The 288,358-nt window shown below is 39.4% G+C and overlaps 5 protein-coding genes across 9 annotated transcripts; 2 read left to right on the top strand and 3 right to left on the bottom strand.

Annotated features, from left to right (window-relative positions):
* Nucleotides 1-28,306: 28,306 nt before the first annotated feature.
* KLF5 (KLF transcription factor 5) lies at nt 28,307-46,862 on the bottom strand. Of its 2 annotated transcripts, none has more exons than XM_075433238.1 (4): nt 46,588-46,862; nt 43,877-44,744; nt 42,662-42,721; nt 28,307-30,251 (listed from the first exon to the last, which is right to left on the bottom strand). In XM_075433238.1, the coding sequence occupies exons 1-4, from the start codon at nt 46,807-46,809 to the stop codon at nt 30,073-30,075; spliced, it is 1,329 nt and encodes a 442-aa protein (XP_075289353.1). In that variant the 5' UTR covers nt 46,810-46,862; the 3' UTR covers nt 28,307-30,072. The 2 variants fall into 2 exon arrangements, with proteins under 2 accessions (XP_075289353.1, XP_075289424.1); XM_075433309.1 differs by lacking the exon at nt 46,588-46,862 and adding an exon at nt 46,308-46,381.
* Nucleotides 46,863-66,206: 19,344 nt separating this feature from the next.
* On the bottom strand, nt 66,207-190,712 carry PIBF1 (progesterone immunomodulatory binding factor 1). The gene is made up of 18 exons (XM_075422957.1): nt 190,667-190,712; nt 188,969-189,284; nt 188,026-188,126; nt 186,191-186,389; nt 180,517-180,636; nt 170,226-170,359; nt 168,109-168,217; nt 162,933-163,114; nt 157,920-158,045; nt 154,393-154,491; nt 117,600-117,765; nt 114,058-114,208; nt 109,893-109,983; nt 105,014-105,116; nt 99,137-99,267; nt 88,215-88,299; nt 69,089-69,268; nt 66,207-66,815 (listed from the first exon to the last, which is right to left on the bottom strand). Exons 2-18 carry the CDS (start codon nt 189,218-189,220, stop codon nt 66,759-66,761), a joined length of 2,286 nt encoding a protein of 761 aa, XP_075279072.1. The 5' UTR covers nt 189,221-189,284; nt 190,667-190,712; the 3' UTR covers nt 66,207-66,758.
* Nucleotides 190,713-190,859: 147 nt separating this feature from the next.
* Nucleotides 190,860-212,479, top strand: DIS3 (DIS3 exosome endoribonuclease and 3''-5'' exoribonuclease). 2 transcript variants are annotated; one of them, XM_075422912.1, is made up of 22 exons: nt 191,051-191,127; nt 192,398-192,515; nt 193,118-193,275; nt 194,013-194,206; nt 194,323-194,396; nt 195,522-195,689; nt 196,558-196,722; nt 197,639-197,752; nt 197,840-197,977; nt 199,056-199,202; nt 200,427-200,543; nt 201,394-201,495; nt 202,141-202,205; nt 202,301-202,385; nt 202,999-203,126; nt 203,625-203,711; nt 205,642-205,798; nt 207,389-207,603; nt 208,708-208,876; nt 209,312-209,470; nt 209,864-209,986; nt 212,156-212,479. In XM_075422912.1, exons 2-22 carry the CDS (start codon nt 192,402-192,404, stop codon nt 212,243-212,245), a joined length of 2,769 nt encoding a protein of 922 aa, XP_075279027.1. In that variant the 5' UTR covers nt 191,051-191,127; nt 192,398-192,401; the 3' UTR covers nt 212,246-212,479. The 2 variants fall into 2 exon arrangements, with proteins under 2 accessions (XP_075279022.1, XP_075279027.1); XM_075422907.1 differs by lacking the exon at nt 192,398-192,515 and having other exon boundaries at nt 190,860-191,127.
* A 979-nt stretch (nt 212,480-213,458) lies between these two features.
* Nucleotides 213,459-232,119, bottom strand: BORA (BORA aurora kinase A activator). 3 transcript variants are annotated; one of them, XM_075422924.1, is made up of 13 exons: nt 232,043-232,119; nt 231,059-231,229; nt 229,787-229,893; nt 227,220-227,265; nt 225,560-225,641; nt 224,204-224,269; nt 223,389-223,445; nt 221,840-222,057; nt 220,372-220,525; nt 218,866-219,464; nt 218,337-218,468; nt 216,676-216,853; nt 213,459-213,648 (listed from the first exon to the last, which is right to left on the bottom strand). In XM_075422924.1, exons 2-13 carry the CDS (start codon nt 231,212-231,214, stop codon nt 213,506-213,508), a joined length of 1,938 nt encoding a protein of 645 aa, XP_075279039.1. In that variant the 5' UTR covers nt 231,215-231,229; nt 232,043-232,119; the 3' UTR covers nt 213,459-213,505. The 3 variants fall into 3 exon arrangements, with proteins under 3 accessions (XP_075279039.1, XP_075279050.1, XP_075279059.1); XM_075422935.1 differs by having other exon boundaries at nt 232,056-232,078; XM_075422944.1 differs by having other exon boundaries at nt 213,556-214,880.
* A 301-nt stretch (nt 232,120-232,420) lies between these two features.
* Nucleotides 232,421-238,800, top strand: MZT1 (mitotic spindle organizing protein 1). Its single transcript, XM_075422895.1, has 3 exons — nt 232,421-232,510; nt 236,212-236,357; nt 237,875-238,800. The coding sequence occupies exons 1-3, from the start codon at nt 232,462-232,464 to the stop codon at nt 237,896-237,898; spliced, it is 219 nt and encodes a 72-aa protein (XP_075279010.1). The 5' UTR covers nt 232,421-232,461; the 3' UTR covers nt 237,899-238,800.
* Nucleotides 238,801-288,358: the final 49,558 nt, after the last annotated feature.

The raw sequence follows: 288,358 nt of genomic DNA, 5'->3' as shown, positions 1-288,358 counted from the left end.
AGAGGGAGTGAGGAACATGTTTAAGCATCTTTAAAAATCCCATTGCACCGCATCTATATTTTTAGACACCTAAGTACTCACAGAAAGCTGGCTCTTTGCAGATGCATCGTTTCGAGCCACTGATAGCTCACTGCAGTCAGAGGATACCGTTCGCACACTTCAAGTTACTCATGTTCCCGAGTGCTTTGCAGACTAAGGGTCTACTTTATCTGTCAAATGGAAGTACAAACAGCTGGAAACTCTTTATTAAGAAGCAGGAAGGGAGGGAAATAAAATGAGAATTTAATAAATCATAAAAATATTCTGATGACTGGTTTTACATGAAAAATTCAAGCAAACTCCAAACATCTTTGTATGGAGGTCTCAAAGGCACATCAATGTATCCTGAGTAATAAAAACCCACCCTTGTGCTCACATATTTCATTTACCCACTTGCTGGCTTCATCCCGCACTTTTGAAAAAGACAAACTCTCATTAAAACTAATGGCAGTTCTGCCTGAACATGCACCTGCAGGACTGGGCTTCAATTGCTGAAACTCACATTTACTCCCTGAAACCACCGGCAGATCAGCACGTTGATAAGCACTGAACACATTACCGCAGGAGAACATACAAAGCTGCGTTTGAACAGGTGACATTTCCTTTTCAAGGCAGACCTGTTCAAAAGTTTAGCATTAATCATTTCCAAGCAGGCATAACAGAATTATCTACTATATCTGTCAACTTTCTGCTTCTTATAAAGGTAAACTTCTTCAACCTGCAGAAAGCAATGTCAAAAACAATAAAATGGGGCCACTGATTAACTACTCAGTGCAATTTAACAGCAGCATCAGAACTTACTCCATCAACAGCATTCATGTCAGCAATATATATGTGTATATACGTATATGTATCTATACGCTGCTTGAAGAAAGAGACAATATTTGGTTTGGCTACCCCAGGCTCAGTTCTGCAGAGCACTACTGTCACAACTGACTACTCACAGATGAGTGGACAGACTGAACACAGAGGGCTGCACTAGCAATCGATATCCATGTGTGCTACAAGGGGGTGCAATGGATGCACCTGCGTCCTATTTTGAAGGGCCTCCATGGGCTTTGTTTCAAGCGCTTGAACCGCTACAACACATTGTTTGCAGTGAATGAAAGGGGAAGGCACTTGCATACTTCTGACAGTACCTGTAGCACTCCAGAAGCATCTGTTAGCACCCACGGAGTTGCCCATGCAGCTGGGAAAGAGGATTGTCCCCAACCCTCCCCGCCCCCAGTCCCTGTTTGCCAGTGGGCTATGCGGTGCATAGCAGGATTGTGAACTGAGAAGGAGTCCCTTGGACTCTTCAAAGTGGATTTCAGCCACAGCTGGAGCTGTGCTTGTAGATTTTACCATTTGTGCAGCCCAGCTGCACTTACACTAATGAATGACACTTGCATGGGACCATCCTCCAGCATCAAAACTGGCGAACTCACAGTGTACCGTGCCATCAGTATTAAACTCTCTTACTCCGCAAAACAGGGTGGCCACACTCACAGTCCCTGGCCTCTGCTGAATCCCCAGTTGTGCCAGGGAATTGTTTCAGGGAGTGCTTGATGGCCCAGGCCAAAAGCATGTCAGCGACCACTCTGACAACTGAAGTTCCAATGCTCTGGCACCGTTTAATTTACTACTGGAGAGGCAGACGCAGTGCATGTGGTCTTGGGAGCAGCCTCAGGGAGCATCTCAGAGTGAATGTAGAAATATCCCCAAGGCTATTGATGGGACAAGTAACTCCTTGATCTGAGCAAGATTATCAACATCTGGCCCATAATTAACACCACTGTCCAAGCTGGCAATACACTGATACAGTAATGCTTAGCATTGTTGTAGCTTGCTCTGTTTTGATTAATGAGTGTGCATTTAACTAAACAGTATACATTAACTATTATTAACAGCATATTAATTGTTAACTACACATTACCTAGACACTCTATTAGATAATTGCCTCTTTGTTAATACGTTAATCAATATACCTATAGATGAAATGGTTTGAAAAAACTGACCTGTACATCAGAAATGCATTTATTAAATTGTTACTCTGTGAGAATACTGATTAAAGAACTCTGAGCATTTTAATTCCTTTCCTACTGTGATATTTTTACTAAGCTGGCTGTGGAAACACCACTCTACTTGTACAATCACCAAACAGCTACCACATTCCTATTACCTCAGATCTTATCATCTCTACAACATTTGCAGCACAAATTATCAAAGTTTACTCATCAAGAAGCTCCCATTCCATAATAAAAATGAATTTCAGTGTCAGAGTAATCCCTGAATAAAGCTTCCCGATAACCCCAAATGTGAGCAGCTTTATTTGGAATTAGACTCTTAGGTTTCCATCTCTGTTTTTCTTCAACAGGAGGTTAAGCAAAACTGAGTATGCACCCAGATAGTACAGCCATAGGAACTAATTTGAAAGCCCACGCTAGCCTGTGGATGGAGAAAGCCTTGTGTTTGTTGGTGCAGTGCTGAACTTGCTGAACTCTCTACGATGATGAGTAACTTGGGCCAGGACCGGGAGAAGCCTGCAACGTGGGGTTTAACCAGCATATGAGCACCTACTTCCAAGTCTGCTCTCCTGCAACTTCCCGGTACCACCACAGGCATCTCACCTCCACAAGTTCTTGCCTTTTCACCTCAGGAAGTCACAAACACACCTAGAATCGTGCCCATTTCCCCCATGACTGAGCTGAGAAGCTTGGCCCCTGCTCAAGCCTCAGCCTCACTGGGATCCACAGCCTGAGGAACTTTGGTCCATTGGTCTTTCCTAAGACATCCTACACACTGTCTGGATCCAGCTGCCTCCATGCACCTGAGTGGCTCATACCACTTTTCGTAAAACATAGCCAAAGGAAGAGCTGCCAACAACCGCTTTGTGTACAATAATTTAGCGGCTAGGGTATTCATGAAGAATGGGTGATGTGGAGCCTACGGTAGTTTCCCATCCGGAGAGGTTCAGCTACCTATCTTCCAAGTCCCCAGGGAGAGCTTCAGTCACCCCTGTGTTGAAGCTGCCAGGCTGTATGGAAAACAAACTCATGGACCTAGAGAGAAAGCAAGCACAAAAGGGTATGACTGTGCAGCAGCACAGTGATTAGAGCCATCCCCAATGAGAAGACTCCTAGGTGTTGGTCCTTGTTCCAAGAGTTGTTTGTGTATTTTATCTAACAAATATTTCACATAAACAGTCCCTGTACAGGGGACAGGAATCTCTGGACCTGATCCAAAGCCTGCTGAAGTCAATGGAAATCAAAGCCAACTGAAGTCAATAGCAAGTTTTCCACAGATTTCAGCAGGCTTTGGGTGACTTCGGGAATACTTCTTGGGTGGTAAAGGCTCCATGCCAATGCACTGCAGGCATGCACCGGTTGCATACTAACACACATGTTGTTGTGGCTTATTGCTATATTGGAACCAGCCTTTGAAAACTATCATAATATCCTGAGGCAAACTAGAGAGTCAATTATTCAAAATGTTGGTCTTGAATGTTTAAAGGCCCAGTCATGGGCTCCTCAGGCTAAGTTCCCACTGCCTGCAATGAGAACTCCATCCGACGAGGACAGGCAGAGTCAAGCTCCGAGACCCACATTTGCAGGCTTTTCTGATGCCCTTGGCACAGCCACAACTGCAGTTTAATGCAGAGATAGCCAACCTGACTTGAAACTATGTAGTGTGGGTAGCAAACACAATTTAGCCATATTAGCATAGCACTTCATATGAGTTAATTAGCCCTGCCAAGAGGCAGAGTTCATTAGCCTGAGGAGATAGCTGCACAAAGATGGACTACTTCCGACTCGTTTAGAGGTAGCTTTGCAAAGCAGTGCTTTGTGCCATGAAGACATGCTAACTATCCTCCTATTCCAAGCACTACACAACTTCCGATTCTGCGGCAGCTATGGCAATTGTGCAGTAACTGTAGAACCACCTGCCCTCTCCACGCAAGGGTCTGTCAGGCAGTTCCATATTTCAGTTACCAGAGCACACACACTGAGGCTTCCCTCTGACCCGGCAAATCAATCCCAGGTTAAAGTCTGGCATGCAAAATTCTAGCAAAGAGATTTTCATTGCTTCCTTTTTCCAGAAAAAAACCACAAACAGTTCTCGTAGTGATTTCAGCAGTGCAAGGCTTAGATTCCTGGACACATTTCCCAGCACAGACCAGCACAGTCTCTACACCAGGCCATGACCATGCCCCCCATTCCTGCCTGCAGTGACCACTTCTCAAAGGTTTGATGGGTAGCCTTTTCACATCCAAGGACTCCAGTTTAGATTCATTTTTCTAAAGACACACCTTCCATTAAAATTGTTTTCCTGGTAACTCTGCAAGTTTAATTTGCCAAATGCAATTTTAAGTTTTGTTTATTAATTTGCACAGGGTTCCAGTTAACATACAAGCCACTTCAGTATTCTGACTATAATAACACCTAAAAGTTTACTGCAGGAATAAATTCAGACACAGTGAATGATTCTGCAGTCCACTTCAGTTACTGTTTATGCTTTGGTGTCTTGATGAATATTGTGCTGGAACTGTCTGTGACCTTGCTTAGGGTCACCTCATGGCAAGTGCCATGGTCTCAGTCCCGAAAAAAGTGTAATCTGTCTGAGATATACATAAGAACTGAAGTTGCTCAGCTGAGAACCCCACAGCATTTTACCCATAAATGGAGACAAGATCTTTGCCCCACAGAGTTAAAGAGATAAAGTAAACACAAGCAGACAGATAGACCAGATACCTGCCATGGTTCTCATGGTTGCCACATTGTGGGCATTCATATTACCAACTGGTGCAAGGTGCAAGAAAAGGGAGGAGCAGGGTTTAATTTGGTGTGATCCACGTTGGTCTAGGAGTATCTTTACAGCAATCGGTTTCATACTAATTGCCTGTCCTAGGCAAGCTTCACCACACATCTGTACCCAGTAGGCAATGCAAAGTGTATTTCTGTACAGCTGCCCCAGATGGCTTTAAGGTTGGTGAAGGGTCTGGAGAACAAGTCTTATGAGGAGTAGCTGAGGGAGCTGGGGCTGTTTAGTCTGGAGAAGAGGAGGCTGAGGGCGAACCTTATTGCTGTCTACAACTACTTGAAAGGAGGTTGTAGTGAGGTGGGTGTCAGTCTCTTCTTCCAAGTAACTAGCGATAGGACGAGAGGCAATGGCCTCAAGTTACGTCAGGGGAGGTTTAGATTGGATATTAGGAAAAAGTTCTTTACTGAAAGAGTGGTCAGACATTGGAACAGGCTGCCCAGGGAAGTGGTGGAGTCCCCATCCCTGGAGGTGTTCAAAAAACATGTAGATACGGCACTTCAGGACTTGGTTTAGCAGGCATAGAAGTGTTGGATTGATGGTTGGACTTGCTGATCTTAGAGGTCTTTTCCAACCTTCATGATTCTACGATTCTATGAGGTTGCTGGCAGAATCATGCACTTGTGCAGAGTGCAGACTGCTCACGGACTTAGGGAAGATGTGCCTTCACCTTTGGGAGGTACCTTGTAGTCATGCTGCCAGTGGGGTACTCTCGCACTTGTGCTGCGAGACTCCAGTTACAGACACAAGCCAGATTTGCACCTCAACGGTAACCTCTCCAGAGCACTAAGGTAGCTAACGTAGATATAGACCCACAGAGTGCAGCAAGCACCTTGTTAAGTAGATTGCCAGCAGCTACCAAGGAGGCAACTGCAAGGAGGCACTAAGCCCCTTGCAGGTTCTGGCTATAAATTTGATTTCATGTCACGGTAAGGAAAGAGTCATCCAGTGCCATGGCGAGATCCCAATGCAAAGTCAGTTCTTGACTACTCCTGCTGAAAGTTACATTTCATAATCCGCTCAATCAGTTGCACTTAGAAAAAAAAACTTCTCAAAACAACAAAGTGACGTTCAAACTTAGAGAGAGGGTAAAAAATGGAGCTGTCCCCATAACATAGATATAGCTCAGGAGAGAACTGTGTGTGAATTTTTCTGAAAAATCTGGATATTTAGAACTGTCAAAGCAAACAAGGGCTTCAACCAGCACTTACAGCGCTTGCAATTATTATTCTTCAAAACTTTACAAGAGTCTTCAATGGGCAAACATACTGTGTTCTTGTTGTACATTCATATGCCCAGTAGGCTGAATAACTTCAAAGAAATTTACTCTGCTGCTTGCTAAAAAGCCTTTTTAACATTATATGCCTTCACAAATGTTATGGTACCTGGAGCCAAGAATCTGTATTTTCAAAATTCCCTACTTCGGCCCGAGTTCTGAACCCACTAAACTCGGTAAGAGTTTTGACATTGACTTAAAAGAGTGAAAGATCAAACAATTATCTGACAGAGTGTAACAAGATTCAGACATAATTAGGGAGTTTTGAAGCCTACCCATAGAGGGGATTTTTCTTTGCTTTTAAATAAGAAATGAATTCACAACCATATTTTGGAAATATTAGTTTAAAGTTAGAAGTGGGAAGATTTAGCAGTAAGGCAGATGTTTGACTCAAGTTTTTGGTCTTATTTCATATATTTTGCACATTTTTGACAACTCTTCTTATCTAAATACGAGTAGGTGAAGCCAGGATGACAGTTAGGTTGGAACTCATGTAATGTTTTATGTTTTGGTTAGTCAAGGATGGCGTCTCACACAGAAGTACACTTTAATTACCCTTTTCAAATCCTTTCTTCCTGCCCCAAGACCTCATCCTGATTCACAGAAGACAACATGAGAGCATCGTTTCACTGAAATATGTGGGCTGCAGTAATACTTTTTGTATCTTCGCAGTTACAACTTGAGAGCTCTTCAGTGAACCAGCCATTGCAAATTGTTTTCAAAACTGAATTTATCAAATGAAAAATCCGTGGATGCATACATGGGTCCCAAGTCACTGATTTCTGGTGAGACTTATTGTCAAAACACCGTGTTTATTAATAGTGCAACCTGCAGCTGTATACAACAAAGCAACTATTTTTGTTATTCTCAGGCCATTGGAAAATTTGTGGAAAAGAGCAGCCACAACCTAGCCCAAAGCATCACTCTAGAAAAGGTCAGTCTGCTATTAGATTCAGCTACTGATATGCCTCCCATACTCTCGTCAGCCTCCTAGAGCTGAGTAGTTTGCTGGTCCCGGTTGTGGATATGTCCATGTCACAGCCTCCTAGAGCTTAGTTGCTGGTCCCAGTTGTGGATATGTCCATGTCATAGCCTCCTGAGTAACCAGCTGCCCACATACCGTCTTTCCCAGATCATGCAGATGTGGGAGATTCGGCGTCTCTGTCCCTCAGGAACAATATGACCAGGAAGTATGGAAACACAAGTGTTAGTGAGACACCTCTTGTGTCTGTGCAGGTATACACACATGTACACTTTACTCTTAAGTGAGAAGAGGTTAGTATCTCTTTAAAAAAAATTAAGAAACCCTTGGGCCCCCCTTGAGCATCTCCTGTATTCCTCATGTGGTCTACAACTTCTAACAGTGTCAGTAGCTCACCCAACAACACAGAATACCTGAGCTTTTCTAAAGTGTTTCGTTATTCTTGTCAAATCTACACAAAAGTCCTATCTTTTTCACATTTAATTTGTGTAGCACCTGTATAACAACAAAAGGCCTTTTCCTACCGATATGAGCAGCCACAAAACATAGAATAGATAATAAGACAGTAGGAAAATTTTGGATTGTATTTCATGGTTTGTAAAACACAAACTGACATGTTATTGTTGTAACAGGACAACAATATTTATATTTTGCAGGTATTTTCAGAAGCCCATCACCATAGTAACACATAGCTGTATAAAAGTATCTACTCCTAGTGCTTAGAAGTGAAATTTAAACACGGAATTGGTCTAGGTGTCACATTTCAGGTAGTTATTTTTTGAAAAGGTTCAGACACATCTGCACCAAGCACATGGTTATAAGAGACTGTGCTTGTCAGTTTTCCAGTGTTTGAAGTCATAGGAAAACCTGGCATTCAACAGGCCTCTGAAATTTGTGCCCCGTGGATGTCCTGTTCAGCACAATCATTTAAATACACTGCATTTTATCTTTTGATAAATTCACTGACCGTTTTTTCCTTTCAATTTTGGCTGGGAATCATAGTCCAATGGCTAACCTTGATGGCACCTCTGCCATGACTACCTAAAGGCATCCATTCAAAGGACCCAAGCAAATCTGACCCTATGCAAAGCTTGAACAGGAAACAATTTGGAAATCCAGATGACAGAGACACAGCCGAAGCTTTCATGGATAAACCCATAAGAAGTGGATTTGGCCCATTTGGTTCCTTTCTGTCACGACTGAGTTGGCAAATTAAGAAGAAAACCAAGACATGAGGATAAAGTAATAACATGGCTTTGAAGTTTCCTTTGAAGACCATGCTGGTTGCTCAGACACGTCTCCCATGTTGTGCCTGCAGTGACCCCTACGTTTAGATGTCTACAACTTGAAGCTGAATCTCACCCCTTCAAACTGTCATTCAGGGCTCAGTTCAGTTGCCTGGACTCTGATCTCCAGGGATTTCCAAGCTGCTATGAGGTATCTCAAGTGGCTTCCAACACATCCCAACAGTTCTGTGCCCTATCGGCCAGCTCCACACAATTGCCCTGGCTGCCATGAGGTGTCCAATGGCACCGTATATCTACTGTTCATCAAATGGCACTAGATATCTAAGCTCAGGCATCTGACTTGAGCCCTTAGTTTGCATATACCCGACATCAACGAGGGCCTTGTCTTAGCTGGAGGAGATGCTTGAGAGGGGAAATATCCAGCCAGACTGCATAGTCTCACTTGTTAACAGATTTAGCCTCAGCTTTGTGGCCCTTGCTCAATGAATTCAAGGCCACCCATTTTTTTTCATCAAAATCCTTCCAAAAATGTTAAATTGTAGTTTGATTTCTTAAATTGTCTAAGGGGGGTCATTTCACTTTTTCAGCCAGTGGTGCAGAAGAAGTTCTCCATGCGCCAGCCATGTGCTTCTCCATCAGCTCAGATCTGGGCTCCACGGTGTCCCTCCCACGCTCAGATCTCCAATGGGGCACTCACTAGCCTGGGTGGAAACGGTGGGGAAGGGGAGTTCTCACTCCCTCTTATTCCATACCTTCTTAGACTGAATTGCAGCCTGGTGAAGACAATGGGATGAGAGAAATGAAGAAAAGCAGCAGATGACATCCAACACACAGTTCAGACACTGAAGCGTCCTGTCTTAAGTCGCAGAGGTTTGTTTCCCCTGCGTTGTCACTGGCCCTTTAAGTAACCCAATCTGTTCTTGCTGCTGTTGAGATGGCTACTTTAAAACAAAAGGCTTTGTCAGATATAATCCTCTCAGTTTAAAATAGAGACAAGTTCAACAAGTTCTACATTTTGCTTCTTTAATCTGTTTCCTTATGACAAGAATTTATGGGAAAGCTTTAAACTTTTAAACTTGCAACTCACACGATTCCAAACATCATGGATGCTTGGCTGCTTCACCGAAATAAGAACTGCTATTCTGCAGCCATTGCTGGCACTGCAAACATTCCTCTACCGCAATCTCAAACACAAATAAAAATATTGTTATTAAGTCAGAATGCTGCAATATTTTGAATTATGCCATTCACAATCTTACAAGTGATTGAGGACCTGAAGTTTATTTACTTGAGGGAAAGACATTTTTTAGAATTCTATTACTGGGGACATGCACGACTTTATACGAATACTGATAAGTTTACTCAGCATGTTTTCCAAAGGTCTCATTATTTAAAGCAACTGGTTTATATTTATGAGTGTCCTCAGTGGCATATTCGTAATTTCCCACTTAATTTACTCACAGGTCTTATTAAGTTATGAAACAAAAAAAGAAGTGTACAGTGTCAGACTTGGCTTTAAATCAAACACACATGTAAACTGAGTCCCACACATGAGATCTAAGCAATAACTTGGAAAATTCATCTAAAAATCTCTTTTGATCCCTTTGAATGAACACATTTGCACTAACTACTGTGTTCAGAGAATAGACACACCTTTTCTATTTTTCAGCTATCAGAGTAATAAATGAGAAGAACAACATACTAAGGGATCAGGACGCTTCTCCATCTGAGACCCCTAAATAAAGACCGGATGGCTCTTTGAAAAGACATGTCCCAGCTAAACTGCCTGCAATGCTGGAGATTTGCTCATCTCTTTGTTATATTCTGTTTTCTTTAATCAACTCTTGAGGAAGATACTGCTGCTGTATTCCTATGTTGTGTTCAAATTAAAAGAGATGAGTCAAAATAGATCAAAGTGACTGATAGATAAGTAGTCACAGCATCTCATTTAGAACATCTCTTTTCCTTAAACAAAATTGATTTAGATCTTGTGTAGTAAATACAGTGAGTTCCACGCAATCTGTTGTTCCGGAAAGGGGTTTTATTTTCCAAGATGACTCCATGGCATTTGAGGTCCTGCCTGCTCCTTTAGACATCAGTGAATCTCATGCTTTCCATGGTCTTTAAGCAAATTTTCCTCTAGAATTCTCCTTTGTAGTTCCTTCTCTCCTGACTGGTTTTTCCTTTTGAATAATGAAATACACCAAGTAGCCGACACCCTCACTGTATTTAACAGAGGACGGGCTTCTGGGAGGTGTTAGACGCACAGAAGTTGTGAGCATTCGTTGCTTTGCAGAATCAGGCCAAAATCTGTGTGCTACTCTGTGATGACCTGGGCACTTTCCTCTTCAGTGAGAAAAGCCTGACAGGAATTAACGATGTAAGATCCCAGAGAGCTCTCAAGTGCTGCCTGTGACTTCTTTCACGATTGAATGAAAAAGGTTAGAAGAAGTAACCAACCAACAGGGCAAATGCGCTGCCATTTCTTGCCAACACAGGGATTCCCAACAGCAGTTTAATTCCACTTGGACCACTTTTACTGTGAGGAGAGGATGAGGGAGCGGGGCTTGTTCAGCCTGGAGAAGAGATGGCTGCTGAGGCACCCAACAGCAGCCCCCGGTACCTACAGGGAGGCCAGCAAAGAAATGGAGCCAGGCCACCCGCAGTAGCGTGTGGCAGGGAAACAAGAGGTGGTGGTCTCGACTTGAAAAAAGGGGAGCTTGAGAGAGGGTATGAGGAAAAAAACATCACTGTGAAGATAGCCACCCCTTGGATGTTTTCAAGACCTAACCAGATAAAGCCCTGAACAACCTGGTCTGGGTTTGTGTCTCACCCTGCCTTGGGCAGGAAGTAGGACCAGAGACCTCCTGAGGTCTCTTCCCGGCCGAGTGATTCTGTGATTCTGTATCTTTTAAGAGCACAGTTTCCAGTTTGTGTGAGTATATGAGTACAGTACATGAGCTACAGACACATTTACCTTTGTCTGAAATCACTGCACTGATTATCACCAGGCATAGAGGAGAACCTTGTATCTTTGTGCAGGCAACATGTGAGGACAGAAGAAACCTATATTCACATCTTCTACATTTACTGTTTTAGACATGTAGCACAAGTGCTATTTAAAATACCTGAAGAGAGGGGCTTGTGATCTTTATACAATCTTGGCAAAGACAGGTGCTTCCAGAAGGTGATCAGAGCATCTATTTTGGATTGATAAAGCTAGGGTCAATGTCTTCTCAGTCTTCAGGTTGTGGATGTCATTGATTTGGATGTATGGACAGATATAGATACAGTTCTCTTATTCCTTTCACACAGTTAGTAGCTATATACGGGCACTGTTATTTTGATCAGCAGCTGGTGCTGAGAAGTAATATGTTCCTGTTGGCTGTTATATTTTCAGCTGTATTGGAGAGATGTAATATGTTTATTTTGTACGTCAGTAATTTGTAGTTTGCGTTCCACAGTACTTTCTGCACGTTATTAGATTTCCCTTTTTTATCCTGGATGCTTTGTAGAGTGGCCTGTTGAGAATTTAAGTTTAGGATGAAGATACTTTTTAAAATAAAAAAGAGCTTTACATGCACAGCTAGCTTTAGAAAGTAACCGGTATGTGCATATGTTTGTTTAACCCCTAATGTAAATACATACATTCTGAAATGTATTTTAGTCCTCTAAGAAGCTAAGAGCAGCTCTCAAGATCACATGACAAGCAAAACATTTGTTAATCAGAAAAATTACAGCCTATTCATACTTACTGTTTGATTATTTCCACTCTGACCTCAAAGATCCCATTGTTGATTGAACTAGTTATAGTAACTTCTATTTATTTTTACAACTAGCTATTATGAGTGCAAACTGTCCTTATCTCCAAGTGATTGATAGGCACATTAAGAAGCTGTTCAACAGGTTGCTAGGTTTGAAGAAATGCTTAAATCATGATTAGTTATTCCTTATCAGCCAAGAGTGGGAGCTAAGCTCAGATAAATACATGGTCAGGAAAATTAAATTTTCAACGTCAAGTGCTCTCTCAGTTTTCTGTTTGCTGTTGTTAAGCAGAGGTGCTACAGCTTCCTTTCAGTTTTATTTAAGGAGCATTTTGGCTTTCTTAGCAAACTCAGTTGTCATGTTAGTGTGCTTAGGAGAGCTAAAAATCTTGTTCAACGATAACTTTCATTGGGGCCCCTATGTAGCTTTCATGACTGGAGAACTGAGTTACTCAAATACATTTTCATACTCTCTTCTGCTAAAAATTTGAAACAAATAACTTTCATAGGTGAACATTTTTAAGTGTTTTGTTAGACTCATTACAGTCCTCACATGGGGATTTACAGCTTTATTTGTGCTATTCAGAATAGCATTTCTATCAGCTCAGGCCAGCTGTGCAACCTGAGGACAAAAGAAACGGAAGGGCAACAAGAGGAGGCATAGCTCTGCTGTGGTTCTACCAATATAGTGAAGCCTCCTGTATCTGGTTTGCAGATAACACACCCATTTGGGGTACATCTCTAGCTTTATTCTCCAACCCTGGTTACTCTGGGAAACATACAGTGTGATTTGATACCATTTGTGAAGGCAGAATATGGGAAGAAGCACAACTTAGACAACCAGAAAATGAAAAGGAATTCAGCTTATAAGTTCTCGTTTTGGGGAAAGGGAGCTGGAAAATTCAGTGTCAGCTGTCTCAAAAGAGCGCTGTTTTAACATGTTTGTCAAAACGCGTTCTACTCAGTTTCTACTCCTTCAACTGTATTTGTAAATAAAGTCACAAAGCGTGAACTGACAACCACATTGCAGGAGATTTCTGCATACAAGTTCTGCCAAAGCAGAATACTTCCTTCTCTCAGTTTTAAACCACAACTACTCCAAACAAACCTTTGACACAATTAAGGGGCAGATGAGAGCAGGGATGGAGAACTAAAGTGAAGATACCATCTAAAAGCTAAAAATGTTTCTGTTTTTCCTATCAACACACTACAAAGGGTGAAAGGGCTGAGCTTTCACTCCAGTTTACACTCAGAGTATGTGAAAGGGGGAAAGGAAAGGCAGTTTTCAGGTGGCTCTGAAGCTATGAGATGCTCCATCAAGACCTCAAATGCTTTCCATTTAAAAAAAAAAAAAAGAAAAAGAAAAGAGAGACAAAATCTGAAGGTTAACGTGTTTGCATCCAAGGTGATGAAGGACCCTGAGCAGGACTGTGTGAAGCAGCTTGGCAGCAAAGCCTTCACTGGCCACACACACATCGGCCATGCCTCTGCGTTACCTGCAGGGTCAGGGCACACAGAGCAGGGAAGATGACAAACATCAAGCCTGGCTGAGAAAGGACGCGGTAGTAAATTCTTCTGTGCTCAGTACCTCACAGCTAAAGCCCTTGCTCAAGATTTGAGACACTGCTTCCATCTCTTCGTCTGCCTGAGGAGGTGGAGAGAGGACACACATCTTATACCTCCTCCCGGACATCCCTGCTGTCAGCTGGTGATACTCGAGGTATGTGGATGGGCTGTCCGAACCCTCACTCAGAAACTGCCCTATGTTGAATAGAATAAATAAATATTCATTAAGTCTGGGAGAGAAAGATAAACAGAAACAAAAGAAAACACGGTGCTACTGCGAGCAAGGGCTGCAGGGCAGGAGAGAGCAAGCTGAATGCCCTAAAAGGTCCTGCATCAGCAAATCTCTCACAAAAAAGCAGTTCCAAACTCATTAGATGTTATGATCACCTCCAGTTACTACAGAACCGTAGCTTCCAGGGTTCCCAGATTTCCCCATGAAGACATACAGCAACAGTACACAGGAACGCTCGCTGCGAGTCAAGCACTGTTCACTAAGTCACCAGAGAGATGCTGCACTGCAAAACTAACGTTAACACCGAGGTTAGAGATGTCTCTACGTGTTGCTGGCTGTGAGGCTCACGTGATGCCGGCATTTTGGTAGGCAGCCCCCCGTCTCTGACTTTCCAGCCCAAATGGCCGGGTGTCCACACTCAGGTGGCTGGCTCCTCACTGCAGTCTGCACCCAGGCTTGCAGTCATGTCCCCGGCCCCTCAGCAAGACGCCTCCACCACTCTGCCATTTAACCCTTAAAAAATAAACCAACACGTTAACAAACTTCCAAATTACCCTCTCCTTAGTGTCATGTGTTTGTCTTACGCTTCTCCTTCTTTACAAATGCCAGGTGTATGTGGGATTGCAGGTTCAAGGCAACGCTGGATTCTCCCACTGTGCCCTCAGTTTGCAATTGCTTCCTAGCATTAGTACAGGGCGAATTAATGTTCTTTGTCACACAGTCTGTGCGCTTTCCATCCCTCCATGCGGCAAAAGAAAAATATTTGACTCCTGGATTGAAAAAGCCTTTTCTATGCTAAATCTGCCCACCCTAGAGAAGTACTACCTTAAAGGAAGGAAGCTTCATAGGGAAATTACAGATGCAAATTCTGCCTTAAGGAAAGAAGTGGGTGGCAGCACGTAATTAACAGAAGAAACCCTCCAGAAAATACTTGCTAGAGACAGAATCAGTCTTTGCAGGAGACAGCCGTGACAAAATCCAAACCGTAACCTAATTTTTGTGGTATGCGCATCTGAAAATAAACAAACAAAAGCAGTCTTAACAATACCTCTCCCATTCAAGTCAGACTAGAACCTGATACAGCCGTGGAACAAAGGGACTGTGAATTGCTTGGTTTTGGTATAACAGCTCTAGCTGAAAGTCCCAGCTCTTCTTGGCCCTACTAGACAAAGGAGCATGAAGGACTGGGGGTTTTTAGGTTTAGGCTGACTTGGACGTGGTATGTGACCTCGGCCGTCCCACAGTGTTTTGTGTCGGTCAGCTGGTAGACTCCAATAGCTCCATCAACTTTCATGCACACATCAAAAGAGCCAAGGAACCACCGAGAGAATACAAAGTGTAAGAAGACCGAATGCAAGGAGCTAGGGGAGGGGTGCACTGGGGGAAGGGAAAATACAGAACTGGGAACGATAATGCTACACTAAAGGGAATGAGACAGCAGTTGACCCTCAGCAAACACCAGTGTTTGGCAGGTCCCTGAGAGCGGTGTACATGTGGAGCCCCTCTGAGCTCCTGGGTTTGGGTAGCACGCTCCAGCCATGTCCTGAGTCGAGAAAGAGGTAAAACATGGGTGCACACCGGGTCCCGGCTGCTCGGGCAGAGCAAGGCAGTCGTGTCTCTGAGCGCAGCCCGAACCCAGCTAGTAATAGCATACACAGTGGTGGTTCTCCGCTTCACAGCAGCCGTGGTGCAGCCACGGGTCCAGAGGGCAGCTCAGAAATAAGCCTGGTGGTGAGGGCACACGGGTTGCCTTCTCCAGCTTCCTCCAGGAGGACACAGTGTCAGGCTGGTGACTGAAGACAGCTGGTGCTTGGGTCTGTCCCGGCAACAGCAAAAGGTCAGAGCACAGAACGGTACCAGTCCCACAAAGCACTGCCCTTTCGAAATCTCTGGGCGCTGCTTTACCCACCCTGTTCTTTGCCTTTTGTCTTCTTCTCTCACACATTTAGAGCCCTTGAGAGCACAAATGCAGGCATTTCCCAGCTGAGCTAGGATTGCTTGTAATCTCAAAAAATGTAACAATATGGCCTGAAATTCTACAGGTGTCTATCTGTCTCCTGCAGGGTTTTCTTCTCCTTCCCCTGCTATTTCTGAAACCATTTTGGGGCATTTTGGCACATGAAGCTATTCTTGAGCTTTTCTGTTAAACAACCCTCAGTTTCTATGTTTTCTAGCCACTCCTCAGAAGTCCAGCAATGATGGCAAACCTAGTTCAGTGCCTTTCCCTGGCCCTATGAAAATCTACCCAAATCCAGAAAATTGAAATACTTGAAAATTTGACATCTGCACCTGCTCAGAGACTTGTCTGAGCAGGTGTTTTAGCCTGATCAGGCTAAAATCCTGCAGTGTCCCTGAACACACTTGAGTTGCTCACAAGTTCCTACACACGACTGTGCTGCACAAACATGGTCCCAGGCACAGCATGCAAGTCTGAGCAGGTGTCTGCTTCTGTATCACCTGTGCAGGACTCTGGTCTCACTGCATATGTAAAACCAAGTTCTTTGCTCACACCCTGGTGAACACAATGTCCAAGGCATTTGGCATCAGACCTTTAGTGACCAGGCTATAGGATCCTTCCCAGAACAGAGGTGGAAGCGCGGCCCCTGTAGACCGAAGCACTGAGTGTCCCCACAAAGCAACTGAGCTAAAGGAAAGCAGACCTTCTTCACGACTTAGTGGGTGGTGGCAATGGCTAGAAGTGGAAAGGGATCATGTACATGAACGAAGAGCAAGAAACTTGTCTCTCCTGCATCCTCTGGAAGATCGCTGCTGGAACCAAAGCAGTGAGAAGAGGAAGATGTGGTTTGAAGGGTGAGAAGGTAAAAGTCAGATCAGAGGGTCAGAATAAGATCCAGTGGGAGGAGAAGTTTTGTGAGATGATCCCAAAGCAGGGAGCAGAAACCTATGCTTGCTGGGTGTGGAGACGGGAAGCGATGACCAAGTCTGGAAAACTGGACTGGGACCTGGGACTAGAGAGTCAGCTAGCTGAGAAACAGCGGCTGCATCCGTACTTACTTGCTCTGCAGCATATCTTTGGGCCCTCATTTCCTGGTCATCTGAATTATCACACCTGTTGGGACACGCTGCAGCTCCCATCCAGCACACTCATGTGGGTTTCCAACCCAGCATGGAGCTGGGGTATAACTAAGCATGCACTCAGACACGGGAACTGGGAAGCAGTCTTGGGTCCAACGGTGTAAACGCAGACAGGAAGACTAGATAAGGAGCCTGAGAAAGAGGAAGACAATGACTGCGTGACCATGGTTTGTTAATGGGTACGAGCAGCTTGGGCATGACGCAAGACCGGGGAGGGTACGAAAAGACAATGAGATGAAGTGTTGGAGCTGGAGGACTCTTCAAACAAAACCTTGGGAATGGGAAGCAGGCCTGGTGGGAGCGTGGGGGCAGAGTGGGCATGGTGTAGCAGCATGGAAAACCATGGGACAGGCATCGGGGCAGAATGCCTGACGAGGCCGAGATGCTGGAGCAGTGTGACCAGGTTGGGTTGCAGCAAGTCCTGGCAGAGGGCTGAGACCGGCCATGCAGGGAATCGGGCATCAGGCGAGAGGCTGGATGCAACTGGTGCCTACTTCTGACATTATTCACTGCCCGTTTAATCCTGTTGCTTAGTCCTTGCCCGACTCGTGACACTCAGTCAGACATTGCAATGCACCCCATCCAGTGAAAAGACACTTAATGTGTGATGATCTGCCTGGCTGTGGTACTCACAAATGGAACTTTCTTGCTAAATTAATGTATGCTTTCGCACCCATTTTAATTACGATTATTTGAGTCAGGGAGCCTGTTTTATTTCTAGTCCTAACCTGAAATACTGAATACAGATTCTCTCACTTCTTTGTTACTTATCAAAAACGCAGGTCAAGCCTTTACAGATTTCTCTGTTTATCTAGAGCCAGCCTCCTGCACCTTTCTTAGATTGCTTTCCTGCTGCTCCCATTATTCTTTAGAACACTTATCTTTACTGTAACACTTCAAGGGTCATTCTCCTGACCACTTAAACCAAAATCCTACTAGGCCTAAGAGCTTCTTTTAACACTGATAATAGAAACTGGAAATAGACTTTCCCAGAAACATTATGCTGAAAGCCTTGGCTCCTTTCTGTGGGATCACATCCTTATATACAGCAGTCACACAACATATTTTGTCTCAGACAGGCCTTTCAATAAAATTGCAATGTAAATAGCCTACCTCTGGACTTTATTCTACTGCATTTTTTCCCACATGCTCTGCAGAGTCCATCTGCTTCGCAAGTCTCACTCAGACTAGCATCCAGTTTGCAATTCTTATATTTGTAACTGGAAAAAAAAAAATTGTTTCCCAGCAAGATGCTTGCCAGGCCCCTTTTAGCAGTGGCAATAAGTACTTTATGATCAGTTTCAGCTAGCAAAGATTCCAATAAAGCTTTTTTACACCTCATGGCCTGAGACCAAGTCTTCCTTCTCTATTTGAGTGCTGTGACATTTCATTTCTGTAAGTACCCATGACACATGATCCACTGTATTGCTGCTTGGCTGGTCTCCAACCAGCCAAGCCAGTTTTGCTGTGGCTTGTTAGCTGCTGGTGGAACAATTTAATCCTGGGTTTTCCTTACGTGAGGGGACTGGGGTATCAGTGTGGTAGGAGAGAGCAGATGGAATGCAATGGGCTTGATGGTGTGAGGAAGAAGAGGCTGAGTCTCTCTCTTGCTGTCTTGAAGAGCAACTGCTCTTCCTGGTAGCACAGTGGTGAGATGACCTCGGTTAGGATGGATATCCCACCATGCCATCAGCCAGACTGTGTCTAAGGCTGCTGTGACCACAGCTCCAACTGTGAGGAGAAAGGAAGGAGGAAAAGGCAGGCCATGAACGATCAGGATAATCTGATGCTAGGACTGGGAGGTAACGGGGGAGATTGAGGGAGAGAGGGTGATTCAGAGCAAGGGAGATGAGCTGACAAGTTTTTAGGTTGCTGCAAAGGTGAAGAGAGATCGATCAGGACTAGATAAAGATACCATGGTCGAAGGCCCAGAAGACCTGCAGTTCTTGGTCACTTCAGCGCTGAAGGGTGGATGGCTCCGAGAGAGTCTAGCTTTCAGCTAGGGAAACAGGCTTGCACCTCTAGATTGGTAACTTGTTTTTTGGTTTGGGGTTTTTTTATTTCAAAAATTGCAACCTTACCTGCAAGGTCTGAGCCAGTCCTGTCAAACACAGGTCTGTAGACAATTTAATTTTGCATTTAAAATCATAACATCAAGATTTTTGGATGTCTACTTTACTTCTATGCACCGTAACAGTCATTGGCTTCTGAATTAGTTAGCTGTCACAAATCCAGTTTTCCCTTCTTCCAGCCTTCCTTGTCTCCCTGGGCAAGGCTACCAGAGATGCCATGCTGGTGGCAACTGCAACAGAGGGCTAACGTAAAATGTCTCGTGGACCTGTGAGTCCTTGGGGAAGTAGTCCTCCCACAAGACTTTCATGCAAAAGCTGGCTACCACCATCGTTATTCCTAAAAAGCAAAAGGACCACTGGTTTTAGGCTGATCTTTGAGGTACCCTTAGAAGTAGGGCAGTACTAGCAAGCTGGCCATCTGACCATTGTCCAGGATTAGGCACCTAAAGTCCACTGAAACCCCAATTTTAAATCTTAATCTAGATCTAGGGAATTTTTTACAGATAATTACAAGGGTTAGTATTTGCCTTAGAGTCCAGACCTGCAGGTTCTGCTCTCAACTGGGCCACAGCCATATGATGTCTTTCAATCAAGGTAGCTCTTCATGCTTTTATTTCCTCAGCTAGGATATTGCAGAAGCTACTTCACTAACTTTGGAACATGCAGATTAACAGTTTTACAGAGGATCCAGCTGCAGTACCGTTAAAATGCTGTTGCTATGTTCTCTGATAACAATAGGCATCTCAGTTTGATGCAAATATTAGTAAAATGATTCCGATCATTTACAAATACAGCTGCAGGTAAGCATATTCACACAGAGGCCTGGTAATATCCAGTGCAAGCAGCCTGGGATGCCAAAGGTCTGTGTGCCAATTTAAAAGGGCTCATTTAAAAGGGCTCATTTAAAAGGGCCGTTAGAAGAACTTGTTGGAAGCCGGCAGACAGGCAGAGGAATAGCCGAAAAGACTGGAAAGGAAGGCGGGAAGCCACAGGCAGATCTGTCTTTTGGGGAAGAGGGAGGGAAAGGAGAAGGTTGAAAATGAGAGGGCACCAAGGCAGTAGAAGGGGTGACCGATTTGGCAGCCCCAGCAGGAATGAAGTGAAGGGGATGCTTGTGCCCATGAGATGACGAGGTGTTGAACTGCTCTGGCTCAAGCAGAGTCAACCAGCAGATTTAGGAGGAAGGATAAAGGTTGGGGAAAAAACATGGATGCTGTTGGGAAAAGATGGCTTTATCATAGTGTCTTTCTCTACCATTTTGACTGCTTAGTCTGCCGCTCTTTTGGGATGTTCTTATTTCAAGGTTTGCCAATAAATGGGCAATGGCGCTGTTTGACAGGGCTCCTAAAGCTCTACAATCCCCAGCATCCTCTGAGGGATGTGTCCTGTCAAAGCCAGCTTGGTTGCGTGCTAGTCAGTGTAAAGGTACCACTACGGCCACATTCGGGTATTAGAAATACGCTCTCATTCCTACAGCAGCCAGGTTGGGGTTTTTCAGCTCTCTCCTGTCCAATGGTTTATGGATTCCCAAGGTCAGGAGCAATAAAATATTAACATCTAATCTGTCATACCACCAATGAAAACTATAATCTGGCCCATGACCTCACGTGAGTACCAGGTTGTTAACTAAAGAAAGGAATCAAATCTTCCTATAATAAATACTCCAGATTGTGACAGGTAAAATTCAGGTCATACGTCCCCTTTGAAGTTTTAATGGCCACTCCAATTTTATGATAAAGCCACTCACCTTATGTTTGTAGTAATTTTGCAAAGCCTGAAGCGGCTCTAGTCATCTCTGGTGCACAGTTCCCAAGGACAAAGCTCTCATAAAACTGCAAGCTTCAAAGGGATTAGACCTCTTCTTTTCTGTCCTTCTCTTTTTTTTCAAAAAGAAGAATGTTTCCAAACATTTTCTCCCCTGTTTTCTACGTAGCTCCCTGAGGAGCCTCCCAGCTGAGCCCCCCAACTAGACTTCTTCCTCAGGCTCTGGCCCTCACTAATATAAAATAAAACAAAATTCAATAAAAGTAAATAAAATAAAATGTCTTTTCCCTTTTCTTAACAGTAAGGCAATTTTCTGGGTCATTTCTGCTTTTTGTCTTTATTCTGTTGTCACCATGGAGTAATTTGGAGCAAATCAATAGAGCCTGTGTATCTGCATATTCCTCAGGCTCTGAGAAGGACCACATGCAGCAGAACTGCTCCTCTGAATGCCATTTTTTCCATTTGTTTGTTTCCCTTCTTTTAAAGTCGGGGGGAAGCCGAGCTAAATCTGCTGAAACTTGAACCCCAAAGCTAATGTCCATCTTGGTAAACGAAACAGTGCTGGGGAACCTTCCCAGGCACTGGAAGGCAACTGCCTGTGCCGTTCAACTGTTAGCGCAGCGCCTGGCGTAGCGGAGCCGGGGCCAACTTTCCCAAGCGATTCCCAAGCGTGGGCGAACGGCTGGCACTGGCCGGGGTCGCACTCAGCAGGCGGTCTGTGTGCGGGGCACGGAGGGGAGGCCAGGAGTACGGACACGGCCATTTCCATCTCTGTCACCCTCAGCGCCTGGGAACGGTCCCGACCGCGCTTAATTTGCTTGAACACACACAGCCGCGGCTGCTCGAGCTCACTGCTTGTACAACTACGCTGTTGCGAGGAGTAAGCTGCTTATCTGACTTCCCGGCATAAACATATATATTTGCTTGCAGACTGATTTTATGCATTGCCTCGGCTGTAAGATTGATTTGTTTCCGTTAATTGCCAAGGGTGTTTTTTTTCAGGTGTTTATACTTAAATGACAAGGATGAGACGCTCGGGGGGGGGGGGGGGGGGGTGTGGAACCCCATTTGTCCATTTTTCTAATTCCCCAGTGGCATTAAGAACTAAAAGTCTGAGAGGGAGTAGATGGGAACTTTCTGCACTTACTCGGAGTGCTGGAAAATTATTCAATCAGGTGTCTGCCCAGGCATGGGCCAAACCATCCCAAACCACAGTTGTGCAAGAAGAGTACAGTTCAGTCTTCTTCGATTTTATTAGCAAAGGTGCCAGCTGCAGATGTTTCTCCAGGGGTGGGAGGGTGCACTGACCCACACACCTTACGGCAGTGGTGGCTGGTGGTATTTGCATGAAAACAATGCTTGCTGGGAAGGACGTTGAAGCCTGGTCGGATGGTCACCCTCCTTTCAGGCACCAGACCTCAGCCAACACCCTGTTCCCCGATGCGGGGACGAAGAGAGAGCTAACACTGAGAAGAAGGAGCAGGAGGCCCCTCTCAGGGACCACCACAAAACCCAGCAACGCCAGCCACAAGCAAACGAGGGAACATCCACCAGCCTCTATATGCCAGCTAAATAACGTGAATACACAAAATAATCTCACAAAGATGATACAAGAGGAACACGTGGGTCCCCTGAGCCTAATTTTTCTGCAGATGGTACATGTCAGAAATAACTGGTATTCAGAACCATCTTTTCAGGGTATGCTTCTTTAAGGTTACTGAAAAGTTTCTTTATTCAAGAAATTAGCTTAAATGTCCTAAGGCACAGTATGTACTCTGAAAATACTCACATTTCATTTGATTGCTGTTGTTAATGTTTCAGAAATGAAGTAAGTTTTCCCCTGGGGACATTTAGCCTGGCTTACCCATTTGTCTGAGCTTCTTCAAAGGAGGAATGATTCTTTAGTTCTAGCCTGATAACAGCACAGGAGAAAAACCAAATGTAGTGTTAGGAAAACAGCGATTTATTAATTTTTGGGGTGGAGGGGAAGCCACAGGTAAATTTAGTAATAGCGGACAAATATTTGTATAAGAAAACTGCTGCTATTTCATTATTTAGCTGGGAACGCTGGGAACAAAAAAACAAGCCAAACCAATTTCAACTTCAAGCATATCTGAACATATTACTATTGCTTTTTCTTACCAGCACTTTGCGAATTTGAGTGTTGATTTAAGGGATTCATCAGAGGTGAGCTGAGGGGAAAGGTTTGGACCACATAAGGTTCTTACCGCTAGTCAGCTCAGAGCAAATGGTGTTAATTTTGCAAGAACTCTGCAATCTTCCGTCGTAGAAATCTCACAAATTTTGCTCTTGGGATATCACTGTATTTGAACAAAACTGCAAAACAAACCTCTTCTTAAGAATCAGATCTGGACCTGGCCCCAGAAGAGACTGCAGATTAAAAGACTGGAATCCAGAAATGTGTTGTGAAAACTCCCCGAGACCAACACACTCTGACTTCAGGCCTTCTTTTCTGTCACCCCTAAACACACCAGCTTTTCAAATTAAATACTATTTCACTATATAATTTCAATCAGCCATGGAGGTTTCCAGTCCAGCCCAAAGCACACAAGGCACCCAGAGTCACCTACAAGCTGGTGCCGGTGCTCATCTGGTGCCAGCTCTGCACCACCACTACCAAGGGAGCAGGTTGCTCCTACTGACCCAAACCACAAGCACGGCTCTGGTGCCAAGGCAGCTCGCAGAAACACATCTCTCAAGCCTTCTCCAGTCATGGAAGTTACTGAAGCTGCACATCACTTCTTCTCACTGAAGCAAAACATCAGGTCTGATCCCCCTAAAAGGGATTCAGTACAAAAGGTGGGGTGTAATGCAAGCACGTCATCCAGAAAAACCTTCATTCTGCTAAAGTTTAACCCTAAAGGTTAAGCTCTGTATGCCAATAAATTTATGAGTTTAGAATTCCTTATGGTCTTAGAGTTGTGCTTGTGCAGGTATGTGGCAGAGGTTCAGGCTTTGTGCCGTTAGGGACTCAGGTCATGTTCATCCCTGGTCAGGATCCAGAAACAATGTATTGCCCTGCCTAAATCCTCCGGGGAGTCGGAATGTCAAAGGCACTCTTCTGGGTCTCTTTCTGCACGTGTACAGGACGAGGCTTCTCACAAGCTGCCGCTGATTTTCTTTGCAAAGCCACTGCCTTGAAGGAGTTTGGCAATGGTGCCCCTCTTTGATAGACTAACCTACGAAGCAGGACAATCCTCCGGTGGCCAGGAGGTGCGGTACCCGCTCCTCCTGGGCCTGAGCAGGCTGAAAGCCAACGTCCTTGACTTCCCAGGAGACTCACCAGGCCATGGGCTATTGAGAGGCGCAGAGAGGGCTCAGCGCGTTCGCCTTCATCTCCCTCAAGGTCAGGCCAGCGAGCAGCAGAGCGTGCTGGATTCGTGGGACTGGAAAAAGAGAGCCGTGAATCCGCAACCTTGCAGCGCGGGCACTGACCTGGGAGACTGCGACTCCGGTCCCTCTGAGGGTGCCTACATCCTTTTCTTGGTCTAGTGATCCACCCCAATGGGTTGGAAATAATGACAAACCACAATAACAATAGCCAGCTAAACAAAACAAGTATAAACAAAAACAACAACTGAGGCTGGGAAGAGAAATGGCCTTCGGGGATAATATTTAGAAGAGACTTCAAACTTTGATTTCCCAGGCAGAGAAGATGGCAAATCAGCCAGTGTGAGTCCTCCATTCTTGAGAAAGAGGCAAACCACATTTTCCTAAGGCTTCCTCTAGCCAGAGCCATTGAACGGACTCTACTAAAGTAAAAAAAGAGTGAGCCAGGAAAAGAGGGAGGTCAGCACAGAAAGCAAGGCTGGAAACCCCGTGACTCCAGGCTGAAAAGCTGAACGCTTCTGAGTCGCTGCCTCAGAAGTACGAGAATCCCCCTCGGCATCACATGCCTTTGCTCGGTCCCATGGGAAGGGGAAGGCTCTAATCAGCTTCCTGAGCCCCGCGCAGAAAAAGGATCACAGCGGGTGCAAAAGTCGTTCTGCACGTAGTGATAGCGTGTCCTATATGTTGACACAAGCACTGTACATAAAGAATAAAAATGGAAGTTTGCCCTGGTTATACAACGCAGCACAGGGAGAGTGGCAGAAAGCAAACAAGCTGCGCCGTCGCTCCTTGTGCCACGAATTACAGCCCGCGTTAGGCGAGACGCACGCCCTGGCTGGGAGCGGAGCAGGAGCAAGGGCAGGGGCAGGGGCAGCACCGGCCTGAGCCCGGCACCGGCAGCCAGCCGCTGGGGTGGGGTGGGAAGGAGCCCCAGCCATTGCTGGAGAAGTGGGAGCAATGGGAAATACAAATTAAGCCCAAGACTGATGGGCAGCAGCCATGAGGCCAGGCAGCGGCCGGGCAGGAAAAGCGGAGCTAAGGGAGGAGAAATCTCGCTTCGACAAAGCTGCACCTGAGCCCTCATTTCAGGACGCTGTCTGCTGCCACCTGCACAGGTTCTGCTGCAGAAATAATCCACTGCTTTAGCTTGCCTAGGTGAAGATCTTCAGTGCGAATCTGCTTTGTTTCTGCAGCACAACTGCCTTTCCCTCTCCCCACGGAAGAAGAAGAAGTCCCACAGAAGACTTCAAGATAACGAAGTCCCACAGAAGACTTCAAGATAACGAAATAACCTCCTCGGAAACAGAAATTCGTTGTTGCATTTTTTCCTTAGTACAGTACGCACAGTGGTGAAAAGAGACCTTTAAATTTCCCCAGCTGTTTGGAAATCTGGTGCAGAAACACAGGAACGCCCATTTTCTCCTCCGCCGTTCGCTCCTCAGCTAACCTGTGGAGCTCGCTGCCATGACACGTCGTCGAAAGCAAGCATTTGCCAGGATTCAGAACCGAACTGAGTACATAAAGGAACGTGCGCAAGCGCGCACACACGCGCCAATATACATTTGCATACTTGTTTATATATAAACAGTAACTGTTTTTAAAAAGCAGGGTAACTTCATCAAAGAAATCTCAGGAACCGTGGCAGCCTTCGTTTGCCACAGATGGGCCTTTGTTTGCCGTAGAGAGACCGGACCCTGCCTGGTCTGCCACGGGCTTCTCCAGTGGCCTCTGCCAGCCCAAACCCCAGATCCCAGGCCAGCAGCGTTGGCGAGGCTGCTAGAAACACAGCGGACGACAGCAACAACCTAATGGTTAGTGGCGGAGGAGAAGAGGAGTAAGCGAACGTAAGCAAAGCATGTGAGTCGCTTTATTAAAAGCATACCCATCGGGCTGCTCCTGCTACCTGCGGTGGCCAGCAAATTCCCTCCGTCCCAACACCCTCGGAGCGCCAGGATGCATTGTTCAGCACATGAGTAATACACCACATTCTTCTGGATAATAGTCAGTCGTTGAGCCAGACTCTCTTTCCTGAAGGCCAACAGCAAAACCACGGTTGTGGCTGCAGAGCGTGGCAGAGGCTCATGGCACCATACCGACCAGATAGAAAGAAGGATCCATGCAAGGATCCCATGCAGTGAAGGCCACAAGGTTCCCATGTGGGCACAGACGCCCTTCGGTGGAGGGCCGGGCCCTAAATTCACATCAAAAACCACAGGAAGGAACTCAGTACCCAGTCAAGAGGAGGACTAGCTGTTCACGTGGCCACCAGAAAAGCCAGTTGGCCAACTGGAGTTTCCCTCTTCATGTGGAATGATAATTCCGGTGCTGAAGGATAATTGGAGAGTTGAATTTGGGGGTGACCTCTGTTCGTTTAAACGAACCGTGCGGGGCCACGGTGACACTGTTTTTTCTCACGGGGTTTGAGATCAGCCATGCTGTTGAACTACTGTACCAATGCGGTGCGGTGCGGACGCAGTGCTTGCCAGTGAAAAAAGCTCCTCTGCCTTTGGTTTTGTAATGTATTCTGGCGCACGGGTCTGCTGTGCCTGTCTCTGTTTGTATTAGGTTAAATGCTGCTGAAGCAGATGGGCCTAATTATGGCCTTTCATTCAAGATTAATATGAAGCCATTAAGCTGGTTTATGCAACCAGGTAGCTGAGCAGCAGAAACATCTAAAACAAGCATGAGGCAACGTTGGGAGGCTGAAACCATGCAATCAGCAGGGTTTCGCCGTGAAAAGGCGTGCGAAACGCCAAAGCCAGCGCTGCCGTCACCTGCGGGCTCGAGACAAAACGCAGGATGAGCGAAGATTCGCCGCGAAAGGCGAAGAGCGAGCTCCGAAACCCACCACTGGCCCAAGCCCAGACGGGCCGCGAGCGAGGCGGGCTGAGCGGAGCACGGAGGCTCGCGGCTCCCAACGCCACGCCACGGTCATTCGCCTCAACCCTGCGCCTGGCAAAACCAGCTCCGGCAGCTCTCTCGCAGCGGCGGCACGTGAAGGGTTGCCCAGCTCATCGCCAGCCTCCCCTCCGAGCAGAAACGCTCCCAAGAAAACCTGGGCGTTTTTCTAACGGTTGGATCAAAACAGGGTAACGCCGCAGCGATGCTTCAGGGAGGTATCGCTCCCTGCTCTCGAAAACACTGCTCTTACTTTCGTGGCTGTGCACAGCTAGGTGAGACGCAGGCAGGTTTTCTTGGTAATTAACCAGGAGTTCATTGACTTTGTTAATGCTAGCCTAGGTATTTTTTAAAAGCAGGGATTAGCTGACGTGTGGGAAAGGCTAACTAAGAAAGAAAAATCCAAGAAAAATCACAGTTAGGTTGTAAGGAAAGAACAGAGAAATTTGAGAAAAGCATTTAGAAGCCAGAGTTTACGAGACAACAACTGAATTTTTAATAAATTGGTAGCTGATTTAGTTGGATGATTACAACCTGGACCGGTAAATGAAAGTTAAACTGAATCTTTTACTGATTTTAAGATCAATTTCTTTTTAAAAAGCTCAGTGCGCCCGTCTTCTTAATGCTCAGAGGAATGGACGAGAATGGAACCCAGCTCTGAACACACGCATCGACTTGAGTTTTTCAACTGGACCACACTTCCATCCTCCAAGGGGAAAACACTGACAAGGAGATGACATTGCGTGCGGGGGGCACTGTATAGCACTGCTATGGGACCCTCCTGTCCTTCTAGGGCATGAAAGGGACTTTGGGGGGAAATAGCTCTTTTGGGCAACACTGTAGATGAGCGTGAGTAGGTTCTACCCATTTTGAAAGTGGGAGAGAATTTGTATACTTCTTCCATGCACCCAACGAGCACCTTTAATTTACAATCATGCTACTATGGAAGGACTTTTGCAACCATTTCCAGGCTACCGTACACTCCCTTTAAAGTTTTGGTGGCAGAAAAGCACCATAAAGCAATTATCCCTTCACATTTATTCTTTTCATCAGGGCAGGATGCAGAAGTGCCAGGTACTTTCCAAAGAGACAACCCCTGCTATGAAGAACAGACACTCTTAGCTTAGTATCCCCACGATTTCCAGCTCCCGACGCAAAAACACAGAACTTTCCTTGTCAAGAGCTACAGAGAGCACACGCGTGCACACATTAGGCACTTTGTTTTATTTTGCAAAAAAAAAAAAAGTCTTTATATATAAACCATTTCATTCTCTCTCAAAACATTCTACAACTATACAGCTGTTTGCTCCGTCATTTGCATAGGAAATACCACAATACAAAAATAAGGTAGGGGGGAGGCAAAAGAAGCAAAACAGCAACCGATTTATGCATGTGTTTCCACGTATAAACATTTCGAAGCCTTACAAAATTATTTACATCATTTGTCAACTATTTACATTAAGAGCAACATGTCTAACTATAACAAACAAAACTATAATTTATCAAGTGTATGTAAAATTGTCTTAAAAAAAAAAGAGTCTATCATATACCACAAATAAATAAAGACAAACAGTTTTAACAAAGCTAGGTTTTCCTGCAAGACCTTTTTTTGGTATTTTTGATTGTCTATTCTAGCCTTTGGTTGACAGCTTAATATTACGGCTTGTGAAGTCCAGACACTTACTAGGTTTGTTTGGTTTTCTGCCGTTGTCTGGCCGAATCCTACACGGTCTAACCTCATCTTTGGCCCTTCAGCTACTGTTTCAAGGCTGAACACTGTGGATCAAAGTCACTGTTAGCATAAAAGGGCACCACTTCACTGACTTCGGTGGAGTTTCAGCTACTTTTGTCAGCAGTAAATTTTCCCCTGCGTGTGTCAATCTGAACAGTGGATTAACTAAACTGCACTGTAATTTTAAACAAAATTACTGTATCCTTTACCTTCGAGTAAATTACATGCAATATCCACGTCAAACTAGATCATACCGGTGCTGAACCAGCTTAACATGTCTGCATATGAAAATTGCATCCTAAATCCTTCTTTTTAGAATGATACTAACTTTAGCTTACAGTAAGAGGTTTAACATTCTGTGTTCACTGTAACTATCCCCGTTATTTAAGCTTCCAACATTGACTTTAGAGTTCTTTCTACGTGTTTTGCCCTTTTAAGCAATTTGAAAAAAAAAAAAATCCTGCTTTGAGTATTCAGTGCACACCGTTTGAGTTAACAGGTATAAAACATCTGAATGCTTAGCTCCTTTCTCTCAAAAAAAATGAAGCTAAGTTGGTACTGTTTTGAGAGGTATTTAAATAACTTTGTTTGTAAATGTGCCGTGTTATCAAATGTAAAACAACCGCTTTTCTCAGATGATTCTTAGAAAACTTTTGTATTCAACCTAAAAAGCTGATTTGCATATTTACAAAATCTTTGTCAAAGCAACATGCAATATACAGAACAAAATATTTTGTTCTATGGCTGTTTATGAATTTTTCTATGTATTTTATCTCCACAGAACGACTTAACATTTAAAAAAAACCCCACAAGTACTAAGTATGTCCAGTAAAACCCTGACAGATTACAATTCATGGCTTTTCCACTGCGTTCATTCATCTGCAGCCTCTCATTAATTTGTTTACTAAACATTGTCACAATAATGACAGTGCTTTGGTCAAAACACCGCAAGAGGAAAAAAAAATAAATGTATAAAGCTGCAATGTGTCAAGACATAATACTTGTAAAGAGATGAAACCTGCTGACTAACACCATATACATCATGAGAGCAAACAAATGACCAAACACTCTGGTGTCGTGATACAGTGTCTTCCCTTTTTTCTGCATAAATATACAAAATATACATTTCCAGTTTCTTTTGAGACTTCTTTTAAATGGATAACCCATACGCAAAAATCAAACTAATTTCAGTTGTATGTCAAGAGTCAATAGGAAATTGCATAGATACAAAAGAGCCTCAGCAACAAGTCCAGCTTTTAGTTCTGATGCCTCTTCATGTGGAGAGCCAGGTGGTCGGAGCGGGAGAAGCTGCGGTTGCAGACGGCGCACTGGAAGGGCTTTGCCCCCGTGTGCTTCCTGTAGTGGCGCGTTAATTCATCCGAGCGAGCGAACCGCCAGTCGCAGCCTTCCCACGTGCACTTGTACGGTTTCTCACCTGAAACAGAGCACAGAGGAATGAGACCATCAGCTGTCACTCTTCAGGAGAGAACTGGTGTGGTATCACGTGGAACGGCACTGCTGTCCAATTTAAAGAAGAACAAATGACAAAACAGGAGCCGATATTTCCTAATTATTCACAGCTCTGTTCAACAGGCCACAAAACTGACAGCCCCTTTGTCTTCTCAGCAAATTTTGCTCTTGGATCTGTGATTTAATACCTTGGTAAATCTCAGCTTTCAAACATACAAATTGGAGACAGCTACGGTACGGAAATGCACAGAGGTAAAAGAACTGCACGAGACTGACTCCTTTACACTCCTCTCAATACGAGAGGGAGTAGGAAAAAAAAAGCAGTCCCACATGACAATCCGGCCTAGTTTGTAACTTACGCTTGCACCTTTTATAAATGGCTAAACTAAGTTACACAGAGCTTTTTTTAAGAGGTCTGAAATGGGAAGGAAGATTTCTATAAAGATTCTTTGTAGTGTGAAGATCTGTTCAAGAGCTTCTGATGCGTGAAGAAAGGGGCACGGTGTGTCACAAACACGAGGGGGATAGTATTTTCTAAAACGTCAGGGGCAATAAAAAACTTGCGGTATCCTGGTTTGGGCTTGCTATATACGGCAGAAAGCACATAAAAGATCAAAGCACCCGTTCCAGAATTGCATGTCTACAATCAGGTGCTCAAATAGCCATTTTTTAGAAGTGGCAAGTGCTTGCTGTCTCCACCAGTCTACACTGACGCAGGGAGGGCACGGCGTTTCTGAAAACTTGCTGTGTTACAGCAGCTCTTAACACAGTTTCGAAGTATCCAGCTAGTCTTGAACACACCGGCCCAAGCACCCCAAACACTTGCACTCATCCATTTTAGAACTATAAATGGGGTATTTTAAGCACGTCTATAATTTACAGATTTATTTGTTGAAATGGGAGAAACATGAAGCCACAAAGCCAAGATGACTTCTGTGTGAAACCAGAACTTTAAGCATGTACATACACCTGCTCGGGAGCTGGTATGCACATGATGTCACCATCCAAGCAAGCTTCGTATAAATAAAGAGGCTAAGATTACCTATTTATAGGCTATTGGCTGACGTTAGTTGACAAAAACACCTTTCAGATGGGAGAGTTGATTGCTATCTATATCCTTTGTATTAACGCGATCCATTTGGCAAAAAGAGAAAGAAAACCAAGTCTATCAAAGCACTCGGCAGTAGCTTCATCTGGAGCAGAATCAGACCAAGGCTGAGCTTTCCAAAAAGTCCTTCCCAACACATCTAGCAGCTCTTCTCCATTGGTCGCAAACCTTTACCCGCCCAGTCTCAATCCTACAGCACTGTGGAGTGACTCCTACTTTCCCCTGTTTCATGAGCACGCGGAAGCAGGACAGAAGCCAGTATCCTGCAATCTGACTGTTTGTTCTGCACCGGTTATGCAGAGAACACCATTTGAGAAACTCAGAAACATTACTTCGGAGACGCTAATTTACCATTCAGATGAAATTATGAAACTGGTTTTGTCTGGGTGTTTCTACTGCTTCTTCTGATCAACTAACCAGTAACTTTCCGTCTCCTACTAAGAGCAGAATCAGCCCTTTGCTCACAATAGGGACATGACTCAACGTTGGCAGCACAGTCACAACCAGAACCAGACCTCCACCAGGAAAAGTAACGATTCAGCCAAACAACCACCTCTTCACATAAACGGTGACCGGGATTTATTGAAATCACAGTGGAAACATATCATCCTTTAAGAAAAGCAAACTTCAAGCCCAGCATCACCTCTCGCAGAGCTCAAAATTATCTGGTGGATGGAAAATCAGAACACAAATTATTACAAACTTCTATCAATCATAGCTAAATTTACTCTGCCTGATGCTGACTGAAGACTGGAATGATGTACTATACAAGACTCTTTTTTTGCTTCATGCAACGCATACTATAGGTTAAAACACAGATTTCATTCAAACCCAGAGCACAAAGCTTTTGTAATATCTGAGAAGCCAGTTGAGATAATACATTTGGTCTTCATGGCAGAACAACAGGAAAGGTCTCTATTCAGCGAGGTATCTTTTGCAGTATATACGTCATCTTTAATGTATTTAAAGTGGGTTATTAATGCAGCCTGTAAGACTGTATTGCTGATCCACAGGCATAGCACCAGGGACACGTTACATGAACACATGTTAAAACACACATGCACACACAGAGTTTGCACAAAAGCATCACTCCTGCTTTCAAAGCACCTTAACATAAAGTCAGTGCATTTCTTTCCTTTTCTCCTTTCTCTCCCCTCTTTCCCCACATTCGCTTCAAACTCTTCTTTAAAAACCTGCACTTAAAATGGTTATATTATACTTGATGCTAAACTCCCAATCTTGTGATCCTCCCACTCTAACTTCCCAGAAAGAGCATGTAGATGGTCAGGCCTCTGCATACTCCGAACAGTTGCTTATCCATTTCGCAAAATCACACAGGGAGTGAGAGACCTGCTAAAGATGTTGGGGAAATCGCACTTGTTGAACAAAAGCCTAGGAGTACGCAGACCGAACCAGAACGGGGACCAGGAGATTAAAATCACAGTTTCCAAACTTGGCGTCGAGGAGGTACTGAAGGATGTGAAACTTCATTGTGTGTCACACTACGTTGTACTGGAAAAGCAGCTTCAAAGCAGTCCTGCATAGGTGGCACCTGACCCTGCCTGAGTCCAAACAAAACTGCTGCCCCTGTTAAAATTTTTTCCCAACCTGCGAGCAGTGTCAGCAGGTGCTATGAAAGCTCCTGGCACACGAACAGCCAGCAGCCCGGGCAGCAGTGAACCCTGTGCCTTGCTGGGTGCCACAGCTTCCAAGCCAGCGCTGAACCCAATGGCCAGATCCCCACCGAACTGGAGAGGACCCGGCTTCCCAGAGACACTATCCAGAAACTCGCCCCACGGTCACGGTCACTTCGCTGCCCGCCACAGCCACGAACCCTCCCAGGCAGCGGCACTGCTCAGGGCAAAAGGCAGGCAGCGCTCCGCCTGGCCGGCCGACTTCTGCAGACCCCAGCGAAACCCAGCAGCGCGTGGGGGATGCGCGGAGGGGAAGGAGCTGGTGCCTTACACAGATTGTTTTAACAGTGTTACTTTTATGTACTGGAAATTAAAGCCAGAACGCTGCTTTTAACCCCTGCTTTGGCCAACAGTGAGAACTGGAAAATGTATTTTTAGCGCCAGCGTAGAGGCCTGGATTATTTTGAATAAATCCTAGGGGTAAAATACTGAATATCTATGTTTGTAATGCTAGTTTCCGTTGGAAAGTTCTATTTAAGAACTGAATCAATTTCAAATGTTTTCCTTTCGGGCAAGGAGGAAGGGGGGGGGCAAGAAAAAGGTGGAGATTATTTTCCCTCTTTTAAAGCAAGCAGAAGAACAACTAGCTGGTAGTATTTTCTCTCTCTCAACCGATACACACGCTTTTTGTCATTTAGTAGAAATAAGGATTTGGTTTAAGTTCCCGCGGCATGGGAAAAAAAGCCTCACGTTACATATTTTCTGAAGCGATCCTGTTTCTTTGCTATGCTGACTTTAAAGCGCTGAGAAATCTGGGGTTGAAGATTTATTTTTTAAAGAAAGCAGGTATACACAACAAGGGACACTGAACTCTTTATCCACTGTTTTCATTGGCTACATAGTAATGTAAGATTTGTTTACTTTAATGATTGTGCGAAATACAGTAGCTGTAAAGTTTCAGAAATATTTGGTTTTCCTCCAGCAATTTAGGGCTTCTATAGGGTGTTAAACCAAGAATGCCACTGGTCATCAAAGACGAAGGCAGGACGGCTCGGTTACTGGAACACGATCGTGGTATCAAACAGGTATTTCACTGTAAAAGCAAGAAAACAGCTAACTCCTCCACTTCAGGGGAGCTTCCACGGGATTTGTTAGAATGTCAACACTGTTCAACTAAAACACCATGGAGGAAGCTGGTACCGATTTCCAGCCAAATAGCACACTCCAACCCTTTCTTCCCAAGCCAGAAATATTATACACAGCACTTCTGGGAAACAGAACTGCTTTCCTTTAAATTATACTTCAACAGGATAGGGATTTCATACGTTTAATTGGATTTCTGCATAACCTCCTTCCAGTATCACTGATTTAAAATATTTTGCTAGGCTTACACATCACAAAATATATTTTTAAGTTCTTGAGCTGTTAATATGTATCCATTCTTCAGTTTAAAAAAAAATACATTTGAGGAGCACCAGAAACAGACTTGTACTTGAGCACAGAAATTTTAAGCCCTAATGTTTAGTTTGGAAGCTCTTCCACAGAAAGCACCTAGCAAGAGATAAGGAAGTTTAACCTGAAAGTAGGCTCTTTTGCCTGCAACGTGTCTATCTGTTAAAAAAACAAAGTCATCAATGCTGTGAGATTGCAAGGATGTCAAAAAGACGTCTGGATATCCACACGTAACTTGCTAACCTAACCAGCCACTTCAACAGATAAACTACCCCAAGGCAGATCCCCAGGTCTGGGATCCTTGCAGATACGAGACGAGAATGGTCTGGACCATTTAACTCTTCTCCCTTTAACTCACCTTCTAGGGATTCAGTCATTTCAAAAGACACCAACTGCTTTCCTAACATTAATTCTAGCCACCGGCAGTGACTGTCGCGGCCGTGCCCATTTGGGTAAGGTACAGTGCCACCAGTGGGGGGGTGACGGTCATTTGAAGACCTTCAACATAGAGCCTCTGTTCCAGAAAATGCTTCTGTTCAAAATTCTATTCGAAAAAACATAAAGCTGAAAACAGCAAGGGCCGGATTTTCAAACCTACAGTTAGGTAACTCTACTGGTATGCAGAAATCCAAATACACGCATTACACCAGCCAACGCCTGTGACTTCTCATATTTATTTCCTACCAGAAGTTTCAGTCAGAGCGGTGAGTCTGCAGCTTCCTTGAGGAAGAAAATGAAGCAGGTTTTTCTAAGACTCCAAAAAGGCAACACCTGATTACAGCTTGTAAGGGTATAAAGGTATAAAGACACACCCTCTCACCATTCTTTCCACCATTTTAATATTACTTGTGTTTATTACGGAATTATTTCTAGTGGCAAGTGTTTGGCTTTCAAAAATATTTGACTAGGTGGGATAAAAGGTGAAAGAAGAAGCAGAAGTTTCTTCACCGTAATCGCACCAGTTATGTACATAACTGGTATGATGTCCAGTTTTAAAACAGGTTATTATAAAGATTTATGTTGTCTCAAAGATTTTTGGTGCATTTGTTTTCAAATTTTTGACATCTTAATGTCAGTTGCCTTCATTTCCTGACAGCCTCAAATTTTTAGAAAAAAAAGAACAAATGAAATGTTTTTCCTCTGTTTTAGTTGGCCTGAAAGAGCTTTCCACTAATTCACAGCATCACAGTTTTAAACTCCGGTCTCTTCCAGGCTGACTGGATCCAAACATAGCTGCTTGGGTGCATGTCTGCACTCATTCAAATGAAGTTTTTAGCTCCCAATGTTTACCTAAAACTAGACCTTCCTTCTGCCATTCACTAAGCGCTGTAGCCATTGTTAAAAGCAGCTCCTTGGTTGGGGTTTTGCCCTTTTTTAAGATGGGTTGGTTTGGTTTTTTTTTTTAGAGAAAGAGCAGACAGTTGAAAATTTCAAAATCAAAAAATCCCTCAGGTGTTTAAAAGCTCTGAAAGTAATGCACTGAAATTCTTGTTTGTCCAAGATGGAGATGGATCAGAGGGCTGACGGCACACAGCGTACATCCAGCTTATTTTGTGAGTGACAAAATAAATTTAGTCCTTGAAACATCCAGCCCACCAGTGACATGACTGCATAAAATATGCTGCGCATTTTTAAATGTGATAAAGCCTCTGCCCAGTACAGTAATGGCTAGAGGGTGACCATTAAGTACCCCCCCACAACAGAACAGCATTTTAAGGAATCCTGTAACAAGAGGGCTGTTGCACTTCAGAAGTCTGATCACTGATAAATCAAGCAGTATTTGATCTCTCTCTCACAAAAGCACGAACAGGAAAAAAGGTAAATGTCTGTTAAGCACAGCGGACAGCCAAGAGCGCTGTGCATCATTCACCTTCTGTCTACAGAGGCACAGAAGGCATTATCTTCTCAGAGCTCCCACCAGTGCTTGAAGCACTTTTATTTTGCTAAGTGTTGTCTTACGCAGTTCAAGGATTACTGGGGAATCTCGACTGGCCTGTGAGATGGTTTATTTTCTTTCTGGCATAACATTCTGTCTTAACAGAGGTGGTGTCTCTTCAAGGAGATATGCAAACAAAGAGGAAAGGAATTTTTTTTTTTTAAGTAGGTTTGTAAGAAATTCATGCCATCTGGGGTGCAGGGCTGTGTCTACACGTCCTGTGCTGAAGAACACATTTCTTCATCTACGCCTGTGGTGCAAGAACAGCTCTTTAGCTCTCACACCAATAACACTGGCTCTTGCACAGTCAGGTAAGAGGTGCTCTTCAAATGGAATTTATTAAACACGTACTGTAGACTTCCAGATTTCCATCTACTATGTGCACGCACACAAAAAAAAGAATTGAAAGCAATACATTAAAGCTGTTCTAACTCAAAGTGAAGCACTGTACACTTGCCAAAATCAAAGGTTTTAATATGTCCTTAATCAGAGTTGTTAGAGATCACTGAATATAAATAATGCAGCCTGACAGGACAGGAATGCTGCTACCAAGATACTCAGACTAAACTAGGACATTACTCAAATGTTTCTAATCTTTCGCCAATGGGAGGTGCAGGTCATCTAACAAACAACAAACACCACCACTACCCTGGAACCAGGAGTCAATCGTCCCAGTCAGGCTCAGAAATTAATTACAGTAAGAACCTTCTAATCAAATAACGGAAAGTTTTAATCACCGGCAATCTCTGTGAATCTTGGGACTATATTAGCCTATGTAGGGCGGTCTCAAAATGAACTATATTTAAAGCTGGTCTCTTAGGTCAACAGTTTCCTTATCAGGAATCAAATATCCTGGAACTGAAGTTTAATCCTCTCAGCGACCAACTGACAGAAATAACAGGTTTTTTAAGCGTTCTTTCTTAGAGGGACTTTCTAGGCTTTTAATAAAAAAAAAAAAAAAAAGGATTAAAAAAAAAAAGAAAGGCTTTTCTTTGCAGTATCTAAAATCTAACAGGAGTACCCCTTACCCGACACCTTGGAATTTAATTCCTGCTTCATAAAAATTGTGTGCGGGATGCTGATGTGAATGACCAGTAACATTCAATTAAAGTTTAGTTTTATGATGTTGCTAAGATTTCACCTTCTTTTGAGCAACACATTCAAACATGTCTCATTCAGCTTATGACTACAGATAAAGAACCGGATCAATTAATCCCAAGGTCTGCGATCATTCACAAAGTGTTTGAAAAAAATGCATTACTTTCCCTTAAACTGTGGTTTGCACAGGAAAATAATGTACTTCATTTCTCACACAGGCAACTAATGGATTTAGCAGAATTCATAAATAAAAGATACCAACATATTCTCCCGCAGTGTCTATCAACCCTGCACTTTAATGCACTTTGTCAACAGTTTTATTTAACTCTCCTCCATTTTCCCTTATTGTCGCTATCAATGATGGCATTTACTGACACCTCCTTAAAGTATAATCTGTTGCAACTGATTTATCTACCAGGTTAAGGAAGCAGAATCTGCACAGAAATACTACTTAATAACTATTTTCATGATGCGAAGGTTTTTTCACAATGAGCTTTGCTATGTACACAGCAGGCTACAAGCATGGGCAAGGCAGAGTGTTTTGGGGCCTTCGCTCCCCACTCGTACACCGCAAGTGAAATCCCTCACCTAAGTCTCAGGATGATTTGAATCAATACATGTTTTTGCAAGGTGCTTTTTTTTTTTCCCATTAGGAGTCCAATTACCACTTGTCTTCACTTCTGAACAACGGGCATCCTGAATTCCCAGGCAATTCTACGCGGTACCATCTTTAACAAACACCTGCACACAGCTACGGCAAACTCGGAGAGCTGAGTCCTATGGACTGCTGAAGTCTACTGCACACGATCGGTTTTAATTCTGACATATCATCAGAGCCTAATTCTGAAGGCAGAGATGTAAAATAAAATAAAACAAAACGCTTAACACCTTGAGGAACCGCACAAGTCAGCAGCTGTCCCATGCCTACATAAACATTTGAAATAACTATGGACAGTGGAAGTATTTTGAGTGCATCTCATTTAGAGAAATGCCATTTCTCTTGAGTTATCTCAGCTTCCACTTCCCATCACCAAATACAAACTAGATCTATAGATAGAGATGAAATAGTTCTGCAGTTAATGTTAGAAACTATTAATGGCAAGCCCACCATGTGACCACAGAACATGCCTGTACAAAGACTCTGTGTACGGAAAACCAACATGCAGCTGGAAAATGTCCTCAATGTGTGTGCCTTGATGTGTTCAAAACAATGACAGATTTTCCTCTTAAAACCATACACAATTCTGAAGTGTGCAGCTGTTCACAGAAATAATAAAAAAATCCCCCACCCAGGAGCCTGCGGCTCTTCTGTAGCGTTACCGGTAGGGTGCAGGTAGGGTATTCCAGGTGCCCCCATATCAAAGGCTCAACTTCCACAGCCCAAATCTTTAACATACAAAGACATCCAGCAGGATAAGTAATCAGACCGCTGTTTCTAAAGGATTACTTGATATATATGTACGTACTCAGATACCAGAAAAGGAACCGAATGAGGTTTACCTACAACACACAAGCAACTGCTTTTCACTGACATTTGGCACGTTTTTCAGTTGGACGTACCGCTGTTATGCCGGAGCTTTAGGGTGGTTTTATTGCTGGACAGCCCGCAATAAATGCATAACCCCCTCCCACATCATATACTGTAGTTGCACAATGCCAGTTATGAAACGAAACTTGTTCCATGACTAACAGGTAAAATCGTTTTATAAGAAAATCTCTGCTTCAAAAGGTCAAAAAATCCAGTCTGTTTTGAGAGATGTTTCAATAGGTACTTCAGCATACTAAATACCATTTTACCTGTTTCAGGAACAACTAATAACGAGTTAAGATACTATACTGAAGTGTTTTAAGTTATTAAAATGTACTACTAAAATGTTTTGGCTCCAGAACTGCACGGAGATCGATACAAAGCGTCATGTATCTTCGCAGCATTTGAATCTTTGTTCACGTTCAATTTTGGGGTTACAAGTTTATCAACAACTAAAATTTACTCCGTAATTTACAAACACTAAAGGATTAACTAAAGAAAAATGTGCTCCTGCTTCAGCGATTGGTACAAATGCATTAACCTCGCTTAGCTCTTTACGTGAATACTGGATTCCTAATCAACAGCAAAAGTCCACTGTAATTACATTAAATCAGAATAACTATACGAGCTCATACCACCTGACTCGGAGTAAGGTAAACACCTTGGGAACACCTAAGGAGAAAAATGTAAGGGATTTTCCTCTTGCACATTTCCTATAGTTTTATTTAAACGTAATTTATCAAGTCTGACAGTGTGTTCATATCTGAATTGGAAAAAAGACTACAGCCTACATTCCTCCTATCAAAAATAACACAGGTTTGTTCTCTGCCCCCTGAAAGCCTTTCAGAAGAGAAAGGCTGCTAAACAAATACTGTAAAAAGGCTGAGATTTTCCAATACAAAAGGAAAATCATAAGGTCTGTCTTGACTTTTAATGGCAGACAAACTTTGCTGCAGGCTCTTTTATTTTAAGATGACAGATTGCTGAGAAGGGCGGGGACTGGTTGGGATGAGAGAGAGACTGCAGCCAGTTTTTAAAAGGTATTGTTAAGAAACTAAGAATAAGGAGAAAACAACTTCAGTGGTCCATGATTACTGAAGAACGGGTTCAGCCAGATAAACAGGTCTCCTATCCCTGAAGGGATTTGAAAGAGTATCACACGTAACTTTATTAAAATGGATTGCGTGACACTTGCTTTAGAATTTGAAAGTAAACGCTTCATAGAAGTCCTTTCAAAAAAAAAGTTAAAAAAATCAAAGCTTAATAGTGCTGTATGAATTCACAGGTCTGGGGGAGGGGATGCGCAGAAGCACACCCCCAAATTAAGCCCTCGGCGTCAAGCCCTTCTCTTTAGAGATCGATAGCGAGATTCCCCTGCACTCCTGGGGGAGCCGTGCAGCTTCACAGGTTTCCCTGAGTTTGCGCCCATGTACTTCAACATCCATTTAACCGATTTATGGTACTGGGCAAGTCAGAGATCTTGCTGGTAACACGCATTTCAACCATATGTTAAGGCAAAGATCAGAATCGGTGCCGGAAATCTTCAAGTACTAAGTGAATATTCAACAGACTTAAACTAACGCAAACTCTGAAATAATGCAGGTAACAGTATACGGACTCACATTCTTGCATGTAATGCACACTTTAGACAGTTTATCCCTTCATTCACCTCCCCAGAAGACCCTTTGTATTACAGACCTGCTTAAGGTCACTAGATTTTTATCTAAAACAACATTCTTGTTTCCATGAATACATCAGCTCCTCTGACCTTTGCACATTTATCCACATTTCTAAGGTCAAATATCTACAGGTAAAAAAGTGAGGGCAACAATAAACATTGGTGACCCTAAGTAACATATATTAGCAATGTGGTATGTATTTCTATGCACACAAGTATTAACTTTATAAACCCTGAAGTCATTACTACTCAAGGTACAAAAAAAAAGATATAAATTGATTTAAAAAAAGGAAAAGTGTATGTTTCAAATGCTGACTTTGCTTTTAGCTCTCTTTCTAGTTATTGTATAATAGCAAGTGAGATATTTAAGCCTGGTATTTAGTTGCTGGCTAAAGTGCATAAGTGGAAATCACACACTTAAATTTACAGACTATTTATTAAAGAGCAACGGGATTATACTCTGACATTAGTCAGGTTTATAGCCTCATGAAAATACTCCTTTCTTACTAAGCTTACTGCTCACGAGTGATTACATATATCAAAAATATTTTTAACAGTGTTCTTGTTTAGTCTATTACTAATGCAAAGCAACAATCTTTGCACAGTTGCTTTTAATTTTTTACTGTGACTGCAACATGGGTAACTCTTTCATTTATCAAAACAAAATTTCCATAGTAACATTTAGCCTGGAGATGATACTCAATTTCTTTACGATAATCAAACGATCCATTCAAAATAGCTGCTGAATAGAAGGCCTTGTTTCCATGGAGATAGTGAAACATTTTGTTGGATCATAGCTCATGCTAAGTTTTGTTTTGACTTCTGGTTTAAACTTCAGTGAAAGCCCATTACTCGAACGGCACAGCCGCAGCGCTGACAGCCCGCTTCAATAAGAGAGCTGCTTCAACTGTGACTCGTGTTCTGCTCTGAAGCGAGGTTCACGCAGAAAAGAGCCGGGGTTCGTACTCGGTTTTAAAAACAGGAGTTGCAGCCCTCTCGCGATTTCTTCACTGAACCAGTCATGTGCTTTTCACTGATTTAGCACAAGTAGTTCTGTACTAAGATCCCAGCAAAGAACTCTCTGAATAGTTTCAGGCGTGCTGCTGCTGAGCTATATGCTTTCCTCCCCGTCTCTCTCTCTCCTCCTTCCCCCCTGCCTCGGCAGGTGAGCGCTTAGGAAGAGCGGCCTCAGCGGTTCCACCTCCCAACCGCTGTCCTCTGCACGCGTGGCTGCTGTGCCCACGCACGAGCAACACCGTCCCCTGCTCCGCTCCACACCAGCCTGTGAACAGGGACTGTCTCTGTAGCTGCGGGCAGAATTCGGTCGCGCCACAAAACCCAAGTGTGACGCACTGACACTTTTCATTTCCTCCATTTTATTGTCTTTCACCAACAAAAAAAAATGACTTTTTAAAAAATAAATATATACAACCACCTGTCTTTAAATAAAAATAATGCCAAGGGCGAGGCAAATGGAGGTATCTTTGGAGTCTTCGTGACGTTTCTGAAAAATTCTAAGACGAAAAAATTCTAACAGGTCAAAGAAAAAGCCCAAATCAGAAAAATCCATCTACTTAGATATATCTTGAAAACGGTAACATGTTTACTATGCTTAACTCATTATTCAAGGAGAAAAAAGTACTTTTTTTTTTTTTTTAAACACTTTATGGCATTTTAGATTGAAAAGGAAAGTTTCCATCTGTTTTATTCTCAGTTATTTTGAGTTCTGTATTGTAAAAGGTTTACCAAAACTGCATTAAGAATAAAAGCAATTTTTCTTCACACTGACCAAACCTTAAATTTTTCTTAACTGAACTGCCAGCCTGAACTCACACCACTCTACAGAAAACAGGGAGAAGATGGCAGATCAAACACTCTTGCTTTCTCGGAAAATGCGTAAGTCATGAACGAACAAGAGACAGTGGGAGAGCGAGTACATACCTGTGTGAGTTCTCAGGTGCGCTTTTAAGTGAGAAGACTTTGTATAAACTTTCGTGCAGCCTAAAACAAAACAAAAACAAAAAAGCAGAGCACCATTTCAGTAGGGAGAACAGGAACATTCCGTATTACATTTAAACCTCCTCACTCAGAGCTGGGGTACTGTCTGGAAACATTTAAGTTTACTGCCTTCTGGCACCACCAACATTTAGAAGCAAAATTTGATACAGAAAGCTCCTAGGGCTACATTGCTTTACATAGCAAAAAGAAAAATTATTATGTTTCTGGTAGATGTAGTGCCTTGTAATGTAGTATAGACCAATAGCTGCTACAATCTACATGCAGTAACACCTGCCACGTAAATTAACAACTCAGAGGGGGACTTTATTTTTCAAAAGTTTCCTAGAAGTTTTGATCAAGCTCTGTGCCATTGTTACCCAGGGCTCAGTGTAACTTCTCCACTGAGCATTTATCGTACAGCACACTGTATGGGTGCGGCACCGCCGAGAGTTATGCCAGTAAAGGGAGAGATCAACCACGAGCAGCAGTTTCTCTCTGTGCTCAGATGGGTGTGAGCCTCTTCTACATGGAATCATGTACGACATGGAGGCACACTTTATACTCAGGTCTCTCTTCCCCTCCAGCATAGAAGGAGGGATGGAAGGGAATCCATCTGTGGATGGGTTTCAGCAGTAGCTTTAATGGATTTATGTGGGCAGCTGAATCCCCTGTTCGTAACAGGGAAGATACGGCCGTGGCCTTGACTATCGGGAGCTAAAATGATTCTTTCAGTGCCAGGGGATTCAAACTGAGCTGTGCTGTGCTGGACAAACTGATCCTCTGCTCCATCGTGGCTACTGGAAAAGTGAGGGCAGGAGCTGCATGGTCACACTGACTCACATGAGAGAAGGCAACCCTTGTTTTTTTTTGTTCGTTCGTTCTACAGAGTACAAGTACTCTAACACAGTAAAATGAGCTCAGGTGTTTAAGACAATTACAAATGAAATGAAGAAAAGGGTATGTATTATTTAAAGAACGTGAAAGTGTGCCACACAAAATAAAACAATAAAGAAGAGAAATCCTACTTTGACAAGAAATTATTTGGTTTTCCCTATGTGTTGACTACAGCTCAAGAAAACCCCTTACACCTCATCCACGATTGTTCACACTTTTTTCTTTTATTGCAAGAGCCGGGATTTTCTGGCACAGACTGCTTACCGGGATAGTCACAGTAGTGGATACGTCTCTTCTCCAGATCTGGGTTACTTCTCCTGTTGTATCTGACTGGCTGGATGTTCTGGGGGGTTATGGGCAGAGTCGCCGGTAAATTCGGATTGTGAATTGCCAGCTTGGAAGCTATAGTTGCAGCATATGACGGAGGAGGGGTTAAATTCTGTAGCATCTCTGCTTGTCTGTCTGGACTTCCAGGCTCTGAGCTTGGGGGTGAAGGAGGGAAGTAAGTGGCCTGCTGCTGCAGGAACTGGTTTGGCATGGTGTAGGTGCAGGGGGGGATGCCCTGGAACTGTTTCATGGCAGTCTGTGGAACAGCCGAGGAGAGCGTGTTCAGGCCTGCCATGGCTGACGGCATGGAGACATTGTTGAGGGAGTCCATCACGGCTGCCTGAGTAGTGGTGTTGGGCATATCTAAATCCGAGCTCAAGAGCTGATACAGCTGGCCTTGCTGGGGCGTGACAGAAAGGTGAACATCTGGAGTAGGAAGCTCCTGTTTGATGAAAATATTGTTCACATCAGGAGTTTGGTGAGAGCTGAAGATGCTGGTGAATTCGGGGAGGGCCTGAGTGGGGGCAGGGGCGGGGGCAGTAGTTTCACTCTGGTGACTGAAAATGGTGACCGGCTCTGTCTTGATGTGGGTTACACAGGGTCGCTGAGATTTGTACAGGCCAGTTCTCAGGTGGCTAATGTCGGGGAGGAAGACGTTCATGTTGATGCTGTAAGGCAACCCTTCGCTGTCAGTGAAGAACTGGTCTACAACCGAGGCACTGTCTCTTCTGTACTTCTTATGTTCGGGGATGACAGGGACAGGCGGGAGCTGAGGTGCCAGGTATTTCTCCATTTCACATCTCGTCTGCAAAAACAAACCAGGCCATAATCCACATGATTTGTTACCAACTAAGAGACACGACGGCACACAAGTCGCGTGAGGCTCTGCAAATCGACAGCAGTACTGTTCTGCCAGCTGCAAGCTACCTACGCAGGAAGTTATAAACACTCACTCTAATGAAAACCTGTCTTTTACAATCGGCGCGCTAATCAACATCATCGAGGACAAGGAGATAAAGCCACGGCCGAGCTGTTCAAGCAGAGCAAGCAGCAAGATCGACCCGATGTTTCAGCGTACGGCAAACTTTTCATCTTTTACACGTACGAGACGCAGGAGTGACAGGCGCTGTGCCTAATCTGCAGATCTCCTGCTCTGGAATTCACTGCTCGAGCAGGGCAACCGCCTATCTGTTTCACCCGCTCCTCTTTGAAATGCTAACTTTAAAAGCCGCATCCCCAGCTGGCTAACTGAATGCTAATACCTCAAGTAATGTTTATACAGATATACGCTCCGCGCTTCTGGGATTTTTCATCCTTAAAAGAAAGGTACTGGATTGGAAATACGACGACAAAGTGTAAAGTTACAAATCATATCGAATAAAAAGACGACGGGTTGACTGCATCTGAGCACCCTTTGTGCAAAGTGTCTCTGGGACCACATTTAAAAACGTATATATAGATATATGCAGCGTGTAATCGGCTAACAGCGTGCTAAACACGTCCCTGTCCATGCCCGGGTCCTAGGAGAGCTCTTTAATTACTGGGAAATCACTGCCCGAGCGCGGTGGCGGGAGGGAATCCGTGGGTGGCTGGAGCCCGATACGCCGCTGGTACAGTCATCGGCAAAGCATCCGCCACGCACCCTCCGGCGGGCACACGCCGCATCCCCCCCCCCCCCCCCCCCCCCTCCGCCCCGCCGAGACCGCGCTCACTCCGCGCCCCTCCAGCCCCCCGCAACGGGAGAGCGGCTGGCGGGCAGCAGCCCTGCCCGCACGCCGATTTCGGGACCTCTCTTCAAAGACCCCCCCTCTCCCCGGCAAACGCCGCGAACAGGCAGAGCCGCCTCCCCGTCCCTTTGATCTCGATCTGCCCCGACACGCCGGGCTCCTTTTTCCAGCTCTTGTTTACCAGCCGAGGGGCGGCTCGCTTCCCAGGGGGCAGCCACCGGCCGAAACGCGGCGAACGACGGGCCCCCGGCCGCGCCCCGTGACACCCCCCCCCCCCCCTCCAAGCCCCGCCGGACCCGGGCGCTCCCCGGGACACCCCCTCCCCCCGACCCCCCAGCCCCGCCGGGGGTACGAGATCGGTGCCTGACGGGGGGAGGCCGTCGGCCGGCCAAAGCCCGGCTGCGGCCGGCGCCTCCCGCTTTTAGCTCCTCCACTGCTTCGCGCCTGTGGATCCGCTCCCGAGCGGCCTCCCGGGACGGGCAGAAAGTCCCGGGAAGTCCCCCCTCGCCCGGCGCGCCGCGTTTCCTTCCACCCCCCCCCACCCCCGAACATGACTCCCTGCGTGGGCGAGGAGGACAGGCGGCCGCGCTAATTCTGCCGCCGGGCAAGTGCGGAGGCAGCAGCTGTAGCTTTCAACACACCCGCGGGGGCTGCCCGGCTCCCCCCTCCCCGGCCCGCGCCCCGCCTCAGCTCCGGCCGCCTCACGGCGCTCGGCCGGCGGGAAGGCGGGAGCGCCGGCGCCCTGCCCGCTCCGCGGCCCTCCGCAACGGGCGGGCTGGGCGGCGGGGTGGGGCGGGGGCCGCTCCCCCTCACACACGCCCGCCGGCCGCTGCCCTCGCCCCGCAGCCCGGCCCCACCCGCGGGAGAGGGGCGACGGCCGGAGGACTGGGGGGGGGGGGTGGGGGGGTGGCCACTGCCTACCTGCACCATCTCCTCCGCCGGCAGGGTCGCGCCGCCGCCCCCCGGGTGCTGCTGCTGCTGAGGCGGCGGCGGCGGCGGCTGCTTCAGGTCCTCCCCGGGGAAGATCGCTGCCTCCCTGGCCCCCAGCACGGGCTTGAGCTGCGCGAACACCGGCTCCTCGGGCTGCGGCTGCTGCTGCACGGGGCCCAGGCGGGCGCTCATGGTCAGCACCCGGGTGGCCATGGGGCAGGCGGGCGCGGACGGGCTGCCCGCCCCGGCGCAGGGCGACGAGAGGGGACGGCTGCTCGCGCGCTCGCTCCCCGAGAGCGCGCCCGCCGCGCGGCCCCACCGCCTCCGCCCGTACCTGCCGGCGGCTCTGCCCGCTGACACGCGCCCGCCTCTATTTCACCCCGCCCCGCCCCCGGCACCGCACCCAGCCCGCCGGAGGGGGCCGGCCCCGCGCGCTGCCCTCCCCGCGCCGCGACCGCCCGGCACGGCCCGGCCCGGCCCGCCCCGGCTCCTCCCCGCCCCGCCCCGCCCCGCCGCGGCGCGTCCCGCCCCGGGCCCGGCGGGAACGCGAGGCCGGGCTGTCCCCGGCGAGCTGCCCGGCGGAGGGGCCGGTGGCTGCAGGCTCTCTCGGTGTCATTCACAGCCCGCTAAAAGAAGCGCTGCTAACGTGGGCGTGTTGAAACAGCCGCGTCTCCGAGATTTTCGTCTCCAGAAAGGGTTTTTGAAAGGCGGTCCTTCAAATTTATCATTTTTTTTTTTTTCGTCCCGGGGGCAACCCGCACTCGAAACCGGCTGCTGAGGATTCTCGCGCCTCCCGCGTCCCCTGCGCACACGCTGCCGGAGGAATGGCTCGGGCGAGAAGGAAGAAAGGGAGAGGAGAAGGGACGGCGACCCGCTGCCTCTCCTCTTGCCCCCCACCCCGCTTTCCCCCCTGCCCCGGGCTGGCGCAAGTTTCCGCCTCCCTGTGCCGAGGAGTGGGGTTTCCCCGCAGACGCGGGACGGTGAGCGCAGCTCCTGCGCCTGTTTTGCTGAAGGAGGAGGGAAAAGGAGGGGCGCTGCCCCGCGCAACACCAAAGGGCTCGCGCTGGGTGCGAAAAGGTGCAGCGGGTAGCGGAGCCTTGGAAAAAAAAAACCCCAAACTTTCCACCTTTCTCCTGGCCCGGCTTTGCGGGGAGAGAGCCCGTGAGTCCACGGCAATGTTGGCAACCTCCCCCTCCCCGCATTTATCCCTTGTCGTTGATGGTCACGGCTCCTTTTTGAAACGTAAAAAAGCATTTTTCTGGCCAGCCTGGCGCTTCTGCCCTTTGCCTTCCAGTTCCCGGCGAGTCGGGTGTCTCCGACCCCGCATGCGGAAAGCTAATTCCAGAGCCAGGACAGGGTTCAGCGTAACATTTCTCGACACAAACTGCCTGTTTAGCAAGACGTCGCCGCTTGATGCTTGTCATTACTGACACAGACCCGGCTGCTCCCGTCGGCGAAGCGCTCGGAGTCATCCCGGCTGATTTCCATCCAACGCCGACGCGTGTTCACGTTCAGAGAGCACGCCGCGTCCTTTTCCGAAGGCGTCGCTCTCCCTGTTCTAGTCCACAAACACGTTTCAACCGATAGATTTTAAAATCATGTTTTGTTTTTGCGTGAATGCCCTTCATGTAACCCTGGTTTAGGGTTAGGCTTCAAACTACTTTGTTTTAATGCCCTTCATGTACCCCATCGCAACCCAGTCAGGCTTTGAACTACGTTTCTGGCCCTCTGAAATGACAAGTTTGGCATAAACTGCTCTGTAGCAGCTTTAAAAAGCAAAACTGGTAATGCTGCACTACGCTGTCCCGAACTGAATTCGGCCGTAACGCTCCGATGGGGCTGGGCAGTACCTGATGCAGCGCGTATACTAGTAACTTTCAGACATTTATGTAAATTGTATGGCTTTAGTAACTGAAATGTTTCAGAGACTTGCAAACTTTAATTACATGTTTTACCTCCATCTGATTAAATGAATGATAAACAGATAATTTCAAATTGTTTTTTTGTTTTGCTTTGTTTTATATATATACGTACACTTACAAAGGGCCTGCTCTGGCAAAGGCTTTGGCAGGGTGATTAGAACGGTATCGCTGAGTAAAGCTCTGTGTACACTTAAACATTTTCAGAAGCAGCTCTGAATGTGTCTTAATTTTTTTTTTTTTAAAGGATATAATTAGGTCTGAAGTGGAGGTAAACAAATCCAAACCCATCGCCATGATTTTGTGCTAACGGTGGGCCAGGTCCTGCAGCCTTTTGTCAAGCGACAGTCAATGGAAGATTACTGAAGAGCATATAATTTTTAAAGGGTGATTCTTTACTTTGGCGTTTCTACTGTCCAACAATTAAACAGGCAAGTCAGACTGACTCTTGTTCCCGCTCAAGTTCTCTGCTTATCTGACCTACACAGTGCTGCACTGTTTAGCTTACAGATGGTCCAAATGCATGTTTAGATCCAGATGAAAAATTATTTGATACCCAGCTTTAAGAATTTCCGTAGTTGTTAGATTTTATTCTTCTTTGAACAAATCATTTTAATGTACAAATTTGAAGTCAGTAATTAGCTGCCAACTAACATCATCTCCTAAATTAAATTGAAATGAGAGTTTGTTCAGAATTAATCGTAAAAAAAAAATACAAGTTTAGAGTTATAATCATGTTGGAACGTTTCTGTTTCTTCACTGATTTTGCGGACAGAGTTAGAAGTGAGTTTACACCTTAACAAACAAGTTTACAACAGAAAAACGAGTAAGCTCTTTCAAACGCAGCACAGTTCTGTTTACGTAAGTAAGGCGTTTGGCAGAAGCATTCGGGAGTTACGGTAAGTGATCATTCCTCTGCAACACAGTTCCCTGAGCATCTTACAAAAATGACAACTCGAGGTCTTAAGTTACTGTCCCTCAGGGCAAAAAAAGGAGAAATGAAACGTTGGGCGGTCAGCCTCTAGAGCTGGGTGTGTGAAGGACACCTTCCAGCCTCTTTGGTCGCCGGTAGGAGAAGCGCGACGCTCCGCGCTCGAAGGAGCCTTACCGGGCTCAGTGAAAAGGGGTTAAACTTCACGAAACTATGTAAATGCTGCAGGTTCTGAGCGGGCAGGGATCCAGGCAGTTCTGAGTGAATGTAGGCTCAACTGCTTTGAACTCTCTTGTTCTGTGCATTCCTCTTCGCTTAGTAGTGCTGTACCCATTAGGGGAGACAGGAGAAAACAAGAACAAATGTCAAGTCCCAGGCGGCCGGGAGCTTGGCAGTGGCGGAGCGCGGCACTGCCTCGCGGGAGAGGGCTTGGGAGCGAAGGAGCCCCGGGTGGGCGGCAGCGGGGACGGGACGGAGATGGGCTCCCCGCTTTCCTGACTCGTCGGCTCTGCCAGACGTACCTCTTCGGGAAGGCACCCGTGTTCCCCCGTCCGGTGGGGAGGAGAAGGGCCGGAGCTGATGGGGACCCGTGTGCTGTTCGGAGGGGTAGGGAAGGGGTGGAAAGACGTGGACAAGTTGTTTCGTAATGATGAGGTGGGGGAAACCTGAGGACCACAGCTGAACTGAGCCAGACGTGAAGCCATAGGAAGATGTCTGATAATAATTTCAGGAGCTTTTAGCACATTCAGAGGCCTGTTCTGAGTCAGCAAATACCCACCTCATTTTTTCCATGTGAACTTACTAGAGAAGTGGAAATAAATATTCTTCTTGCAAAATCAGTAGCTGTCTGTACTTTTGGCCACCCATTGGACTCCTCCTCCCCAGGGGAAGGAATGGTTTCTCTTCTTACTTTTGACTTTCAAAAGAGAGCCACTATGATGCTTTTCCCTCAATAAAGTAATTATTTTTCTCATTCCGACTTTCCACTGAAAACAGGGTCGCAGTAGCCATGAGGTACCATCTTAACTCATGACAGGCTTTGGAAATGCCACTCGCGCTGTAAAACACAGCACCACCACAGCGAGGAATGTAGCAGGGTGACTTTCTGTTAAAGTGAATGTGGAAAATCACGAAACGATAGTCTATTGCTGTGTACCTTTATCTGTTGCCTTTTCAGGATTAGCTTACAGAGGTGTTCCCTTTGCTTACGCAAAAGGCAAGCCCGGGTCCCATTTTTCATTTCACTGTGCCACAACCCCTGTGACAGGCCCTATGGAGAAAAGGGTACTCTTCCTGAAATAACAAATGGCACTCCCTAATTAATTCAGCCTGGCGTTTTCAGTAAAAATACACTTCATCTTGACTTCTTTCCCCTCTTAACATTTCAACAGTCATCCCTTTCCACCTCTTAGCTCTGGCGTGCAAAGTCACACGGTCAGGAAAATACCTGTAGTTCCCCTTGAACAAGGCTTTGGTGTAAAGTGGGTACAGAAAGTGAGTTTTAGTTTTGCCCCCCTGTATACCCTAGGATGGTTGTGTAAAACCTTCCCGTTCCCAGTGGAATCCCTCAGGATTTCTTCGCTGCACTGCCGGGAGTGAAGAGTGTGCCTTCCTGAGCTGGCTTGGCTTTTCTTGCCACTGGGATTGAATTGGCACATCGTGTGAGGTAGAAACCTCCTCAACAGAGTGACTCTAGCATCAGAGGACTGGATTTGACAGTTTTTCAGAAAATAAAGTCATAAAAACAGCAAAACCGCCAATTTGTCTATTCCTCAGGCCAAGGGAGAGTCACCATTGCAGAGCTTGGTACAGACTTTGTATTTATAAAATGAGTGGTGTATGCGAACTTCTCTTTTACACAGTTAAAAATGAGATAAAACTTTTAAAGCTATGTTTAAAGTGTGCTAAAAGCACCCAGATACAGTTCTGTTTGTGGTTTGTTTTTATCCTTTAGCTAAACATATTTTTCTTCCACTGTGAGATGAGTAAGTTAGAACAGCAGTGCAGGTTTGTGACAACTAAATGAAGATATGTAAACTTACTCACAAACAACCTTTGAAAAAAATCTTTGCAGTAACAGGTAAAGATCCTACCATGTCTGCGTTTTCTGTGTTTTGACCTGAGTCAGTCTGCGCTGTCTAAAGCCTAATTAGAGATTAATTATATAAATCTGCCTATGCAGAGATCTGTTCAAGTATTTTCCCTCAAGTTGAGCTTGAGCATGTGTGTATACACTTGCATGCATCCGTCTGATTTGCTATTTATCAAGGCCAGTGCTGACTTGGCGGAACAGATGCTTCAAGATGGAAACTTCAACTGCTCATTACTTGAATTCTTGGATTAAGAATCATCAACCTGTCTGGAGGAAACAAGACATCTTACTCAGTAGCTGAACCCCATCTTTACTCAGATTTTAAGGAGTTTTAATAACTGCAGGTAACAGCCTTGTATTTCTCGGTTTCAGGTACGTTTCGAATATTTTCAGCCTGTCTGAGAAGAGGAAGCACAGAAAAACCTTTTATAGTTTCCAGTCCCAATTTCTGACCTCTATAGGTTTAACATATATCTGAACTGGAGGCTGTTTATTGCAACAGGCCTTTCTGAGAACAGCAGGCCACTGACTCAGCTCGAAGAGACAAGCGTTTCCTGTATTTTCATCCATTGTCCTACGGCTGCTGGGCTCTGACTTGTTGCACAGTAGGGCCAGAAACTACAACAGCACGCTCCTTAAGCGTGTCATTTAATTATTTATGTACTACTAGCGCAGACGGAAATCTGTACACAGGTAATTACGCAAGGTTAATTAAAAAGCGTACTCAGAAAATAACATCCACGATTTTTGGAAGGGTGGTTTGCCCGTCGCTTGGAGGTTTGGTGGGAGCCACCATCCCTCTTGTCTTCCGCCTCCCCCGTGCAACGCGGAGGCTGCCCGCTTCATAAAAGCAAATGCTGTTGGCAACGTTTGTTAGCGATGGGTGGTCCTACGCTGGTGTTTAACTGCTTGAATATATGAGACAAACCCACATTCTTTACTGCTAAAGAAAGCAGTTTTGGCTCCAGAGTGTTTATGCTGAAAATTTGTTAACAAATGCTAACTGTAAAACTGCCACACTTGCATGTTTTGGCTGAAATCTCCTGATCAGAGAAATAACGTAGAGTGGTCTGGGTTTTGTGAAATACTGGTCCGCCAGCTGGGAGATGGAGCCTTTACAAGCTTGGACGTGGCAGAGGGGATGGTCTGGCTGGACAGGCTAGGAGGGCATTAAAGGAATGACCTGCTACTTGTTTAACAGTCTCTGAGGGGCATGATGAGGTAGGGCAGCGAGTACTCATTTGGAACTAAATCCTGATGTTGAGAGCAAAAATAATTACGGGATGTGGTCAGAAGAAAATTCCTTCACCTCTTGTGCTATGTTCTTTCGAGCAGGGGAAGAAAGGATAAGCTCCTTAACCAACTGCCTACAATGTGCAGAAAGAAGATCCCTTGGACTTTGGTGCTTAATATCTGCAGGGCACAGTGTGCTGCTTGCCGCGGTACTGGGAGCACTGCAGAGACCCTGACAGAGCGCTCCGCTTACCCAGAGAAGCTAATGTCCCTGTGGGGCTACGTTCCCCATGGTACCTGAACTGCCTTACTCAGAGCACGGGCAGGAACCTAAACTTCAGTGTAGCTATAGTACATATGTACATATAGTTCACGTAGCTATACCCTTAGTGGTGAAGCAGGAGAGCTCATGCTACTGGCACTAATGTCTTTGCAATTTCTAAAATTAAGCAGTAGTCTCTGTACTCAAACAATCTTGCCTCTGGCACAGGAGAATTCTGCACTAGACAAGTTTATAATCATCAGATCTGATAACTGGTCTAAAACAGGGAAACTTTTGGTAGCTATCCCAAAATGATTATTTAATCATACAGTCTGTAATCAGCAGAAAGGACTGAAGCAAAAAGATATCAACTTGCTGATTTAAAAGGGCTAATTTGACAAAGCTGAAATAAATAGTAGGCTTAAGTAGCGACCAGTGAATAATTAGGCAGAGCCTGAGTGAGGAGAGTACAGTCCTCAAAGTTTACAATCCCACAGAAGCTAGCCAAAACAAAACACCCCTTTCAAAGAACAACCTCTTTCCTTCTGCCTCTTTAGAAGGCATTTTGTAAAGCAGTTATAATTATAGACACTCAACAGCTGGGAAAAGAACTAGTAACAGCAAATATAACTTTGACGGCAGTGATTATGGAAAAATAATATGGAGGAAGAAAGATGCCTAAGAAGTCAATGACCCGCATTGAAAAGAACATCCAAAAAAAAGTCCATGAAATGTATTAAGAATTCTAACAATTGCCTGCTTTTAGATAAAAGATTTAGAACTGTTGATAAGCAAGGAGAAAAACCATGCTAAATATTCTTGTGCTGTATTTTGGAAAAGAGTAGGTAATGTATTTGTATCACATAATGACAAAATATTTTCCATTTCAACAGTAATTCAAGAGCATATTAAACCAGCTAATATTAATGGTCTTAGATGACTATGTCTGGATAACTTCACACCAAGAATTTTAAAGGAGCTGGTCAGTGAGCTTTCAGGTTTAATATTCAGTAATTGTTAGAATATTAGACATGTTCCAGAAGACTGTTAAGAAAGCTAGAGTTAGAACAAATACTTAAAAGAAAATGTAAATTAAATGATGCAGGTAATTATAAATTTGCATTGTGACAGTAACTGGAGCAGCTTAATGTGAATAGTCAATGTGGGGATTTATTAAAATAGAAAGGTAATATAATTTATGCCACTCAGTATATGCTTACAAAAAGCAAGACCTTGCTGAATTACCTTTGAATAAAGTTGATCACAAAAGATAACAGAGTTTACGCAAAACACATTTTTGTATATTACTTGATTCAGCTCAACATTTTTGATTAAAATTCCCAATTGACAAGTCTCAGCTTTTTCCGTATGGAATATTGACAGGTTGGTGTGTAAGGACTTATGAGGACTGGTTTTAACAACAGGCAATTTACCTTTTTCAAGGAAAACATAATAATAAATTTTACTGAGAAGATTAAGCATGCGGGAGAAATAAATAAAGAAGGCGGGAAATCTGTCTACTGAAACCACAAAGCCCTAGAATTCTTGGTGCGCTGGGTGCTTCTGAACTATGTATCTTCCAATATAGATATGTATGAAAACATTACAAGGTTCTGGCCTTAATAATGGCTAGTTAGGCCAAGATGATTCCTGAGGTGGCCAAGAAGGATGTACATCTTAGATGCCTGAACAGGTGAACCTCACAGAGAGCTGTCATACCATAACGGGCACCGGTGAGGGGGTTTTACTGAAATGCTCAATCGTTTTGAGCATCCAGAGTTCAAGAGGGGGTGAAATCCACTCTCTCACTTTGCTGCTGAGCCTGCACCCACTTGTAGTGTTCAGTGAAATAGTCTGTGTATAGCCAACGGGGAGAGGTAGGCCCCCGGATGGAGGCAGAGGCTGCTTCCCTCTGGAGGCCTTAAATTCTGTACTGACCATGCAGTAAACTGAGGTGGTCATTTTAGGAATGCACTTTTCAGTCTTTCCTTCCTATAGCCGCGCCTCCCCCCCCGCCCTTTTTTTTTAATTAAAAATAAAAAAGCTTGTATAATGAATGTAAACGTATTGCCAACAGGCTTGCTTTTCTTAGTCACCTCTTGAGGAGTCCTAGTAGTCCATGTGCACAAGCTCACTGACCGATAGCTCTTTAGAAGGACCTTTTCAGTACACCCTTAAAACTTATTTGCAATATGGATGCCTAAACAGAGGAAAAACTGTGAGAATGGATTCTTTGAGCTATCGGATAAAGGCTGGAGGTTAAATGGCTGGAGTTAAACCGAGACAATTTCAGTCTTGATCAGCTTCCCAAACTGAGGTTGCTTGAGTATCATTGCTTACGTTCCGATGGATCTTTTTTGTTAGTATTTGAAAATCACTCTTGAAGCAGCTTATAGAGCGCCAACGGTATGCACCCCACAGCTCAGGAATGCCCAGCTTAAGCAAACTAGTAATGTGTTTTTGTTGCTTCATTTTTGCTGTTGTGCACCCCAACTCCGTGCTCTGTTCAGAAAAGCCACTGCAACTCAAAGGAGGACGAAGAATTAGGTACTATCTCCTGTCTATCTAAACAGTATGCCGCTGGAGAGAAAAAATCCAGCAGGAAGGAACCAGCCCTTCTGCTATCAGAAACGGCTGCAGCAGCAGCGAAAGGAGGCTTTCTAGTCAGTCAGAGGATATTAAAATTACAACAGGATTCTCTCTTGCTTAATGATAAGGGCAATAACTCAGATGACCATTACATTTTTCAACATATCCTGGTAGCTTGATTGACATTTTTTGAAAAAAAGAGGAAGTTTCGGAATGAGCAAGTAATTTCAAAAAATGTCAATAGCGAGTACCGATTTTCAGTGCATCTGCCTCAAGACTAAGTGAGGTTTGACCTCCACTGAAGACACATTAAATATCTTTCAACAGTGAGCTGAACAACTGGATGTCACTTGTCAGGAAGGATAACAGCAAAGTAGAGATTACGAAAACCTACCTTGGGCTGTGGTGGAAGGGTGAGTCAAGAGTTTGAAAGGTGCTTTCCCATGAAAGCTTCTGAACGTGTACTTGATTCTTCATTCCAATCACACCACAGAAGAGGAATATCATTTTGTGATGAGAATGTTTAAAATACTGACCTTAGTGAAAACTCCAGAAGTCAGAGAATGTATCTGGACTCACCAGTGAAGCTAAAAACCCACCAGAACATCTGCTGCATGTAGTGGCCATCACAAGTTGAGCAAGAAGAGAGGTGAATGAACCAAATGCTACCAACCTCAGAGACTCCAGTCCTCCACTAGAAGAAACCTGACCAGCCTTGATAAAATGTGGCTGCACACAACTTCTATCTCCTGTTCACTTGGGGGCTTGCAGAGTTGGTGACAACACTCATCTTGCTGGATGGGGAAACTTCTGTATTTCTAATCATGTACTGTAAAGAAAAGGCACAGCTGCATCCCCCTTCACGGTTTCTGTTTGCCTCATGGTGAACTCCTCCCATCAAGGAAGCAACTGCCTCCACACAGTTTGTCTAGTTTCATTTACTTAGGTAAGGCAGAGTCAGAAAATGACCAATTTGCCAACACTGGAACAATCTAGAAATAAGATGGCAGGGGAAAAATGACAGGGGTTACCGGGGATGACTCAAATGTCTCTTCACAATAGGGCTCTAGAACTGACATACACCTGTCCAAATGCATGCGCACAGGAATGTCCCTCAAACAAGTAACGTAAGATGACCATTTAAAAAAAAAGTCAAACCAAATGTTACAGAAGGTGAAATGTCTAGTGACAAAGGACAGTATTACAGATCTCACCTTACTTTAGCTAACCATATTATTCTCATGAGCTGCAGATGCATTCAAGTTCCAAGTCCTTTAGAATGTTTTTAATTTCAGTTCTCAAACATACATTGAGTAGTAGATTATGTTAAATAATATACAACATAGTTAAACAGTTAATTAACACAATGTTGCTTTTTTCCCTCATTATTTTCTGCCTCTCTGAAAATATTTAGAGCCTGATCAACAGAAGTAAAGAATTTTTCAGTAAGAAAAACATGAAACATTTGTTAACATATTGGCACTTGCAGCTTCCAGTGTTACTCACAGTATTCTCTACAAAACATGCTGAAAAAACATGCAACACAATATTCAGCAAAATACTCAATCCAGCTTTACTCCACACTTACTTTAAGGATATTAATTTATTCAGGTAATTAAGGATACTATTTTCCAAAAAGAGAGATTTAAATTGCAATCATCTGTTACAATCAGCTTTGCCAGTTTCCACTTGTAATATGCTAATAATTTTTAAAAGTGCATTTTTTTCACAATTTCTTTTTGAAAATGGTTTTTGAAATATTAAAAAAAGAAAATAAATAAGCAAAAAGAAATATTTACTTTCAGAACAACGGACTAGATAAAAAACCTTTCTCTATTTTAGTCATATTTTATTAATATTCTTTTTTTCACTAGAGCAGCTCTAGATAAAAAATATTTATGTATTAGAATGTTCACATTTGACCCATAAGTATTCTTGTTGCTGGGTGACTTAATGAAAGTTTGGTCTATGTCTGTTGTGTTATGGCATGGAAAACTGCAGTTCGTGACTGTCTAGCCCATTTCAAGTGTTTACCTGACCGGTCCATAACATGCTTAGTTAAGCTATGGAGCCTGCTTACACATGAACTCGTAACCAATGTGGCAAGCTGGATGAAGCAAGACTTTAACAACACGTCTTAATCCCTGTGCTGCTTGAAAGATATAAATCAGATAAAGGAGAGGAAAAGTTGATTCAATCTTTTAACGAAACAAGGCTTCTTTCTCTCTAGATTGCATAGTGATCGCTTCGTAGAGTAACAAAATACAAAGCTTTTTTCAGTGATTAGAAAACCTTGCTTCTGTGCAATTCAAGAGTAAGGCCTAATGATTCATACATCTGGCACACAGTATCGGGTACAAATTGCCATAAGATACTACACAACTGCACGTAACCTGTGGAAAAAGATTGGTATTTTATTGCATGGGAGAAACAAACTAATATTAAAACATACATTTTGGCAGGACCAGGATAAAACTCACATTTTGTTCTACAAGTTTTAAAGTGTGTTACCATGCAGCACTACAGTTTTTCAAATTTTAAGGTTTGTACTCAGATATGACTTCACTGAAAAGGGAAAGAAGTAAAAGTGGAAGTAAAAGTGGAGGGGACAAAGAGGATGTTAACTCTTTTCCTTTTGCTTCCTGTTAGCATTGCCAGATCATGTGAATAAAGCAGGCTGCAATTGCACAAACTGTCTTTCATCAATACCGCATCTGCATCCATCCCTGTTATTTTAAATCTTACATTAAATCAATTATTTGAACATAGCGAAATCACCTATGAGATAATTACTCATCGGTTAGACCAGTTTGGTCCGCTGTGTTCTATCAGCAGAAGCCTTTTGCAATGATCCATCGCGGCACTTCCAATCCAGGTGATGTTATTTATAGTCTGAAGCAATGGCAATAGGGTTTCCTGGTACCCAATTTAAGAACAGAAAAAGCTCTGTGATCTTTATCCCAAGGACATTGTGGTACCATTAAACTTGTCTCGTGTCAGTGTTTATTTCAGAAATATCACACTGTGATGCAATGCCTTCTCTCTACTCTGAAAGCTGGAGTGAAAACAGTGCTCATGGAAAGGTAATAGCCAAACACCCAAAGAAGTTGCCTGTTCACAGTGAATTATGCAACTTAAGGAATTCTCATCTGAAAGTACTTTGTTAAACATTAATGCATTATATTTTAAGGTATCCACCCTCTGTCAAATGCTATCGCTCCATAATTTGCTTTATTGGATTAAATCTACTCTTACTGGCAACCTAAAACTGAAAAGTAAGTGCAAACCCTTGCAAAGCTGAATGTTGAAGTAGTCACGGTATCCACACTCTGAGATTTGTCCAAGGTTCCTTATTATTTCATGAAGTTAGGTGCTTAAGAATGGGATAAAGAAAAACTAGAAAACTGGTATTTTTAAAGTAGACATCAAAAAATGAACAGGCGGCACATATTAAATTCAGTACCCTGTCAGTGCTTGGGAGCTTTATGTGGTCTGTAGGAGGTGCTTGAAGCTAATAGACTGGAATCTCTGAGTTTTGGCTTGGCCATTTCTTTCCCAAGCTGAAGGTCGCTCCTTTCTTCACCAATGCTCCCATCATTATCTTGCCCAAAGTCAATTTCTGTGAACTCTCAACAGGGATGATCAGATTCAATCCTATCCACCACCTGAGGAAAATTGTAACGTACTCCGTTTCCTACGGAAGCAGTACAATGACTATAGAGCACTGTGAAGCCAACAGCCTTGCCAGTTCTGTTCAGACGGGGTTCCAGTTTCTGGTCCAATAAACACATGTTCAGGATCACACTTGTTCTTATTACCAAACCCAACAATTCATATTTCATACAGAGTGATTTACTGTTAGCATTGTCATCTCTCTATGTAGCAGTAGGACTTGGCGTTGTCATGACTAGGGCAAGTCTAGGTGGTCACTGAGAATGCAATGCCGGTGTATCTGTACTTTCGGTACCTCTACGTCTGAGTGGCACCAAAGAAGAGTTTTAAGAACCTTACATTTACATCTTTATGTTTGCAGAAATTAGCCAGAAGTGATGAGAATAAAGAACACAGAAAATCTCTTACATGAACCTGACAATTCTTGGGAGACAGGACACTAGATCTTACAAGCTCAGGAAGATAATGCAGTAGGGTAACCTTAATATTTTTAAATAAAATTAGTTTCAAGACAATTTACTGGCATTTTATTCATAACCAAAAGCACCTTAAACATGGATGCTTACAGAAAAATATTTTGCTTTGTATGAAAAATAAATATATTTGAACCTCAATAATTTAAGTTACATTTAGTTAAAAATATACATGTATTTTTATATAATATTTCAGTTTACAGCTACAAAAGAATAATAGCAAATTATCAACGGTTCTTGATGTTACTGCAGCTGGAAATGTAAGAACTTTACATAGTTTATTTCTTTCTAATTTAACAGACTTTAATGGATTGAAAATACTCTGTACTTGTTTTTAAGTCATTTAGTTATATATCTCAGAATTACTGTCATGGTGTAAAACTATTTGACAAAGGTTTCCGCCTGTTCAGATTTGAAATGGCACATCAGGATGAAAAACCGCTATATTTCATAGGATTGGGTATTTGGTTTTCATTGACAACAGATCTAATCAGCTGAGTTAGGCTTCCCTAAAGGAGGTTTCAGACAGTCTCCATTGTGTCGGAGGGCACCCAGGCTGCGCATTGAGATTAGCCTGCAGAGATTTTAGGGGGTTGAGAAAGAAAGGTAAGCTCCCTCCTGCTGTTGGTAAACACTGTTATTGTTCTCCATTCCCTGCTGAATGGAACAAATGCAATTCTGCAAAGTTAATTACTGCAATAATGAAAGAAATGACACAAAATGACAAGGAATGTGCTAATTCAGTAGGACTCAAGTCATTGACATATGAGTCCCTTTACTGCTCGTTGTTACTTTCAGGCACGTACTCCTTTACTCATAAATACTGAGTGGATTTTGGGGACTTAGTATTTAAGTAGTAAGTTAATAAAATAAAGATTAATGAGTAAGAAGTGGTGCCTAACGATCTCTTAGGAGTTGTCTGGTCAGTGCATGAGACCTGAACACAGAAGATCTTTGATGAAGTATCAGGAAAAAAAAAGGACCTCACCATCCTTGCAGCACTTGCAGCATGTTTCCTTTCCAATGTCCAAGAATGAAGACTCACTAGAATTTTATTTATATGCTAAAATAATTTAACCCCTGCAAAGGAAAAGGTGGCGAGTGAATAGACTGCACCAAAACATTGTATTTTTCCCTTGCTTACACTTCCCACAGTATCACAGAGGAGATGAGTGATACTAATTTTTGTGTGAACATCTTACACATAGCTCTGGATGACAATTTGTGAATCTCTATTTACATGGCTCCACTGGCACTGGGAGATGTGTGCTTGGAAACCATAGGCCCGTGAAACGTAGAGTGACAGGTCTCCTGTATGTGTGGCACTGTACCAGTGACGGGGAGCACAAGAAAGTTTGGGCACGGAAACGACCCTCTCTCAAGGTCTCAGAGAGAACTCAGTGGGAACGCTGCCAACTCTATCTTTTAGAAAGGGCCACTGCGCTTAGAATCATAGAATAGCTAGGTAACAATCTTGTTTAAAATCCACATCTAGATGACAACTCCCTCGTAAAAGTCAAGCACTACATTGCCAGGCTCTACCTAATAATAATGCACAAAGAAACAAATTCTTCTAAAGAATTGAATAAGCAATCAAAAGAGAAGGTCTTGCATGCTGCAGTATGTATCTCTAAAATCAGGATAAAAATGATCACTTGGAATTGCTAGAAATTTCAGCTGCAACACTGAATAATCTAAGTAATCCTTCTTCTATTTAACCAAAAGGAAAAATGAAAAGACTTTCATTGAAATACAGTCATAAATTCCATCCATAAGACTTTTCCTGCAATTAAGTTACATTTACTGATCCACTACTCCTTAAAAGAAGCATTAACACAAAGACTTCAATTATTCGTGGTCAAACAAAGTTGATTCTATTGCTTCAATCAAAGCAGCATTCTCTTTTACAGTGGTTATTTCTGTAGTATCTTCAAAAAGGGCACACACTCTATGAAAACATGTAGCTTTCTGAGCAAAAGCTATTTCTGTGATCAGTCTGAACTTTTTGCATTTAATACTTCTGCCACTTCCTGCTTTCATGGGGATGAAATTTGCTGGGTTTTTTTGTCCCCTTCATCCTTTAAGGGGTAAAAGTTGATTAAAATTCGCCATTTTTTTGAACCCACTTCCAATGTCCTGAGAAAAAGGAGTCTGTCTCTCTCAAAAAAAAATGCCAAACAACAAAAAACCCCCCAACAATGGGTATTTACCATTAGGGAAAACTTATCAGTGAGGAAAGAAACCCAGGGAACTCTGCAAAATGAACTCTGTGGAATGAAGTTGGTGGTTCTTGTGCTGTCAGCAGAGGGCTTAAAGAGCTGCAGAGGGTCTGACATCTGTGAAGAGCTGTGCCTACTTCTACTGCTAAAAGCTTCTGGAATACCCACCACCCTCTTCCCTAATTCCCAGCTCCTGTCCATTTCCGCTAGCGATGCTGTCCTCCAAGAGTTAGCACCTTGTGCTGCTGCCGACTGCTGCCCAGCTTCAGTCTGAAACACCTTAAGTGTAACCGCCTTAATTAAGCTACGGAAGTATGCGTTTTAAAGGTCAAGAGTTCCCAATCAATCCTAGGAATTTAAGAAGAGGATAATATTGCCCAAAGACACTAAGCAAAACTTGATCTTCTAGAGATACTTGTTTCATTTGCAAAGGTCGAGAATGAATACCGATTCTTGATATTCTTTGGTATACGAAAATACCAGGGATACATTTCTTTGACTCGGTAAAAATTCTACCATGTGTTCTATTAAATGTAATGTTAACAGGGAGATAAAATCTTTCCTCAGCAAACCTCCCTAATGAGAGTAACCCTGAAAGATGACAGGCTGTTGCAGACTCAAACAGTTGCGTATAAATCTGTTTTCACGCAAATGTGCACAGACTGACAGTTGATTGAGGCATATACATAATAACATAAACACTTCTTCAAAGACTTGTTTCTAGAAAGTGATGGACTCACAAAGACATGGAAGTTGATGAATGCATCCCAGCAGCAAAAGAATTCTACCTGACCATCTCACAGATGTCAGAGATTTAGTAGAGTTAGTGTTCCTTTTCTGCTGGAACAAGATATCATACAAAAGGATAGCTTAAACAGAAAATAACAGCGAAAGTGTAAGAAGCAGCAGATTGTATCCCAGAGATACTGGGAAATACTGAGACAACTAATGTTTGGATTTACAGTTGTTCCTCTTTTACAAGGTTTCACCACTGTTTTGTACAGAAAGTCTTCATGGGGAGGAAGACTACAAACCCAAACGACACACCGTTTCTTTGCACAGAAAATATTTAGAAACCACAACGCCAGTGAAGTATGATCACAGGGTGCAGCAACAAGTTTAGGTCCTTACTAAAAAAAGCCATTTCATGTTTTCAGTTTTTTCCTCAGAGATTTTCTTGACGCTTTAGAGCTTCTTTGCTTCTAGCAAGGGACAGAAAAGAGAGAAAACAATTATACTGCTGAAAAATCCTAATCTCCTCTCAGCCAACTGTCCTTCCTGCTTTCCTGTGCAGCCCATACACTTACGAAACTTATCACTTAAGTAACACCAACTTAATGTACCAAGAAATGTAACAGTGGATAGAGATTTTTCTCTCTTTGCTCCCTTTGGTCTGAAAAAGAGGAACTGAGGATGATTATGTGGGTTGGGCACTTCAGTCACAAGTTGCTTACATGCATGACTACCCTTACAAATTTCTCTTTACTTCATTATTTTTGACTCACACTTCATTGGCACAAGGCCTACTACAATGGGAAACTGCAAGGACCATTTCATGAAGAAGAATTTTGGAATAATTCCACAGCTATGTTTGTGGGAAATAACATCAGTAAAAATGCTGTCCAGGTAGTGCAACTGAACCTTTTAATTACTTAAAGAGCAAAAAGGTTCATTAATTTTTGCCGTAGGGCATTTCACATTTGAATAGTTATATTTAAGTGACATCCTAGCTTTCACATGAAAAGCTTAGAAGGTCTCCTCCTAGATAATTAGTTATAGCCCTGGAGTCTAGTGAGGAGACACAGGAAAAATACAAATGCTTCAACTGGAAAAAAAAAATTACATACTTAGGAGATTTACAACAGGGACTACATGGATTACAAGAATTTACCAACAGCATTATGTGTTATCAGTATAAACTAACAAATTAGTCTTATTTTTGCAAAGTTAAAGATGGACCTTGTTAGCAATTTTCTAAAAAAACCTTTGCCAGAATATGTCACTTTGTCATCTGAAGAACTGTTTAAATGTCAGTAAAAATTCACCACAAATCAGCCTGATTTTCTGTCAGCCTTCCTAGAAAATCAGACTTCCTGGAGGACACAGAAATACGCAACGCACAATTCATTCTGGAAGCATCAAAATGTTCTTGTGTATTGTGTTTCCATGGAAGAATTAAACACTTGGTATCTTTTGGATGGTAAGAAGTAAATTAATGTCACTATCTTATCTTCGTATATTTAGAAATACTACCATAGAGTAATTCAGGTTGGACAGAAATTCTGAAAATCAGTCATCTAGTCCATCCCAAAGTCAGGTCCAATTATATCAGGTTGCTCAGGACTTTGTCCAGTTGAGTTCTGAGTTTCTCCAAGCATGAAGATTCCACCACCTCTCTGGGTAACCTGTTCCAGTATTTGTTCACAGTAAAAACATTTCTCATAACAGCTAACCAAGTTTTTTAGTGCTCTGTCTTGTGTCCAGTGTCTCTTACTCTATGGCTGTGCACCTCTGAGAGGAGTATGGCTCTGTTGTCTCTTCACCATCCCATTAGGTAGCTGGAGACTGCAACAAGTTCCCCCCTAAGCCCTCTATTCTTAAGGCTGAACCAGTCCAGTTCTTTCAACCTCTCCTTCCACATCAGGTGGTCCAGCCCCTGATCATCTTAGCGAATCTCTGCAGGGCTCACATCAAAAAGTCGATGTCTGTCTTTATCAAGCCTAAAACTGGGTGTAACACTGCAGATCTGGTGTCCCATGCACCAAACAGAAGGGAAGGATTGCCTCCCTCCGTCTGTTGGCTATCCTGTTGTTAATACCACCCAGGACGCGGCTGGCTGGCACATTGCTGACTCACGTTCAATCTGTTGTCCACTAGGACCCTGAGGTCTGTTTCTGCTAAGCTGCTTTCCAGCCAGTATTGGCATATGGGGTCATTCCATCCTAGATGTAGGAATGCTATTGCTTTTGTTGAACTTCATAAAGTTCTTGTTGACCCAGTTTCCATCCTGCTGAGGTCACTCTGAAACCCTACTTTCCAGTGTATAGACTACTCCCTCAAAGTTGGTATTGCCTATGAACTTGTCGGGGGATGCTACTATTTGCCAGTTGCACTTTGCATTGCTGATCACATTTCCTTGAGCTTGTTTTCACCCACAATGTAGTCCATATCTTTGTCTATAAGGATACTACAGGAGAATAAATTGTGACTACTTAAGATTCCAACTAGTATCTTACCTAAAATAGCTCACAGTCCTTCTAGATAATACAATTAATTAATTATTGGGTGATAATGGACAAACATGATAGTCTGCGAAGTTAAAGCAGGGACTGTGAATCACATAAAATATCTATTACAAACTACATCTGCTTATGGGAGCTGTTTCACATGAAAGACATGTTAATGATTCTATTCACATAAAAATACAACTTAGATAAAACCCTAGACTTCAGGAAACCAAAGTTTATTCAGGAATGTCTGTACAGATAGGTCTGTGAGCCCAAAGGCTTTTTCCCCAGTGACCACCAGTTAGTCTAATAAAAGTTATTACTGCTGTCTACACACTTGGCCCCCCTCACTCACAGAATTATAATTTTAATCCTGTGATATGCAATTGCTAGCATTTTTACCTCATTCTCTCAGAATTATAAAAAAATAATGGAGAAACTGAAGCTTACCTGGAGCAGAGGAAGTATTGCTGTGCTTCAAACTGCTGTTTGGAAAATGAAGGAAAGTGCATCTAGGAAACATAAGCTTGATATAGCTCAGTGTTATATAGTAAATAATTATCGTTCATGTCCAGGTAGGAACAACAAATCAGTTGAAGAGAGATTGTCAAGGAAAAAGGAGGTAAGAAAAATGAGCTTCCTCTTAAGTGAAAGCCGAGTAATATTTTCAGTATACAGTCACTTAATATTATCTGTATTTATGTTATATATAGAAATATACTTTGTGCAGTCAAAAGTGCTTTACAATATTAGACACCTTTTCTATAGTCTAAATAGATGGTGGTGTGGAATAAATAAGTAGGCTGTGTTCTTGGAAGTTGGGTCTTATTTTCATACAATTAAATATGTCAAGTTATCCATTTCACCATTACATGCTACAGTACTCACACATCATGGCTCTATTTTTATTATTACCCTGATGTAACTATGCTTGAGCAAGTGTATCTAGCCCATTAAATATCAGTGCAGATAATTAACATGTATTTTATTGCTTAAGAATATTTTTATTGCCTGTTTAGTAGAACAAATTACATCAAATGACAAACTATACAAATCAAGGCAGGTATGAAATTAACTTTTTTTCCACCTGACATGAATTTTCTTCATAGAAAGTAGCATATAGTCTGATGCTAACTCATGTATATTTTTAAAGTTTCTAAAAGCCAGAATAGTTGCAAGGAATGTGACATGAAAAATAAGGTCCAAGAAAAACAATGTAAAAAAAGTGGAAACATGCATTAATTTGAACACAGAATAGCATGCCCTTTAACTGCCCAGATTATGTGTACAATATGCTAGTGTTTATTTATCTTTTACAATTCAAATATATGTTAGTAAAATCACTGCATGCATTATTTCCACACATTTTATTCACATGACAGATCTGAAAATTATTTTATGATGCATAAGATCATTTGACAGGTATAAAAGAATAGTTAAAAGAGTTGTTTGCTTTTATGCTAAAAAGGGCATAATTATGGTGAAAATAACTTTCTTCAAAGAAAAGCTCCCTGAAGGATTATTTTGACCAATTTTGGAAAAATGCTATGGTGATGTTTTCTTCTGCAGTTTCTTGTACCATACAGGTGCCTCTTTATTTGTCTGTAAAATAAAGAATGTTTTAATTATAAGACAGTGAAAGTCAGAAAAAAAACATACAATCTATACACTAAAGTCTCTTCCCTTTCTATGTGGTTTGCAGCGATAGTTGAGTTCTTCGCTTAAATGCAAATAAATTAAAAACAAGACTCTGCATTTAAGGTTATTATTACCACATACCTGTATTAAAACCTTCCTAGTTCTAGGTTATAAAAAGCAAATTATACAGTAAGAAGAAAACGATTTGCTTTAAAATATCTATCACAATGAAAACATGCACCAACTGTGCCATAAATAGGTTTCGTTTGAAATAGCATCATCTGACTTTCCCATTTGAGAAGTGGATGGAACTTAGAAAAAAGATCTTAGGTGTGCCATAACTGACCAACACTTTACGCAGAAATATAGTTCTTAAAAAATATAATTAAAAATAAAAGAATTCAGCAGTTTTCTGACTGTGTAGAAAGAATTTTAATCTCAGAGAATTATCTGTGAGCGACTTTGCCTTGCCTCCATAATCCTACAGGCTACTGCTACACAGTCAGGATTGCATAACAATCTTGTGGCAAATTCAGTGGTCGTTTGTATAAAGAAAAAAAACTAAAGAAGTGGAGGTGGAACAAGGTAAGGACTATTCTGCTTTCAGGTTTGGGTATAATCTCCTGTGTTAGTGAGTACTGTCTCTTTTGTCTGTTGTCCCTAAACTTGTCCCTTTCTAGTTCCGTTTTCTGTCTGCTCTCTATTCGTTCTTTCCTCCAAGACTTAAAAATCATTCAATTTAAAAATTGACTTTATTCAGCTGGCCTTGTGGTGGGGGTTCTCATCACATTTTAATCTCTATCTTTCTCTCATTTTGAAGATTTCAGTTACAAAAATAAATGTGCTCTATTTATGCAAGCTTTGAAAATTCTAGAAATTGACCTAAATTGGCAGGATTTTCACAGGACTACTAACTTCCTTCCCCATCTAAGAAGAAACCCTGCCATCTGCCCATTTTCGGTTTCCTGCTCCAAAGTCTAAAAAGACTGGAATTTTTCAAAGAGAAATTGGTCACAATTTCTAAATGTCAAAGCATTTTTTCTAAATTCCTACACCATTTCTATGTCCCTAAGTAAGACAGGACACAGTAAACACTGAAACCCCGGATCATCCACACAACCTAATTGTTAGCTCATGTTTTGGCTTTCTTTTGGATCACTGAATAGCTCTGTCAAAGACAAAGTTTGGGCAGTATTGAGTTTGCACTACTGAAAAGACTGTGGAGGAGACAACGCTGGGTATGCCTGTGTTTAGTTTCACAACACTGTCGAAGAAAATGTTGAACCCCTACAATCCCCAATTGCCCTCACATCACTCCAAGAGACGTAACCATTTCCTACATTTTGTTATAAAAACAGTGTCTGATGAGCTGCAACACAAACCTCACATTGCTGAAGACACTGAATTTAAACTCTCTACCAGAAAAAAAAAGAAAAGAAAAAAAATCATATAGATGTATATTTGGATCAGAATAGCACATGTGGCTACAACCAGTCTACCCTAGAGAAAGGTAGCCTCAAGAAGTGTAATAAGAGTCATGATTTGTTTTGTGATTCAGCATTGCAACCTGGCTTTCTTAAATTTATCAGTTCAGACACAGTCATAGTCAGAAACTTCTAAACCATTTGCATGAAGCTTTCAAATACTAGAGGCACTAAATCCGAAGCAGGCCACTTGGAAGTATTTAAATCCAAGTATTTCGTTTGTAAAGGAATAAAACAGGGTTTTATAATATCAAATATCCTTCATAACAGAAGTGATATCAATGCTGGGTATGTATTTTTTTATATATATTTAGATATGTATACACCCACACACATTATTATAAATATACACATGAATATAAGTATACATAAATATATCTATTTTCTCACTCCTGCTTCTCTCTCTATATACACTCAATTCATACATGATCAGGGTAGATTTAAAATTGTATACACAGTCTGTGCATCCCTTCGGCTATTAAAATTTTGCTAACCACTTGTAATACTACAATGGCATCTTTAAAAAAAAATCTAGTTTGCTGTGAACTTACAATGTAGAAACTACCAAATAGCTAAATAACATCATAAACTGTAATTTATCTCTTCAGCATTGCCCATTCCCATAAAGAGCTGCAAGTATTCAGCTGAATTAATTATACATCTCCTTGAAGTATGAACCCACATTTGTCTTTTTAAAAAGTGAGGAGAATTACCAAAAAAGCCTATGGCACTTACTCTTATCACAGTACTTACAAATAATGTTGGCTTAGGTCTAAATACATTTTCTTCTTCATGTTCTGGCAACAGTTTTACTGAAAGGTTTGATTTGTTTTTTGCAGTCGCACTTTTTACATCAGTATGAGACTGAGGTAAATTTTCTTCATAGCATTTACCATGTAGACTAATCAGAATCTGTTTCATTGTGGCTAGTTCCTATAAAACCACAAAAGAACAATGCCAAGTTATTCAGTAAAATTACATTTGAACCTATTAAATATTTATATTCACCAAACTAAATGCGTAAGTGGATCAGTAAATCTAACAAGCATGAACATATACTTGCCATAATAAATAAGATTACTAATTGGACACTAGTAAACGCAAGAAAATAAAGAAGGCACATAGGATTTACACAACTCAAATTTTGCATTGCTTAAAGGCTGTAAAAGAGAACATTTACTGTGTAATAAGGAACCCACTATCTCCTTTAACTTAAGCCTCCCTTTTAATTTAAAATAATACTTTTGGATTTGTTTTGTCAGGCCAAAGGAGTTTACCAATCTAATCTGAATGACTGTAACAAACTGTACTTTTGATCACTAGGTCTTGCACAAATGTCTTATAAATACATTGCAAGAAATATATATGTCTTTATATCCAGATCAGAAAAGAAAAATCAGTGAAAAACCTTAAGAGGACCTACAGCAAAAATGAGATCAGAGTAGAAATTCTGTGAAAAATGAAAGTTCCAACATGAGAAAAGAAAAACAAGAGCATATAGAAATGCAGACTATTCTTGATATTCTAATAATTTGCTTTGTAAACAATTCGGATTAATAAAAAAACCCACTTTTTCTTACTACTTAGCTGAACAAAACAGATTATTAAAAATGTACAGCATAGTAAGAAAGGAAAAAAACATAGTATTTTGTGACTTTAACTGGACATCTTCTTTTGTCATCTTGCATCACCTAGTGCCTAACGTTCTCTCCCCCCACATGTAATGGGTGTAATTGCTACAAAATAGTTACAGAATTTAAAGCATTATTGATTATTATTATTTATTGTACTATTACTATTTAGAGCATTCATTATTGCAGAACTAGAATAGCAAGGTCAGCAGAAAAGCCTTTCAATGTAAATTTTAAGACAATTTTACATTTTTTTAACTATTAATGCTTCTGTTTGCTTGCTTTTTACAAATGCGGTTGTCTTCAGTAAGCAATACTGTTCATGTATTAGCATTCTACATAATTAACATTCTATCTCCTCTCTCAACCAGAACAGGGTAACTCATATTTATAACTGAATGACAAACATTTGTTATATCTTACATATTTCTTAATACTTGCCAGAAAATTACACTGATGCCCATTCTATTTTCATTGCATTATTAGTAATGAGTTAAAAAAACCCCTCAGCCTTTTCAAACATTCCTGCCAAATACCTTCTCTCTGTCCATTGCTGTCTTTAATACAAGATACAAAGTCAAAAGAATCACGTTGTTGCCTTTAAATTGTCCCACACAAACTCAGTTATATGAATGGATGTTATACTCCACAGACCAGCTTTATCGAGTGTACAAATTGTTCTTGTATCTCAGTCATTTAATATTAACTATTTGCATAATTCAGCCATGTGTGGTGGCATGTTGAAACAGCATGACTGCAGAGCAGCTGTTTAGAAGGACTGCAATAGCTGATGCCAACATGTTTTTCAAAGTTGTAAACTCTGCAAAGATGTTGCCAAAGCAACACATAGACAGCATTTCTTGATGAAAATAACTCAAGCAAGTACACAGCAAATAAATACACCATCACACGAGATTAAATGGTACATAAACAATGTTTTGACATTCACAAGTGCTGTTCCTATACTTAAACTGCGTTATTCTGTGGACCAAACAGTTGCCCATTTGAACAAGGCAGAACCCCAAAACCGTCATGCAGATTTATTTCAGAAATGGAGCCGAAACCGGTATGCGTAGGGTCAAATTCTCTTGTGTGAAGATCCACTCAACAGTCTGAGGTCTTCTCTTCTTCACAGAACCTGCCCTGTACTTGATAGCCCTGTCTGTTTTCAGACTTGGAATAGGCTCTGGAGAGTCAGTTCTCACAAGAGCTTCCCCTGTGACAGGAGAATTCTCTAATGTGAAGCTATGGGAAGGAATGACAGGAGGCGGGGATGACAAATTGGCCCACAACGAGTAAATTATTTTGGCATCACAGCCAAATTTATCATGAGTATTTAGCTAAAGTTGCCTTAATATTTGTTGTAAAATCCTTCCACATTTAGTGAGGAAGACCTTAACAAACTTGACAAGAAATGCTGAATCCAATAGAATCACTGGTATGTGTACTGCTAAACAAGAAAAGAAAATTGGCCCAATGCATTTGCAAGAGATTTGCTGTTTTCAACCAAGTAAATACTGAAAACAAAGTTCTGTCTTGAACTGCAATAATTTTACCCATCTCTTTATATTTCTCTGCTCCTGAACACAATCTTAATTCTTAGCTTTACTATTAAATTCTAATCAGTCATTAGCACTACCTGCTACTGTTAGCATGCTACCACGATTCAATAATCTTTGCCAATCCTAAAAGCTGGCAAGTTGATCTCGAAAGCTAGCAAGGAAAAAGCAGGTCTGGAGACCGAGCAGCAGAAAGATGTGAACTTGTTCCAGTTCAGAACAGAGCCTTGAGAAAAAAGGGGAAAGTAGGTACAGGGTTCAAAATGGTCAGGAAGAATCTTTTGTGTAGCAGGACACGTATTAATTTCAGGATAAGCTAAGTAAGGGAAGACACGAGGAGAAATGGATGGTTAAAAATTTTACACATTTGTACTGTGTCAAGTCCACTGTTCTACGTCCAGGTAGAACTGTGAAAATTGTTTATTTACGGTATTCACTTCAGTTACTCAGTGCACTGAAGAATCAGTGTTGCTAAAGCTCTTCATGTCCCAGTTTCTCTGTGGGGGTATTTGGTATTCTGGCTCCCAGACGTATAAGCAAGCCATGCTATGAAAGCTGCGTGCCGCCGTGTTGAGCCTTCCAGGTGTGAGGGCTCTGGCTTTGGCGAGCCAGAGAGCAGTCCTTCCTGGGAGGACGGTGAGCATTAACACTTCTGAGCGGAGTCACCCAGCTCCTCTCTGCACTGGCTTTACAGCTTTGGTCTCACTGTCCCAAATTCTGGGAGCACAAGCATCCACTCCCCGCTCACACAATGTTCTGTGGGGATGTGGCAGTGCGGATACGTGGAAAACAATGCAGTTAGCAAGAAAAAGGTGGGTTAAGATGAAACAGGGAAAAAATTAAGGTATGCAGCTGGCACAAAACTACTCTATGTATAATGAGTGTCACCCATACAAAGAATAATCAGGGCTATGCTCTATTATTAAATATTTTGAAAGTCTGTTCACAGAAATCTGATGAATTTTTGTTACAGGTGCTAAGCTAAACTGCTCTGCCTACCAGCACAAATGCCAAAAACAAAGTAATGAGCTGTGTGACATATCAAGTGGGATTTAACTCGAGCTTGTAACGCCTAAATTTACGTGTCTAAACTTCAGTATCTACACAGGAGCCAGGAGACAGTGTAGCTTGGAAAGTGATTCAGCTCACTGAGAAGTGGACACCTATTTGCATGTTGGCTGAAACCGTGTTGTAACAACAGTAGCCATATTAACTAGGCTGCTATTGACTGTAAAGCAAAGTAAAGATACTTACCTGACCGCAGACACTTCCATTTAGATACCTAAATACAGTTGTCATAAGCTGAATCAATCTCTTACCTCACTCTCCTTATCGTTTACTTTTCTCAGCCTTCTACTTCACCTAAAGCAAATTCCACCCTGAACAGCCAATGTGCAATCATAGTTCCCCTTGCACGCATGTCTGACGTATTGAATTGCAGAGTTAAAAGGATCTGCATTTTCAGAAGAGGCATTCACACCACAGATTGTCTACTCGTGTAAGTTTTCCTAAACATTAATAGGTTCATACTTTCGACCAATCTAACATCCTGTATTCCACTTACTTATGCACATTAATGCACATTTAATGAAGATTACTTGAACTATGAAAGAATCATTGAAACTTTTGCACACATAAGCAGAAAGCAGCTGGAATTCAAAATAAGTGATTAGAATGAATGTACTGGGAACAATGGGAGCAATGTAGCGGGAGGTGAGGTAAGGTAACACGTATTCTGTTACATGTACATTGTAAATAGTATGAGAAAAACGAACTTACTTATTTCCATTTATTTTTGGTACTGTGCTGTCCAACAGCCTTAGTTTAAAATAGCACAAGCAATTTGTGTGGCAATACACAAACAGAGAAGGAGATATTTAGTTACAGACAAAGGAAAGGATAGGCACTGATCTTTTCCATGACATTCATTAATTAAAATGTCTTCTGTCTTGGGATTTTTCCCTAATTCTACCTTGTTAATTCATTAGGCTGAATGCTCTCAGTGCTGTTGCAGTAGAACTCTTACAGCTGGCAAAACCTCTATATCATATTAAAATCATCCAGCTTTAAACAGTGTTAAAGGAACCATACCAAAGAAGTGTCAGTCGAAAAAAGCAAAACAGTTAGACGTTATCTGCTCATATTACTCATATTTCAGCAGAATCTGAGATTCTTATGAGGATATTTGATCTTGAAGCAAGTAAAAGTAAGTTATATTTTACTGAAAATTGTTACCTGTTTATTATGGGTAATTGAAATAGTACCTAGAAAAACGGAGACTGAAAATCAGTTTGGGAATGCAAAGGATAAAATTTGATTTTTTCAACTAGCAATGCAACTAGAAGATAGAGATGAGCAAATGCAAAAATATGGCAAGCAGAAATATAAAATATAAATGTATTTCGAGTTAGATACTATAAAGGGATCTCTATTAACAGCTTTTGTTGTCCTTGATACATGCTCAAACATACATGTACCAGAAAAACATCTTACATTTTCCTAATTCAGTACTACAAAAAATCAAAATTAGTATAATATTAAATATTATAACAAAATAATGACTTAAATAATCAAAACAAAATAAAAATAATTGCCTGATATGGAAAATGATTGAAGCATAAAAAGGCATGCTGTTTTATCAGTAAATAACTGGTGAAGTACATGAAAAAGTTAAGCACAATAGATATTTATCAAGATAGTAATTAATTTCTTTTCATCGGATTGTCAACAAGTATAGATTTTTCTTCTTACTATCTCTGTTATGTAACTATAATCAAAGCAAGAAAGAATCCTCTCTGCACTCACAAGCTTGCAAAGGCACTTAACATTATATATGTGTGTATTATTAGAAGAAATATGTAAATTTATAAGTAGTTAAAATGATATATATTTATATATCATGCTCTGGAAGCAGATGCAAAATATCAGTCTCAAAAAGAAGCAGCTGGCTTACAGGAATTAATTACATAAACGTCAACTCTTATGTTCTTATGGCGGGGATGTCTTGCATCTTCAAATAATCTCCATACAACGATCTTAAAAAGAAACTTTAAATAGATCAAATGGAACAGTTGGAAATGCTCAGTAGGAAGAGACACTACCTTTCTGGACTGAAGATAATTCATTCTGATGGCAAATTTAATGTTTTTTCATATCCCTAAAATAATCGGAGAAGAAGCCAATGGGCGTCAGGTTGGTCTGGCTCCTTCCTCATGCCCATGAGGAAGCCCACGCTTACTGCACTCGTCTAAAGCAAAGCAAAAGTGACTCTAACAACAGCACGTAGAGCTAACTGGACCTTTAGCATGGCAAACGGCATTCTACTTTTAGATTTACAAATAGAATTTATGACTGCAAACTTCACCTTGGATTAGAACTCCATTTTGAAGCCAAGAACTTGTATTGCGGAAGCTGAACAAGAAATTTCTGTCCTAGAAAATGTATCAGGCTCTGGCAGAACCACTGAATTTTGATGACTGACAGGTGTGCCCAGAGAAAAAAACAGCATAAATTTCCAGTAAAAGAATGTAAACACAGAAAAGGTGTTAAACACGCTGATTTTTAAACAACAAAAAAAAAAAACAATTTCACTGACCAACCCAGAAAAATCAGCTGAAGAAGGGATAAAAACTGAGGTTTGCCTTCCTCAAAGATGCTGATCAAAACTTCGAATCTCTCAGAATTTGAGAGTGAAGCACTAAGATGATGATTTTAGATGTGTGTCCCCACCCCAATCTGTAAGTCTTCTGTATTGTTAGAATAAAGCATGTACGTTCAGGACCTCCTTTAGAAGGCTTGTATTCCTCACTTTAACTGCCATATGGTTCCCATGTGGTTAAATTATAACTCAAAATAAAAATATGTATCCAGTCTGGAGAAACTGGAGAGATGATAGCACTATCTTTAGGTCCAAGAACGGTTGACTGTACACCCCTCCTTGCATAGAGGGGACCAGACAAAAAATTGCTTCACGAGAGACTTCGTGCACTACACCTTGAGTCCAGAGGCTGGAGTCTCCTCAATGTGGGAGCCAAACAGTAGGTTTGAGTTTAGCAGTCCGGTGACTATTCTGCTATACTAACTTCTAAAATAACAACAACAATACAAACAATAGCTATAATAGAGTATGCAAGTGAGGGAAGGAGCTGTACTGGGATGAAAAACATGTTTGTGCTAAGTCAATGCAATCTGTCTTCACATGCACATATCCTCCCATTTAGGCAGCTATTGTAGTCTTCAAGGAACACATCAGCACAGGGAAAAACAGAGTTCAGAAAATGATGTTACGGGTATGTTAAAGAATACTGATCTGAGAAACCTAAAACAGTATTTATTAATGCTATATCCATTTGGTAGTGTGTTGTAAAGAGCACACTTCAGAACTTACTTCTTAGCCTCTAAAGAATTAAAAGTTCATGCTCAAATTCCAAATGTTCTTGGGAAGACTTAGAGTAAAAAAAAAAATCATTTTACACTTCCTATAACTCCTTCTTGAGAAAAAGTGATCTAAATCTGGAAAAGGCTAGGGCAGGGTGATTCAGAAGGAAGCTTCATAGTCGTCTGTCTCAGAGTGTTCAGTAGGGTCAAGCTTGATGGGCATATAAGGTGATAGTAGAGAAAATACAAAGGATATTGTTCTCTATGAAGTCTGTGTGTTTTTTTTTACTTCGATCCCTCTTAGATTCCTACTGTGATTTTCTGTGGAAGTAAGGAAAAGTTGTATCATTTAACAGCTGATGTTAAGATGGAGAGGGATCTTTGTGAGAACTCTGGTTGCACTTGATCTTTGGAATATGTGACCGGACACTTGGTTGGACTTCCTTGCACTGACCGTTAAGATATCTTCAGTAATAATAATTAAACCTAGGCAAACTAGCTTGTCTGATCCCTCTATACAGCTGTTGGTGAGAAATTAATAGCTTACAATTAATTCTGCTGATTTTAGGATATGGAGGATATGGTAAATCACACCATAATAGTACCTGTTTTGCTTCTCTGACTACAAATCCCTAGACAACTTTCAGATGTAGGCATCTACACCATAGTTTTTTAAAATTAGGCAAGATCCATCTGTGCTACTTTGCTGCTTGACTTGACAAACGACTTCCCAGATCATCTTTACACTCGTAGTACTCTTAAGTATCATTGGAGTTCACCAGTTAAAATGCAGGTAAACAAACAGAGCCTCTGTACAGACTGTTGTCACAGAACATCAAGTCACTGACATATTTCTGGAGAACAACAGACCAGAGAACTGAAATAGAATCTGGTTCTACCTCTCGACATATGCAATCACTTGCATACAGCACTTCTTTGAATAAAAAAGTTTGGGTATGGTACTCTAACTTTGGAGTCCACTCAGAGAAAAGACATATATGTGTCGTTACCAAGGAATGACACTCTCAAGCAAAAGTAGTACCTAGAACGTCTTGTCTTTAGAAGTACTGACAATTCACACAAAGAATTATTTTAGAACTGTTCTTCACGGGTTTTATTTCTGCCAAACAGCTAGAGACACACTGCAGCAGGACTGCAGCCTATAACCTGGAATGAAGTATTTGTCTCCCTTTTTTGGCTGAAAGTGGAATAAAGACCAACACTATTAGCACAGAATTAACAAGACTGGACACTAATAAAATGATGACAAAGTGTGAAATAGTAGAAGGACACCACAGAAGTCCCATTTTGACGTGACGGCAAAATGAAGCAAATGGTAAATCAGTCCATTCCACTGTTTATGACTGCAGATGGACAGGATGCAGTGGCACGAACGGTGCAAATTCAGCGTCAACAGTGGAACGCTCTGGGCTTGTGCCTATCAGGAGTAGAACCTACATACATAACAGAGCTCAAAGAAGATTTTAACAACCACGTATGCAAATAAGAAAACATCACAAGTCATGGCTTAATCCCTCACGTAAGGCAGAGTGTATTTGACACAGTCGCATCCTTAGTTGCAGCTGTACTGGAAATATCAGAAGTCAGCAAGAATTCTGGTGTGAGATTTGCACATATGGTCATCTTAGGCACATGGATACACATTGTAAAGCTGGAAACTGGAAGGCAGTATGAAACGTCCTGATCAAACAAATGAACCTGATAACTGGGTGGTGGAAAGATGCCAGACCATATGCAGCATGTTGATAGCTTCTCTGCGCTACACTTAAATAGCCCAGTCATCGCAGTGAACAGCTTCTGTCTTTTTAGATACATAAAAACCTCTGCCTATTTCACCTGTATCTTGAAATTTGTTCTTAACAGTTAAATCTTTCTAACTGATTAAGAAAAAATAGGCAATAATTTGCCTCATAATTTAGAACTTGCATGTGAAATCCTTAAAGTTTTTTTCACTTTGTATTGAAAATCAGAAATACATTTGCAATTATAACTAAGACTAATTCCCAAATAACTTTTTAATCTGAGCCATTGTGACATTCATTTACTCAAATTAAAGTTTAATAAAAAGTATGTTTTCTTGAGCAAATTCTACTTCCAGGAAACAGATGCTTAAAATGCCAATATGTCAAAACAGCCTTATTGGCATAAACTATTACATAGAAGTTCCTGGATTTTCTGAGGGTAACATTTTAGTTTGATTCTCCCTGTCTTTGGTATTTCTTACAGAGTATTTAAATTCACTTTCCACTTTGTAGTATTCAAATGCTACATAAAGTGAATGAAAGTAAAAATTTTACACAGCTGGATAAGCAGCGGAATGTGATGGAAATATTCATAGCCAATACAGGAAAAACGAATATAACAAAACATCAGTCAAATGTTCAGAAAATCTGAACAATTTCTTGTTTAAATGTTTATCACCTTAACTGATTCTAGCTCTCTCAAAAATGTATGATTTAAAATACACATGCCAATTCCATCCCATATTCTGTAAATAGGTTGCATTTTGCCTATGAAACTTTCTATTTTTGAAAGCAAAAAATGTGTTTATATTTGACTTATATTAACTAACATCACTACACCCTGTGTTATTATCAGGGTTTCTATGATTCTAAAAAAAATACCCCAAAAATTGTTGAGTGGAAAGCACCATGTAGTAAACAATTGTTTAGTGTATGCCACTATTCTTTAAAAATATACATGAAAACTAGTACTGAATAATACAGCTCCAAGACAAGAATGAACATACCTAGCTGTTAAGTCCTTCCTCTTCCTAAATTCAGTACTATTTGGAATTCTACTTTTATTAAAGCTTGACAGCAAGAAAATAGATAACAAAAAGGAGAAATACTGCTTAGGAGCATATTTTTTCGTTGTAAAAAATGAGCCAGAAACTTCTCTACACTCGTTTAGCAATGTAAATGTCACTTTGTTTCTCCAAGCTTTAAGCTGAGAATAGCTCTGGGGCTTACTTGTGATGCAGAAATGTCCCTGTAATCTACTTAGAAAACATGCAGAACATTAATAGAAGCTAGAATCTTGGAACATAAACGTAGCATAAGAAAAATGATAATTACTCTGTGGCTTAACATTTAAAAAGAGAGCTAAGCATTGTACATCAGCATTTTTTTATATAAAACAAGTTGCAGCACATAGACGAGCAGGAAGTCATTCACTTTAGAAACACAAATAATTTTGACATTATCATGCAGAATCTTTCAGACAGAAAAGAAAGAGGCAGAGCTAGAGATTGTTTGAAGGCACCTGTTACCAATCACTTCTTTTCAGTTGTGTCTTCCCAACCCCTGCAGATACCCCTTCCTTCCCCTCTCCCCCAACACAGCAGTTTTCTCCTTTTATCCACTAAGCTTCCATCCCCGATTAAACACGTACTGCCCTCCCCCTTCTGACTCCAAAGCTTTTTATGAGCCTCTGAACTTTTCTCTACCTCTGTTTTTTGCAGATAGCAGCTGTTGCTACTCTCCAGGTTCCTAAATCCAACACATTGGCTTTCTGTCCTCAGTTACTTCCAGTCGTCAGTTTTCTTCAGCATAACTTCACTACAGCTAAGGATAGTATTAGCCATACTTTAAAGTATGACTGATTATGAAATGCTGAAAACTTATCTGGAATCCTCCAGGTCATTGCTGAGATGGAATGAAACTGTGGGAGTAGAAAATTTAGCAGTGAGCGGCATTCCCCAAGGGGAATACAGAGGTAAGAAAGACAAACATGAGCATATAGGAGTAACTGGTCAAAGCAAGCTAAAGCACAGATAACTTCAGGAGACCTTGCTTCTCCTCAAAAGACGAAAAGAATAAAAGTACCTGTCTTCTTTCACTTTTGTGGGCCAGATAATGGGATCTGGGAACTATTGCAAAGTAAAAGGGTTTTGTGCAGGATACTGACAAGAGATGAGTATGTGCAAGCACAGAGACTACTCGTTTTTCAGACTCTGGAAACATTAAAACTTTGGAACAATGTCATGGAATTGCAAATGCTTCTGGTAATTCACATGGTCAAGTTTAACGTCCAACATTCATCAAGATTTATACAAATCCTCAGGAATCTTAGCCCGATCATTTTCATATCTCTGAAAAACTCTTAGAGCCATTAACAAACGAGGCATATCCTAATAGGACTAATTAGTAGCTGTTCCTCCTGCTATCGTGTGGACTCTCTCCAATCTTACACACACTTGGAAAGTGCATTTGGCAACCATTTATTGAAAATGAAAAAATGAGTTCACATTTTCTACATTTTAAAGATAATGAAATTACTATTTCCTGTTCTTAACTTCACTTTTCTCACTCATTTGGTCTTTTTTCTCTATTCTTACTTATAACCTACACAATGCCGCCTTATATTTATCAGACCTGCTGTTTGCTTGGACAAAACAAGCTAAACTTTTAACCTCACTCACATAAAAGCTCCAGTCTGCTGTGAATTTTTTTCTCTTTTTCCAGATAGAAGAAAAAACTTTTTTAAAATACTTTTTTTTAAAGAACTAGCTGAAAATAAAGACAACAAGAATTCTGTAAAAGTAGCTAACGGTAGCATCACCCAATTTGTCTGGATGTATCAGGACTGTTAAGCAGAACAGTGCCAGGACTGAGCTGGGGCACAGAACCCTGCCAACCTATACTGCATAAGCATTACCTTGCTTCCTGGATCTGATCTGGATGATTTCAACTAGCTCTCACCTAGATACAGTTCTAGGAACAGTTCATTCCTCGGATTGCTCTCAAAAAGTAGGATGGCTGAAGTTGAACCAGATTTGTCCCTTTCGGTTCTGCACAGTTTCCCAACATTATCCCAGCTGGCTTTGCATACTCAAGCATGTCACATGCCTTCAGGTCATATTCAACCCTTACATTATTCCAGATACTTCAAATTAAAACAAAAAATCCAACCGAAATAACGGCTCAGTGTTAGGGTAGCCATCACACGGGCCTAGAGGAGACTGTCATGGACACGGCTAGCCTGGTCTAGAGGACAGTAGCCATAAGCAGTATGGAACCAATCTGGCTGTGCCACTTGGTTCCAGGAACATCGAGAAGTCCTTGGCCTTTAAAAGAACAGACAGGACTTCTAAAATAAAGACTCAAACTAACAACCATTATTCCAAAGTGTGCATGTAAAATACAGGTGCATGCATATTGATTAAGAAAACAAAATACAAAATATCCATTCTACAGTTCAAATAAAAAAATCATTATATTTCATTTTAAGAGACTCACAGGACTTTGGAAAGTCGCCTTTTTCAGGAGACCTGGACTAAGAAATGAATGTAAATTCTCAGAATGTTACAAAGTGAAAACGTAATTTGCTTGTGAAACTACTTCCCGATTACAATCAGTTCAGATATAAGAAGATGACTTAGAGAAAAGAGTTAATTTGTATCTAGTTGGGAAAAATAACCACCAAGGAGATTTTGAACTGAAACATGTAAGGAAAGAAGACACCGTATTAGGACACACGAACTCTCAACTTCTACCACAAACTCTGGGGAGTTTTGGGCAAACCACTATTTCTTTCATTGTGGTTGTTGCTTCTGCAAAACAGGCGTAATGATACTTTTCTGCTTTAAGTTGTGAGGATACTATTTGTGAGGCGTTCAGTTACTGTGGTGAAAGCCAGAGATACATTGAGTTACTAACCAGGATTATTTCGACATATTGTTAAGAAAACCTGAAAACCTGGAAAAGGAGAAGAGATACGTGGTAGAAAAACATTAGGTTTACTCATAAATGGTGAGTTACACATCAGATTTTGAAAGCTTTTGACCTGCCGGCTGGAAAGTAAGTTCAATGTAACTGTCACTTAGGCAATGAACATTTTAATATGAACCTGGTAGACTATTCTTAGCAAGAACAGCTCAGTATGGGTTTTTTTTTATACTTTAATTTGTTTTAAAAACAATAGGAGCTTGCAATGGCTAACATAAATTTTAACCCGGTCTAGTTGAAGGTTTGTATGAATTCAGGTACACATATTTCGACACATTTGGCACTCAGTCCAATTAGAGTGACACAACAATTTACTGACATAAGCTAACCCGATTTAAGTAAACAAACAGCAATCAAACCCCATGTGTTTGTAGCCATTTAACTGATTTATATCAAATAGGTTTATTTAAACTACTACTATATGTTTTCTACTTTGTCCCATAGCAGACAGCCAGAGCCTGCTTTCTGGTTGCTAACTTAGCTTGAAGAGCTTTGGCACAGTGACACATGAATGTGTCAATAAGGCAGGTGACTAGTTCAGCAAGTTTACATTCTACCACTTGTATGCACAGCTGCTAATGCACCACAAGTGCACAGATGTGTAAAGGAGATAAAACATCAGCAGGTTTTCATATCTTTTTAACCACTATATAATATTCATATGCTGATAACTAATCATGTCTGCATAAAAAATTGCATTATAGGAAATTAATGGGTATTATAAACAGCGTTCATTTGCACCATGTCATAAATTTTACCATTTACTGCTTACTATGATAGTTTCACAATATTAATTTTTACTTTTGTAGATTAAATATTACTGTATTGCCAGACTGCACTGCACACAAGTGATTTCACGCAGTTTAAAAAAAGAAGGTAGTGTAAATTAACTCCCTTATATTCATGCAAACCGAAACTGATCTTTGCACTTACAGGAATACTTATTTAAAGACCTCTATTGGTGTCTCTTACACCACTGTCTCACTTTTGTTTCTTTTCATGCCTCCTAGAATATTTCTATCCAGAACGTAAAAAGAACCCCTCCATCTGTTATACTTGCTCTGTGTTTTTTTTTCCCCAAAACCCAACGGATTATGAACTCCACATTAAAAATACAAACAATAGTTTTTTAATTTTCAAGATTTTAGAATTCAGTTTCTACACTGTGCATTTTGAATCAGAAAAGAAAAAAAAAAGATTTAATTGTACACATTATTGGTTTTCTTTAACATGATACATCTGCATGTTAAATATCTGAGGAAATAGTACAATGCCATACATCAAAGCATAGTAAATTTATAACCTGTTAAATGTAACTTCAGAAAATGATTACTATAACTTCTTGCCAAACATCTCAGTGCTGACAAACTGCCCTTCCAAGTTTTCATCTGAAGTTTGCAAGCCAATGGATAAAGTCTAAAATTGCATTTCTGATGTTCCAAAATACTAACAACTGCATCAAGCATGCAAGGCAATGGAAGTGCCAGGATCACAGAGATCACAGTAAATATTTCTTTTAGTCAAAGGCTGATTGTTGGAAGAGAAGGAAAAAACAAAAAAAAAACAGATAAAAGGAATCATGGATCAAGAGCTTCAGCTAAAAAAATTTAGTGGATTCATCCCACTTAACCTTAGCATTTAACAGAGAACTGCACTTCGGTGCCTTAAAGTTATAGATTCCATTATATGCACAAAAGGATAAAGTTTGGATGCAGATGAAGGATGGCACAGAAGCTTGGCGTGCTATACTCTACAGTCTTGGACACAAAATGCCCTCTTTTTCACGGGTAAGTAATATTGACATATAAATATTTCTACTTGCTCTTTTCCTCCCTTGACCATTTCCAGAGGCGATTCAAGCCGCTAACCTAACAGACTACAAGGAGGGCTACAAGGATGATGATGAGGGGACTGGAACATCTCCCCTATGAGGAGAGGCTGAGGGAGCTGGGCTTGTTCAGCCTGAAGAAGAGAAGGCTGCAAGGGGACCTTATAAATGCTTCTAAATATCTCAAGGGTGGGTGTCAGGAGGATGGGGCCAGACTCCTTTCAGTGGTGCCCAGTGACAGGACAAGGGGCAATGAGCACAAACTGAGGCACAGGAAGTTCTGTCTGAACATGAGGAAGAACTTCTTCCCTCTGAGGGTGACGGAGCACTGGAACAGGCTGCCCAGGGAGGTTGTGGAGTCTCCTTCTCTGGAGATATTGAAGACCCGCCTGGACAAGGTCCTGTGCAGCCTGCTGTAGGTGACCCTGCTTCGGCAGGAGGGTTGACTAGATGACCCACAGAGGTCCCTTCCAACCCCTACTATTCTGTGATTCTGTGATTCTGAGACAGCAATTCACTTTTATGATTTTCTTTTTTTGGTCAGTGATCTGAATGGTCCCAGGGCAGCATTAGAGATGTGCCAGACCTGGTGTAAAATGAGGAGAGAGAAGGAGAATCAGGAGCAAAGAGGTAAGGCATTGTTACAGCTATTGGGTCAACTTGGGCATAATGTGTAATTTCATCTTTATTTATGCTTTGATGGAACATTCTTCTTAGTTGCGCTCCCCTGACTGTACAAAGACACAAGGGCAACAAGGGTCCACATTTGGGGGCATAAGGTAAGTACTGGAGTGGGACGAATCAAGATCACAAGTCTTTTGTTGTGTGTTGTTTGGTTATCCACAGTTAAAGATACAGGGTCAAAAGTGTAAAGTTCAGCTGATTAAAAAGAGAATGCTGACTACAAATAATAATGCAAAAAAAATCTGGATTTGAAATAACGTTAGAGCACTGTTTACTAGAAGGTTATTAACAGCAGACCCCATTGTTCCTCCAAACAATGTTTTATGCTCTTCTGATGGATCTGGAAAAACAATTAAAAACCCTATTGGTTAACTAGACAAAACATATAAAATTTCTTAGTCTGAAATCTGCTGAAAAATTTGGCTGTACTACCTGTACTTGCTATTCTGCACTGAGAGTTTTACAAATGGCATCACAATACTGTGTACACCAGTTCCTTCTGATAGCTGAAAGAGGGCAGCAGCACTGTGAGGGCTTTATTATGAACCTCATAGAATATAATCTCAGCATGATCCTGGATACTGATCATTCATGGCGCTGCCATTGAAGTCCCTCTCAAATAATGAAGTTTGCATTTATCCACATGAAGAAGACAGGAAGAGTTACCACACCAACTAATTCTCAATGATCTAGATTAAAAAGTTTTCCACATTCATTTACTAATTAATTTAGAAAAAAAAAAGGCAATAGAAGGCCAAGAAACAATTAAGAATTTGGGCCAAGAATACAGCCCCCCCCAAAAAAGCTTCATTTTTTTTTTCCTTTCTAGGTGGACCCAACCTTTTTAGAATACATATAGTCAAATGGTCCTTTTTCACTTTAATTTTCCACAGCAAAATATAATAATCATCATCAAATTAGCTTTGTCTCCATAATTTGCAATAATCAACTATTTTATTACATTAATATCTGGTGTCATTTTTTTTCCTGTAATAAAAGAGCTTACGTAAGAGCTCTACATGAATTTTTCCAAGATTCAGACTTTAATATTCAACTTTTTCTTCTTCCAAGTTTCCTCCATGAAAAGGGAAGGAAGATTAAACATGAATGTATTTCTTTATCTAAAAAGTGCATAAAATGCTGTAATTACCTCCAAAGTAAGTACTACGAATCCAGCTGATATCACAAGCAGATAAAAATAAAACCCCCCAATCCCTCAAACCCTAACATTTCATTAAAAAGAGTTAATGCAGTCTGAGACCACACAGGCTGGAATACCTTAAGTCAAATCTGTATACTTACTGAAACACATCGCTGTAAGACAGCATTAACATCGTTTTGGCACTTTGCTCGTACTTTTAACATACCTAAACTTCAATTTATGTTAACTATGAATATCTTGGTTTTATCTATTCAAGAATTGTAATGTTTTTACTTGCAAACATGAGGGCAACAAGGTAATTCCTAATGAAACATGACAGTTTAGTATGTGCAATGCCTCAACAAGACTGATAGTAATCACATTACATGATAGCATGTACAGAACACATAAAAACATAATTCATATTTTTTTCAAACTGCAATATCTGTATTTAGAGATTGCATGTTACTTTTATTTAAAAACCACATACCTTGTCTAAATGAAGTCAAGTCTCTTTTAGACCAAGATTATAAAATTTGGGTTGTGTTTTTCTATTAGCAGGGATATTTCCTGTGAAATTGTGATATTTTTGCATATTTAACTTTTTATTAAGATAGCAAAAAAAATTAGTGTAAGACTAATTCACTGTAGACTAAGTTGTTCTAGCCTGTAGAAAGATTTCAATACATGAGATAATTGCCTTCTAGAGAAATTAATAAACTGTGAAACTACTGGAACAGGTCTGCATTAAAAGTAAAAAATAAAAGGCTGCATTAGGAATAAACAGAAGTTACAAAAGTTAAACATACATGCACACTTGTTATTTTCACACATTTTCCTAAACCAACTTCAGCTTATTTTTGCATTTCTTATGGGTTTTTTTGTGCCTCGTACTGGCATTTAATAATTTTCTTCCCCCAAACATGCAACTTCTAATCTTTTTCAGTATTTACATCCTTTTCTCCATACATGCCTTGAAAAAAACATTATCACTATTAGGTAAAACAATATGACTAATATGGCCTATTTTTAACAGATATAAAAATAAATTTGACAAAACTACAATAATTTTGGAAATATTTGCTCAATTTCTTAACATCCAGGGTATGAGGAACATTCAAGATGAAGTCTGTTTCAGACTCAAGTATTTACTTTCTTTTTTATAAAGCTTGCCTCACTCAGCCTTGCTTGCATCATTGGCCACAGTTTGAAAATGTTACGTGGTGAAATGACACAAAGAAGCAAACTGCAGCATATTGAGAATAGTTTATGTGGGTAGTCATAAGGGCTAATGTTGTCTGGATGTAAACAATGTCGCACAGCTTTGAGGTAGAAATGTTATTGTTTTCTCACAAAACATTGTTAAATTTTACCTTTATTTATCTCTTTCTACTGATTTTAATCAGCTGCAATGCATGTTGGTTGATATGACACTACTAAAACTAGGTAACCAAGGTGTAATTACTTAAGAGCATAACTACTCGGGAGAGGAGCAGGAAAAGGAAATTTTGAAAGAAGTTAATTTGAAATTAAATTACCTGGCTAAGGCCTATCATATTGGAAATTCAGAAAATTCACTACATATTTATTAATTAATTCATGTTTCCTCAGAGTATTTTTCATTGCAAGAATATAATGATACGATAAAGACTCAATATAATAAGGCTTATAAATTATTTGGAAATGCTTTAAATGTTTTCTATTACATTGATAGAGGGCAGTGGGTTTCATAGAAACAAAAAAAATCACAAAAAAACAGAAGAAAAAAACCAACTCAAATATTACCCAAACCAAACATTTGCCTTAGTCTCAATCTTGAATTCGAAATTTAAATATACAATGTGTATACAGACATCAGAAATAAAAGCTATTAAATGATTACTTCTGGTGTACAGATGTTCCTGAGGGTCAATGACACCTGCAGTGTGGAGAAGCACGTCCAATTACTTTCTTCTATAATTAGACTATTGGAACTTCATAATCACTACAATCAATTCAGAGAGTTAAATGCAAAAACTATTCTAGAAGCACACTGCATCAGACATCCATCCACTTGCATGCTAGCCAAATCATATAGGAAATTTGGGAAATCATTTAACAACTGCTCATGGTCAGCTTTTGGTTTTATATTTCAATATTTTGTAGATTCAGCAAACTTTCCATATTACTATTCACTCTTCCTCAGATCATTTGTGTATGGGATTCCTTTGCTAAACTTCACTTATTTCCATCCTTTGTTTCAGACAATCTGCAGAAGGAATTTCTCTCATACTCCACGACATGTTAGTCTCTTAAGACTGTTCAGGGAAATCTTGACAAAAGCCTTCTGGGAATCCCCATACAGTGTGTTTATGTCTAAACGGCAAGATTTTGCACACTTTGAGATCCAAGAGTATATTTCAGAAGTACCCTGACTCTCGTCTGGAGGAAACCTGGATGACTAGTGTCATGTTTCCTCTCCCCAAATCCTATTTTGGGGTTGAAAAGAAACTCAGATGCGTACACTGGAACTTCATTGCATAACGTTTTGTCCAGGTTTTTGGTCTCAATGATCGTGGAGCAGGGAGAGATCCTGGGGCATACCGTGGCACATGCCTGCTTGCAGATTACGTGTGTAGCAACGTCATCACCTTTATCTAAATAACTGTTAAATGCCTGCAGACACTGAACACTTTGCAAAGCATGTCTGTTGTATGCATGAGAAAAGAAAGAACAGTAAGACTAAGTCAACAGAGAGAATTTAGCAACTGAGAGTACAATTGAGAACCTCCTGAGTGCCTGACAGACATGACCACCTGTGTTTCTGAAAACGACACAGACAAAAAAAACCCAACAATTTTTTCCCATGGTTTAAGGCTGAGGAGACAAAAAATGCACTTATGGTAGAAATGCTAAAAGAGGAAGATTACCTCACGGTGATTTAGAAGTCTCTCCAAATCTGCTGCCATTTGATTCTTGACACGCAGCAAAGCTGTCTTTTCTTTATTTAAAAGACTGGTAGAAAGAGGATAGGAAATGCAGTAATAGCAACAGATAATCTCTTTTAATCTTGTATTCTGGCTGAAACATGCATTTTCTAAAGCTAAATACTGGCAACAATGAAAATCTGCTCAAGTAATTTTATCAAATGATCCTTCTCTATAAAGCACTGGAATTTTTATAAATGGGCCTGAATGCACTAATACATACAAAATCTTATTTTAGTCAAAACAGAAATACTATGCCAAATCTTCATAAAATGAGGGGTGGGTTGATTCTCTGAAGGGTAATTTAAATTATCAGAATCCTCTATTATTATCTCTTGGTTTCTTCTAGGCAAAATAAGTTCATTTTATATGCAAAGTAAGGCTCCTTATATCTACACTTCTATATGAAAATGTGGATTTCTTTATTGTATACATCACTAGTAGCAGCACACACTGTTCTTTCAGTATCACATCTTTCAATACTACTCTATTCAGAATTCAACAAATTCTACTGTATTTAGAAAATAACAAATACAAGGAAGAAAAACATCCAGCTATCCCTTTCAGCTCTGTTGTTTCTGCAGAAACTGTAAATGTATTTTTGCCATTTTTTACTTTACATTTCAGGAGAATTTAGGGGATCAAGTTTGACTTGTGAACCAAGTATGAAAACTGTTTTAGCATGAAGGCGTGCTTTTATAGTACAATGCCAAGTTTAATTTTTCTTTGTTTTCTTAGTTACAGAATATGAACATTTGAAATGTTTAGCATACACATTCTGATTCTAGGCAGAAATTCTAATATAATTAAATGTATTTTCATATTTAGCCCTAACATCTGTTTCCAACAATAAACTGCAGATTAATGCATACATAATACCAGTATATAACCTAGTTTGTTAAAACAGCCACAGAGATTTTCTTGGAAGACCAAGAATATATATATGCCATTATCATGACTTAACTAAATAGATTGTACAATACAAACTATAACATAAACCATCAACTATGCAAAATGCAATTCTGCATATGGAGTACAAATATGTAGTACTGAATACAGGTCAGGAGTTTAAAAGCAAATGTATTAAAATTTTATAAATGGAATGGAGCAATTACATGTGTTGCATACACAAATTATTTAATATTCACAGTATTTAATACAGAAGTGAGCAACAAAATAAATTAAACTTTTCTTTAATTGGCTGTGTATCATCCGCTTGTTTCAAATAAGCAACATCATCCTCTGCCCCAGAGAATTTCTGGCAGTTCCTTGTAAGCTCTGTACTGTAAATTATGACTGTCAATTCCTTCCAGGCATTCATTAATTCACAGTAAAATTGTATGCTTTGGCCAAATTGCTTAGTTGTCTGAGTTATTTAAAAGGAAAGAAGTAACATTCACGAAAAACTACAGAGATATTTTAATATTTTCAAGAGCGTTTGCTGTGACATTTTTAATCATGATGAAATTGCTGTACTAATTTTTTTCCTGGGTTCATGTGTTGTAACTTACCGATATGTCAAGCTTTCTTGGATTTCTGTACTTCCTAACAGCATAAACGAATCCTTTTAGAGAATGACTCACAAACTCTTAGAGAAGCAATAACAGTTCCTCTATGACTTAAATGGCATACTGAATAAGCATAAACATCAGTGTTCATGACTAAACTAGAAGTTCATATTCAAGGTTCAGTTTAACCTACAGAACAGAACCTATTTTAGCTATACTAGTTATACCTTCTGAAAATATATGACATGACTGATCCATGTGGAGCAGTTCTAATTTTCTATGTTCATGGTCAAATAGAAGAGTGAGACTGCTACGTTATTCAGTAGCACTTGCTGTGTTTTCTGTCATACCTATGAATATACAATTACCAAAGCAAATGCAGACTTCAGATTTAGTAGTTTTGCAACAGTTATGCTTTTTCATCACTGCCGATAGAAAGAAATAATTCATATACTTCTGAAAGAACACTACAGAAAAGGCATACATACATTTAACAGAGCGAGTAAGCAGTGTTACCAGACGCAACGTTAACAAATTCACACCTGTAATGACCAAGTAAAGCAGAAACTCCTTCAAAAGTTCGATTTGGGGAGGAAGACTGATCATTTTAGCCCCTGTTATGGAAATGTTCTGAATGGACATCTTGGCAGTAGTCATGTTAGTTCTAGTTTTTAACTACCTTGCACTTCCATAAAACAATAAACTAATCCAGTTTTAACTGGTAGTGTAAAAAATCAGAGAGCAGCTTTATAGTATGCTTCAGCTGACCTAAGTGAAAACTGTTGATGAAAGATCATCCTTCCCTAGCCACATACTGGTAACCCACTCTTTGTGTTGGCACTAGAAAATTTGTGACCTCATGCATAGGTCACTTCACTGATCTGTATGGAAGCTGGAGTCTTTTTAAATGTTATTTTTCACGTGGATCACCAAAACAACTTGATTTACCACGTACAGTGGAAACCCACGGCTGAAGGTAAGGATGGGACTGCTCCACTTGGTGATGGAGTGCCTTAACTGTCTTACTATGATTCTGAAACCACAATCTACGGGACTAAACAAACCAGCTTCTCACACCTGAGCTCACGGGTTATAACTTTAATCTGAAGAGACAGGATCTGCTTGACCGTCTTTAACTAATGATACTTTTAAGTTTTCATGATACAGATATGTATTAAAGTAGTACATTAAAAGAAATCCACCAATGACTTGTTCTGGGGTGAAAACATGAACACTTCGGAGAAATGGACTGTGTTGAAATGATCTAATATGCCTGGAGTTATTTAACAGCACAAATAGATATTTTTACACTGCAGGGCAAGTGTAGACCATGCTGTGCTCCACAGTCCTGGTCACTGACTGCTCCATCCTAAGCGTGGAGAAGGTGCCCTTTGTGATACATCATATAACCGCGGTCTCAAAAGTCTAGGCTGGAGAATTAACTGAAAAGCAGTACAGCTTCTGCTTTTTCCATGTTGCCTGGGTTTCCAGGAGAACCCAAAATGTCTGGGAGGAGATGCAGTTTCATTCCATCATCCTTTGATAACCTAGCCAGGTATGAATTCAGGTACAAGGAATGCAGTACTTACCATGGAATACACTTGTCATATAGATACTCATCACTCATAGCAACCACTGGCTTGTTTTGTTTCACTTTACTCAGGATCTAAAGCCAAGATAGCTCGGGTATTGCAAGTAAAACATTTTTAGGTGACCTGATTTTTCTGGAGAGTGGAGACTAATACTTCCCAGTCTCAGACTTTTAAAGCCTTTTGAATTTGGGCAATTAAACCATCTTTTAAATCGCTAGTCTAAATATACTAGCCACTGACCTGTTCAGAAGCTTCTGTTATTAGATCTTCTGGATAATATGGTTATGCTGGACACACTAAATAAACATGGTTTTATATATTACTGGTTTTTATTAGTACTTCTATTCAGTTTGAAAAAAAGTAGGTTTCCTCTTAAGTGACCTGTGTACCCCAAATGTTATAAGAAATAAGGATTGTGCCTTTCTGTTAATTTCATGTTACAGCACAATGAAGTTGAAAACTGCAGTCCAATGTTGAATTAACTTTCTGCATTTTATGTTCATATACAAATATTACCATCAAAAAAACCAAACATAAAAATAGTATACATAAAGGTTTTGTACATAAAACTGAATATATAACATAGACATATAATGCAGCTATTCCTTCTCTGCAAATTACAAATGAATAGCTCAGAGCAGACAGCTTTTCAAAGTCTAAGTCAAATTTTCTTTTCAAGTCTCGTAGTTGGAGAGGGAGGTATAAAAAATTCTGCAAATAAAAGTTCTTTAGAAGAGAACATACACAAATCATAGAATGCTTTGCGTTGGAAGGGACCTTTAGAGGTCATCTAGCCCAAATCCCTGCAGTGAGCTGGGACATCTTCAACTAGACCAGGTTGCTCAGAGCCCCATCCAACCTGACCTTGAATGTTTCCAGGGATGGGGCCTCCACTGCCCCTCTTCGCAATCTGTTCCAGTGTTTCACCACCCTCACGGTAAAAAATTTCTTCCTTATTTCTAGTCTAAATGTACCCTCCCTTAGTTTAAAGCCATTACTCCTTGTCTTATTTCAACAAGCCCTGCTGAAAAGGTCTTCCCCATCTTTCCTATAGGTCCCCTTCAGGTACTGGAAGGCTGCTATAAGGTCTCCCCACAGCCTTCTCTTCTCCAGGCTCAACAGCCCCAACTCTCTCAGCCTGTACTCACAGGAGAGGTGCTCCAGCCCTCTGACAATTTTTGTGGCCCTCTTCTGGACCCACTCCAACAGCTCCTTGGCCTTCTTGTGCTGAGGGCTCCAGAGGTGGATGCAGGACTCCAGGTGAGGTCTCACCAGAGCAGAATAGAGGGGCAGAATCACTTCCCTCGATCTACTGGCCACGCTTCTCTTGGTGCAGCCCAGGACACAGTTGGCCTTCTGGGCTGCAAGCGCACACTGGTGGTTCGTGTCAAGCTTTTCATCCACCAGTACCCCCAAGTCCTTCTCGGTAGGGCTGCTGTCAATCCCTTCATCCCCCTGCCTGTGTTGATAGTAAGGGTTGCCCCGACCCAGGTGCAGGACCTTGCACTTGGCCTTGTGGAACCTCATGAGGTTCACACAGGCCCATTTCTTGAGCTTGTCCAGGTCCCTCTGGATGGCATCCCGTCCTTGTGGTGTATCAACTGCACCACTCAGCTTGGTGTCATCTGCTGTTAAACAGCACCAGTTCCAGTACGGACCCCTGACGGACACCACTTGTCACCGACATCCATCTGGACATTGAGCCGTTGACCACTACTCTCTGGCTGCGACCTTCCAACTAATTCCTTACCCACCTAACAGTCCCCCCATCAAATCCATATTTCTCCAATTTAGAGAGAAGGATGTGGTGAGGGACTGTGTCGAAGGCTTTACAGAAGTCCACATAGATCACATCCATAGCTCTTGCCTTGTCCACTGATGTAGTCACGCCATCATAGAAAGCCACTAGGTTGGTCAGGCACGACTTGCCCTTGGTGAAGCCATGCTGCCTGTCTCTAATCCCTGGAGGTCCCTGTCCTCCACGTGCCTTAGTACAGCTTCTAGGAGGATCTGTTCCATCATCTTCCCAGGCACAGAGGTGAGGCTGACAGGTTGGTAGTTCCCACGGTCCTCCTTCCTACCTTTTTTAAAAACGGGCACAATGTTTCCCTTCTTCCAGTCACCAGGGACTTTGCCTGACTGCCATGACCTTTCAAATATCATGGAGAGTGGCTTGGCAACGAACAATCTGTGATCTTTCATTGTGCGGCTAAATAACCACAGATCAGATTTTTAAAGTCATTTAGGAAAGTATTGCTTAATCATTTTAATTCAGACTGCTTCAGGTGGCTTACAAATCCATCCATGTAGTGTCCAAATCGAAAATAAATTACTTTTTCAAATTGTAGAAAAAAACCAAAAAACAAACCCCAAATAACTTTTTAAAAGTTGTAATATGGGTCAGAAAACGTTCATTTGTAGAAAAAAAAGAAAAATATTTCTACAAATTTTGTTTGGAGCATTTCTCAGGTAAACTGCAGTAGTGTTGGAATAGATGATGCATATTTCACAGAATGGTAATGTTCTCATAAAAAGCTCACTGCCCATTCTGTGATGGGAAAAACTCAGCTAACACTGTATGCTAAGCTTTATAATGTTTGGATGGCAATTAGAGAACCCAAAATGTTTAGGTAAGAAACATTTCAGTACATAGCTTCTTAGTGAGCAAAGTCCTTGTACTCCTTCTAGATTTGCCACACAGTTAGGCTTTTGAATGCTTTCGGGTAAGTGAACCACTTTTAAAACCAGCCATTGGTACTGAGAAATTTGAGTAACTGCATTTAAAATAAATACCCTCTCTTTATGAATAAAGTCCTGTTTAATGTCTCCAGTTATTTATAAACCTAGATGTTTTTAGCAGAAAATTATGTACTAAAACTACAATTACTTCACTACACATGAAGAATGAAATTCAGAGATTTGTTTTCCCACAGCATGACATAGTTACAAGGCATTTCTTTTCAAAAGGAGTGCTAAACGTGATGTTTTCATTTCTGGTTAAAGAACTGTATGCTAGAGATATTTCGTTATAGTAGGAAGGAGTCATCATCATACATACCACTGCTCTTATTAACCATCGCTATTTACTTTTATTAACAAGAGTGCTATGTGGACTAACATAAACGAGAGGTTACTTAACAGAATATTTTGAGATATGCAGACCACCTATAAATTCACCCTGCAGATGCCCTGTCACTCAAGACCAGAGGTTTTCTATCTGAAGTGTATCTGCAGGTGTGTGGCTCAGTGCACATGCACATGAGGTGTTCTGCTCCCAGGGCCACCCTGGTTCTCTCCATGGCCAAGTGCCAGCACAGCCCATGGCCTGCCTGGGAGAATTCTAAGTGGATGGCAAGCAGAGTGGTAGTGAACATACGTGTGGGCAACATCTGACAGAGCTTCGACTACCCCTAAACAACCTCTCCTTTTATCTTTGAGTGGTAATACCCTTGCGTCTTCATACTTGAATCTAAGCAGTAATGTCACACACCTGTAATAACCTGGAGATGGGTCCGTAAGTTGTTCATGCAAATAACTAACAGCAATGACAGCTGCTCAGCTAAGCATTTACCCCAACCATAACAGGTCTGGCAGTTCTTAGTGATGGTATGGCTAAAGATCAACACAACTGTGTGAAAGGTGTCCAGAACAGACACGCTTCTCAGCAAGCCATCAAAGTAGCTCCAGCTCTGGTGGAATATACTACTTTAAGGCCTTGATTCAGTCTGGTACCTATTTTACCTACTCCTTTCCTTTCAAGCAGAGGTTGGACGGGGCTTTGAGCAACCTAATCCGGTGGAAGATGTCCTTATGCATGGCAGAGGGGCTGGACCTAGCTGATCTTTAAAGGTTCCTTCCAAACCAAACCATTCTATGATTCAGTTTGACAGCTATTGACACAAGGAACCTTGACTACTATTTAAATAGTCCTTCCAAGTGAGGAAGACATTTTGATAGAGAAGGTCTGAAAGACAGCCTGAGGTCTAGAGGTATGGCACCTAAGGATAAAGGCATGTGAGCTGTTCTGGTTAAAGTGAACACTGAATATCACGTTGGAAGGAAACTTAGGCAGATCTGCAGGACTTCTCAAGAGTATTATAATAAAATGGTCTGCCTGCATCTGCCCCACTTCTCTTGTGGAAATAACTGCTGTCAGAAATGACACTTTCACAGAATGATGCAGTGTGGAGAATCCTGAGCACGTCAAGCCTTCACGTTGCCTGTCAAGGGACGACATTATAAGTCACTTTAGGCCATTTTGCAAAAAATTGGTAAAAATATGGCCCAAGAACACCCACAGCCCAAACTAAGGAGAATGCTGTCATAGACAGCCTTCCTCATATTGCCTTTCTCTTGTGCTGATTTCACCACAGAATCAAAACTACATCCAACAGCAACCAACAGCCTTCTCAACAGACAAGCAAATACAAAGCACTGCAGGTTGCGGCAAAACATTTACAAGGTTGCAAGAAAGTATTGACTCATCATCCTGGGAAATCTGCTGAAACCTAACCACCCTAGGAGTACCTTCTAAAAAGATTATTGGCTGTCATCACTGCGCATAGAAGCCAATTATGGATTAAGTCTAAAAAAGTAAATTCACTTGCAAATTAGTCCTTGCTGATCCCTCCACACTCAAGTTAAGTGAGAGGTGATAGAGAACATTGGCACTGATAACACAGATGTGACTGCTCTACTTAGGGAATCCATGATTTATGTAATGCAGAACCATCTCTCTTGACGAGCACATGAGATAAAAATACAACCTGGAAAGAACACTCCTCCACCATAGATTCTGCACACTAAACACGAAGCAAGGAAAAGCATTATCAAACACAGGGTAGCTGTGAGGATAAAACTAAGTTTTAGTCTTGATTGTCAGGGTGCAGGCTTATCAACATTATGTTAATTTGTCTACAGTCTGGCATTCAAATAGGAGGTTTTAAAAAAATTATATTTAAAAAATCGCTAGTATTTTTAAAGGTCTGTCTGAAAACAAGAATTTGAACATTATTTTTCTGTTAGCTTGTACTTGTGAAATTGCTTTCTAGAAATAAAACTAAAGCACATACTACTGTACGTAAAATTAAAAAAAATAAGAGTATACTTTGCGTAACTGTAGCATAAATTAAACCTCCACTTAAGAAGGCTACTGCAGAACTGTAGTATTAACTGTTAATTATAGGTAATGGTTGAAAAAAAAAATTAATTTTGGTATGGCTTTACAAATATTAAATTTTTCCCCTTAGCTCTGAGACACAGAGAAACCAGGCTTCATAAACCATGTTTCATGTTTTCACTATTACTTTTCTAATAGTTTCCTAATAGTTTTCACTATTACTTTTCTAATAGCCCCACATTATCTGCAGAATTTAGGGTCCTCCTTGAGAAGCACTAATTCTCTGAATTCATCATCTCAAAAATATTCCACAGACAAACCAAGAAAATGCTGTTTAATAAACTAAGAAAGACGGATAGGAATAGTGGGCTAAATCTTTTGATCCAGCAGAGCTTCACTTGGCATATATTTGGCAGGGATTATCATTAATTTACTTAAATCCCATTCTGATGCAGTTCTGGAATAGCTGGGAGCTAGATGAGTCCACAAAGTAATCTGAAATCACCTAAAGGATATTTTAATTTAAAACTGTCATCAGCAGATTCCAAAAGGCTATCCTCATGACAAAAGATTGCTGGAATGTAATGGTTCTCTGGTTAGAAATCCCTTCCTCTAACCTTCCTCTCACTTACGAGAAAGCAAAGGACAAACATTATCAATTTTATACCAGATTATACTTTCCCCTGTGCTCCAGGGAATATCCGCCAACGATTCAGGAGATCTGTTTTAAATGTGGAGTTACGACTATCAAAATTAGGGACTACTGATAGTACCAAAAGCCCTAAGACATTAGGCTGTTTTCAAGAATTTCACTGGCCTATGAAACTATGGCAAAGTTGAGGCAAAACTGTGGCAAATAATTTTTAGTTTACAAGGAATATTGGAAACTACAGGAAAAAACTTCTTACCAAAACATTTGATGTGCAAAGTAAGTGTTACTTTTTTGCTACAAAGCCATTAAGGATAAAAATACTTTTTTGTCAGACCACACTTTCATTTACAGAAACACAGACTAGTGGTGAGCACACCCCAGCTCACCACAGCAGAGTACTGCTGGTATGTTTGCCATGAATGCTTGCACTGTGGTGCAGATCCATTTTCTTCCTTAACCTCAGGCACTTTAAGATGCCAAAAATTCCTTTTAAAGTTAATAGAGAGTAACAGGCATCTCTAGCAAATGACTCACTCCATCCAAAATCTGAATTGCTTTTTGGAGATGCCACTTCCTCCATGAACTACTAAGGAAAGCTGACATGACTAAGTTCCTAATTTAGGTGCCTTAATTTGTACACTAAATTTAGGAAGAATATCTGGGCATACAGATTATTTGTAATGAGCCATAAAAAATCCAGAGAATCAATGTTAATAATGTATTTAAGCTCTTATATATTTTAATGGCACGAAACATACACTTTCAGAAATGACTTTACCTATCTACTCTCTTTTTTTCCTAGCTTTTGATAGACTTTTGGACAGCTATGTGAAAAATGAAAGACATTTTCATGTCACTGTAATCTGAAAATTTAATTTGCTACTGATCAATTCTTTGATGACTTTCTTCACAATTGGAAGGTAAGATCCTGCCTATATAGAGAACATTGTGATTTTTCATCTCCTGGAAAAATATAATTTACTTTTGAAGTTTTTCTTATAATATATCAACTCTAGGAAAATATTAAAAACACTTGATTCTGGAATAAAAAAAGATCTGTTCTTACTGAAACAAAGTTAAGCTCAGTGAAAGATATTTTGTCAGGCAGCATGAATGAATATTTCAGTTTATTTATAAATGTATTGATTTATGTATGGATTTACTTGCATAATAAGCACTTCTAGCACTTATTCCTCAAGGCAGAAAAATTACTATCCTAAACCATCAAAACACTCTGAATAAACACATATGTAAGACAGGATGTCGGATAGTAGTATTTAGCTGTGGTGATTCCTACTTTTTCTATTTTCATTGCTTCAGCAGATTTGTTGGAAAATAAATGTATTTTTCACGTAATTGCTTGATAATACAATCACATTGGTGATTTATAATTGTAAACCATATGCGTTTCTTAAACAAAGATACCACATAAACACCTGATTGTTAAAATGCTAATTCTTCTGCACTGCAGTAGCACACAGCTATCCACTTTCTTGAAAATCAAGGGGCAGATTATTTTATAACAGCTTACTTGGGAACCAGATGTTAAACATAGTTTATTAAGCCCTGTGATGGTGGAAAGTTGCTCAGTGGTCAGAGAGTTCTGACAGCCGGATATAACAGCAAATCAGAGAGCCTCCACTAGAGGAAGTCTGCTCCAGTTATTCTCAAAATACCCTTTGCTGGTGGACTAGTCTATTATTTCATTCTTTCCTTTGCTGAACTTTCCTCTACTTCATGAGAGCTCTTCTCAACTCTAAACGCACTTTAAACCTCACTGTCATTGCTGGTTTTCCAAAATTTAAGTTTCTTTTATTCCTGACAATATGAGAGAAATCTCAGATGCTGAAGTTCCAGCATAAAGACTGGACTTAGTCAATGATGAAGTGTCAACATCTCCTACTTTATGGCCAATAACTTAATTGTTTTCTAACGATAAACACATAAGTGATTTTACTTTCAGTTTAAAATAAAGAAACAGTGATTTTAGTTACCTGATATCTTTTTCAAGTTGTGCAATATGTTCTTTCTGTAGACTTATTTGAGAATCTCTCTGCTGCACAGTTTCAATGAGGTATTTGTATGGCTGTTGTACTTGACTCAACAAAGAGTTTGCTCTGTCAAGCTGCCAAAAAAAGAAGTATTATCATTACAAATTTTATAATGTATAAAGAACAATTACTTCACTATTATTGAATTATTGAATATTATTATTACCAATTGCATAATATATACACCAAAATTGTTACTTCACAAAAAAAGAAATCGACTACTCTCAAATTACTCTTATACATTATCCTCTCACCTTCCTGTTCTGATTGTATGACGTTTTCACTTCAATGATGCTACTGCTCTCCATACTTCCCTAATCTGCATTTTCAAGAGTTTTAATGCAATAGTTTCCATTGATGAAAAAGAATTAGTATAGACAAGGCCTCTGTTTGTTTACCCTATTGACCACAAGTGACTTTTTTAAAACAGCATACTATTACAATGGGATTTTCAGTTCAGGAATTGAATCTAAATAAAAACACAGTAATAACGGAAGAAAAGTCCCCTTTCCTCTAATCAATTACTCTATATGAACAGTGAAATCCAACAGGATGTTTACAAGAGTAGTATAAAATAATTGTCATACCCATACGTAGGAAATAAACCTTCCTAGCCATACTCCCTGAACAAATTAGGAACACTAGGTGTAAAAAGTTTGCATGATATGACCTGCATCTTGAGCAATATAACAAGATCATTCACTAAAATACGTACAGAATTAAGATCTCACATCAAGATTTAGCAGTTTCAGCAGCTGGAGTACATATAAGTCAAGAACACCAACCAGATTCTTCAAAAAATAAAATCTTTTAAAGTTCAGATACAGTCAGGTCTAATGGAATGAATTAAATGGAAAATGGTTAAGCTTTCCAATTAGTTTATAAAATTTCTGAATAGATTAAACAATCTGCATTTGCCAAATTAGATTCAGGAGCCACTTGTCCTGTTTCGCGCTGTTCCATACAAGCAGGGGAAAAAAACCCCCTTCCTATAGACCTAGCCTATTTAAATAATATTTCAGCACTTTCCTAAAATCCTGCCACAAGCCTATTCACAATTTTCAAAACATGAGACTGTGTTTCCTTCTTTCTCTGATTCTATTATATTTTTATTGCAGTTTTACTTCTTCCCTCTATACTCTGTCAAATGCGCTCAGAACTTATAATGTAATGGTTCACATTTATTAAAAAACGGAATATAGACAAAACTTTGCTTACTCACCTTACTGGCCTTACTAGAAGGGGGGTTAACTCCACCTCATGTTTTAAAAAGTGAAATGAGAGACAACAACATTGCAGTGCTTCAAATTAATGCAAATGCTTAAGTATTATTTAAATACCATCAGGTAATTCAGGAAACACCTATTGTAGTCCACAGTGAAATTCCAAGTTTATTGTAGAGACGTAAAAAAAAAAAGGCAATCTTCCTGAAGAAACTAATTATCTTCAATAAGTTTATAAGCAATTAAAAAGCTATTATATTTCTAAGAGTACAAGCTATCAAAAAAGATCTCTTTCAGGAAGACAACAGAAGGTCATTACATGAAAAACAGGTAATTCCAAGACATGGAGTACTAATCTCTAGGATGGTCTAAAAATTGCAGTATAAAACCTCGAGGCTGCCGTTACAGGACAAAATTAGTTCAACTGATATTGTCTGGGATCCTGCTCTCGATAGCCTAAGAACTTCCAAAGGATGCTGTCATCACAGTGTAAAGTTCCTCACTGTTCTCCCTGATAAGGATTAAAGTACTTCAGTGGGAAAAGACAAGTGAGGTATTGTAAACTTGGTTTGATGCTGCTACATCATCTGTTAACTTGCTAACTTTACCAGCCGTCCTGGTTTCAGCTGGGATAGAGTTAATTCTCTTTCTGGTAGCTGGTGTAGTGCTGTGTTTTGGAGGTGGGATGAAAATAATGTCGAAGACATACCGGTGTTTTCAGTAGCTTCTACGCAGTCAAGGATTTTTCAGCTTCTGATGCTGGCCTGGCCTGCCAGGTGCATAGGAAGCTGGGAGGGGACACAGCTAGGGCAGCTGACCCAAACTGGCCAAAGGGATATTCTATTTCCGATGATGTCATGCTCAGTATACAAGCTGGGGGAGTTGGCTGGGGGGCAGCGATCGCTGCTCAGGGATGGGCTGGGTATTGTTCACCAGGTGCTGAGCAATTGCATTTGTGCATCACTTATTTATTGACTGATTTTTATTATCTCTTCCTTTGCTTTGCTATTAAACTGTCTTTACCTCAGCCCATGAGTTTTTACTTTTTTCCATCCTCCTCCCCATCCCACAGCGGGGAGGGGAGGGGAGTGAGCAAGCGGCTGTCTGGTGCTTAGTTGCCGGCTGGGGTTAAACCATGACACGAGCTAAAAAGCATGCTACTGTTACAAAAAAGGCTATCCTTTCCCTCTCCATGGTGGTGCCTGTTTGATTCTATAAACTTGCAAGAGGCTGTCATTAAACTGTAATTAATCAAGCATTAAATGCATTTAATGGATCAATTTTACTAATACACACGTGTATATAAATTAAGCATTATCCACGAGCAAAAGCATAATTTTGTGTAAGCAACTGATTTCTTTCTGCCTTAATGTACAAGATTTACTTAAGTATTTCTGTGTCATTCTTTTAAGCAACAAATCTAATACCTTACAATTGGACATTTATTATTTATCCCTGAATGGACATCTCTATCAAGCTGAAGGATTTCATCATTGTTCAGCTTGATCTATACTCTTTCAGTGTGAGATGTAAACCTGCACTTGGTAGAAATGTTTCACTCAAGGCACATAAAAAGCACAAATATAATGTCATAATTAAGGCATGAAAAAGCCATTCAGCAGCAAGCCAAATATATCAGCTTAGTAAATTTCTTTATTTAGGATATCACTGTTACTGTACATTGACTCAGTATTTGCTTTTTAAGTCACCCAAAGACAATATGAGCCTTCTAGACACACGAGACTGTCTAATCATCAGTTCTGGCACTGTTGTTCAAAACCTCTGCAAAGTGAATTTATTCCAAAATTTAGATTGGACACTGAACGTAGTAATTGCAGATCACTATTTGCAGAAGCTGATATATAGCCTTCCACTTACTTAAACTGGGAGTAACATGAAATGAGTTGCAGAAGCAATAAACTGATTATTACTAGCTGAGGTCATGAGAATTCCTTTATTCTGTTTGTCCTAGACACGGTCAACAAACTTCCTGTAGCATGAAGTAAGTCTCAACACCTTCTTTAACATTGGAGGTCATTGCTGTATGAAGCAACAGAATGAGTACTCTAAGGAAAAATGCTTTTCTAATGCTGTATCACAGACCTGAAAATAGATAGAATCTTGCACTTAAAGTCTGACAAACTATAATGGGACTAACTGAAGACTGACATATTTTTTTCCGCAGCTGAGCTTTTCCATAAGGTTCCGAATTTCAAGCAGGCACTTTATATGAGACTTCCATCAAATGAATGAAATTATGGAGAAGTCAGTATTTTCTTCTTAGTAGTGCTGGACTTTCCCAGAAGATCAGTATGATTCCTTTCTACAAAGTTCAATAGAAATTGGTTGAGGACAATCCAAAAAAAGAATCTTAGAAAGAGCATCCACTGTAGTTATTGCAATCTTTTTCTTTTCCTCCCTCCTTTAAAGAGCTTTAAAAAAAAGTTGTATCATAAATACTGCAGTAAAATAGTAGTATTTAATCCAAATTCAAAAGAAAAGTTAGTCCAATCACTTTGGCATCAACTTTCAATCCACGTTCTAGATTTCATCTAGATGACTGAACAAAATGTCAATCAAAATAATAATAGGCTACCTGAGCATGCTGAACTCTACAGGATCTCTGTTTTGGTCTTTAAATAAAAAAAAAATCAAGAAAAACGATAGCTTGGAATAAAAATCTTAGCTCAGGGGATGCAGCAAAGACAGCAAACAGAAGTTTAAGAACTTTAACTATATAAAGAAAGATAAAAGATAGCAATCAGTATAAAATATGAAATACAGAAAATTTTGAAGAGAAGCTACAACTTCAAGGGGAAAGTTGATAGTAGCACGCATAGAATTCTTAGAATGAAAAAATGGGAGTAAATAAATCCTAGAAACAGTACAACCCATTATACAGTAGATACTGTATATAATGCTGAAGAAAACACAGAAGTTTTCAGTAAAATTTTTTGCCTTCTGTTTGAAAAGAAGTCAGATGATCAGTTTGTATAACATGAGAATGACTAACTATTTTCCAGTCCATTAACAGCAACTGTAAACTCTTTGTGCACACATTCAAGGATGTCAAGCCAGAATGCCTTAAGTAATTGTTATCAAACAAAATGGCCTATAATCATATGCAAAATAAAAAAAAAGGAAGAAAGAAATCTGATGAAGCATTCAGACCTGAATGCCAGACATGATTTTAACAGAAACCAGGTCTTAAAAGATTGTATTTAACCGTATGAGTTTTATGTTAATAGGCTTAGTAGCTGAGTTTGCAAGACATTTAACTTCGTACTGGATGACATTCTGATTTAAACTATACAATTATATGATAAAATATCATGGGAGACTAAAAATGAGACAAAGATTTTCTACTGGAATTTTGCACGAATTTGAACTAAGGCCACTGGTACTGAATCTTTCATCAGTGATCTAGAAGCAAATATTAAACCACTGTCAGTAAGAGGAAATGTACTGAAGTGGAAACCAGACAGACTTAATAAAGTAAATAAAGCATAGATTATATTAGTCCTAGTGAAAGAACAGTGACAGAGAAAAACACCAATAACATTGGATTCACAAATCTCTTGATTTCTTCAAGATTTGAAAGGCATGTTTCAGTCATATACAAATTACTAGGATGTACCTAAGAAGAATCCATAATAAAATGTAGTATTGGTTAAAAAAGAACTCTACAAAAACTTCATGTATCTTTCATCGAAATAATATATATAATCATATACATACACATATAAAATACATAAAATCAATGTAATTTTAAAATATGTAGAAAATGCAAGTATTTGCACTGTGAAGTACTTGGGTGTTGTTATCCTAATTTATAATTACCATGGCTTTAAAAATCAAACTGTTAACCACATTCCTGAAAGTCAGCCTAGAAATTCCATATGATGGCAATATCTAATAGCAAATCTAGAATTTCTTTGGTTCCTGAGAGAAACTTGGAAGACAATATTAACTCTATTTAAAAAAAAAAAAATCATTCGCCCTAATTCTGGGAGATTTCAAGCTGAGTGTTGTTTAGTGCTTGTTCTCCATGTCAATGTAATATGTGATTTCAGGTATTATATACAGAATTTTAAAAGATTATGAAATTAAACTTACTGTAACAAAGTAAAAAAAAATGTAGCTTTTTTAAAAAGCAGCTTATGTTAAACATTCCCTAGATTTGTATATTCAAAAGACTCAAGAACTGAACAATGTAGAAAAGGGTTCACAGAAATATCTTCAAAAGTGATTTAAGAGAGGAGCTTTGTAAAAAGTAATGAGGTATTCATTGAACAATTAACTATCAAACAGAACAAACTAGTTTGGCTAGCTGGTCTTCTGTTCAGAAATCAGAACGTTGTCTGTCTGGCTTACATTCTTGTTTAGCCTGTAAAGTAATCCCTCTTTTGATCTTCATTTCAAACTACAGTATAAACTTCTTTGAAAACGTTTAACATAGAGTTTTGGCTAATTATGAGGCCCTTTTTTGACATCAAATAGATAATAAACACTGTTGAGAAAATATTTCATTTTATGAACAGCTGTTCTGCAATGTTTATAGCCTCTACAGATTTGAGTTTTTGTAGCAGTAATTTACCTCTTGTGAAATCTGTGTTACTTGTTCCTTCTGATGTTCCAGATCTTTTACAAGCAACGAGTTTTGCTTTTCTAGCTGCAGCAACCTCCTTGCCAAGTGAACACTGTGCCAATGAAAAGCAAGCTCAAGTTGATTTTTTTACCCAAAATATGCAAAAGAAATTCTCACATTTATACTTCAGAACTTGATTGCTTTCATTTTTCACCAATGCTTAAATGCTAATACACATAAACTACATAGTGAAACACGCAGAATGCTCAAAGTTAGAAAAACAATAAAAATATTCCAAAATTTGACAGCACTGAAATAGCATTCCCATACTTACGCCACTGCAATATTTTTTACAAAGTAATTGCCTATATAATTTGCACAATACTACACAATTGCAGTAATCATGTCCAAACATTTCAACTAATTGTGAGTATTCATTTTTTAGCAACTTTTGGAATCACTCTAATTGGCTTCTCCTTAAATTGTTTTTCAAAAAAATGCACATTAATATACATTTTGTAGTGGCACTCTGAAAAATGCAGTATTTTATCATTTTCAAAACATTGTTTTGTCTAACATTCAATATGCTAAATAATTAAATGTTATTGCCACTATTTTTTAAAATAAATTCTTACACAGATCCACAAATTAACTTAGAAGTAAAGAGAAAGGATTACCGAGTTACTTAAACACCCTAGTTAAAAAATTAGATCCTCAACCTCTTGCATGTTTCATGCCCAAGTCAAAAGAGTTTATCATCAATTCAACAGCATAGTTCCATAGGCAGCAATGGGAAGATTCTGTATGCAATTGCAGACCCTACTTCCAGACATCTAACCTAGTCTTTGAAGCTCTTATTAATCATTTAGTCCTATTCAATATAGTCTGGAAAGCCTGACTATATTCTGCTAAAATGGACTCCTGGATGGTGAACTGAAATGTACTCCAAACTCCATTGACCGCATTGATTAGAACTAAATTGGTTATAATGGGAGGTCAGATGCCAAGTCGCAGTGTTAAACCTTTGATTACATGTCTAAATTTATGCACCCTGTAATGAATCTTACCATCTTTGTAAGATTCCGTAGCTTGGTGGCTTCTTATAAGAATTGTACCTACAGAATTTACCACTATACCCCTCCGTGTTTAGGTAGTCTAGTCACTAATCTATTTCACAAGAAGACATGGAAAATTCAGAGCTCTAAAAATGAGGAAGATACACAGGGCTAATATCCCTTTTCAGTGTGCCTTAACCACTGGACTATTTGCTCTCCACAACAACCTATCCTTCCAGGCAAACGTGTCATTTTTCAGAAACCTGTGTATTTAAGAAAGGGAGAAGTCACGCCAGTTCAGTTCTTACACTCTCAATGCTTACCGAAAATGTAAGACTGTTCGTCTCCAAATAACGGATAGCAAAGTCTTATCCAGTTCTTGACCGTGATACTGAATATACAAGAGTGTAACCAGTCTAAAGCAGACCAACAGGGAGATTATATTTACCCTTAAACTGAGGCTTAGAGTGTGTAAAGCTAGATGAGCATACAAACTTTCTCTGAAAATTTGACCAGTCATAGCCTCCACCTTCTCCTCGGTAAAAGGGAATGCACTTTTAGACTTGGCAGAAGTCTTATTACTTTTCACCTGTGTTATAAACCTACCTGTTCATACAGACAATCTTTTTACTTCCACCTTGTATGAGAGGAATTACCTGAAATTCTCAACAGCATTCACTAAGAGGTTCAGTTCCTTCTACAAGGAGCATCAGACTTTGTAAACAATAACTGAGAAAAAGAGAAATTAATTCTCCAAACTAGTTATTTGGATTTTTATTTAGGAGATATGAGGTGTGTGTTAAGGTCCCATCTAGTACAAAAGAGAAATGAACTACTTCTCTGATACCTCTAGTCAGGGATCTTATACATCAGCTATTAAAGTCCAAGGGGAAACATGGATACCTTCCCATGGCAACTTTGGGAATGCAGCCCATCATAATTTTCCCAGCTGCAACTATTTGGTGAACTTGACCTGAATTTGCAAGTATTTAAGGATAAACACAAGTATGTCTTTGAAGTATGCTTGTCAATATGTTTTTTGACTAGTTTAAAGCAAAGGGACAAAGGGATTAATCTGCAAAAACATCTTATTCTGGAAAACTTTGATTCCAACTATACTAGAAAATCATGCAGTGCTCAAGAATGTGATAGTTTATTGTTAGCAAATCACTAGAGTGTTCCTGGTAGTATTCTGGCATTTACTCACTAACGTTCTCTGAAACAGTTCCTAGGCATAGCTGAAAAGTTAGCGTAGGCAAGCAATCACTGACAATATCCAGTTCACACCCAGCTAACCTACACTGAGTGTCTAGCTTTATGAAAGTGGGCTACTACACGCCATTCGGTCTTGATGCTTCATAATGTTCCCAGGCATGTTTAATTTACTAGTGTACGGTGCCTATGTCCAAAGTAATGAAACAGTTGTTTCTGGCAAGTGGGCAAAGAGGTATAGACCCCAGCACGCACTGTGCTTGAATAGGTGTTTTTTTACAAAGTTTCATAGACTGAAGTGCATGCTGTGAACTTACAAGAGCTCTCCATTTAGGATCCCGTATGTCCAGAATTAAATAGCAGGTAGTGGACTCCAAAAAGAAAATTACTCATATTTGTAATAGATTCTCTTTCCTTAAGCAATCCCACAGAGCACAAAACTTATCTGTGTTTCTTTAATGTCTCTAAACATAGCAGTTGGTGTCATAGAGACTTTGCTTTAAAGCTTACGGAGCCAAGGGCATCATGCACATTTTCTGCCTGGCAGTTTTACTTGATACAGAACACCAACAGGTAAACCATACACAGACTTTTATGGCTTCTTAAATGTTCTTAATTTTAAAAGATAAAGAAAATCTAAGAAGTCTCCAATATCATTATGAAGGACTGAATCAGCTTTATCTGCCAATGACTTTTGGAACAAAAGAGGAGTATATGAAGCATTCTGATAGAGCCACTTGTAAGCACATCTGAAACCCTGACTTACTGATCATCAGATTCATCATTCAAAGGTGATTTGGCAGAATTCTTTTATACGTAAATAATCTAAACTGAATCTAATAATATGAGGATAAAGCAGAATCTAAGCTGAGACTCAGAAAAGTTCCCAAACTATTGACACAGAAGGAAGGAACTGAAGTTTTAGGAAATGATGCTATAGAACTCTCAACAGACATACAACAGGTTTATGGAGTTTTTTGCCCTCCTTCCCTCCCCCCCCCTTTTTTTCCTTCTTGAATTTTATGCAATATAAAAAGAAATCTTAGATGGAAACAATCTGAAGAGGCTTAAAAACGTGTAAGAGCAAATTAAGCCATGCCAAAGTTATGTACTACATAAAATCTTTATGATTTTCGTGAGCAATATTTAAGTCAGTGGACAACAGGTCTAATCTAATTGGCATTCAAATCAACAACACTTACTTGAAAAACAAATATAAAGGACAGAAGAAATAGTGTGTGGCCCGTAACTCTTTGTTGCAAATATGAACAGACCATCATTTGCCCTTAATTCTCATCAGTAACTTTCAATGTTCAATATTCTTTGTAATGGAGAAGGTGGGGGGTTAGAAGACAATAACAACAAAACAACTAACACTTGTAGCAAAAAACGGCTATACATGACAAAAGCTGCACTTCCATATTCTGAACGCTAGAAATGTATACTGTGAAGTTATGGTACATGTTTGTCCCATCTTTTTACTCTTCTTTGTGTGTCTACCAATGATGGTGGAGTTTCTCATTTTGGTGGAACACAGCATGGTTAACGTGTACCACTAACATAAATTGTGCAGTTGACTTTCCAGCACTTGAGCAAAGTGTAGGCACATTCAAAGTGCAAGGAATGGGTTTAATCTTGGGAGAACCACCATCCTAATTGTGGTGTCTCCTCTGCCAGGCTGGAGACAGGATTCTGAGTGAAAAAAATAAAATCATGTTACTCTGACCTGATATTGTGAAGGATGTGGAATCTATATCCACAGAGAAATAAAAACTTAGTTGGACAAGCTCTTGAACAATTGGATTTGCTCTGAGCATGGTATTACACCCTGCTGACCTCCAGACATTCCTTCCAACCTATACCATCCCACTATTCCATGATACCAATCTTAGGTTAAGTTTTGTTTTTATACTATTATACATATTTTGAACAACAGCAAAAGTTTTGCTGTGGTCACAGTTTAAAAATATTATAAATACATCCACATTCCCTATACTTCACAGTGAGTTGTAGCCTTCATGCTCACAATGAGCCATTCAAATGTCATTATTATTTCTTAAAGACAATGCATAATATAAATTTATTATTTAAAAATGACTATGATTAAGAGGTATGTTATTCAGACTACACATCATTTTTATCTATTGAACAAATGGTACCAGAGCAAACTGAAGAAATATAACCCGAATCAGATCCTGTATTTCTACAGATGAAATAGTGATGCTCTGAAATCTTGGCCTTCTTCATTTCCTGACAGAGGCGTTTTTGTTTCAATTACACACAATCATTTTTAGGGTATTAAAAACTTTTTTATGACTTTATAAATGTAAACAATGTAACTAGTGTGTTTTTACAGCTGTTTAGCTTTAGACGATTAAAATTCATCTTTCTGAAAGACAAGGAAAAAAGATCTCAAAATGACCTAGAAAAACATGTCTGTGCTCATTTATATGCGTCAACCACATTAACAGGTTCCAGTCTTCATTCTATTCCTGTATACTTAAGTAATTAAAAAAACCTCTTCATGTTAATCAAACTGGGTGGATTCTAAGACAAAGCACAATGCACCTATCTTCATTTACTTTAACTTGAACAAGTAAATTCAGGAGGTGCTTTTTTACCTTTGCTTTAATCGTCTTTTGGCTGTTGTAGGAACATTAGCACCATACCCATATGAGAAGAGAACCCTTTCAGCTTCAACTTCATTTTCCACTGCAAAAAATTGCAGAAAGGTACTGCTGAAGAACATAATTACAGTGCAAGAATTCACAAACTACTAAGCAATTCTATTTATAATTATACACATACACAAATATTTTTTCTAGATGCTGGATTTTCAGTTGGTGTAACCTTCCAGACTTTAGTGCAATAATTTTGTGCCACCATTAATTTCTTACAATACCAACAGGATTTTCACTTTTGATTTTTCTGATTAACATAAGACTTATGCTATATGAAAGTAAAGGAAAAGAGTTCAGTGTCCTTGAATATTCATATCATTGTTATAGTCATAAAATACACACTAATAGTAGAAGTTTAATTCAGCAGTACACAGTCAGTTTGCTTAGGGCTTTTTTCTAAAGAATTCATTTTCGGTGCGTACATGAGAAAGTAGAGGAAGATAAAATTAGGGAGTGCTTAAGCTGATTGGACATGAACAAGTCCAAGGGACCAGAAGGGGCACATCCAAGGTTGGTGAGGGAGCTGATGTCACTGTGAGACTGCTCACTACCATTTTTTAAAGACTGGTGTGATCAGAAATTTCTGATAACCTGAGGAAAACAAATGCCATACCCATCTTCAGAGGGGGGCAAGAAGGAGATTCTTATGTTTATACAAAGTAAAAATATTCAGAATAATCTCTGCCTCCATAGATGACTGATTTCTGAAAACGTACTTCTAAGTATTTAAAACACATTGGAATTGCTTTGAAAAGAAATCCCAGTAGCAGCAAGATTAAAACCTGTACAGATTTTAATATTTCAGTTCATGTAACTCAGCTTTCCTCTCTCCTGTAAGATAAAATGGGACAGAAGAAGGGGAGGGGAGGGGAGGGGACGGGAGGGGAGGGGAGGGGAGAGAAAAGTGTGTGTGTGGGGGGAGGTAGGCAGGGGCAGAGAGTGGGGCAGAGAAGAGGGGTAAAGGGGGACAAAAAGAAAGGGGGAACGGCACAGGTGTGACAGAGGGAGGGAGCACAAGTGAACACCAGCTCAGGCACCACACAACAGCTTTGATGAATCAAGTAGCTGGGAACAGGAGAAACAAATTTAGGAAATGATGTGACAGTCCTATCTGACTCATCTTTGCTAATGCTCAAGTGCCTCAAAATCAGAAATACCTTCTCCTCTCAACAGCTTGCCCAACACTATAGCTTCTTTCCTCACTTGTCTAATACCCTCTTAATGCGATTTTAAACAAGGATTCTTAAAACACATTTGGAAAGAGAAAAGCCTCTAGTAAAGTACTTGTGATAAGTCGCCTATCTAGTTACATGAAAAATAATACAGAAATTCCAGTAGGTATAACAGAAAAAAGTTCACTGATGTGGCAGTATAAAAGCACTAGAACTTCAGATTTTCAAGGCCATCTTAGTTATGACAGGGAATTCTCCAGTGCCTTAAATACCTCTAGTTCAGAAAAACAGAAAAAATAATTTAGCCTGCATTTGTCATAATCCTTCTTTCTGGTTACAAATTCAGTGTTGTATGTTGCAGAAAAATGTCAGTAAGATCCTGCCCTATAAATTCATATCCCTCAGTAGTGTCCATGTAAATGTCAGATTGTGAACACAAACAAAAAAATTTGGAAATGTTGTAGATATCAAGCCAAAGTAATGCTCTGTATCAGCGGGTGCTTCTCTTACCTTCTTTAATGTCTTTCCAGGCTCTTCACCTGACTTTGTGGTGTAAAAATTTTACAAGTTAGGGGATACTTATGACTTTTTTTTACAATACTTAGCAAAAAAGTGCCATTGTGAGGATACAGATAGGCTCAAACTTTTTATTAAAAAATAACCAATGGAAGCAATAAAAATAATACAACTTGTCTACAACAAAAATATCCCAAAGTTAAGATTTTACCCTGAACAAGAAGAACAGATGACTGCCAAGAAAGTTTATTATTGTTATTCATGTGAAAACCACTCAGATGCTGTAAGGAGTGGCTACATAAATTCTTGACAGTTTCCTGAATTGGCTGTTCCATGTTATTTCAATATTAATAAAGGCATAATGATGAGGGAATAACAGACACAACTCAAGTGATCTCTTCCACATGCACATTCTCCAAAGGAAAAAATTAAAAGCTTGTACGATTATACAACGAAAGCCACCTCACACATGCAAATACACACTTTATTAAGAAGTCCAGAGAACCCAACCTCCACCAGCACCCCCAAATACTGTAAAACAGTAGAGGCTTCATAACTCAAGGACAAGAAAAAAAATATTGCATGGTACTGAAATATAAAGAGGTGACCACAGGACTGAAGAGTAAATATTCTTGCTAAAGCCCATAGAAAATTCTAATTGTCTTCCACACAACATTTCAGCCTAAATTATATTCTCTGAAAGACAGAGTGGAGTATTTCCAGAACATATTAAATTTAAAAAATACTTGTATTTCCTTTCTTTCAAATATTTTCCTACCTTTAGCTATTTATGACATATAAGTATCAGGACATAATTGGAGCCACAGGGGGAAGTATATCTGTGCTCTCCTTCAAAATGTTTTTAAAAAAGAAATACTTTTTCTGATTTTCCTCAGAAGTTCACCTTGGTGCTGGAATTCAGTCTTAATTAGTATTAATCATAACTTTCAATATCAAATACACTATAATAGCAGTAAGAAAAAACAATGTTAGTTATTAAATAGAAAATATCTTGAAATAACACTGAACTATAATTCCTTTTTATCTTCAACAAAACCAGAAAATAAAGTCATATTTTAACAGAACAGTTCATTTGTAAACTTTTATTTCTTTAAGTTATATTCTGTAGTGTAGAATATAAATTGCAATTCAAATACATACTTAAGAAGAAATTAATAATTACTTAGTTCTGTAAAAACCTTTACTGCCATCCCAGAATGCATAAGAAAATGTACATCGGTGTAAACAAAAAAACCCATTCTGAACTCTGTCTTCTCCTTCTAAAAAAATAAAGGTACAGTCCAAAAATTCTGTATTAATACATAAATACTCCTAGGTAAGTTTATATACGTACTTCAGAAAACATGTTACTGACTAAAACACAAGCATGTATATAGCAAACATGCTTATAGTAAGACTGGAACCTTTGGGTAGTCATGCCATTCTAGTAAGTTCAAGCTGCAGTGTATAAAATTAATAAAGTAGGTACAGTCTAATTACTAAAGATACCCAGACATCACTGCATCCCATTAATACGTACTTTGCTCTACACTATTGTTTATATATAAAGGCTATGCAATGGTTTTCTACCTGGAAAACAGTATTTATAAATTGTGATTATTTTTTGGAGGAGCAAAGAAAGAGACAAGGACAAGAAGATACACAAATTAGTTTGAAATCTTAGAATGTCCATCTCTGTTTACACACATGTTAAAAGACTTCAAGATTAGAGTCTTGGTTTCAAATTAGAAAATACTTGCTTTATGGATTCATTTAGGCTGAGAATAAAATAAACAGAAATTTCACACAAATTTTGCTGTGCTTCAGAACAGATAGTGTTATTTTTGCCAACCAGAGACAAAAATTTTCAAGAGTAATCAGGCCTAAATTTAATCCAGAGTTTAGTACTTTGAACAGACTGATCTATCACAAGCAACTACTTAATGTCTAATAATTATTAATTTAATACAAGGAAGAGCTTCCCCCTCTCCCCCCCAATTCATTAAAAAATTCACATTAATCACTGTACTGTATTATGAAACGTACAACTGTCTGTCAACAAAAAGGGTTTCCTGGTATTCAAAGTATACTTAAATAATAGGAGAATCCTAAAAAACATATCTAATTATGATGGATGATTAGAATAAGGAAAAGAGAAATGAGGGAAAAAGAAAGAGTGATACAATTTTTAATATCCATATATGTAAGTTCACGTTAATTTGATAGATATTTACAAATATGTTTAGAAACCCATCATTAATATTTTCTATCAAAATAATGACTGCATTTTAATTGTCAGGCAAATAGAGGGAGAATGACAGGCACTGTAATACTTTCCAAGTACCATGAGAAACAAAACATCTTGTCATAATGTCAGAGACACCTACAGACAGAATATAATTTCTGACAGAACTTACTTTCTGCTGCCTGCAATATAATCTCATCAAGCTCTTTTTCAAGTTTTTCGTAAGTATCTAGCCTTGCTTGAAATTCAGAATTCTGTGTTTGAAGTTCAATAATGCGTGTTTCACTTGAAGACTGAAGACTATAAAACTCCTTAGTAAGCACCTGTGAGAATGAATAATGGAAAGATCAGGGATTCAGCATTACAGCTATTTATGAAAGAGGCAAAATATAATACACATAAAATGCTTAGTAGTATGATACTAAACATTGACGTAACTTTTGCACAGGAAAGATTAAAATACTTTAAAAAGCTGTTCTTTTTTCAACTATATTATCTTGCACGGATTACATGCTCAGGTCATATCACTTATGCCTATCTTGTAAGGCTTTAGTAATTCAAAGAATCTCTCTCTGAAAAAGCTACAATTTTAAAGGAGACTTTTGAAAAGCAAGGCAACAGCTAAAAAAAAAAATACACAGCAGTCTAAAGAGTGTAAATACGTGTATTTTTGTTGCTTAAACTGGACTCAGATGTCAGTTATTAATTTTTAAAAAAGAAGGTTCCTTTACAGAATGGTAAATGCACAAATATAAAAATTTAGTATTTAAGTTATACCAGATTCTTACGATTTACTTGTTACTGAAAGGTAATACGCCATTAACATTCAGGACTAACGTAAATACGTAATTCACTAAGCTTAAACAAAAAAGCACATATTCAAAAGTAAAAGTTATGAAGGTCTGTATAAGAACTGAAGCTTGATATATTGCTTGAAAATAGAAAACAACATTGACAACATAAATACTATTAAAACCAACTGGAATAAAAAAAACCTTGGTAAGTAAAGCAGTAATCTACATGCTTTGCAGAAATCACCTCCCTCCAAAACAGGTAAAGTAATAACCAAATAGTACTGTAGCTAAGTTTAATACTAACTTCCCAAACGAAAATCCCAAACATTCAAGGTGACAATTCAATACAGATCTTGAGATACAAAAATACATGCATAGTGTATACAGCAGTAGTGTCAGATTCACTATTAAAAACACTAAAGAATGCACAATGCTTAGAGAAACAAGCCATTCACAAAAGAATAAACATATAGGTTAAAATCTGGCATCATATAAACTGTTTCCTAGTTTTAGCATGCATAAGAAGAGAAACTATGCTGAAAGCCAAATAAAAACAAGAGTTCGTTCACAAAGCAGCTACAGCTGCACAAGATACTAGTGACTACGCTATTAAGATCCATATCCTGTAAGAAGGATAAGAAAAAACCCTTAGTACATTGATACCACATATAAGAAAGGAAATAAAAAAAATAAGAATTCAGTCAAAAGGAACAGAAGTAAAAGCTTCAGACATCAAACACTTAAATTCTGCAAGAATATTTCTTAATGAAAGAGCACTGGTTTCAAAGTGTCTCTAAGGAGAAAAGAAGTGCCAAAAGTGTTAGTAGAATTGAATGCCAAATGTTCAAGATGTGATTCAGATCAAATAAATATCCAGAACGAAAAAGGAAATATAACTCGAATTTAACTTTTTTCTCAAAGTTGAGACATGTCTGTGCAATTAAAAATCTGTTCAGCAACCTCAAAGTCTAGCAAAACCGGCACTCCCAGTGCTCATGACCACAATTAACCTCATCAGCCAGGATCTGAATGTCCCAATACAGACAAAACAAGAAATTATATTTTATCTAAACCTCTCTAATTCTGTTTCCACTCTATAGTTCCTTTTCATAAACACCCCAGGCAGGTTCACCACTGGAAATGTGGGGACTTGAAGAACAGCATCCTTCTCCAAAAAATTAAGGCTGCCATAGCTGGCATTTGGAAAAAAGGTTTTTATTCTGTCCTGTCCAGTTTGTACCCTGACGTTTTAGACATACACTGCCAATCTCATTTAAATCTCACAAATTGGACTCAGCGATATGATTTGGGGGCTAACTGTGCACAGGTGAATAAATCATGTTTTAAAGTAAGTTTGCTCTGCTGAATACTGGACACATTTCCCATACTAAAATAGGTGAACAGGATACAATACATTCTTGAAAGTACACCTTCAAAACATAATAAATTTTAAGCTTTTAGAGATAAAAAGATCCAAGTCATTCAACGTTGTGTAAAAGGTGCCCAGGTGCTGGCAGCTGGGGCTGTGGGGGCCTCTGTGAGGAGAGGCCGGGGCTGCCCCAGGCTGGACACAGCCGGTTCCAGCCGGCTCCAACCGACCCCACCACAGGGCACGGCTGAGCCCCCGCAGCCAAGGTGAGGGCACCTCGGGGGAAAATGTATTTAAGAAAGGGCAAAACTGCTGCATGGCGAGGGGAAAAAAGTGTGAGAAACAGCCTTGGTGCAGACACCAAGGTGAGGGAAGGAGGGGAGGAGGGGGCTCCAGGTGCTGGAGCAGAGATTCCCACGTAGCCTTTGGAGAAGACCATGGCGAAGCAGGTTGTCCTCCTGCAGACCATGAAAGACCACACCAGAGCAGATATCCACACTGCAGTCCACAGAGGATCCCATGCTGGATCAGGTGGACATGCCCTGAAGGAACTGCTACCTTTGGAGAGCCCAAGTAGGAGCAGATTTTCTCCTGAAGGAAGTTGCAGCCCATGGAGGATCCACACTGGAGCAGGGTAAAAGCATGGGAGGAAGAAGCAGCAGTGAGGAGCCATCATGAACTGACCCCACTGCCCACTCCCCGTCTCTCCCTGCGCTGCTCGGGGAGGTGGGGGTATAAGAGAAATGAAGGAGGGAAGTTAAACCCAGAAGGGAAAGGGGTGGGGAAAGATGTTTTAGTTTTTGTCTTTGTTTCTCACCATCCAAATCTATTTCAAGTGGTAATAAGTGAAATTAATTTTCCTCAGGTCAAGTCTGTTTTGCCCGTGATGGTAACTGGTAAGTGATCTCCCTATCTTTACACCACCCCACAAGCTTTTTCAGCCTATTTACCCCCCTCTCCTCTTGAGGAGGGGGACGGGGAATGCGGCTGGGTGGCTGTCTGGCAGCCGGCCAAGATCAGCCCACCACGACAGCATTAGCAACATTAGGTCTCTGATGCTGTATACACCATGCTCTCCTTGACCTCTTCAGCTATAAAAATTTGTTCTAGAATTGTGTATCATTAAAAAGTATTTTTATTATGTCACAATGCTATTACAAATCCTAGTTTTTAATAATGATACTGAATTCACCATAACTGTTCCGGTATAACCGTCTTCTTTCCCTACAATAATCACACAGACTGACATAAGCAGCTCTGTGGTGATACAAGCATATATACATGCCTCACATGAATGAGGTACCTTCTTCAACGTCTCTCCATGAGAGATTGTTTGGCCTTCTATGTCTCCCTGAGTCTTGCTTTCCCTTGGACTGGACAAACTTAATAAGCTTTGTTGTTAGATTCTGCTTCACCAGAATTTGGCGGAGACACTAATGCAGCTGTGTGTGCTCTTTGCCACTTTTGCCCCAAGCTTTTCAATTTTAAATTCTAACTAAAAAAAACACCAAAAATGTAATGTCCCATAAAGTGTCTCTTTATGTAACATACCTCCAGCTTTCTCTGATATTTCTCACATTCCATTTGGCACTGTGAAAGATTCTTAGCTGTTTCTTGTTGCATGAGTTGAACATGTTCAGTTTCAAAGGACTTTAACTTACTCTGGTGAAGAAGTTCAGCTACTTTGCTTTCTGTGCCAAGCTGCATTTGTCTATACCTAAAAGAAAAAAAAAAAAGAGAAAAAAATTTTGAAACACACATAGAATACATGCTAGTCTCGTTCATTATAGGTATAAATTTCAGAAATTAATACAGAATTTTTAAGAGTTTATTAATTATTAGTATGGTTATCTATATAACTATTGTAACTTGTATTTGAAACATCATTAGGCAAATTCAGTACTGTAACGACAACAAAACACAGCATGCAGAAAACACAGTCCATGGCTTTTCTGAATAAGTGGTTAACACACAATCAAATGACAATGACCTTACAGTATACCTCATTTTTAAAAAATGTTAGATGAATGTGAATCTCCTTCTCAGTACACAAACGTATGCACTGAAGACTTTTCATGGGAGAGGTACTACAGAGATGTTATCTCCCGTTTTCACCACCAGGTGTTACACACGATAGGGAAAAGTGGTATTAGACATCAGTGGTATCAATGGTGCACCCCTTGGGTTACGCCTTTGGGATATCATGGATATCAGCTGCTTTTTCCCATACCCAAAGATATGAAGAAATGTCACATCACAATGGTGTATTAACTTCCACAGTCATTCAGAACCACGGGGCCTTCTCAACAAGCAGAAATGAAGTATATTTTTGAGAACATCACTATAAGGTAATCATAGGTGACAGATAAATAATACTCCACTTACAATTGGACTTCCTTCATTCTACTCATTATACTTAGCAGGCAATCTCAAAAAAGAGGGGTTAAAAAGTTTGCTGGTAGAATACTTAATTACTGGACCGTAGAAAATGAGGGTAATGTGAAGAACAGTAGAAAACCTTATGAACCTTAGCATTAAATAACATCTGACATTAAAAGGAGATACATGCAAAGTAAATTACAGCTTGTAAAAATGATCCTAAATGTATACATAAAATGATGAACTCCTTACTGACTGTTTTCATTCATGAGTGAGATCTTGGGGTTATACTAGACAAATCCATGAAAACTTCGGCTCAGTTTTAAACAACAGTCGAAACCAACATTTTGGGAATTACTGTGAAAGCAACAGAAATCACGTCACTTTACAGTTCCATGCTGTTGCCTGTATACTGAATGCTGACTACCGTTCTAGTACCTCACTTCACAAGGAATATAACAGAACTGGTAAAGCATCAGAGAAGGGTAATAAGGATTACTTTTGACAATCAGCAACATCATGCACTCTACAGTTGCACTGCATGGAAGAAATTACTTAAGCAAGTTAGGACTCTACAGCTTGGAAAAGAGATGGTGTAAGGAAACGGGAAAAACAAGAGAGGCCTGATACATAACGAGTGGCACAGAGAATGAGTATAGGAATCAGTCATTCACTGGATTTTCCAACAGATGAATGAGAAGGCATCTAATAAAGCTAGCAGATACAAATGAAAACAAATAGAAGTTGTTCTTCACACACGAAAGCTGTGAAATTCTGTACCATAAGATGTTGTGGATGCTAAAAATTAACACTTACTGAAGAGGATAATGAGTAAACTTAGCAGAGAAATCCTTTCACAACTATTAAACGCAAGATGGTACTTCTCACAGGGAAGTCACTTAACAACAAATTGTTAGAATGCCAGATAAACCTTTACTCTAACCCAGCATGGCTGTCATGTTAGCTGTCATTCGTCAAACAGCAGTTGCAACACAATTCCACCCTATTTAGCACCTGATCTTTAGGTGGGATTGAGACCATTTAACAAAAACAAGGGGATTACTTCAAATATTTTCCCTGAGGATTTCAGATGTAGGAATGTTTCTAAGGCACAAAGAGGAAGCAATTTTCACCGGAATTAACTTGAACAGAACAAACAGGTGTCATTATGATGGCCTTTACAATCACTCTGTAGACATCCGTGTATGAGTAAACAGTCCAACGCATGAATGAGATTCTTCCCACACAGGCTGCGTGAGCAGAGATTGGAAATTCTGCCTACTGAGATCACGAAAGGTCGCTCTTTCTAAAACAACTTTCTTTTTCAATAGTGTGACATTTGTTCTCAAACAAACTTACTGCACTCAAACTGCTAAATGCCAATTATCTATCTGCTTATCGACTACTGCTGTCAATTTTGCTTGAGGATGCTTTTCAAGTGCTGATACTATAAGAATTTCATCACTACTCCCTGGCTGTAAAATGAAAATAGGAACATACCACGCAAAACTAGTTTCAGCACTCTTACATTCTCCACACTTTGTACATGATTGGCTGCAGACATGATACTAAATCTGTTCTGCTATGCACACTGTTCACAAAACTGGGAAGAATGTTTTGTTCCAACATGAGTATGTCTTCACAAAGACACATATTATCCAGCCAACTGATGTGCAATGTAACACACAAATGAAATTTATCTACAAGTCACATTTATTGACTTTCAACAACAAATTCATATATTCTGCCTTTATACAAAATAAATGGCAATGCCTTCCTGTAGACTGCTTCAGACCTTAAATTAGTCTGAGGTTCAACAAACTGTTCTGTACAGAGCTTACACACTGGAAACACATATCAACATGGGCTATGCATACTTCTCTGTACTTACTTTCTATACTTTCCAGAGAAGTCGGTAGTTCGCTGATGATTTTGTAAATCTGCTCAACCGGCTGCATGCTTCCAGAGCATCCTTATCAACCCAATCATGAACAGCAACTTCAGAAAAAAAATTTTGTACTTTGTATTTTGGAAATTTGAAGTAGCTTAGATGTGCATGATGTGTTTTGTACTAGTAAGGTTACAAAGAGTCAGTTTTCTTTTGACCTTACTACACTGTTAAACACACTAGTAACTCCTCCACCACAGCACCACTCAGAGTTTCTTTGTCCTAATTGCTTTTACTTGGCCAGATAGTATCTCTGGTTTGTTGGCTACTATTTCGGCACAAGTGTGTGTGCATGTGTGTCCATAGTCACGTAACATGATATCAAAATACATTCCTTAATCTGCCTAGATGGTCTCTACGGGAATACAAAAGAAAATAAAACCACCCTATGCTTTAACACTACTATTGTGGAAAAAATTAGTAGAATGTGGGTGTAGAGCATTTTTCTCTATCAAGAAATTTCAGCAAACTTGATACAGTGAAAAAGTAGAGGTTTTTGTCTCACAGAAGAATGAGGGGTGGGAATGAAAGGGAAATTACAGATTAAGCTATGAAAAACACAGGGGAAAAAAAAAAAGTAAGAATCAGCTGGAATGAGGTCTCAACTTCATTATGCCTCTGTGCCGTTAGGATGACCAGTCAATAATGCCTGAAGTTTGCTAAAGCAGAGTAACTCAATGATTATCAAAAAGGTTATTTCTACTGTAAAGCAGGAGAGAGAATATTCAGAGAGGGACTTAAACTCTGGTTAGTAAGGACGGTTTTAAGAATTTTCTGTCAGAGGAGCCCATGTTTGCAAATGGAAGATAATGACTTCATAAATCCTCAAAATATGCGTACAATGAGAGTAAACTGAAAAATTTAATGGTAGAATCATGTAGACTATATACTGAAGAAAGTATTGCAACCAACTGTCTTTTGAATCAAGGAACCACAAGACGCATCCAGCACAGCCTAATCTAACATTGATATTCAAAGTTTTTTATCATATATGTGTTCAATGTGAGATTCACCTAACATTTTCACATTCTTATAAGCATTCCATAAGTACCGAGACAGCAACCCTAATCTGTTTTTACCTAACAGAAACAGACTCTCTCTTTTACCATCGTCTATCCCATTGACAAAAACTGAGATGTAAAGCGGTACTCCTCAATAAGTGAGCAATGAAACATAGAATAGTTTGGGTTGGAAGGGACCTTTAAAGGCCATCTAGTCCAACCCCCCTACAGTGAGCAGGGACATCTTCAACCAGATCAGGTTGCTCAGAGCCCTATCCAGCCTGACCTTGAATGTTTCAAGGGATGGAGCATCTACCATTTCTTCAGGCAACTTCTTCCAGTGTCTCACCACCATCATAATAAAAAATTTCTTCCTTATATCTAGTCTGAATCTACCCTCTTCTAGTTTAAAACCACTACCCCTTGTCCTACCGCAATAGGCCCTGCTAAAAAGTCTGTCCCCATCTTTCCTACAGGCCCCCTGCAGGTACTGGAAGGCTGCTATAAGATCTCCCTGCAGCCTTCTCTTCTCCAGGCTCAACAGCCCCAAATCCCTCAGCCTGTCCTAGCAGTGGAGCTGTTCCAGCTCTCTGACAACTTTTGTGTCCCTCCTCTGGACCCGCTCCAACAGGTCCATGCCCTTCTTGTGCTGGGGGCTCCAGAGCTGGATGCAGGACTCCAGGTGGGGTCTCACAAGGGCGGAGTAAAGGGGCAGAATCACCTCCCTTGACCTTCTGGCCACGCTTCTCTTGATGCAGCCCAGGATGCAGTTGGCCTTCTGGTCTGCGAGCGCACATTGGTAGCTCATGTCCAGCTTTTCATCCACTAGTACCCCAAAGTCCTTCTCCTCAGGGCTGCTCTCAATTCCTTCATCCCCCAGCCTGTGTTAATAGTGGGGGTTGCCCTGACCCAGATGCAGGACCCTGAACTTGGCCTTGTAGAACCTCATGAGGTTCACAGAAGACCACTTCTACAGCTTGTCCAGGTCCCTCTGGACGGCATCCCTTCCTTCAGCTGTCGACCACATCACTCAGTTTGGTGTCATCTGCCAACTTGCTGAGGGTGCATTTGATCTCACTGTCTATACGTCATTGATGAAGATATTAAACAGTACTGGTCCCAGTACAGACCCCTGAGGGATACCACTCGCCACCGATCTCCATCTAGACATTGAGCCACTGACAACTACCCTCTGGATGTGACCATCCAACCAATTCTTTATTCACCAGACAGTCCACCCATCTCTCCAATTTAGAGCAATGGATGTTGTGGGCGACCGTGTCAAAGGCCTTACAGAAGTCCAAATAGACGACATCCATAATGAAGTACATTAGAAGACAACAGATTTGCAAAATTAAGCATTCAAGAAGTGTCAAATCCTAGTATTAAGCTTGTTAATAGGAAAGAATTCCAAGCAAGTAAATATTATGAAATAATAAATCTTCCAAAGGAAGTACTACCAAGATTATACAAAATACAATACCAACCTTTTCTAATTTTTCAAACTTGATAATACCAACCTAAGGCTCTTTAGGATGTATTTTAGACATTATTTTCAAGTTGAAAAATGGAGAAAACTCTAAGTTATGAAACCACCCTGACTCCACAGATGGGCCAGTTCCAGATCTAAGATCTTCAGAGTAATTACGATATACTCCCCTATTTGTACAAATGTCTGTGCTTTGGTTCAGTGCCAAATTTGCAGAGAAACCTAAATGCTACTGACATTTCCTCCCTAACCTGTCCTATTGCAAATCTCCCACTTCCAGCCCCAACATGTCCTCTAACGTTCCTGCCCTCCTCTCTCGCAGTCCCAGCACCAGCCCAGATTTCTCCTGACTTCCACTTCTATTTTCATTCTTTCTACTCGAGGCATTTGTTTTTCTTCTGTGCTCCTAGCCTATCCAGTTTCCGTTCCTGTCTTAGATCCCTACCCTGCAACTGCTGGTTTTATTTCTCTCTAATCCTGAATCGCCCTCCCTTCACCAAATCCTACCCATACTTCTCTCACCACGATGTTCAAATCCCAGTTTAACTTTCTCACATTCTGCAACTGAGTCTGGCTGTTAAGGCTTCCTCACTTCCGAAGACCCCAAGGCTAAGTATAAAAGCACAGAACAGAATTTCCCTTACTCTTCTTTCTGCCACTTGGAGTCACACAGAAGGAGCAAGAGCAGTCTAGACAGGTCTAAATTAAATTCAGCCATGTTACAGACTGTACATACGCTGTCCACACGTGTGGCAAACTGTGAGAGTCCAGTGCAAACATGGGCACTCAAAGTATCTTGTTTTCACTAGTTCTCTTTTTGATTCTTGGCAATAAAAACTGGTTGGCTCATTTCCAAGTAATCAAAAATCTCCCATGAATTGAGTTCACACGCTACCCGCTAAGTAATTGAAAATGTAGGAACTCTGATCCTTAGTTTCAAATGCTTTCATTGTTCAGCTTCTGAAGTACTGAATGTAAGTCTGATGCGTCATGTATCTGTCTGGTTTCATAAACTGAAAGTCTGTTTTAATATTTACTACAAAATGGGTAAGAAAACTGTCATTCTTCATTTACATACACATATTTTATGGAGATTGTTACACTAACATTATAGGCATTTTCAGTCTTTTGTATCATTTATTGCTTCATTAATGTCTATCAAATATGTTAAATTATTTCTCATCTGGACTATAGTAACAATGCACTTAGTAACAACATATATAAATAACTCCAACAAAAGTAAAAAAAGCTTTGAGTGTAATCATTAAACAGAAGAAGCATGCCATCTACAAATTGTTTAAACAATGAAAAAATTGTTTGCTGAAACAGTTTTCACTTAAAATTTGTTTTCCCCAAATAACATGCTGAGAAATTTTTCAGCACAGTATTTCTGTTTCAGATTGTTTAAAAAAAAATCCAGAAACATATAGCCTAAATGCCAAAGAGTAAACATGATTTAACATGCAGTTCTTGCCAGATGTTACATTTGCTTCATATCAAGTAATTAAACACACAGTACTTTTGCATGTGGTTTAGTAAAATCTGTTTGAGAGAGAAAGCTTAGAAGCTTTGTTTAAAGCTGCTTGCTTCAAAGCAGATTTTTGTGTTTTGCAGCATTCTAAGCATTTGTTACGTATTGGCCTCTGATCCTCATTCTGTCGAAACAACACTTCCACATACTATTTTGCAGTCTGTAGGAAGTGCTAGTTCCAAACATCCAGATTCAGCAAGATAAACAGCTGTTTTACACTACCTGTAGGAAATTACCTGTGCAATAAGTGGAGTTCTTCGGTATGTAGAACCCATGTATTCTTTCTACCCTAACTAGACCATTGCCCAGTGTACACTAGATTGGACACCCTTCCCTGCAGTGGCCAGCGAGAACATGCATGCTTCCCACGTATTCCTGCGCCTTACGCCAGGGAAAGAAACAGGTCTGGTGCTGCACAGATCTTCTCACTAACCTGTAACACGACTGGTAAAGAGCAAAGTTAAAGGTGGGGCTGTAGAATATACATCTAAGAGGCACAACCTGATGAGTTACTATAAAGGTAGCTGCTTATCTTTGTGTTTATTTCACTATGACAGCTAGAGTGACCTAATTACCATGATGAGTGTTCCACCTCTTTTAAGAATTGGGAAGATGAACATTACAAAAGATGAGTCTGCCTTAGACATATCTGCTAAATCACGCTGACTGGCAGGGACTGAAATCCCTCTTTGTTTCCTTGTCTCTGGACTATGCAATTGTGCTTCCTTTTATTTGACTATGACTCTTTGCTCTCGCACCGCGACACAGCTTCAACAGTAATGGCAGAGACTGCTTCAGCCTAGCCTAGCCTAGCCTGTGCTTGGGAGTTACACCTCAGTCACGAGAATTTAATAATAAACCTTCACTAGGGAGTTTTCTCTCAGTCCTGGAGCTCTGATGAACGCTGAATACAGTCTTCCACTTTCTGAAAGTGTGTGCTTAGTTCTGGGCTACTGTAAAAAAGATGAGCAACTCCTGTCACACTTTTTTTTTGAAACTGAAACAGGATGTGGCTGCCATTCTGTGTTAATTCAGTGCTGCTGATGCATGCTTAGTTTGCTCAGAGTCACTTGCCTAGACTGTTATTACTTGCTTTAAGTAATCAGCATCTTGATTAACTCTTTTGTTATTTGATTCAATGAAACAAACACAAAATCTATTCTAATTGAACTTTATCAGTACAGAGACATTAATAATAGCATTCTTAACAAAAACAAAGGATCTGAAGAAACCAATAAGCATACAATAAGAAATGGGATATAACTCCACTGTTTCCTCTTCAAAAGCTACTTTTTAGACACATAAATAGAAGAACAGAGTCATCCCAGTAATTTTCAGGAGTCTAATTGTAGTTGCTTTTCTCTTTGAATATACATCTTAGTCAAGATGTATATATCCTTGTGTTCTCATTTATGTTTCTGGGGATGATGAATCCTAAATCTACGAAAAACTGTACAAACGTGAAACACAGAAACATTAGTATACATGGTTGGTTGAAGAATATCTACCGGAACAGGTATTTCAGGAGAGGTAGGCACAGAGATACCTAGTTTGTGAATACAAAATTGGAAATTATCACCTCACAAGATCCCTTGAATAAAACTTCAAAATAACACCAAAGAAACATAAAAGATTCCTCTTTTTCAAACAGGAAAGCTATTAAATGAGTTTTCTGAAGTCTAGTGAAGAGATACCAAACGAAACAGCTTCACAGAATTCTCCTACGTACAGGACAACAATCTAAAAGTGAAACAGCCAAGCTAAAGGATGCAGACACCAGCAGCTCCACCTCAAGCCAAAGGCAGTCAGAAGAAGTCGAACAGCTCTATTGTTTCCGGCACCACCTCGATTCACTGCACAAAGCTATTTTTTGCATCTGTGTCCACTAGCACATAAAATGGCAAAAGTCTCCGATCTTGAAAGTATGAGAACCATGCTGAACTGAGGTGGAACGCACACCTGGGCAAGCAGCAGAATAAGCATGATTAGATTTCTCATTGCCTAAATGACATCTTTGCTCGAACTGATAAATACTTCAATTTTTTAAAAAATCCACTTTGAAGCAACAGATTGAAAAGGATTCCTGCTCTGCAATATGGTTTTGTCTATTGTACGTATTTTAATCCAAGAGCAGAAAGTCTGATGTATATTTACTAAAACCTCCTTGTGTCTTTAGTCACATTTTCTGTGCACACTATTCTCTATTTTAGTTCCCATGGCATCCCAAACCATTAACTTTCTTAAACCAGTATTTTTATTTCATAGTTTACTTCAGTCCTTGCAAAAATTGCCATGTTAACAAAGCTGAATTTTATACTAAATCAACAGAAAGGTAAAGAATAGTAGAGACACTTATCCCCCAATAATGTATATTGATTGGTACTGAATATAATTAATTTGAATTGTAACGCGAGAGGTTTTGATATCAGAAGTATGTAACAGACCTGAACTACGAAAATGCCAGCAACTTCCTTGCTATAAAACACTAAAAAGAGAAAAGAATCAACTTTAAATGTTACTCTGTACTAAATTTTAAATTTGTAACATACACTTAGAATTGTCTGGCCTGATTATTTTTTTCTGCTGTTCATAATTTTTTTTTTAAGCTACCACACAATTTCAATAATGATTCAGCAACCTACCTCCTTAAACCAAGTATTAGCTTTTCCAGAAATATTATTACTTCATAAAAATATTCTTTAATAATATTAGTATTTATGTTACTAAAATAAAATTGAAATAAATTGCTATTGCAGCAGATCAAACATACCTGAATGGATTTGGGGGATATCAGAAGCTACAGAAACTGTTCATTACATTTTTGTTATTGCACTGCAAACACTGTTCTTCCTTGCTCGAGCAAACTAAGAAATCGGAGTCAACAGTTACACAGAGACTCTGAAATTGTTGCTTAAATCATTTTTTCCTCTTGGATAAAACATGGAAAAAAATGTATCTTTTAAAACTCTCCACTCCCACTAGGCAAGAGGTTATTTTTCGTCAGATATTCAGATAAATCGATATAAATATTTTCAGGTCTTTCTTCTGATTCTAGATAGAGTGATTATTACTTGCTAGGCTAATTCAGTATTCAGGGAGCTTTCAGAGTGGCAATATCTGCACGTAGTTTTACTTTACATGGCTCAGATACATTTTGATGTAGCATCACCGACCCTCTCAGCTCACAGCTGGCCCTTAGCATATTTGCATTCATTCCCTTCACTGAATGTTCTAGAACAGCAATTTTTCAAGACTGAAACAAATGTAAGATTGATAATTAAAGAAACTTCACATAACCATAACTAAACGACTGAATTCACATGAAATTCTTGAGGTAAACAGTCATTACGCCCAATATGCTGCAAATCCTCTCAAGGGAGCAGAATTTTTTCTTTTTCTTTAACTAATCAATCCACACTAGTGCTGTCACTGTGAAAAAAGAAGGTTGCATCCAAATATGCATGTGCATGTATAAGTATACACACATACAGTCAAAACCCAAACTCTGAAAGAAATCATAAAACCTTCCTTAATAAAGGTAGTAGACATTTTGACCTTTTTTTTTTTTTTTTTTTTTTTTTTAATACCTTAACTCACAAACTTTAAACCTCTGCAGACACTGAAAAGAAGCTACTGAAAACTTGTGATATACACATACTGGTCAAATCTAATCCACAAATGAACAAGGGGAAGGTCAATCAAGGAAATAAACTCTCTGGATGTTCATGTTGACAAAGTTTGTTACCTCTTCTGTTCATTTACATGATTGACACTGTGAACACATCAATCTGTAAATTGTATGTACTTTTCAATCCTTTCCCTTTGCTACTCCTTCTACAAACTAGGTTGCATAAGAAGTTTATTAAAATTAAAAACTAGAAAATTAAAATTGGATTGCAAAGATGTTTTGAAAGAATATCATGGATCATGCAATGGGTATACATATATGTTGTAGTCCTATACACAAACTACTACTGAGCAAAAGGCAATTAACCATCTTGTACAACTTTGATAAAACTTTTGCAGTAAGCTCGGAGACTGAAAGAGTAACAAAGAGAACAGTCCAAATCATGAAATTCAAGTCACATTCTCACACTAGAAATACAAAAAATTCCAGTTTAAGAAGAAACTGAAATATGTATCAGCAATCTTATCCTTTACCGTCCACAATAGCTTATATTGTCTGTTGTTGTATATGCTGCTATTCCTCTGATTCAATACAAAATTCATTAAGATACTTTTAGATGTAAATATATACTTAATAAAATGTAATTGCTGTACGTTTTTTAATTCCATTAATGCAAAAAGGGAAAAAGTCAATGTGAAATGATTGACAGAGCAGCAGTTATATAAGTGACAACAGCAATACTGAAATGTCTCTCTCCTTTTAACAAATAAAATCTAAAAAGCACTAAAACGACTGACAGCTACAAACAGAAGAAAAATGTTTGGAATGCCATATACATCTTTACAACAGTCAGAAACAGACACACATTTTTAAGTTCTTAATTTCACAAATGTATGCAATTAATAATATCAAAACTAAAACACAGTGATGAAAAAAAGAAGCTTTTTGGACGATCAGCAAGGGAAAATTAAGAAAAGGAAATGTCATCACTGAAGCTTCCCAGAAAAGGACAGGGAGACAAATGAGAAAGTAGGGACAAATCTTTTCAGACAGGGCTAACCAGGAGACCACCAGACAAAGCTCCTCTGACATCTGAAAAAGAAAAGATATATGTAAGTACTGTATCAGCAGAGAGACTGCTCCCCACCCTCTGTTTTCCCCACTGAAAGTCTGGCAGAGTAGGTCAGAAGGTTAGGGTTCAAACTGCCGTAATTTAGCAAATGATTGGTATGTCCTTTATATCACACATAACAGGTTTGATTTCCTGATAAGCAGAGTTCAAAGTACAGGCATACCTTGTTATCTGTCAAAGACGTCTTCCTAAAAGTGCTAGGGTTAGCAATGATGGACAGCAAAGCAACTTTTACTCTAAGAATTAATGTAGTGGAGGGTCTTGGTGTTTACAGTGACTTAATAGGCAAAATTTAAATACGAGAGGCCAGCATATTGCTGCATAATTTTCCATTTATTCCCCAGTAAAATTACCCCTTACAAACAAGATCTCAACAATGCAAATGCAAAACAGATTTACTGAATAATTATGGTTGGAAGGGATTTCAGGGCGCATCTAGTCCAATATCCTGCTCAGAGCAAGGTCAGCTATGAAATCAGACCAGCTTGCTCAAAGCTTTAGCCACTTGGGTCTTGAAGAGTCCCAAGGATGGAGACTGCCCACAGTAATGCTTGGCTGTAGTGAAAAAGTTTTTCCGTATAACAAGTCGGAATATCCTGTTCCAACTGACATTCTCTCGTCCTCCTACTATGCCCTGGTGTGAAAGGCCTGGCTCCATCTTCCTGGTGACCTCCTCGTAGGCATTGGGGTGCTGCTGTTAGGTGCCCCAGCAGCCAAACTGAACAAAATCCCTCCTCAGCCACTCCTCATGGGGCAAGTGCTCCAGCCCTGACCATTCTGGTGGCTCTCCACTAGATTCACCCTGGTTTATCATTATGTTACTTGTATGGGACATCCCAAAACTGGACATCCCTTGATGTCTTGACTATTCTCCTGCCAATACAGCTCAGGATGCTGTCAGGGTACGCTGCTGGCTAATACTGAGCTTGCTGTTTATGAAAAAACATCTGTTCCCTTCAAAACCAAGAAGGATGATGTGTAGTCACAGACAAGACAATCTGCATTTCCTTCTTAGCATCTGAATGCTACATAAAAGCTCTTAAAACACTAAAAATCTGTACCAAAGACTACTGTAACTGTACTTCCAGCAGTTGTTTTAAACTAAATACAATATTAGAAAAATACGTGGATTTCCATCTGTCTTTCAGAACTTAAAGGAACTTCCATTAAGCTGCCTGCAGGCCATCAGGCATGCTCCAGTGCAACTGGGCAGCTCAGGGAAGTTTTTGGTAGAAGAGCAAAGGATGGAAAGACATGATAACAGTAAGAACTAGCAGAGATGGGTCTTACATAATCAAAGGATGCTAGATTGACTGACAGACAAGCAACAGGTAGGGGAGCATTACTGGATCTGTCTTCTTTCAAGTCGAAGATATGTGAAATATCCTACCCTGTGCAGTTATAGTAGCTGAAACCACATTAACATTACCACTAACAGGAAAACAAAGGAGACAGGGTAAAGACCTCTCTTCATTCATATGACTTAAAAAACAACCTCATCAACTGCATTTCAGCTTTAGAGACAACTACCAAATAAAATACTGTATACTAGCTGGTTTGTTAGAAGTCTTAAGATGTAGTTATCTGTGTGTGTCATTATCCAGAAATGATGCATGTATTGCTTCTAAAAGCTATTTTCCTAAACTGGACAAATCCTTCAAATCAATCAGCGAATCTTCTGAAGATCTTGTAAGAACAATAAACACACTTAGACAACAGCATCAATAGTGTAAGAGAATATGGAAGATACTCTTACAGCCCAAAACAAAAGGAAGGAGGTACAGTCACAATCCGCACGCTCTTAAAAGCTTCAAGCAGAGTAATAAATGAATTCTGAACAGAACACCAAGCTGTTTATGACACCAATGAAACAATTTCATTTCTCTTCATTGCTAAGCAGGAAAACGTCCAATGAGTCAAAGCTTTCTATAAAGCAGCCTCTCCCAATAAATTTTTCAGTTATCACATTATCCTATACTACCTACTCAGGCATGTGAAAAATGAAAATACTTCAAAAATAACCAGTGAACTCCAAGCTGTCTCCACTCCAGCATATTTGCTTTCACAACATACTTTTCTATATTTTATCAATCGTCTGACACCTTTAACAAAATTTTTATACACTGACATAATTTTGCCTTTATACAGCTTTTTTACTTTTTCTACTATTAAAATTATTAATTTGAGAAGAGTAGTATTGTGGGAAGCAGTCAAAAAAGAGAAAACAAAATCCAGGTTTGAAAAGAAGGAAAGGTAGTCAGAATCAATGAATTATGGGCATACTAACAGGCTTTGTAATAAAAGTGAAGCATACCTTCTAGGAAGAGTCTTAGATGTGATATAACTATCACCTGGCTCCTGAGAGACCACAGCAAAAAGCACTGATATTTATTACTTTTAGTGCATGTAATTCTTAGACAAATCAAGTTTTCTGTTTCTCTTCTTCCTCTAATTATGTCCAGCTCTCTTCTCCCTTCCTACATATCTTTGTCTTAATTTTTGTATCTTCCTCCCATTTTCTCCATTCTCACCATTTAAACAATTATTTCTTCAGCTGAACTATCGCAATCCCTGCAATAACCATATCTAAGAAACAGAATTTTCCTTTCTCATCCTGTAGAGGACTTGAAAACAAAAGTTTGTTCTTCCAGGTCTTTTCCCCTAACAGCACTTGTAGAGAAGACACTCCCGATCTCCAAATACTCCCTGTCCCAACTGAGTGCCTGGAGACTATAACCTTTTCTTTTCAACTTTTAGATTGTAGTGTATCAAAGCAGACACCTTTTTATTGTGGAATAGAAAGAGAACGCTCCTGCTGCTTTGTTTGTTTAGTGCTTGTATAATTTTATCCCTGTCATCATGCATTCTTTCTGCTACGAGCCCTAGAATATGGCTACATCTATCATGCAACTAACGAAGCAACTGAAGATGCAATTTTTGTACTCACTGAACAGCAGCCAGAAGGTTCCCTCTAACATAACCATATTATTAACATTAACTCCTTCGATAAAGTAAAGGAACCCCTTCACTGAACATTATGTTAAAACACGGCTTTAACTGTCTGTCTTCTCATGGTTTACAAGAAAGATTTCCATTGAATGTGGACTTATACATACAAAAAGTTAATTTCCCTTTAAAATTTGAAGAATGAACCGTTGCACCTCAGTCTGACCATGCTAGTTACCAGTTTTGTGTGAATACTTAGGCCATGACTGAAAATCACTCTAGTTACCACTGTATTTCAGTTAACCTTATTTTGCGTGACATGCAATTCTTTTGCCTTCTTTATTACAAAAAGATTTAAGTAGATGGAGGTGTTTAATATTTTTCCACACTATTTTAAACTATTCCACTCCGAGCTCCACTCTCAGCATTCCATTCTTCCACTGTTAAAAAGTCTGAACCAGCTTGGAACCAGACTCTAAGTTCAATCTAAAACCACTTAATAAGCAAATAGTTCAACTTGTCTTATTTCAAAATGGAGTCAGTCTTCCAGAAAAGAAGAAAATCTGCTTATTGTCAGCTGTTCTTAAAGATGCGATGTTTATAGGTACCCGACACTGAAGCATGCTTGTCTTGGCAATACCAATGGGGCACAAAGTCTAATACTTCGGCTGCTGTTACATAAATGGGATGGAGTTTGGCCCACATTTTCACATCTTCCTAATCTCAGAATTCCTGGTAACCGTCAATGGACATTCAAAGGCAAGCAACAATAAGGGTTCACTGCGAACGTGCATATAGAAAACACACCTTAACAGTAATAGGTAAATTTGGTTTCTGCTTCAGGACATCCACAGTATTAGTGACTGTATTCCCCACAAAAACACCAGGAGTATCGGTAGCGAATCTCCAGTCAGACCTGCAGAATTATGGTGCCGAAAGCAACATGGGGGTCCTGAGGGTTTCAGGAATTAAAACATAACGGCTTTTTCATCCAGTGAGAGAGCTCTGAGATACCAAGGTTCTTTAGGATCACTCTGCTACACACATCAAAGTACTGAAAAGCTTTTAGTCTATTAACATCAAATGAAAGCTTGTCAGCTATACAAGTGGTGTAGGACTTCACTGCAGAAGAACAAGTGGGAAAGAAATTTTTCTTCTTGTTGCTTGACACAGTTAAAGGGCTAAACATTTCGAACTACAGTATGTAATGAAGCACTAGTCACATTACCTCAAAAAAGGTCAGCAACCTAGCGACAAAGTAAGTCAAGAATCTGAATCATCTACACAGATGTTAACAAATACTTCCTCATAACAGGCTGCCCAATGCCAGCAATGACTAGGAAAATTTTGCTTCTGACAATCTAGCAGTCCTCCTGATAAGGGAGGGATCTGAGGCTTACATGACAAATCTGACCCAATTTCAAAGCAAAATTTTCAATACTACTACCAGTCTCCTCAACTTCTATGTAGAAAGTCTTTTAACAAAGAACTATTAGTTATATTTCCATTAGCAGAATCCCCACTGTTAGAGAGTGTTGGGGCTATACTGTACAGATGATTCTTGTCAGCAAAAGCAACACAGGAAAAACACTCAGCAGCTTTCCCAGCTAGGAAATCGAAAAAACTTCTGAAATTCATTCCTGATTTGTCCAAATTTGAAGAGAAAGATTTACGCTTACTGCCTGTTGGTGTCTAAGGTAAGATGACCAATCTTGCATCATCTCCAAGTTCTTTAAAAATAGTTCTTAAATCATTACTTTTCGCTTTAATTATCTTTTAACTGGGAACAAGCAATCCTATTTACTAATGTGTTCAACATTCCTGGCAGTTGATGAACCAGTTCTATTTGATCAGTTATTCCAAAGCGAGGAGACCTCATTTTGACTCCTGCTAGTAAATGATACAAAAATAGTCTCACTCCATCATTATTCATACCATGATACTGAACTTACAAGCAGAGGACTTTGTGAATATTTTTTCCTTTTCTTAAGTTCCAGGGATATGGAAGTGTAAACTGTCCTTCAGAGTGAAGTTTAAGCCTTACATCAGCAGATTACTGGAATGAACTCCTTAGACGAGGTAAAAGGTCTCTGTCATGGGAGCGAAGACCGTAGGAGGTGCAGATCAAAAACACTTCCACTCAAAACAGGACCTCTATCCAGGTTTCCTGTTTTTGTCAAGGAGCTCATGCACTCTTTCAGAAGAGTATCTTTCTGAAATTTTTAATAACAGCTTTTGTTTGTCAGTGTTTTGGGCCTTGCACGCAATGCCCACTTTCCCTCGTTAAAGCAGAGGAAGCAAAACACATGAGTGTTAAATTCAAGACAGTCACCTTCAATGAGGAAGCCACCAGTGGAAGTGGCAGCCCTGCAAAAGTGAAGAAAAAGCAGAAATCACAGTATAGTTCTGGACCTCATGCTGTGTATCCTTAGCTTCATGTCGAAAGGGACTAAGCAGGAAAATGCAGGACTGTTGATTATAGATGACATGCACGAATACTGATAAACAAAGGAAACTGTCCTTAGACTTCAGTGGATGAATGCACAGATGTGGAGACAAATACCTAAGGGAATCAGTATTTCATTAAAAAGTTGTTACTTCTGGATGGATGCTGCTAAGATTTGCAATTCTTATGGCCACAGCAGGTTTTCAAAAAGAGGTCTGGGCTTTCAGTAATGAAGGGTATTTTCCAAGACCCCAGTCAATACATAAGCTAAGCAGAACAGTATACGAGTCTGCACCTAGCTTTGTGCTGAAACTAGTAACAGTATATGAGTTGACAAGTGCAAAGCTAGATCTGATACATTCAAAACCACAATCAACTGTGTATATGTAGCCTTAGATATAGCCAAAAGGAACCACAGAGATCAGCTTTTTGACCCACATAAAACACAGGACTTTCCCGAATTAATTCTTGTTGGAATTAAATATGTATGTAAGAGTAAAGAATATCTGTTTTGAGAGAACAGTATTTTAGATATGTGTCAAATTATAAACAAGGATTACTTTGAAGTGGCCCAAGGCTTAAACTGTTCAAACAATTTTCTTTGAACTTTCAAGGGAAATTCACCACTTCAGAGTAATGAAAAACATAAAGCTAATTCATCTGTGCCTGTAACACCAACACTGAGAAGATACAGAATATTTAGCATTTTATCCCGTACTAAAATTGCTTGCTCAAAATAGAAGAAATCGTTCTTTATGAATTTCTGTTTCCTGGCCATAGAATGTAACACAATTCAACAGAATTTGCTTGTTTATATAAAAGATAAACTCTCTTTAGAGCCAAATGAGTTATTGGTTATTTGTCACTTACCACCACACACAACATTATAAATTAATCAAAGAATAAAAATTGTTACAACTCCAGAACCATATGTTTTCCACCCAATGTAGATTGTTTTGATTTTTTTTTTTTGTCAGTGAAAAGAAATACCTTTCCCAAGTTTCCTTGCTGGACTGTAAAGAATTACTGGCAGGTTTGTAAAGTTATTGACTTTGAAAGAGATTTGAGAAGTTATTACTTGTCTGCCATGTTTAGGGACTTTTTTTTTATCTCAGAACAACTATTTTTCTTATTTAGGTAAAGCCATACAAACTTTTAGCATTTTAGGAATCAAAACTGTCATCACTTAAGCGTAGTAGTGTGTGCCAGGATTTTTGGTACATTAAGCGCTACACTGTTGAGTCTGTGCCATTACCTCTCTTGTGTTTCTACAACAGTGTATATTAATGCTAGGCATAGCATTACTATACACAATGCTACATAATTCAGTACTTCCGTCCTATTGATATTTTTCTTTACTTTTCAAATTTCTATTTACTCTATTACCTTATGTTCTTGCTAAAAATTACAATCAATCTCTCATGTGAATTATTCTCCGTAGCACATGGAATGAATTTAAAGACTCTAGCTGATCATGTCAACATTCAAATAGGACAAATATGTTGCTTTGGCACAGTAAAGTAAAATCCAGGCCACAAAAGTTTGGATTATTTACAGATAACTCCCCTCTGGATTATTTACAGATAACTCCCCTCTTCACCATTCCTTTACACATACTCTACAATACGAAAATACCAAAAAAAAAAAAAAAAATTCTTGCAAATAAATTGACTTAACATGAGGAATACAAGAAATCAAGCACATTTGAAATTCATAAAAACAGAGAGCAGATCTATTTCTTTCATTCAGATATTGCAGAATTGGAACAAAATCCTTGACAGTTTGTAAAAGCAACAGTTTGTAAAAGCAACACCCACACCTCAAGTACCTTTAACTCCAGTGTAGATAAAGGCATCTTAAATTCATTTTTTCTACTTTGACCTAAGTTAACTACTGTTTGAGTGTCTTCCTAAAACACTACATTTCTCAGCTGTAACAGCATCTGTCATTCTTGGCTTGGAAGCAAGCTCTTGTATGAATGTGAGTAATCTTTTTTTTCTTCTTCAGAAATGCAGGGTATGTTCAACAACTGTACTATGGATCTATAGGAATCTAAAGCATGTGTTTAAAGTAATTCAATGCATCTCTCAGATCATGATCAAATACGGCATGCAATATGATTAATAAAATAAATAGCATACTGCAGTATTTGGTACTCTTATTAAGATAGAAAATAGGACCATAAACTTTGTGGAGAGGAAAGAAAATACACACTAGAAGGTGAATTATAACTTGCATATTCATTCACTTTTATGGATTTAATAAAGAAAAGTCTATTGCTATTACAAATATTTTTTGACAGATTTTATACTTAAAATTACAATAACAAAAGTAACAATACTTAATGTTCTGGTACTATTCTCCTATGAACAACAGTTTCCACAGCTCTTTAGAGAGAGCATGTACAGTTCCCATTCTACATTTCTCACTGAGAAGCAGCTTCAAAAAAAAAAGAAATGTAGAGGTCAGGACTGTTGAAAAGAATACCAAAGAGCAATACAGATCTTAAAAAACCCACAACAAACCATTTGATATTGAAGTGGCTCAAAAAGAGAACAGAAACCTTTCTACAGTACTATTTGAAATATGTTTCTTTCACTGTCCATGATTGAAAAATCATGCTGCCATTTTTTTATCATTGAGCTTCAATAGTAAAATTGTATGTTTGGTTTTTTGGATTGTATTAAAAAACCATCTTTTTCTCAAGACTTTGTCAAAGTACTACTAGCTCTGTAAGTCTTCTTAGTTCTCAAAGTATTATCATTATTATCATGCAATACAGATGAAATTTCTGAAATTGTAACGTGAAAAAAGTGACAAAAACAGCAAAGGAAAGAGGTCTTGAGCACAATTCAGTTGGCAGGGCTAGAACTCAGATTTTCGTAAAGATCTAGAAATTCACTGATATGACTCAGTGTTGTATTGGCAAAACTATTCTTTCCTCTGGCACAATCACATCTCAGTTACCTTTCAAATTTTTTTTTTTTTTTTCTTTTTAATTTCAGGAGATCCTCACTCATTATATTCCCTCTACAGATACACAAACTTAATTTTTGTTTTGGCAGATATATCATGGTTCTAATTTTCAAACAAATTTAGTTTCGTATTTCAGAAGATTGTTTTTAAATGGTTCATTTACTATCTTAACACTAATGTGGCAGTAACAGAAAATTACTACTTTCTAACCATGTTTAAAGATCATTGAATTGATATGAAATGTGAACACATGCAAGATCAGCAAAGGCAATGTTTTTCAGGGATCGTACATTTACATAGATAAATTTATCTGACTGTCATTTCATAGGAATGTACTAGCGCATAAATAAATGCTCTAAAGAGTCTGTAATATGAATCATACATTATAATGTGCACTGCTGCCATCTTGGTTTCAATTTGAATATACAAAGATTTATTTTGTAGGGCAGTAAGTGAACAAGGAAGGCCAAGGCAAGAAAGTACAAAAACTGCTGGAACTGCAAACATTATGGAAAAATAATAAGCACTAATATCGTAAGAGAGAATTTAAGACGTGATGCTTAAACATGTCTAATCATTTCACAGATGAGCTATAATACATAAAATATCAAACTGTAGGAGGCAAGTGAAAGGTAAGCCTATTGAACTGCAAGATAATTTATACTGCTCTCTTCCTAAAATCCAGAGTGTATTAAAAAGGCATTCTTACAGATCAAACATTTTCTGTTTAATAGGACACAGAAGGCTAGTCCATATGACTAGCAATTAGCAAAAAAAATATGATTAAAACCCACATATTTCCAAAAGACAAAAAAGTAACATTAGTAAACATTTTCCTAACAATTAAGTCTGGTAGCTGCTAAACAAAATGTACAGAAAAACTAAAATTTATGCAAGTACAAAAAATACAGAGAAACCCATATAATTTCTTTCATGCTTTTTCACAACTAGCTAATACAGAAAAAATATGCCTTGATAGGTTTGTATGAACTGTTAAATGACAAAAACAAGGAATCAACTTACAAGTATTTGCAGTTTCCACAAACATTATTTTTCCCCCACAATTCAGTAATGAAAGTTCACATTGATTAGTATCATACACTAGAGCTAAAATTATAATTTTGAAACCTACTTAATTTCTTTTTTAAGCAATTCAATTTTTGCATGCTATTGACACATCATTGAATAAGTAAAGATTTGAAAAGCATTTAAAATACAGATTAAAAACATGTTTCAGGAATTGTTGCTTAGACAATCATCACATCTCTGTCTAGAAGACGCTGTAGGAAAGGAAGACAGGACAGGAAAACAGAAATAAAACCTACTCACAGACAATCTATTCTTATCTCACTAATATAAGATTGATTTTGTTAAATCCAATTCTAAAATGCTTCAAATGCTTCCTTTATGAAAGTGCTGGAGGAGTTAAGATTCCTTGACATTCACGTGACATTATCTTTTATTGTATCATCACGCTCTATTTACAGCTTCTACATTAAAGCTCCATTGTTTGCTTAGATAATGTAGTTCATTACCACATCAGCTGTGTACATTTAAGACCACTAAGAAGGTGTAAAGAGGATGGAGACAGGCTTTTTTCAGTGGTGCCCGATGACAGGACCAGAGGCAATGGGCACAAACTGAAACCCAGGAGGTTCTGTCCAAGCATCAGGAAACACTTTTTTTTTACTGTGAGGGTGACTGAGCACTGGAACTGGTTGTCCAGAGAGTCTGTGGAGTCCTCATCCCTGGAGAAATTCAAAAGCCATCTGGACATGGCCCTGGGAAACCGGCTCCAGATGGCCGTGCTTGAGTGGGGTTGTTGTACCAGATGACCTACAGAGGTCCCTTTCAGCCTCAGCCATTCTCTGATTTTTTAAATCTAACTTTAGAAAGGCTTAAGCATCTACCTGTAAGTTAGGTCCATCACTGCAGTCAAAAGGGTTATAAAGAGAACTCTTTGCAGCCCTGAAGCAGCAACCGTTATTTGGTCAGCAGAGTGGCTCTCCAAACCCCACTGATTGTGCTTACTAAGTTTCCACTCACTATAATGAAATCTTGGATGTTTGCAACTCCTTTGTAGTACCCATGCTAAGTACACTTACACTTAGGTGAGTTGTATCTCATGTTGAGTACCTGAAGCAAAAAGATTGCACAGCTTCCAGAGTGATGTGACTCTCTGATATGCTGGAGAGTGCAATTCTTACATTAGCAGCATAATCACCAAACCAAGTAAGAATGCACATAGAATTCCAGGACTTAGAGCAGGGCTAGAAAACTTAAGGTGGTAGCTCTTTTCATCCAGACACTCAGAAGACAGAAGGGACTGAGGAAAAGGATCTAGATTCATGGCATGATATCAGGATAACTAAACTGCTAACATGAACCAACTATGCAAAAGACATACAGTTCCAGGAATCACTAAGGTACATCTAGTGGAAATGATGGTATCATACACGACAGAGCAGGAAATTATCTGAAACGTTATTCAGAATTCCAGTTATCCGTGTTGAAGGAAGGTCAAGACTAAAAGAAACGGTACTCAGATGTTCAAGAGAACAAGCAATCTATCCCATGAGAAGTCAGATAGGCTACAATCTAGGAAAATAAAGTCTGATTAAGATTTTAGAGGGCAAAACAACAGCTATTTAAGGACTAATTCTGGCATCAGAACTCCTTGTTATACACCAGAAGAAAATAATCTTAGAAGAGAAATTAGAACTCCATCTGAATATGACAACTAGAATACCTTCCACTAGGAATAGTTGAGATCAGAGTTTAATTTATGAAAAGATTATTAAATGCATTGACAAACGAATCAGTGTTCCAAAAGGCTCACTCTCAAAATTATGTTTATCAACCTTACAGGTAACTACTTTATTGCCAATATCCACATCTGTAGGTTTATTTGTTTCTTTTTTTAATAATGGAAAAAGAAATGCAAACAGCTAAAAAAGTCTAGAAGGTATATTTTAACTGCATTTTTATATTATTTTTGAGGATTTGTATAATTTGCTTTCATAAACAAAATCCCCCATATTTGTTAGTTTATCCTCTTTCGTGACATCTTGCTTAACTCATGCATTATGTATATCAAAGCCTTGTCAATAATTCTGGGCAAATTGACATAACTTCCAGGTAACACCAAAACCTGCTTAAACCATTAGGGAGACTGAGAGGGAAAGGACCAAGGTCTTGAACTTCCTGGGCGAGCGCTCAAAGCACATTACAAAAGAGGCAAGCTTAGCCATCACCTCCTCTTCTAACAGTGTTCTGGAGTGAACTCAATGCTTTTGAATGAGTTAGCCATGATCTAATAAAAACAGGCCCTTCAGGGACTTGAACAGAGTTCAAGCACCTCCCTACCCCTATCAAAAAAAACACTTCGTTTTCCAAATCAGGAGACTTCCGAGCATGCACGGGGACCTCTACCTAGATGTGCTCCAACTTGGAATGCAGACTGATTTTAAGTGCCCCTGAGGTTAGGTGGTGCTTGAGAACAGGAGGTATCGGTAAGACTTCAGCGAAACCTAGTCAAGGAAAATCTGCCCCCAAATATCACTATGACAACCTGCTGGAAAGCCACTAGCATGCGCAAAACCTGTACTTATCAACCATATTACATTTTAAGTACAGTTACTGCATATTTTGTTTAATGGTGCTGTCACATTTAGACCCAAGAGACTTACATGCATTTTATATTACGGAAACAGTATGGTGTATTATCCAACTTTTGTTTGTCCTTTCTCCTCTTTTCGCTAAAAAGACAAATGCAAGCTTCCTCTTCATTTGGGTGTGGCAACTCTTCTAAGAGTTACTGTAAGAGAGCTAAGATTGAAAATTTTGAAGGAGCACGGTATCTTCCTACCTTCTGTAGCTTCATTAACCAGATTTAATCCTTTGTATATTCACAATTCTAGACCTACATAATGTTGATGAACTTCTGTCAGTCAAAATCTTTCCAATCACAGAAGACAGCCGAGTCCATTAAAAAAAAAAAAAAAGGAAAGGAAAAAAAAAGTACATACAGTATATCATAGTTCATAACAAAAACATTCAATTTTATGACCAGCATTTGACAAATGCTTAAAGGGTTAAGGATTCTGCATTGGAAGAGGAGTCAGTAAGAATGATGGTAAAGCATAAAAGCTCCAGAACTCCATGAATTTGTGAAAAGAGTCTGTGCCAAACTCATTTAACTCAGAAAAGACAGATGGACTCAACCTAGCTTCAGATGTTTATAACGTGGGTTTCTACGCCTGAACTTGTTGTGTAGACTCCCTTTATAAGGCAACGGAAATAAACAAGTACCTTATAGACACGATTTCATCCCAGCACAGGCATTTAAAGTTAGACAAGACATGTTGCATTTACTTACTTTTCTCAGAAATTAATGTTTGAACTCATCCAACAGTATATGACATTAAAAAAGACGTTTCAAAAAGATCACCAAAATTCTGGAACAGTGGTATGAAGGAAACAGATCTCTGAAAATGGATGTTCAAGGGTTTTCACTGTTAGAACTGGAAGGATATATTCATCTTGTACTGAACAAAATGCCTATCAAATAAGCTACCATCAGTAAGATTTATAGTTTCCACCTCTGCAACAAATAGCTACATAGAAGTAACTGGATGGGCAGAATGGAAGAAATGGACTCTTCCACCATTCCCAACACATTGCCTTCCACTCACCCAATCCCTTCGTGCAACTGTTTCGTCGTCGCCAGGCTTAGGCCACTCTTCCAAAAAGAAAGATTAGCAAACTGCACTATATATTCTGCACTCAGATGAATCATACTCAGTAAAGTTTTCATGACTGCTCTTTTGTCTTCTCTCTTTTTCTTTCTCATCATTCACATTATGCCTTTCCCCACCCCTCATCTTTTCCCCTCTTCCTCTTTTGCCTATCATTAATCTTCTGCAAGTTTCACAACAACGTAATACATAATCAAAGGAGGAGAATGTATTTGTCTGACAAAATAATTAAGATTCTCAGTCCCCTAAAGTAACTTACCCCACTACTTTTTTTAATTTTCTCATTGATGAAAAGTTAATATACTTAAGACCAATTTGAGGAGCGGAGGGTGGGAAGGAAAGGTTTTGAAATACGTTTCCTTTATATGTTGCATCACACAACTAAGGGAAAAGGGATTCCAAGAAATCTTTGAAGGAGAGACTTAGTAATCCAAGCTTTAAATGTTTTCCCAATCTTCTTCTGAGTCTAATAAAAAGCTAAAGAAACTTTTAAGGGTGGCAACTACAGTAAGAACAACTTACTGGTAACATGGTGCTGCATTGTGGACAACATATAGATAGTTAAAGTTGGAACGGAATAATCACAGACTTGCAAATTTATCCCTACCATGCATATTAAACTGACAAGACAAATGCTGCCAACAGTTAGAAAAAATCTAGGGTGCCATTCAAATCTAGACTGCAGAAATGTGTGTCTAAGCATAGGTATCAACATGTGAGCAAAGTATCTAAGGTCCCATTATAATAAATGTTGCAGGTACCAGGAAGCCAGGACAAGAAAGTTAAAGTAAGAAATATTCTTTAAGTGATAGATAAATGAAAATAAACCTTCTCACAAATGGAACACTGGTGATTTTGAGTTGGGATTTTTGTTTGTTTGTTTTTTGGTTGTTTTTTTATTTTAAATCTAAGTATGCCTGGTCTGCCTCCCCCATTTTCCTCCCACTCCACACCCATTCCTCATAAGTCCCTTTTAATCATACAGACTAGTTAGTCTTGAGCTCTCTTCTGATATTTGAACTGTCAAGGTAACATATTAAGAAACGGATTAAAGGGTGGAATGGCATATATAACTTTAAACAGTATCATATTAAAACAGAGATGGCACTATGTTTATTTTGGAAAAGCTGTAAAACTGTAAAACAAAATAGCGTGAAACTTTGGAAAATTCAGTTCATATACCTAAAGATAGCTATCACTTGCCTGGCTAAAATACTCCATTTACAACACTTTGCCTGTAAACCTTAAGGCTTTTTCACAAAAGTATTCTCCCTGTTTTACCCGATGGTTAAACTAAAACATGCTAAAGGTAAAAAAAAAACCCACCAAAATAAAAATACAACCTCTGAAAATGCTTTTAGGCTTATCACAAAGGACACTTCTGCACTCTGAAAGGTCTATTCACAGTCATCATGCTAGTAAAATACTGTTTGGAAGCAGTTTCTAAAACTGGATGTAACATTCATTTACATGTATCTGCCAAGTTTTTAAATGTTTTAGAAGCTAAACTAAAACATGTTGAAAATGACTCATTGTGGTACCAGAATATGTACTGTAGGAAATAAGAACTCATTTACAAGTGGGAGAAATACACTCACACTTCATCTGTGGGAATTCACTAGACTTCCCTTCCAGTAAACATTATATTTTAAAATAATCATGGAAAATATGTTTCTTTTAGCTGAGTTTATGAAAAGATTTATACAGCTGGCATAACAAAAGAGACTTACAAAGATAAATGTAAAAACTATCTTTAAAAATAATTCACAAATAATTCTGCCAAAAGATATCAATTTAGCAATAAAAAAAGGTTGCAATTATTTTTGCTTACTCTAACGGATGTAACTAAAACTGTTTAATACAGTTGTTCTGCATAAACAGACAACCATTTGAAACAAAGGTCACAGGGAAGATTGGATTATTTTATGCAATAAGAAAATGCAGGCAGGGGGAGAGCCCTGGCAGGCAAACAAATTACCATAAGATAGCTCTTTTCTAACTTGTAGCACATCATCTACTTTCTGTTCATCTGCACACTTCCATAATGCAAGTACTGTGCAGCAGACTCCCTACTTTAAAAAGTTTTTTCTTTCTTTGAAAAGAGGCATTCATCTGACACTGAGAAAATAAACCTGAAATGTACCCCATTTATCTATGCGTATAGAATACTTTGAAAAAAGCCCAGAACTTTGACATAACATAGAAATTAGTCCCAGATTTCACAACTTGTGACTGGGAACAGAGTGTCATAAAAGACAGATCTAAAACCAAAAAACCCAGCCCCATTAGCTTCTAAAAAGTACACTGCCTGTAAAAACAAGAACGTCCTAGATGAACATGCAACAGACAAAAAAAGATACATATTTTCTCACATGGTTTTAGGTCTAAAAATCTCAGCATTAAGGTATCAATCGAGGCTTCACTCCATCTAATTCTGGGTGTTTCACAGGGGCACTGGATTTACATCAGTCACACTGTGTTTGTTCTGTACTGTTTCGAGAAAGTCTACACTAAGTATACTCGGAGCTTCAAGAGTCAGTTAGTTGCCTGAAGTGAGAGGCGTATGAAGACGAGACGGGACCAGGGTTTCTGATTACTTTCATCTACTTACAGTACCATTTTGCACAAATAGAACTGTCTCCCCTTCCTGTAGGATTTTTAATGGGACAAATTCTTCTCCTCTCTACAACCTACAACCAATTCTAGTGACCCCAGCAATATATCCAAGGTAAAATGGGAAGATGTAACTTTTTGAAGCATCTTGAAACTTATGATCTAGATTATATTTCTGGAAAGGAAAAGGTTAAGATCTCAGAGAAATCAGAGCAAATATTAAGCAAAATTTCAGAAGGGATGAATCAGATGAATCAGTGCAGTTCTATATCTGTTTACTCATGGTAACAAACACTTTCCATGAAACAATTAGAATATCCATGAAAACAATTCCAGATGACAAGTTCCACATCAAAAGCTGAAGCTAGATTATATACATACACATGCAGTAGTATTTATGTTAAAATATCAGCCAAGAGTTGCACAATTCTGACAATATATCCAGTATATAAATTTTAGCAGAGATACACAAATAGGCTTTGAAGTGCAAGTATGTACATTTACATTTTATGTGCATATTATGAAATCTAACATTTTATGAAAAGACTAAATGACTGACAGGTATAATCATTTTACATAACACCCAAGCTTCGTCTCAAAGGAGACTGCCACTTTATGGAAAAAGTTTACTTCCCTTTAAGAGAAAGTTTCTCAAGTTACGCTGCCTACATGAATATTTATTCTGCGGGTAAGAAGCTGGCATAAGCTATGGCATTTTTTTTTTTTTGCTTCTAATGTACCTGTAAGGGGCACACACACAGAGTCGCTACCCTCTCTAGGCTTCATGAAAGGAGTTTGCAGGGCTGTCTGTGCAACTTTGTATTCAGTCCTCAACATCAATTTCCTTTCAAGTACAAAAGCCTCCTAAATAAACAGGGCTAATAAGAAGGGTTGGGCAGTATATGTCCACACAAGCATCATCTTTATGAATTCTACCTAGTGGTAAGAACTACAGAAGCGTTTTACTGCTTGTAGTAAAGCCCCTCTATTTACTCTTTCATATGCACCCTTCCATTCCCAGGTTCTCTGCCCTTACTGCCTCTCACTACATTCCCACCACAGAATTACAAATCCTTTCATTAATCATCACCAGCTACTATCAGCGTCAGTCCAGCCTATCTACTTTCATGTAGTGCTTCCCTCAGAGGCCCATACAAAACAAATGTTCCTGTCTCACTTCAGTCTTACTGAAGTTCTGTTTGCAACTTTTTTTTGTAAAATGCAAAGCAAGTTCACACCTATATGCTCATTGATACCATAAATAACTCAAAGCAGTACCACCCTTTTTGTGTCCCACGGTTCAAATGCCATGTCACTTCCAAGTGCCACTATGGCTATAGGATGTTTGGTAAAATTGCTGCTAACATGTCCCATTCACCACCCTACAGCTATCCAGTATCAAGGTATTCCTTAGCAAGCGCTTGAACTCTGGTTAACTACGTATCGAACATTAACTGCATGTTCATTCTGCTGGTTTCACAGAATATTCTTACAGAGTTACCAAGATAGTCATATAAGTAGACACAATTGCGCCTTTAGATCATTTAGCTAGAAACACAAACAGCTGTAAAAATTATCTAAATAGCTTTGCATTGAGTAAACTAAAGAATATGGCCTTCCCACTATCCAATATGTGATGCAATATTTCAGCGGTGAAGGCATGTAGTTAAAAAAAAAACAAACCCATACTAGTCTCCCTGAATGCAAACAACTCTCTGAGCCAACCTTGACAAAGTCAGGGATACATTCTTGAGGAAATCTTATCTGGGAACAAGACCATACAAAAGGGAAGCCAGCCCTCCAACCCTGCTCTTCCCATTCTCTCCTTATTGAGGCACCAGGCACGCCAATTTCATGAAGACAGAAAGCAGCAAACAGGCTGCCAAGGACTTGCATGGTTGTTCCATCAGTTGTGAACAGTTGCTTGATTGGTTGTGAGCACCACACATAAATATCACACGTGCCTCTCTTTTGGGAAGTCCTCAATATGATTAAGATTAATTAGGCACATTCAATGCTAGATAGACTAATACCCAAGGCAAACAGCTCCCCGTGGTTTACAGCCTGAAAGTACCTTGGCTCACTGATGCACACTGTTTTGGTAGCGTGTCCGTGAACCCAGTATGATGGTCCTTCATTTACTCATAGTACTTCATTTATTCATTCACAAGCAGACTAGCTACCCTCAATTCCAGAACAAAATGCTACCATTTTCCTTATTCATAAGAGTTACCTACATGAAATAGGTATTACCACCGTGCAAGTGAGGACCAGGCTGACAGCAGTAGAGTTAGGCTTCCAGTTATACCTAATGTTTTCTCAACACTTTGAATGTGGTTCTGCAGAAGACAAGCCCTGGCCAAAACTCAGCCCAAAGCTCTCTCTCATAAATACTCATCTTCATAACTAACATTTCAGAGTTTCCCATGAGTTTACTGTCAAGTCCATAAGATTACAAAGCTGTAACTTCCTTCTCAAACTACATAAACACCTATTTGGACAGACTGTTCTTCATCAGTTAGTTATCCCAATATGAGTATGCAATCACATCCTTTTCCAGAGTGTAATCAGAATATAACCACAGACTCAGAATGTCATTCCAGAAGATTTTATTATTTTATTAATTATTATTACATATAAAACTTATTATATTATTGTATTACTATTATTTTATTATTTATACTCTTTCTTAGGCTGAAATATTACATAAATAGCCATCATTTGAATACCAAAATTTTTGTAAAGCCATACAGAAAATACAATAACCCAGCTTTGAAAAATTAAGCTTTTGAATAGGCGTTATAATACACAGCTTTGGTAGACATATGCAACTAACAATCACTGCATGTATTTATGGTAATGTTGTTATTTGTGACTTGTTTTTCTTCTGCATTCTAAAAAACATGTACTTGGAGTTTCCTATAAACAGGTTCTTTTCTCACTTGCCAATGAAGTGTTAATGTTTCAGACTACCTAATGCTGCTAGGGGCTTCATGCATAAATTTAATCCTTCAAGCTCGGATGGTTAGAAACATTCAAGAGGTAAGTATTATTTGCATAGATAGCCTGATCTACGTAACAATGTTTTAAAAAATAAAAATAAAATCACATTTACTTCATCTTCAGATAAATGCTTTTGTTTGTATCTTGTCACTACATCCAGCCTAGACTTTTCAAAGGGACACAAAGCACACACTGTAAACAGGCTGAGAAGTTTCCCCGTGTCTCATAGCTTCTGCTCTACACAGAATAGCTGTAGTGCATCAGACGAAAGGCCCACGTAGTCTGATAATCCTGTCTCCAACTGTAGCCAAAAGTGTACGTTTTGAGAAGAGCAAGAAAAACTTCTCCTTAGATTGTATTTCTCCCTAATCCTCTGCCACTAGCGTTCAACTATTTCTAGCTCAAGGATTTCCCAAGTTGGATATCGTTTCTAGTCATTAAGTAAAGCTCATATTTACCTCTGAGCTTTTTCAGTCTCCTTTTGAACCCACATAAACTTTCAGCACCTGAAACACTGATCGGTAACGAGTTCCAAAGGACCCCTATTTGCTCGTCCTGTCAGTGCTCATCATTAACGAGAAGCTGCGCCCAGCAAATCACAAAAATGTGCATAACATAATGCATAACAGCCATCACAGAATTTAAACATTTCGCCTTTACTAATCTTAATGTTTTAAGATCCAGGCGTCTTGGCTGGCAGGAAATGAGCAGGTAAAACGAGAACGTCAAGGTTAAGGAAAATCTTTATGATATATGTTCATATTAGAACCTTCCCAAAGCATCCTTCAGAGGCTAATAATATTTTGTGAGAATTATTTCTCAGGAGCTGGGGCAAGAGGAACTAAAATAAAAAGATTTCTAGAGCTATAAATATAACCATTGAACATTCCTTGCACAGTAAGAGAACAAACATCAAAGCCTGCGTTCCAGATGTAATGAAGCTCAGAAAGGTCAGCCATCAGACTAACTTCTCATTCCTATGAGTCTTGACATTGATAATGCTACCACATCAAGACAGTTACAGCTATGAGGTGACTGGTTACAGGGCCTAAAGCATTCATTCTGGAAGAACACTATCTTAGTTAAGAATGTAAAACTGTGATCCTTATTAGGGGACAACCAAAGACAACTAGGCATGCCCTAGCTAGTGTGTAGTCTTCCTAAGGCTACTACTCATCTATTTGATTGAATCAGTTATTACATTTCCTCCTTCTGTTTGTTAAAATGTAGCTTAGAATCATCCATTTAGATGTAAACATCAAATAAATATATCCTCAGAAGAAAAGGGAAAAAGTAGGAGCCTCCCTAGCCATTTCAGTACAAATATAGGATGCACAGAATTGTTTGTGTTATGGATTTTAGTGCTGCTTTTACAGCATGGAAACAAACTACACCCCACCACCTGGGAATCATGGACTTTTTCCCTGATTCTCCATCATACTATTACTCCTGATCCTTTCACTGCCTTCTTTGCATTAATTCTGAACTTCCAAGTGGGTATCTTTCAGCAATTTCCGTGATACTCATGGAATTTTACCCATTTAGCTGCACCTTGTACTGAACTTTCTCATTCAGGAGAACAAGATGAAGGTAGCTGTTATTGGAAATCTGTATTAGTTACATTCGCTTGGGCTGAAATCTAGACAAGGTCTAACAGTAAAGGGCTTGGCTTTATTCTGATAGACATCCTAAGTGTTATCAAAATTGCATATACACATCACACTATAGAAGTCATAAATCAATACAGCGGCAGCACATGACTATTCTCAAGTAAGTATTTTAACACCTGCACAGCTCTTCAGTTCAAGGGATTACAAAGCACTTCATATACAAAAGTTTATTCCCCATGTCTAGGGAGTAAAAGGCTATGACAGTAGTTTTTAATATAGGCTTATGGCAGCTTTGGCAAAGAAATATTTTGGCCAGAAGTTTTCAGCATGGATCTTTTTTTTTATTCATTATTTAAATCCTCATTTTATACAAATATTCTTGAAGAAACACAGGGCCCTTATTTAAATATTAGCAATAAGGCCAGCACACAAATACACTGACTTAATCATTTTAAGATTAAAATCCTGTCATTGCAGTCAGCAACATCCGGATGATAAAAACATATTAATAGAAGGGGCGAATAATTAATTTTAATGTTTCTATTAACTACGAATGTATAATGTAATAAATGCTAATCTAATAATAAGACTCCTGCATACTCAGCAGAGATTCTAAATGCAAAGTAGAACATTTATTTATTCAGTAAATTTATCCAATTACTCATCTAAGATAGTCCTCTAGGCTTGTCTCCAATTAATAAGAAGATACAGGGATCTTAATTTCATCTAATTTAAACACCTATTTTATGAACAGGATTGATCACCTCTCTCCATCACCTACAAAGTTTATGACATGTGACTAAAACCACATAGCATTAAATCTCACCTCCAAATGAATGCTAAAAAGTACCACAACTATGAAGAACAAACAAAATACGGGTAAAAAAAATGCTAAAGATTAATGGATAGACTAAAAGAAGTCTCCAAAATGTATACATGGGTTGCAGCTGACTAGAAAAAAAAGCATTAAATAAGTAAACACAAACATACAGAGAACTTTTGGCATGCTTTTTTTTAACGTACGAAGCACAGCCGATTGCTATCAAGAAATGTCTATGACTTTTGTTCTATTTTGCTTTTTAATTGAGATAAGCATTTCTAAACAGAAACACTAAAAACACTCCTAAAGGTATTTTTACCTGTAGCAGATTTTCTATTACAGATCTAAGTGTTTTAAATAGCTGAGCTATACACATCAATCCAGAAATGTTTAAATAATAATCCGAAATCCTTTGAAATATTTATAGAACAAACCTAAGGCTCTAAACTATTTTTTGTAGTCATCATCCTGACTTTACTCAACCCAACTATAAAAACATTCTTTAAAAATGTCCCTTCATCAAAAGTACATACTTAAAAATACCCTATTAACCTCACAGACAGTGGCAGGAATTTAAACCTCCCATTAGCTTTTAGAAAACCGAGTTTTTTTATAAATAGTGCCCACTGCAAAATTGAAGGAATACTATTGTCATAACACAATTTTCTTGAATATTCTTTTTCTGTTTACTGCATACCTATTTTGTTACTCTTCATTTTTGTACATTTCTCATGTTATTATTACAAAGACAAAAACCACCTTGAGAACATCATGTGAGCAGCTATCAACTGTAACAGAGTATGGATTACATGAATTTTTAAACTAGTTCCCACTGACAGCGCTGAGCTGTACAGTCCTGGAAAAAGACATTATACTCCTTAAGTTTCAAAGGAAGTGAACAAAGGCAAGAAATGGCTCTTGTAAGCATCCCCTGAGGTGAAATGCTCTTGTATGAGTTCACCCCATATTATAAATTAGAGTCCACTTTGAACAAAGGAACCACTTCAGTTTGATGTTGCACCTTACATGAAACTAGAAAATTTAATCAGTAGGAAAAAAAACGATAGGAAACCACGATGCATTTGTTCTACTTATTGGTGCTGGTTTTGTGGTTGTTGATTAGGTGGGTTAGGGTTTTTTGGCAAGGAGAAGTAACACATTAACAGTCAACAGTTTGAAAATAATGCTCTAGGAATATTCATGAGAAGAAAAAGTTGGAACTATTTAGTATCCACACTTTACTATGTTGATGATGGAGCTATTATAGAATTGCTCTCCTCCTTCAACCCCTAGACACTTTCAACTGAGATAATATGGCTTTAAAATTACAAAAAAGTCTTAGACACATCACCAGAAGTTTAAAACAAAGTGAAAATGCTTCCATTTGGTCATAATTTTTTTAGAATATGTGCGACATTGACCACAGTTTAATCCAAAATATCAAATCAATTAAGCTTTTTTCATTGTCACAGCTACACGAAACATAGATTCTCACACAGAATTTGCGGCTGTACAATAGCAAAGAGAGCAACAAAACTTACACCCTGACCTAACAGCGATCTACTTTGAGGCTGAAACAGAAGATTCTTTCTCAGTATAACTCTTTCATGAATATTATCACTTTGGTATTTCCTTGGCATTTATAAACAGCTGTTTACAAAAAGCCATCAGAAACATCAGTAAGAAAAATGAAAATAACTGCACTTGACTAGAAAATTGGGTATTAGTTACACTTCTGATCACAAGATTTGCCATGGGCTTTATTTAACCACCATTCAGGCCAGTCAACATTCCACATACCTCTGAAGCTTTCAAACATGTTTGTTTATACAGATTATGATACCAGTGGTAACCACGATGAGTCACCTTGTTTTCACTAAAGTAGAACTAGCTGCTACAATCACTTAAATATAGAATTGGACAACATAGGTATTCCTTTTTTATCTTAGGCGTTTCTGGTGATATTAGAAAATTTCTTTGTTCCACAGAACTGCCACATGTTAGTCCACAGTGAATTCAGAATTTGGGGTCTTTTAAGTTTATTTATCCCATCTTACCATAACAGTTTGTTACTTTGCAGTTCATTTAGGTAGATGATTCAGAATGTGGAAAAAGTCACGGTCTTGACACCTGTACTGTGGTTAGAAGTGAGGTAGTTTAAAGAGGGACACCTACATTTTAAAGAAGGGAAGTGTAAGTTTTCCATTTTCCCAAGCAGATTTTTTTTTCTCTGAAAAGCATAATCTTCTAAGGAATAATCCACCTCTTTGAACTCCAAAAAACAGTAGTAATCAACTTACTAACTTACTTAAACTGAGGAAAGGAGAGTTTTAGTTAATTGGAGAACTTCTCACTAGAAGAAGCTACAGGAGGACAGAAACATGAGTGTATCAAACAAGATGACAACAAATGGCATATTACTAACTTTCTTTTTTTCCCCTCTAAAGCTTGCATTTTAAAATCTTCTTAGGTTTCTGACTGCAGGGGAATTTCCCTCCCCAAAAAAGCAATAATATGTAAAAAAACACGTTGTATGACTGTGAAGACAGCAGAATAGAAAAGTATTTTCTCCATGGTTCTTAAGTTTAAAAATAAATATAGAAAAAATACTAAAGTTATTTTCATTAAAAACAAGAAAGTGCATACTCCATTTATCATATGCCAGACCTATTTTACAGAAGAGCTTCCAGTCAGATATGAGCTCCCCATATCACAGTAAGTCTTATCACAGTGAAAGGTAGGAGTCTCATCAGAAAGAAACACACAGTTGACTCAGATTAGCATTTTATTTTGACTTAGGAGATCAGTTTTGAACTAGTTTTCCCACTTGCCCCCACTTGATTAGCTTTGATTTCCGCATTTTGATTTGCATTGTGGAGCCATCATCTCAGAGTTTGCTAACTGAATTCCTGTTTGAGAATCCAAGAACACCTACAACGCACTCTAACTGCTAAAAGGCATTCACAGCACCCTTGGACCCACTCTGCCCAAATTAGAATAAATCTGTAGTCAAACTCCTGAAACTCCACGTGGATATCAAGTACTCTGACCCATCTCGTTTATGCCAGAATTACCCCTGTTGTTTCACGCTACTAGTTAGCAATGACATTTTTTCAGTCCTTTGTCAATGCTATTTCTTCAGTAATATCACTACTGCAATTCAGGTGTTATACATAAAAATTAAAAGCCTTAATTAATTTGTGCCTATGCTTAAGTTAACAACATTTTAATGGATTACTACTTGTAATTAAAAACAATTCCAAGCAAAAAAGCTCACATCTAATACTTTGAGCAGATAACTAGGTAATATAGTTGATTAATGAACTGACCTTTTTATTTTAGAAAAAAAAAATTGGATTAAATAATGAATCAACTCCAAAATTAAGGACACGTGACAAAACTTACAGATTTTATTACTGTCCATAATTTTAAATTATCTCATGATTTACCACTGCTAATATTCTAAATTTACAAAAAATGAAGACAAGGTGCTAAGAGCAGGATAGCAAGACTGTTTGTAAATGGACAGAAAATCAATCGTAGTTTCCTTCTCCATATGAATAGAATTGTACGTTGTATTTTATACATGGAATATGAATGAATGATAAGAGACACCAGTAAGAAGAGAAGCATGTAGGAAGTGTAACTGTTCATGACTACTGCTCTCTACCCGCACTTTACAAAACCTGTTAACTGAAGTCATCATACAAGATAATTTTCTACTTTCAACTAAAGAAAAAAACCAACAGAACAGGTTCAGAATTTGACCACTGATACTGTACAGTATGAAATCCACATTCATGCTATGAGATGCATAGCTATGTTTTCTTGTCTTTACAGGATTGTAGGAGAAGTATCAAACTTTTACATAGTTACTGCACTGGTAATGGAAAAAAACATACGACTAGAATTAAACCTGTAATTTCATTTAAAAAAAATGTTTGTAATTCAATTTCTCTTTATAAGCAGAAAGCCACAGCAGTCATTCCTCCTACCTAAAACTCCTTAGATATAAATATAGTTATACTTTTAGATTTTTTTATATGCATTTTGAAAGATACTTACTGTTCTAAGAGTTGATCATATTTTCTTAAAGCATCCTTTTCAGCAATAATTGCTCTTTCTTTTTCAGCGACAGCATTATCTCTTGCTTCTCTCAAATTTCTGAAGGAAAGAAAAGTTATTCTGTCAAGAATCTGTTAGGAAAAAGACTGTCTTGCTTCATGAGTTACAACTGACTGATCTTAACTTCAATACTACCTTCTGCAGTTCTCACAGAACGATAGAGGGGTCTGTCTGTCTATATGCCTATTTATCACAGAGTCTTTACTTCAGATTACTTTCACATATATCAGCAAAGTTTCCAGTTCTGAAATTCTAAAAACAATGAACAAATCACCTATTTATATGTATAAATCTATGAATAATTCTAGAATACTAGAACTGTAAATTGTTCATTTTTTGTAAGAATTAAATAAATGCCAGTAATTTTGCTTGGTACTTCTAGCTGGGGGAATGCTGTCCTCCTAGCTGAGATGATTCACAACTTTTACAACAGAGCAGGAAAAGATGAGCTAGACACAGAAATCCTACTTCCACATATGACTAATTGGCTAGTTAGTCTGATATTTAGGTTACTGCACATCATCGGTGTCTCCTGGCTTCTACTGCTGGCATCATTTTTGATCTGCACAGAACCGTAAAATAACACAAACATTTTAGTGCAAACACCAAAAACATTTTAGTCCCCTCCATCACAGGAACTTTTTGACGTAAAGCAAAGTGAAATTCTAGTCTCAGGCAAATTTTGAAGAAAAGAGAAAAGTCAAGATATAGACATGAATGGAGAACTTAAACCCATGTAGATGTTATCTTAGGTCATTTTAGCCCCACTAAGAGGTATGTAATTTTTGGATGAAAGACTATTTTCTAGACTAAGGAAATGTTATCGATGGTACTTTTCTGAAGTCAAAGTAATCTATACAAACGGGAAACAGTTACTTATGAAGAATCAAGATCAGAATTATGCAACAGTTAACTGGCTATGAGAGAAAGACAACAAATTTTTCTTTAAAAATTGAGTTACTGAACTGCAGAATTTACCAATGAAATTCAGGGACTGATCTTGAGAGCAGATTCTTTAAAACTGACTCATATCAAAATATAAGATTGTGATAATTAATTTTGTTAATAGCATTAAGAACAAGCACATTATGTCTCAGAGTGGGAGTGCAACGCTGTATCCTTCAGACTAGAGTAACGGAAGTGGGATAAAAATTAAGTGGTAGGAGATATACAGCGACTAGTTTAAACTATTTTGCTTAACTGAATAGCCAATCAACTGAAAATGAAATAGAAGGAAAAAGGACACAAGCAAGGTAATGCTCAACCAACAAGATGACAATCACAGATGTAACTTCTGTTGAAATATTATCAACAGAGCTATGAAACATGGTAGCGACACTGCCAGTTTTCAGATTGTGTGACTGTGATTTTAGAAGACACAAAGCACTGATATGATGGCTGCACACACAGGCCATATGTACCATCAGGTATCAGGCAAGCCCGTCAAACAAGTGAAAGCACCCTTCTAATACTACCTACAGACTCATAAACAGGTATGGGGGAAAAAAAAAGTTGGAATGAGGGCAGGGGAGGGGAAGCAGAAGCACAAGGGCATCTCTATTAGCTTTCAAAATAAACCTCTTAGCAACTGCCATTTATTGCCCTTCAGTTCACGTCCCTAAACTATTCTAGAGTGCACAAACTGGATTCCGGTCAGATTGACCCAAGCCAGAAGACATGCTCAGAAAGAGCATCCAACATGCTCAAAACTACTAAACTGTGTTTGATCTATGGGAACAGACTACAGCTAATCTAAAGTCAAACCTCATGCAGACATTCACGTGCCCTGTAAAATCACTCATGCTTGCAAATGCAAACGTAGCCAATGCTTACTACAACCAAACAAGTGAAACTGATCCCAAATAAAAAAAGCATGAAAGCACCACCTTTTTGTTGGTTCCCTTACCCCCATTTTAGCTTCTTGAACTGACCCATCCAAGCGCAAGGTAAATGCAAGAAATTCAAAAGAAACATCAGGCCCCTCAGGCTTGGCAAAGTGGCAAGAACAACTGAATATTAGATGAGCGTAGCTGCAATACCATTCCATGATGAAAGATGAAGATGAAACCAGCATTTCAGCTTTATTTTCAGTCACAATCAGCATCTCGTCATATCACGCAACTTCATTGCAAACTGCTTTGCTCACAATGTGGGGTTCCGTTTGTCTCGCCATTGAGGGGTACCTCAGACTGGGAAGCACTGTCTTACAGTGGAATTTTTTTAGTATTTTATATAGAAAGACCATACACTAAAAATCCATTTTTGCAAAATTTGAGGTCAAATCTAAGGGATTTACATTTCAGAAGTAATTACTTCAAAATGAGGAATAAAACTGCTGTAAATTGGTTCCAGATACAAATGAAGTATCTTTCAGTAGCTTTCTCAATGATATACAGACCCTCGTCAAATCTCCACCAACAGCGGAGGTTTAAATACATACTTTGTAATTCAGAATGGATTTGAATACAGGAAGTGGTGTGGATGTATGTGTATGTGTGTATATGTATTTTACTCACACTTGCAAAACTACACAATGATGTAGTTTTTTTTTTTAATTAGAACCTTTCAGTTGACTGGAAGACAGACAGCAGGAGTCATGTTCATTTTTCACTCTTGCAAGCAGTAACAAAACTACCTATTAGAGGAACAGAGCTGATGCCACAAATGTCTTTTTACTACAGTCATTTCCTGCTCCACACAAGACATTTTCAGGACATCTACAATGAAGTTGTAATGAATTATTAAGCACTCCTCACATTTTAAAGGAATAAAAGTGGCAAAAAACAAAGTCAAAAAGAAATCCAGTGCCAAAAGTCTAAATCCTTAAATCCCTAAAGGCTTACACATGTAACTAACTCTCCATGTAATTCCATGGGATTCAACAAGATGACACACATACAAAATTCAATATGCAGGTCTTCACAGGATTGGGATCCTCTTCAAAAGAGGATTTTATAATAATTTACAGGAAATCAATGCTTTTTTGAATCATAATGCTATAAAAAATCTCAAATAGATTTATTCTAGAAAGGTCTAAATCTTACTGGTTTCCCCTCATTTTTTCTGCTTTACTTTCTACATCAACACCTTCTCTTCTGGTTTCATGGCACGCTTTCAAGATTACTTGTATAGCATGACAGGTAAACCAACACATTTTGTATTAATTAACTAACACTATACATCTGAACAAACTTCCAACCAGTAATATTTAACTAGAATATGAATTTTAATAATACTTTTCATTGACAATGTTGGATGTCCATCATTTAATAATAAATATAACACCATACATTTACTGTACAAGTATCAATTTAATTTTTACAAGATTTTCATCAGTTTTATATGTGAACTTAAATTCTCACATTCTGATCACCTCTCAAAGAGCCAATCAACTAGAATTATACCTAACCACAAAACCGTACTTTGTCATTTTTGCCCAGTTAGGTTATTGCCTGCATCTTATCTACCTGTTTTCACGTTCATACATCTCTTTTGAAGTGCTTCTTAGTTGCTCAATTTCTTGATTTGTTTTCAACCTTATTTGTTCCAACTCTTCATGTAATCTCTTTTCATATTCCATTTTATAGTGGTCTCTGTAAATCAGCAAAACACAATGTGTGAATTTAAAAATAATTGCACTGGTCAAAATATCAAAACTTCAGGTACAGCTGTACAAGTACAGTAAAGCACTTCTTGATTTTACATTTTATTTCAATTCTTACTCATTTTCCTCCCACATTGCTTGAAATACATATTAGCCTATGTTCTCATACAAATTGAGTGCAAAATCAGTCAGGAATAAATAATATTTAATTGAGAATAAATAAAAGCTTTCTGCATACTGTTTTGAGTTTTTTCGACTAATTTGACACTGATTAATCACACATTATGCTTAACATTCTTCCAGAAATTCTTTGTCAGCCTCTACATGAGTGTTTACGTTAGTTAACCACTTAAAAAAAACCAAACAAACAAACCCCTCATTTTCCAAGGTTTCCAGCTTCTTCATCACTGGGTAAGGGTTGATTATCTTGCTAACTTACAATACTGCCATGCTACTATAACACTTTGTTGTGTACTAGTTGCACCTCATACAGGGAAAAAACATCACAAGAAACACCGAAGATTACATGCTGTGGAGATTTGTGAAGTCAAAAAACCCCAACATCCTGGAATTTATCCTGTCAATGTGACACATAATTTAATTAAAATATATACTTAAGTTTTTAAGCAGCAGATATCAGAAGACTACAGGATAAAAGAATTTAATTTCAGAGTAATATTGGCATCTTCTTGTAACTTTGGAAGCCCATGACAGATTGCAGGGAATCCCATAAAGGATTTCTCCTACAGAACTACAAAAAAAGGGTATATTGTAATTACTTAACAGCTAAGGCATGTTAAAATCTTATAGTATCTGGTTAAGCATAGTTCAAGAATAATCAATCAGCAGTGAAGCAACTGGTAGAAATTACAGGTTTGGAAATAAAAGAATGTTTATGAAGAAATGCGCAATTACAACTGTGAAAGGTTTTAGATTTCTTCCAATTTCCAATTGTTTTTTTAGAAATCAGTACCTGAGCTGGCCAAAACCTCCTTCACATTAACTAAAACCCCTAAAATATTTAAATGTCAGAATGCTTTCTGTCGAGGTTTTCCTGTTTTCTTCTTATTGATATACTGAATTTCAGCTGGCCCCTCTGCTTCCTCAAGTGTGCCACATTACAGCAAAATACTTCATGAAGATCTTTGATACAATGAAGAAGTTCACAATTAAAAAAAAACCAAAACCTCAAACACGCTGACTGGAATGTAACGTCCCCATCAGAAACTGTGTGTTCCTTACATGTCATATGGCTCAATATGTAGCAAAAAAAAGTGCTGAAGATCAGGATACAACTCTTATGTGCAGAATCAACAAGCATCCCCATTATCTTGGTACTTAAACAATTTGCTATTACCAGTACTACCTGCCAAAAAGAAATTTCTGTCATTGCAGAAATTACACTTTACCTCCCTTGGTAATACTATCAGAAGTCAGGAAATTTCACTGAAAAAATCAGATGAATCCAGAACAGTCTTGAACACCCACAGTGGTATCACCAGAACACAGTTCAAAGTGACGCTTATCTTTATGATGACTAAAATGAACAAATGGTATAGTAAAGACCATGTTATGAATATATAACTTGACTGCCCTATCAATGCCTTTTAATAAACACCGAGTTGCTGCTGAAGCAAAAGACCATCATTTCCAATTTTTATTCCTGATCTGCAGTTACAGCCTTTTGCTCAAGCAGTAATTAAAAATGTTTTTGCCTTATCAAGTTGTTTCGTCTTCTTCAGGCTGTAGGCTTCAATGAGCTTTCCAGGCCTATTATTCATAAGGCTTTATACTGCAAATAAACTAAACATGATCTGAGCATCTCAATACAACGATGGATTGTGTTTTAAGATTAAAGATATAAAGGGAAAGCCTTCGTGTTGGTCTGTGCTTACACATAGATCCCCAAGAACTGTAGCTATCAGCTGCTGCCATTCATCTTGCTACCATCTCAACATATTTTAAAGTGTCTCTTTTTTAAAATTTGGGAGGCTAATCCCTCAGTTTCCTAAAGTCTGTAATTTTCTAACTACAGTACCCCAATGCCAGCAGTGCTGACGGTGACCAGAGGGTGAATTATTCTTTATTCCTAGAAATAGATACTTGGGTTTGTTTTCATAGAATAGTTTGAGGTGGAAGGGACCTTTAAAGGCCATCTAGTCCAACCCCTCTGCAAAAAGCTGCGACATCTTCAACTAGATCAGGTTGCTCACAGCCCCGTCCAACCTAACTTTGAATGTTTCCAGGGATGGGGCATCTACCACCTCTCTGGGCAACCTGTGCCAGTGTTTCACCACCCTCATAAAAAATTTCTTCCCTATATCTAGTCTGAATCTATCCTCTTTTAAAAAGTTTAAAACCATTACCCCTTGTCCTATTGCAACAGGCCCTATTTTCATCATCTTCATTCCTGAACTACAGCAACCAAAAGAGATCGATGTGAAGCGAGCATTAAAAAGTTCAAATTCTTCAAAAGGCAGCAAATAGAAGCTTACTATCCAAACTGATGTCACCTCCAGGAAGCACGGAGGACTGTAGAATGTCCATTAGTTGGCACAGTTTTCTCCTGCTCTACTTTTGTACCTCCCTAATTTACCTAGCAAACAAATAGGATTCTGTAGAGCTCTCTGTAAGAAACCTGATACAGTACATATTTAACCCGAGAGATGGATGATTTAAATTGATGAATAGATGGGAATCCCCACTATGGGATGCAGTCTCAGAAGATGTACACAAAGTGTGTACATGTGTGTGGGAAAATGTAAAGAAGGGACAGCTTCTGCAATATTGCAGATCACATGCGAGTTTTAAAATGTTTACAAAATGATACTATTACCACCATATTACAAAATAAACCTTACATTAACATTTTTATATTTTACATCACATTTCTGCATTATGAAATGACGTATTCAAAGTTCATCAGCAGGTCAGCAGCAGAACCTTGAACAAAACCTAGGCTGCCCAAGCTGCAGTGCAGTCTTACATATGCTGCTTGATACACTACACCGTCTTCTCTGCTACACTGTATTGTCCCTGCAAAAGACAGTAACGATCACTAGACAAGAGCGGACATACCAGCATTTTCATTACAGTCAATATCTGCCCTATTAAAACTAGCATCATGAAGAGAGTCGCCAATACCAATGATGTCAAGAGAGAGATTTGGTACCAGTACAGAATCCAAATGACAGTATGAAGATCTCTTAAGGCAAAGTAAGAGTCACAGAGTTTCTCTTTAGTTGGTATCGAAATGCAAGAGACAGAGATCTCTGACATTCCAGAGGACAGTGAAGGAAGCTTGCACAGTATCCCAAACTGTGGTAGAGTCAAGCTACGTACATCTCTTTCTAGGCTCCTCAAATGGAGACAGATCTGTAAGACTGCCTCTACATTATCACTGGAGGATAAGGATTTCAGTGTGGTTTTCTAGAAATAGAAATCTAGCTACAAGTCACTGCTTACAAGCACATTTCTAGAGAAAGACTGCTCAGACCTACATGATTCTTTCAAACCTCCTTTAAAAGCAAGTCTTGAAAATGTATTTGAAGTGCAGAAGTTCCAGGTGAACATAGTTCTGAGATGCACATATGTAAAACAGATTAAAAAAAAAAGTTTAAGTGACTGCATTAAAAGGAAAAATAGTATTAAAAGCACTTCTGATAGGGGCTGGAACTCCACAGCTGATAATTTCAGTAGAGTGCTCTTCTATTTCCATTTAGATAACAATTTTTCTTGTAGTTGTATTACAGGTGAGTCATATTAGCACACTTCATCTTAGTTATAGAAGGACACAAGATTTATAGATGCTGTTTGCAGTTCCATCTTGATTCAAACAGAAGGAAACAGCTGCAGAGAAACTGAACCTACTTCATACTCTAAACTTATTGATTGAATCCACAGGTGTTTTTTTAAGGACAGTACTAACCAAAAAATGGTTTCATGTTCATTAATGAAGTAGGTACAGGCAAATACTTTATGTAACTTTGGGATATATATTGAAATTACATTTTCTGGCATCTAGATGTAGGAAAATAACATGAACTGGATAACTTTGAACTCTGAATAAGAAAAATCTAAATGTGGTTTTAAAGTGGACAACGCTCTTAGTCATGATTTAGTTTTAGGTAGTCCCATGGGAAACAGAGGGTTGGACTCGACGCTCCTTATGAGTCCCTTACAACTTGAGATATTTTGTGATTCTATGAAAAATGGTATTACATATGTAGCAAGATATGTAGCTGAATAGCACAGTGTTTCCCGTTCAACATCCCATACATATATCTGTACCAATTCAAATGGCATAAGGATTTAACACTATTTACCACTGTGGCTAGCATACAATGATCAAGGTACTTCTCAAGGATACATTTAGAGAATCTGTATTCAAACTTAAGATATCAAAGACCGATAGCTCTAATAGCTGATACGAAACATACTATATCCTATTTTAAACATTTGTGAAAATTAAATTTATTTTGTTCTGCAATAATAATTTAGATTGTCTTTCAAATAGTCCTGTTTTTAATAAAACACACGAGGGGGGTAAGATACGTTACATATGCACTTTAAAGAATTTTTCTCTCTTTTGTAATTAATTGGTTACCTTCATAGATTTCTATATACACCTAAGAAAAGTTGCCACAAACCTTCAATGCTGACATCTTCACAACTATGGTCTTATATCAAAGGTTTAAAAAGTAATTTCCTGATACACATTAAGACCCAACAAAAGCGTTCTGTTTCTAGTTAGACAAATATGGACTAACTTTCTGAAAGTTAAAATTATTTTTAATTAAACAGGATTTGTGCAAGAAACAAGGCAAAACAGTTAAATAACTTGTCTACTGATAGAAGCGAACACACCATAACTTACCTGGATGCAATGTATTTTTCATACATTTCTTCCCTAGCTTTTTTGGCATCCTCTAGCTGAATCTGAAGTCGTTCAAGACGATCTTCTTCATGTGCACAGCGAACACTAAGCTCCATGTTCTGGCGATTAAGATAATCTTTATCTTTTTGCAACAAGTTGAGGGATTGTTGTATGGTTGCCAGCTATAAAAGGCATTAAAAAGAACACTTTAACATGAACTTCAAGATAAGTATTTGACCTATGTACAACATATTTGTGATTTCATTTCAACTCTCTTCTGTGAAATCACGTGCAGCAAAAAACTCTATTTACTGTTATGTTTAATGTAAGTTGGTGAAGTTTTACGCTTAAAAAAAGACTTTAATAAAATTATAATTGTATGAGTTTTCATGATTTATTTCTGGTAGCTGGCATCTGAAAAAGGGGTATAATGTCCTGTAATCTACCTCAGTATCTAAATAGTACTGAAGTACTGAATAGTGATAGTACTGAATAGTATTACATCAGAAATACTGATGTCAAGTTTTGCTGCCAATCTGTCATCATACTGGCTACAATATTCTCAGCAATAGAACTGAAAAGTTTAAGGGAACCAGAGTGATTATTGCTCCATAAAGAAATGGTAAAACTGCTAGTTCTGGGCTGAAGTATATCATGATTGTTGTGGACAAGGTAATGTTCCAAGCTAGCACCAAGGGCAAAGAGGGTTATGCATGCCTTGTTCTGACTTTCCATTTAGCCTAGTGTTGCTACAAAAGGATGAACTGATGCCAAAGTAGAAACACGAGTATCTTGTGAGTCTCTGTAACAGCCTTCCCAATCATCAGATCAGTCATCTTTACTACTCCAAGAAGAAAGTGGTGTGGGAGAGCGTAGTCTCCACCTATTTGAGGTTAACATCGTCAGTGAACAGCCATAGAGTATACTGGCACTGGTGCAGTGGCCCAACTCCTTACTCATGACAGCAAACTGCAGTTTTATCACCTTAAATAATGTTGCTGTTTAAGGTCCTGAGGATGTTGCATGCGAAGTTCAAAGAATGATAAATTAATAACCTGTTAGAAATATGTCCCCAAAGCTATAAAGACATTATGTACATGTTTTAGATACAATTCACCCTTCTCGAGCCATAAAAGGACTAAAAGTTACTTAAGGGAGATACTTCAGTCAAAGACATGGAGCAACTAGTTAAACATCTGAAAATTTGTACTAAACAAAATGCTCTTAAAGGTACGCTTCTCTCCATCTGCCCACTTGCTGAGCACCACAGAGGGTGAGGTATAAATGCCTGTCCTATACTCTGCTTTATTTCAGACAAAAACACAATTGTCCTCTCTCTCCAAGTAGCAAGTCATATATATATTCACAATGAACACAGACATCATGGATTACTACATGAAGAAAGACATCTAGCAGTTACTACCCCTCCAACTCTTCCTTCCCTGGAATAAATACTGCATAAACAGTTACAATGGTATGCTCTTCCAGTCTACAACTTGTGATACTGTATCATCATACACAAAAACCACCACAGACCTTCCAGACGATTCAAGTAATGACACAGTTTGAAGTGGTATTTTACCTTAAATTAGTATTACTTTTATTACCTCTTAGATTAATATAGTATAAAGTTAACGAAAAAAAAAGTCATTTTTGTGGCTACACTGCAGTGCTTGATGTGTACATACAAACATGATGTACATGACAATACTTTTTTGGCCATTGTTCTATGCTAAGAACAAACTTGCATTCTGATGTCCTTTTACAATGCTAGAACACTGACGAACAAACAACCTAACAAAGCCTTCAAACTGATACAAAAGAGGAGAAAAAAGATATTTTCTAACAGAAATTCAGTTTCTTTCCTAGTGTTTCAGAGAATCTCTACGGCTACCTGTAAAATTAGGCAGAGGAATACTATCTTGAAAGTGGTACTTACAGCTACAATTTTACCTGTAACACTGTCATATAGAGAAACTAAGGAACACACCCTCCCCTGAATTCTCTCAGGCGTAACTGGTCTCATTTACTCAGCTGCCAAAGTGCTAACACACAAAGATCCTGCATTTGATTCTTGCCTGAATCTGTACAGAAGTCAAGAACAACCCTCTCATGCAGTGCCCCTTTCATATCACATTAGAAAATAAAATCACAAATAAATTCAGAACAGCCAATCAATTATTTCTCTATTCCTTTCGGTGTTTCCCAAAAAGATTTCTATACAGAAACATGCCTTAAAAAATAGTCATATTTTTGAACCAAAATTGCACAGAGCTACAGATCATCTGATAATCAGTAAATGACAATATAAATTGAAACAGTTTCTTTTTTGAGATTCCCTAAAAGCTTCTCCTCCCTCCTGAAAAGCTGTTGCAAAGTCAAGCCTACATTAGACGAAGGGAAAATGAGGGGACTGGAGCATCTCTCCTACGAGGAGAGGCTGAGGGAGCTGGGCTTGTTCAGCCTGAAGAAGAGAAGGCTGAGAGGGGACCTTATAAATGTTTATAAATATCTCAAGGGTGGGTGTCAGGAGGATGGGGCCAGACTCTTTTCAGTGGTGCCCAGCGACAGGACAAGGGACAACGGGCACAAACTGAAGCAGAGGAAGTTCCGTCTGAACATGAGGAAGAACTTCTTCCCTCTGAGGGTGACGGAGCACTGGAACAGGCTGCCCAGGGAGGTTGTGGAGTCTCCTCCTCTGGAGACATTCAAGACCTGCCTGGACAAGGTCCTGTACAGCCTGCTGTAGGCGACCCTGCTTTGGCAGGGGGGTTGGACTAGATGACCCACAGAGGTCCCTTCCAACCCCGAACATTCTGTGATTCTGTGAAATATCCCTTAGTGATTCCACTAGTTTTGGATGATTCTATCCTAACTAGCTTCATTAAGGTGAATAATTAATCCTGGAAGTTCAGTGAAGTAATCCTCCCTACGAACAATTTAGATGCAGAAATAGTGAAAATAGATACTGAGTGATGGAAGCTTGTACTGCTATAAACCACCAGAAGTCCTACAGATCAAGGCAGTGGATTTGGAAACCTTCTCTATATGAGTGCCTTGACCCCAAAGTTATCATACATGCCCAGTAAGGGAGCTATCACTGAACACAATTCATGACTCTTAGATGAATGAATCACTGAACAGAGAAGTAGCAAGGGACATTTCTCTTGACCTGACAGGCCTCTGGCTCTTGGAATGTCTTTGAAGCATCAGAAACACATCCCCTTGTGCAACACTAGTGCTACCAGAACGGCAATGACTGAGATCTGAGTGAAGTGACAGACCTAACTGATCAGAACTCACTGGAACCCTAACAAAGATGAGAAACCCTCTGTGCCTGAAGAGGCATTTATTCATTTTCCCAGCAGAAAGACTTTCAAAGACTAACAGAGACATGTTAGAGAAAAACAGCCCATCACCCTAGTAGATAGTCCTGCCCAAAAAGGAAGCAGCACTGAATTCCTCATCAGTAGGTAGTATCATAGAAAGCAGAGGTCCAAAATAACAGTCTGTCTATTCCTGACACAGAACTAACTTCTGTAAGGGCAAAGTGAAGGAAACTTCAGGCAACTGAACTATTATTTTACTAGAGAGTCACAAAGAAGAAAAACTATGAATTCTACTGATGTCTAGAAAAACCATAGAACAAAAAATAAGCCATACAGTATCTCTGCCCTACTGTCACTGTTGGTCAGAAAGAGCTAAAGCAAATTATAACCAGTTCTGCACCTTCTGAGGGATAGAACATACTCACAGCATTCAGCGTTCACTGGTAAATTTTGCCCTTGGGCCTCCCAGGTTCTGAGCTTCTTGGCAGAGCTTGGAAAGCTGAAGCTAAGGAAGACTAGGCTAGAGACTTCGGAGGTGCAGAGAGGTTGTGGAGTCTGCTTCTCTGGAGATATTCAAAACCCGCCTGGACGAGTGCAGGAAGTGCAGCCTGCTCTAGGTGACCCTGCTTTGGCAGGGGGGTTGGACTAGATGATCCACAGAGGCCCCTTCCAACCCCTACAATTCTGTGAAAATGGCATGTACATAATGCATACGGAAAAACGGAAAGCACTTGACCAGTGTTGAAGGAGATAGCGAACATTGCTGTAAGATTGTTGAAAGATCTGTCTGAAGAAGCTGTCAAAGACAACAGCAAGCGAGGAAGGCTTCTGATGACCAGAATCCACCTTCGAGGAGAAGGACCCATGGAACTATGGGTTGGTAAAGCTAATCTCAGTCCCTGCAAATATTATGAAGCAAATCCTCCAGGAAGCCATATCCATGCATACAGAGGAAAAAGTGACTGGAAACACCTAGCATGGCCAAACTGTGCCTAGCAAACCTGACAAGAAAGTTGGCTCTATGGATGGGGGGGACAGCTGTCCATGTCATTTACTTAGATCTCTGCATGGCTTTCAGCCATCTCCCACACACCTGTATGGGAAAACTGGCAAAATATGGATTGGTTAGGCAAATATCAGCTGAACAAACTAAACGTGAGACAGAAGTGTGCTCTGGCAGCAAAGAAGGCCAAGTCCCTCCTATGCTGTATTAGCAACAACGCAGACAATACATTGAAGAAAGTTATTACTATCCTGTGTTCAGTACATTTGATACTATACTTGGTGTGCCATGTCCCATTCTGTGTTTCTCATAAAGACGTATATTAACACACTGGAGCAAGACCAGAGAACCTCTACCAAGATGCAGCACATGATGTCCAAGGGGTTGAGAGAAATGTGGGTTTTTATCAACCTTCAGAAGAGAAATCTGGGTGGGAAAAGTCTTATAGTTGTCTTCACTTATCCAACTGGAATGACAGAAAGAGACTCTCAGAAGTGCATAGTGACAGGGCAAGAGGCAACAGAAAAAAGCTGCAACAACTTTCATTAGATTTAAAAAAAATCTTTTTCACAAAGAGGGTGGACAAACACTGGAACAGATTGCCCAGAAAGGTGGCGGAATCTTAGTCCCTGGAGATATTCCGAACTTGACAAAGCCCTAAGTGACCCGACCTAAGCTGGCTCTACACTGCGTGGGAGAGTTGGACCAGTTATCTCCTGAGGACCATTCTAATCTAAATTGTTTCATGATCCTATAGGTGATCCTGACAGACTTGATTAGACAAAGAATTAAATTTCCAAGGTGAAGAAGTAGACAATTGCTGAAATAAGCACTTCACATTTACCTCTTTTGACAAATCATTCCTTTCTTTAGCTTGTGCTTTGTGTGACACCTCTAATATCTCATATTTTCTTCTGAGTTCTGACAAATCATGTTCAAATACATCACGTTCACTGTTAAAATAAAATGAAACAATTAGACACATAAAGTGTTAACGAACAAAATTCCTGTGCATTTGTAATTCCTCAGCCTTCTTTCAGTTCATGACACTGACTTCTTCCAACCAGTCACTCATAGGGCAAATGGTGATAATCTTACCTTTTTTAGTTATTAACACCTGCAACAGTATGTTATTATATGAAAGAATTTTCTTTGTTTCTAAGCATTTAAAAAATAATCCTAAATTATAATACAATAATCCTGAACTCCCATCCTAAATTATGTCATCCTCCTCTGATTATTATTCTTTAGTATAACTTTGGGCTATACATTTCTCCTCTTAGCAATGAACTGTAAGTACCCTTGTCCACCCTTTTAGCTTTATCAAGCTTTTGATGCTATTTCCCATGACATTCTCTTGAATCTTTTGTAGACATTGAAATCTGACAAAAAACTAAAGCAACATCATTCCTATCTTCCTAGTCAAACAGAAAGCAATGTATACTTGTTCTTAATTGCTGCCCTCCCTCGCATACTGTCCCTTGATACCAGAAGGGGCTGTACTGCTCTTCTCATGTTTAAAGTATACATGACACAGCTGCAAAAATTGTGTTGGTGTCCTGAATAAGAGTGCTTTCCATATGCACAAATAAGCAGCTCTATGTCTCCACTCTATCTGGCCCTGTCAGAACAGGCAAATGAATGAGCCACTATGAGCGTGCAGTTTGGAAGAAAAGCTAATGAGTTTTATATTAAGCACAGCAGAGCTTTAAAACTAAGATAACTTATAGTACATCAGAACTAGAAGATTTGACATAGCATTTTCACAGGCATAAATGAGCCTGGAAGCGATTAACTCCTGCAATGCTCTCAAATATCCTCATACAGCCATGCCAACAGTGCTTCCCCCTAACCATCATCTGTGCCTACCCAGATGAATACAACCTACTCTCTCAAATATAGTTTTGGCATGCTCATTCATGCCTTTTTCAACTCAAGACTATTTTAAATGTACACTGTTTAACACTGGGGCCATTCACATGAACGTTATTACAATCCACTTCTTAAGTTCCAGTTGCACATGGCAAGCAAACCATAGCATCAATCCATCCTATTTGCAACAAGCTTCCAGGTAGATTCCAAGGTTGTTTTAGCGTATATAGCTGTGAGTGGTTACCCAGAAGACAGACTCTCCTTCAAGTGACTTAGTGGCAAAGCCATTTGTGTCAGTAACTGTGCCGGAGCTCATTCAGTATGAGTAACTAAGGAGCTGACAGGGTTTTTTCTATTCATAATCCTCATTTTTGAATCCATTCCCCAACAAATGTGCCAAAAGTCAGATTTCCTGTATTTGCAAGCACACTGAAAAAGCCATTTAGGAGCAGGATTGTGAAGTATACATCTATGACTCTATAATAAAGTCCATTCTCACTATTTTGCAATTGTCATTTACAAGATGGGCATTCAAAGCATAGGCTACAACTGTTAAAATCCGTATTTTAAAAATGGAGACACTGTAACTTCCTGCAGTTAAACCAGTTCACTCATAACAGCCCTTTCAAATTTATGGTTACAAGGATATCTTAAGTTGTAAATCTTAATTCTCAAGGTTCTACCATCTTAATTCACTGTGTAGGCATCACACAGTAGAGCACAGAGCCTTTTGTTATATTATTGCTTTTAAACTAGCCAAAAAAGAGTATGCATTCTAAGATGCTTGGCATCAACAGCTCCCACTTCTTTAATTGCAATGAGACTTGTAGGCTCTTCTGAAAACAGTAAATCCCTAAATATAAACTTTTTAGGAAGATAATTTGATGCATCAGATTTCAAAATGTTGTTCATTTTATGACCGCAATATGCTACAGGAGATAATTGAACCACTAGTGGATTGAGGTAAGGAAAAACATCTCTGGTGTGCGCAAGCCAAAAGTCAAACGAAAAACTCTAGACAATCAACACTGAAGTTTATCTGTTAATATTTGTATGTTAGTAGAACACTTGAACTATAGAGACACCTACCATTTTACTTTATCATAGTTCTCTTGTCTGTAATCACCTTGCTGAATCATCTGCTTGCTATCAGCCAGTTCCAGTGTTAAACGCTGGCATCTAATCTCAAGCTCTGACCGATTCCTCCTCTCGTCTTCATAGCTCTAGAAGGTAAGACATTTTGAAATGACCACAACTGCACTGATATTTACTTACAGCAATCACCAACTAAGTTTTGTGAAAACCTCTTACGGATATTCAAGTGGTAGTATTTTCATTTTTCTCAGTATTTCAAAATCTAGCAAACAACACAAAGTAACCAGCTATACCGATAGTCAACTTGTTTTTATCTTATTCTAAATAGTTGATTAATATACCTAATTTTTTCTAACGCATTTGTCCATCAGCACAACTTCCAAGACCAGTAACCCTCATATATATAGCCAGTGATCTACAAAACTATAGTAGGAGCACAAAAGTCACATCACCTTTACAACATTTTCAGACAAGTTTCCTTGTGAAGACACTTGTCGTTCCACTTGAAAACAAGAAAGAGGATTGGTCATTCAGAAAGTTTGGCAACTTTTGTCATTATACGAAAAATTTCAGCTAGTTACTCCCAAATTGTATCTGGTAACTTACATCTGCTGAACCATATTATCCAAAGCTTTGGTGGAGGAAGGAAAAAAAAAGGGGGGGGGGGGGAGGGGGGAAAACACACGGACAACACAGACAAAAGCATGGCAAAAAAGGGGAAAAAAACCCCTAGAAAAAACCCAGGGGAAACAGGAAAAAAAAAAGGGGGAGGAACTATAAACAAACCCAAAGGTGCTTATTTAATGGTCTATCAGCATTAATTTCCATTTTTTCTTCTTTTTCCTCCTCATAGACTTGGAGACACTACTATGGGAACCAGAAAAAAGGGACCAAAGCAAGAGAACACACAGAAAGCATCTGGCTTTTAAAACACTGGTAATTCCTTTTGAACATAAACAGATTTCCTAATCATCACACTCCTCCCTCCAAGCCCCCACAGGAACAGCAGACTTTTGTACCTTGATCCCCAATCTAGACTCCATTTCTCAGATTGTTCTACAAAGTAGATACTTATTTTCACAAACTTACCTTACTTGCTTGTCCTAAATGCTGTACTACTAAACAATTTCTTCACAAAAACAACCAAAAAATAATGCTCATCCACCTATACTAGGGAAAACTAATGGACAGCAAATAAAGAGTTGCTTGTTAAAAATCTAAGAATATCCTTGGGGCATCTACATTTTTTCCATATTCTGTTTCTCTGAATACTGCTGAGTTCTGTTTTTTTTCTGCTATGGTTGATACATGGCAGGCTCAATAATGGTTGCTTGATAAACAATAACTCCATCTGGTTATACCAAATGGACATCACAATATTGCTGACTGAAGGCAAACACAAAATCAAATCATTGCCTTAAGATGTGATTACTGAAACCACCTTTTAACCACTGCAAATTAAAATTATTTTGTAGTGAGGAACATTGTATGAGTGCATAATTTTTCAAAAATAACCTGAAAGCAATGCTTTATGCAATTATAAGAGAGGATTAATTGTGTCCGGCTAGTTTTTAATAGACAAGAATATATAGACAACAGCATATATAGAGTGGATGACTCCTAAATACAGCTTTCTAGGAGGAATGAACACAAGGAAAATACTCTAGGATAGGGATGGAAAGACACTAAGAACATTGAAATTCATAGGCACCATAAACTGAAAAGATTGACAGAATGTCTTCTTGAAAAAACATACCTAAATCCTTGTAAGACACTACAGAAAAGCTCCTTGAGCTACTAAACCTATTGTAACTATTCTGTTTACAAATAAAAATTTCACTTTCACTAAAATCACAATAGATCACGATACTGAGTAAGTTTTCATGAGGATTTTGTACAATATATCACTAAGAACATGTCACTTAAAGATGTGATTGTTATTCATCAACACACTGGCTTATTTTTATTTTTACCCTAATTAATGGATATGCATTAAGCAAATTAACACTATAGAACACTTTCTTGTTAAACTAATTAACATGCCATCATTTATAAAGACAGCATTGTCATAATGGTACAGCCTCTGTCAGATGTTTTTAGAGGTGTTGTCTACAAGTTCTCTAGAGTCAAATATGTAAGATACAGGTGAAAGTACCCTGTTATACAGTGCAAACGTGACTGATCTTGCAATAGGAAATGGTGGTAAGGGCACTTCACTTTTAAGTGCAAATTGAAAGATTAAGTTTGAATCCAATTCCTCTGTGGATATCCTGTGCCATTCTGCTGTTAATACTGTGCTGGAATTCATGTGCCCTTCACAGAGTGGGCTATTGAATCTCCTACAGTATTACACATTTAGCAGCTAGAAGACAACTACCAAAATTATAAAATTAATTTGGTTAACCCCTGGAAAAATTTGTCAGACACAGCTCTAAAGCACCAATTAACAGAACAGTTAAAGATCTACAAAATTAGTTCCTTCTAATACCCAAGACCTAAACTAGGTTTTAAATTTTATTTAACAAATTGGTTGTTCATGTCATGTAACAACATGATAACTCTAGGGAAGGGGAAGGAAGTTAAATTCTACTTTTGAAAAGTGTTACTAAGACATACCGAAAGTATCAAACTGTTAAACAGATAATTAAAGAAAGGGGGTTTGTTTTGTGTGTTTTTTAAAGACTTAGTATAATTCTTGAAGAAATACTACTGCTACTGCATAGGCCACTGTTTTCCAACAACCTAATCTTTTCGGTGTCAAAGTTGTATTTTAATCACAGGAAGAACTGCGACAAGGCAAGTTAATTAACAGTCTATAGGGTAACACACAAAAAACCCTATATGGTATCCATATCTCCAGGTAGCAGATACACAAGCTTCTGGACTTCTACAGCAATACATCTTAAAGACACACAATTAAGTTGCCTGTGCTTAGGAAGAATAAGCCTTGCTTTGCATGTGATGAAATCAATTTAGTTTACAACAATGTACATATACCCTGAACTGATTTTAAGATCTCTGCAATGGAACAGCTTTATCTTTCAATTTATCTTCAGGAGATAGCTTGGAAGTCTTCATGAACAGCTTTGTCCTGCTGAAGCAAAAAGGGGGCTTTTAAAATGACCAAGAGCATTTTCAAGGACATGAATGAAGTCCTCGAAATAACAACAATAAAAAAAATACCTTAAGGAAGTCCACAAACCTTAAAATATTAAGGGACAAACAATACTTCCTCACATGGAACATGACTGCAATGATCCTGCCAACAATGCATGGTTTTTCTTCAGCTTCTTACTAATTTTTGCTACTGCAGAGCATAGCAACTCAGACAGACGAGGTGGTTAAAACAAACACACACCTCCTGTGCGAGACGAGTAGCCAAACATTGCGTAAAGAAATTGTTAATGGAGCTGTCCAAGAGACCCAGTAACAACCAGCACAGGCGGTTTCTATAGAACACGTGAAGCAGTCCCTATCAAGAAGAGCCTCCATATGGTTTACAAACACTGTGCACAGACAGATGTTTCAAGCAAGCATATTCTGAACTTGCCTGGTCTGCACCATTTAAAACCCAAACTGGTAGAGAAACTAAAGATCTAATGCCAGACCTCAGTTTTATGATACTAAGCTTCACTGCTAGCCTCCCTCTGGAACGAGTGGCAACAGTCACTGAAATGAACACGTATCTAAATTTCAAGTACAAAAAGTGGGTGACATACTTGTTGAACAAAGTTGGTGACACCTAAAACATGGTAGTGGTTAGCTGATCTTCCAAAAAGTCTTTGGGGATAAGAAGATAACAACAGAAATGCAAGGAAAGATTAATCAGCCAATCAAGCAGAAGTAGCATGACTTCATCTTTGAAGGATCACTTACACAAGCCAGCACTTTCTGTTCGTATCCTAAGGTACCTCAAGGCCCTAGGCAAATGTAAAGCTACTATACTACTGTGATGTGAAAATCAGTTCCCTCAAGTTATTTGGATGAGGTGCTGCTACTTTCTTAGAGATGACATTTTCCTTCAATCTGTTTACATAGTATGCATTCAAAAATTATTGGTCAATATACTAGTTCCTTGAATACGACTGCCCAAATGTCAGGCAGAAGTTATACATAACTGAATAAATAAGACATCTCTTCTAGTATGTTGATATGAAATTGGTAATCTGCTAAGGACTGTAGATGAGGCACTATCTGCCACTAAAAGTTATAAACAAAATTGTCGAGCTACTTCCAGAACAGGGAAGCTCTGCAAGAAAGGTAAGAAAGAAAAGCTTTCGCATAAGTGCCTCTAATGCAAAAGAAAGGGTGGGGAATAAGAAGATCTTTCTCTCTGGATCTGAGTTGACAAGAATCTTCAGTAAAATACTCTCCAGTTAAAAAGGATCCTTCAGATCATTGCATTAGAGACTAGAATTCAGGCATTTGGTCCTTCTGAACAACAACTAGCAGTCTGTAGGAGCCATAGCTATATATCAAAAGAGGTAGAAACACATTAGATAGAAAAGGGAACTTTCACACACAAATAAGTTTTCTTGAGTATTGGAAATGTCAAACTGCTGCCCCAAGCAAATAATTATTGGTAGAATATTTTTCTTTGCAGCTTTATTCCTGAAGATAAATACTGAAAATAATGGAGGAAAGAAGGCACATATCTCACCTAAGACTGAGGCCTCACCTGTCCTTTTTAGAGAGAGATGTGAAGACCAAGTAATCAAAGCATTGCTTGAAATAATTGGTATCAGGGGGCTAAGGAAGGGTTCTAGAGTGCAGTCTTTAATTATAGATGTGCAAACTTCAGAAGAAATCTTCGGGAACATATCCCGTCTGGAGTAGCAACAGTAGCCTCAATTTTACAACACTCAGATACATCTAGTGCCAACTGATCCTTTGAGTTCAATAGCTTAGTTCATTCTTTGAAGACCACAGAAACGTTTTTCCTCCAGCTGGGAAACATCATCACAGAGAAAATTGTTAGGTATGTCTAGCAAAACCTGACAGCTACTAACCCTGATTCAGAGACAAGGTCTTAGAAGAGATTTTTGTCCTACATACATCCAGTTTTGTCTTTAGGCTAACCATAGCTTTTAGATAACTGCCATACTATAAATTTGATTCCAAGTCCCGAAGGCAACTTTACAGAAAGAAAAAAAAAGGAAGCCCTGATAAAACTGTATCAAGACCATATTCCAGAAAAAACATTGCCAAGAAACTCATAGCCAGAAGAAGAAAGCAATACTTAATCTTCTAGAGCTACAAAAAAAAGCACAGAATTTCATTCCCATACACTCTCCCAGCCTTGAGAGAAACATACAAGTAGTAAATTACATCTGTTTGAGGGAAGGTTTCTAACCACTCTGGAAGCAAACAACTCTGAAAATAGTACACTGATGTTCAGCATGAGAACACACACATCAGAAGTTCATTTTGTTTCTGGGAAGCTCCTGGTAATACAACACTATATCTGGACATTCTTCTTTATCTGTACCTCCAAAGGTGGTGGCACCAATATTATTTGTACTTAAAGTACTGAGCATTGCAAAAGGAGGACAGAAACGAGTCTGTACTTGACATTTGGTAACAGACCAGTCAGCACTGCAATACAAGAACACTGCTTTTACCAGTTCCACTGCCTCCCCCCTGTGTGTTGCTGCTGCACCTAGAATCAGAGCAAGCACACTAGTCTAAATCACAGATGCAAGAATTATGTACAGAGAGCCATTAACTTGGTGGTAGTACTGCACAACCACTTATACTGACCACTTAAAAAAACAGAAAGTAGTGACAAAAATCTTCTGACACTAGCTGCGATTATCAGCTTATGTTCCAGCAAATCAGTCTGCACACACAGTTCTTTGCTACCAGTTGTCAGAAGCAGCTCCCCTCCCTACTGGATCTGTGTTACAGATTCAGCAGGGTTTGATTAAGTGCTAACTCAGAGCAGCAACATACAATCAACAAGAGAACTTTTGTTACAGAAGTTGTAGAGTTTTAGTGGTCTTACTCCTCAGCATACTAAGAATTAAATGAGTGCTAACTGAGGCTGATACACACTTAGGACCTTCTGCCTCTTCTGAACAAACAAAACTTATTTTCATACACCTACAGTAAACATACAGGTGACAAACATTTGAAAGATGTCTTTTATGCTCTGAAGACACCGGTAAAAGTTATTCTAATACAAATTAGTTTCTACAAGGCTACAACGACAATTCAAATTTTACAGAACCAAGCTTCCTAGATGGTACAGCTGGATACTGATAAACTCAGTTGGCTGAGAGGCCACAATATGAGGCCACTGCACTCAGTTTTGTGCCACGCTAGGTCTGTTGCGCCAACAACAAGTTTTGTTTGGTAAGGTTTTCCCCCCACAACAAGAACAACACGTCAGCATGTAGCTAAACAAGATTTAGCGGGTCTGAAGACCTGATTTTATATAGCTGATATTCAGACATACTGGCTTATCATAATAGCGTTCAGAGAACAGAACTGCGCTGCTTTGCTCTCCCACAAAACAGTATATAAAGGGTCACACGCAGAGAAAACAAAATAATCTCAGTGTCTCACGTTCACACTCCAAAACAAGAACAGTAAAATCAGAGCTCATTTCTTTTGACCAAATTAAAGGACTACAGCCATCCAGTCACAAAATAACATAGCTGATGTTAGGCAATGGTTATCTTATTCAATGAATTCATTGCACAGTTAAATTTTCCTAGAGTTAGCATAACATATTAGACAAGTTTGGATTTTTCTTTAAACTTTTTCAATTCTTTGTTGGCTAGTTAGACTTTCCTACGAGCCTATACATAACTCTCCTACATTTCTCATGACTTTATTTCTGTGTGAATATCCGTATGTATAAAACTTACTCAAACGTAGTCTGTCAGCCATGAACAAACAGAAATGCCAGCAAAATCCTCCTCCTCCAAGTCATTAGTAGTTAACACAAAGATTTGGGCTAAGTGTATGTTTTAGTTCCTTTCTGTGTTCCACAAAGAGGTAAAAAACCATGTTGAAACTCATTAGGAAGAGCCTTAATTATCAGCAATAGCAGAAAAAAGGAATGCTTATTGTACAAAGTGGTTTATTCTCAGAGTTAGAAATGTGTTTCAAATGTGTGTATTAGTAGTTTCTTAAAGAAGTTTTAAACCCAGAACAGACACTTTATTGATAAACTATGTAGAGAACAGAAATATTGCAACTGTTGGAGAAAACTTAAAATGTAAGGACTGCTGGATGGGAAACGTGAGGAAGGATTTGAAGAGTGTAAGTTATGAAATAACTGGCAAGAAACTTCAGCAACTATGTTTTATGCAGTTGGAAATAAAGAACGATTGGAATACCAGAAAAACAGTAAAACAAAAGTGTAAGAGCTTAAGTAAGACTCTGAATGAAACTTTGCTTTATTTTCTACTGATAAATTTCTTTGCAATAAAGCTTGGCCTTATTGAAGGAGCTCAAATAAGCAAGTTATCAACAGTACACCTTGAAACTGCTTCTTCACAAACCGCTAAAGATGCATAGGTATGTTAGCGTTAGTGTACTGAGCACATTAGAGATTATCTAAAGTACCCTCACGTATTGATGATGCTCCTCTTACCTTATCTGAAACAGCCCGAGGTACCTTGTTACAGCGACACTCATCAAGTCACTAGGGTCAAATCTGAACTTGCCAGCAGCAAAATAGAGAGACTCTTAAGTCTCTCCATACACAGAATACCTCATATCAGATCACATTTCATTAAATATCCAAAACACGTCATCTCTATGAGTAACAGGTAGGATGAAGACTTGGGTTTGGGATTTTTTTGTACATATGGAAGAACTGCAGTAACTGGTCTCATCTGAAACCTGAGAATTTGAGTAGTTGATGGAACAGAAGGAAGGGACAAGCTCAAGAAATGGGCCTGTGTCAACCTCCTGAGGTTCAACAAGGCCAAGTGCAAGGTCCTGCATCTTGGTCAGGGCAAACCCCGCTATCAGCAGAGGGTGGGGGATGCAGGGATTGAGAGCAGTCCTGCCAAGAAGGACTTGGGGGTACTGGTACATGAAAAGCTTGACATGAGCCACCAATGTGCGTTCACAGCCCACAAGGCCACCTGTATCCTGGGCTGCATCAAGACAAGCATGGCCAGCAGGTCAAGAGAGGTGGTTCTGCAACTCCACACTGCTCTGGCGAGACCCCACCTGGAGTCCTGCGTCCACCTCTGGAGCCCCCAGCACAAGAAGGACATGGAGCTGTTGGAGCGGGTCCAGAGGAGGGCCACAAAGATGAACCGAGGGCTGGAGCACCTCTGCTATGGGGAAAGGCCGAGAGAGTTGGCTGTTCAGCCTGGAGAAGAGAAGGCTGCAGGGAGACGTTATAGCAGCCTTTCAGTACCTGAAGGGGGCCTATAGGAAAGATGTGGAAAATATCTTCAGCAGGGCTTGTTCTGATAGGACAAGGAGTAATGGCTTTAAACTAAGAGATGGTAGACTTAGACTAGGTATAAGGAAGAAATTTTTTACGATAAGGGTGGTGAAACAGTGGAACAGGTTGCCCAGAGAGGGAGTGGAGGCCCCATTCTGGAAACATTCAAGGCCAGGTTGGACTGGGCTCTGAGAAACCTGGTCTAGTTGAAGATGTCCCTGTTCACTGCAGGGGGGTGGGCTAGATGACCTCTAGATGTCCCTTTCAACTCAAAGCATTCTATGATTCTGTCACTCTAAGCATAAGGAATAATTTTTATTAACAACTGTAGGCCTTTTTTTCTTGGGATATTTCAACATCTGGAGCTCCTCTCTGGTTGGGGGGGGGGCGTTTGGTGGTTTTTGTTTTTTTTATTTTTTTAAAGAATGTATTCATTCTAAGTAATTGTGAGAACTGACTCTTCTTTTAAGCATGATTATGCAAACCGGGTACAAGCATTCAAAGAAGCACCTCAGTTCAACACAGGCAACATTCCAGTGCTTTCTCATCAGCATCAAAAGCAAAGCACAGTAAACTTCAAACGTTGAAAAATAAATCAGTGGGAAAGGTGGATACTGCCACCATGTGGTATAAAAAGAACAACATTAGAAGCTTCTACATTATGGAAAACTCAATGTACCAAGAAAATTGTTTCTAGCACACCTTTAATTATTGTTATCTACTATCCCATTAAACTGCTGCAGCAAGAACTAACACAGATGTCAGTCAAATCTCTGAAGGCTGAAATTCTCCTGCAGAATTTTATTAAACCAGAGTATATTAAATGTACAATGAAGGAAAATGCTCACATAAATCGAAGTTAACAGGATTAATTCAATCTCAATTATGACCAGAGATCATGACACAAAAATAGTGCTGAAGCACATAAATGCACAAATTTTATTGACTACTTTTTCTAATTCAATAAAAAAAATTATAGGAATTTCACAAGATAACCCTGCATAATTAATAACTCTTTACACTTGATTATTCTGTAAGTAAATTTCGAGGAAAAAAAGGGGGGGTAACTAAAGAATCATTTTAGAAGTAGTAAAATGACAGTGACATTTAGGTCCCTGCTAACCATGGCTTGGATAAACATACTCTAGGCACCTGAAACTGTCTTATCACAACTCCAGTTTTATGCAGAACTAAGCTAAAATAAAAATTATTCCAGCTCTATGCATACTAAGAATACTACAAATATTCATAAATACCTTAAAAACAACATACTCCCTATGCCATTTCAACTCCTTTACTCTTTGAAAATAAAAATTAAATATATTTAGAAAATATGTTTCTCTCCTTCTGGCATTTATACCTTACCTGAAATCAAGTTATCTTTAGTATAGAAATAAATAGGAAAATTAAAATACAAAAAGCTGAAAAGCACAACAGAGAAGATGCAACTCTAAAGAATTCTTAAAAAATGCATTTCTATGTTATTAAAACCAAAGGTGAAGCAAATTGCTACCAAGACGTCACCATCTCGAAAACTATACATCGAACCATCATTGAGCCTTCCATTAGTGCTGGATGGATCTCCTGTCTCAGCTTCCCCGCCTTGAATCTTGCCCTCAGAAAGCAGAACATAGCTGATAAGAGCCTATACTGAACAGTCTTATGAACAAATCTTGCGCAGGGTAGCCAGAACATGAAATCAGCTATTATGCAAGGACATATACAGCATTTTCCCCTTTGTCTCTCTCCTCCCAGTAATTTTTACAGAACAAAAAAGGTTTTATATCTCATACATGAATGATGAATTGGAAAATGATTTTTTTTCTATGTATTTACACAGTTTCTTAATTGAAGTAATTAAGGTGAACAGACCTCCATCAGACACTTCAGTTGGGATTTGTACCCACTTAGCTCTTCTGCTAGGCTCTCCTTTTTCATGTGTAGATCACTTAGCTCCTTTCTTAAGGAATGGACTACTTCGTAGAATCGGATCTAGGAGAACAAGACAGATACTTAAAATTGAGACTAGCAAAATTGCAATCGTAAAACTACAATCCCCAAAACAAATCAGCTCAATATTTTATGGCATATTTTATTCACCAAACGATTTCTAGTGCATACCAGGAACCTGGCTGGGGAGGAATGTTAAAGCAAAGACAGTTTCTTTCTTCAGCCTGTGATATCAGCAGGTCAGAAATAATTTGTGTTTGGTACTAAATAAAGAGTAATAAAAGATACACATTTCTGTTCAACTAAGGGAGCTCCCAGTCAGGCTATCTGATTAAAAAATACAGCTGCTAATGGACAGCATGGTCCCACCCTCTTACTCGTGCCACTCTACAGCCTATTTGATTAACAGGGTAAAAATAAAAAAAAAAAGCCTATTCAGCAATAAACCAACTGAACTGGCTAACCTGCCCCAAGCCAGTATAAATTTTTATGGGGTGTGTAGAAATGGAGAGAGATTAGTTTTGTTTTCTGCCAGTCCAGTGTGCTGAATCTGCACCAAGAAAAATGCAGGAGCAAGCACAGGAAGTGGGAACAGCACATAACCAGGAAGAACTGTGGCACACCTCCCTCCCCACCTTCAAGCAATAGCACATGGGTTCAGCTACACTGTGCAACTAAGCCTATGAAAGAATCTACTCTGCTAAATTAGCACTGAAAAAAAAACTTTGTAAAAGAATTTAAAAAAAAAAAAGTATAACACATACTCCTCTTTTCCCCCACGCCTCTTTTCCCCCACTCCAGTCACACAGTCTTACATTCATAAAGCTTTTTCAGAACATTTCTACTGAACAAGAAAAAATACTAGAAAACACAGTAGTAAAAAACAAAAGGAGACAAAAGAAAGAAGAAAGAGCTTTTTTGATATACACCCACACACACGTACACAGAGGTTATTACTCCCAGATTAACTTGATACCTTAAAATATTTATTTTGGAGGATGAAAAGAAAAGAACAGATAATTAAGCACAATTTTCAGGTAAAAGCTACTCCATACCCCCCTTCCCATTAACACTTTGTTTGATATATGATTAAAGAAGAAACACAAGCAAGAAAGCACAGCTAAACTAAGCATTCAAGAGCAAGCTGTACTATACTTCCATGCAGAAGGAAGACAGGTCTCCGTTTTGCTACCTGTAAACATCAGAAGACAAAGAAAAGTTCCAGGTATATTCCATATAATTGACACCATACTATTGTAAAAACACAGAAGCCATGAAATCTGCAATGTAAACATAGGTGTAGTTTGCTTCATACAATAAAGCAAGCGTGCAACATGACTGGAAGATTAGAAGTAAGGCAGAAGAGTGAAATTTTCTAAGAAGAGGTGGGGTTTTTTGGTTTTTGCTTATTTACTGTGCTTATTCAAAGCTACTGTTGTTTGAATTTGTTGTACTCAACAAGAGAGCTCCACTTTTTGTTCATACCCTTAGATACAAAACAAACATAAGCCAGAATAGGACATATGCTACAAATGTAAAGTTACTTTCTACTAAAAAAAATGCAAGCTTTCGCAAAACATAGTTGCTATTTTACTTTTTTTTTTAGATGGTAACAAGGGATTCTGAATTCGTTATATCTAAGTTTACACATACAATGAACAAAATTAAGGATGGCTTTTCAAACTATAATTCAAATAATCCCAAAATAAGGTATAAATTGTTTTTCATGTTCTGAAAATTCCAAATAAACTCAACCATCAGATGCTACAGTTCAAACTATAAATTATCTTCCTATTCTGGGAAGTGAACTAACTGCATATTATTGCCTTATTTTACTGTTTCATTATCATTTTTTCGTTGCAGTGTTCTCTTCCTTCAGAATAGAATATTTAAGGAGATTTTTCATGACCATTTGTGAAATGACTTTGCTTCTAATGGATTTGCGTGAAATCAAACAGTGAAGTTAGTTTTGTGGGTTCTTTCTAACTTCCAAACCACAACAGGCTTCAACTACTTCCTTAGGAAAAAAACAACTTTAGAAATGTGCATGCAAAGCAGTAAGTACACTTTTAGTCTCTTAACTACGGCTTCCACTGACTAGTTTTTGTCTATCTGGATTCTTTAAGAACTTGTCCGATTACATCTGAGCCAAGCAACTGCATTTCAATCAAATCTTCTTTCTTCCAACAAAAAAGTGATTACAAAATTTTTAATTTTTCTTTTACTTAAAAAGCAACCTTGATTGTCACTAACTGGTAACCACTCAAAGCATTGGGGTTTTTTTTTTTTTTAAACCACACCTACCTTTTCCCTTACATTCCTGTATTTTTACTGCAATTTTTCTAGGAAACCTAACTTGTGCCATCATGCCACATTTACTTCCCAAACCGCAACCACCATAAAACAGATTACCCAGTACCAAACCAAGGTGACAAGGGATACATGTATCAAGGATAAACATTGCTGCACAGCCTTCCCAAGAAAGATCAAACCATTGTAATAAGAAAGTGCAAATGAATGCAGCAGATGAGGGGAAGGTTGTAGCAGAAGCTCAATTTAATAATTTAGTAATTGTTATTTAGCTTGCTTGATGGCCAGTAAACATTCATGCAACCCAGCAGTCAAAGGACACATTGCCTCTTGCAAAACCAATATAGCAGAAACAAAATTTAGCATAAAAGGATTTCAGAAACAACTGCATACCTTAAAAATTACAAATTTATATAGATGTGCTTTCTAAGTGATTTTTTAAAAATTCTTAGCATGTGCTCACCATTTTTTATGGAAAACTAGAGTTAAGCTAAAAAACGGGTGGGTGCAGAGGAAGACAAAGTTGACTTCTGATAAATGAAGTTATGTGAAAGTTGTTGCATCAGTTAACTGCCTTCCAAAAGAGCAACTGAGATGTAGTTAGCAAAACTGTGCAACCAAAAGACATGATGATTAAAAACAGATCAAACACAATTTGCAGATACCATTTTTCAACAACTTGGTGAGAAATTTTTACAGGAGAGTACACCCGAGGCTCACTTTACTGAAGAAATTGATTCAGCTGCCAAGCACCAGTTCAATGATGTGAAGTGCTTTAAAATTTTCTATATACTGTTTCTAAAAAAATCCTCCTTACAAATTATTAAAAAAAAATTTTACATACAAGTTCAAAATAAAAGTGTGATTTTAAGAGAAAGATGCTTAAAACATCATTTTTCATTTGTGATCATCATTAACATTAAACATTGCTTAGTGTTTGCTCTAACATGTCTCTATTGCACCCCTTCGTGGAAGAGTAGTGAAAAACATCCCACATTTGTTTTAATTCTAGTATTTTAAACTCACAATATCTCTATATACAGAAACTGTATTTAAGCAAGTCCTGCTGTTTGTCCAGTACAGCAGGTTTCAAATATAGTGTAACCATTATACATACATTTACTTCTATCCTGAAGAATTGTAAGTCAATATTTTATAATTGATAAATAGAAAAAAAAGAGTCTGAAAATTTCTTGCTCAAATTTTCTTTAAGCAGAACTCTTTCTCAACAAGCAGAATTTTGCTCTAGTATCAACAGACTGTACTATTAATCTGCATATAGGTCTGGAGCCAGAGATTTTATCTGCCTAAGAAATGCACAATTCCTCCTTAGGTAAGAAATGCAGAAAACAGCATCAGAAAAATAAGGGGAGGTGAGGTGATTCTGCCCCTCTGCTCTGCTCTGGCGAGACCTCACCTAGAGTCCTGCATCCAGCTCTGGAGCCCTCAGCACAGGAAAGACATGGAGCTCTTGGAGCGGGTCCAGAGGAGGGCCACAAAAATGATCAGAGGGCTGGAACACCTCTCCTGTGAGGAACGGCTGAGAGAGTTGGGGCTGTTCAGCCTGGAGAAGAGAAGGCTCCAGGGAGACCTTATAGCAGCCTTTCAGTACCTGAAGTGGGCTTACAAAAAAGATGAGGTCAAACTTTTTATCACGGCCTGTTGTGGTACGGCAGGGGGTAATGGTTTCAAACTAAAAGAGGGTAGATTTAGACTGGATATAAGGAAGACATTTTTTGCAGTAAGGGTAGTGAAACACTGGAAGAGGTTGCCCAGAGAGGTGGTAGATACCCCAACCTGATCTAGTTGAAGACGTCCCTGCTCACTGCAGGGGGGCTGGACTAGATGACCTTTAAAGGTCCCTTCCAACCCAAACTATTTTATGATTCTATGAACACCCTTTAGATAAGGATGAAAAGCATAAATTCTCTGTACATATCTAGAGCACAGTATACCATGATTTTCACCCAGCAAGAGAACCGATTCACACAGCATTTATACCTCAAACACACTAAGCTTTTTAAGATTATATTATTTACGGCTTTGTTAATAACTAGCTCTATAGATAAGTACAATGCTAATACTTCGGTGAATTAAGGTTTACATGTCTGAACTCTCTTCATTCTCAGAAGTGAGCCAGAATGCCCTGGACATGTCCCACAGAAGGCACTGTCTTTTTATTACAAGCCTTGCCCCTCTATCTATCATAAGCCATAATTAAAAAACTTCTTAAATCAAGAAAATGAGTCTTAAATTGTACTTTAAAGTATACTTTATCTCCTCCATTTAGTCAGATAGGAAAGGGCCAGATGGAAAGCATGAGGGAAAGGTAAGGGATATTTGCAATCCACCTCAATTTGTGGTTCTGGCAAGCCCAGTTTCCAATTCCTGTTTTCAGTCTGCTGTATCTCATATCATCAATGTGTGCCCACCATTTAATTGTAACACTCCATTTGCTTCACCCTCTTACAATACATCAGCATTCTACTCTCTAAGACGTCAGAGTCTGGGAGTAAAGTTCTCTCTACTGAAATCCAGTCAAAATGGACTGATCCAGAAGTACATCTGCCTCTGAAGGTCCTTCATTTCTAGTCAGGGAAGAATAAGAACTCTAGGAGTATAGACCAGCTTCTACTTTATATACATCCCTTTAATTCTAAATAAAAGCAATTTTCAGCTGTGGTGGGTTGACCCTGGTCAGCAGCCAAGCACTCGTATAGCTGCTCACTCACCTGGTGCCTCCAGTGGGAGCAGGAGGAAGGAGAGCGTGGGGAAAAAAGGAAGCATGAAAACTCAGGTGTTGAGTTTTCTCAAGAGTTTAATTAATAAATGAAAGAGAGATAAATTAAAAAAAAAAAAAGCCATGCAAAGACAATCACCCACCACCTCCCACCAGCAGACTGATGCCCAACAGGCCTCTGAGCCATAACCACCTTGGAAGCCAACCCCCACCTCCTCTTTCGTTCTCTACTTCCAGTTTATACTGCTGAGCATAATGTTAGATGGGTTGGAATATTCCTTTGGCCAATTCGGGTCAGCTGTCCAGCTGTGACCACCCCTAGTCTGCTCACCGGGAATGGGGGAAGCAGAGGGGGGAAAAGAGAAAGCCTTGATGCTGTGCAAGCACCGTCCAGCAACAGTGAAAACACTGGCATGTTACCAATGCTATTTCAGCCCCAAATCCAAAACGCAGCAAGATTCAGGCTGCTATGAAGAAAGTTAACTCCGTCCCAGCAAGACCCAAGATGGAGCTGTATTTTAAACCAATACAAAACACAATACTCACAGAAACATATTCGGGGATAGACAGCTGATCTTCAGGAAGAGACTTTAGTTGCTCATAGCAATCATCTGTTAATTCCAAGTCTCGCAAGCTATGACGGATATCTCCAGCCCTCTCCCTTAATTGATGATTTGTTTCCTCCAGTTGCTTCTGTCTCAATAAAATAGTTTCCATTTCTTGTTTCATTAGAGCCTGATGTTTTCTTCAAGATTGATTTGAAAACAGAAGACATTAAGTAGCAAGTAACACGAGTGACAAACCTTCACAACACCCTTGCAAAGGAGTGAGTTATGCTCATTTTGTAGAGGGGAAAATTCACAGGGAGATTAGATTAGCCCAAGAGTGTATACCACCACGGTTACACAATCGTATCGGACACAGTATATGTAAAAAGCCAGGAACTTCATAGTCATTGACTATACAAAGCTGAATCTGAGAACTGACAATTAATGTCCACATATGCTGACTTCAATTTATAAAATAGTCAAGGCCCTTTAAAAAAAAAAAACAAAAACACAAACACCACTACACTTAAAAAAGCAGCCTTACTTCCAGCCTTAAAACACTATAATTACTATTATCACCAGTGACAAGTTATTACAAGGCAAGAGAAACCGCATGTCACAGAGATGTTTCAAAGTGTTTATTTAAATCAAAGGCAACTGACCTCCTTTTTTGGAAGTTTTAGATGTAACTCTTAAAAACATATTAAATCATTCTTCAAAATGCAGTAATTCCTACATTATTTTAAAAGTAGTATTAAAAATACTAGCTTGTACTACAAGGCGATGTCTGCCCCACTTGTTTCAAAACGACAAAAGAAAATCCCAGGTCAGCAAAGCAGTCACATAAGGACATATTCTGCACACAGTGTACGATGCTGTTAAACAGCAATGAAAAACAAGGTAAAAGACAGGCAGAAAAACTAATGAAAAGAATGGGGAAAGGAAAGTAGTTCAACTTTCCTATGCCTACTAATAGCAATTTGCACATCAGTACTTTTTTAATGAACACTCCTCAGATAATTCAAGTATGGCCAACACGAAAATATTCCACTCTGGTGCAAATAAGCATACAGAATGACAGATTTTCCTGCCAGTCAGCTGCTCTTGATTGAAAGACTTTGCTGTAACTAATCTCAGGTCTGGCTTCACATCCCTAAATTTGTTCCAGGCTTACTACGGAATATGACATTGAATTAGTCACATCCTGTAAGCTGGTGCATCCTCTACTGTAACAGGAGAATATTCAAGTAATGGTCTTCCTTCACAGCCCTATTACAGGTGTTAAAACATTTAATTGGCAAAGTAATTTGGAGCAGCCTGCTAGCCAGTCTATTTTCAGCTATAGATTAACTCAAAATGTTTCAGAAAAGCAAGTTTCTACATCATCACCTGAAAGCATTTCTGATCAATAAACAATCCTAACTGGAAGTGCTAAACATTATCCCCCTACCTTTCCCAAGCCATTCAGGCTGAAGAGTTATTAAAAATTCAGTTCAAATTGATGGAAAGTCTGCCCCCTCTACCTATTCCTTGTGCTCTTCAGTGGTTTTAAGAACTATCTTACTCCAAGTTCCTATTAAACTTTGAATCCAGGTAACAATAAAACCAAAATGACAAACTTAATGCAGTGAGTGCTAATTCAAATTTACATATATGTAAATTAAATATGTAAATTAAATTTTTAGAATGTAAATACTAATATAATCTGCAAAACAAATCATATTCTTGCAATTAATAATCATCACTTTCCATTAACTGTCCATGAATTAATTTGAATTCATATTAAGTAGTTATTAAAGACAAAGGGGTTTTTTTGTTTTAATTCCATCATACCTAGCATCTTCTTGCTGTAATGCCAGCTGGCTATCCAATCGTAAAGACAACAGCTGCTTTTGATGGATTGCATCATTAAGCTTCTCTTCTAGCTCTTCAATCTATATATAAAGAATATAAATATAAAACAAAGAAAAGAAGTTACCTTGGTAATTTTTAAAACAAATTTGACATAAAGAATACCTTGAAAGAAAAAAGTGGAGAGCCCAATGCGCTGGGAAGTACAATAATGACTGTCTAACAAGACCTCTAAACATGCCAAGGCTTCATAAAATATAATACAGATTTTGCCCTAATGAACTAAAAAAAGAAAAGACTTAGTTCTACAATTGATCTTTTTCAGCCTAATAGCTACTTGTTCAGCTGATATCAAACCAAGCTTAAACGCAGAGGAGCAAGCCAGTGCAAGCCACAGTTAGTATACAGTAGGTTGTAAATGCTGACTGCACACAGACACAGAAAAGCTGTTACACCTTTCTTCATTTCATGCATCTTAGTAGAAACCGTACACAACTGAATCTCCTACTATTAGCATGTTGGTATATTCTAGTCACATCTTTCTTAACAGATTATTGAATAGCATTCAGATGACTTTTTCTAGTATTCCACAATTTCAGGTTAGAAGCTCTACTAAGTTGCTTACAACAGTGGCAAAAATTATTCATCATTCCTGAAAGAATACAGGTCTTTTCCTTTTGTTATTAGAAAGGGAAAAACTAATTTAATCCCACTCATTCACTTAAAAGTATAAAACCTTGGACAAATCAGTTGAAGTTTTATAGATCTTTGTTTCCTCCTTTTCTCATTAAAAAAAAAAAAAAAAAAAGGCAAAGTAGGCTTCCAGTACGCAATTCACAGAAACACTTCTCAGCATGGAAGTTTCTACCATACTCTAAAAGCACCAGAAATAAGATTATACGACACAAGAAACAACGATTCTTACCTTGGTCAAATATTCTACTTTCAAGTTGTCAATCATCAAGTTTTTCTGAGATAATTCTATTTTAAGCAGCTGAAGATTATGAAGCAACTCCTTCCGTTCAATCAGCTGCTTAGTGATTTTAACAGTACCTTCTCTCTCTTCAGAGGAAGAAACATCATCAGTTGGTATTGTGGTTTCTAAGCTAATATCTTCAGACTCCAAGGAGCTAGAAATGTTTACTTTCCTGAGTTCCTTAGAGCTTTTATGTGACATTTTCTTCCACTATTTGCAAAGCTTTTTTAAGATGTACTTTGGGATGAGTCCCCTGAAGAATCAACTGCAAGAATCAACACAATTAAGTAAAAGGCACTATGTCATTATGAAAAATTAAACAAGACCACTAAGCAATACTTATCAGCAACACACGAATGTATTTTTTGTTCACCCAAGAAAAACATTTTGAGAAGCTTTGAAGAGAGCAGCTGCCCAAGGACTCTCTTCCTAAATAATTATTAACAACAGTTTTGACTGCAATAAGCTCAATACTGGTGTGCATCAATGTGCTGGTTTTGGCTGGGCTAGAGTTAATTTTCTTCATAGTAGCTAGGATGGGGCTGTGTTTTGGATTTGTGCTGAAAGCACTGTTGGTAGCACAGGGATGTCTTTGTTACATCTAAGCAGTGCTTACACAGAGTCAAGGCTTCTTCTGCTTCTCACACCACCCCACCAGCGAGTAGGCTGGAGAAACACAAGAAGCTGGGACAGCTGACTCTCACTGACCAAAGGGATATCCCATACCACGTGACATCATGCTCAGCACATAAGGCTAGGGGAAGAAGAAAAAAGAAGTAAGATGTTCAGAGTGATGGCATTTCTCTTCCTAAGTAATATTACGCATGATGGAGCCCTGCTTTGCTGGAGATGGCTGAACACCTGCCTGCCAGTGGGAGGTAGTGAATGAATTCCTTGTTTTGCTTTGCTTGCATGTGCAGCTTTTGCTTTAGCTGTTGTCTTTATCCCAACCCATAACTTTTCTCACTCTTGTAATTCTCTCCCCCATCCCACCCAGGGGCAGTGAGTGAGTGGCTGTGCAGTGCTTAGTTGCCAGCTGGGGTTAAACCACAACAACCGAGCTTACTCAGTAAGACGCCACAGCTAAATCCAGGTGTGCACCTGCCATGCCCGCTGCATTCACAGAAAACTCCCAAGGCCCGCAAGGCATACAGAGAACATCCAGTCAGGGGCATAACAAGACTAACTACAGAAAACAGTAACAAAATGCTTTGACGCCCACCTTCATCTTCTCTGAAGTAGCCCTACTATTCTTACCAGGCTATTACTTTCCCAAAGCCAGCTACTTCAGTCACGCATACTTTTACAAGCACTGGTACGGACCACAGCTTTCCACCTGAGAGACACACCGACTAACGCGCGCTGCTCAGAGCCCGACAGAGCAGGGAGATGCCGCGCCCGGAGCCCAGGCCAGCGCCCACCCCGCGGCGAGGGGCGCGGAGCCCGCCGCGGGCTCTCTCTCCCGAGCCGCCGCCGCCGCTCCCTCCCCCTCGGCAGGGAAAGCTCCGTGGAGGAGACGCCGCTCTACCCGCTGCCTGCCCAGCGCTGAGGAAGGCAACGGGGAACTGCCGACCGGTAACGCCTCACGGGAGACGGGAGGAGGGGAGCGAGCGGACGCGACCCGACCCAGCGCCGCCGAGCACTCACCTCAGCCGGCGGCCGCGCACGCGCGCCCTTCTGCCCTCAGGCCGGCTTGAGGCGGGGCCGCGCGCCACCGTCACCGCAGCGACCAGGGGGCGGCTGCGCGCCGCTTCCCGCGCTCCGCCGCGCGGCACGACGGGAGGCGGAGCCGCCCGCCTCCCCCCCCCCCGTCCCGCCCCTCCGCGGTGCGTGCCGGGAGGCGGGCGTGCGGGCGGTCCGCCGGGGCGCGCGCCATGCTGACCTCGCGGACCTTCGTGAAGCGCACGCGGGCGGGCGGCGTGGTGAAAGTGGTGCGCGAGCACTACCTGCGCGAGGACATCCCGTGCGGCGCCGCCGCGTGCCGCCTCTGCCCCCCCCGCCCCGCCGGGCCCGGCCTCGGCCTGGAGGCGCGGCCCAGCGGCGCCGCCAGCAGCCTCTGCCCCGGGCCGCACTACCTGCTGCCCGACACCAACCTCCTCCTGCACCAGGTGAGGGACCGCCCGGGCTGCCAGCCCCGGCCTGCATTTAGTCGGCGCGGGTGTGACTCCCCCCGCCCCTTCCGAGTGGGGAGGGGGGGGCGAGGGCGTCGGGTTTGGGCCCTCCCCTCGTTACTTGGGTCTGCTGGGTGCCTGGGTGGACAGTCCGCCCTTGGCCCTGCCAGCGACGGAGGAGGCCGTCAGCATCCCCGAGTCCAGCCTGCTTTTAGACGATATTCCGGTTTTATGTTTTGCTGCCTGAGCGGTGGAAATAAAGAACGGCTTTTTGGTGTTGCTATTTTGCTTTTTTCCCCTGCGCTGTGGTCTGATAGGGGTATGGAAAGTCGGGCAAGGAGGGCGAATGGATTCTGAAGCAGTGATCGTCATCTTCAGGTTGCCGCTGGGTTTTTCTGTCGGCCTGAATTTTCCTGACTGCCTAATTTCTTTTTCAGAGACTGCTTACGTTCTTCATACCGTGATGTTGATTTCAGGCAGTGAATAGAGGCTGCAAAATCATCCCCTGTACAACTCTGGAAGCATGGGATGAGCTTTACTCTGCAGCCCGTCACTACTTGTGCGAAGGCTTGAGTCTGGACAGTGCAGGCAGTAGGGCTCCGGGCTGGGAGGCAGTGAATTCCCAAACTCGATGTTTGCCTCTTTTGTTTGTTTTTTTTTGTTTGATTGCTTTTGAGTACATCTGTAGAAAGTAGAATAGCCCCAAGCAGATGTTGGAGACTGGAAATAATTCATAAATCCTAACATGGATTACTCGGGAGAGGGGCAAAACACTCACGTGTTTTAGCAGTTACCCACCCCAAAAGCTGTAAGTAAGGGTTTTCTTCCCTAAATATCAAGTCAAGGGATGTTTTCAGCCTGCTACCCATGGACTTCTTGGTGTCTGTTGGCAAAGTTGTATATATGTGCTGTAGAGCACTCTGAGAACGTGCCATGGTACGCCGTCATGAACTGGAGCAGTGGGGATTAGGAAGTCTTGGTAACAGCAGGAAAAGGTTTTACATAGCAACTGGAACAGGCTTGCAACACTAAGACTTGGCTCAGTAATTCATCTCTTGTGGATAGAATAATACTGGATTTCTTGCCCTGTGAGCATGGTTCTAAATCTTTTGGGTTGTCTAAACATTGGGTGTAGAGAAGCTTGGTTTGCATTGCTTTTAACTGTTTTAGTCATGCCCTTTACAGCCGCCGTCTCTTTTTGGAGATGGGTTTGCACAGTTCCTTGCTACAAGCTTGGGGAATTAAGCTCACCTTTTTCTCCTGACAGGAGCATGGATTTTTGGTGTACATGTGTCTCTCTTGCACACCATGGCTGTCAAAGGTTGGCAAAGGAAAACGCTGAAAACTTTTCAACAAATTTCCTCAAAAAAATGGCCTTTGAAAAGGTGAAGAGCAGCTAACAGAATTCCAGTTGATTTGAGTCTGTGGAAAGTAAAATTGCAGTGCAGCGGTGGGATTGTTTTTGGAGAAGCTAAGCCTACACCTGTGCAGGGATGTTCGTGTTAGCTGTGTAGCAGTAGTCAGGTACTATTTTATGGTTTGCATTGTTCACAATGATATATTCCAGACAGCCTTTAAATTGCGTTGGATTACTGTCAGATTGTACACAGATATACTTTGTTTAGGAAGATTATAATTTACAAGAACCCATCTTATGTGAGCAAAATTTCTGTTGTACATCTGGCCTTAAATTCAATTGGAGTGCTCTGTGTGTTGGGGCTGAATTCAATGGAAGTCAGAAAGTCTTCACTCCAGCAAAATTCAGGTCACAAAGAGGCTGGAAAATCCTATTTTAACTTTTTGTCCACAAGCAGGAGGAACCAGTTAAATACACTGCTCAGTTTGCCAGTGGTGAGAGAAGAAGACAGAAGTAGTGCAACTCATTATTCATGTTAACTTTTTACATATTAATCAAACAAGTATTTCAGTTCCTGTTATTGGATAGAATTAAACAATGCCTTTGATTAATTTCCATTTTGTTCCTCAGATTGATATACTTGAAGATCCTGTTATAAAGAATGTCATTGTGCTACAGACAGTCTTACAAGAAGTCAGGAATCGGAGTGCACCAGTATACAAGCGAATTAGGGACGTGATTCAAAACCCAGAAAAACATTTCTATTCTTTCACCAATGAACATCATAGGTAAGGAGTGGAATATAGTATAACAAAGTTGTACTGATGTTCAGTAAAAGAAACTGGGAGGCAGAACTGGAACATGTGAGCTAGGTAAAGAAAATTAGACTGGAGTGCATAGAACTGTGTATTTCTGAGGAATCCTCTTGCTAAATAGTTGCATGTTCAAGGAGGTTTTCTGGTTTGTAATTAGTATGAGTATTTATATATGTTACGAAAAAGTGGTTAGAACGTTGAAACAAGTTTACAGACAAGACTGTTAACTTGAGCAATGGAATAATGCTTTTACATTTTACTGTCCCTTTTAAACATATTGCAGTGCTTTATTAATATCGCCAGCTCAGTCTGTAGCAGAAATCAAAAATCTGTTAGTTAGTGACAGAACGCTCTAAGAAATAAAGATGCAATTAATTTGCCTTTGTTTGTGCTCATGGGTACTTTCCAGTACTGCACTATCGTAGTTCTAGAATCCGTTGTTCTAGTATCTTGAATGCAGTCCTCTTCAGTTGCCAGTTAGAAGGTTGTGTTAGAAATTAACGCTTCCTTCATATTTTTCTCTACCCTTCTGTCTCCTGACCCTTCAGTGGCCTACAGAATGATACTCACATTACAAAAATTGGTACAGCAATGATTCTTTTGGCCTCACAGTCTTGATCTTGTTTGTTTGAAAAATTTTTGTAAGTGTGGATGGATGTTGGGATTTGTTTTGTTTTGTTTCCCCCCCTTTTTTTTTTGTATTTTTTTAGAGAAACATACATAGAGCAAAAGCGAGGAGAATCTTCTAATGACCGCAATGACAGAGCCATTCGTGTAGCAGTGAAATGGTACAATGAACACTTGGAGAAAATAGAGGATGAGGAGAAGATTCAAGTTATCTTTTTAACAAATGACAGAACTAATAAGGAGAAAGCTCTAGAGGAAGGGATAACTGCTTATATGTGTAAGTGAAGTGGCCTGTATATTTAATTTATTGCTCAGATAAACAATCTCAGCAGTCTCTTCGTACCTATATCCCATACATCTCTTGCATAAATACTTATGTGTGTGCTTTTGTAGGTGAGGAGTATATAAAAAGCTTGGTAGCTAATCCTGATCTTGTAGATCGTCTTGCTTGTGTATCTGATGAAGGGGTATGTTTTTATTTTCTTTTTCTAAACTAATTAATCACAAATGGTTTGCAGTATATTGTTGGACACCATATGTCAGGCTGTTAGCATCAGTTTAGAATTTGGACTTTATTACCATTTTGACGATATAACTTTTTGACGACTGAAAAGAAGGAAAAATTGCAGCTGTTTTTACTGCTGCTTGTATGCCTATTAGTAGGTATCTGGTTATTTGTAAAAATCCAGTTGCTTTGCATGACTGATGTGAAGATGAGAATAATTACAGTTGGTTGAAAAGAAGTATAAATATTAGCAGTAATGGAAACAGAATGAAAACTACAGAAGTGTGTATTGCAAACCATTTAGATCTTTTTTTTGTGTCTGTTATTTGAACATTATTGATCAAATGCATTTTCCATCGAAAGCTCTGATTTTGGTGGTCAGTGAAGTTGATGTAAGTGCAGGCTGCAGCTTAAAGATGAGCTGCATCCTCTTCTGTTTCCTCATGCTTTGAGTTTATCAGAATCGAGACTTACATTTTCACGGAAGACTGATATAGCTGAAAACTAACACCGCCAAAAAATGGGAAGGTTAATTTCGTCAGAGTTAACTTTAACAGAATGGAGAAGGGCGTGCAAAAGTGGGAAGAAAGCAGAGGGCTGATCTCTTCAGCAGTTAGCTGTAGTTCATACAGCTTTAACTAATCATCTGACTGCTCCAAAGTTTAGTCACAGTAATGTGTTTTCATAATGTTTCATATAGCTTACAGTATATGATTGCAATGTGTGCCATACTCCTTACTACTGGTACTATGTTAATATTTTCTTCGCTAGGTGTATGTTTAGTCAGTATATCCAAATCAACATAAAAGCATATGTCACATGCAGTATTTTTTTTTAAGTAACTGCAGGCAAACAGAAAAAGAAAATGCAGTGTTCCTAGAATTGTCATGTTTCTGTTCTTTCTGTCATTAGAAAAATTACTGCTTAATAGTAGTTTTTCACTGTTGTGCGTATTCGTATCTACACATAGTTACAGTTTTGGAGTTTGTTAGCTTGAGTGTCATGGTCCTGAGCTCGGTTTTGGAATAATCATGAATACAAAAGTCTGAAAAGTTCATATCTGTTTGTGTTTGGTTTTTTTTTTAAGAAAGAAATAGAAAGTGGAAAAATAATTTTCCCGGAACATGTTCCTCTCAGCAAATTGCAGCAAGGAATAAAATCTGGTATTTACCTCCAAGGAACTTACAGAGCAAGCAGAGATAATTATCTTGAAGCTACTGTTTGGGTTCATGGAGATGCTGAAGAAAACAAAGAGGTGAGTTTTTTGTCTTCATGCTGTGAACTTTAACTAGACTCATTAATGACTTAAATGTGATTGTTACATGATGACATGTTAGAATGGAGCATGACAGTAATTTTTCCTCTTCTGTGTTTTTGTGACCTTTTTTCTTTGTTTTCATTCATTTCATTATATGGGTATAGACTACCGAAATGTTGAGTATACTCTTTTTGGAAATAGAATCATGTGTTTAAAATTTGTGCTTTGATGAAGTATTTGATAAAATAAATCTGAATCTTAGTTGTTAACAGTTTTTCAGTTGACTCAAATATGACACTTTTTTTTAATTAGTTCGAGATGTATGGTGAATGACAGAGAAACAAATTTGGGCTCTCTGGCTTTATTTCCCCTGCAGTTTTCATGCCTGGTGATGAGTACATGGGCTGTTCCCCGCCACGCAGTTAACCCAACTGTCTGCCTGCTGGATTCTCCGTTGGTGCAGTTGTATAGACGTTGTTTCCAAGCAGCGGCAGTTGCCTTCTCCCTGCCTATTTGTGGTGGTAGCTGGACGTGCTTCTCTGGCTCTCCATTTCTTTTATTCCTATTTCCCAGTAGTATGTGGAGTCCCCTAGCCTGCAAAAATATGAGGATTGTCTGATTTTTTTAAAAAAAGTCTGGGGAAAACAAATTCTGTTTATAGAGGCAATTGGAATCCTGAAATAATATCATCAGTACTGAAAGAAACCTAGGCAGAGGAAAAAAATGCATCACAAATATGCCTTAAAATGTTGAGTGCAGAGCCGGTTATACATGTATACTCTTCTATTATACTGCTTTGATTTGGGTCTTCTGTTGCAATCATCTTGAATATTTGCATTTTCATTTTGCTTTCTAAAAAATCCAGATAATTATACAGGGACTGAAACATTTAAACCGAGCAGTTCATGAAGATATTGTAGCTGTGGAGCTGTTGGCAAAAGATGAATGGGTGGCACCATCCTCAGTGGTCTTGCAAGATGATGGCCAGAATGAAGATGACATTGAAAATGAAGAGGAGAAAGAAAACATTGTAGGAAATAATTTTTTACTTAGCTTTTGTGTTAAGAGAAAGATGAAATCTGCAGTTCCCTCACAGTGTTGGGCTTTAGATTTACACATCATTTATATACCGAGTCATAAAACTATTGTGAATATGGAAATTATAAATCTTAATTGTAGTCCTACAGTTGCGTTAAATACGTGATTATGTATGAAATAGATACTTTTGATTTAATCCAATTCAGAAATTCCCACATTACTTTGTTAAGAAATCCGAAAGTTACTGAGTGGTAGTCAGGTAATAATGCAAAGCTATATACTGATGTGCAGATTAGGATTTGCTAGAATAAGAGCACGCATTGTATCATGATGATAGTCAGCTTTTATTTGCAACCAGTTGTAAAATATTCTGTAGCTTCTTGCAGTAGTTCCGCTTAGTGTGCATGCAATGCACACACATGTATACCCTGTCCAACAAATATTTGCATTTCTTCAAAAACATGATCTTCCCACTGAATTCCATGGGAGTGTTTTTTAATTACTGTGTTTAGAATTACTGGAGGATTTTCAAGCAACATAAAAGGACTCCCAAAAATTAATGATAATAGGTTGGAAAAGAAAATGGAGATAGTTGCGTACTGAGCAGAGACAGTGGAACAAGATAGCGTTTCTTCAGAGTCTTTTTCTACTGTTCTTTGTTTTTCTGGAACGACGTCCATTTAAAAAAAGAAAAACAACAACAAAGTAGTCATGTCTCATATTAAAAATATTAAAAGTCATGCAAAACACAGGGAAGCATAGTTCTGTTTAGAAAGTCATAATAGTGTCTATGGCATTATAGTGACACATAGGTTATTACCACCAAGTTTAGAGATATATGCTGTAGTTAGACACATTACCATGAGTTCAGGCAGTTTTGTGGTTTTAACCCTTGTGTTTTCTACCAGCTGAAGACTTCTGTTAGCAAGGATATGCTGAGACCTACAGGAAAAGTAGTGGGCATTATAAAACGAAACTGGCGACCGTTTTGTGGCATGCTTTGCAAATCACAGATCAAAGAGGTAAGGAAATAAGAAAGTTACTGTAAGTGCAGATTTTTTTTTTTCTTTAATTAGAAAGTATTTGTTTCTTTTTCTGGCTGTTCATAGGCAAGGCGCCATCTGTTTACACCAGCTGATCGCAGAATTCCTCGCATTCGAATAGAGACGAGACAAGCAGATATATTGGAAGGGCAAAGAATAATTGTTGCGATTGACGGTTGGCCCAGGAATTCCAGGTATCCAAATGTAAGTTCAGGTGTTTTCTTCTGAACTTTTATCTGTCTGATTTTGATGTGTTTATTAGGTAAAGATGTTTATTATTATCTGCATGCTGATTAACTTCAGAAAGTGTTGACGTGAATTTTGAGTGCCATTCTGTGATGGTGCAAATTAAGGAAGTCCCTGAATGATTTAGTTCACTCTTAACTCCCCAAACCAGGTGTGGGTTGTCACACTTAAAAAGCTTCATCCTTAGTTTCTGCAGTGAAGGTGTATGTGCTAATTAAGGTGTTTTATTTGGACTAGCTAGAGACCGCCTTTTTTTTAGTCTGGGTTCCTAGAAGTGTGAACCTTTCACTGTGGCTATGCTCATCCACACACTGACCACCATCCTGGTAAGTAGTTTTAAAACACATTGGCCAAATTCAGTCAAATTGTCAGTGGAGCAGAGTTACGGGTAATTAGGTTCTTAAAAGTTCTTTAGAAATATACAGGAGGATATAAGAGAAATTGAGGACACTAGCTTCAATTTGTGTTGAACCTTGGGTTGTGAAGAGGCTTCCATTGGCTTGCTAGGAATACAAAGCTTCTAATGAATGAGAGTACAGCTGTTTCGTGTGTGTTTAGAGCAAAGAAGGAAACTTGGAATATATGGAAGGAGCGTTAAGACAAAGACAGCATTACTGAAGAAGATGAGAGGCATGAGGAAGGAAGCATAGTTTTGGGGAGTGGGATGCATGGCACAACACAAACCCGTAGAGAAGTTAAATGTTACTAGTTTAGCTGCTTACACAGCGGTGGGTTTTCTTTCCTGCAAAACTGAATTGCCACATTTACAATTTTTGCAGTCTTAAATGTGGAGAATTTAGTGCTATTCTAGAAAAAGAGGGGGAAGTACAAAGTTCAGACTTACTGAATCAATTATATGTTTGAAATTAAATTTTAAAGATGAGAAAGTTAACTGAAGAAGGAAAGATTACTCCTTCTGCTTAGTGTAGCGTACTAATAACCTATGAGATAATGGTCGCAAATACTTATTTTCGAGCAAAAAATATTGCTTGATGTGCATGTGTACTTATGTATTTGTATGTATGTTGTTTCTCAGGGTCATTTTGTAAAGAACTTGGGAAGTGCTGGAGATAAAGAGACTGAGACAGAAGTTCTTCTGCTTGAACATGATGTCCCTCATCAGCCTTTTTCACAGGCTGTCCTTAGTTTCCTACCAAAAATGCCATGGACCATTACAGAACAGGTAATAATTTCTAAATCATTGTAATAATTACTGTACCTTCTCCTTTAAATCAAACTGTGACATTCTTGGATATCGCAGTGCACCAAAAATAGAGGAGAAATGTTGTCTGAAACCAGTTTGTCTTAAGGTGAACTTTCAGCCAGATTTCCTACGGAAACAAGGCCTCTGCAAGTTTTTGTGTTTTGGCTAAAACTGTGTTTGTTAGGGGTAGACCTGTTAAGATAAAAAACATATTACAGGTTTCGTTAAAACTATATTTTGTGCAAGGGAGAGAGACTACAAATAATTGTAAGATCATCCGTAAGAGCTTTCCATCTTGTTAAATAGCTTTGTAACCAAATGTGGCAGCCTGTGCCATCCCTAAAGTAGTCTGAGGAGAGGAGACTTTAATATATCCCACTGTAATCCAATGAAGTAGTTAGAGAAATAAATTGGTGTTTGCAGAATTGCTTGTTTTAAAGGCTGTTAGTGAATTTCAGGTTCTCCCCAGCAGCTTAAATATTCTTCAGAATGTATAGAAAAATGTCGTCAGGGAACAATTTGAGCATGATTTGGTTTTGGTCAGGGCTGGGTTTTTTAATTTGATTTTGGGCTGGGCTGGGTGTTTTTGTTTGTGTGTATTGATGTATTTGAGATGGGCTTCTTTCATTATCGTTTGTTACCTATTAGTATTTCTTTTGAGCGTTGACACTGAAGGAGGGGTTTCTGTGTAACTTAGCTGTTTGAAAGTAAGTTGTCTAGTCTAAGATACGTATCTGAGATCTTTTTATAGCCATCATGCCAAGGTAGATACTTCCAGAGTGTGCAGTTCCTTTGAGCTGTCTAGACTTCTAAGCCTAGAGTTGAGAGCAACCATATCCTAAACAATTTGTCCAGCTGGACGTGAGGCAAAATTTCACTTAAAAAAATCTTGATTCCTGGTCCTGCTAATTCTGAGATCATAGAAAGATTGTATTTTTATTCTGTTTCTCTTCCTGTTTCCTGTAAAACAAGAAAAATTTTCAGTACTTCAGAATCTTCTGTCTTAGTTTTTCTATCACTGTAGTTTCTGCATATCTGTTTTGGTCTTAGTAATGTGCAAATCTTGTCCTAAAACAAAAAGCAGCACTCTGAAAACTCTTGCAAAATCTTATGCAAAGGGCCTTTCTCAAATGATCATTTTTACTTTGATATGGGAGATGATCTTGAAAACAATTTTTTTTTTTTTATTTTTTTAAATTTCAGGATATGAAATACAGGGAGGACTTAAGGCATCTGAATGTTTGTAGTGTTGATCCTCCTGGCTGTACGGATATTGATGACGCATTACATTTTAGAGAACTAGAAAATGGAAATATAGAGGTATTTTTTCTTTTTTTTTTTTTTGTTTTAATCAAGGCAAGCATTTATTTATTTACTCCTTCCTTTATTTTACAAACAGTGCAATAGTGGTAATAGTAAATTACATGAACAAAGCTCCAGATGTGTTGTAAAGGAAATTAACGGTGTTTGCACAACTGTGAGATGGTAATAAAGAATCAGAGTTGATTTGCATTCCATCAGTGTCAGAAGTTGGAATTTAATGTCTTCTAAATTCACCCTGCTTTCTGTTCATTTGGCATGGGAAATTAGCATAGAATTTATTTACTGCTTTAGCTCAGTATAAACATGAGTATCTACAGATAAGATAAGGAACTATCAATAGAAAAAGTGAAGCTACTGCTGCAATGTCTAACGAATTCTTATTTTATTTTAAACAAAAAAAAAAAGCTCCAGGCTTAACACCAGCTCTTTACCCCCTTGTATGTGATTTAGTCAGGTTTTCTTCTTTATACATTAATTTGTAATTGTAATAGCAGGGTATGCCAAAATGGAAGGTCTAGCAAACAGAAAAGCGAAAGCAAATATGCTGTGAGCCTTGAAGAAAATGAAAGAGGTTATTTGAGCCCCCAGGCCAGAAGAGTTGCATTGGTAATGAATATAGCTTCCCACTAAATGTATGCATGCCCTTATTTTGCATAATTGCTGCAACTATTCATTTTATTAATATGAGTATGATAAGTTTTACCTGTGTCTATTGCTAAATATAGGAGCTGCTGAAGGGAACTGGGAGTGGGTAAATTGGGTTGTAAATAAAAACTGGAGAAAGTTTCTTTCATGTTGAGCAGTGTTTCTGTTTCATAAGATGCATAATGTGATGCTTATGTTTTAGGTTGGTGTACATATTGCAGACGTCAGTCATTTTATTCGCCCAGGAAACGCATTGGATGAGGAGTCGGTAAAAAGAGGAACAACAGTGTATCTGTGTGAAAAAGTAATTGTTTTCTATAGCTTTTTGTATAATTAAGCAGTTGGATTTTTCATTGCTTTCCTCTTGATTTGTGGGAGTAGAGACCTTATCTCAGGAAAAGAAAAGGTAGATTCCCTTGGGCTGCACGTGATTTGCTTAAGACTATCAAAATGAAGGTGCTTTCTGTAATTCAGTCTGCACAGTAAGAGGGAGAGATTTTTTTTCCTTTTTAAATCCATTGTCTGGACAATATCCCTTCAACTCCTGTTTGAAGCATTAAGAACATGTAGTTCTGAAAGTGGAGTACTGTTTTAATACCAATCTGAAATTGCAGAAGTGGCCTGTTTTTGTCTTTTCCATTGTTTTTTCTTGTGGTAGCTAAATCTCTATTTATGATTTGTATTCACTGCAACTGCACACTTAGTCCTGTCTATTTTAACGTATTTCTTACAGACCACAATTTCTTTTCAGAAATAACTGTTACTGACAAACTGATAATTAAAATGGATCTTGGAATGAATTTCCTCTGAAGTAGCTTACTTCTCTTTCAGAAATCTGAGCTTTCTTAGAAAAAAATAGTTACTATTTCCAAGCTTTTAGTATATTAAAAATCAGGAAATTAAAATACATACTTATAACCAGTCATTATTTTTGTTCTTTACTTTGCAGAGGATTGATATGGTTCCAGAGTTACTTAGTTCCAATTTATGCTCCCTGAGATCTAATGTTGACAGGTATACGTATATGATCCGTACTTAGATCCTGACAAGAAACTCCAGGTGTTTATATGTGGATTTTAACAGACTTTCCTCCCTTCTCCCTCTCATAGGCTTGCATTTTCATGTATATGGGAGATGAACCATAAGGCTGAAATTCTAAAAACCAGATTTACAAAGAGTATTATTAATTCCAAGGTTAGTCATGTAAATAGTATTATACTTCTGAAAGAAAGCTGGGGACCTTTTTATAGAAACAATGATCATCAAACTTCATAATAAAGTTTTTTTCTTTCTGCTTATTGATTTGTATTTCTTTGAATTAGAAAATGAAGCTTAAATGCTAAAAATGTTAAGATTCTGCCCTGTTCTTTTAAACCTGTAAGGCTGCAGTGTTTTTTTGTGTGGTTACTTTGTTATGATATTTCATTTTAAAAGTATAATTAAATGTATTGATACATGTATTGGACATGGTTGGTCTATACCAGCTAGTCATATTTTTCAGTTAAATTCAGTGGACTCTGTAGATGTTTAATATATTTCTGAAAATGAGACCTCCAATGTATAACATACATCCGTGATCAGCATAAACAAACCACTGTAAATGCCTGGTATTTCGTAATATCTTGCATAGATCTGTTTTGTCCATTATTCTTTGATAATGACATGCATTTAGGTGTTGAATGTAAGGCTTTGTGTTACCGTGAACCAACTTTGAGAGCAAACTGCAGTTTCTGCAAGACAGAACTATTGTTTTCTTTTCAGTATTCAGTTATGTATCGTGATGTCTTTCTTTTTTCACCACCTCAAGGCTTCACTTACATATGCTGAAGCACAGATGAGAATTGATTCAGCAGCTATGAATGATGATATTACTACCAGCCTGCGCGGACTAAACAAATTAGCAAAAATTCTGAAGAAGAAAAGAATTGACAATGGGTAAACCATGCAGTGTCCTGGATACCTCCTCCCTCTTCTCCCCCCCCCCATTTTTTTCCTGGCTGTTTTTTTCTGTCAAACTATATAATGGTCCTCTGTGTCCATTTTTCCAGTGAAAATCTTTTGAAAAAGAAGTGTTTTGCCATTTTGATTTGCATGAAAATGCCTATCTTCATTTCCCTCCAAATATAAACTTGAAATGTTGACTTCTCTTTCACAAGATTAATCAATATGGATCTCTTACAGTCATTATAAAAACACAGCCAGAAGAGTAGCATTTGAAATTTTAGAAGCTACTATTGTTGCGTGTCAGCAGTATAATTTCTGCTAATTTGGACATTAATTCCACAGATTTAATTTTAATTTCTGCTAATTTAAAAAATTTCTGCTAATTTTAAATATAGTTTCGTGATAAACCCATATGTCGTGTACAGGCTTGCAACTCTGCTGCTGTGTCTGCTTTACTGTAATTTGTTAATACCACTTACTGTCTTCCAGAGCCTTGACACTTTGCTCACCAGAAGTTCGTTTCCACATGGACAGTGAAACTCATGATCCTATTGATCTGCAGACTAAGGAGCTCAAGTATGCCTTTTATTTTCCTCAATTAGTTAATTCGGGGCAGGGATGGAATTTAAAGATGTGTTTAAGTAGCAACATTTAGTTAATAGTGTAGAAGGCTTCTATAATAGTGCAAGACAATCATAGAATAGTTCGGGTTGGAAGGGACCTTTAAAGATAACCTAGTCCAAAGCCCCCTGCAATGGGCAAGGGACATCTTTCACTGGCTCAGGTTGCTCAAAGCCCTGTCCAACCTGACCTTGAACACTGCCAGTGATGGGGTATCCACAGCTTCTATGGGCAAGCTGCTCCTAGAAAAGAGAATTCCTGTGCATTTTACTGCACTATTTATGAAGCAAGTTCTGAACTGTATGCTTCATTTATAAACTTAAGTCTTTACTACTGATTTAGCGGAGCACTAAGGTCCAAACTCTCTACATCTCACCAACTTCTTTGTGATGCTCCTCTATTGGTATTAACAAAGGAGAGAAAGTAGAACTTGGAGTTATGGATTACTGAAACCTTAAGGATTACTGAAACTTTAAGAATTCACGTGTGCAGAGTGATACAGACAATGTTACTGAGGAGTTCTAGAAACAGAGCTACTGATTCAATATCTGAAGCTAGGTACTTCCTTACTTTCTTACTAGTACTTACTTCCTGTGCTGAAATGTACATTGAGTGCTCCCTCATTAAGTTTGCAGATGACACCAAGATGGGTGGGAGTGTTGATCTGCTCAAGGGTAGGGAGGCTCTGCAGAGGGCTCTGGACAGGCCGGATCGATGGGCTGAGGCCAGCTGTATGGGGTTCAACAAGGCCAAGTGCCAGGTCCTGCACTTGGGTCACAACAACCCCATGCAATGCTGCAGGCTTGGGGAGGAGTGGCTGGAAAGCTGCCCAGTGGAGAAGGACCTTGGGGTGTTGGTCGACAGCCAGCTGAACATGAGCCAGCAGTGTGCCCAGGTGGCCAACGGCATCCTGGCTTGTATCAGGAATAGTGTGGCCAGCAGGAGCAGGGAGGTGATTGTGCCCCTGTACTCGGTCCTGGTGAGGCTGCACCTGGAGTACTGTGTTCAGTTTTGGGCCCCTCACTACAAGAAGGACATTGAGCTGCTGGAGTGTGTCCAGAGAAGGGCAGTGAAGTTGGTGAAGGGTCTAGAGAACAAGTCTTATGAGGAGCGACTGAGGGAACTGGGGCAGTTCAGTCTGGAGCAGAGGAGGCTGAGGGGGGACCTCATTGCTCTCTACAGCTACCTGAAAGGAGGTTGTAGTGAGGCAGGAGTTGGTCTCCTCTCCCAACTAGCTAGCAATAGGACAAGAGGCAATGGCCTCAGGTTGCATCAGGGGAGGTTCAGATTGGATATTAGGAAAATTTGTATACTGAAAGAGTGGTCAGACGTTGGAACAGGCTGCCCAGGGAAGTGGCTGAGTCACCATCTCTGGAGGCGTTTAAAAAACATGTAGATAAGGCATTTAAGGACATGGTTTAGCAGGCATGGTGGTGTTGGGTGGATGATTGGACTTGATGATCTTAGAGGTCTTTTCCAACCTTAATGATTCTATGATTTATTTACCTATACTGTCATGACTTCATGGTGTGCAACATCGTGCTTTGAAACTTTATATGCACAATATTTGAACAGTACTCTTAGGAACAAATCAAGAGGCTTATCTGTTGGTCTTTTGGGGCATTTTAAAGAGCATTTTTCCTTAATATAATTTGCTATTTTAGAATATTTTAGGTCTTTTTCTTCTGACTCAGTATTTGAAACTTAGTAAATAATTGTTATCTTTTTAGTCTTAACAATGTTTGGGTAATTGTGTAAATGTTCAAAACCACTAGTTAATTTTATATAATATTGTTAGGATGGTAGAATGTTTCTTCATTAGGCGCTCAAAGTAAATATGTAATTTAATGCTTTTATAACAATACAAAATATTTTATGTTGATAGAGAAACAAATTCCATGGTTGAAGAGTTCATGTTGCTTGCCAATGTCTCTGTAGCACAAAAAATTTATGATGAGTTCCCGGAGTTTGCCTTGCTCCGGAAGCATCCTGCTCCTCCCCCATCAAATTATGACATTCTTGTGAAGGCAGCGAAGTCCAAGGCAAGTTTTTACCATGTTAATTAAATTAATTAATTATAAAAAGCTATGTTTTCTCTCTGTTTGGCCACTTACCCAAGAAGAAGGGTTGGAAAGCAGTATTTTGAAATTGTATCAGCTACGCTTTGTAATTGCTGGGACTTGTAGCAGGGTATCTGTACCTCTAGATGAAAAGAAGAATCTTGTGCTTTTTAAACGCCTTTTCTTAGGTAGAGAAAATAAATCACTCTTTAGTTCTTTTGTATTGTAACTCTTGTGTGCTGTGAATGTTTTCTTCTCTCCAAGCCACATGTGATTTTTCAGCCAGGTTTTGGCTTCGATCGCTTATGTTACTGATGTATTTAAAAATGGGTCAGTCACATCAAATAACATGTCTGTCTCTCTGAAAGTTAGGCAGTAAGGAAATGTGTTCATATGTGTTTACAGTTTCCATCCTCTCCTTAGATCAGCTAGAGGTTAATTTAGCTTGAAACAAGTCTGATGTAATGAACAAGTCTGTACTGAAATACGACTTTTCCAGTTTCAGGATCTTTTATTTGAGCTAAACTGTTAAAGTTGACTTTCTAGAGACTTTGTGATGTGCATTCATAGATCTTTTGCCTTCAACTCCCCCCTCCTCATCTTTTTTTTTCTAGGGGCAAGAGAGAAACTCCCAAATTCTATCAGTCAGATGAATAGACAAGCCTAAACCTAGGCCATTTAATTTTCCACTGCTATAAAATTGGAATAATGATAATGAGTTCATTTGTACTCAGAAAATTATTTTTGAAGTACTGTTTTAGTTGGAAAGCTAAACTCCTGTGCATAGACTAGTGTTCTTTTAATAAACCAAAGTGGCTTTTCACTACTCTGACAGAACCATCACAATTGGCTATTAATATGCTATATTTTTGTTACACTGTTTTAATAAATAGGCAGTTATTTTATCATAATGCAGGCATAATTTGATCTCTAGTGGTGTACATGAAGGAAAAAACATTGAACTGGTCTTGTGATTAAACTTATTTTGTGTGACTGGAAATGAAAAGTGCATAATTTATTATCATGCTACCAGAATTTCTATCAGGGACCACTGGCGAACAGGGAACAACCTTAACGTCATATGGTACTAGTTTTACAAATCACTTTTCCGAGTATAAGTTCTAGTAATTTTGTGGAAGAAATGCAAGAAGGTTGATTAGTGCTTATGTTGTGCTTGGATGACAGTCTTTGTGTGGCATAAATATTTTTTTCTTCCCCCTGCCCCCTCTGATTTCTTCAATAAAGAGATGGAAAAATCAAACCAAAGGAAACAAAAAAACTTGTTAATATTAGCACAAAGTGTGTCTTAGTTCTGAATGGATGTCTTTCCTGAATTCCTGGACTACTGACTTAGCATTTTATTGTTTGCACAGAGCATTAGTAATAGGGAGGGAGGGATCTGTGCATGGGTGGATTTTTTTAATAGTGGCATACTGTTGGGTCATTAGGTGTGATACCTGCGCTGGTTGCTAAGATTAGCATGGATGTAGCTGTTATTTCTGTTTATACTCTGTTAGTATTTACTAGTAATATCTGACCTTTTTTTTTTTTTTTTTTTTCCCTTCCTTCCAGAATTTGGAAATTAAGACAGATTCAGCAAAGGCCTTAGCTGAATCATTAGACAAAGCTGAATCTCCTGCGTTCCCCTACCTAAGCACACTGTTGCGAATTTTGACCACTCGCTGCATGATGCAAGCTGTTTATTTCTGCTCTGGAATGGATAATGATTTCCGTCACTATGGTTTAGCCTCACCTATTTATACCCACTTTACCTCACCCATTAGAAGGTACTTTTATTTTATGAAAGTTTCAGAGAACAAAGAGAAGTGATGTATTTGTGAAGAAATTATATTTTAAATTGTGTTGCCCATTTAAAACAAAATACTGTTTCTGTTGAGCTTCAGATTTCAGTCGAAACAGCAGTGGCTTTTACATGGTGATCTGTCTGCACGTAAGCTCCTAGGTTCACTGTCTACAACTCTTAAGGTCTAATAAAATTTTTTAGAAAGACTCATAAAAATAAGAGAAATACATCTCTAATGCATGTGTCTGGCATAGAAATGCACTTTGGGATCAGTTAGCATTATATGAGTCAACTGGAGACTGAGTTTGGCCAGTCATTTTTCAGGTGGCAGCTGTGTTTAAATTTTGAGGAAACTCTTACTTTACATATAAAAACATTGCTAATTTGAAACTTGGCTGCTGTAGCCGTTACGTTGGAATGAAATCGTACATCTTGGAAAATGAGGGGTTTTTTTTTTTCTTTTAACCAAGAAGTATCTAAGGTTTGAGGAAAATAATTGTCATCATATTTTTGTTCCTTAGAAACATTGCAAAAGCGAAATCTCTTACAGGTAGATGAAAATTTCTATGCGTTTGTTTGGATAATTTATGGAACTTCCAGAAGTCCTAATAGTAAATTTTAGTTTCGAACAGATCTGTTAAAAAGTTCCTGGCTGAAGTTCTAATAAAAGTTATGTGCCAAAAAGTTGAAGGGTGATGATGCTTCGCAGATCAATGGCATTGACATACCATGCTACACTAAATGTGTCTAGTTCATGGGAGAGGGAAGAGGGAGCAGCTTAAGCTGCCAAGGTGAAACATCATTCTTTAGTCCAAAAACAAAACTTTGCTTCTTCTTCTTTGTAAGCATTCAATACCACACACTCTATTGGTAGAATACAGTAAAGAGTAGTTTATTCTGGCTCTGCAGAGTGTATCTTTGGTCAGCAAAGAGTGGTCTTGAATTAATATAGGGGGTTATCAGCAGACCATCACTATTACAAAAACTGTTTGATCTGTAAGATTTATAAAAACAGAATGACATTCAGAAACTAATAAAAAAAAGTATGTTTTGATATGTCATTGATCATTTAATCTCCCCTTTGCAGGTATGCTGACATTATAGTGCATCGACTTTTGGCAGTGGCCATAGGAGCAGACGCTACTTACCCAGAGCTTACAGATAAACATAAACTAGCGGATATGTGTAAAAATCTCAATTACCGACATAAAATGGCTCAATACGCACAGAGAGCGTCTGTTGCATTCCACACACAGGTGAGTAGCGCTGAGGGGTGAGGATTACCTGTGGACAGCTCGTGCTGACGAAGGAAGGGAAGGAACGATGAGTTGTAGCCATCGGGTTGTGCTTTGTAGGGCAAAACCAAGCAAGTCTGCAGGAATGATGAAGAGCGAGGGCCGCTTCTTTGCGGGAAAGCTTCAACATTGTATTGGTGGTTCTGAAAAATTTAGAATAATGGCATCTTTGGGATTCTTTTTACTTTTTTTTTATAAATATGATGAGTGCTTAATATTATGGTAGTGTTATAAACAGCTTACGGGATTTTTTTAATCTACTTTTAATGCGTAGTGTGTAATTATCATGGAGTACAGATTTGTATTTGAATTTTTATTTAAGCCAATATATTTGTAATCCAAAAGAGAATGTTCTAGTGCTTTTTTTCTTATTCTTGTATTTTACTTTTGTTACAGCTGTTCTTCAGAAGCAAAGGAGTAGTGAATGAAGATGCATATATATTATTTGTAAGAAAAAATGCAGTTGTGGTTCTGATTCCCAAGTATGGATTAGAAGGAACAGTCTTCTTTGAAGAAAAAGGTAAACCAACACCAAGACTGGATTACAACAATGAGGTATGACTTACGAGGTTTGTTCTTAAATACTTTTTTTATTTGCTAAGTGAGCAGAATGACTAAAATCTATTCTGGTTGGATTCAAAGAGTAACAGAGGCTTTTCTAAATGCAAGTGTATTAATCTGTAGTAGTAGTGCCACTGTGGTCTTTGTAAGTCTAAACAAACAGGTTCTGACAGAGGAATGGGTTTCTGTAACAGATACTACTAAATATTCAATTATGTGAGTAAAAAATGTATGTACCACGTATTATGACACTCTGAACATTTAGGAGAGTAATTTGTTAATTTTCATTGACACGTAACATTAATAATTTCCTATTAAAATATTTATTTGTATGAAAACAGAAGACGTTGTAAGCAGTACATCATTATACAAAATTTGAACTTTCAGGTACCATCACTTACTGTGGAAGACACAACATTACATGTATTTGATAAAGTTAAAGTGAACGTTATGTTAGATGCTTCCAACATCCAACACCAGAAAATTCAGATGGTGTTGGTAGAACCAAAGGTAAGGCACAAGATTTGTGATTCATAGCAGCATGTTACCCTTCAGTGACCTTCAAAAATCAGCATATGGTAAAATTGAAATTTAACCTAAAAGAAAAAAATCACTTAGCAGCAGATTATAGTGATTGCTCTCAACAAAACACAGATCTGCATTCACTGGCTGTTAAAAAGAATAAAGGGCTCTAAATTAAATTTTCCTTCTGGGCCCATCAGGGACGTTTCCAGTGATGGGAAGGATGATGATTTGCTGAAGTAATAGCTTTTGAATTTCATGGTTCTGTAATCAAATCTCCTTTTTGAAAATCTGCCAGAACTCAGTAGGATCTTCTCTTAGCTCCAGTAAATTAATGTGTAACTGTGATGGGTGGCTCAGAAGGAAACTCTGCATGATAGCTGGCTGTAAATGGCAGTCCTGTCTTACAGATTCCACAAGATAAAAATTCTCTCTTGATATGAGAACCGTAATGTCCTAATAACTGTGTCTCTGGTCTTAAGGCTTTTCAGTTCTAGCTTCTTAGTGCGTTTGGGACACTGGGGTTTTCACCTGGTCTCACGCCTCAGGCCTGCTGAGTATTTTGCGTGCCTTTACAAGATTGTGTACTTTCATTAAGTTACATGTGACTTTATTTGGTAAACAGATGGTTGTGGTAATTGAGTATTCATAATCATGGAGGAAGAAGAAAACCCAGAATAAGCCAGAGGTCCTTGTTGTTTATACAGACCTTTTTTTTACCTGAGAAATCACCTGTTTCCAAACACATGTAAATATTCTGATCCTTGAGCTGTTGTATTAGCTTGAGTTGAAAGCAATCCTTATCATTGCAAAGGGAGCAGATAACAAAATTTATAGTAGAAAGAAACTTTGCATCCTGCTGTGCATTCACGTGCAGAGTTGCCCACTGCTTGGGCTCACCAACTAGGGGTTGTTAGAGCTGCTGGTGTGGGCACAACTCAGGAACGCTCCTGTTGGAATGAGTCCAGTCCCTGGGGCACACGTTTTGTTCACTGCAGAGACACAAAGTAAGGCTAAGGCAAGCTGATTGTATTCCCTCTCCTTCCCATCTACTTCTTGTACTGATTTTGGTGAAGGTCCTTGCTTTACAATGAAGCCAGCACTGATTTTAGCTCATCCCTTAATACAGGAATGGCCATACTGGTTAATCCAAAATACTTTGTCATCCTAAACATCAGTTACTAGTCCTCCTTCCTAGTGAGGAGTAAGATGCGCGTACAGTGATCATTCCCTTTCTGTCCAGTCAAAGCTTCCAGCAATTTACAACTTAAATACTGTCTTAGCCAGAGACACACATCTCTGTGTGCAGTAGGCAGGAGCCTTGGTCTGTGAACTTGTTTAATCACTTTTATTCCCAGCTTGCACTTCTGACTCCCACAGTGTCGTGTAAGTTTCACAACTCGGTCTGTATGAAGAAGTACTTTACCTTTCATTTGTTTCAAGCCTGATGCCTTGCACTGTTACTTGATGACACACTGTATTCCCTACACTATGAAAAATAATCTTTTATTCCTATTTGCCATTCCCGTGCCGCTCATTTTTTTTAACCATACTTACATTTGGTTTTGTAGTTCTGTTATATGAGTTTTTTTTGAGCTGGGAGGAACAACAGCACAGGCATGATTCAGGATGTGAGTGCACCATAGATAGACACAGGGTCACATTTTCCTCTTCCTGACAAAGCTAAATGCGTTTTTGCTGTGCAGTGCCCTGAGCCTGACACAGCCTCTGCTTGACAAGAGCCGCGCTTCAGAAAGCACTGCAGTGGTGACGGTTCTAAAGGCAAAATGGAAAGTGTTAGGTTAAGACCCTTTTCCCTTCTCATTCCTATCTATCTCCTGCCTTCCAAGCGGTCGCTAAGGCAGGGCAAACAGCGGAGCAGGCAGCACCTCCAGGCTGGTGCAAGAGAGCTGCTGGCAGGTTAGTGAGGAGGGGGGCTGCGGCTTGTATTCCCCTCGCGTTGCCAGCTTTAACTGAGTTTTGGAGCTGTGATTGTTATGTGATGGTCCATCCTTCTGTAGGTGACTGCTAACAATTCTCCGACGTCAGTGCAGTATTTGTGGTAGGTCTGTACAAGTAAACTCAAGGCTTATCAGGATGGTACACACTAAGATGGAGCTAAAAGTGTTCTGACTTGTACTTCTTTTCTTACTGTAGATACTAGGAAACGATGCGCCTGCAAATCTGCCCACAGAGATAAGCAGCAAGGATGAACCGGAGAAAAAGAAAAAGAAGTTACAAAAATAGCTGGATAGAAAAGAGAAAGTCACACACAAATTATTTGTATTTACTTATTTTTCCCTATGGGCAAAATGCTAGAAACAAATTTAGTTTACTTTTAAACACACATTTTAATAATTTGTAAACCTGACTTTTTAAAAAACTGTTTCTTTATATGTATGCAGGAGAACAACAGTTTTAAAACCATGTATGTTTACAGTTTTCTCTTGTAGGTGAAAATAAATGCGTCTGCAAACTGAAGGAATAGTTGTATTTTTTTTTTTTAATCAGCCTTAAGGGCATTCAAGAGCCTGACACAAGTCAGTCTCTTCTGTCTTCAGTGCCTTCTCTTTGGCACCTCAGACTGAAAGAAGTGATTGTGCCAGTTACTGGTCTTAAGTGCTAACGGAATTTACTCCTGAAATATAAACTCCAGACTTGCACTTCCCTCTGGGAAAGTTCTCTCTTGTACCAGGTTAGCTGGGTGTATATATGCAGATGGACAGAGAAACCGTACCGTAAGAGCGCGTTAGTCTTTGTCCTAGACCTTAAAGCCTCTGAGGAACTGCCTTAAAAAAAAAGGGATGGAAACTATCACTTTTGTTACACAGAAATCCATAAGTAACAAGTTTTGCAGTGATCACTTGAGTTTGTGTTGCCAAGATGCTGGAGAGTTAGAATTCTCAAAACACCCCAAACATTTTGTGCCTTGAACTGCATTGCTGCAGTCAAGTTCCGTTGCCTGGAGCACGGATTTTGTGCTGTGGGGACTGAAGTACATGCTGACCCTCCTGCCACGCGGACTAAGGAGACTGAGCTTTCTTTGAGGTGGTTGCTGTTGAATTCTGGAAGCCCCTTTCAGTAAAACTATCCTCCAGCTGTAATCTGGGAATCCTGGGATTACAGCAGTTTTCATTCCAGCTTCAGCCCCCACAGACCCGTACTGCTGCTGCCAATTCCGAGCTCTCAAAGCTGAGAAACTGCAGTCCCAAGTAGGGCAAGTTTCAAGAAGGACGGGCAGAGCTCTGGGTCTGTAACTGGTACTGCACTTCCCCTTCAGCACCATCTATTACAGTAACTGAGCCCTGTTTTTAACTGTAGATACGAGAGCAAAAGCTTGCCGCGCCCCTTGCCGGCTCCCCTTCCCCTGCTCCCCACAGTCCCCACCCACACCACACACACGTACCTGTGCCACAGGCAGGTGCTGCAAGGAAAGCAACACAAAGGATCTAGGTGTGAAGGAGATGTCTTTATTCTGTTTCACTACTCCATTTACAGGTATACATGTTAAAGGACTCTCATTAAAACTACTGAAATTAATGTAAACAATGACCCCTTTTGTGCAAGACGTGCCAACCAATGCATTAGGTACAGCCAGAGAAACAGAGTGGTCAAAGGAGTTCCACAGCAATTTGCACAGTAGGTTTCTTCTACAAAACAATTACATAAACAGAATAAAAAAATATGCATGTTTTCATAAAATAAATAATTCCCATCTGAGGACTATAAAACAGGACAGAAAATACAATTTATTTGGGGGGATCCTTAATTGCTTCTCACATTCACTCATTTCTGCCATGAAGAAAATACTTAAGCAGGTGCAATTAAATATTTTAGTGATTGCCTGTTTATTTGTAAATACTTTGAAAGCCTATGATCATTGAACATATTATAGAGAATCAAAACTTTTAATTAAAAAAAACAAATCTTAGTTATACATATCATGCTGAACAGTTCAGAAATGGACCGTAATTTGGACCAACCTGCTTTTCATCTTCCCCTTTACATCAACATGACTACTACTTCTAGTAATCACACTCGCAAAAATAAATCCTGTCTACAGTCTGGAAACCTGAAATTCACCCTTTCAGTTGATTACTGTTACAGAGAATTATCATGAGACAGAAAAGATGGAAGGCGATAAGTAACATCTGAATTTCAGACAAGCCATGTCTTGCTTTTGAGCTACAAACCTTACAAGCTAAAGCTAAGAACGTTTTGAAGGCACTGTTCAATAAATTCGTTTTCCAGAAGTCCGAGTTCGTTCTCTACTTCAACAAAATTTACCCCCTAACAGTTACCAGTTCAGTGTATTTCCAGCTTTTAGCAGGGCACTGTTTCAAGATCGTGAAATAGATAATTTGGGATGTTGGGTTCAATTACTGTCAATCAGATACGCATCACAGAAATGCTGATTAAATTGCTATGGAAGTAAAAATAATGCATGTCGTGTTTGCTGGTCAGAAATCTAAGGTAATTTTTTTTTAATTATTATTTTTGCAATGTGAGAACTAAAACCAAATGATGCTTTATTGATGGTGTAGATGTTTCCTTTTAAGTATATTTTTCAGAAAGCCTTCACTGACAAGTTATCAATGAAAATATTTCAAGAACTGTTCCATTCATAGAAGGCTGGTGCACAAGTCTCCGGTCTAACTTGCTGCCCTTTAATGCTGTGCGATTCCGCTCACACCTCCCATTTCGACATCTGTGTTGTCAGCTGCCTTCAAACTCAGGCCTGACCAACTGTTTCAGGCCTGGTGGGCCAGCAAGGACTCGTCGGCCACGGTCTGTCTGTTTGGGACCAGCCTGTCTGTGGGCTGGGGAATGGAAGAGGAAGCAGAACTTCCATCCCGTTCCATCCTGGGACTGGATATCCTCGCTACGAAAAGACAGACAGACTACCTCACCCAGAGCACGTACTAGAATGGACTTTTCTTTTTGATTAATCCAACAAAGTTGACTTCAGAGCTCTGCAAACACGGAGCCCTGAAATCTCAGTATTTCCCTTATTTCTTCTTCCCCTCTTAGTCACTAGGGCCAGAAGATTACAGTATGGTTTTCCTCCCCCATTCACATTTATAAATTCCAGAATGTTCTTTTAAACAAATCCAATCACATTTAACTAATGCTGATTTAATTAGGCACAGGGAGTTGAGGGCTTCCAGACCCTCCTCATTCCATTACTTTGTTCATCAGTGGTTTTCTTGAAAGTATTGAGTTTGTTTATATTAATGCTTTTTGCAAGTGGCATGAAAAATTAGTTATATTTCTAAATGCTTATCTAAATATTTCGGTAGCTTCTGTAAGCAGATGTAATAACATTGGGAATTAAACGCGAGAGGGAAGTAGAAGTGTAACGTTTTACTTCAATAGAAGGAAGACTGCACCATTCTCTTAACGATGTAGTGAGACCAATTAACCTTCCTGCACCCCCTTAACGCTCCTTCAAAAAGGCACGAGAGCACCCACTTGGACACAAGTGTTCTAAGGAGACACCGGTGGAGTCAGGTCACCAACTTCAAGATTATTACTCATACAACTACTAGGGTAACAACACTATATTTCATTTTAAAGTAACCAATAGTACATGTTACTTAAGTAGCTAGGAAAGCTAACTGACAGATGTACAGTTTTAAGAGTAAGAACTGCTTGTTTAGGGGAAAGAGATTCTATTTTCCTATTAAGCGATTTCGGTCACCTGTCCTTTTCCTTGATTTCTGTCAAACCACGGAAAAAAATGGTCAAAGAGTCACGCTAAAAGGCTTCTGCTGACATATAGCTTATTTTATTACTAAGAGAATTAAACTTTTTTTTTTAATGGTGGAAAAATATGTAATTTCCATAACTGGGGTGCAATTTTCATGCAGCTGTTCTCAAGGGAAACTTAAAAGGACTAGCCTGGTATTAAAATCAAAGCAAACATTTTTAACCGCTTGCAGTCTACTATAAAACATACAGATATTCCAGGGACCCGTTTCTGGAACTCCACGGTTTTATTCTTTCCTGGTGAAAGTCACAGCTGAGTTTCATCACTGTTACTTCAGACCGACACTGACAGACGGACACCCCACTCCTGTTCCCCCCGCCCTGCTCTCGCCGCACCCCCAGAAGTTCGCTTCTGTCTAGTCCTCGGTACCAGTGCTGGCACTCCTGAAGCCACACTGGAAATCTGATCGGGGGAAAAGCAATCCAAATCAAAACTAATACGCCTTTCCTTTCTCTCTCCCCCAAAAGAAAAATTTCCCTCGTGCCTTTAGGACTTGTGTCTTAAAACGCACGTGTGTGTGCAGCTACATTAGCTCCTACGCAAGTAACCCGAGGTTTGCTCCGACTATCCAAAATATTCCTCTTGGAGCTGAAATTATATCCGACCTTTCAAACAAGCCCCCTCATGGAATCGACCCTAACCACAAAAGGAACACCGTTCTGACAAAACACTACCATTTCTTTGTACCAAGTCTAGCTGCCTTAATTTTCAAAAGGATCGCTTAATGATACCCATAAATTTGCTAATAAGACCTGAAAAATCCCACATTATTTAAAAACTTCCAGACAATTTATTACATATGCATTAAAAAAAGCAAAATAGTATGTATAATCTACGTAAGTGACGTCATACATATAAAAATTTATTAGACAATACAATATAAGCTCTCCATCAGAAAATTACATACCATTTTTGTGAAACCCCTGAATTTGATTTTCATTTTTATGTTTCCAGGCAGAAATGTTGCAAGTTGTATTCTGACCGAATACTGTGCTATGTGTTTTTGCTTTTTGGAAACAGGATTGCTTCTCAGGAGATTTTGCTCTCAGCAACTGATTGTCCTTATGGTTTAAAAGGGAACATTCCTAGGTTAATAAGGAAAAGTTAATTGTAAAACCATTTGCACAAAAATTCCCCAAAAGAAACAAGATCCAAACTTACTATCTGAAAATTTAAAGTTACAATTAGCATCTTGGCCTTGCATCTCTCCCTGTCTGAAATGAAAAAGAAATGAAAGATGACATTTTCTCTGCACAAATCTTGGAGATGCGCTCTCTGCAAGAATCTCTTTTCAGATCACACAAGCTCTGAATGAGCCAGCCTGGATTCTTTCAGCCAGCAAGGTCCATGCTTTCTTCTTTTCGTTCTCTCTGGGTTCTCTGTTGTGAGGGTTGAATGGAGTACTTAATGTCTCCACACTTAAATCCTAATCCAAACTGCAAAGCTGGGTTTAGCTGGGACCTAGCAACTGGAAGACCAGGAGTGGGAGAAGACAGCTGCATGACACTGGTCAGTCCCTAGGACAGGTTTGGCATTAGACAACTCATTCTGATGAATACACCCACATGTATAAAACCATGTCCAGCAGGGTGACTGGGGCAAGACCTCGGAGCAGATGGGTATTTTTAGAAGTTAAAGATAAAATACCCATTTATTCTTCCCGTGAGGGCACAGTTATCCTAATCTTACATGAGCAGAGTTCAAAATTTGGTGTCAATGGTCTACAAGACACCACCAATCCGCTCTTTCCCTCGGCAGAGAAGTGGCTATCAGCATGTCAGGTACACAAGTGAAATCAGGGCTGAATGGGCTTATTTGAGTCCTTTTATAATCTGGTACCACTGGCCAGTACTGTCTCCCCTTCAGGTGGTAAACGACACGAAGCAGTAGACCATAAACTATGAAGCATGTAAGACCGTACAACCATAATTACTGAGAGATGATCTTTGCTCTCTCCTCCAAAGAAACTAGCCTTGCTTTCCATTCTCTGGAAGAAGTCGAACTCCTTCCCATTAGTCACAAGATTAAGAGCTTGGGAGTCTTGCTAGATATTTACTGTGTTTTGTAGTTTGTTTTTAAGATAGGGCATCAAAGGGCTTGTAATCAAAAGACTGTACCCAAGCAGAAAAGTCCCCCACCAGGTCAGCATGCCAGGTATGGTGCAGAAAACTCGAGGCTAGTTTTTTCCCCAAAAATGTGCTTTTCCACATGCACACATTTAAAAACTTAGCAATAAAAAAAATCCAGCAAGAACAAGAAAAATAAGAGACAGACTAAAATACATCAGAAGTCATGAGCAGCCTCGCAACTACCTTCTATGTACATACTTTAGTCTCCTCAAACTACCTTTGCTTGTAATAGAACGCACTAATTTTACTGCCAGCTTACAATAATTGTCCTGCATTTAGTCCTTGTTTTCAATATAGTACTTGAAATGATGCTACATTAACATGCTCTCTATTATCACAAGACAGTTTCCCCCTTCAGGCTCCCTGAAAAGGAATAAAACAGGGAATGGGTGCTTTAGATGGAAAGCCTGTCACTTTTGTATCACAATTTAACTCCTACCTTTGTCTTAAGCAGCTGAGATTTATTCTGAAACGCGTTAGTATTCACATCATTTTCTCTGCAACTGTTTTCAGCCCCCGCAGTATCCATAATGCTGCTTCCACAAGTCTGTGTATTGTAACCACTGTCCACCTGAAATCAAGAAGCAGGGCTTTAAAACTGTACTGCAGTTTATCACCAATAAACCCCTCAGATTCTCACACCTGACATGACTTGCATTCGATTAACAGAACTTAATCCAACAAACCATCAGTTAACAGCAAAAGGAAATTGTGAACAGCTCTGTCAAAATTAGTTTGCATTAAGTTAAAACATATTACTGTACATCATAACACAAAAATATTTTATAATTGCTATGCTGACTCCACCGAGAGAGGCAAAAGGAGGGGGAGGAATAAAAAAAACACAATACAACCTGCATGCCACATCCAGTGAGAGAAAACAATTACAGCCAGAATGGAATACATCCCCAAAGTTAGTACGTTGAGCTCAGTTTTACAGAGAAGCAAAAAAAGATTTTTCTTTTTACCTGAATACTGCTGTTGTCACAAGGAAGTGCGCTGCTTTCTGCGAGAGGTGACATGCACATGCGAGAGTTCTCAATACTGAAAGTAATCCCTGTCATAAAGCTGGTCATTGGTGCATTTCTGTTGCCATCTGTTTCTTTTATCCAAGTGTTTTCCTCTGACACTTCAGCTGCATCGGCCATATCTACAGTGTTGTTCTCCTTTGAGCCTTCTATATCCTGAAATGACGACAACCTTTTATGACAAGCTTCTGAGTGATCTGATGCAATAGACACAGTCGCTACCACGAGATGTGTACCACGTGCAAAAGCATCCCCGTCTTGCTGACATAAATTTATTCCATTATCCATTTCTGGGAACCGAGCTTCAGCTGGAGAAACGTTCTCCTTGTTTTCCTCATCCTCACCACAATTCTCAACTGCAATTGGTATTCTAATGACGGAAGTCTGATACTGGGCAGCTCCTCTGCATGCTCCAAGACTCATAGGAGAACAATTTTTAATTGGAGAACAACCATCTATGTAAGGACTTCTTGTACTTGGGGGTGTCATTCTATTTGAAGAAGGAATATCTGGAGAACGAAATGTAAATTTTCTTTGATCTGTCCACAGAACAGGAGGGGGGAAAAAAAAAAAAAAGAACAAAGTTATCCTCCGAATAATTACAGCCAACTACATAGTTTTTCACTGAGCACTGCCTCCCAGCTCCACAGTAAAAGCAAGTTTTTATCCTATTTCTAAATTTGTTTCCTATGACATTGTTTACTGTATCAGAGGCCTTGCATTTTCAAATGGCAATACCACACGCTGTTCACAGGAAAAACGTGTGAAGGCTGGTTCTGTGGCTTTCTTCCAAAAAAATATAACTACGCAGATTGTATAGGCACCTAAAAAAATTTGGGGTAACAATAAAATTTTGAAGAAAAAATCAAACAAGTGTGAAAATACCTATGTAATCTCCGCATATAACAATGTTGAAATACCACAAGGCTCAGAGCAAAATCGTGTATAAACATGGTGTTAAGTCTTTCCAGGCAATGGATGAAACATGAAATACTGACATTTTCTAGAGAAAAAAGGACACAAAATGCTCATGATTTCTTCACTAGTCAGTTTTATTTCAAATAATCTTTATGATCACATGATTTGAAAACTCAAGCTGAACAGTCTTTGTCCAATTAAAATGCTTCAGGCTGGGCTAAACCAGAATTTTGACCTTAGTTCAGGCTTATGGCTTTAAAACCCCTCCTCAAACCAGATCAATCCTTTACTTTTTTTTCCACTTCTATTAGGTCTCAATTCCTTCTTCTAAAACATCTTCCCTAGCTGATTTTTGCAGGCAGATACACTCTGCTGTTTCGCATCATTAAGATGGTTTACTGCTCAACAGTAAATGTGTCATGTAGGAGGAGACTGCTGCTCTGCCAAGCACATTCCAGTAAGAATGCAGTTTTTATAATCAAAATATGTACATCAAGAAAGAATAACACATATACAATTAAAACATACCTGACAGTGGTGTCTTTCTTATGTGAAAAGCAATTGGTGAAAAAGTAGGAGAACCATTATGCGCAGGAGACCCCTCTGGAAATGTGGGACTGGTTATACTTCCCAGACTATAAGCCCTTGTTCCTCCCTGAATAGGACTTGAGGAAAACTGTCCCTTCAGCAACAAACAAACAAACAACAAAAAAGCATGTTTTGATAACTTAAATTTTGAGTAATATGTATATATAGAAAGTTTTCTAATTAAAAAACTTAATATGGCAGCACTGAGGAAAACTAATGCTGTACAATGACAATCTTTATCATTAGTTTAGCTTAAATATTCCACTTGCAGCTCTTCACTTTGACTTTATGCCTCCACATCAGAAAAGAGCAGTGGACTCAAACTGTCACATGGTACCAACAAAGACTATAATATCCATTATATTTAAGAACTATGAGAAGCCTAAACAGGGAGTTAATGCTATCTGTGTATACAGTCAAGTATTTAATCTCAATTTCTTACTCATAGCAATGCAGAAGAAAGCCAGTCACTATATATATTTTAATGGAATCCATATGATCTGAATTATTTAACTCGGCAGCAGACAAAAGAGAACAACGATTGTGATCTTGCTTAAGAGTATGGTGCAAAAAGAAAAGTCACTTGTAGCAGTATAATTATGTTGTGGGAATTCTTTACTAGGTTACCATAGCGAAGACTTATTTTTTTTGAAGCCACACTCTTGCTATGGTATTTTTTTCCATGCACTTCAGCTGCCAAACAGATGAAATCGTACCACCTAAACCAGTTTAGCTGTGCTATGTCCACCCGGGAATAAGACTCATCTTGCTTAATTTAAAAACCAGGCATTATGTTCTGTGTTCTAATAAATGTCTATTCATCTGAAATCTCTAGTCAATGGAAAAGAAAAAAGAATAGTTAGCACCACATTCAAAGAGCTACAAGTCGTTTCTTCCACCACAAATGAGTTTACGAGCTATAAAGGAAACAACTGTATCACCTGTTCATATCAAGTAGTATTTCAGACAGCAGTTCATGGATTTAAACAAGCCTTTTTTTTGTATACTTGTTTTATGAAAAAAAATGGTTTCAACATGCTTCCAGCAAGTCTCGTCTATGTATCAATTCCTAATTCCTATTCATAAAAGTATAATTCCTTCTATTCAAAAGAATAGCAATGCAATATAATAACTTGATGTTATAAACAGTAATATATTCTTTCAAGACTTTTTTGGTTCACACAATTTTTTTCTCAATTTTGAATTTGAAAAAAAAAAACCACCACATAAATCACCCCACCCTTTGGTCTAACATCTACTCTCTCATAAAGCAGTTGTAGCTTATTAAAAACATGGTTGTTCATCTTATGAAGTCTGTTAGAACACAGAATCATTGCAGCCTGCTTTAAGAACTACTCCTGTGCTGGCAGAGTCATATCCCACCCAGCCCCCAAAACAGGCTACTTACTGAACTGGATGTTTCCAGGGGGCTTGTGCACCGCACTGGAGATATATCAATGGAACAAAGCATGCCAAGCGGCTGACTACCGCATGGACTACGCAGAGAAGTGGACAAACACTCAGATACGCTTCCATTTTCTTCTAAAAACAGCTTTCTTCTGAGTGATGAAGAGCTCAGATTTTCCTGGGACTGATCTGCAAATTCATCAGTTCTAAAATATTCGCCTAGAAACGTGGGGGAGAATTTCCAATAAGACGACAAGAAAAAAAAAAATATCTTCCACTACAGAGACATACATAACTAAATTAAAACATTTAATCCAATTTACCAATATAGCAAGGAATTAATCTAGTCACCTATCTCAAAGGATCACTTGTTATCATTACAAAAAGTTGACTCTTGTCTACTAAGGTTCCACTTCTGCCTATCGTCCTTTAATGCTGACATCTGCATTTAAAAGAAATAAATAAATAAATATTGGCTGGCATCTACTTACTGGTCTTTTCCCCAAATTGTATTATTGTTCACATCTGAGTTGTGAAAAAGGGGTTATTATACTACCCAAGTAAAACTAGACCTTTCTTTCAGGTCTCCTACACACCTTGACAGTCATGGCAATACATCCAAAGACAAACCAGATTCAACTTGAAGTCAAAGCAGTTAGCAGTTTACAGTCAGAAGAGCACACAGATCTTAAAAAACAGAAAAGCACACAGGTCTTAAAAAAGACCCATTAAAATATGCTGAGACTTACCAGATTATTTTAGTTTTTCGCTCTTGCTCTATTCTAATTGGCTATTTCTTACAGAAGAAAGTTTTCATGAATTCACAAACTATGCATTGATGGATGTGTTTGTTAAGACCAAACATGAAAGCAACAGATACGGTGCTGCTTTTCCGCTTTGATTTTGATGACCCACGATCAGCACTGTGAACTTCAATACTGGGATAGCAGCATGCAGCCAAAAACCTCTGAGCTGGCTATACCCACTACTCCCATATTTGAGCTGCAAGAACAGGCCTTTCCAAGCCCCTCACCCAAGAACCTGGCAGGAACTGCTTCATGCAGCAGTTATAATCGGACAGTTAATTTGGACTCTTGTCTCCCCACTCAGTGGTCGTGGCTTTTTTGCGGCCACACAACTTCAAGTCACTGCCATGGCTTCAGTTAAGTTAAAAGGCACAGCATTACAGCATAGCTTTGCTCAAGGCAAGGCTGGGCTATCAGCCCTACGGCCAGAAACCTGCACCTACAACAGCTCTGCTTGGGGGAGGCAGGGTGTGTTGTCTGCTCGCTACCTTTTATGCATTCAGAACTGTTAATCAATTTCCAGTTTTCTCCATACCCCTCCTCTTTTACCTTTATGTCTACTTTCAAATCATATCATTTAAGTCAGATGTCGCACGCAACACAAAGTAACTATTTAGAACACATACTTAAAACTTTTATTCATACATTGTTTTCAATTTTTCGTAAGACAAAAAAACCAGCAAATACAAAAACAAGTTTTCTATTTAGACATTCATAATTAAATTTAGATAGTACATGACATACCTAGTATTTTCTCTAAATTAAAATCCACTGGCAAAGACAGTACTGTCTGACAAGCAGCTGCAATGAATAAAACCAACAAAATTAGCTTGCAGTGACCTTCTACTAAAACTGTAGAAACAAAAATTCACTTTCAAATTGCATTGCAGATGAGCCATTAAAATTACAGTTGCAATAAGGAAAACTGTTAATTAAACCTAGGATTCTAATTTGACAACACTATATGCAGCACACTCGGGGCAAGAGATAAAAAAAAACAAGGGTTGTAACATAAAAGCCTCTAGAGAGGCATTCTTAAATGAGGAGGGAGGTCTCTGAAGAAAGGAAGGATTCAAAAGCAAATGGGAGAAAGATCATCAAAATATCCTGGGGAAAACTACTACCTATTTATCTAAAATGAAATAGTTTAAAAGATGTCTTAAGATTTCTGCTATTTATTTGGCAGAGAAAATAAACAAGGTTCTGTAACCCAAAACGATCAAACACATTAAAGGTTTCATGAAACTGCAATTTACCCATAAACCTGAGGCTTGTATTCACTTTTCAATTCAGAAAAAGTGTACAGAGTTGGAAAAAATGCACTCTACAGTCTACAGAGGACCTCAGTTTTTACATTGTTTCATATTGTTCAGAAGTAATAGAATTAAATTACTCTGAGAAAAGGACAGTAAAATTAATAGCACTGTTCAGTTCAAAACCAATTATTTCTACAGGAATATTAACAAAAAAAAATTCCCTTTTGAAATTAAATAGTCATTAAAAATGGGTTATTTCGCTTCAGAGGAAGCCTGTAATTTCAGACATTGCCTTTTACCCACCATTGCTTTTCCCAGTCTGCAAAGCTAGCTGTCTTCCAATTGGAGAAATGTTATTTATATTTATAGCTGTAAAACAGACAAGAACTTTAAGCATGCATCGCATACAGAGTTTTGAAACCTAGCAGCAGTAAGTTAGAATATTTAATATGACTTTTTAAATTTAATTAACTATTTAATTACTATTACTAAATTATTTAATACTAAATACTAATACTAAATAAAAATAACTAAACAAAATCTTTGCATCAAAGTTTTAAAGATACTAGAAAGGAGTACTGACAGAAGGTTACCATTACAGCTGATCAAGAGAATTTCAGTTCCTGTCTATTCAAAAAGAACCTTAAGACTAGCAGCAACTTTGCCCAAATCCTGCAGCCTCCTCTACATTACAGAGATCTAAAACAAACCCAGTTTACGCTTAGCCAAACAGGCTGTGTTCAAGTAAAACACATTTCAAGAAGATCATGCAGTCTGACTTGAAGACAAAAATGAAGAATCTACCACTCCACCCTTTTTATACAGCTAAGGAACACATTAGACCATTTTCTTTCATCACTCACTTTCCCAGGCCTAGGACCATGGCCCTGCCCAAGAAGTCAAGATCTTGCAACTGACAACTGAAAATACACTATCCACAAGCTGCATCTCCTTGATAAAAAAATTTTAACAGTTTAGCATCTTCCAAATATTGCAAAAATCCCCAAACACTTATTTAAGAATTGCCTACCAAACAATACCGAATGCAAACAATACTTTATAGCTGACATTCCATTTACTATGTATTGTTGGTTATATATAAACTTTAATAACAGCAGCATTAATAATGAAATCTAATAATGGCATATACAAAATAAACTTTGAAAACCCACAAACCTATGTGCAGTGACAGTGAGCTAGAAGGACACTAATGGGACAACAGGAATTGCCATAGCAAGTAAGGGTAGAAGAATACGGAATTCGGTTTCCCATATACTTATATTGGCAGAAAAGAAGTCAGAGTAAGTCAGATGTGTAGATGTCAGAAGAAAAGAGCAAAGTAAAAGACTTGGCTGTTACCAGTATTGACGCAGCAAAGTTGTGAGTGTAAATTAAACTGGACGAAGACAGGTTACTAAAGAAAAAAAGATTTAAGAACAGGAACCAAAAATAACAAAAAGGAAAAGTGATGTAAGATTCTAGATTAATAAATGATTTTAAACAAAGAAAGCACTTGAAGAGAACATTAAAAAAAAATCTATCAGTTGTGCCATCTTGTATTATTGGTTCTTAAAATTTAAATTGAAGTTGAAAAAAAATATGTTTGATAATTTCTCCAAAAGCTACATAATTTTGGGTGGACACACAAAAACAACTTACATTTAGTTGAATTAAACTGAGAAACTTGCTTGCCTTCATGTTCAGTCCAAGGAGAAGGAACTATGAGTCTTTTTGTGAAAAACTAGAGTAGAATAGAAACAAACCATCTTAGCACTTTTAAAAATTGGAGACTCTCAACTTCAATTTAGATTAGTACCCTGAACAAGAAAAAATTAAGTCATACCTTTGGCTACTCACAGATCTGTATTTTAAGAATTTTAACTCTTCCTTCCCCAAAGGAAGTTGTCTGTATAGTTGTCCCTTATACCCAAAATATATTTCATTATTTCAGGCCCAGAGAGGTTAAAGAAAAAACAATTTGATTTGAAGAAGATCCTCATGTTCTTTACGACACATACCACCTCAGATCTTTCAAGTCTGCAGGGTGAAAACTTTACAAAAGTTTCATTTAACACTACTCATTTTAAAATCTGAATTGTCTCTACCATACTTATTGCACAGTAGTTTAATATAATTCTCTTCAAATTTTCAGTTTGTTTAATTGTTGCATTTTAACAATTAAGCTATTTCGCAGGTGTGCTAAAGAAGACACTGTCGTAACAGTAAAAGAAGTGGACAATGGAGGGTTTTTAGCAATATTATTGGTGTATTTGGCTAAAATGGTTAGCAGTGAAACATTTATGAGTACTGGCACTTCAGTCTTTCTTTGAACCAAAAATTCTATCTGCTGTCACAGTTGCGCTCTAGAACTCCCTGATGCTTAGGAGATGAACATTATTACATAGCTGCAAGAAATATAAGGCAAATCCTGTTCTCACAATAAAAGCAAGACTCGAAGCAAATGATAAAAGCTCAGCTGGAAACACCCAACTATTAAAGGCATAATTTTTATCAGAGACTTGGTTTCAAGCTGTTCAGCTGCATAATCCATATGCCTGACAAAGAAGAAATACGCTTTTTAAAGGGGATTTTGAACAACAGAGTATCTTAGCTGCAGGTCAACTACACAGCACCTTTATGGAATCATAAACCATATTTTTTGTTTATAGAGGCAGAAACTGGTAACAGCATGATACAATATAAAAAGGTCAATAACACTAAGGAAGACTTGCCTATCAGAGCGTCTTTTTTTTTTTAATTGAATTAACATTGAAGATTTCTGTAGTGAAGATTTGAAACACTCTTCCATCTCTGCTAGACAAATGGATAGTAGAAAATAAAATGAAAAATGGATGGAAAGAATTACAAGCTACTAGAAGAAAGTCTTGCCTCCAACTAAGCAGATTTTGGAAGAAACAAAAAAATCACGAACGTTCTGCTATATTTTTAAAAATGCAATAAAAGAAACTAAGCTACCTAACACTAACAGTTACTGTAAAACTCCAAATAATCATTATTTTTAACCTTAAATTAAGTATTTATAAGAGTTATCTTACACCTACGTTGCTACTAGTCGGGCAACATGAAAGGAACAAAATCTGCCGTTTTGACCTACAGGTGTGTGAAAGAAAATGGCAAGAAAAAGACCACGTGGATTCCAGCTACAACTGCAAGGGATGAGGACGTAAAATTACTTTCTTACTGACCAGTAGAATATAATAGGCTTCTGGGTTTTGAAAACCTGTAACAGACATGGATCTTTTTTGTAGGTACATAGGTAAAACAAATCAATACTTGATAGCATAGAAAGTTTTATTACCTCCTCAATGGCTTTTTGCCTCCTGTCTTCTGTCTCCTTATCAATTCTAAGTAACAAATGAAAAATAACTCAATTCAAAACCATCACGTAAGTAGAAAAAAAAAGTCAAGTCCAACCACATAATCTTTTACAGATACTAAAGAGAAACATTATAAATTAAATTGCATTAAAACCTAAATCTTGTTATGTTTTTACTGTTGTATGTAATGATCTCATACTATAAATGCAGAAATATAAATGCACTTCTCAGTTACTTCAGTTCATTTGAAAAAGATCTGTACCACTTGTAAGTACATATTTGCAAATCTTCTATTTACTCCTTGTATCAGTAAGTATTTTATCTGGACAAAAACTCAATCATAACTGATCTTCCAAAATAATCCATCTAGTTATGTTGAACTTGTATGAATAGATTTTACTATTAAAGGTGCCATGAGATTAGGCTTACAAAGAATCTCACTACAAAATCAAGCAGAAAAAAACCCTGAGCTGTAAGAAACAAAAGGGCAGCAGAAGATACTCATGGAACGTTTGTGTACCCAAATTCCTGACACAGCCCACTTTCCCAGCAGAGAGTTCCCCCTTTCAAATAGCTAGTCTGCCATATTTTGTTCAGTTCAGGATACAATATTGCATTTCAGTTTGGCTCAAATAGCACAGTCTTTTACACAGCTTTTAACCTAGTTTAAAAAAAAAATATTGTAGTTACATCAGCCATCTTCAGATGAAGTGTGAGATTCTACATTTACACTTCCTTTAACAGTCACATTCAAGTCTCACTTTGTTACTACTATGCAGCTTCTAAGCTTGAGAAAAATTTCAGAATGACTATTGATCATCATCTTAGCTGAATCACGTAATATTTTCATACACAGTTAGTATACCTGAATTACCCTTGAATAATTTTAGAAATCAGTCAGATAACAGACATTATTAGCTACACAAACACATGTAGATGCACCTAATACATCCACAAGCTTTCCCTCGTGGCCCTCTGATGCTAATCAGACTTTGAATAGATCCGCAATACTTCGACACGCCATCTTCAACTACGTCAGCCTAGATGATGCTAAAGTGACAGTTCTATAAAGACACTTGCACAAAATTCAGTTACTGTACCAAAAAAATAAGCATACTATCATTGTATATGTATGCATAGTGGATCATGAGTAATAAGCATCTTTGCAAGTCAGATTCCAAAGGAGAAAGAGGGGATGTGGGAAAACAGCTCTCACTAAAAATGCTGGTTAGTGCAGAAGAGGATGTTTTTTCATCAGCGTGTAACTCCAAGAAAATAACAAAGTGAAAATGTCATAGGTATTTAACAAGAATAAAACCAAGTCAGTCTCGTATGCAATCTCAGGCAACAGAGCACTTGCAGATGTGACACACAGTGAGCAAGACACAGTACAGATTTTTTTAATACTTAACATCTAATAGCATAGCATCCAATTTAGAAACAAGAGATGGCAGATTTACACTAGGTATAAGGAAGAAATTTTTTACGATAAGGGTGGTGAAACACTGGAACAGGTTGCTCAGAGAGGCAGTGGGGGTCCCATCCCTGGAAACATTCAAGGCCAGGTTGGACAGGGCTCTGAGCAACCTGGTCTAGTTGAAGATGTCCCTGTTCAGTGCAGGGGGGTTGGGCTAGATGGTCTCTAAAGGTCCCTTCCAACCCAAAGCATTCTATGATTCTATGACTATTCAGAGGACTCTTCTCATAAACAGCCCTCTGTCTGTGTTTCATTTCGCTAACAGGACCTGAAAGTCCTATAGGTGTAAACAGGATGGAGGACTGTTTTATTATTCTATTACTGCGGTGCTTCATGCCATGAGGTGCAATCTTCTGTGCGAGTTTGTACCTGAGAAATGTATGGGAGTGTCTACAGGAACCACCATAGTGGCCTTCCCTTGACATGCTGTTCTGCACTATGAGTGTGTAAGATGAGCTGTGAATACCAAGCCTGTTTTACTTACTCATTTGTTTTCCGCATGGAAGTTATTTTCAGAGAAAGGAAAATGTCAAGAACAAGATCCCCAAATTATTTCAAGTAACTAGCAGTCTCCTCCTCCTCCAAGACAGCAAGCTTATTGGTCTTCTCTCCTTCACATTAAATCCAATCTATACCTTTCAAAAAGGGTACTGGCTCACCTAGCTAGCTTTCCTAGTTCTACCCTGCTGCAGGAGTCAGAAATGCCAAAGGAGCCTACGCTTCACAGGTCTCAGTATGGAACACTGAGAAGATAAATTGTGTTGTGACAAGGAGCAGGAGAGGTAGCTTGGTAACAATCACTAGCAAGACATTTTCTTGCTTCCATTGATTGCTTTTATCTGGCTGGCTTCCAAACTGCAATCAGAGAGGATCAGCAGTTCTTAACATTAAAAAAAAAGTGACACAGAGGCAGCCTTATCTAAATATTATACCCACATCAGGGACACATAAAAATCTGTCAGAAGATTTGAATAAAAGTCTTTAATGCTGTGTTGAAATGTCAATAGAGCAAAAGAACAGTGTTCTAGTATTCAAGCTAACTTAACTGCATGAAAACAGATGGTAAGTTACCTAGCATGACTCAAATACATTGCTTGGCGTCGAACATCCTCCGAGTCAATTTCCACAGGATTTATTAGAGCAAGCTGATCAATAGACCATCTAAATTTTCCTGGTGTCTAAAAAAAGAAATGGGACATCTTAATGCTTGCTAGTCTAAAAAAATAAAAATAAAACCACAGGACATATCTGAATGCAACAAGGCAATCATAACTTCCATATAGTTTCTGTCAAAGACAATAAAAAGAGTTTCTATTTAAATGATCTACTTTAAAAAAAAAAAAGAGTAAGTCAACCAGGCTTCTTTATCCTGGTAGTGCTATTATAATGATTTACAAGCTAATATAAAGCAGAAGGTTTTAGTAATATTATAATTATAGCAGAAAGACTAATAATTACAAACTGAGGTGTCAATTTCTTCTCAATTTCTGAGGACAGATCTACTAAAGATACAGAATTGGGGTAAAATTTAGTTGCTTCTAGATTGCCACAATCAAAATTGCGGTTCCATGCAAACCAAGTGTCCGTATCTAACTCACGTTATCCAAATAACAGAGCACCCTTCCTTTCACCTCACATTTCCGTGACGACTTTGGAGTTGCAACCCCATATGCATCCCGCAAAATCTCCCTCATAATGCCATGCATAGCGCACAACAAAACCCACTTCAGAAATAAAGCAGCTTCACCCCTTTATTTAACACTTAATTACAAAATACTGCTCAAATATCTGTTTCAAAAATGATCTACCAAGTGAGTCTTTTTAGTTTCATTAGCACAGCAACATCTCTGTTTGTCAGAAAATAATTCCAAGTGCAAACCAGAATGTAATTTGCAACTAAAAAATGCTACGTATACATAAAATCATTAACTTGATATTGTGAACATGCAAACAGCTCACAACAGAAGTGCAATTAAGTTTTACTTGCATCCAGCCTGCTTAGTTATAAGTAGGAAGTGGTTTTTTTCCACTTTAAGTGGGACAAGAGCACCACATCCAACCACTGTCCTTTATCTACTTTCAACTGCTTTTGTCACTTAGTGGGTGTATGCCAATCTACTGATACACCTGATATCTAAAGAAAAAAAAACATGAAGGTAGGAAGACTAATTGACAATGTTAGTATTAAAAACAGCATACAGCTGTAATCAGAAGAAATACTCAATGCCACCAAAATTCTTTGTCTTAGTAGATATGTCAAAGCACGCTAAATAAAATACACTTTTTAATGCATTTCAAAAATTAGCACTACATCTGTATAGACAACTAAAGACTAGATCTTACAGATGAGGATTTTGTTGATTTAAAGACCAAAGGACTGGAGACAATCTGCTCCTGAAGAGTATAATAATCACTGGGACTTTCAAACGGATTCAGGACTGTGACTCGTCCTGGAGTTTCTGGTGTTATCTGCATTTTAGCTTCTTTCGAATCACCCATAACACTAAGCTACACCTGGAAGAGAGGGAGAAGAAAAATGAAGGCGGGGAGGGGGGCGGGGGGGGGGGGGGGGGGAGAGAGAAAAAAAAGGAAATTATCATTTTGACTTTCTAGGGCCATCCTGAAGGTTTTGGGAAGAGACTGTCAATCATTTTTAAGGAGCCAGAAACATTTAAAAGACTAAGAAAAACAAAGTTAGCTTTGGCTTGGACCTACTGACATGTGAAGCTGATAAATAAGGCTGATACGAAGAAGTAAAAATACATTGAACCTGTGAAAACGAGACAAGAACGGACAGTGAAAAGGCCACTTAAAACAAAATAAATTAACAAGCAACAACCAAAAAAGCCACCAGAAGAAACAAAACGGCGACGAAGCCAAATCTACCCGCGGAGAGCAGCTGAGACCCCAAACGCGGGCACTGCAGGGCTTCGGGACAGCCGCCTCCCCCCCGGTGCCAGCCAGCCCCGCGTTACCCAGTGGCTGAACGGCGAGCCGGAGGCGGGGCGCCGGGAAGGGGCTGCCGGCCAGCCGCAGGCGGGCAGCGAGCCCCGGGCGGCGGGAAGCCCTCGGGAAGGACTCGCTCCCCTCCCCGAGGCCAGTCCCAGCCCTCGAGGGGCTCCGGGACCCGCTACCTCTCCCTCACGGCCTCCCCCCTCCGTCAGGCCGTGCCCCGACGGCTGCCCGGCCTAGGGCGGCGAAGGGGACGGGAGCCGCGGGGACATACCGCGCTCGGCAGCCCCCTTCCCCTTCCCCCTCTCGCTCCCCCCCCTCCCGAGGCGGTATCCCCGAGGCTCGACGCCAGGCCGGTGCCCGCGCAGCAGCTACCTGCCGCCGTTACCGGGACGCCGCCGCGCCCGCTCATGCTCGCCTCAGCTCACACCTCCCGCCTCCGCCGCGCCGGGCGGCTCTTTAACTAGCCCCGCCCCCTCGCGGGCGAAGCCCAATCACCACGCGATGTCCCGGCTGCCAGGCCAATGGCGGAGCTGCCCCCCGCTCTCGAACGGGCCAATCGCCAGGGGAGCCGCTGCACAAATTCGAACGAAATCCCGCCCTTTTCCTTCCTGCTGTTAAGAGAGCGGGTTCCGTTCGGGGTGTCACGTGGGGCGGGCGGGCCGGGAGTTTTTGAAGGACGTTGGTGGGGGGCAATGGGGAGGGGGGGAAATGAGGGGAGCGGGGGGGGGGCCTCGTTCCACTTCCGGGTGAGAGGGGGGGCGGGTGACGGGTGACAGCAACGCCGGGTCGCCATGGCGAGCAACGCCGCCAGCCTCAACGCGGTGCGGGAGACGATGGACGGTGGGTAGTGGAGGCGGGGAGGGGGGGGGGGGTGGGACTTGGATCGGGCTCTCCGAGGGGACCTTGCCCCGGTGCTCCTGGGTTGGGAGCCCCGGAGCCGGCTCTTCGCTACCGCCGGCGCCGCCCCTGTGGAGAGGGTCGCGGCCTGCAGCTGCCTGCGGGTTTAGGGCATAGCGGTGCTGGCTTCTTTGGGCCTCGTGTGGCCCTTCCTGGGGTTTTTAATGAGCTGTTAGGCTTTTAATTTAGAATAACGTTATTTTTAAGTATCAACGTACAATATGTAACATTTAAACATATGCATTTGCTGCTCTTTACTGATTATTTGAAATGATCGATGCGGAGTACATAACCTGGCTCTGTGCGTCTTGGGTTTAAAGTGGTGGGAAGGACCGGCCCTGTGGTGCTGCAAGTGGCAGCACCTGAACTGGTCTGAACCCCAGCGTCTTGTTCCTGCGGATGGCTCGTGTCAGAAAACCAAACTGGGTTACCGAAGAAATGACCACAGTTAAAAAGTTCTGAGCAGGGCAGTCAGTGTTACAGAATCAGAGTAGTTTCTGATACAAAAAAAGGTGCCCGTTTGGGATGGGGAAGGTGAGAGGAGTGGCACTGGGAGCAGTGGGGAATATTGCAGAGACTTACAAGCCATAAGAAGCATGAGCAGGGTGACTAAAGATCAGTTGTTCGCTTTCTGTTTCAGCCTGGCTGTGAGGAGTCGAAGCTGGCAGGTTCAGGTGTTTCTTAGCAATGTGTAGTGTGAAACTCAGGGATTCCATGGAATGACTACGCCAAAAGCTCTCATGGATTTCAGGCAGAGTGGAAAGTTGCCAAGAGTCATAGAATGCTTCAGGTTGGAAGGGACTTTTAGAGGTCTTCTAGCCCACCGATCCTGCAGTGAGCAGGGACGTCTTCAACTAGACCAGATCACTCAGAGCCCCGTCCAACCTGGCCTTGAAGGTTTCCAGGGATGCTACCTCCACTGCCTGTCTGGGCAACCTGTTCCAGTGTTTCACCACCCTCACTGTAAATAATTTCTTCCTTATATCCAGTCAAATAAATCCCCCGAGGGTTGTTAAATATGAAGACTTTCTCTAGAAATGCCCTCATGAGAGGCTAGAGACTGTGTCCAGGGGGGCACTGCTTTGCGCTTGTTCTTTCCTCACAGTCTTCCCTTGTGTTGTAGTTACGGCTGCTGTTACGTAGTGATTCCTTAGTGAAGACCTTCATGAGTTGGACTGGTGTAAAAATTAGTGCTTCAGCTGCTGATCTGCCCACTCTGACCTGCTGCTGGGGCCAAGGCAGGGCTAGCAGGGTTGCTCTGGCTGTTGTGACACTTCAAGAGGATGAGACTGTTCTCTGCAGATGGAGAGAGATTTGTTTGGGAAGGACGGTGGTACTAAGTTCCTGTAGCTGTGCTTGACACCTACCCTCTCTCCACTCCCATAGGAGTGTTTTAGATGGGAGGGATGATATGTAGATTTAAGGACAAAGTAATGGACAAAGACAAAGGCAAAAGGACAAAGGGTTAAGGACAAAGACAATGCTATGGAAAGTGTACTAGCCTTCAGGTTTAGGAGCCCCGGCTGCCCGTGTAATAATGTGTATGTTTTATTTAGGATAGACATTAATAATTTAATCTTTCTGAATTCAGCTGTTTTTAGAAGAAAACAGATTTCTATTAACTTAAAAATACAATTGATCTTTAAAGATTTACTTAAAAAGAATCATAGAAACGTCCTTATGTTTGAACTGTCACTACACTCAATAAATCGTTTGGGGTTTTTTTTCTGTTCAAAATAGCACTAATCTTTGACATTTCCTTTATAAGAGTATTTATGTAAAGTGCTTTGGTGAAGTAACTGAGAAAGTAAAACACTATGATAGCTGTGTCCATGTAATTAGATTTTTCTTGATGAGGGCCCATCATAATGAGTAGAAAAATATTTGCAGGATAATTTTTTTAGGCCTTTTTAAATAGAACATAAAATCTGTGTTGTGTCTTAACTTACTGCACAAGAAACAGGCACCTGATGGAAGTGAATGAGTTGGTATTAATAAAAGTGTTTTTTTAGTAGTTTCGGAAAGTAAAATGCTTAATCTAGTGTGTCAGAGGTAAATATTTAGGAGCTATTCTCTGCAGAATTGTTGTTAGGAGCTCAGATTTTTTGTGACGAAGCTGCTACATCTCTGCCAAAGATGCTGTCTCAACACCTGAAGATATTTTCTGTTGGAAACCGATGACCACAACTCTTGGTGACGTAGGAAATTGGAACTTACCTGTAGTTACATTTACTGCGCTGCCTTCAGATACATTACATGCTTAGTAGATTTCATGATAAACTTTAAATGATTAAAGAGAGAATTGTTTATTTCTGGAAAGTCAGTCTGTCTTGGTTCTGTAGCTCTTACTATTCAATGGCATTTTACTGCAAACGTGTCAATTTGCTGTTGCCTTATCTGGCCGTAGAAGATGCTGTCATGTGGACAGGGCACGTGTGTAGTGCGCTTGGAAGGGTTTGCTTTCAAGTCGATGGGAAGAGGAAAGCCTTGTCATGGCGAAGGAAGCTTCCTGTGTGGCTGGTAGCTAGGGCTTTGGTCTGACAGACTGCTGTCTTGCCTTAAACTCGTGGCTGTTCTTCATCCAGCCTAACTGTGTGGCCTTCACGAGTATTACCACACTTGGAGGGTTTTTTTCATAGCATCTGACATTTCGCTGTGACTTCAGTGGGATTGACTGGATGCGTTAGGCCTTTCATGGCTTGGCCTGGGTGAGTGTGACTGAGGCTGTGCTGCGGTATGTCTTTGGTGTATACCAGAGTAGAATATTTTTATAGCTGTCGAGTGGACAGTAGTCACTTGCCATGCTGGTTTTACATGGTAAGAAAGACCTTCTACTTCACTTTCTCCTAGTTTGGGGGAGGTTTGGTTACAGAAACACCTGTGGATAACATCTGTTCAAAATCAACCTGTATTGCTAGAGGCTTAGCATCAGCATGGAGATTACCATAACAACCAGAAATAAAATCTCAGTGAGTTGTTCTGCTACATATATAACAAGCTGTTTATGAGAATCCAAGAAAAGGGGCCTTCTAGGGAAGGCTTGGAAGCAGAGAGAGGGAGAGATCTTTGCTTCTGCACAAAGCTGGCAGGGGATATCCTACCAATGGTTTCATGCTGAAATGTGGTCTTGCTCTTGATTCGGGTCATGTAAAAATTGAATAGTATTGCTTATCTGTAAACCAATGTTAGTGTTAGACCTAAAGCTAGGTTTAGTTGTTGAAGGTGGTGGCTGGAAAACTGCTGACATTCTCTGTAAAAAGCTTTAAGAATGTGCTTGCAGTCATTTTAGTACGACTTTGTCAGTATCTGGAGTTCAAAAGCATGGATTATTTTTATAGCCTACCTTTTACGTAACTGGCAAGCATGTTAATTCTTGAATTCTTCACTTATTTTTTATTTTTCAAAACCCATTATATAGCATTAAGTCTGCTGAACCAGAGAAGCATGGTATTTCTGTTAGAAGCTGTGGCTTCTAGCTTATGCTGGAAAGCTAAATGTGAATGCTGTTGCTGAGGTTCAGATTGCAAGAGCTTTCCACATCTGCCATGTTTACAGACTGCTGTAGAAATGAAATGTCGATGAATAACATTTTTGATCATTGAAACTTCGTAGAGACTAAAGTGCTTTCATTTTTTCTGTTGTAGTTTTGTTTGAGATTTCAAGAATATTAAACACTGGCTTGGATATGGAGACGTTGTCTATTTGTGTGCGACTTTGTGAACAGGGGATAAATCCAGAAGCATTGTCATCTGTTATTAAAGAACTGCGTAAGGCTACAGAAGCTCTGAAGGTAATGCTTTTGCTTAAAAAGCTTATAAATTTGTTTTTAAGAGTCAGATGTATGTTTAACTTGCTACACTTCAATTTGTAAATTGTACTTTAATATGACTAATTTTTAAATCAAGGAAATGAACTGTTCCATAGAAAAGGCAATGAATACAACTGAATGGAACATGAAGCAAAAAATGGTGTGAATAAAATCTTTTCAGAAATAGATTAACTTGTTTGAAGGGGGGAAAAAAAACCCCAACAACCAAAACCCGCAGACTGAGCATTTGTAGCCACCATTTGCCCCCTTATCTGCATCATATCACAAATAGATTGCTCTCCTTTAACCCATATGATCTCAATTCTACAACCTCAAGCCTAATGGGATGCAGCAGTACTTGTAAACAGGTACATGCAGTTGCTAATGTAGTCTTCACATATTGCATTTACCACATTCACCTGTGCTTTGGATCTCTCCAAACACAAACAAGAGAGGATTTCATGGTGGGTGTGTGTGTGTATAGGGCTTTTCATAATTTAACATTTACCTGTTTAGCTAGTGGAGAGAGTAACTGTGGTTTAAAACAAAACAAAAAATCTTCGCTTGCATTTTAAAGGATTTTAATTCTTTACTGTCTACCTAAACATCATGATTTCTTTTCCACTGTATCTTGTATTTGTTTATTTCTGGGGAGGTGGAGGGGAAACCTGTATCTAGCCTGCCTATCTCTGTTCTGGAAGACAGCATTCTGAATCTTAGAAAATTCACCTTACAGATTTTTGACTAGATGGATGCTAGTCAGGGCTATTTTTCACCGGTGCTAAAATGTTTTATTTTATTGTTAACATTTTTCTATACTCATGCATATTTTACATTTGTGTACATGCTTAAATGTGTGCATACGTATATGTTTAACTATGTGTATATAAGTAATTGAGGGCTGGTTTACTTCTTCCTTTGCTGTTACTGGTTTATCATTCCCGTGCTATCCTTTGCCTGTCTGGCTTTAAATCTACCAATGTCAGTCTCCCAACGACTGTACCTTGTTGGTTGGGTTGAGTTATTCAGTAATAAAAATATATACTGGTGACCTTGATCAAATAATTGGCAGCATGATTTGTGCAGTTATGATTAGTGTAATTCTTCTAAGTTTTATGTCAATTTGTCTGTGTGAGTAGGAATAGTCATTACTACAAAATGTATGAAGTAGTAAACTCCAAAGGAAAAAAAATTAATGCATTTGAACACTTCTTGAAAGCATTAGGGTGAAAGGTACAGGATACAAGCTGCTCAGATACAGGATGTGCAATTTAACACAATCAGTAATGGCTGTGTTAATAAAGGCTAATGGCAACTGATAGCATTATTTAAAAAAAAAAAGACGTTTGCATTAGAGAGCAACACTACCCCTTTTATAATTTTCATAAGTAGCTTATTTTTAGACTTTTAAGTTCTCTAGGTAAATTAAAATAGTTAAGATTTAAGCCACATGGTGTCTACTTTTGGTGACTTACAGTAAATGTTTCTTCTGTTTCTAGGCTGCTGAAAATATGACAGGCTGATATGGGAGAAGATTTCTGTGAGAAGAATGCCAAGTTAGTTAACAGAGGGTTTGAAGATTGCCACTATTCAGGAAAAAAGTGAAATAAGTGTGCGTGCGAAGGTTTCAGAGTATTTCTGTAATCTTCTTGAAAAGGATGATGTATAGAATAGTTTTGAAAAGTTTTTTTAATATGATAAGTTAATGAATAATTTAATTACATCATATTTTTCTGAACTGCTTTTGAGTGTAGTGCAATTGCTCTTCTTTGGCATCTAGTAGCTTTTAAACCATGTCAGATACTGCACACTTGCTGAACTTACTAGTGTGTAGTAACAAATATTCGTATAATGAGTATAGCTTGTTAATGCATCCCTTAAAAGTGTTAATATATCCTGGTTTTTACCTCTTGCTTTGATAAAAAAACTGTATGTACAATTTCAGTTTTGCTATGTGGACCAGATAGGAATGAAGCCCATCCTGACTTTATTTTAACTGGAGTAAGGGTAGCGATTTAACTCTCGGTCTGAAAGTAAGAAATAAAGCACTTTTGATAATGTAGATAATGAATTGTCCTTTTGATTAAAATTGCTGGAAAAAGTGTTTTTAACTTGGATAGCAAAGGATCTTCAGTTATCCATGCAGAAATATATGTAAGTTTAAATTTTACATTATTTTACAGAGTTCAGATGCTACAGTTCTTACATTTGTTTTGTCTACTAGACCTAAAAATATTAAAGCTATATTGTTACTTTCAAGTCAAAGCATATATGAGAAGCATCGGATTTGGTTGATGGGAATCAGTGAGTCTTAAATTGTCATTTGATATAGGAATGTCTTCTTGTTCAGCACAAAGAATCTTCAGTGATGCCAAAAGAAGTGTTTGTTACTTTCCAGTAAATATCTTTGCATCCAGCAATTCTACTTAATGGTCTCTTGTGTATTCTTCATCAGCTGCTGTTTAAGCTTTTTCAGTCTTTTTGTTAGCGTGGTTTTATGGTGTAGTGCTAATGGGACCTGAAGTAACCTCCAAGGTTAATAGGGTGGAGCACATCTGAAAATTGATCTGGATCTTAGTTAAGCCAAACTTCATATTCGTGCAGAGAAAAAAAGTTCTTTCTACTTTAAGAGTTTACATCGTATGCACTCTAGGTCATAGCTCTACAAAAAGTGATGAAGAAGGCTAAATACTTCATATTGCTGGCAGAGAGAATAGAAGAATATTTATATTACACTGAATTGTTACCATTATTTCCAGTTATCCTGGCCAAAAAAATCATTCCAGGAGGATGTTGTGAGCTTCTGAATAACCAAGACTGGGGGACTTTTGAGTGGTATCAGTTTTCTTACTCATATGAACACTTAATATCCATTGTACATTGGTGTTGTAACTTCAGATTTACAACTTTTGAATGCCAGGTGTAATGTTTTCAAAAAACATTAAGGTATCCCTAGTATGAAAAGATATCAACAATGAAATTTATCCTAGGAAATCTGAGAGGTCAGTAAAAAATGAAAACACCAGGTCAGATCAACACAAATTAGCAATTAGCTCTTCTACTTAGCTTTATCTAGACTCAGTGCTACATCTCAAAAATGAGAAGACATGGGAGCATTCTTGCTGTTTTCAGGAGCCCCATCTAAGTTTGAGTTCTCACTTGTGAAACTTTACCTCTGAGAATTTTCTGTGAACTATAGCAAATGTGCTCAAAATAATTATGAAGTCATACTAACGTGCATGTTTCTGCTGGTGCTTTTTCCTCCATTGCAAGATCTTTGGGCAATACAGTAATTCTGATGACTTCCCTTGAATGTCACTCCCTTGATTACTTTGTGTTGATGTATTTCCAGGGGAGTTTCTAACTTACTAGCTTGATTTCAGTTTTGGTTAGTTTCTCATGCTTAAAACCAGCTTGCAAATGCAGTATGAGAACAATATATGTATAATTCTTGATCTGTCTAGTAAGTTGCATCTACTGTTTTACCATTGATAAACTTACTGGTTTTATGCACTTAGACGTTTCCTGGTAGACCATTTGTCATGCAGAGTTACAGAAGCAGGGCATGTTTTTGACATTCAAAAACCTAATTTGATGATATAAAACTAAAAATGCGTAATTTCCATTATTATATTGAACTAATGGTAACATTAATTGTACTTAATATTTCATATTTGCAAAATGAAATGCAAAACTTTTAAGGTTGAATATTTAGTGTATTTGAGCTTGAAAGCAGGGAAGAGATGTTCCTGAAAACTGGCAGATCTGTGGTTACCTGCAAAGTCTATATACTTTTCCTCAGCATACTTGACAAAGTTTCTTTGAAAATACCAGGTGGAGCAAATGTGCTTAGGAATTGGTATAACAGAACTCCTAAATGCTCTTGATTTGGGGTACCATCCAGAACAAATACAAGAAATATTTTCTTCTTCCTCCTGGTAAGAAATCACAGTCCCACTAGTAGGAGGTTTCATACTGGAAATGTTTCTGTGCTGTAAAATAGAAGTTTATCACTTTAACAGCATCCATGCTATGTGAACATGAGCGCTCAGACTTGGCATTGATGGCTGAGAAGCCTGGGCTGCATTTGTAACCTGTAACTGTAAGAAGCGAAGCAAACAGCACATGCTTTGCCTCCGTGTTCCTTCCTTACATGCTCTTGGAACTCTTAAAGATAAACATAGGAATAGCTGTACAGCTCCTGACCAAAGGTTTTTCTAACACAATAGCCTCTTCTGTAGTCAAAAGCAGATGCTTGAGGAAGGGTAAGAACAATGCAAGCACATTTGGTTCTTTTCCTTCTGCGTTCTCCTAGCTTCCAAGTGTCTTCTATTCCAGGCTTTCCTGAACATCATATGGTTTGTCTATTTAGTAATCCCCAATGCCGCTTTTTCCAGTACTTGTCCAGTTTGCCTTGGACTATATATGCTTCCTGAATAACAGCAGCCTTTATCAATTAATGTCTGTTGCATGAAGAATTGCCACTTCTTGTTTATTTTGAACTTGATTTTTGCTAGCTTAATTTAATGCTCCCTGCACAGTAAAACCTTTATCAATCATGGTTCTGCCAGTCATGATTCTGGAGATGTATAATGTATTCACCTTTAAGTTTCCTCTGTTCTAAACTGAAATGTGTTAATTAACATATTCCTTGGCTGACTAAAGGCGTAGAATAGCTACTGTATTTATTGTCCTTTAAAACTTTTCTAGGTCCCATATATTTTCTGAGACGGGAACAAAAACTGCACGCAGTTTTAGCCATGTAATGGCCTGTTTCTTTACTTACTTGTTCTTTATTCCCTTCCTAGTAATTGCTAATACTTGACTTTTTTAATTTGAACTGAGCTGTTTTCATGGCATTATCTGTTGTAACTGCAGGATCTCACTCTTGAATGGTGATAATAAGCTCAGAGGCTATTGCTTCATATATGAAACTATGGTTGTTAATCTCCATGTATATAATTTTTTATTTAGCTACGCTGAATTTCATCTGCCATTTTATTTCTTGATCAGTCTTACTTCTCTTTCTGCATTTCTTCAGTTTGCCAGTAGTCCTACTATCCTCACTGTTCCTGGCAAATTTTGTTGCATTGTCGCTTTTTTGACGTTAATTCTGAATAGGTCAAGCAGCACATGACCTAGCAAAGACAGCAGAGTGCCACTGGTGACCTACAGCAGGAACTGACTGTTTATTCCTATTCCTTTTTAGTGATTGCGAATAGAATGCAGTCCTACGTACCCCTCTTTCCCATTCTTACACCACGTACCTTCAGTGTCACGTAGAGCACAGCTGTGAGAGCAATCATGAACCCAGTCCTGTGGAAAGCATGGTATTCTAGATAGCTTTCAGGATTACTGACATATGTAATTATATAATTACATCTTAGAAATACGAACTTAATTAAGAAGAAAACTTCACAGGAGATGGTAGGAGTACTAGAACATAAGGACAAACATATGATCTTGAGGTCTCCATGTTAACATTAGGGAGTTTTTGTTTCTTAGGCAATTATGTTAACCAAAAAGTCGGGGGGAGGGGAGGAAGGGAATGCTGGACGATGATTAGGCCAAGACATTTGACTAATAGAACTGTATCCATGAAAAGTGCATGTATATTTGTCAGCTAATGTTCTTTTCTCACCTGCTGGTCTCCATCTGAGCAAATGCTGGTTCAATCCTAGACTCACTTTTTGAGTCAATCAACTAGTTCCCTCTGAGATGAACTTGAATGCTGTTATGGGCACATTGTATTCCAGGGACTGCTCCCAGCAGTCTACTCCAGGTTGGATCATTCCATTTTTCCTCAACATTTTTCACTTGCAAACACTCCTATCTACTTTTGCATGCTTATAGTTTCATGCTATGGAAACCCCACAGCCCTCGTTATTTTAACATACTTTGAATTAAAAGAAAAAGTACAAAAATTAGCAATAACCAGAGAATCAGCAGTGACCCAAACACTATGTAGTGTGGCTGTAGACAACTTGCTTTAAAGAGAGCAAACGCTCAACAGTGGAGCTTTACGTTACTAGGCATGAACTGAACTAGGGACTTAGCCATGCCTTCAGTAGTGGAGATTCAAAGGTTTGAACCACAAGTTTGGAAAACAGAATTCCAAAGAACGAAAGGCGTGCCACAGTAATTTCATCCTGTACAAGCGCAAGGGTGATAACAGAGAATTGAAGAGCAGTCACCTAGCATCAGCACTAGCAAGCAGTGAACCAGTGAACTTGGGATGTTATAAGCAAAGAACGAAAAACAAAAATGTGCTGAATTCCATTTGAACATTCTTTGGTAGAAATGTTAGTGGGCTAATTTTTTATTATTTATGGGTTTACATGTGAGATGTTGATGTAATATACTTCAATATATGCAGGACAATTTTCACTTAAAACATCACTGTCATCGTTCAGTAAAAACACAAATGTGCTGTGTTGTTACCTGCTTTGCTGTCTTGTTACCTTTGGAGTGAGATCTGAAAAAAAAAAAATCAAAAATGTAAAAACCAAAATCCAAGTTCTTGAAAAATGGTAAATGGAGGATTTTTGAAGCATCGTGAACAGCTATTTCACTGTGAGTATTTTGTGAAGTTGTAGGAGGAGTTTCTGTTACAGACAGACAGTAGATTTATGGAGTAGAAATGGTGAAGTAACACCATAGTATTGTCTGATTCCTGCTTCCAGGCCCACTGTATGTACTTCAAGAACATTGTAGACACACAAGGATAGTTTAAATGAAAGCCATAAAGCTGTTTCAGGACTGGAGAACAACCCTGGTGAGGTCTGAAAGAACTCATGAACATTCAGGTTCTGAAAGAGAAGTTGAAAAGAGACATCATGACCATGGGTATGCACTTGAACATGGAATCATAGAATGATTTGGGTTGCAAAGAACCTTAAAGATCATCTAGTTCCAGCTTCCCCGCTGTGGGTAGGGGCACCTTCCACTAGCTCAGGTTGCTCAAAGCCTCATCCAATCTGGCCTTGAACACTGCCAGGGAAGGGGCATCCATAACTTCTCTGGGCAACCTGTTCCAGTGCCTCACAACCTGTATAGTGAAGAATTTCTCTCTTATATCTCATCTAAATCTGCCTTCTTTTAGTTTAAAGCCATTACCCCTTGTCCTATCACTACATGCCCTTGTAAAAAGTCCCTCTCAAGCTTTCTTGTAGGCCCCCTTCAGGTACTGGAAGGCTGCTATTTATATTGACTTCTCTGGGGAGAAGTCTCCCTAGAGCCTTCTCCAGGCTGAACAGCCCCAACTCTCTCAGCCTTTCCTCATAGGACAGATGCTCCAGCCCTCAGATCATTTTTGTGGCCATCCTCTAGACCTACTCCAACAGCTCCATGTCCTTGTTGTGCTGAGGGCTGCAGAGTAGAATACAGTACTCAAGGTGAGGTCTCACCAGAGCAGAAGGGCAGAATCAGCTCCCTTGACCTGCTGGCCGTGCCTGTGGTGCAGCCCAGGATGTGGTTTGCCTTCTGGGCTGTGAGCACACATTGCTGTGTCATGCTGAGCTTCTTCTCAACCAGCACCCCCAAGTCCTTCTCCTCAGGGCTGTTCTCGAGCCACTCTCTGCCCAGCCTGTACTTGTGTTTGGGATTACCCCAACCCACATGCAGGACCTTGCACTTGGCCTTGTTGAACTTCATGCGGTTCACACAGGCCCAACTCTCCAGCCTGTCAAGGTCCCTCTGGATGGCATCCCTTTCTCTCCAGCGTGTTGACCACACCACACAGCTTGGTGTCTTTGGCAAACTTGCTGCGGGTGCACTCAGTTCCACTGTCCGTGTCACTGACCAAGATGCTAAACAGCACCAGTCCCAATACCGATCCCTGAAGAATGCCACTCGTCACTGGTCTCTACTTGGACATTGAGCCATTGACCACAACTCTTTGAGTGTGACCATCCAGCCAATTCCTTATCCACCGAGTGGTCCATCTGTCAAATCCATGTCTCTCCAATTTAGAGACAAGGATGTCATGTGGGGCAATGTCAAATGCTTTGCACAAGTCCAGGTCGATGATGTCAGTTGCTCTTTCCTGATCCACCAACACTGTAACCCCATCATGGAAGGCCACCAAATTTGTCAGGCATGATTTGCCCTTAATGAAGCCATGCTGGCTGTCACCAGTTACCCCCTTATTTTCCATATGCCTTAGCATAGTTTCTAGAAGGATCTGCTCCTTGAGCTTGCCGGGCACAGAGGTGAGCCCACAGGGCCTGTAGTTTCCCAGGTTTTCCTTTTTAACCTTTTTAAAAATGGGGGTTATGTTTACCCTTTTCCAGTCAGTGGGAACTTCACAGGACTGCCACGACTTTTCAAATATGATGGATAGCAGCTTAGCAGCATCATCCACCAGTTCCCTCAGGACTGAGAGAAGGAAGTCTGATGGCTTCGTCTGTTTAACCTGGCAGAGAAAACATACTAGATCCAGTAGCTGATACTGGACAAATCATACCTTAAAAATAAGGGACAACTGCCCAGGAGTGAAGGCAAGTAAACTTTGACATGGCATACTAGGGAAATGGCAAACTGGCTACTGCTTGATGTTGTTAAAATGAAATTACAAATACCTCCAAAAGACATGGTTCGATCCATGTTTTGGGTAAGAGCCTACAATAGTGCTCTGCAGGGTGTCAAGCGCGCTGGCTGTAGCAGTTCATTCTGACTGCAGAGTCTATGAAGGGCAGCACAAAACAGCTCAAAGTAAAATTAACATGAAGAAAATTAGGAATATTTAGGATGAATATCAGTGATGTTTCTGTCAGTAAGATAAATGGAAGCCTGGTCTCCAAGACATTTAAATGTTACCTGATAAAAACCCACAAACAACACAACTATTAATTATCTGAACTGGCAATCTGGAATATATTGAGGCTGAGCACTTTTATTATCACATTATAAATATTCCTATGTTCTCACCTCCGATTCTTACGTGTAAGGAAAGACCAGCTCATGAAAATGGATCTCTGAAAGAGCTGAATTGTGTCATTATGTGGGCGAGTGAGAGTTTATGCTCAAATGTATCTTTCAGTGAAGGAGATGGAAAACCCCGGGGGCGGAGAAGGCGGCGCTTGGCCATGCTGCAGGTCCCCAAGGGAGCAGCTGCGAGGACCCTGGAGCGGGGAGGAGGAGGAAGGTGGCCACGGGAAGGTGAAGAGGCTGAGGGACATCCCAGTTTGATTTTATTTTATTGTTTTATCATTTTGTCTGTGCGCCAGATCCAAAATCGGCATTTTTGAAGATAGTGATAGGCCAGTGCTATGTTTCTATTTGAAGGACAGGAGATACAGAGAAGAGAGACCAGGGAGCCATACTGCCCTGCTCTCCATACATGACGTGTAAGAAGTTAAACACTCTCAGCAATATGGAGCCGCAGCAGGGGACAGCCCCAGCCCCGGGCATCGGTCACCTCCCTGGGGACATCAGCCCGCGGGTGGGTGGGAGCTGGGCCCAGCCCGGTGAGAGGAACTGCAGGCAGACACGGCCCTGGAGTGGCCGTGCTAGAACATTTTTGGCTTTTCCCAGTGGTGTTTTGGCCTTGAAGCTGGCAGTGGTGAGACGATGAGGCTGCTGACCCCCTCCTCCATCACAGCCCGTCGGCGCAACTTATGAGGACGCTTCTTGAAGGAGCAAAGTCATCAGCTATTGCTCCATCCCGCTTCCCCAGGCTCCCAGAAAATCTCCCCGTGACATTTCTTCTTTCCCCCTCCGAAGGCTGCTCGGCACTCCTCCCTGGTTTTGCTCCCAAGCCAGTTTAGAAGGGCAGATGACTGTGAACAGGATGGATTATGATTTTGGGAGGGAACAGCTAACCAAGAACAGAAAAATAGTCTCATTCTTGTGACCAGTGAATTTGTGTCGAACTCGAATTGTATTGTGAGCAGCAGTTTGTTATTTACTATTTGTGATTGAGAGCTGCGAAAAAGCTGGGATCTCACAGTAAAATGCAGCTAGCATGTGGAGCTCAAGACTTTATCAGATATAAATGGTGTAAGAAAAAAGGATAAATACTAAACACTTACAAATACAGTACTCTGGCATATATAAGCTTTAATGGGGAATTTAAAGGAGAATCATACGCTTACACATACTAAAATAAAGATAAAAACATCTGAACAAGTGTTCCCTAGGACATATAAAAAGAAGCCTCTTAGTTCAAAGGTGCAGGCTGAAGTGAAATTCAGACTCCTTTCAAATCAAGTGCTTTTCTAATTCAAAAATTAATGTTTTCTTTAGCTTCACTGTTCATGTGAAACCAATCTCAGGCATAGGAACAACTCAACAAGGTAAATGCACTGCTATTTGTTCCTACATGCTGTGACTATTGCACTCATATTGAAGGCAGAAAAATGTCTGTGGCACGTACACAGGCTGATAACCTGGCCTGTATTTTTAGCATGGTATCTCTGGGTATGCATTTAACTGTGAAGAACAACATCAGTACTAAAGCTGCCAGTCTTTGTCAGTCAATGGCTGTCCGCTGCGCTAATTAAATGACTCTGCAGTGGCCGTACCATTTTCAGATGTGTTGGGCCAAAGTGAGCATTGACTTGCACCCTGTGAAGCTGTATTGAAGTTAGTGGAATAGCAATACAGGACATGAACCAACAGTGGACATTGTCATTTCTTGTCTAACTGTGACCAAATGGAGCACATAAAGACATGATTTTGTTTTGGCAGATCCTTTAGCTTTCCTGTGAGAGGGCACTCTAGTTAAAATAGGTTGTTTTCCTTCATGGAAATGTTAAAAAATAGCAATAATTAAAATAAAAAGGAAAATAATTTTGCTAAAGCTCCTAAGATTTTCATTCAGTATAATGTTATCATAATTTGTCATTCTACGTCTTGTGCTCCCATTTCTCTTCTGTGAGCTGGGTTTTTCTGCCAACTACATCTGCCACAATGCACCATTCCCTCTCTCCCCTCCCTCCCTTCAATTTTAATTCTGTCAGTAAAGGGGGTCAAGCTTCAATGTTTTCCAATTTTTCAGCAGTCATTTCTACAGTATTTCCCCAAGATATTCAGGTACTATTCAATGAAGAGTTTTCTTGGTGACTCATTTTTCTCCTGGAAACAGTTTTGGTAGAATTATTTCTATTGGTCATAATATGTGTACAACTATCAGAGCGGCTGGAGTTGCAGGGTATTCTGCATGTCCAGATCTGCTCCTTGTCCTAGTGCACAAACTTCTGTATTTATGTATCCCTAACATGCCTGAAGAGTGTTACAGTGTGCAGTGTAGGTATCCAGTGCATTGGCATATGTATGCTAATTTTGTGTCTAAAGATATCACATAAGTATCAAGAATATCCTGCATTCTTTTAAAATGCAACTTTTATTTGCTTTTTATTATTACTGTCCTGTGCTGTGTCAAATATTAGGTATCCAAGTCACATTTGACCTCTGTTTATAGGTTTAGGTTTACCCAAAATGTCTTCAGTAAAACATCTCAGAATAAAAACCAGAGCTTTCCTCCACTTTTCAACGTACTAATCTGTATCTGTCCCAGCTTCAATGATAATCAGCTGGCACAACCCGATTCGTGTTACAGACCTTTGTATCCACAAAGGTGACTATTTTGTCTTCGGAGCGATTAAAGTTTGTTGTTAAAGAATTTTATGAGGAAGGTACCGTTGTCCTTCATGCTTTTCGTGATTACGTCTGTAATTATTTTTTTTAAGAACTTGCAATATTTGTGAAACACAAAGCAAGAGGATTAATGTAAGTTTTACTGAAAACTGTTGCATGTCCCACTAGATGGCAGACAAACATTTGCAACCGCTGCTGCAGCTTGCTAAAATACCCCTCTGTTAGTTTTGCAGGGATTCTACTAAACAGTATTTTAGGATCAATTTCCAGTTTAATGAAGGATAGGTGCAATTTAACCTTTTGATTCATTTTTGAAAACATTTCAAAACTAGAAGGAAGAATAAGAAAGCATGCTATTGATTGCATGACTTTGGCTTACAAGAGAGAGAACAGAGGTTTAAGCACTTAACATTTTGTATTTTAAGCATTTCATTTTTATTCAGATAGGCTATATCAGTGGTAGAATAGCCACAACAGAGTTTTCAGCGTAGCAAATCTTTTTCCTTTCGCTGACAATAATAAAATTTACACAAACTGTCTTAAAAACTGCACCAAAGGAAGCTCTGCAACCCTCTGTAGTTCATAACCATTTTAGTTTTTCCCTTTTGGTGTTTATGCACTTTCTGGCAGCTAGTCAGCAATCTACAATGTTTAAGACAAGAAGGCACAACCGAGAGAAGGGCGGCACGTAGACTAACTAGAGTATATGCCTCCCCGGTGAGGATGTACCAATGGATGTACCAGTAACAGAGTAGCATCACAATTTGAAATAAATACCAAATGAATAGCCACATTTATTAGACGTGGTAGATTAGGTAAGAATTAAGACAATTCCTACCATTTCCAGTAGTGAAAAGAGAAATTAGAGGCAGGACAAATTCTCCCACCTGTGCCCTGGCCAAGAACCCACTTCTGCCCACCAAATGTGTTTCTGGATCTGTTGCTTGCCTGGGGTCTCCAAAATGAGAGGGGAATGGAGGAAGGATGGAGATTTTCTAAAGCAGGGTGTTTAAGGGAGTTGGAGAGAAGTACCACGTTAATCTTCTGCCTCTCACCGTGGATGATAATCTCTCAGGGAACAAACTGTAGCTCCCAGCATAATCAGATGAGGTTATCAAGGGTTAATTAGTGAAAAGAGAACTGTCCCCATCCCCATCCTCCCCACAGTTCAGCCACTAAGCCCTTCCCCAAATATTTAATACTGTCATAATTTTATGCTTTAGGGTGGTGGTATTTTAATGAAAAACCCAGATGATTTTGGCTATCCTTAAACCTCTGGTTTTGTCTGCAGTCAGTGGAGAGAGGCAAGCTCTTGGTGGAGAGGGGCAAACCAGAGCACTAAAGTTATTCTTCTTCTCTGAATTGCTCTCTGAAGGAAACTCTCTGTTGACTGAAGAGGTAACCCAAGGAGACTAGTATCCTGAGGCTAAGATTAGTCTTTGCAAATGTTCCCATTATATCATCTACTCTGACTTCCTGCATTTCACAAGCCTTTGAATTTCACCCAGCAGCCTCTCTATTGAGTTCAATAACTTGTGTTTAGATAAGGCATATCCAAAAAGACATTTATTCTTGAGTTGAAGACGTTAATAGAGATAGTGTATCCACTGCTTCCTTTGTTGGTTTGTTCCACAGTTAATCATCTCTACTATTAAACTTTGTGTGCTTTATTTCTTGTTTTAATTTGTCTGGCTTGAGCTCAGTACACAGCTGCTTGTTATGCTTTTTCCTTCTTAACTAAAGAACCCTTTAGTCTGTGGGATTTTCTCCTGAGGGAACTATTATAATCAAGTCACTACTCTATCTTCTTTTTGATAAGCTGAAAGGATTTTCCTTTCTGTAAAGCATTTTTCTTCTTCTCTCCAGTGCTCATTCTGGTCTCCTCTGCAGCCTGTGGGTTTTTTTGGCTTTCCTTCTGTCTGACAGCAATCTCACCTGTGCTGTGTGTGGAGATAAGATCGGTCTACCCTATTCGCTGTTCTGCTCCAGTATCACACTCACAGTTCCCTTTGAATTGTGGTTTCTCAGTGATCCCTTAAGTCCTTTCTGGAGTTAGTGTTCTGCAGAACATGCCCCTCCACTTTCCAAGTATGGCCCAACTTGCTCCCAGGTGTTTAGCTTTTCACGTGTCTGCGTTAAAATGGATTTCAGTTGGTCCGCCTTACTGAACAGTTCAAAATCCCTCTTTCTGTCTGTCTTGTCTTTACATTTACCACTCTGCCAGCTTTTGTGTAATCTACGAACCGTATCGGCAACGATTTTTTCATTTAGTTCCAGATTATCAATGACAAAGTAACAGCTCAGCTACTGAACCTTGCAGCGCCCTGCTAAAATCAGGATGGGTGCCCTTGCTTGTGGGTGGTCTTGCATTATAGAATCTGGCCATAGCATGTGCTTATGGGTATGTCCTGTCCTTATTTAAAGCAAGTCTCAACAATGTATTTGCTTTTGAAAACTGAATGTTCGAAGATTTAGCCATTTCTGAATCCTGTGAAAGGAGTTTTTGCTGAGATTGTTTAGGCCATTAAAAAAAAGAAATGTCTGTCAGGCTTTCTAAAGTCAAAACTCCCTACAAAAGCCCAGAATGCAGTTACAGATAGAGTGGTGACTTGATTTTAAACCAAATTAATAATCCCACCAAAGAATGAAGTAAGTTTTATTTAACAAGACCTATTTTATACAAAACCGTGTTGACCATCTTTGATTACATTAATTCCTCTAGTTTTGTATTAATTGAATCCCACATCAGCTGATTGGTTTTTTCATTAATTTTCCCTGGGTTTTTTGTGATGCTGACTGGCCTTAGGTTACCTGGGTCATCACAGTTGCCTTTTCAAAGGAATGGTCCAATATTAGTACTAATTCAAGAATGATCTTACTTCTCCAGATTTTTAAATATATAGCACTAGACTGAAAGAACTTTTGCTTACGTTTTCCTTCATTCCACTGTTTTCCTTAACCGTACATAATTAGCTCATTTGTAGTTTCAAGTATGTGTATATTAACATGTGAGGTAATATTTTAATATTCTTATTTTCTATAATTTTGTATGTCTTACTTTTTTGACTGCTGTTTATAAATATAGAAAGTAATCAGAGCACTTCCCTGACCCCAGACAGTATCCAAGTATGAAAATTAACTTGTTTTTTACTGGTTAAAATGAGAATTAAGACATTCCTAATTATTGTGGGTACCTTTTGTGCTACAAACTTGCAAGTGTTGAAAATGAATCCAGTTATTAGGGCTCACTGTATGGGAGTCACCAGATGGCAGTGTTGCAAGCCCCTTGTTGATTCTTTTGTCTAGCTAGAGGAGGCTATATAAAAATAGGCCTTGAAGGATATACTTAGTTGTTATTTGTTTATTTTTCCCTTACGGTAGCATAGCCCAAATCTATTGCAAGCTAAATATTTTCTCACAGGTGTTGTAATAGTCCAAAGGTTTTGCCTATGAACAAGCCAAACATGTACTCAGACTGCAAACCTCACAAGAACCGGACGGCCTAAGTGGTGGCCAAGATTGTGACGTTCTTCAATTGTCCAAAATGTTTCTGGAAAGTAAGAGTGATTCTTTGGAGGATGAGAATTGTAAACAGCTCCTATACAGCCTAGCAACATTTAAAGTGTCCTGAACTACAAAAATGCAAGGGAAAACATTCTGTTTGCTGCTCTGAGTCAGACAGAAAGGTAGGGAAATTTATAATGTTTCATAATCTAAATCAAGAAGAAACAGGAGGAGTGATTTAAGTTATTTCAATATAACACAGCATCTGATGAAGTTCTGAAAAAGTTCACAGGCCTATTTCAAATCTGACACACAGAGAAGAGGAGCAAGACAGAGGACTGACAAAGACAGTGACAGTAAAAGTATGTGGCTGTGTAATGAAGCTCGTACAGCTCTTACACGGATTTATTTATCAAACTGCTCATTGTTGTAAATTAGCACAAAGCATAAAATTTGCAGGAATATATGGAATACCGTTGCAACTATACATGCTGCTTTGGTGGGGTTTGTGTGGTCCTGGTGGACGACAGGTTGACCATGCGCCAGCAGTGTGCCCTGGCTGCCAAGAAGGCCAATGGGATCCTGGGATGCATCAAGAGGAGAGTGGCCAGCAGGTCGAGGAAGTTTCTCCTCCCCCTCTACTCAGCCCTAGTGAGGCCCCATCTGGAGTACTGTGTGGAGTTCTGGGCCCCCCAGTTCAAGAAAGATGAGCAGCTACTGGAGAGTCCAGCGGAGGGCTACGAGGATGATGAGGGGACTGGAGCATCTGTCCTATGAGGAAAGGCTGAGGGAGCTGGGCTTGTTTAGCCTGAAGAAGAGAAGACTGCGAGGGGACCTAATAAATGCTTACAAATGTCTGAAGGGTGGGTGTCAGGAGGATGGGGCCAGACTCTTGTCAGTGGTGCCCAGTGACAGGACAAGGGGCAATGGGCACAAACTGAAGCATAGGAAGTTCCGTCTGAACATGAGGAAGAACTTCTTCCCTCTGAGGGTGACGGAGTACTGGAACAGGCTGCCCAGGGAGGTTGTGGAGTCTCCTTCTCTGGAGATATTCAAGACCCGCCTGGACGCGGTCCTGTGCAGGCTGCTGTAGACGACCCTGCTTCAGCAGGAGGGTTGGACTAGATGACCCACAGAGGTCCCTTCCAGCCCCAAATATTCTGTGATTCTGTGAGATTTCCCATAAAATAGTTTTTGTGTGTTAGTAAAGTTGTGAATCTAGCTCCACTTGCTTAGATCCTGCACACTTAAGCCTTATTTATTTATGTATTTTCTACTCAGTACAAGAATTATGCCTGGTTATGTACATGTGAAATATACCTGCTTAATCTTTATTTTGCAGCAGACATAGAAGTGTGGAGCTTAGTATTTGACACTTGTTTAGCACCTGCTTAAACACCATTAAACTACTTGACACTGAATGTGCGATAATATTTTCTTAATTAAAATGCCTGTTGGCGTTCAATAGAAAAAGGATAACCAGTTTCATGGGGAATGTCCCCATAAAACACCTGTCCAGGTGTAACCTATGCCAGTGAAGCAAAAAGAACTTATATCCATATTTATCAAAACACATAATCTTTGTATTTTAGCTGTTATATTCCCATAATGGTTTAAATTAGACTCACACCATGTCCAGCATAATTCCCTGAGGGAGTATTTGGTACATGGGCACTTGGCAAATCCTCGTTCATACAAAACGAAGCACAGCAATATTAGTATATACATTTAATATAAGCTTCGGCTTTTGAAGTTGTGTCCGGAATATCTGCCCTGTAAGCAGCATAGAGTACCATTTCTCTCACTAGAAGTTGGAGGCCTCACGAATGCTGCCAGACTTGTACAAGCGTTTCCTAGAGTGCAAATGTTTAAGATGGAGTGTTGAACAAATATTTTAATTGCTCTGGAAGCTTATTCATAGCCACTTCAAATCCAAGTTCACTGGCTTACTATGCTCTCAGTGTGACTTCCCATTTTTAAGTAGACAGCCATGTTATACACCACTGATTTCTCTACATCTCCCTTTGCAGGTGGCAATCTTTATGCAAAGAGGTAAGAACAAATATGTTGAACTACATATGAAAAAGAAAATCACTCATTATTCAAGTCAGGAGCAAAGGTAGGGGGAATAACTCCTTTCGTGGCCACAGCAACTACCCAGGCATTCAGGAGCGCTTTGGGAGCTAGCATCTCCCACAGCCCTGTGCTGCAAGTAGTAGGAGTCACCCTCACCCTTATGAGGCACTGGCTAGAGTGTGCTCGCTCTCCTGGATGTATCTCAAATCCCCAGTTTAAATGCATTGACGAATAAGGGCCTTCAGATAAAGGTACAAAGGTGTTTCAGATGCTATGGAGAAAAAAGCCACGTGTAAGTACTTCAATGGATTCCTCATGCTGTTTGTCCGTAGCCGTGTTTTTCCCTGTATCCCTTTCCAGAGATAATCAGAGTCATCTTACTCTGTGTTCTTTAGTGGTTGTTTACATGCCATCCCCACTACACTTTTTACTCATTTGTGTGCTTGCTGTTGCTGGGTTGAGGATAATATTTTCTCAGGCCACAGCTGAAATGCTAATCCATATAGTACTTCTGTCACCTCCAAGGTGGATTATTGTAATTCATTTCTGGTGTCTACCTGATTGTAAAACTTCACAAGTTCTGTTTTACATAAAATGCTGTGGCTGACGTGCTTATTCATCTTAAACCAAATTAGCATATCACTCTGGTCTTTTGATCCATGCTAAGGCTGCCAGTTAGAGTAGTGCTTCCTTCCTATACGACCTGGCAGGCATTGATGCATAATGATGGATTCTGACCACAAGTATTAACACAAGCGTACTGTTTAGACAGTAAAATATTGCCTAGCTCCTTTTGCACACTTTAGATTGCCTTTTTCTTTGCTTCATGTGCTAACACTTCTAATAGCCCTGTTTAAGTATAATTAATACATTCCTAGATATGAGGAATGGGAACAGACTGCTCAGGCATTCTAGTTGAAGTAATGTGTCCTCTAGCTACAGAAAGTCATGTTGTAAAGTGCTCTTCTAAATGAGGCTTTTACCAGACAAACAGGACTCAGCTGCTTGTTGTTTCCACTTTCAATATGGAATATGGAACTCTTCAAGCCTGTGTCTGCATGACTTCATCTGGAGTGGCGTGGTAAGGAGAGGAATTCACAGGCAGCTTTCCCCAGACTCTGTCCAGGGTTTGGAAGTCTTTAGCGATATAGGGAATGAAGCCCAAATGTCAGTGAAACATTTCCACGGTGCATAATGGAAGCACAACACTGTTTCTATTTTATATCGACAGGAAAACAGTATGAATTTCGCTGATAACAAGGTAATTAATAAACTACTATTATTTGAAGTCAACCTATAGAAGAAAGGTTGATGATAAGAAACGAATGGCTCAAAGAGCGTTAGTGGATTCTTTCATACCTACATAGCCCCTGAAAGTGTCATCTGTAATTCCTGCTGTGGATTACAGTCCTGTCTTGAACATATTTATTTTTTCCATAAGAGTTGTAGAAGAATTCCCATGAACTTCAGTAGTTCGGGATGGAGACCTGTTTCCCTCATGCTGACTTTGCAGATATTTAGCTTGGAGATTCACCTTGTCTAACTTCATGTTTACCATAATGAGGTCTACTACTGAGCTAATTGCCTTAGGTGTGTTTGCTGGTGGAGAGATGCAATTTTGGGGCACAGTCTGACTAGTTTTAGTGTACTGTTGTGGATAAATCAAATTATATTCATCTGATAATTATCTAGATTAAATTTACACAGACTTTTCTTATTGATCAGATGAGTTCCATCCTTAGAGACACAGCTACCATTATTCATGTAGTATTTTTGCTGAGTGCAGTGGAACAGGTCATACATATAAATGTCCACAGGCTGAGAACCTTATACTACAAATATCTGAAAGTTATCTGATTTGGAAAGTGTCAGTAAATCATGTAGTGACTAAAAGACACCAGAGGAAATTCTCAACTATTATTATAATCTGATGGCTATTCAATGCTTTCACCCTACTTACTAGTGAATTACACCTACATTAGGCAAGCAAAAGAATAAAGCCCCGAAGCACAGTGCATATGTACAAATGCTTATACACAATAAAAAATACATGTTGAACATAGTACTATGCATTTTTTATTCTAGTCTATAGGTCGAAAAAACCTGCAACACAGAGGGGTGTAGTAACTTTGTATACAACCTGGATCACGTTCTCCTTGTCTTACATGAATATGCGCATGAATAATGAGACCTATTTTTTGGCCTTCTCTAGTACATTGCTAAAATTGAAGAGAAGATCTTCTTGAATTCCTTCCATTATAATGCTGTTCATCTCGGCACACTTTAGAAACTTCCATGATACTAAAGCCATCATTTTTATACTTATTTTAGGCATAATTATTTGAAAGTTTAAATTGCAATATAGCTTGGAAAAAGAATAAAATAGACTTGTTATTTAGTAAAATGGTTGCGTTCTTTTGGTTAGATTGCCCATGGCTCACAAGTAATGAATATGTAACATTTACTTTTTGCAAAGAAAATTAAGCAATTATGTTTTCTAAGCAACTACAACATTTTATGTTACTTGGCTATTGAGTTTCTTATATACAGTGCTATTTAATGATGAAAACAGAAGAAGGTCAAAAAAGCAAGAATTATACATGAAGTAAATAATGGGTTGAAATTCCTGAAATGTCTGGCATAAGCAAGTATCTCTGGAAAGTTACTGTGCATTTTTTCTTAAATAAGTGCACACACATATATGCTTAAATATACACCAGATAATTAGATCTTTGTACTATTTCATAAAGACTGTAGTGCACTGAAACATCTAATATTTAGCCTGTTTGGGATAAATATTAAATCTTGATTTATTCATAGAGCTGCAATGAAATATAAACATGTATGCACACATATGTACCATCAATTAGAAAAACTCATATACATGGTGGAATATTCTAATGGGTTCATCCTCTGTTTATTCTTAAAATTCTTTCCCTCAGGCTCCATTTCTGCTTCTGTACCATCTCGAGTGGATTTGAATTTGAAAGCGTTCCCTAGTTTTGAGTGTTAATGGATGTCATTGCACTGTGGCTCTACAAGAAGGAAGAATATTACTATCAAATAAAAACACTACAAGTTTTACAGAAGATGGTTTTTAAGTCACAGCTCTGATAAGATAAGGATGCTTTCATTTTTGCATATGAAAACAAATTAACCTTACTGTATAAATAAAGGAGATTTATTTATTTATGCAGAAAGCATACTAAAGCTTGTTTAAATGTGCAAAGTAAAATAATGGGATGAAATTATTAATGATAGAAAATGATAATTCATATTATGTTAACACCCTGAACAAGGTCAAGACCTATTCTGGGTTCTGCATAGAATGAAAGAAAATCATTCCAGTGTTTCTTAAAATTTGACTTATCCTGGTAATGAATATAAAAAAAATGAATACCTAGCCAATAATCCATCCTCAGTGAAGATTCAGCTAAACCTTGTAACCGAAATTGCTTTTTGGTTCAGCCTATTTATTTTAAACCTAGGACTCTCTTATTTGGGGTTTTAGAAGAAAGCCATTTTTTATGGAGATTGCAGTGTAATAGATGAAATGGTAGCAGCATTTGTTTACATAAGATTTGGTAGAAGGAAAATATCTGAATTCATACCAAAAATATCAGCAAGTTGTATGCTATACTGTAAATCATGCTGTACACATTACAAGCTCTCACACGTCCAAATGAAATTTGCCTAAAGTAGTTATTTTCAGAAACCAGACATTCTGAGAGGATAGCATGTGAGTCAATTTGTTTTTCATTTTCTTTTCTTTCAACCAGTCTTTCCATATCAGCAGGTTTTTTGTTTTTGCTTTTTTTTAATTTGACATTAGAAGTTCCTAAAAGTTATTAACCACCTTGCATTTCAAGAGTTTAGGGTCTGGATATTTTAGCCCTTACTTTTAGGAGCACTTTATATTGCCACAAACAGGCTTATTGGTGTCTATGAAATTGTGAATGTTGATACTGCTCATTTTAGAAAAGGTGTAAGAATTGTGCCTTTGGATCTTACAAATACAAAAACTAAGCTGTAAGGAAATTGGTATAAATCAGATTTTCTAGAAGTTTTTCAAAAGCGTGGCCAGGAGAACTAGTGTTCTGCCAGTAACTAGTGTTCTGCTCTCAGAAGAGAGAAGGAGCAATGAGATGAGAGAATTAACAACGGTACGAGAATTTTGTACGCACCTTGGCATTCACATGTACAGAATTAATTCTAGAATGCATAAAATGTTTTGTTCAGATTGTTTGCTAGTAAAAGCCCAGGCAGCCAATGGTTCAGTTATTCAACATATTAACTAAGAAGTTATGTAAGTATGGTTTTCCAGCTCGCTCTCTCTCCTTGATCTTTGAAGTGTGTCACTCTTTCATTTTGCCATTCAACAGCCTGACATGCAAAAGCTTTGTTCAGACAGTTTAATTTAATCACTGCCACTGGTTCAACAAGATGATAAAATCCCCTGTGCTGTACAACATCCAACATCCAGCTGACTGTTATCTGATACTGTTTGAAGCTTCTCTCATGAATGTGTGCTGATAACACAAGAACTCCAAACATGTCATAAACAATATATTAATACCCTTGATTGAATGCCATTAGAATAAGAACGAGATGAAGTTTAGGCCATCCAAGCAGGCCAATGTAATAAAATGTAATTTGGACTAATCTTTCCAAAGAATGCCTTGTGTTTGAAGCTGACAGTCTCCCATCACAAGCAGAAGTAATTGCTTGTTGAATACACTGGGAACTCCTTTGAATTCTGGCCTTTGTACGTCGTGCACCTTCCAGGTGTCTCCTGCAGCAGACAATCTGCCCTTTTGTTTCAGTGCAGAGATGGCAGGACTGCAAATAATAAAATAGGCAGTGTTTGTTTTAACGAACGGTGGAGAGCCGGATGGAATTTCTATGAGCTTAAGACTAGGAGTGGGGCTGTTGAAGGCAAAAACAAAGCAAAGGACTTCATAGGTAAAGTTAATTCAAGTAATCTGTTTCCTTAAATTGAATCAGGAAGAGGTAGGAAGATATCTCAGTCAGTGCATACCTACAGATGTCGGAAAGCGTATAGTTTAATCTGTCTCTGGAATAGATCACGTCACGACGGAGGAGCAACACCAAGATATGTTTAGTTGGAGAACTTAACTGGTTTAAACTGGAATTTTGATGGTGTGGGATTTGTTAAACTGATATGGTTTACACATAAAACATTTTGTTTTGATTTTGTTAATTAAAATAAATTTCTTAGATTGTTTCAGAAGCAGTGAACTAAAAAATGGCAGCACTATGAATTTCTTATGAATTTTTTTATTTGTAGCAATTGCTACTTTTTATTAAAAAATAGCCAGGAATTGCCAATATTCTTCCTGCTTTTAAAAAACCTATGAAGGCAGGGATTTTTCTTAGAAATTAAATGTTGGATTTTTTGGTTTGTTTTTTTTAATGGTAGACCCTGTTTGAAAGAGGAAATTGCTTTCTTTTGCTGGTTTTCTGTTTAGTACCGCTTGGTCACTTCTGAATGTCAGGAACTGTGGGATAAGGACAACCCAAACACAATGTCATAGGAAACTGGGTGTCTGGACAGTAGGCAGTGTAAAAGGCTGGTAAGTTTATCCGTAGATACGGTCCATGAGCATTTCTACTGAACTCATGAGCACTTTACAGTCTGGTCCAGAAAATGCCTTTGTAGTCCTTTTTCTGTAAAGAAAAGGGTATGCATGGAGACTGTCCCCTGCCCAAGCAACATTTAAGTCCAGATGAGAAAGAGTACGCTCCCACTGCGGAAAGCTGAACTTTTCAGTTTCAGTGTGGACTTTTCCTTATTAGAAATCAGACTTGTGCCATGGGAGCTCTACCTTGTAGCCCAGATACAGAGTTTTGGTTCTGCTGCTTGCAAAACTCTTTCACAGCTGGAGAATTCTGTTCTAAATCCACCTCCACTCTGAAAAGATAGATTGGTACCATTTTCACATTCAGACTTCAGTTTTTCTGCCATTTACTGAGCTCTTAGCTCCGTTATGGGAACACCAAAATACCAAGTGAGACCACTGAGATTGCGCTTGTGAAAATACTTGACCTAAGTATCTCAACACCTTGAAACCCAGCTTCCTTGTAGCAGTTTGTACAGGTGGAGTAAATGAGCTTATTTTTCTCTCTCCCTCTCCCATAACTGAGGAGATGCAATATTGTCTTTGGCAGAAGAGTAGGTTCAAGGTTGTTCTGTTTGTCTCAGTAAATACACGTAGTTCTTAGCACTGTCGTGACAGCACTTTCACCATTTCCTATTCTTTTTCACAGAGGTTCCAAAACGCAGCTTCTTGAGGAAGGGGATTAATAAAGCTGCGATCTTAATTTGGAACAATTTAAAATAAATACAGCTGGCATTGCGCACAGATAAACTCTGATTATGACAGAATTGTTTTCTGTAATAGCTTTTTTTTAAGCTGGAATCCCCAAACACACAATGCATAACTTAAAATCTGTGAAATCAGCCGCGCCTCGCTGAGTTCAGTGGAGCTGCTTGTATGTTTGGCGGAAGCAAATACTTGGGGGGAGCGAGCGTGAAGTGTTTGCTGGATTGAGACCTTCAGCACTGTGTTTTGCGTGTTTGTGATATGCACAACATACATCAACAGCCATTAAAATATGTTTCAGGAAGAATTCAAGAGATTGATTGTTTCTTCAAAAATGACTCCAAAAATCAATCAGAACTGTTTTAGAAATATGCCTACTATGCACCAAGATCTAGTTTTTCTTTTTTTTTAACAAAATTTATTAATCCATTAAAGAGGAGGCAAGTAAACAAAAATGAATTGTCATTTGTGTTATTTTATTAGTGTCACATGAGATTACAGCATATTATTGACTTTAAGAATATTTTGCCCAAGGAGAGTTGTTTCAACATGCACAAATCAGGATCAATACTGGATATGCATTAATTTTCATAAAAAGCTACAAGGCAAGTTTTTTTACAAATCCAGTGATTATACTTGTAGTTCTACAAAAAAAGTATCATTGTGACTAAATAAGGACCTAGCTAAGATTTAATAATTAAAAAATGGATTATTATTTGCATTGTTGCTTACTTTCCCAGGTGTAGTATTTACTTACCAAACATAATTTATATGCTCACCCTGTTACAGATTGAAGTTAGATCGCCTGCGCAATTTTTGCTGACTTTGCTGCCTTAGCTTGCTTTATCAATTCCTTTTTTCCCCCTTTTTTCATTAGAGATCACATATAGTTTAAGAGCTGCAATCTGAAACCTTGCAGCTCTAGTGGACACTTAAAAGACTCATTGATACACTTTGAAACCTAGTCAATTGAACAGCATTAGAAACTGCAGCATCTAGCCATTAGGCTATTAGGATCATTTGCCAAGGCACGAAAATTAAATATAGGGACTCTAGCAATTCCCCAATTATATTGTGTTAGTATAATGGCAGTGAAAAGGATATTATTTTAGTCAGCACAGTGCCACTATTGCAAGAATCAAGATGCTTTCCATTTTGTGGATGTAGATATGTATTGGCCAGGAGACTCTGACACTATTTTAATTCCTTTTGCAGGCAGAATAGATCAACGCTATGGACAAGATTAAAATCCTACTGGTCAGTGGCAGCTTTTCACAGGCCCCATATGTAATAATATTTTTGTAGGGTTTTTTTCAGCATTTAAAATGATACATGTAGGCTAAAATGCCCTCTGGAAAAAGATGAATATTGAGGAGACGTACTAAGTGGTGCAGTGTCAGGCGAAGGAAATTCTTTGCCTCTGTCAGCTGGTTCCTACAGCTGTGACCCTTCTGGTTTAGCCTCCCTCATGAAGCTTGTGTCTTCACAGGTCTCTGGAGAAAGGGCTTCCAGGGAAAAGAGAGAATCTGATCCAGAATCAGAAAAAAAGAAAGAAAAGGGAAGCTTTGGTGTAGATCTAGGGGTCGGCTATAAACACACTTCATCCATTTTGAGTCATATACAATCCTTTATTGCAGCAAGAGAGAAGGAAACTATTAGAAGTTCAGTCGTTATGGGTTACTTTTATTTCCCAGTATACTCTGAAGCCCAGCTGCACTAAAATTGAGTGGTGCTAATAGCAATGTAAGAATGGCTGTATCACGCAGAAGCAGAAATCCCATTAGCCCAGTTCCAACACAGCCAACAGCAAGTGCCGAGAGAAGTACAGCACAACTTTCAGTGATTTGCAGCTCAGGCGATTTTGGACATAACGGTCATGTTTTTATACTTGCTAGGCTTTGATTTTTTTCTTCATTAGTTTGTCCATTTGCTTTTCAAACCCATGTAATCATTAAGCATCCACAAAATTCTTGTGGTTAAGTGTTCTGCAGTTTAGCTATGAATCATGAGAAAAATAAGAAGTCCTTTGTTTGACAGTGTGATCTGCTAATTTCATGTAGGGCTTCTTTCCGTCTTTTATTAAGAAGAACAATGTGGGACTGCTTTATTTCTCCATGCCACTCAGGATTTATAGACTCTGTTGCATATCTTTTCACTGCTGAAGGACCCTAGTTTATTTGGCTGTTCTATGCATGGGAACTGTTTTATACCTTCTTATCTTTGTTATTCTTCTCTTTTTTTAGTGCTACTATATCCTTTTTGACACTGGGGTCCAGAACTACATCTACTGTTCGGGATGTGTGCATCCATCAGTGTCTTAGCAATGTTTCAGTTTTGTTCTTTCCATTCTACAGCTCAGGAGTCCAGAAGCTTATCCATTTTTTCCAGCTGTACTAGTTAGACTATTATAACAAAACCAGATCATGACCACAACGATCGTATTAGTAATGTCTAACTTATCTGAGCATGAGATCACACTTTCATATCTATAATATTGAATTTACATACTTACTACTATACTAACAGATTTTTCTTCACCAACTGTTCCTGAAGTAAGAGATAGTGCTAGTTTAGACTTTGTTTCAGTAAGAAATAAAAACATCTTAGATGAGCTGGTCTTGAATCAAGTAATCGCAATTTGATTCAAACTGAATTCAGTGGAAGGAAAAGCTGAAATATATCTGTTGCTGGGTATCTTAATTTAAAAAAAGATGAATAATTTCGAGTAAGATAATGAAGTCAGCTACATGTGGATTCAGGCAGTCAAAACTACAGGAGACTTTAATTTCCCTTAGTTAAAAACAGAGAAATTGGAGTTTGTACCCAAAGAACACGGGGAGACAAGAAGGAAAATATCCCAGTCTTATGAGAAAGGTTAGATATCTTGAAAAGAATTTTAGGGAGCAGAAAGTGAGAGGTAAAAGAAATTTTCCAGGAAAGAAGCACAGAATGAAAGTGAATTCTGAAAGTGTAGGAGCCATATTCCGAGTAGCAAGTATCTACACCTGGGATAGGAGAAAGCTGGACTTAACAACTTGTGTCACTCTTTCTAGCTTTTTTTTTCCTTTCTAGTGCTGTTATTCCTACTTTTCTCTAGTCATTCTGGCGCTCTTTCTGTGTTTATTTTCAACACTCATCCAGGTTAGGCACATTTACTGAATTTCGGTGAGGAGTTAACTTTCTTTACTCAATCCAAAAGAAATTATTTGCTCTCTTGTAGTTCTGCGTCTTTTCATTCTGCCTTCTATCCTTTGTCACTACCTTATTTCAGTAGATTAAGAAAATGTCCTCTTCTTTTGTCCCACTTTGGTCTCTCTCATGTAGTCCTGTTGGTTACAATTGCTTTCTACACTAGTACTGTAGTCAATAACTATTTTGATTCTGGTGTTTTGGATTTTTGGATCAAAAAATCCCTCGCCTCTTTTGTAAAACACATTTGCCCAGACCATGATGCTCTTTAAATGCTACTTTGATATCTAACCTTCGTTTCCTCAAAACATTTGAGAAAACCTAATTTTCTCACTTGACCAGTCATCTCTCAAAACAGCATTAAAGAAAATGAAAAGAAAAAGGCAGCTTTCCGTAGGGGTGCATTCTGACTAGGTGAAGGATTTATAGAAAGAACCTCCGAAAGGCTGTGGTGAAGTGAGGCAGTCCTGGAGAAAGAGCAAGGCGAAAGGGGGGACCTGAGATAGTGAGATGACCTGCTGTAAGAAGGTACACCCCTTCCCGGTATACCTGCACTTGAGACTGGGCACAGGCTGAGTAGCTGAAAGTGCAAGAGTTACACCAGGGACTAAATTTAGTTTAATGCTTTTTAAAGGGAACTGATATTCAAGCAACTACAACAAAAAATCCAGATTTTGACCTTGATACTTTCAGCACATTTTTTGTCGCTTCTTTGTGGCACTTTTTGTTAAAAAAGACTCTTCTAATTACTAAAAGAATAGGTTGCTTTTACAGATATTTGAGAGCAAGGCATTACTTTCAATTTGTACTTACATTATATTGCAGCTTGACATTGCTTAATATTTTAATCTGTCCTGAGACTGTGAATGGAAACGGTGGGTGGGAAAGTTATAAGGCAAGTTAAAATGCCATTCTGCTGCAGTGTGGATAAGCGATACGCTTTCTCTTGTTTGAAAATTTACAACAGCTCTGAGTTTTCATGAAGTATGTAATCAACCTGTGGAGCGAGGAAGCAATAGAAATGTCTGGATCAATGTTTCTGAGTTTAGTGAGGGGTTTTGGAAAAAGAACGTGGAGCTTTTCTGTCAGGAGAGAAATATTGCCCTTGTAGAAGACAGCTTTTCATGACACTTTACAGCTTTATTTTTCTTTTCTTCTCCTCTGCACTGTAAAAATAATGTTTCTTCCTACAAACACAATTCAAGCAGGTTCTTCAGACAAAATCTAAATTAAAAACCTTAAAAAGTAAAATGAAAATAAAGTTTGGTGGCTAATATTGATATACAATGCACACATTGTTTCTGTCTGCCGTTAATGGACTTGCCAAATCTTCAAGAGCAGCCACTGCAAACCTTGGAATTATGAAATTAGTATGAAATAGATCAATGTACTGTGGTAACAGCAGTGGATTTTTCTTCATCAGCAGGTGAATCACATTGCCCGTAGCATTTGCTGGACACAGTGCTCATGAACTAGATTGCTGCTTCACAATCATGCACTATTAACTTTTGCTGTAAATGTGTTTTTGCCACTTGGTAATTGGATTAAAAAAAAAAGCCAGGAAACCTTTACTGAGGTTTTTGAACCCTGTAGAGAATAGTGAGATTCCCTTCCACTAGCTTATAGTATGGCATACACTGAAATTGGTTAAGTGTACATAGCTACAGCTATAATAATTTTGTAACGAGGTATAAAGCAAGCATCAGAGTCTGCAATGGTTATTTTGATTCCATCATGCCCCAAAGTAAATAGTTACTAAGTCCCCGCCAATCACGCCATCTACTGAGAATATTACAATTGCATCAGCTAGAAAGGCAAAGGCAGACTACATGGCAAAAGAACATCAGGATGCTGGCAATTTCTGCACTTGGAAGCGTATACATGTGAGATAGTTGTGAGATAGTTAGCAAGATATATATGTTTTTAATAGAAACGAATAATGTTAGTGTAAAAATCTGTTTGCCGTTTGATTTTTGCAGAAGGCATTAGAGACTTTGTTGTGTAATCATGGATAGCAGAAATAGGCACAGCCACAGAAAGATGTCTTAGACAAAAAAAAAGTAACATTTCAGTGAAATATTTGTGGCATTTTCCTACACTTGCTTTTTGACTAGGTTTGTAAAGTGTAGGAAAGGCAATACAGACTAGTAGCTGCAGTATGAGGTTAAAATGCCAGAAGCACCGGTATGTTAATCCAGGTTTCCTACAGAGCAACAGCAGTTGAGGTTTACTTCTCTGACAAACATATGAAAAAACAAAAACTTTGTTTTGGTGTTATTTATGAGTTTTCTAAATTTTAGAAACCAAACAACAGGATTTTGAATGTAATCTTACAAAAGGTATTGTGTAACTGTGCTTTATCTGAATCAAAGACTCAGTTTTTTAAAATAACCTAGTATATAGCCTATATGAACCTAGACCATGAATGGAATTTCTGTGTATTGTAGTAACAGAAACTATAACATTTCAGTGATGGCCTGTATTCCAGGTATGCAGCATTTTTTAATGAGGTACACCAGTGAAAAGGTGTCCCTGTTCTTAAAAATTCAGTCTTCATCAATATTCTGTGTTGTGTGGAATTTTATTGAGAGTTAAATACACATTACTGGTTAGAATCTAGAATATTCTTATTTCTCTTCATCTGCAGCCTTTGGCTGTATCTGCACAAGTAAATGAAACGGGTCCAGGGCTTAAGCATAGTCCAGAATGAACCATCTTGTCCGCTTGTGCGCACAAGGAACCATACCAACCAGCTCTTGCAGATGATAGCTGGGCACAGTTCTGCCTAAGCCAAGGACTGTTCTCAGTAAGAAATAGAGACAAGGCTATTTTTTGTGGACACAAAGGGATTTTAGCTGCATGGATCCAAACAGTGGCATGCCTCTTGCCTAAAGGGACAAATAATTAGTCCTATCCTATGTTATTTGCTTTTATGGATGCAACCATGGGTGTTTCTCTTGACTGCTGATAGCAGAAGGGGAAAAATTGCAAGACACAGCTCTTGCATGGGGCACAGTCTGCTAATGCTCTGATCTCTCAGCTGGCTGCTGTCAGGTTGAAGTGACTCAAGGGACAAAATCCCTCTTATATGCCTATGTGTACGCAGCTGCTTTTGTACTCAGTGGAGAGAAATAGGCATTTCTAATGGTGTAAGACACCTATTTCAAGATGGGATTAGTCATACCCTTTTTCTTTCTATTGATTGTACAGACAGCTTGCTCAGATACAACTGTTGAAGCTGGAAGCTGCAAATGTCCAGGTCAAATGAAACCTAGGTTCAGTCATTCTCACACCTTCCTAAGTCCTTGGGCCAATAGAGCTGAACTGCTTTTCAGGCAAAATATGATTATGCAAAGCACCTCTGCAGAGATGGATTCAAGGAAGGTAAGACTGCAGCTGCTTCCCCCATTGGTTGTCCCTAACGCGGTATGTGCACCGCAGGTCACTTGGTGTGCCAGGAAACCCGCTCCAACCTGGTCGTATCTACATTTGACTGGGACCATATCGCGTACAACTGTCATCTAGTGACAGATCCACCCACAGAAAAGCCCAGATAATGTGTGACACTGCTCCTTTGGAGAGTATGGAAAATCTGCTGAGCTGGGAGGGTGGTCCATGTACGAATACTTGGCTTCCCTTAGCCATTGTAAGGTGTAAGAACCTGTTCCTCCACTGGTCCCAATAGCAGGAGCTTCTTTGCCCCTATGTAAATAAAGGAATAATGGGTTTAATCTCTCTTTATTTGGAGTGTGTGTTGGTTCCTTATTCAGTCAATTAAATCACGTGCCCAGTTGTTGTAGCACACTATTAAATATTAAGAGAAAGGGAAATTAAGTAACACTTCACTCTTCTTAATAATTTATAAGCCCACCTAACCTTAATGACGAATTTGAGTAGGATGCGATGTGTTAGGCAGATTTAATGCAGTGCAGGATTTACACTTGGCTGCTGCTAAAGCAAGTTAGCGCTAACCAGACGTGGGCAGGGTGGGGCAGATTATGTGAACCCTTCATGGCCACGAGAAGCTCATCTAGAGAGAGAGCTAAGGCAGTTCCAGCCTGATTCTTTTTAATGTCACAGTTCATTTGCAGAACCATAACTGGAATCAAGAATTAAAAAGCCTTGTATAAAAGTCAGTAACATTAAACCTTTAAGACTCATGTTTCATGTGTCATAAAAAGTCTATGAAAGGATTTTATATTCTGTACAGTGTTTTAGCACTTTCAATCATTTTTTTTCCAACATAACTTTTGTGAACACTTTTATAGCCTCTAAATGAAAAACTAAACTATGTGTCATTCAAAAAAAGGTTTTATGGATCACAGAATTTAATATAAGTTCTGCACCATAACAAGGAACTGATAAACCTATATTAGAATTAATTTAAAATGTTGCAAACTGTTTTAGAAGATTGTGCATCACACATTGTGGTAAACAACACTAGTAAGTAAAAAAATTTGTTGTATACACACTTTCTTCAACAGTGAACTGCAATGACTTAAAATAACAGAAATGTTAGTCATTAAAAAATTATGTTTACGTCATGTATATCAAAATCACAAATTTTCATGTAAATGAAAATGTTTTCCATAAGTGGACTGGAATCAACTCTAAAAAAGTCATGAAATGTACATGATAATAAAAACCAGGTTGAAAATGTGTCTGAGAGCATACAATACGATATAAGGGCTAATCTTTCTCCAGGGAAAAGACTGTTACTCCCCAATGTCATTAACATTTATGAATTAAGGCTTCTTTATGAAAAGGCAAAATTAAAATTATATTCTTCAGGTGCTAACCCTATATTATACATCTGTTTTACACTAATGGGGAATCTCTTCTTTCTTTAATACATGATGATTATATGCTGATATCAAAGGAAGAAGGTATCATAGGAAATATGTATAAAAGTAATAATTTGCACATTTCATCTCCTGTAAAATGCTGCATGGACTTAAACAGTAATTTTCCAAAGACTTTTGCAAGGTAGGTAAGTATAATCTGCTCAATATAAAGACCATGAAATTGCATTGATTTTCCCTGTGTCTCATGCTGTTTCTGTTTAGGCCTATATGTTCCTGCTGCAAGAGGGCCAGATGGGACCTCTCTTCTCTGCTTTCTGTTCAGAGGAGCTTTCTCTTCTGGGACTATTTTTCTGCCATTGACCATGACTATAACTCCATAAAACCAGATCAGTAATATAAACTGTAACAATAGATTATGAGTGACAACAAAGAATTCCATAAAATTAAGCATCACATTCATCCCTCCTAGCTTTAGCTGTTCAAGAACTAGTCATCGGGGCTTCGTTTGTGGTTAGTGAGGAAGCAGTTGTTCATTAGTGTTGAAATCGAGCCTGTTCATTCACCGTTCCTGCGTGTGGTGTGGAGTTCTGGATATTCTCAGCAGGAGACAGGCTATTTGTAAGCCATCATTTATAAGTGATGAACAGTTTGGTCTTGGCTAACTAGATCTTACCAAAGAAATAGGAAATGTGGGAGTCATCTTGCCCACATGGCAGACATCCATATGTGAGCTAGGTGTTTAAGATCACAGCACAGTCAGTTGCCCCATTCTGCCCCACGCATACATGCCCAGCTCCATTTCAGGTGAGACCTTCTGAAGTAGCAGTGCTCTGGAGTGAGTCAGTTGGCACTAGAAACTGCCACATGTGCAATTGAATTGAGCCCCAGATCTTGCTGTTGACTATAATTGGAATTTGGACACCCAGCTCTCAAGTAGATCTCTACATTGGATATGGCTAAATTTAAGTGACTGAATGTGAAGTAAAATCCTACTCAGTCCTACCTGCATCAGTGGGAGGAAGATCAACCATGCAAGGAGGAGCATACCAGAAGACCAGGAAGGTGTGCCATACTGTCAGCACTGCTTGATGGTGATCACAGAACAACAAACCATTTATTGATGTAATAGGAAGTTCTCTTTAGTTAAGCATCAAGACCTTACCAGTAGTGCTCCTATGGTTGGACAAACCTTTTCTTGTGCTGACATGAGCTGCCCCATTCCTGAGTTTCCTTCTGCTATCTTTGAGAAGGTTAAGGACTCTTCCTACTTTTTATTATTTCTGTAAAGTACAGTTTGGTGATTTTGCCACTCACATACCTTGTAACTGGTTCGCTGTGTTCCCATTTCGAAGACAGGAATGGTAGGCACAGACTGGTTGAGAGAAGAAGGCAGTGCGTGTATGTACTGCTTGTCCTTGGCTTTGCTGTCTACCTGTGCAGACTGTGAAGTAGTAGTAAATTAGCTCACATGCTATCTTTGTCAAACTTTGCCAGGGAGCCACATACTCTTTTTGTGCTTGTCCTATCCTTTTTGATGCTGTGGTGTGCCTGAGGAGTCCTAGGTCCAGTCATAACAGCATACAAATTCTGGCATATAATGCTACATTTTTGTCCACCTCTCCTCCTGTTTGCACTATTATTGCCAGGAGTTATTTCTGCTAAGGAAATATCTATTGAACCCAACCACTCAGTACCTCTCACATTAAATATTTAAGCATGTGCTTGAATTGAAACATCTGTCTGTGGCTTTCCGGTTCAGTGGGGTATTTAAACACATGTTTAACTTTTGGGCTTTACTGATTTTGTGCCAAAATGAACTGTTTTTCTAGTTACAGCTTCTAGTTTTGTTTACTCCACATCAATAGCCATAATTTCAATTTGCCATGTGTCTAGCTTCTGCTAGCTAGTTTTAATTCACAGACATTTCATTAGATCTGAGTTGATTTTAAAAGAAATAGCCTTGTGGCTTTATCAATCTTCTAGAGAATTTAAGCAACAGGCTTGTGGCAATGTGTTACCCTCAAAAGTCAACCTTGTAACTTGTACAACTATGCCTAACCTTAGCAATACTTTCAAAATTACTTGTAGACACGTCAGTATCCCTACATGTTTTGACAAATGACACATTTCCTTTGGTGCTTCTTTGTGGGTAACAGTGTGTGAGGATATGGTGGTGGCAAAATTTATTACAGTTATTTTGTAGTTGATATTAAAGAACATGATGTATTATATCAGGTGTCTGACCTTTAAAGATCTTAGGACCCAATTCATTACAACATAAAATTTACATATTATTCAGCATTCTACAGTCCTTTTATGAAGAAGTCATGATGCATACATACATGAGATTTAAGGCAGACATCCCTTCACAATGAAGACATAGAGATTGAAGACAATGTGAAATAAAAAATATTGTAGGTTGGAAAAGATTCACTTTTTTAACCCATGAAATGCACCCACGCACCTTTTTGCACAAAGTCCTAGGAAAAATAAATGGAGCATACCGAGGCAATGCTGTATTGGTCATGAGCTGTATTCCTGTGTCTTTTGTAAATCCTGACAAGACCTACCTGTCTCTGCTCCTGTGTTTGATGAAGTTTTCCACTGATCTGATATATGAAGAGCCAGCCTAGGGGATTTCATCAGGGAGAAATGGATGAGTTTTTCTGTCCATTGTGTTTGCACATACTCAGCTGGAACCTACTCTGAACACTGTACCAGCTTTCCTGCCTTTTGTGCTCTGCTCTGTTATTTTGATTTTGGTGGTATGAGCACACATTCTTTGCTACTGGAGCTAGCAGCAGCTGCAATCTGCCACTTTCTATAGCTGATACACCTCAGGTGTGTAGCTGATATCGTGCACCTGGTTGCTGTGCAATCAGTTGTGAATGTCTGGAGATGCACCAGGTGTTCAGACCAGCATAACTGAGCTTGCTTTTACACTGCATCTGTGCCAGTGCTCTGAGATCTTTCTACTGGAGAGCACCCTATCATTTTATAATTTTATATTTATAAAAGTGCAACAGCAACATATGGAGTTGGCTAAGACACTTGATATAGCAACTGTAAATTGTCCAAGCTGCAAAATGCATGTAGAGGAGTGATAATGACAATGAAGCAGTGCACATTTACTTGTGTTTGAAGTTGGATAGCTCTCTCATTCCAAACATTCAGGTGTAATGTCTACCCTGCTCTGGTGAGACCCCACCTGGAGTCCTGCATCCAGCTCTGGAGCCCTCAGCACAAGAAGGACATGGAGCTGTTGAAGCAAGTCCAGAGGAGGGCCACAAAGACGATTCGAGGGCTGGAACAGCTCTCCTATGAGGACAGGCTGAGAGAGCTGGGGCTCTGCAGCCTGGAGAAGAGAAGGGTCTGGGGACACCTTAGTGCAGCCTTTCAATATTTAAAGGGGGCTTATAAGAAAGATGGAGAAAGACTTTTTACTAGGGCCTGTAGTGACAAGACAAGGGGCAATGGTTTTAAACTGAAAGAGGGTAGATTTGGACTGGATATAAGGAAGAAATTATTTACAATAAGGGTGGTGAAACACAGGCACAGGTTGCCTTGAGAGGCAGTGGAGGCCCCATCCCTGCAAATATTGAAGATGTCCCTGCCCATGACAGGGGTTTGGACTGGGTGACCTTTAAAGGTCCTGTCCAACCCAAACTATTCTATGATTCTGTTAATCTCTTCTCAAGGCTGTGCTGGCTTCTCTACCTATTTTGGTGACTTTGTTGGCATTTATGGCATCTTGAGACAGCCTTTTCCAAAGCATCAGAATTTATTGACAGTTTTCAGTGTTGTGTCAATATTATACGTTCAACCTGATATTCATCTGAGAAGTCTGGATCGAGTACTTCGCTTTTTGTTACTCTAAGGGTCAGACTCCAGGTATGGATTAAGGTCCAGATGCCTACATTTAGGTAGGCAGAGCTGCTTTCTGAAGCTCTTTAAAACCATCTACTTTTCTCCATTAGTTAGACAGAGAAAGTAGGCACTTACGATAGAACTGATTTACTAGACCCCCGAGAATTTGGATTCAGGCTCAGTGATCCAGCCATATCGTGGACTGTCTTATCTAAGGGTTACGGATCACATAGTCTTTAGCAAAGAGCTGGACCTGGGCTTTGAATTTGAACTGATTCTCCGTGGATTGAATATTCCACCCTCTGTTACGATACATAACATGAGTTATTGTATTACTATCACGAAATGTGACAATACAGGCAGTAATGTGCATAAGAGATGACAAGGAGGACCGAGACAAGGACATGCTCTGCCTGAGTTAAACAGGGTTTTACTTGCAAAACCAATGTTGAAAGAATATGACTAAACTATTTGCAGAAGCTATATAGACAGATATAACTGATATAACTGATATAACCTGAGATTATGGTTTAATTCACCCCTGCTGGACATAAGCATTATGAGACTATTCTTATTTATGTGCTCCACATGCGTAACTCTTGCTGTATTTCGTTAAGAGAGTGAACCAGGGCGCTTTTTGTGAGTGATGCTGCTTTCTATTTATTTTCTTACAGAAAAGAATGTTATACGGGGAAGAATTTATTTTCCTGTAAATTCACCTTCTAAATGCTGGGTGTTTATTCTAAGCTAGTCCGGGATCTCTCTGGAGTCAGTGGGAAAAGACAGGCACCTACTCTCCCATCCCATTTGTCCTTACAGAGGTTTAGTGATTCAACCCGTCTCCCTACTGTCAACAGAGAGGCATGATGACCAGCTCAGGGCCAACTTCTAGGCGGTTCAAGTTTGATGAAATAATCCCATGCATAGTGGCCAAGATAAAAGACTGCAAAAAAAGAAAAGAAGGTGTCATGGTTAAGGGAGCTGAATGCAACCATAGGGAATTTTACTCTATCATGTGCATCTGTCAGGGAATTCCTGTGGGATGCTTGCAAGTCACTGAACAGGTGGTCAATAATTGTGTGTTTCTTGTGTTATGGGTGTCTGGAGTCTGATTTACAGAAGCAATAAGCACTCACAACTGAAATTGAAGTAAATTGTAATTTTACTGTAGAATGCGACATGCTCATAAATACTTGGTCCTGTTGTTCTTAAACTGAACATCCCTAACTAGTGAATACTTTGGGCCCCACATTCTTTGTGCCATTATTCCCAGCTGTAAAATGGGAATAAGGACATTCATCTCCCACAGGTGTTATGAAAGTGAACTCACTACTGTCTAGGAAATATTTAGGAAAGTTTTAAAAAGAAGTCCACAGGGAAATTAATATTTCTGTATTCAGAGCCAGATTTGAATGGTATGCAGTAAGACCTTGGGCTGTATACTGAACAGTGAGGACACAACAGTACTGAATATCTGTTTGTTAAAAGAGCATCATCTTTAACATGAATTGAACAAAGTAAAGGAAAAAAAATACAATGTGATGATGCCAGTTTAAAGACTTTTTAAAATACAGACACAGGAGCAAATTAGAGTTTTTGGAGATAACCTTAATTTTGGTGTTTCACAGTCTTTGAATGACTGACTTCTGTAAAGTTCTTTCACCATGTTTTGCTTTATTTCTAAGACAATTAACTGAAAAAAATAAATATCCTACCCAGAAATGTCATTTTATGTCATATGAACAGCCATCAGTAGTGCTTTCTGGATGGTGGACATCAATCACAAAAACATTAGCCACTGGAGTTAATGGCTAGGAATGCTAGATTACTGTGCTTGTCTTATTAGCTCAGCAGGTTCATTGTCTTCACTGAATACATCAAGAGTTATGTGGGGCATACAAATAAAGATAGTTTCACAATGCAGATACCTTGTGGGGCAAGTGTGGTGGGTTTCATAGATATTGGCTCTCAGGACACTGAGGGGTATTGGGTTTCCTTCCACTCTCTTGGAGGAACGTACTTCTGGGCACAAACTCTGTGTGTCTTCACCTCTAGTCTGGACTTACTTTACCCCCTTCCTCCAAGCTGCACTTTTCTACATAATTTCAACATCTACTCCACATCCAGCTGCCCATTTTCTCACCAAATCCTGCTCAGCCTCTTCCCCTCAGGCTTTTCAACAACAGGATGAGTGACTCTCTTTTTCCCACCTTCCAGCTGCTTGTCTGAACTCTTCTCCCAAACTACCTGCACACCTATCTCCAGTTCCACTCACTCTCCCTCCCAATATCTTTTCACACAGTCCTTATCCCATTTGTCTCCTTGTTTCCTTCCAACAGACTTACACAAGCACAGCTGCAGTGTAGACACCTAGAAATATGAACAGAATTCCCATTTCAGTGGCAAGGAAAGCCCTTTTCAGCTGTGATGGAGCATGTCTGGCATGGATAGAATCTCTCAGGAGTTAATGTGACAAATCCTCTCTTCCAAGCTAATCATCTTGGAGAGGTCCTGGAGGACAGGAGAGGTGCCCGAGGACTGGAGAAAGGCCAATGTCACTCCATTCTTCAAAAAGGGCAAGAAGGAGGACCCAGGAAACTACAGGCCAGTCAGCCTCACCTCCATCCCGGGAAAGGTGATGGAGCAGCTTATCCTGGAGGTCATCAACAAGCAAGTGGAGGAAAAGAAGGTTGTCAGGAGTAGTCAGCTTGGATTCATCAAGGGGAAATCATACCTGACCAATCTAATAGCTTTCTACGATGACATGACTGGCTGGGTAGATGAGGAGAGAGCCGTGGATGTTGTCTACCTAGACTTCAGCAAGGCTTTCGACACAGTCTCCCATGATATCCTCCTAGGGAAGCTCAGGAAGTGTGGGCTGGATGAGTGGTCGGTGAGGTGGATAGAGAACTGGCTGAATGGGAGAACTCAGAGGGTTGTCGTCAGTGGCACTGAGTCTAGTTGGAGGCCGGTAACTAGTGGTGTCCCTTCAGGGGTCAGTACTGGGCCCAGCCTTGTTTAACTTCTTCATCAACGAGCTGGATGAAGAGTTAGAATGTACCCTCAGCAAGTTTGCTGATGACACCAAACTGGGAGGAGTGGTAGACACACCGGAAGGCTGTGCTGCCATTCAGCGTGACCTGGACAGGCTGGAAAGCTGGGCAGAGAGGAACCTGATGAGGTTCAACAAAGCCAAATGCAGGGTCCTGCACCTGGGGAAGAACAACCCCATGCATCAGTACAGGCTTGGAGCGGACCTGCTGGAGATCAGCTCTGTGGAGAGGGACCTGGGCGTCCTAGTGGACGACAGGTTGACCATGAGCCAGTAGTGTGCCCTGGCTGCCAAGAAGGCCAATGGCATCCTGTGATGCATTAGGAAGAGTGTGGCCAGTAGGTCGAGGGAGGTTCTCCTTCCCCTCTACACTGCCCTAGCGAGGCCCCATCTGGAGTACTCTGTCCAGTTCTGGGCTCCCCACTTCAAGAAAGATGAAGAGCTACTGGAGAGAGTCCAGCGGAGGGCTATGAGGATGGTGAGAGGACTGGAGCATCTGTCCTATGAGGAAAGGCTGAGGGAGCTGGGCTTGTTCAGCCTGAAGAAGAGAAGGCTGCGAGGGGATCTAATAAATGCTTATAAATATCTGAAGGGTGGGTGTCAGGAGGATGGGGCCAAGCTCTTTTCAGTTTTGCCCAGCGACAGGACAAGGGGCAATGGGCACAAACTGAAGCAGAGGAAGTTCCGTCTGAACATGAGGAAGAACTTCTTCCCTCTGAGGGTGACGGAGCACTGGAACAGGCTGCCCAGGGAGGTGGTGGAGTCTCCTTCTCTGGAGATATTCAAGACCCGCCTGGACGCGGTCCTGTGCAGGCTGCTGTAGACGACCCTGCTTCAGCAGGAGGGTTGGACTAGGTGACCCACAGAGGTCCCTTCCAACCCCAAATATTCTGTGATTCTGTGATTCTGTGATTCTGTAAGCATTTTTGGCATAATTTCAGAGATTTATAATTTATTCAGATTTTAGGTAGGCTTACTGGGGGTGAAAGTCCCTGCTCCAACAGTAAACTGGAGTTTAATTGCTATTTAATGCCCCTGCCTCTATAAATGACCCCAGAAATATCTGCTAGGGGTTGGTCTTGAAACAGTCCTCCCTCCACCCCACTGCAGAACTGCCATGCCATGTCCCTGCAGGCTGTGTCTTACAGTCCCAAACAACCTCTTCGGTCTGTGATAGACAATCAGAAGGGTCATGGTGCCCTCTGAGCCCCACGCAGTCCTCCCATGTGGAGTTCTCATGTTCTCTAAGAACATTTGTCTCATGATGAAGACAATGGGCTTCCTCACAGTCCCCTGGAGTCGTGGTTCTGCATGTGGAGGATGTGAGCTAAAAGGAGAGGGGCAAAGCACAGTGAGGGCCAGAAACAGGTGCTTGGCATAAAACATTTCACCCTAAAATATTAACTTTGTTCTTACAAGCAAAACAGTGTCTTGAATGGAGAAGATCTGGGTAGCCTTCTGACAGGTAGTACCAGTGTGCCACCTAAAAAGTCCTCATCTCCTCAGGAAGTTATGCTCATAATCAGTACCTTTAAATTTATTTCATATCCTTCAATGAAAGAAGCTAAATATGTTTTGTGCAAATGGTTGATATCTTTATTTAAAAATATGAACACTAACTCTATGAAAATGACCCCAAACAACAAAGGTATGTGGTCTCTATACTTTTGCTGATCTTTGCAAGTATAGCATTCAAGACAGGTTTTTTTTGCAGCTATTTTATCTTTTTTAAGTTTGAGAGAAATAAAGGGAGCAGCTAAACAACAGGGAAATTAGATGAACGACCATTTAAACACAAGAAAGTACAAAATATTAGAACAGTTTTTACTGAAATAATATAAACTGATAATAAAGGTCACAGTACAAGTTTGCAAGATATCTTAGTAGAACATGCAAGTACTATAGAAAATCTGCTGATAATACAAGACATTATTTTCTGTAACCAGGGGAATAGATTGTCACACAGAACCCATTTCAGGTTTTGATGCATTAGCTCTGGTGTGCGGACAGTGTATGAGCAGGCATTTGATAGATAAAATGTCCATTTATGTCCTATTACAGACTCTTATGATCTAAAGGACTTTGCTTTTAAGACCTACACACAACTTGCAACTCGGTAACCTTCATCCACGCCAGCAAGGTGTTTCCCGGCACTGAGCTGGTAGTTGTGTTGGGAGCACAAAGATTGCTTCAGCCAAGATGTTTTGTCTCCCTGGAAAATGTTGGCCGTTACTCTGATCTCACTTCTGTCAGGTCAGCATCAGCTTAATTGTGCTATTTCAGAACATTGGCTCTGACTGGATGGAAACGTAAACGAAAATCAAGCCCATGAAACTGAGGCAGGGAAAATGAAGGAAACTGCTACCAAAAAAAATGGAAAAAAAGTTTGTATTTTGAGAAAAGGATTGATGAAGTGGCACGAATGTGAACCCCTTGTTTGGCCTCTAACTACACCTGCCTAGGACAGACCTAGAAATTCTTGTCCTTTTGTAAGTGAAATATTTCTTGTTGTTCTAATACCACATCAGCTTGGGATACTACGGATTTCCAAGGGCAGCCTTTCATCTGGATTCTCCTTATTAGCCTGCTTCTCCTCTGCGTGCCACCAGGAGGATCCCTCCTTGACTGAATGACATTTCTTTGGAGGTGGCCTTGGAATCTGGGTCTTTGTGTCAGTGAAAGCCTCTTGCTGCATGAATGTAACAACAGGATCTGGCCTGGAGAAATACATACAAAACTCACAAAACTTCACTAAACTTCAACTAAGTGCTGACCCAGACTCCTTGTCTGTGAACAAGTTTAACTTGTGGGTCCTAAAAGGAAAAAAATTAAAGAAATACACAAAAAGGGCCCCGCTGTGCAAAATTAACAAAAAAGAGAAAAACTAAAAAGTTTTTTCTCAGCAGAGGCAGCGGTAGAGATTTTTAATCATTGTTTTATCATAGCAGTTTTCAAGGAAAACTTCTGTCACAGAATTACTTTTAAACTCTGCGTGTACAGAGGAAATAGTACTAGCCCTTCTGAGTCACTGGTTCCTTTTTTTCTCCACTACTAGGAAAAAACAAAGGCAATTTGTGTGTTGTGTATGCGTGCATGCGCATGTGAAACGCAGAGTCCTCAAGAAAAAAAAGATCTGTCATTACTTTAGCCTTAGCAAAAAACAGAAGTTTAAAACCACGAACAATTGCTGTTCCAGCTGATAATTGCAGTGAGGACCTTTTTCTCCAGAAATGAAAGAAGGGACTTGCACTGTCCTGCATGGTACGGGAATATTGGTCTCAGTAACTCTGAGAAAAGAAGACTATTTAGAGAGGAGAGAAAAACTGAATAAAATTTAATTTTAGTAGAAAGCAGTGAAAAAAAGCTGGAGGAGAATTGGTCCAGAGAGCAATTTTTAATGAGAACTTTGTAAGCTGCTAATAATGAGGTGTGAAACATACTCTGGCTGTAGACGTCTCGGGGTCTGTTAGCAGCAGCAGCGGCGCAGAGCAGAAGTGTCAGGGGAAGACGGGGTTGGGTCTGGCTGCTCGCAGGCTGCCCTTGCCTGGATCCGCACCGCCACCGAGGCTGCCCTCCCAGCTTGTCTGGGTGCAGAAAAGCAGGGGCACGAAAATTACGGGTTGGGGAAGGCTCAGTATAGGCTGGCCTGCTAGAAGTTCAAAACCTCCACTGGGATCAGCTGCCACTGGGAAGTCGGTGAGTGCGGAGAGGAGAGCAATGCTCCTAGCTGGTGTCCTGGGTGGAAAGAGGACCAACTTCTTGCAGAGGACAAGTGCAGTGCACGAAACACCCCGAGCGCTTGTTTAAATCCAGAAGTTCAACACAGCAGTATGACTTCGCGGGACTCAGTGATTTATCGTGTGAGAATATTTGAGAGAAAATCCAGCTGTAAAAGTGGGAGCTATAGAATAAATACGAAGAACACGGGAACTATCTGTCACGAGATAACCACCGCGTTTCAAACCCGCGCCACAAATTGGCCTTGTCTCGCAGCCGCTGTGTTTCCACGTCCCATTGTCTAATTACAGCAAGTTTGTTTTGACCGAGTACCAGTGATTGATTCACTTATTATTTTCTCTTTTGTTAGGAAGCCTGTGTATCTGTATTGCAGTTTGTAGCTTTTTTTTTTTTCCCTGAGCATTCCCAGCTAAGCGTTTGAGACTCGATAAAAATAAAACAAAGGCTGAAAAAATAAAAAAAATAGAAAAGCCGAATATTATTTCAGATTCCTGTTCCCGCTGGAAAGGGGTAGCTGGCTGCTGGGAGTCGTGGCTGTGCCTGCCCGCAGTAGAGGGTGCTGTCTTCTCACGCTAGCGCCGGCTGAACGAGAAGGTCACTCAGCCTATTGATAAATCACTGTGCCGTGATTCCTAACTGACAGCTCAAACTAACATCAAGCTGGATGAGAGAGAACAAAAGGCCATCAAGCAGCCATTTTCTTGACACTTTTATTCAATCACCAGCAGATTGCTTACGACAGCAATAGCAGCTGTTTTGTCTTCATCTTTCCACATTTGATAAAAGGTGTCAACTCAAATTTTTGTAAATAATTCACTTACCCCTACTGCACACACCAGCACTGTTCAGCATATGTATTCTGTGCGAGCAGATCGCTGAGGCGGGTCAGGGCTCAATGATATCAGCTGAAGGTCATCTGTGATCTAAAAGGAAGCACTGATAAAGCTATGGTCCCTCAAGGTCGAAGATAAGAACTACACTGAGATATTTGTAATGTGGACAAAAGGTTAAACAATAGAGAGAAAAGTATGGCATTGTTTCAGTTAACACACTAATGATTTTTCTATTGTTCTGTAGGAAACACTGTTCCAGCGGATTCAGACCATTAACCCTTTCTGAGTGCAGCGTATATTTAAATGCTGGATGGGAGCAATTAGAGAATATCACTTCCCGAAGTTGGTACTGTCAGGTAGCAGCTCACAGTCTTAATATGCTGCTGCTGCTGCTGCTAACACATCTGCACTGCAAAAAGGAGCAGCAGCAATTTTTATTGCAGGCATTGAAATGAAAGAAAATACCTGGATAGTGTATCAAACAATAATGGTTAAAAAGATTAATGTATTAAAGTAAAATACGGTTTACCTTGAATTTCTCCTTAAAAGAAATTCAGGTCCCAGACCTGAGGAGAATTAGAGAACGTGCCTAACATTTCCTGCTCTAACAGCTTCATTTACTTTAAAGGCTTAGAGAAACTAATAGAGAGATCTTTGAATTATTGCAATGTGACACTCTATCTGATGTTGGCAGTAGCCGAAGCACTGAGATTAAAAATGATACATCCTTCAATATTAGGTTGGGGTTTTTTTCACCCAGTTATATTACATGGCAAATAAATCTAAACAACAAATAGTCACTGTTTATCACTATTTGGTTTATACTTTCTAATAGCCAAAGTATATGTGCATTTGAGATTCTGTCTGTGCTCAAACAGCGGGGAATTTATTGCGTGTAATTGATGTACATGAAGATCAGAGAACAGTTGCCTTGCATTTTCCCACTCTTTCTGCCTCGGTGCTATGGTAAAAACAACTTTCCTTATTCCAGTGTACTTGTGACAGAGAAATAAGCAGATCTGAATAAAAGAAGGTCTCTTTTATTTTTATCTAAGTAAGATGGTATAGAAATATTTTCTTACTGAAAGCAGAAATCCTGTCTGCGTCAATATCATTCCTTACCTCCCCGGCTGTATATGAACTAACAGAAATAGTCTTAATTAGAATTAAGCAAATTATTTTCAGCAACTCATTTCATTTGTGGACATTGCCCCATTTTCTTCTTGTGGAATATTTACATTACAGTTTCTTCAAAGGTACTTTTTTAAACTTAATGAATGTTCTTGGTGATTTGAAAGGTCTTAGCGAATCAATTAGGAAAGGTTTTTGGTGTGTCTACACCTAAAAAGCTAGTTGTGTTTTAAGGCACAGACTGGCCAAGTGGTGCACGTGGCATTATTTCCCTCTGTTGGCTGCTGTGTCCTTGAAACAAAAGGATGGCTTGGAAAAAAAGGCCAGGGTTTTGAATCTGTCATCAAGTCTGCAAGATTAAAAACTTCATAAAACTTTCCATTTTTGGTCTTGCTACTACTATCTTGCTCAAAGTGTCATTCTTACAAGAAAGTAAACCACTAAAAATTAGTGTCTGTGTGAAGAATTAAAATGTGATGTTCTTTCATCACAAAGCTGTTGCTCGTGAATGCACGCCCATAGCAGTGAAGGTTGCTGTTACATTAGCTAATTGTCATTGTGGAAAAGCACTAGTAAAGATTTATGGGCACCCTGATCATTTGTTTTAAGTTGTATTATGTTATGTAAAAGTAATCAATGTATTCCATTTACCAGTTTACTAATTTTGCATTTACCAGTCTATGGTTCCTGACACATAATAGCTGTAGAGAATAATCGGTGTGCTTTAGATGTTTGCATCCTTAATATTAGCTTAAACCTCTTCTTCCTCAAGCATTAACCCAGGCAACCTGCATTAGTCTTGTTAATTCATGTTTACTTTCCATGAACATATGAGACGTGTCTGTACGAAGTAAATTCATGCTATATATAATTTTGCAAATAGTCACAGAATTATTTTTCTGATGTTTTCTTCTGGATCCAGCTATGTATTATAAAACTGCAGCCAGTATGAGTAACTGTGTCAGAAATTATCCTTCTGTCCAAGACCAGTTTCACTGCCTACACCTCATCTTGACCAGTACCTGCCAGCCTTCCTGGAATTTCAAGTGCCATGTATTATACATAATTTCAAAGAAGAAATTATAGGAACAGTTTTAAAATTTGGAGGCTAATTCCTTAGCTTGTATAAATCAGTGTATGTTGTTTCAAGGTAAAAGAAGGAAGAGGGTGAAGATTTGTTATTGAATCTTGGACTGAAGTATAAGGAGGGATATTGGAAAAGATAGCGTGCAGAGAAAACGGCAAGGGAACACAAACGTGCTGAGGAGTGAAGGAAAGAAACACGTAAGGAGCAGAGGCATCAAAATAGGCATGGAAGGTGCTATGGGACATGGACACAGGAGGCTGAGGCTCTAACCAAAAGAGTGTAGGGCGCCGCAGAGAACGCAGTAAGATTGAATCTTCCTTCCTTGTGTTAAACTTTAACTCTTCCTTTTTTTCTAAATCTAAAACTGTAGGCACTTAAAAAGAATTGCCAGGTATTGTTAATTTATTGCGAGTAATGTGATTTTGGCCATGACTGTGGGAGCATTTGTGATAATTGATTCTGGATGAAAATGCCTCTTTCTCATCCCTTAACTTGCACCTGAGGTTAAGACTTGTGCTAAGCTCCAAGCCAAGAGATTTTTTACTCAATTCTATGTCCTCCATAATCTTTATTATTAAATATCTCTAGGTAACTGTCACTCACCCATTTGCCAAATAAGAAAAATAAGAGCTTGACAATGTCACTGAATTAAATCTATAAACCGAATATGTCTTATAGTACAGCAGACCCAAATGCTATTTGCTGTACTGCAATTAATATCAAAAGCAATAAACTAAACAAAGTACTTATATAGCACATACTCTTTGCATTGTTTTTGTTAACAGAGTGGATCATGATGCCTAGCAAAAAAACACCATGAGTGCGTATGGTTTTGAGTCCAAAACTCTAGGTTTTATCCTTACAAGGCCAAGCTTGCCTCTGATGTCTGCAATCCTTAGCCCTCAATTTGCTTCCAGAAGAAAACAAAAATGTCCCATATTCATTCTGCTGCCTTTCAAAAACTCTACCAACCTTAAAACAGAAGCCTGTGTTGTGTCTTTCCAAGACCAGATCTAAAATGGTCAATTTCAAATATTTTTTGGGCTGGTCCACTGCACCAAGGCTCATTGACATAGAATGGCTTGAATCTACACTGTTAAAATCTTTACCCTGCAAAACAGGTTAGCTGCACGTAAATTGCTACCACTTAATCACGGTCCTTGGCACTTGCTAGCTTCTAAATTATGCCTGGTAATGTCTGTGAGAATGTTGTTTGGTCTGGGCCAAAACCATAGCAAAATCTATTCTGATGGTTCAGCAACATGAAGAACCAAGATCCAGAGCCTGGGAGTAATTCTAGGCAGCAACGTTTCCTGAGAAATCTCGGCACACTGCTGCTCTCCTTCCCAGCTCTCCACGCAGTTACAGTGCTGCTCGGGTTCAAAAGTGTAAAATCTTTTATGACTACAAAAATGTTGTGGTGTGCCTGTGTACAAAAAAATTAAGAAGTTAATACAAAGTCATTGTGAAATTGGCTGAACTTTTAACTTGCAATACACACTTAGGAAGCGATCTAGGCTAATATTTTTTGCAATGCTTGTTTACCACTTAATGGGAGTGGATCCTTTAGGAAGACGTTGAAATATTTTATTGTAGAAAGTGTCAGGGATTAAGAGCAATGTATGCAGGAGATATTACCTTTGTGTCCAGGGGGTGGACAACCTTGCCTGAGTGCTCAATAAAGGTCAAAAATCGAATTAATAAGCTTATCTTTCCAGAAAACAAGCTTCATTCTAGAAGGCATAACATTAGTGTTACTGGGCTGCCCTAGGGAATCACTAATGATGTACAAAGCTTTCTACCTATAGGTCAGTGATTTTAATCCAACCCAGCTCAGCAAAGACTAATTTTTCTTATGAATGCCTTGTGGCTTATATGTAAGTTGAGTGGGTTTTCTGGATAGTGAGACTGGAATGTATGTATAAACTTCTGATCTGAAGCACGCTTGTCTTGCATAATAGATGCTTTAAAATTTTTCCAAGTGGCTTCTACATCAAATCTATAACTTTTGGATAGCTAATGATTTTTTCAGAAAGCATCTAATCCAAATGTAAAGCTTTCAAGTGGTAGTATGTCAACAACATCTCTGAAGAAAAGGTGCCGCTAAATAATTAACCTCATTTTTAAAAATACCGTATTTCTAATTAGAATTGGTAGTGAGAAGGAGGGTTATAAGTTCAAGGCCCAAATCACAAACTGACCTCCTGTCTTTGGTCTATGCTTTTAGGTTGGGACACTGATTGCCTCGTCTCCAATGTGTCTATAAAATTCCTAGTGGAAAACCCTGTATCAGCAATGCTAATCACCTAGCCTGTAGAAACTCAAGTGTAGGAAACAAGCAATCCAGAACATTTCTGGAGAGTCTTGGAGACAACTTAACACAGGTGCTAGGCAAGGTGATGCCCTGCTGGGAAAACTTGTTGGGGATGTAACAATCAGTGGTAGTCTTGGTTTAGCTACCATTAAGCAATGCATTTCAACATTCTAAAGGGAGTGAGGAAGGCAAGTAGCAGAGTACAGACCATGGGCTTAAGGTGACCAGACTTCAGCTTACTCAGCAAAGTGATAGGTGAGATCTTGTGGGAGGCAGCTTTAAAGGGCAAAGGAGCTTAGGAAAACTGGCAGGTCTTTAAGGGCAACCACCCTCAAGCTCAAGAGTGGTCCACCCTGATCCTCATGTAAGCTGGTGGACCTGTCAGGAGACTGGCTTGGCTGCACTTGGAACTCATGACTGAATTCCAGCGCAAAAGGCAGTCCTTTTGTGAGGACAGGGTGCAAATAAGAACATAGAAATGTGCAAAACCATTGTGGATTTGAAACTGGAAAAGGGCATCAACAGTAACACGTAAAGCTTCTACCACCGCCTACCCTGCTGCTGGGGTTCATGGTGAACAAGGGCGATAGACTTGAGTCAATGCTGTGCCTGGCATTGATGGAGGAGAACAGTATCCCAGGCTGTAGCAGCAGTAGCATAGACATCTGATCATGGGAAACAATTATTCTCTGATTTTTCAACGATCATGAACCTGCATCTGGAGCGCTGCAGCCAGGTTTGTGCCCCCCAGTACAGGAAAGACATTGATAAGCTGAGGCGAGTTCAGTGGAGGGCCACCAAGGTTGCTGGGGCTGGAGCCTTGTGAGGAGAGCCGGGTGGACCGGAGCTTCTTCAGCCTGGATGAGAGGCAGCTGCAGGAGCACCTAATAGCCCACCAGTGCCTATGGGGATGATTTGGAGGGGACGGAGCCAGACCCTTCACAGAGGGGTATGGTGTGGAAAAGGCATAAATTGAAGCAGAGGAAGTTCCAGCTAGGTGTGAGGAAAGAAATTTTGTTCTGAGGAGAGTCAAGAATTTGAGCAGGTTGCCTTGAGTAGCCGTGTAGTCACCACCCTTGGGGCTTTTTGAGACTTGACTGGATAACGCCCTGAGTAACCTGGGCTGACTTCAGAGCTGGTTCTGCTCTGAGCAGGAGGTAGGATGAGAGAACTCCCGAGGTCTCTTCATGCCTGAATTGTTCTGTGATAGTGCCAGTAAAGCTGGCATTACTTGAATTGTCTGTTGTGGTAGAGTTCAAAGCTTTGAAGGTACAAGAAAATCCCACAGTCCAGTTTCTTAAGAATATTAGTGAGTTTTGGGGCATTTGACATGATTTTTGTAGTTCTGAGCTAAAATCGACCCTGGTAAATGTGGGCTGGACAGTGTACCAAGGTGACAAAGGATCACTCTTGGTCCTTAGTTTGAATAACAAATGTTATTTATTGCCTACTATTGTTATCTGCTCACATTAGAACAAGCTCCACCTAGTAAGTAGTCCTACATACAGATCTCTACAGAGAAATTTGAGAGCTGAATGGCCAGGATGCAAGAAGAGCAGCCCACAGTCTCCAAACAAGAGCATTTGACACTTATTATAGAGACAGCGTGGGAAAAATGTGCGCAGCCAGTGCTGGTGATGTACCTGTGCGGCGGTTTAATAGAGCACTTCAGTCTTTGGGGCTGTCAATTTCGTAAGAACTAAATTTACTTAAAAAAATAACTGACAGATGAATTTAGAGAGCGTTTTGTTGCTCCAGCCCTGGAGTGGGGACCAGGAGACCTGGGTTCTATTCTCACGTCTGTCACAGACTTCCTGGACCATCATCTTACATCTTTGTTTCTCACTTTCCCCTAGGGCATAATATGGATAATACTTACCCACTTTACAGGGCTTAATTCATTAATGTCTGTGAGGTGTCTTGAGATCTGTGTGCATAAGGCACATTAGCACTGCAAAGCATTTAGTATATTATTTTATTATTTAAGACATCTGGGACCATTTTCACTGATGTGCTCTATCCATTTTGCACTGCTTTGGTGTTGCAAAGCAGCCATATCCCTCTTTAACAGGCCAGTGAGCCTGAGTTTATGACTGGCTTAAAATACCAGCCATCCAAAGCATCTGAAGCCTACTGTCAAATATGGCTCTTCTTTTTCTATGAATTTGCTAAAATGATGACTACTGATTTTTTTTCTTTGGTGGAGTGGGGTCTGCGGGGAATTTTGCTTGTTTAGTGATACACATTATTCCAGTAGTGGTAAAATATTTTGCCAAAGTGAAACACAGGAATTACATTGGTGCAAAAATGGCTCCCTTGTGTGTATGCTGGGTAACTTCTGAAGGTTAACTAGACTGAAACTCTGATATACACAAGAATGTGACATCTTCTGGCAATCTGAGATTGTCCTGAAAAAACAGTGGAGACACACTAGTACCAACTCCGGAAAGTCTGATGAACTATTATTCAATCTCTTTCTACTTATTCCTTGAAATGTTGAATCTATTTCTACACTGCCTTCATAAATATGGTCACCAAAATTTCTTCAATAAGTTAGTACGCAGCAGTTGCCATTTCAGTGGAATAGCAATTGTGCACCATGGAAATTATTCTCATTAAAATAACAAATACTAATTCCGCTTTATATGTGTTTATTCACACACACAAATACACATGTGTGTGCACACCTTTTGCATGTTCAGTGTGAGATGAAAAAGGAGAGACCTAAATATCAATTAGCCACTCCTAGGTCCTCTGAATGAGAAAACTGTCCTTCATTTATTTAAAATGACTATAAAAAGGAATGGTTTAACAGGGTTTTTACCCTTTTGTGGGACACATGGAATGGAGCCCAAGTTGCAGTACAATCTTGATATTGATCTCTCAGGGAGAGAGTTAATTTGTCAATGACTGTAATTTGCCAAGCTTTATGAATCCATTCTTCTTCCTTTGGAGGAATATTTCTTTTCCAGATCTGTGCTATTACATTTTTTTTTTAATGCAGTAAAGATAAAAAATGACATAAATTTCTGAAGTCTTCCGTAGACATAGAAACAAGTACTGAACTGGTAAAAGAACATGGGACTAGAAGACGTAGAGGCAGTCCTCTCTCCATCCCCTTGCTTTTAAGGGCACTGTACCGTGTAACATTAGTTGTTAACTTATCATGCTCCTCTTGGAAACCAGTAAAAAGCTCTACCCTCACTCTTTGTAGAAGAAGGCAACTCCAAAAACTCAGTACTCGGAAGGATTAGAGAGATTTTTCAACTTCCCCCCTGAATTAAATCATATACGGTTTGCAACCACGCTACTCTTCCTAACCCTGTTCTTTTCCCTGGGTGAATTCCCAAGGAGCGAAGCTGGCAGCTCCAAGTCCCCTGACAAGGGTGGGCAGTGATACACAGTCAGGAACAACATGTGGCTGGGCTGCTGCTGGCAGAGGTGACGCGTGGATGTGTGACCAGAGCTTTAGTCTCTGTTCTGCTCTTTCCTCCTCATTCCCCTGACTATTTTATTAGCTTCTCTCTAGATCTTTTTCCATATGAATTAATCTTTCCTGAACAAACAGAACTGCACGCAGTATTCCAGGTGAAATGTGAATTGCATGTGATGACATTAATGTTTTCCTATCTGTGCTGGATATATCTTCCCTGATATGCTCTAGGAACGGGCTTTTTGCAGCTAAAACACGCAGGCACACATAAATATTCTGTGACTGACTGACACAGCCTTTCTTTCTTCTCTGTCATTTCCAATTTATAAGCTCCCAGCTCATAAGCCAAATTCTTTTTACTGGTTCTCAGTTGTGTGACCTTCCATTTTTTACAGTAACCCATTTCAGCCCATTGCTTGTACTCCAGCACTGAAGGTCACTCAGTCCCTCCTGTAAGATATTTTAGTTCTTCTCCAGCCTGGTTTTGTCTTATGGCAAGGGCAGAGATGCTGAGTCAGGCGGCAAAACTGAGGTCCAGTGGGCCCCACACATTCCTGCTCAGAAACAGGTGGGTGAGGCTTGACTCTGCAGGTTGGAGGGAACAGGAGTGACTACAACCGCACGCATTGATCTGAGCCACAACAACATCGTTCTAGGCTCCTAAAGTAGCGCGTAATGGTGCTGTAGTCACTACAGTCTGGACAGGTACACTGAATTTACAAAGATTATCTTCACCTTATATTTTTGCTAATACAGAATCACAGAATCACAGAATCACAGAATAGTAGGGGTTGGAAGGGACCTCTGTGGGTCATCTAGTCCAACCCCCCCGCCGAAGCAGGGTCACCTACAGCAGGCTGCACAGGACCTTGTCCAGGCGGGTCTTGAATATCTCCAGAGAAGGAGACTCCACAACCTCCCTGGGCAGCCTGTTCCAGTGCTCCGTCACCCTCAGAGGGAAGAAGTTCCTCCTCATGTTCAGACGGAACTTCCTGTGCTTCAGTTTGTGCCC

Source organism: Opisthocomus hoazin, chromosome 1 (genome assembly GCF_030867145.1).
Source record: "Opisthocomus hoazin isolate bOpiHoa1 chromosome 1, bOpiHoa1.hap1, whole genome shotgun sequence".
Classification (NCBI taxonomy): Eukaryota; Metazoa; Chordata; class Aves; order Opisthocomiformes; family Opisthocomidae; genus Opisthocomus; species Opisthocomus hoazin.
Note: the sequence above shows the minus strand (reverse complement) of the source record. Positions and strands in the feature narration are given on the sequence as shown.

Bases quoted from the DNA above. Each gene is read 5' to 3' on its own strand.
- KLF5 (XM_075433238.1), bottom strand. From the start codon at position 46,809: ATGGCCACCCGGGTGCTGACCATGAGCGCCCGCCTGGGCCCCGTGCAG. The intron at 44,745-46,587 runs GTAGGCAGTGGC...TTGTTTTTGCAG, and splicing joins CGGCGGAGGAGATGGTGCAG to ACGAGATGTGAAATGGAGAA. The intron at 42,722-43,876 runs GTAAGCAGTCTG...GTTTTGTTTTAG, and splicing joins CCACTACTGTGACTATCCCG to GCTGCACGAAAGTTTATACA.
- PIBF1 (XM_075422957.1), bottom strand. From the start codon at position 189,220: ATGTCACATAAAAGCTCTAAGGAACTCAGGAAAGTAAACATTTCTAGC. The intron at 188,127-188,968 runs GTAAGAATCGTT...CTTTATATATAG, and splicing joins AAGTAGAATATTTGACCAAG to ATTGAAGAGCTAGAAGAGAA. The intron at 69,269-88,214 runs GTAATCTTCCTC...GTGGTTTTATAG, and splicing joins GACTTCTAAATCACCGTGAG to GAACTAGCCACAATGAAACA.
- DIS3 (XM_075422907.1), top strand. From the start codon at position 190,894: ATGCTGACCTCGCGGACCTTCGTGAAGCGCACGCGGGCGGGCGGCGTG. The intron at 202,386-202,998 runs GTTAGTCATGTA...CACCACCTCAAG, and splicing joins AGAGTATTATTAATTCCAAG to GCTTCACTTACATATGCTGA. The intron at 209,471-209,863 runs GTATGACTTACG...TTGAACTTTCAG, and splicing joins GACTGGATTACAACAATGAG to GTACCATCACTTACTGTGGA.
- BORA (XM_075422924.1), bottom strand. From the start codon at position 231,214: ATGGGTGATTCGAAAGAAGCTAAAATGCAGATAACACCAGAAACTCCA. The intron at 227,266-229,786 runs GTAACTTACCAT...TTTGTTACTTAG, and splicing joins ATGTATTTGAGTCATGCTAG to AATTGATAAGGAGACAGAAG. The intron at 222,058-223,388 runs GTATGTCATGTA...CCACGTTTCTAG, and splicing joins TAATTTAGAGAAAATACTAG to GCGAATATTTTAGAACTGAT.
- MZT1 (XM_075422895.1), top strand. From the start codon at position 232,462: ATGGCGAGCAACGCCGCCAGCCTCAACGCGGTGCGGGAGACGATGGAC. The intron at 232,511-236,211 runs GTGGGTAGTGGA...TTTCTGTTGTAG, and splicing joins GGTGCGGGAGACGATGGACG to TTTTGTTTGAGATTTCAAGA. The intron at 236,358-237,874 runs GTAATGCTTTTG...TTCTGTTTCTAG, and splicing joins AGGCTACAGAAGCTCTGAAG to GCTGCTGAAAATATGACAGG.